Source organism: Oncorhynchus gorbuscha, linkage group LG13 (assembly GCF_021184085.1).
Source record: "Oncorhynchus gorbuscha isolate QuinsamMale2020 ecotype Even-year linkage group LG13, OgorEven_v1.0, whole genome shotgun sequence".
Taxonomy (NCBI): domain Eukaryota; kingdom Metazoa; phylum Chordata; class Actinopteri; order Salmoniformes; family Salmonidae; genus Oncorhynchus; species Oncorhynchus gorbuscha.
Genome location: NC_060185.1, coordinates 31388754 through 31677111, shown reverse-complemented (window position 1 = coordinate 31677111; position 288358 = coordinate 31388754). Strand labels below are relative to the sequence as shown.

At 43.9% G+C, this 288358-nt stretch overlaps 7 protein-coding genes and 1 long non-coding RNA gene across 22 annotated transcripts in view; 3 read left to right on the top strand and 5 right to left on the bottom strand.

Moving 5' to 3' along the window:
• The first annotated feature begins 53634 nt into the window (after window positions 1–53634).
• Window positions 53635–174724, top strand: LOC123994261. The gene is made up of 3 exons (XR_006831609.1): window positions 53635–54641; window positions 139746–139797; window positions 174597–174724. It is a non-coding gene; the product is annotated as an uncharacterized LOC123994261 (long non-coding RNA).
• A 21685-nt stretch (window positions 174725–196409) lies between these two features.
• On the top strand, window positions 196410–203415 carry LOC123993956 (leucine-rich repeat and fibronectin type III domain-containing protein 1-like). The gene is made up of 2 exons (XM_046296435.1): window positions 196410–197830; window positions 201521–203415. Exons 1-2 carry the CDS (start codon window positions 196434–196436, stop codon window positions 202431–202433), a joined length of 2310 nt encoding a protein of 769 aa, XP_046152391.1. The 5' UTR covers window positions 196410–196433; the 3' UTR covers window positions 202434–203415.
• Window positions 203416–203714: 299 nt separating this feature from the next.
• On the bottom strand, window positions 203715–209990 carry LOC123992717 (clumping factor B-like). Of its 8 annotated transcripts, XR_006831298.1 has the most exons (7): window positions 209890–209990; window positions 209378–209495; window positions 208646–208722; window positions 208476–208570; window positions 207073–207223; window positions 206736–206782; window positions 203715–205768 (listed from the first exon to the last, which is right to left on the bottom strand). XR_006831298.1 is itself a non-coding variant. In XM_046294166.1 (6 exons), exons 5-6 carry the CDS (start codon window positions 206780–206782, stop codon window positions 205336–205338), a joined length of 480 nt encoding a protein of 159 aa, XP_046150122.1. In that variant the 5' UTR covers window positions 207073–207223; window positions 208476–208570; window positions 208646–208722; window positions 209890–209951; the 3' UTR covers window positions 203715–205335. The 8 variants fall into 8 exon arrangements, 4 of the variants coding, with proteins under 4 accessions (XP_046150122.1, XP_046150120.1, XP_046150119.1 ...); XR_006831297.1 differs by having other exon boundaries at window positions 209335–209963; XR_006831296.1 differs by having other exon boundaries at window positions 209378–209963.
• Window positions 209991–214866: 4876 nt separating this feature from the next.
• On the top strand, window positions 214867–232999 carry LOC123993919 (dixin-A-like). Of its 6 annotated transcripts, none has more exons than XR_006831530.1 (15): window positions 214867–215443; window positions 220880–221037; window positions 221213–221361; window positions 224381–224470; window positions 224737–224790; window positions 224899–224949; window positions 225197–225301; window positions 225456–225509; window positions 225621–225710; window positions 225816–225890; window positions 226135–226302; window positions 226479–226545; window positions 228075–228183; window positions 228402–228560; window positions 232629–232669. XR_006831530.1 is itself a non-coding variant. In XM_046296398.1 (15 exons), exons 1-15 carry the CDS (start codon window positions 215421–215423, stop codon window positions 232710–232712), a joined length of 1383 nt encoding a protein of 460 aa, XP_046152354.1. In that variant the 5' UTR covers window positions 214867–215420; the 3' UTR covers window positions 232713–232999. The 6 variants fall into 6 exon arrangements, 5 of the variants coding, with proteins under 5 accessions (XP_046152354.1, XP_046152355.1, XP_046152353.1 ...); XM_046296398.1 differs by having other exon boundaries at window positions 221216–221361; window positions 228452–228560; window positions 232629–232999; XM_046296399.1 differs by having other exon boundaries at window positions 225227–225301; window positions 228452–228560; window positions 232629–232999.
• Window positions 233000–234723: 1724 nt separating this feature from the next.
• Window positions 234724–236793, bottom strand: LOC123992716. Its single transcript, XM_046294162.1, has one exon. It carries the CDS (start codon window positions 236209–236211, stop codon window positions 235453–235455), a length of 759 nt encoding a protein of 252 aa, XP_046150118.1. The 5' UTR covers window positions 236212–236793; the 3' UTR covers window positions 234724–235452.
• An 8551-nt stretch (window positions 236794–245344) lies between these two features.
• LOC123992715 (transmembrane protease serine 5-like) lies at window positions 245345–269381 on the bottom strand. Of its 2 annotated transcripts, none has more exons than XM_046294160.1 (13): window positions 269194–269381; window positions 267807–267957; window positions 267237–267323; window positions 266829–266942; window positions 250150–250291; window positions 249798–249911; window positions 249644–249687; window positions 248308–248470; window positions 247932–248116; window positions 247649–247747; window positions 247359–247501; window positions 246843–246995; window positions 245345–246702 (listed from the first exon to the last, which is right to left on the bottom strand). In XM_046294160.1, the coding sequence occupies exons 1-13, from the start codon at window positions 269194–269196 to the stop codon at window positions 246694–246696; spliced, it is 1407 nt and encodes a 468-aa protein (XP_046150116.1). In that variant the 5' UTR covers window positions 269197–269381; the 3' UTR covers window positions 245345–246693. The 2 variants fall into 2 exon arrangements, with proteins under 2 accessions (XP_046150116.1, XP_046150117.1); XM_046294161.1 differs by having other exon boundaries at window positions 250150–250285.
• A 1194-nt stretch (window positions 269382–270575) lies between these two features.
• Window positions 270576–274393, bottom strand: LOC123994251 (G protein-activated inward rectifier potassium channel 3-like). 2 transcript variants are annotated; one of them, XM_046296789.1, is made up of 4 exons: window positions 274340–274393; window positions 272963–273111; window positions 271749–272844; window positions 270576–271532 (listed from the first exon to the last, which is right to left on the bottom strand). In XM_046296789.1, exons 2-4 carry the CDS (start codon window positions 273107–273109, stop codon window positions 271189–271191), a joined length of 1587 nt encoding a protein of 528 aa, XP_046152745.1. In that variant the 5' UTR covers window positions 273110–273111; window positions 274340–274393; the 3' UTR covers window positions 270576–271188. The 2 variants fall into 2 exon arrangements, with proteins under 2 accessions (XP_046152745.1, XP_046152746.1); XM_046296790.1 differs by lacking the exon at window positions 274340–274393 and having other exon boundaries at window positions 272963–273338.
• A 3566-nt stretch (window positions 274394–277959) lies between these two features.
• The window catches only part of LOC123992277 (zinc finger and BTB domain-containing protein 16-A-like), a 38271-nt gene continuing 27872 nt past the window's right edge, over window positions 277960–288358 (bottom strand). Inside the window, exons 5-7 of the mRNA XM_046293445.1 lie at window positions 280789–280959; window positions 279153–279320; window positions 277960–278945 (exon numbers count right to left, since the gene is read on the bottom strand). Coding sequence (XP_046149401.1) covers window positions 278716–278945; window positions 279153–279320; window positions 280789–280959 — 569 coding nt within the window. The 3' untranslated portion in view covers window positions 277960–278715. The remainder of the gene's footprint in view (window positions 278946–279152; window positions 279321–280788; window positions 280960–288358) is intronic.

Genomic DNA, 288358 nt, shown 5'->3' with positions numbered 1-288358 from the left:
TATGATTATGTGATCAAATATAGTAGTGCAATCTGTTTTCATTCTTTGCTTTCTCTCGCATTTGATTGTGTGATTCTATTGGCAGCTTGTACTTTGTTGACCAATTTATCTCACCTACTTGATTTCATAGCAACGCGTTGAACATCAAAGCAACATCAAAAGCATTCCGTTACCTTTTAGAATAAACTACTTATCAGCATAATGTATTATTGCAGCTCTGAATATAGACACACGCACATTGTTGGATGCAAGCAGGACTCAGAATGTGGCTTTCTATAAGCATTCCAATGAAATCATTTTCTGTGAAATTGCCATTTGATATGCAAGGCCTGTATTTGTCATCTATGTGACTTCAAAGAGGCCCTGTGTTTTTTCTGGTAAAGGATGATGCAGTGATGTGTTTTGAACCTTTCTTCTGTAATGAAATTAAGTGAGGTATGGAGAACTGCATCCAACGGCTTTAATGAAGTGAGGTATGGAGAACTGCATCCAACGGCTTTAATGAAGTGAGGTATGGAGAACTGCATCCAACGGCTTTAATGAAGTGAGGTATGGAGAACTGCATCCAACGGCTTTAATGAAGTGAGGTATGGAGAACTGCATCCAACGGCTTTAATGAAGTGAGGTATGGAGAACTGCATCCAACGGCTTTAATGAAGTGAGGTATGGAGAACTGCATCCAACGGCTTTAATGAAGTGAGGTATGGAGAACTGCATCCAACGGCTTTAATGAAGTGAGGTATGGAGAACTGCATCCAACGGCTTTAATGAAGTGAGGTATGGAGAACTGCATCTAACGGCTTTAATGAAGTGAGGTATGGAGAACTGCATCCAACGGCTTTAATGAAGTGAGGTATGGAGAACTGCATCCAACGGCTTTAATGAAGTGAGGTATGGAGAACTGCATCCAACGGCTTTAATGAAGTGAGGTATGGAGAACTGCATCTAACGGCTTTAATCAAGTGAGGTATGGAGAACTGCATCTAACGGCTTTAATGAAGTGAGGTATGGAGAACTGCATCTAACGGCTTTAATGAAGTGAGGTATGGAGAACTGCATCTAACGGCTTTAATGAAGTGAGGTATGGAGAACTGCATCTAACGTCTTTAATGAAGTGAGGTATGGAGAACTGCATCCAACGGCTTTAATGAAGTGAGGTATGGAGAACTGCATCTAACGGCTTTAATGAAGTGAGGTATGGAGAACTGCATCTAACGGCTTTAATGAAGTGAGGTATCTAGAACTGCATCTAACGGCTTTAATGAAGTGGCAGCTAAATTCATGTAGATGATGTCGCCATGGTCTAGGACCGGTAGGAACATCGATTGAATGACCTGCTTTCTACTATTAAGTGAGAGGTAGGATCTACAGTTCATTTGGAAAGTATTCAGACCCCTTGACGTTTCCCACATTGTTTACGTTACCGCCTTACTCTAAAATAGATTCAATTGTTTTTTTCCCCCTCGTCTATCTACACACAATACCCCATAATGACAAAGCAAAAACAGGTTGAAATGTTTGAAAATGTATTAACAATAAAAAACTGAAATGTTACATTTACATAAGTATTCAGACCCTTTAAACACCTTTGGCAGCAATTACAGCCTTGAGCATTTTGGGGTATGACGCTACAAGCTTGGCACACCTGTATTTGGGGAGTTTCTCCCATTCTTCTCTGCAGATTCTCTCAAGCTCTGTCAGGTTGGATGGGGAGGGTTGCTGCACAGCTATTTTCATGTCTCTCCAGAGATGTTTGATCGGGTTGAAGTCCAGGCTCTGGCTGGGCCACTAAAGGACACTCAAAGACTTGCCCTGAAGCCTCTCCTGCTTTATCTTTGCTGTGTGCTTTAGGTCGTTGTCCTGTTGGAAGGTGTACCTTCAACCCAGTCTGAGGTCCTGAGCGCTCTAGATCAGGTTTTCATCAAGGATCTCTCTGTACTTTTCTCTGTTCATCTTTCCCTCGATCCAGACTTTTCTCCGAGTCCCTCCCGCTGAAAAACATCCCCACAGCATGATGCTGCCACCACCATGCTTCACCGTAGTGATGGTGCCAGGTTTCCTCCAGATGTGACGCTTGGCATTCAGGCCAAAGTGTCAATCTTGGCTTCACCAGACCAGAGAATCTTGTTTCTCATGGTCTGAGAGTTTTTTAGTTGCCTTTTGGCACACTCCAAGAGGGATGTTATGTGCCTTTTACTGAGGAGTGGCTTCCGTCTGGCCACTCTACCATAAAGGCCTGATTGGTGGAGTGCCTCAGAGATGGTTGTCCTTCTGGAAGGCTCTCCCATCTCCACAGAGGAACTCTGGAGCTCTGTCAGAGTGACCATCAGTTTATTGGTCACTTCCATGACCAAGGCCCTTCTCCCAAGATTGCTCAGTGTGGCCAGGCGGCCAGCTCTAGGTAGAGTCATGATGGTTCCAAACTTCTTCCATTTAAGAATGATGGAGGCCACTGTGTTCTTGGGGGCCTTAAATGCTGCAGACATTTTTTGGAACCCTTCTCCAGATCTGTGTCTCAACACAATTCTGTCTCAGAACTGTACGGACAATTCCTTCAACCTCATGGCTTGGTTTTTGCTCTGACATGCACTGTCTACTGTGGGACCTTATATAGACAGGTGTGTGCCTTTCTAAATCATGTCCAATCAATTTCATTTACCACAGGTAGACTCGAATGAAGTTGTATAATCATGTCATGATCAATGGAAGCAGGATGCACCTGAGCTCAATTTCAAATCTCATAGCAAAGCGTCTGAATACTTATGTAAATAAGTTATTTCTGTTTTTTATTTTTGATACATTTGCAATTTTTAATTTTTAATTTTTTTACCTTTATTTAACCTTTATTTAACCAGGCAAGTTAGTTAAGAACACATTCTTATTTTCAATGACGGCCTGGGATCAGTGGGTTAACTGCCTGTTCAGGGGCAGAACGACAGATTTGTACCTTGTCAACTCGGGGGTTTGAACTCACAACCTTCCGGTTACTAGTCCAACGCTCTAACCACTAGGCTACCCTGCCGCCCCGCAATGAGTTCTAGAAGCCTGTTTTCGATAATGGGGTATTGTGTGTAGATTGCTTTTTATTTAATCCATTTTAGAATGAGGCTGTAACCTAACAAAATGTGGAAAAAGTCATGAGTCTGAATCCTTTCTGAATGCACTGTATTTCTATTATATAAGAAGCCTATTTTTAGTCTTCATTAACTCATCAATACGCTTTTTAAAGACAGACCGCCAATTATCCAGATGCCCAGATATTTTTAAGCAGGGATACATTAATACATTTAAATTTAAATGAATGAATTCTGAGGTATAGTTCCAGACTATTCAGCATGCAAAACACAAATCAGGAGATACCATCTGAACTCATCTGGAAAACCCCCCGCCTGTATTTGTGATCTGAGGGGATGACTAACCCTGTTAGTTTACCAGACAGATGGAAATGTTGTTTTCTATTTACATGCTGGACATGACACACGAACACCCTGGAGCAGATGTAGCCAGAGCCGGAGACGGGGAGGGAAAGGGGTAGACTATGCAATGTTTGACACTGATTATTCTCTTCTAAGTAGAGGAGGGTGGGTATGAGAATAGTTTCATTGCAGCTGTTTATCCAGGGATTCTGTCACATTGCTGGGCTACCTCACTCCTGACACTTACACAATCCCTTCTGACAAATTGAGGCCACTGGGAAATAAAAATGCAGCCGTGGGTACAGAACTATGACATGCTGCACTGAACCAAGTGTCTGGGCTGTTAACAGTTTTTGTGCCCCCACATTTGAGTCCACTTTAGTATCCATTCAGTGTGCCACACTCTGTCTGGTTCATTCCTGTCTTTCTCCCTCTGGGCCCTGGATTAGAAGGCAAGGAACTCCCCAGCTCAGACCTCTCAGAGATGCTGAAGAAACTGACCATATATCCCTCTCCAGGAGTGTACCACCAGAGACACCTACTGATATAGGAAATAAGGTTCAATATCGCAAACCAAAATGAAGTGGGACAACTCATATTGAGGAACATTTTCTTGTATTTGATTTATGCTACTACACTTACACTGGGGACTGCAGATTGTTCTCCACTTGATGGCCCAGCAGCAGGCACTTGATAGGTTAAGGGCTAAAATGGACCTGTAGTGTTTTGTGTAAGTCAGGTCTCTCTGAGTGGAAAATTAACCCATATTATAGCAGAGATCTGGATAGAACAATTGGCACAGGGCCTCCACAGGCACAGAAAACACAGGAGAGTATTTGAGTGAATATATTATTCTTTTACATAAGCATTACAATGCTGTGTATCAATAGCTTCCCGTCTTTATGGTTATTTCTTTTTATAGGCTATACTAACTTACACTGGGTGCCGAGCAATTTGGCTGACCTGTGGAGTGTGAAGTGGTAACTACTAGCTGGAGTGCTGCAAGGCAATTCCTGAGTCAAGGCACAAGAGATTCAATTTCACCTTCCTGGACAAAGCCACTCCATCAGTCCTTCCTGGACACTGCAATCACACTAACATCAGAGGAAAAGGCACACCGACAAACTAGGCTTCGGTTTAGATGGGTTTTTAATTTACAGAAATGTGTTTCTTATACCCTGTTTTGCTCCCTCATGTTTCCCCCACATATATTTTAACTATATTTTGTGAACTGGGGTTTATTTCAGACATGGTGTGATGTTTACGACTTTAAACTAAAAGTGGAAGTGGAAACTGTAAAGTGTATGTGTGTAGGAAGAGGTTCCACAGTTTTTCTGACAGCTGTGATACCTACTTGTCTTTCTGGCTGCACCACCGGTCTGAAAGTTAGAGCTAATGGAAAACACCTTCCTTTGGCTGGCTGCTGTCAGGATGCAGGATGGAAGCAGATACTCAGTGACATTTAAGAGAAGTGACACAGACAACCACATTCACAGGAAAGGTCAGGGCCAAGCTATTGGTGTGTGCAAATGGCAGCAAGACCTCACAGTGAAGGAAGGAAACAGGATTCTCTAAGGACATCACATCCTTATCAGCCATTCCCTCATTTGTCGGAGGCGAGAGTTGAGGCAGTGAAGTTCAGGGGATTAATGTCCTCTGTGATAACAGGGTCCGATGAGGTATTGGACCTGCAGCCTTAAGGCATGAAATCCACAGCGCTGCTGGTGCATGACGCACCCCTCACAGGGTAATTCATTTAGATTTACGAAAAATAAATTAGAAATACATTTAAAAAAGAAGTTGAAAAATGTTCTACATCACCAGCTCATAAAAGTGAGGGGCAGATTGAGTTGCTCATAGGTCAACATATTTTCAAGGAGCCTTCCTGTCCATAGTCTGACTGGTTTGGACTGTCAGTATCTAATAGTATCTAATAGGACACATTAACACAATGAGGATACATTAACACACAGGACACACATGTTCATTTCAGCCAAATTATTCCCATTCAGGGCGGAGACACTAAGACAGTTGATAAAGGTCAGCCTTGATGAGCTCCAGGTGTGTTTCATTAAGCTCTACAATCTGCTCCTCCTCTTTCATCCTCAAAGCCCTGCTTGGCCATTAACTGGCTGCTGTCCGTGGTGCTGAATCTCCCAGTTGCTGTCTGAGGTGCTGAAATTACCATGCCTGTTTGAACTGCTACGGCATAAGAAGATGGGGAGTGAAGAGCTGATCTCCTCCATGCTGGCAGCTCTGCAGGCCCTCAACAATTATTTAGATTTGATGATTTTCACATAACGACTCAACAAATCCAACTACATTTCCTTAGGAAGATAATGGTGTTGCTGTAAACATTTGTTTACGATAACAGCGGGCCATTCAAAGGAATCCATTCTGGGTTAGCAGATATGGTTTGTCATGCTCAGTCTATTTTGCTGAATGGTACAGGTGCATGGATCCACTAATAGGCAATAGAGGAGTGAGTTCTGCCTGCACACAGCAGGAAATAAAATAGTCATGTCATCAGTGTTCAAAATTGTCATTCTAATTCTCACATGATAAAGGAATGTGTATTAGAGTGCTCAAGTGCCAATGAAAAAAATTCTTAGACCACTATTGGCCTGCAACTGAGCTGAGCATATACATCCATTGTTAATATAGCTCTTCATAAAGAGCTAAGAGAGGATTGATGATGGATGCAATTAGTGCAATTTATTTTAATTGTCCACATATTCATATTTAATTGCCCTTCTCATGCATATCATTTACATTTACATTTAAGTCATTTAGCAGACGCTCTTATCCAGAGCGACTTACAAATTGGTGCATTCACCTTATGACATCCAGTGGAACAGTCACTTTACAATAGTGCATCTAAATCTTAAGGGGGGGGGTGAGAGGGATTACTTATCCTATCCTAGGTATTCCTTAAAGAGGTGGGGTTTCAGGTGTCTCCGGAAGGTGGTGATTGACTCCGCTGTCCTGGCGTCGTGAGGGAGTTTGTTCCACCATTGGGGGGCCAGAGCAGCGAACAGTTTTGACTGGGCTGAGCGGGAACTGTACTTCCTCAGTGGTAGGGAGGCGAGCAGGCCAGAGGTGGATGAACGCAGTGCCCTTGTTTGGGTGTAGGGCCTGATCAGAGCCTGGAGGTACTGAGGTGCCGTTCCCCTCACAGCTCCGTAGGCAAGCACCATGGTCTTGTAGCGGATGCGAGCTTCAACTGGAAGCCAGTGGAGAGAGCGGAGGAGCGGGGTGACGTGAGAGAACTTGGGAAGGTTGAACACCAGACGGGCTGCGGCGTTCTGGATGAGTTGTAGGGGTTTAATGGCACAGGCAGGGAGCCCAGCCAACAGCGAGTTGCAGTAATCCAGACGGGAGATGACAAGTGCCTGGATTAGGACCTGCGCCACTTCCTGTGTGAGGCAGGGTCGTACTCTGCGGATGTTGTAGAGCATGAACCTACAGGAACGGGCCACCGCCTTGATGTTAGTTGAGAACGACAGGGTGTTGTCCAGGATCACGCCAAGGTTCTTAGCGCTCTGGGAGGAGGACACAATGGAGTTGTCAACCGTGATGGCGAGATCATGGAATGGGCAGTCCTTCCCCGGGAGGAAGAGCAGCTCCGTCTTGCCGAGGTTCAGCTTGAGGTGGTGATCCGTCATCCACACTGATATGTCTGCCAGACATGCAGAGATGCGATTCGCCACCTGGTCATCAGAAGGGGGAAAGGAGAAGATTAATTGTGTGTCGTCTGCATAGCAATGATAGGAGAGACCATGTGAGGTTATGACAGAGCCAAGTGACTTGGTGTATAGCGAGAATAGGAGAGGGCCTAGAACAGAGCCCTGGGGGACACCAGTGGTGAGAGCGCGTGGTGAGGAGACAGATTCTCGCCACGCCACCTGGTAGGAGCGACCTGTCAGGTAGGACGCAATCCAAGCGTGGGCCGTGCCGGAGATGCCCAACTCGGAGAGGGTGGAGAGGAGGATCTGATGGTTCACAGTATCGAAGGCAGCCGATAGGTCTAGAAGGATGAGAGCAGAGGAGAGAGAGTTAGCTTTAGCAGTGCGGAGCGCCTCCGTGATACAGAGAAGAGCAGTCTCAGTTGAATGACTAGTCTTGAAACCTGACTGATTTGGATCAAGAAGGTCATTCTGAGAGAGATAGTGGGAGAGCTGGCCAAGGACGGCACGTTCAAGAGTTTTGGAGAGAAAAGAAAGAAGGGATACTGGTCTGTAGTTGTTGACATCGGAGGGATCGAGTGTAGGTTTTTTCAGAAGGGGTGCAACTCTCGCTCTCTTGAAGACGGAAGGGACGTAGCCAGCGGTCAGGGATGAGTTGATGAGCGAGGTGAGGTAAGGGAGAAGATCTCCGGAAATGGTCTGGAGAAGAGAGGAGGGGATAGGGTCAAGCGGGCAGGTTGTTGGGCGGCCGGCCGTCACAAGACGTGAGATTTCATCTGGAGAGAGAGGGGAGAAAGAGGTCAGAGCACAGGGTAGGGCAGTGTGAGCAGAACCAGCGGTGTCGTTTGACTTAGCAAACGAGGATCGGATGTCGTCGACCTTCTTTTCAAAATGGTTGACGAAGTCATCTGCAGAGAGGGAGGAGGGGGGGGGGATTCAGGAGGGAGGAGAAGGTGGCAAAGAGCTTCCTAGGGTTAGAGGCAGATGCTTGGAATTTAGAGTGGTAGAAAGTGGCTTTAGCAGCAGAGACAGAGGAGGAAAATGTAGAGAGGAGGGAGTGAAAGGATGCCAGGTCCGCAGGGAGGCGAGTTTTCCTCCATTTCCGCTCGGCTGCCCGGAGCCCTGTTCTGCATATGTATACTAATTGTGGACTTCACCGGGAGCCTTCTTCTAAATTGATGGAGTGCGATTGCAATATATTTACAATGGCTAGGAATGTCTCTGAAAAACATAACGTCTTGTTTCATTGTTAGATGTATTGTTTTCATGTACAGGTTTGTTAGCTGTGAAAAATAATCATTCTTGGGAAATGCAGACATGGAACAATGTTCCAGCTAGATGCTGTATGTAATAATACATGCAGCTGAGTTTGCTAATAAAACAACTAATGCTCTGTTAGGCACATCTATCATCTAGTTGATCATCTTTTGAATATCAGAACTCTAGAAGCTCCCCATTTTAAATTATATGCATAAGTGCTTTGTTTACAATTGGAATGAAAATACATTCAATTTGAACATGATAATCTGCTGAGCGATGAAGACATTTCCTTCTGTGACTTCCTAAATGCCTTTTCTTCTCAGTTGAAGCCATTTAATAATCCTCAACTGAGACAGAACACACCTCTGCATTCTTTCCCCCGCACAGGAAATAGAACACAATGCGAGGACAAACACTAGAACTGGAGTCATGGTTATTTTCTGTTTTGGTGCATGAGGAGAGAAAACTCTGAATCTACTGTGATCCAACAATTTGATAAGCTGAAGAGCACTGCAACAGGAAATGGATTCTGTCAATAGGTTTGTGTTTCATGCTTGCTTTTTGTTCATACATTTTCTTTTTTTCAGCTTGGTGAAGAAAATGTTCATGTTGTCAAGAACATACAGTTTTATCCCACTTTTTGTTGGTATACAAAGACTTGAGTTCTTTCATATTTCACGCTGTTTACCTAATTAAAAAATCAAGAGCACCTTGAAGTTCTTGGCACACTCCCTCAGTAATGCATTTTTATTGGGCAGAAACTAAATGTAGCATAACATCAATCATCACTGGCTAGTAAATCACACTGTGTCAAATAAGGGATAGCTTTATTAATACACATTGGTGGACTATAAACAGATAAGGGATGTTGACTATCAATAATTGTAATTGCATTTTTTAACCGTCTTAAATCAAGTGTGTTCATGTTTTGTGGTGTTAAATCGCTATTGGAAAGAGTTCAGGATGAAATATTAGTGTTGCTCTGTGGGGCTGTAGAGATGCTTGTTTCAGCATGTTCTGCATGTCACCCTCTGAACCACAGCACCAAATCAATGACGCCTTGACAAATCTCTCCTCGAATGGGAATCCCGTCTACTAGTGACAGAAGGGCGTTGGCTTATCCTGGCCCTGACAGTGACTCTTCTCCTGTAACCCGTGAGCTTCTCACCACCATCCCTCCGCCACCACTTTTCAAACAAAGAGCTTTTCAACAGCCAGGCACTGCAGAGCTGGAACCTCAAAGAGCCCCAGCCTACCCACTGGGCACACACAGGTTGAATCAAAGTTGTTTCCACGTCATTTTAATGAAATTGCGTTGAACCAAAGTGGAATAGATGTTGAATTGACATCTGTGCTCAGTGGGTACTATCTCTAATAATAGATATATCAACCCCCACCAACTTCGAGATGAGGTGAAACAAAAATTTCTCTTATCCAGTTTATCCAAACAATTGTATGTAAATGTGCTGTCATGTTCTGACCTTAGTTCCTTTTTTATGTCTTTGTGTTAGGTTGGTCAGGGCGTGAGTTGGGGTGGGTAGTCTATGTTATTTTTTCTATGTTATTATATTTCTATGTGTTTGGCCTAGTATGGTTCTCAATCAGATGCAGGTGTCGTTCGTTGTCTCTGATTGAGAATCATACTTAGGTAGCCTGTTTTCCCCATTTTGGTTGTGGGTGTTTAATTTCTGTTTAGTGTCTGTTCACCTGGCAGAACTGTTTCGTTTTCTCTTCGTTGTTATTTTGTGTAGTGTTCAGCTTTCCAGTAAATTATGACGAACACGTACCACGCTGCGTTTTGGTCCTCCTCTCCTTCCACCAACGAGAATCGTTATAAAAACACCCACCAAAAAAGGACCAAGCAGCGTGGTAACCTGGAGCAGAGTGTTCTGGACTCCTGGACTTGGAAGGAGATTTTGGAGGGACCCTGGGCACAGGCTGGGGAATAACGCCGCCCCAAGGAAGAACTGGAGGCAGCGAAAGCTGAGCGGCGGCGATATGAGGAGGTAGCATGGCAGTGCGACAGGCACAAGAGACAGCCCCAAATTTTTGGGGTGGGGAGGCACACTGAGAGTGTGGCAGAGTCTGCTTACCGAAAGCAGCATTGTACTGGTCAAGCACCGTGTTATGCGGTGGAGCGCACGGTGTCGCCAGTACGCGCTCATAGCCCAGAGCGCTATAGGCCAGCCCCCCGCAAGTGCCATGTGAGAGTGGGCATCCAGCCAGGGCGTGTTGTGCTCAGCGTGTCTGGTCTTCGGTACGCCGTTTCGGCCCAGGGTATCCTGTGCCGGCTCTGCGTGCTGTGTCTCCGGGGTGCTGGGAGGGTGCAGTACGTCCTATGCCTGCGCTCCGCCCGTGCTGGGCGAATGTGGGCATTGAGCCTAAGGGAGATGTGCGAGTAGTATGCACCAGATCTCCAGTGCTCACCCACAGCTCGGTTCAACCTGTGCCTGCACTCTGGAGGGTCCGGGCTAAAGTGGTCATCCAGCCTGGAGGAGTGGTGCCAAGGCTGCGCACCAGAGCTCCAGTGCTCCCCCACAGCCCGGTCCATCCGGTGCCTCCTCCACGCACCAGGCCTCCTGTAGGTCTCCCCAGCCTGGTGGGTCCTGTGGCAGCCCCACGCACCAGGCTGTCTCTCCGTCTCCTCCCTCCAAGTTCTCCCTCCTGTCCGGAGCTGCCAGAGTCACCCTCCTGTCCGGAGCTGCCAGGGTCTCTCTCCTGTCCGGAGCTGCCAGAGTCTCCCTCCTGTCCGGAGCTGCCAGAGTCTCCCTCCTGTCCGGAGCTGCCAGAGTCTCCCTCCTGTCCGGAGCTGCCAGAGCCGCCCGTCAGTCAGGAGCCGCCCTTCACTCCGACGCTGCCGGAGTCGCCCTTCACTCCGGTGCTGCCGGAGTCTCCCGCCTGTCAAGGGGCCCGCTGCAAGGGTCCCCAGTCCGAGGTCGGCGGCGAGGGTACTGTCACGTTCTGACCTTAGTTCCTTTTTTTGGTCTTTCTTTTAGGTTGGTCAGGGCGTGAGTTGGGGTGGGTAGTCTATGTTCTTTTTTCTATGTTATATTTCTATGTGTTTGGCCTAGTATGGTTCTCAATCGGAGGCAGGTGTCGTTCATTGTCTCTGATTGAGAATCATACTTAGGTAGCCTGTTTCCCCCATTTTGGTTGTGGGTGTTTAATTTCTGTTTAGTGTCTGTTCACCTGGCAGAACTGTTTTGTTTTCTCTTTGTTATTTTGTGTAGTGTTCAGTTTTTCTATTAAATTATGACAAACACTTACCACGCTGCATTTTGGTCCTCCTCTCCTTCCACCAACGAGAATCGTTACATGTGCATAGGAAATGATGGGTTACAGTATCTATACAAATAGGCCTACAGTCTAACACCATGGTTGATTGACTAACAAAAGATGCTGAGTACTAATACTTACCAACCCTTATTAGTTCAAATCAAAGCAGCTATTATAATTAGGAACATTCACTAATTACAATGTGACCCTGATCCAAATTCCTATGTTTATCTCTCTCTTATATCTATGCAATTACACATTGAGTTGGGGGTGGTGAATGGCAAATAACCAGGACAATGACCTTGGCATTTTGGACTTGGCTTTGGAGGGAATTATTTGCAAATCAGTGGTTAAAACACAGAGCGTTTTATTTTCCTGACAGTAGCTAATTTGAGAAATGTGCTTTGTTGGCAAATAAGCCTTGGTTTTACATGGGGATGAGTGTCTGCATTTAAACCTTTTTACAAACATGTAGTTCCTTAGTAAACCTAACCCAAAACATAACTCATTTATGCAAATGCTTATTTATGGAAAGTCTCCATCTCATCTTGAGTGATGCCATGAGCATGAGTGTAGCTGAAATGTGGATGAACACATTTGGCTGTCTGTTCAAGTGAATACTAAAAAGCTTCTGACCCATGATAATCAGCTAGACCTCTAAGCTACCTCTGAGTTTGTCTTCTTTTGGCAATAGTGAGGTCACTTTTCCTGATAATGTTTGACATGCGCTAACCTTTCCAATGTGAATAATTGAGAGGCCACGTGGCAGCATCAGAGGTATGGAGCATCCTGAGCGCAGAGAGGACGACACCACACATTTAGATGATTTCCCTGTGTCCCCTGAAAACCATTCATCATTTTAAAAATCAATACTGCATATTGTAACACACAGGTATCCCCTCTAACACCTTTCCATGATGAAATCAAACATATTTTAGATTGTGGAAAGGTACATTATTCACACCATGAAACTGCTGTCATCTTTCGGACATCTCAAAAGACTTTTGTGATATTAAGGCTGGCACAGACTGTCTCTTGCTGTTTGCCGAATGGGGTTCATGTTACATGTACCTAGGGGTGAAGTAAACTGAAATGAACTGTGCTCTGGTGAAATAGATGGTGAGGGACTACAAACATATGACTAGGAACATGTAAGGAGGAATATTCTACAAATCGTTACCGTGGTACTATCAGGCAGGATATCCTTTTTCAAAGGGTATGAAGTGTAATTCTATAATATGTATTGAAAGGCATAATGTCTCAAATTATTTTGGGACAAGGATAAGACATTGCTGTATTCTTTATCCAAGAGTATGACGTCTACATTTATTGTACAGGATGTACTGAAAAGCCTTGTGTCAAATAATGTGGGACAAGTCCAAATTATTTTTGTCAAATCTGTTGCAATAATATGTTATTTATACCCATACAATGACTCAAATTATTGAGGTTGATTCCTAACAATCTGGCAAGTATCACTTTAGCACAGCATATTTGATTTGTGCTGTATAGAGCGTGTGTTTTGTTATACCCATTTATACTCACACTGGTAGTTACATTTACACCTTGAGAACATGTTTATGAAATGAAGGACAGGATGGGAGACATCTGGTTGATGCTATGCACATGCATAGCTCAGGTTAAAGTAGCATAGCTCCATTTGCAGCTCTAAAGTGCATGAGTCCAGTCTGGCCTGTGGGTATTGGAACAGTCTGGCCTGTGGGTATTGGAACAGTCTGGCCTGTGGGTATTGGAACAGTCTGGCCTGTGGGTATTGAAACAGTCTGGCCTGTGGGTATTGGAACAGTCTGGCCTGTGGTTATTGAAACAGTCTGGCCTATGGGTATTGAAACAGTCTGGCCTGTGGGTATTGAAACAATCTGGCCTGTGGGTATTGGAACAGTCTGGCCTGTGGTTATTGGAACAGTCTGGCCTGTGGGTATTGAAACAGTCTGGCATGTGGGTATAGGAACAGTCTGGCCTGTGGGTATTGGAACATTCTGGCCTGTGGGTATTGAAACAGCCTGGCCTGTGGGTATTGGAACAGTCTGGCCTGTGGGTAATGGAACTGTCTGGCTTGTGGGTATTGGAACAGTCTGGCCTGTGGGTATTGGAACAGTCTGGCCTGTGGGTATTTAAACAGTATGGCCTGTGGGTATTGGAACAGTCTGGCTTGTGGGTATTGAAACAGTCTGGCCTGTGGGTATTGAAACAGTCTGGCCTGTGGGTATTGAAACAGTCTGGCCTGTGGGTATTGAAACAATCTGGCCTGTGCGTATTGGAACAGTCTGGCCTGTGGTTATTGGAACAGTCTGGCCTGTGGGTATTGAAACAGTCTGGCCTGTGGGTATAGGAACAGTCTGGCCTGTGGGTATTGGAACAGTCTGACCTGTGGGTATTGAAACAGCCTGGCCTGTGGGTATTGGAACAGTCTGGCCTGTGGGTATTGGAACAGTCTGGCCTGTGTGTATTGGAACAGTCTGGCCTGTGGGTATTGGAACAGTCTGGCCTGTGGGTATTGGAACAGTCTGGCCTGTGGGTATTGAAACATTCTGGCCTGTGGGTATTGGAACAATCTGGCTTGTGGGTATTGAAACAGTCTGGCCTGTGGGTATTGAAACAGTCTGGCCTGTGGGTATTGAAACAGTCTGGCCTGTGGGCATTGAAACAATCTGGCCTGTGCGTATTGGACATGTTCTGGCCTGGTTTAGGTCTTATCTGTCGGAAAGATATCAGTTTGTCTCTGTGAATGGTTTGTCCTCTGACAAATCAACTGTACATTTCGGTGTTCCTCAAGGTTCTGTTTTAGGACCACTATTGTTTTCACTATATATTTTACCTCTTGGGGATGTTATTCGAAAACATAATGTAAACTTTCACTGCTATGCGGATGACACACAGCTGTACATTTCAATGAAACATGGTGAAGCCCCAAAATTGCCCTCGCTAGAAGCATGTGTTTCAGACATAAGGAAGTGGATGGCTGCAAACTTTCTACTATTAAACTCGGACAAAACAGAGATGCTTGTTCTAGGTCCCAAGAAACAAAGAGATCTTCTGTTGAATCTGACAATTAATCTTAATGGTTGTACAGTCGTCTCAAATAAAACTGTGAAGGACCTCGGCGTTACTCTGGACCCTGATCTCTCTTTTGAAGAACATATCAAGACCATTTCGAGGACAGCTTTTTTCCATCTACGTAACATTGCAAAAATCAGAAACTTTCTGTCCAAAAATGATGCAGAAAAATTAATCCATGCTTTTGTCACTTCTAGGTTAGACTACTGCAATGCTCTATTTTCCGGCTACCCGGATAAAGCACTAAATAAACTCCAGTTAGTGCTAAATACGGCTGCTAGAATCCTGACTAGAACCAAAAAATTTGATCATATTACTCCAGTGCTAGCCTCTCTACACTGGCTTCCTGTCAAAGCAAGGGCTGATTTCAAGGTTTTACTGCTAACCTACAAAGCATTACATGGGCTTGCTCCTACCTACCTCTCTGATTTGGTCCTGCCGTACATATCTACACGTACGCTACGGTCACAAGACGCAGGCCTCCTAATTGTCCCTAGAATTTCTAAGCAAACAGCTGGAGGCAGGGCTTTCTCCTATAGAGCTCCATTTTTATGGAACGGTCTGCCTACCCATGTCAGAGACGCAAACTCGGTCTCAACCTTTAAGTCTTTACTGAAGACTCATCTCTTCAGTGGGTCATATGATTGAGTGTAGTCTGGCCCAGGAGTGGGAAGGTGAACGGAAAGGCTCTGGAGCAACGAACCGCCCTTGCTGTCTCTGCCTGGCCGGTTCCCCTCTTTTCACTGGGATTCTTTGCCTCTAACCCTGTTACGGGGGCTGAGTCACTGGCTTGCTGGGGCTCTCTCGTGCCGTCCCTGGGGGTGCGTCACCTGGGTGGGTTGATTCACTGTTGTGGTCGGCCTGTCTGGGTTCCCCCCTTGGGTTGTACCGTGTCGGAGATCTTTGTGGGCTATACTCGGCCTTGTCTCAGGATGGTAAGTTGGTGGTTGAAGATTTCCCTCTAGTGGTGTGGGGGCTGTGCTTTGGCAAAGTGGGTGGGGTTATATCCTTCCTGTTTGGCCCTGTCCGGGGTGTCCTCGGATGGGGCCACAGTGTCTCCTGACCCCTCCTGTCTCAGCCTCCAGTATTTATGCTGCAGTAGTTTATGTGTCGGGGGCTAGGGTCAGTTTGTTTATCTGGAGTACTTCTCCTGTCCTATTCAGGTGTCCTGTGTGAATCTAAGTGTGCGTTCTCTAATTCTCTCCTTCTCTCTTTCTTTCTCTCTCTCGGAGGACCTGAGCCCTAGGACCATGCCCCAGGACTACCTGACATGATGACTCCTTGCTGTCCCCAGTCCACCTGGCCATGCTGCTGCTCCAGTTTCAACTGGCCTGGGCCCTAGGACCATGTCCCAGGACTACCTGACATGAGGACTCCTTGCTGTCCCCAGTCCACCTGGCCATGCTCCTGCTCCAGTTTCAACTGTTCTGCCTTACTATTATTCAACCATGCTGGTCATTTATGAACATTTGAACATCTTGGCCACGTTCTGTTATAATCTCCACCCGGCACAGCCAGAAGAGGACTGGCCACCCCACATATGCTCTCTCTAATTCTCTCTTTCTTTCTCTCTCTCGGAGGACCTGAGCCCTAGGACCGTGCCCCAGGACTACCTGACATGATGGCTCCTTGCTGTCCCCAGTCCACCTGACTGTGCTGCTGCTCCAGTTTCAACTGTTCTGCCTTATTATTATTTGACCATGCTGGTCATTTATGAACATTTGAACATCTTGGTCATGTTCTGTTATAATCTCTACCCGGCACAGCCAGAAGAGGAATGGCCACCCCACATAGCCCGGTTCCTCTCTAGGTTTCTTCCTAGGTTTTGGCCTTTCTAGGGAGTTTTTCCTAGCCACCGTGCTTTTACACCTGCATTGTTTGCTGTTTGGGGTTTTAGGCTGGGTTTCTGTACAGCACTTTGAGATATCAGCTGATGTACAAAGGGCTATATAAATAAATTTGATTTGATTTGATGATTTTGGAACAGTCTGGCCTGTGGTTATTGGAACAGTCTGGCCTGTGGGTATTGAAACAGTCTGGCCTGTGGGTATAGGAACAGTCTGGCCTGTGGGTATTGAAACAGTCTGGCCTGTGGGTATTGGAACAGTCTGGCTTGTGGGTATTGAAACAGTCTGGCCTGTGGGTATTGAAACAGTCTGGCCTGTGGGTATTGAAACAGTCTGGCCTGTGGGCATTGAAACAATCTGGCCTGTGCGTATTGGAACAGTCTGGCCTGTGGTTATTGGAACAGTCTGGCCTGTGGGTATTGAAACAGTCTGGCCTGTGGATATAGGAACAGTCTGGCCTGTGGGTATTGGAACAGTCTGGCCTGTGGGTATTGAAACAGCCTGGCCTGTGGGTATTGGAACAGTCTGGCCTGTGGGTATTGGAACAGCCTGGCCTGTGTGTATTGGAACAGTCTGGCCTGTGGATATCAGGTACAGTATCTTGTTTTGTAGTCCCGTGTAGCTCAGCTGGTTGAGCATGGCGCTTGCAATGTCAGGGTTGTTTGTTTGATTCCCACGGGGGACCATTATGAAAATGTGAATATGAGCGACTATGAGTCGCTATGGATAAGAGAGTCTGACAAATTACTAAAATATACATGTCCCCAAAACATTCTTCACAGTACATCAGAGGCCCAACAATACTGATGGCAAGGATACAGCCAAGACTATAGACATACAGACCTCTTCAAAGTCTATCATGATGTAGTTTCAGGCCTCCCAGTTAGACCCTGTCCTTCCCCCTGGGAGACTGTGAACCTAATCTGTATACAAGCAGAGGCATACAACTGCCATCAGAAGTAATAAGCAAAAGAAACAGAGTAGATTATGATCTAAATGAGGAGGAAGAACAGTAAGGGAAGCACCTTACATAAGATTGGACATGACAACTTCAGACTTCCCTAGGCAAGCGAAGGTTGCAGTTGCATGCGTCAGAAAACAGAAGAGACTGCCAGCCTCTCTCTAAACTTTCAAGGTGAGGTCTGATTCTTTGTATCAGCGGGAAGCTGTTGCCAAGGAAACATAAATACTTGACTGTTGATAAAGAATGTCAGGCAATCAAGGAGGGAGCTGGAGGCGCTGTGTCAGACTCTGAGAGGGCTGTACCTCCACTTCCTCTCTCTACCACCTCTCTACCTCCTCTCCAACTGAACAAGCATCTGGCTGTAGCCTCACTATAGGTGAATAAAGAAATATCAGGGATGCCCAGCGGCATCGCTCCATCGCTACTTCAGTCCTTCCCTCCTACTTCAACATTCAGGCTTTTTGCTCCATGGATCACAGGTCTGTCAAAACATGGCCACATGGAGCCGTGTTTGTCACAACTTTTATGTCTGTCATTACCCCACCCGATAATGGCTGCTAGAAGGTGGGTAGCAACAGAGTGCAAGGTTGAGTCTGAGTCGGCCAATAAGAGGCAGCATGACGCTGGATGCACTCAGATGTCCTTGACTGTGAATGTGAAGTAACATAATCAGGAATATGCCTTTGTTCTCTACATAGCTGTTCTTTCAACCAGATTTGATTTTCAAACCATGGTAACAATTCTCAATATAACTCATTTTTTAAAAGTAGGGTAGAAATGTATTTTAAGACTGTCATGTGATTTTAGTGAGTGTCTCCATTTAGTTTCCCAGGCGTTGAATCCATTACCTGCCAAGCACAAGCATCCATACCACCAGCTGTTTGTTCTCTGATGAGTACTCTTCTGTCAAAAACAAATCATTCCTTCAGCTCAATCAAAAGTATCTTGACGACATCTCTGCATCCGCCACTTTGTTTTTAAAGCTGCTATAAAATACTGAGGATCACCCCATGTCACCTCTAAGTCCATGTCTATCCCCTGGTTATCTATTCTGAAGCGTTCAGAGCAATATTCACATACAGTGCTCTCTATCTAAGAGCACACTGGACATGTAGGGACACATGCCATGACATACACAGTACCTCTAGATCTGCGTTAGGTCAGAGTCCTAAATTGAAATATGTACTGTATGCTTAACTCGAGTAATTCTTCCATTGACATCAATTCATATTTGTCAGTTATACCTGCAAGCATCTGAAGTTATGTCCCTATGATCAGGTACAGTATCTTGTTTTGGTTCTGAATGTGGGTGGCAGCTTACGGTAATAGAAAGCACATCTATATGTAGCTGTAGTTGTAGTACATTAGTAATACAAATAAACCCACAAGTCCCTAAGGCTTTTCTTTTCCATTTTGACTGTTTCATCAGCCTTAGCACGTTTTTGTGTCTCTGTTGAAGTATAACTAATGTGTAGTCTGGTAATGAGCTGGGAGAGATTTTCATTAAAGGAGGACAATTAAATCAACTGAATAATCACTAGACAGATTTCGAAAGTTACACCCGAGTAGAAGACAAAAACACATTTTGACTCACAGATCAGCTGTTAGTAAGGGTAGCGAGAGGACACTACTGGAAATGCTAGTTCTCTATACTGTCACATAAAAACATGCGGAGCGACCTTAATACCTTTTATCTTGAACTTTCTCTGTGGCAATTTCCACTGTGGCAACTGACAACATCAAACACAACACCAAATTCATTGAGGGTTAACAAGTAATCATGGAAATGAGAATCTCCAATATCTATTCATCTTTCAGTAGAGCAGCAGGAACATTGATAAGAATTTCAATTTAGAGAGAGTGTTTTAGACAAAGTGTTTCATTTAAGGTAAGAGAGTGAACCTGACAATGGCACAAAGAAGCCAGCCTGTGAGTGCACAGTACATCTATAAAGGCCAAGACTTGTTTATTTCACAGAACAATGCCAGCCTGTAAATGTAATTGTTTCGTTCCATTTGCTGTGGAAGTAACGTTATTACCACAGACTTATCTTTCATCCATAACAATGAATGGCAGAAATGGCATATTTCTATTGTGACCCATGTGAAATGGCTAGCTAGTTAGCGGGGTGTGCGCTAATTGCGTTTCAATCGGTGACGTCACTCGCTCTGAGACCTTGAAGTAGTTGTTCCCCTTGCTCTGCAAGGGCCGCGGCATTTGTGGAGCGATGGGTAACGATGCTTCGAGGGTGGCTGGTTCGAGCAGAATATTTCAATTCTAAAAGCTATAACAAGAGCAAGGTATTGTGTTTCATTTGAAAACAGCATCACGTTTTGTAAGAGCAGAATATTTCAATTCTAAAAGCTCTAACAAGAGCAAGGTATTGTGTTTCATTTGAAAACAGCAACACGTTTTGTAAAAGCAGAACATTTCATGTACAGTAGTGTATGTCTGTGTAGATATGCCTGTTTGTAATATCAGAGAATATCTGGAGATTGTTGTTGAATGGGCATAGTGAGTGTAGATTAAATTTGAAGACCCATGTATTATGCTCCTGGACCCTAACCAAGGGATCTATATTGTAGCATTAGCCTGCTTGTATGTGTGGTCAGACTGTGCTGTACACGTCTCTTTCATTCAGTTTTTTTCTAGTCACAGAGTACCTCCAGTGGCTTGGCTTCTTGTTTCTATCTCTGAGCATGGGCTCTCTATTGTTGCTTGAAGTAAACACATTTTGTTCCCCTGTAATATTCTGCCCATGGTGAGAGTTCAGAAATAATGATTTAGTTCTTCAAGAAGAGTTGTGGAATTCATGAACTCACAGCAGGAGCTAGACCTTGAGCCTGTAATCTTGACAGTATGTGAAGCTCTCCCCTGCAGAAGTATCCATGGACTGGGAGGAGGAACAGCTCTCCCCTGCATAAGTATCCATGGACTGGGAGGAGGAACAGCTCTCCCCTGCAGAAGTATCCATGGACTGGGAGGAGGAACAACTCTCCCCTGCAGAAGTATCCATGGACTGGGAGGAGGAACAACTCTCCCATGCAGAAGTATCCATGGACTGGGAGGAGGAACAACTCTCCCCTGCAGAAGTATCCATGTACTGGGAGGAGGAACAGCTCTCCCCTGCAGAAGTATCCATGGACTGGGAGGTGGAACAGCTCTCCCCTGCAGAAGTATCCATGTACTGGGAGGAGAAACAGCTCTCCCCTGCAGAAGTATCCATGGCCTGGGGGAGGAACAGCTCTCCCCTGCAGAAGTATCCATGGACTGGGAGGAGGAACAGCTCTCCCCTGCAGAAGTATCCATGGACTGGGAGGAGGAACAGCTCTCCCCTGCAGAAGTATCCATGGACTGGGAGGAGGAACAGCTCTCCCCAGCAGAAGTATCCATGAAATTTGGAGGAGGAACAGCTCTCCCCTGCAGAAGTATCCATGGACTGGGAGGAGGAACAGCTCTCCCCTGCAGAAGTATCCATGGACTGGGAGGAGGAACAACTCTCCCCTGCAGAAGTATCCATGGACTGGGAGGAGGAACAGCTCTCCCCTGCAGAAGTATCCATGGACTGGGGGGAGGAACAGCTCTCCCCTGCCGAAGTATCCATGTACTGGGAGGAGGAACAGCTCTCCCCTGCAGAAGTATCCATGTACTGGGAGGAGGAACAGCTCTCCCCTGCAGAAGTATCCATGGACTGGGAGGAGGAACAGCTCTCCCCTGCAGAAGTATCCATGGACTGGGGGAGGAACAGCTCTCCCCTGCAGAAGTATCCATGGACTGGGAGGAGGAACAACTCTCCCCTGCAGAAGTATCCATGGACTGGGAGGAGGAACAGCTCTCCCCTGCAGAAGTATCCATGGACTGGGAGGAGGAACAACTCTCCCCTGCAGAAGTATCCATGGACTGGGAGGAGGAACAACTCTCCCCTGCAGAAGTATCCATGGACTGGGAGGAGGAACAACTCTCCCCTGCAGAAGTATCCATGTACTGGGAGGAGGAACAGCTCTCCCCTGCAGAAGTATCCATGGACTGGGAGGAGGAACAGCTCTCCCCTGCCCCATGTACTGGGAGGAGAAACAGCTCTCCCCTGCAGAAGTATCCATGGCCTGGGAGGAGGAACAGCTCTCCCCTGCAGAAGTCCATGGACTGGGAGGAGGAACAGCTCTCCCCTGCAGAAGTATCCATGGACTGGGAGGAGGAACAGCTCTCCCTGCAGAAGTATCCATGGACTGGGAGGAGGAACAGCTCTCCCCTGCAGAAGTATCCATGGACTTGGGAGGAGGAACAGCTCTCCCCTGCAGAAGTATCCATGGACTGGGAGGAGGAACAGCTCTCCCCTGCAGAAGTATCCATGGACTGGGAGGAGGAACAGCTCTCCCCTGCAGAAGTATCCATGGACTGGGAGGAGGAACAGCTCTCCCCTGCAGAAGTATCCATGGACTGGGAGGAGGAACAGCTCTCCCCTGCCGAAGTATCCATGGACTGGGAGGAGGAACAGCTCTCCCCTGCAGAAGTATCCATGGACTGGGAGGAGGAACAGCTCTCCCCAGAAGTATCCATGCAGAAGTATCCATGGACTGGGAGGAGGAACAGCTCTCCCCTGCAGAAGTATCCATGGACTGGGGGAGGAACAGCTCTCCCCTGCAGAAGTATCCATGGACTGGGAGGAGGAACAACTCTCCCCTGCAGAAGTATCCATGGACTGGGAGGAGGAACAGCTCTCCTCTCCCGAAGAATCCATGGACTGGGAGGAGGAACAGCTCTCCCCTGCCGAAGTATCCATGGACTGGGAGGAGGAACAGCTCTCCCCTCCCGAAGTATCCATGGACTGGGAGGAGGAACAGCTCTCCCCTGCAGAAGTATCCATGGACTGGGAGGTGGAACAGCTCTCCCCTGCAGAAGTATCCATGTACTGGGAGGAGAAACAGCTCTCCCCTGCAGAAGTATCCATGGCCTGGGGGAGGAACAGCTCTCCCCTGCAGAAGTATCCATGGACTGGGAGGAGGAACAGCTCTCCCCTGCAGAAGTATCCATGGACTGGGAGGAGGAACAGCTCTCCCCTGCAGAAGTATCCATGGACTGGGAGGAGGAACAGCTCTCCCCAGCAGAAGTATCCATGAAATTGGGAGGAGGAACAGCTCTCCCCTGCAGAAGTATCCATGGACTGGGAGGAGGAACAGCTCTCCCCTGCAGAAGTATCCATGGACTGGGAGGAGGAACAACTCTCCCCTGCAGAAGTATCCATGGACTGGGAGGAGGAACAGCTCTCCCCTGCAGAAGTATCCATGGACTGGGAGGAGGAACAGCTCTCCCCTGCAGAAGTATCCATGTACTGGGAGGAGGAACAGCTCTCCCCTGCAGAAGTATCCATGGACTGGGAGGAGGAACAGCTCTCCCCTGCAGAAGTATCCATGGACTGGGGGAGGAACAGCTCTCCCCTGCAGAAGTATCCATGGACTGGGAGGAGGAACAACTCTCCCCTGCAGAAGTATCCATGGACTGGGAGGAGGAACAGCTCTCCCCTGCAGAAGTATCCATGGACTGGGAGGAGGAACAACTATCCCCTGCAGAAGTATCCATGGACTGGGAGGAGGAACAACTCTCCCCTGCAGAAGTATCCATGGACTGGGAGGAGGAACAGCTCTCCCCTGCAGAAGTATCCATGGACTGGGAGGAGGAACAGCTCTCCCCTGCAGAAGTATCCATGGACTGGGAGGAGGAACAACTCTCCCCTGCCGAAGTATCCATGTACTGGGAGGAGGAACAGCTCTCCCCTCCCGAAGTATCCATGGACTGGGAGGAGGAACAGCTCTCCCCTCCCAAAGTATCCATGGACTGGGAGGAGGAACAGCTCTCACCTCCTGAAGTATCCATGGACTGGGAGGAGGAACAGCTCTCCCCTCCGGAAGTATCCATGGACTGGGAGGAGGAACAACTCTCCCCTGCAGAAGTATCCATGGACTGGGAGGAGGAACAGCTCTCCCCTGCAGAAGTATCCATGGACTGGGAGGAGGAACAGCTCTCCCCTCCCGAAGTATCCATGGACTGGGAGGAGGAACAGCTCTCCTCTCCCGAAGAATCCATGGACTGGGAGGAGGAACAGCTCTCCCCTGCAGAAGTATCCATGGACTGGGAGGAGGAACAGCTCTCCCCTGCAGAAGTATCCATGGACTAGGAGGAGGAACAACTCTCCCCTCCCGAAGTATCCATGGACTGGGAGGAGGAACAGCTCTCCCCTGCAGAAGTATCCATGGACTGGGAGGAGGAACAGCTCTCCCCTCCCAAAGTATCCATGGACTGGGAGGAGGAACAGCTCTCCCCTGCAGAAGTATCCATGGACTGGGAGGAGGAACAGCTCTCCCCTGCAGAAGTATCCATGGACTGGGAGGAGGAACAGCTCTCCCCTCCCGAAGTATCCATGGACTGGGAGGAGGAACAGCTCTCCCCTGCAGAAGTATCCATGGACTGGGAGGAGGAACAGCTCTCCCCTGCAGAAGTATCCATGGACTGGGAGGAGGAACAGCTCTCCCCTGCAGAAGTATCCATGGACTGGGAGGAGGAACAGCTCTCCCCTCCCGAAGTATCCATGGACTGGGAGGAGGAACAGCTCTCCCCTCCCGAAGTATCCATGGACTGGGAGGAGGAACAGCCCCTCAGAAGTATCCATGGACTGGGAGGAGGAACAGCTCTCCCTCCCGAAGTATCCATGGACTGGGAGGAGGAACAGCTCTCCCCTCCCGAAGTATCCATGGACTGGGAGGAGGAACAACTCTCCCCTGCAGAAGTATCCATGGACTGGGAGGAGGAACAACTCTCCCCTGCAGAAGTATCCATGGACTGGGAGGAGGAACAACTCTCCCCTGCAGAAGTATCCATGGACTGGGAGGAGGAACAGCTCTCCCCTGCAGAAGTATCGATGGACTGGGAGGAGGAACAGCTCTCCCCTGCCGAAGTATCCATGGACTGGGAGGAGGAACAACTCTCCCCTGCAGAAGTATCCATGGACTGGGAGGAGGAACAGCTCTCCCCTGCAGAAGTATCCATGGACTGGGAGGAGGAACAGCTCTCCCCTGCAGAAGTATCCATGGACTGGGAGGAGGAACAGTTCTCCCCTGCAGAAGTATCCATGGACTGGGAGGAGGAACAGCTCTCCCCTGCAGAAGTATCCATGGACTGGGAGGAGGAACAGCTCTCCCCTGCAGAAGTATCCATGGACTGGGAGGAGGAACAGCTCTCCCCTGCAGAAGTATCCATGGACTGGGAGGAGGAACAGCTCTCCCCTGCAGAAGTATCCATGGACTGGGAGGAGGAACAGTTCTCCCCTGCAGAAGTATCCATGGACTGGGAGGAGGAACAGCTCTCCCCTGCAGAAGTATCCATGGACTGGGAGGAGGAACAACTCTCCCCTGCAGAAGTATCCATGGACTGGGAGGTGGAAAAACTCTCCCCTGCAGAAGTATCCATGTACTGGGAGGTGGAACAACTCTCCCCTGCAGAAGTATCCATGGACTGGGAGGAGGAACAACTCTCCCCTGCAGAAGTATCCATGGACTGGGAGGTGGAACAACTCTCCCCTGCAGAAGTATCCATGTACTGGGAGGAGGAACAGCTCTCCCCTGCAGAAGTATCCATGGACTGGGAGGAGGAACAGCTCTCCCCTGCAGAAGTATCCATGGACTGGGAGGAGGAACAGCTCTCCCCTGCAGAAGTATCCATGTACTGGGAGGAGGAACAGCTCTCCCCTGCAGAAGTATCCATGTACTGGGAGGAGGAACAGCTCTCCCCTGCAGAAGTATCCATGTACTGGGAGGAGGAACAGCTCTCCCCTGCAGAAGTATCCATGTACTGGGAGGAGGAACAGCTCTCCCCTGCAGAAGTATCCATGTACTGGGAGGAGGAACAGCTCTCCCCTGCAGAAGTATCCATGGACTGGGAGGAGGAACAGCTCTCCCCTGCAGAAGTATCCATGTACTGGGAGGAGGAACAGCTCTCCCCTGCCGAAGTATCCATGGACTGGGAGGAGGAACAACTCTCCCCTGCAGAAGTATCCATGGACTGGGAGGAGGAACAACTCTCCCCTGCCGAAGTATCCATGGACTGGGAGGAGGAACAGCTCTCCCCTGCAGAAGTATCCATGGAAGTATCCATGGACTGGGAGGAGGAACAGTTCTCCCCTGCAGAAGTATCCATGGACTGGGAGGAGGAACAGCTCTCCCCTGCAGAAGTATCCATGGACTGGGAGGAGGAACAGCTCTCCCCTGCAGAAGTATCCATGGACTGGGAGGAGGAACAACTCTCCCCTGCAGAAGTATCCATGGACTGGGAGGAGGAACAGCTCTCCCCTGCAGAAGTATCCATGGACTGGGAGGAGGAACAACTCTCCCCTGCAGAAGTATCCATGTACTGGGAGGAGGAACAGCTCTCCCCTGCAGAAGTATCCATGGACTGGGAGGTGGAACAGCTCTCCCCTGCAGAAGTATCCATGGACTGGGAGGAGGAACAGCTCTCCCCTGCAGAAGTATCCATGGCCTGGGGGAGGAACAGCTCTCCCCTGCAGAAGTATCCATGGACTGGGAGGAGGAACAGCTCTCCCCTGCAGAAGTATCCATGGCCTGGGGGAGGAACAGCTCTCCCCTGCAGAAGTATCCATGTACTGGGAGGAGAAACAGCTCTCCCCTGCAGAAGTATCCATGGACTGGGAGGAGGAACAGCTCTCCCCTGCAGAAGTATCCATGGACTGGGAGGAGGAACAACTCTCCCCTGCAGAAGTATCCATGGACTGGGAGGTGGAAAAACTCTCCCCTGCAGAAGTATCCATGTACTGGGAGGAGGAACAGCTCTCCCCTGCAGAAGTATCCATGTACTGGGAGGTGGAACAACTCTCCCCTGCAGAAGTATCCATGGACTGGGAGGAGGAACAACTCTCCCCTGCAGAAGTATCCATGGACTGGGAGGTGGAACAACTCTCCCCTGCAGAAGTATCCATGTACTGGGAGGAGGAACAGCTCTCCCCTGCAGAAGTATCCATGGACTGGGAGGAGGAACAGCTCTCCCCTGCAGAAGTATCCATGGACTGGGAGGAGGAACAGCTCTCCCCTGCAGAAGTATCCATGTACTGGGAGGAGGAACAGCTCTCCCCTGCAGAAGTATCCATGTACTGGGAGGAGGAACAGCTCTCCCCTGCAGAAGTATCCATGTACTGGGAGGAGGAACAGCTCTCCCCTGCAGAAGTATCCATGTACTGGGAGGAGGAACAGCTCTCCCCTGCAGAAGTATCCATGTACTGGGAGGAGGAACAGCTCTCCCCTGCAGAAGTATCCATGGACTGGGAGGAGGAACAGCTCTCCCCTGCAGAAGTATCCATGTACTGGGAGGAGGAACAGCTCTCCCCTGCCGAAGTATCCATGGACTGGGAGGAGGAACAACTCTCCCTGCAGAAGTATCCATGGACTGGGAGGAGGAACAACTCTCCCCTGCCGAAGTATCCATGGACTGGGAGGAGGAACAGCTCTCCCCTGCAGAAGTATCCATGGAAGTATCCATGGACTGGGAGGAGGAACAGTTCTCCCCTGCAGAAGTATCCATGGACTGGGAGGAGGAACAGCTCTCCCCTGCAGAAGTATCCATGGACTGGGAGGAGGAACAGCTCTCCCCTGCAGAAGTATCCATGGACTGGGAGGAGGAACAACTCTCCCCTGCAGAAGTATCCATGGACTGGGAGGAGGAACAGCTCTCCCCTGCAGAAGTATCCATGGACTGGGAGGAGGAACAACTCTCCCCTGCAGAAGTATCCATGTACTGGGAGGAGGAACAGCTCTCCCCTGCAGAAGTATCCATGGACTGGGAGGTGGAACAGCTCTCCCCTGCAGAAGTATCCATGGACTGGGAGGAGGAACAGCTCTCCCCTGCAGAAGTATCCATGGCCTGGGGGAGGAACAGCTCTCCCCTGCAGAAGTATCCATGGACTGGGAGGAGGAACAGCTCTCCCCTGCAGAAGTATCCATGGCCTGGGGGAGGAACAGCTCTCCCCTGCAGAAGTATCCATGTACTGGGAGGAGAAACAGCTCTCCCCTGCAGAAGTATCCATGTACTGGGAGGAGGAACAGCTCTCCCCTCCTGAAGTATCCATGTACTGGGAGGAGGAACAGCTCTCCCCTGCAGAAGTATCCATGGACTGGGAGGAGGAACAGCTCTCCCCTGCAGAAGTATCCATGGACTGGGAGGAGGAACAGCTCTCCCCTGCAGAAGTATCCATGGACTGGGAGGTGGAACAGCTCTCCCCTGCAGAAGTATCCATGGACTGGGAGGAGGAACAGCTCTCCCCTGCAGAAGTATCCATGGCCTGGGGGAGGAACAGCTCTCCAATGCAGAAGTATCCATGGACTGGGAGGAGGAACAGCTCTCCCCTGCAGAAGTATCCATGGCCTGGGGGAGGAACAGCTCTCCCCTGCAGAAGTATCCATGTACTGGGAGGAGAAACAGCTCTCCCCTGCAGAAGTATCCATGTACTGGGAGGAGGAACAGCTCTCCCCTGCAGAAGTATCCATGGACTGGGAGGAGGAACAGCTCTCCCCTGCAGAAGTATCCATGGACTGGGAGGAGGAACAGCTCTCCCCTGCAGAAGTATCCATGGACTGGGAGGAGGAACAGCTCTCCCCTGCAGAAGTATCCATGGACTGGGAGGAGGAACAACTCTCCCCTGCAGAAGTATCCATGGACTGGGAGGAGGAACAGCTCTCCCCTGCAGAAGTATCCATGGACTGGGAGGAGGAACAGCTCTCCCCTGCAGAAGTATCCATGGACTGGGAGGAGGAACAGTTCTCCCCTGCAGAAGTATCCATGGACTGGGAGGAGGAACAGCTCTCCCCTGCAGAAGTATCCATGGACTGGGAGGAGGAACAGCTCTCCCCTGCAGAAGTATCCATGGACTGGGAGGAGGAGAAACATGCTCTCCCCTGCAGAAGTATCCATGGACTGGGAGGAGGAACAGCTCTCCCCTGCAGAAGTATCCATGGACTGGGAGGAGGAACAGCTCTCCCCTGCAGAAGTATCCATGGACTGGGAGGAGGAACAGCTCTCCCCTGCAGAAGTATCCATGGACTGGGAGGAGGAACAGCTCTCCCCTGCAGAAGTATCCATGGACTGGGAGGTGGAACAGCTCTCCCCTGCAGAAGTATCCATGGACTGGGAGGAGGAACAGCTCTCCCCTGCAGAAGTATCCATGGCCTGGGGGAGGAACAGCTCTCCCCTGCAGAAGTATCCATGGACTGGGAGGAGGAACAGCTCTCCCCTGCAGAAGTATCCATGGCCTGGGGGAGGAACAGCTCTCCCCTGCAGAAGTATCCATGTACTGGGAGGAGAAACAGCTCTCCCTGCAGAAGTATCCATGGCCTGGGGGAGGAACAGCTCTCCCCTGCAGAAGTATCCATGGACTGGGGGAGGAACAGCTCTCCCCTGCAGAAGTATCCATGGACTGGGAGGAGGAACAACTCTCCCCTGCAGAAGTATCCATGGACTGGGAGGAGGAACAGCTCTCCCCTGCAGAAGTATCCATGGACTGGGAGGAGGAACAACTATCCCCTGCAGAAGTATCCATGGACTGGGAGGAGGAACAACTCTCCCCTGGACTGGGAGGAGGAACAGTATCCATGGACTGGGAGGAGGAACAGCTCTCCCCTGCAGAAGTATCCATGGACTGGGAGGAGGAACAGCTCTCCCCTGCAGAAGTATCCATGGACTGGGAGGAGGAACAGCTCTCCCCTGCAGAAGTATCCATGGACTGGGAGGAGGAACAGCTCTCCCCTGCAGAAGTATCCATGGACTGGGAGGAGGAACAGCTCTCCCCTGCAGAAGTATCCATGGACTGGGAGGAGGAACAGCTCTCCCCCTGCAGAAGTATCCATGGACTGGGAGGAGGAACAGCTCTCCCCTGCAGAAGTATCCATGGACTGGGAGGAGGAACAGCTCTCCCCTGCAGAAGTATCCATGGACTGGGAGGAGGAACAGCTCTCCCCTGCAGAAGTATCCATGGACTGGGAGGAGGAACAGCTCTCCCCTGCAGAAGTATCCATGGACTGGGAGGAGGAACAGCTCAGAAGTATCCATGGCCTGGGGGAGGAACAGCTCTCCCCTGCAGAAGTATCCATGTACTGGGAGGAGGAACAGCTCTCCCCTGCAGAAGTATCCATGGACTGGGAGGAGGAACAGCTCTCCCTGCAGAAGTATCCATGGACTGGGAGGAGGAACAGCTCTCCCCTGCAGAAGTATCCATGGACTGGGAGGAGGAACAGCTCTCCCCTGCAGAAGTATCCATGGACTGGGAGGAGGAACAGCTCTCCCCTGCAGAAGTATCCATGGACTGGGAGGAGGAACAGCTCCCCCAGAAGTATCCATGCAGAAGTATCCATGGACTGGGAGGAGGAACAGCTCTCCCCTGCAGAAGTATCCATGGACTGGGAGGAGGAACAGCTCTCCCCTGCAGAAGTATCCATGGACTGGGAGGAGGAACAGCTCTCCCTGCAGAAGTATCCATGGACTCTCCCCTGCAGAAGTATCCATGGACTGGGAGGAGGAACAGCTCTCCCCTGCAGAAGTATCCATGGACTGGGAGGAGGAACAGCTCTCCCCTGCAGAAGTATCCATGGACTGGGAGGAGGAACAGCTCTCCCCTGCAGAAGTATCCATGGACTGGGAGGAGGAACAGCTCTCCCCTGCAGAAGTATCCATGGACTGGGAGGAGGAACAGCTCTCCCCTGCAGAAGTATCCATGGACTGGGAGGAGGAACAGGAACTCTCCCCTGCAGAAGTATCCATGTACTGGGAGGAGGAACAGCTCTCCCCTGCAGAAGTATCCATGGACTGGGAGGAAACAGCTCTCCCTGCAGAAGTATCCATGAGGAGGAACAGCTCTCCCCTGCAGAAGTATCCATGGACTGGGAGGAGGAACAGCTCTCCCCTGCAGAAGTATCCATGGCCTGGGAGGAGGAACAGCTCTCCCCTGCAGAAGTATCCATGGACTGGGAGGAGGAACAGCTCTCCCCTGCAGAAGTATCCATGGACTGGGAGGAGGAACAGCTCTCCCCTGCAGAAGTATCCATGGACTGGGAGGAGCTCTCCCCTGAACAGTATCCATGGACTGGGAGGAGGAACAGCTCTCCCCTGCAGAAGTATCCATGGACTGGGAGGAGGAACAGCTCTCCCCTGCAGAAGTATCCATGGACTGGGAGGAGGAACAGCTCTCCCCTGCAGAAGTATCCATGGACTGGGAGGAGGAACAGCTCTCCCCTCCATGGAGAAGTATCCATGGACTGGGAGGAGGAACAGCTCTCCCCTGCAGAAGTATCCATGGACTGGGAGGAGGAACAGCTCTCCCCTGCAGAAGTATCCATGGACTGGGAGGAGGAACAGCTCTCCCCTGCAGAAGTATCCATGGACTGGGAGGACTGGGAGGAGGAACAGCTGGGAGGAGGAACAGCTCTCCCCTGCAGAAGTATCCATGGACTGGGAGGAGGAACAGCTCTCCCCTGCAGAAGTATCCATGGACTGGGAGGAGGAACAGCTCTCCCCTGCAGAAGTATCCATGGACTGGGAGGAGGAACAGCTCTCCCCTGCAGAAGTATCCATGGACTGGGAGGAGGAACAACTCTCCCCTGCAGAAGTATCCATGGACTGGGAGGAGGAACAGCTCTCCCCTGCAGAAGTATCCATGGACTGGGAGGAGGAACAGCTCTCCCCTGCAGAAGTATCCATGGACTGGGAGGAGGAACAGCTCTCCCCTGCAGAAGTATCCATGGACTGGGAGGAGGAACAGCTCTCCCCTGCTCCATCCCTGCAGAAGTATCCATGGACTGGGAGGAGGAACAGCTCTCCCCTGCAGAAGTATCCATGGACTGGGAGGAGGAACAGCTCTCCCCTGCAGAAGTATCCATGGACTGGGAGGAGGAACAGCTCTCCCCTGCAGAAGTATCCATGGACTGGGAGGAGGAACAGCTCTCCCCTGCAGAAGTATCCATGGACTGGGAGGAGGAACAGCTCTCCCTGCAGAAGTATCCATGGACTGGGAGGAGGAACAGCTCTCCCCTGCAGAAGTATCCATGGACTGGGAGGAGGAACAGCTCTCCCCTGCAGAAGTATCCATGGACTGGGAGGAGGAACAGCTCTCCCCTGCAGAAGTATCCATGGACTGGGAGGAGGAACAGCTCTCCCCTCCCGAAGTATCCATGGACTGGGAGGAGGAACAGCTCTCCCCTCCAGAAGTATCCATGGACTGGGAGGGGAGGAACAGCTCTCCCCATGGACAGAAGTATCCATGGACTGGGAGGAGGAACAGCTCTCCCCTCCAGAAGTATCCATGGACTGGGAGGAGTATCCATGGACTGGGAGGAGGAACAACTCTCCCCTGCAGAAGTATCCATGGACTGGGAGGAGGAACAGCTCTCCCTGCAGAAGTATCCATGGACTGGGAGGAGGAACAGCTCTCCCCTGCAGAAGTATCCATGGACTGGGAGGAGGAACAGCTCTCCCCTGCAGAAGTATCCATGGACTGGGAGGAGGAACAGCTCCCCTCCCCCATGGACTGGGAGAGGAACAGCTATCCATGGACTGGGAGGAGGAACAGCTCTCCCCTGCAGAAGTATCCATGGACTGGGAGGAGGAACAGCTCTCCCCTGAAGTATCCATGGAGGGAAGTATCCATGGACTGGGAGGAGGAACAGCTCTCCCCTGCAGAAGTATCCATGGACTGGGAGGAGGAACAGCTCTCCCCTGCAGAAGTATCCATGGACTGGGAGGAGGAACAGCTCTCCCCTGCAGAAGTATCCATGGACTGGGAGGAGGAACAGCTCTCCCCTGCAGAAGTATCCATGGACTGGGAGGAGGAACAGCTCTCCCCTGCAGAAGTATCCATGGACTGGGAGGAGGAACAGCTCTCCCCTGCAGAAGTATCCATGGACTGGGAGGAGGAACAGCTCTCCCCTGCAGAAGTATCCATGGACTGGGAGGAGGAACAGCTCTCCCCTGCAGAAGTATCCATGGACTGGGAGGAGGAACAGCTCTCCCCTGGACAGAAGTATCCATGGACTGGGAGGAGGAACAACTCTCCCCTGCAGAAGTATCCATGGACTGGGAGGAGGAACAGCTCTCCCCTGCAGAAGTATCCATGGACTGGGAGGAGGAACAGCTCTCCCCTGCAGAAGTATCCATGGACTGGGAGGAGGAACAGCTCTCCCCTGCAGAAGTATCCATGGGGACTGGGAGGAGGAACAGCTCTCCCCTGCAGAAGTATCCATGGACTGGGAGGAGGAACAACTCTCCCCTGCAGAAGTATCCATGGACTGGGAGGAGGAACAGCTCTCCCCTGCAGAAGTATCCATGGACTGGGAGGAGGAACAGCTCTCCCCTGCAGAAGTATCCATGGACTGGGAGGAGGAACAGCTCTCCCCTGCAGAAGTATCCATGGACTGGGAGGAGGAACAGCTCTCCCCTGCAGAAGTATCCATGGACTGGGAGGAGGAACAGCTCTCCCCTGCAGAAGTATCCATGGACTGGGAGGAGGAACAACTCTCCCCTGCCGAAGTATCCATGGACTGGGAGGAGGAACAGCTCTCCCCTGCAGAAGTATCCATGGACTGGGAGGAGGAACAGCTCTCCCCTGCAGAAGTATCCATGGACTGGGAGGAGGAACAGTTCTCCCCTGCAGAAGTATCCATGGACTGGGAGGAGGAACAGCTCTCCCCTGCAGAAGTATCCATGGACTGGGAGGAGGAACAACTCTCCCCTGCAGAAGTATCCATGGACTGGGAGGTGGAAAAACTCTCCCCTGCAGAAGTATCCATGTACTGGGAGGAGGAACAGCTCTCCCCTGCAGAAGTATCCATGTACTGGGAGGTGGAACAACTCTCCCCTATCCATGGACAGAAGTATCCATGGACTGGGAGGAGGAACAACTCTCCCCTGCAGAAGTATCCATGTACTGGGAGGTGGAACAACTGGGAGGTGGAAAAACTCTCCCCTGCAGAAGTATCCATGGACTGGGAGGAGGAACAGCTCTCTCCCCTGCAGAAGTATCCATGGACTGGGAGGAGGAACAGCTCTCCTCTGCAGAAGTATCCATGGACTGGGAGGAGGAACAGCTCTCCCCTGCAGAAGTATCCATGTACTGGGAGGAGGAACAGCTCTCCCCTGCAGAAGTATCCATGTACTGGGAGGAGGAACAGCTCTCCCCTGCAGAAGTATCCATGTACTGGGAGGAGGAACAGCTCTTCCCTGCAGAAGTATCCATGTACTGGGAGGAGGAACAGCTCTCCCCTGCAGAAGTATCCATGTACTGGGAGGAGGAACAGCCCTCCCCTGCAGAAGTATCCATGGACTGGGAGGAGGAACATCAACTGAGTCATGCCATAAAGAGAACCAAGTTGCAGCGTGTGAATCTACTGGATGTTCTAATAAAACCAGACTTGAATTCATTAATCTCCAAAAATCGAAACTTTGATCTTTTTTTTTTTACCCCTTTTTCTCCCCAATTTCGTGGTGTCCAATTGTTTAGTAGCTACTATCTTGTCTCATCGCTAAAACTCACATAGGGGCTCGGGAGAGACGAAGGTTGAAAGTCATGCGTCCTCCGATACACAACCCAACCAGCCGTACTGCTTCTTAACACAGCGCGCATCCAACCCGGAAGCCAGCCGCACCAATGTGTCGGAGGACACACTGTGCACCTGGAAACCTTGGTTAGCGCTTACTGCGCCCGGCCCGCCACAGGAGTCGCTGGTGCGCGATGAGACAAGGACATCCCTACCGACCAAGCTCTCCCTAACCCGGACGACGCTAGGCCAATTGTGCGTCGCCCCACAGACCTCCCGGTCGCGACAGAGCCTGGGCGCGAACCCAGGGACTCTGATGGCACAGCTGGCGCTGCAGTACAGCGCCCTTAACCACTGCGCCACCCGGGAGGCAAAACTTTGATCTTAGCATTGCACATAATACATGTATATGTAATGGTAAGGAAATGCAAAGACATTATGTGAATTTATACATTGAGAAGGCAATGAGAAAGCGCACGTTTTAGACCTGAGATGGTACTACTTCATCTGTACTTCAAACATCTTGAATAAACTAGTTGAGGTTCACACAAATAGCCAAGTATGTCATATTGAGAATGGCTTTTCATCCTGACCCAAATCTCCTTTTATATACACATTTCCTTTTCTGCTCACAGTCTACAGTACAGGGACTCGGTCTACAGTACAGTGAGGAGAATGCATTAAAACGTGACATTGTACTTTCGGCTAATACAATACATTTTCCATTACAGTCTCATTTTGCTGCCATGTGACGTCAAGAATTGACACTTAAAGCAATTTACACAATGTCTCTGGCATAATCTCCTAACGTCATTACTCTATAGTGTGTGCATCCAGTCACCCTTGAGAACAACCAGTCACACTAACAGGCAAGTTGAGTGCTGGCATTGGAGGGCAGGCAGCCATTACCACTGGTGAGACAGTAAGTGTCACCTTAAATTGTTACTGCCACTCTAGGATGAAGCTCCAGTGACTCTGGTCTTCTCTCTGACCTCACATTAGTCACAGAGAGAGAAAGCATTATCAGAAGATGACCTAGCTCTCACTTCTTCTGGATGTCAGTTGGTTCTCACTTCTTCCTGAAAGTCTAGTTAGTTATCTTATTTCTTATCGGGCCTTCCTATGACTTAGTCTTTCTATCAAGTCATTTTCTACACTGTTAACACTTTCCTACTACAGTTATATTGGTTTACTGAATTATAAATAAAACATATTTTGATTGTATTTACAATCCATTTGAAAGTTAATTCATTGGTGCTAATTTCCATTTTTCAGCGTATGCTGTTAGGCGGTTGAATAGAACATTTAGTGCATTGTTAGAATCTCTCACACTGTGTGAAATATATTAGTGTGTATAGAATAAAACCAACACAATCAAAGATGAATTGTATATCCCCCACAGTGTTTCTCTCCACAGTTCAGAAATCTCTTCAAAATTGGACATGTTCATTAACTTGATCAAATAAAGAAATCCCTTTTTCAAAACATGAAGTATCGTGACTCTCTATATCTATATTCCCAACTACAGCAGGCTATGTTCCCGTTCTGAAAAAGCAGCTTGTGTTCCACCTTTGTCGAGATGCCTGTCTGAGCATTGATGATGATATTGGACGGAGGAACGGAGGGAGGCAACCTCAACAGCTTGATCCACAGTTGGAGCCGCAGAACAGTAGCTATTGAATATTGAATGATGGGCGCCAGGGGAAATTAATGGGGTATTAAAGCGGAGGGGCTGGATCCCGGCTGTGGTAATAATCACGGTGGTGGAAAGGAAAAGTGCCACGGGCCAAAACATGTCTGATTGGGCTGACTGTTATCTACTGAAGTTGCTGCGGAGGCCCACAGGGCACAGGGTGGCTCCGCCTCTCCCAGCTATTTAGCGCACTGCCTCTTCCTGTGTACACGCTCCGCTGCACTGCGGAAAGAGCAACAACAGCTGTGTGACCTGAAGCACCGCTGTCCAACTCCTGATTCCTCGACAAAGGACTGTCAAATGCAGCACAGTGTGAACCCTATTTTCATTGTCAGTCAGGGAACGTTTTGCACGTGCTGCTCTACTGTATAACGAGAGAGGGAGCACTTTCTCTCTTTCTGCTAACAACTGCACCAACTCCTCTTTTGTATTTTGCATAACTAGCAACATCAAGAAAACGCTGCAGTATGATCCCTGTCAGACGGGAGAAGATGACGTTTCAAAAACGTATATGACATTTCAACACAATCGTGCAATATTATTTGTGTTCATATTATGTACAAAACGTAAGATTGTGTGTCGATTAATTAGTGTAAAAATACCCCAAATGGCGTGCTACTTAATTCGTATGAAAAGACACTCATTTTTGTGAGACTTAATTCATAGGAAAATATGTTTGGGGGGGCAACATCGGAAACAATATTTTCAAAGTTATTGGGGCAATGCATTTTGGGCAATGGTGTCCTACACTGCCTTTTTTGAGTCCCACATTTATTTATATAAAAAAACAAGCATGTTAACATCCCAATACTGTTAAGTCAAAATAGGTGATCAACAGGGGCAGGTAGCCTAGTGGTTAGAAAAGTTGCTAGATCGAATCCCCGAGCTGACGAGGTAAAAATCTGTCCTTCTGCCCCTGAACAAGGCAGTTAGCCCACTGTTCCTAGGTCGTCATTGTAAATAAGAATGTCTTCTTAACTGACTTGCCTAATTGAATTTAGAAAAAAACGTAATATAATAGTAGTTTTTGCCTTAATAATTTGGGATACTGGTGCTATGACAGATTTTCTAAGGGTTGCCAGATTGGAGTAATTAGCTATATTTGTCTGTTTTTTTGTTTTATCCAAGAAGGTATTTGATTGGGGAATGGGAATACATTTTCATGATGGGAAATTCATTCATTAATACATGTGTGGAAACAGAAATCTGTTTGGTTTAAATTCCTCTGGTGCAAATGTTATTTGCAACTATAACAAGTCTGGACTATGATCAATTAAGCCATATCAATGCAGTTAAACAGGTTCATGTAAAATAATGAATTATGTTGGCTTACCCTTATGGCACTTCCAAGGCCATTTCATGATGATTATTACGGTCATATCAATCATGTTATGTACTTAGGCTGTTGTAACAAGGCATATGCCAGCATTGTAGGCCTACTGCCTCTGCCCAGAGGCCGACTGGGCTTTCATGTCAACGGCCGTTAGAGCTCACTTTGCTACGTATGAGTTCTGGTTAGAGTCCCTGTTGCAGCTTTCACTTTCTTCTGCTACATTGGTGGAAGTGTTGGGATCACGCCTAGCTCATGTCTAGTTATGTGATCTAGTGGTGGGAAGCATTCTGTTTTTCAACATTGTGTTGGGTGTAATTACATTGATATATCTAGTGAACAATGGATAAGCAACAATGGGCATGACGGATAGAAGTAATCACTACAGGTGTGATCAAGCCTTACATCAAAGTTGCCTGAAGCTGAATGGAAAGTGGTATGCCCTGACCAGTTATTCAGAACTAAATCCTCTGTGATTATCTAATGTACATAGTTGACATACCAGCGTGGACCCAAAACAAACACATTCTACACATTTACAAACAATCTGTTTAAAGTGTTATTACAACCATGGTGTTCTTTTGTTACTGAAGCTTATACATTTAATAACCTGACAATGATCCACATCATATGGGTAGACAGATCATCTAAGTGTGTTACGCAGCAAAACACAACTAGTCTTTTTTAGGATGCAAACCAGTAATATGTTGGTCCACCCTGTTCTGATCTAATGAGATGGATGTAGGATTTTATATGGCCTAGAATCAAGTCTTAAAGGACGAAGCTAGGCCCCTCTTGGATCTCATTGGCTAAAACTGAACTCAAGTTAGGGGTTAAATGTCAGACTCTCCTGTACCACTTTGCCCAACATGTTATACCCCAGAGGTTGTAAATAAACCATTTTTAAGCTGATAGAACTTGTATAATTATTATAGGGCTGTGAAACGCATAGTCGAATGGCTTCAGACTGAGCATTTCTCACCATTTATTTACGAAGAGCAATTTCCATTTTACAACAGGTAGTGTCCATTTATTTACAGTAGTGTGTTGGTTAATTATTGCTTTCTTCAGTGGATATACAGAATATGTATAAAAATGAAAAATATACCAAAAGCCAAATCAAGCAGAGCTTTACGACTATTTAACCATAGTATTCATTACTGAAACATGCAAACTACAAACATTTAACCAGTTAAAGATAATGAATACATGACAACTAGATACAAATATTTTGTTAAAAATAATTCATTAAAAAGTCAAGAGTAGGCTATGACATGAGTATAAACAAAGTGCGTGCGTGTATATGTGTGCAAGTGTTTGTGTATGTGTGTGTGCATTATGGTGTGTATTAGAATTTCCCATCCTAAAAATGTATCTCCATTTCCCAATCAAATACCTTCATCGATAACACACACGCAAAAAACTATATTTTTTCTCCAATCTGGCAACCCTCATAAAATTCGACACATACTGGTATAAAATGCATTATGAAAGAAATTGTGTAATGTACATTAAAAAGTGGAGTCTTGTATTACATACATTTTGAAGAAAATTGTGTAATGTAGGCTCCACGAAATATGAAATGTTTTATGAAGAAAATCGGGTTGGCCTACTGTTGCCTACACGAAAAAGGGCTTTGCTGACTACCAGTGCACTATTATCCTGAAATATTAAGTGAAAATAAGCATAGAAAACAGTATTGGCGTTAATTTAAAAAACAACAATATTGTCACGCCTTGGTCATTGTATTTTGTGTTTTCGTTATATGTTTGGGTAGGCCAGGGTGTGACATGGGTTTATATGTTATGTTTCGTATTGGGGTTTGTAATATTTGGGATTGCGGCTAATTAGGCTTGGCTGCCTGAGGCGATTCTCAATTGGAGTCAGGTGCTTATCGTTGTCTCTGATTGAGAACCGTATTTATGTAGCCTGAGTTCGCTTTGTATATTGTGGGTGTTTGTTCCTGTCTCTGTGTTGTAGTCACCAGATAGGCTGTAATTAGTTTCACGTTTCGTTTGTTGTTTTCGTATTTCAGTTATTTCATGTACAGTTTTTTCATTCATTAAAGTCATGAGTAACCTACACGCTGCATTTCGGTCTGACTCTCTTCTTACAACAGACGAACGTCTTTACAAATATACGGTTACTATTATAATTTTTCTGTGACAACCTGGTTGATTAACAATATTGGATTGTTAACATGTTTGTTTAAATATCTAAATAAATGTGGGACACAAAAAAAGGCCATGTAGAACACCATTGCCCATCATGCATAAAATACTTTTGTACATTTTTGCACGAATTGAGTATGAGATTGTGCCGGGCAGTTAAAAGACAGAAAGATCCCAAGAAAGCACTATTTTCTGGGTGTGTGAAGCAGGGTAAGCTTTATGACTGACTTGTATTTCCATAGCAGTGATGGGTGATGGTGTAAAGGCCTCTGAAACAGCTTGTCTCTCTATTTGAACAGCTGAACTAATGGAACCATGCATAGTCTAATGTATTACCAGGCAATTACTAGAGTAGTAGTTTAAGAGAGCGCTGTCTATAAGCCAGTTGAAACAAGACAAATGTCCTTTCAAAATCTGTAGTACTCCATACTGTAGTACTCCTGTAGTTCTCCATGCAAGCCCAGTGTAAAAATAATAAATGTGCTCGGTTACCACTCTTGTAATGTTTACAAATGACTGTAAGAAGGTGAAAATGGTTCACTGGCACCTCTATTTCTGTACACACGATGAGCACAAGAATATACTGAGTTATGACTCCAATACCAAGCTTGAAAAACAAGGAGTTGTTTTTGCCTGGAGTTAGATTTCAACAGATTTCACATCTTTCATAATTGTTTACACTCCCACAATCAACCACAGGAAGCTTGTTGCTGTTCACAGATTACTCGTCTAATTATACACTTGCTTGATTTGATTTTGCATTGCATCATTGAGCGTTAGTAATGTATAAACCACAGCCTTGGCCCAGGGGGGATAAAGTCACCATCCCCCACCCTCCTCCACCCGTCCTTCACCCCTGAGCTTTTCCCCTGTGATTCAGTCTGCTTTGTCACTTACCCACTTGCCCTCCTAGGCAGAGGAACAGACTAGTGGCTGTAACCTTTGCTCAACCAGTGATTTAGCCTGCCTGCCCGCACTGATAACACACTCCTCCATCAGAGAGTCATCCCTGACCCTGACTGGCCGCCTGGGTCCCGGGGTGGAAGAGATCAGGGCTGCTCTGCTCCCAGGTAGGGCCCTCTGTCACTGTAGCATTCCCCTGTGTTAACCAGCATCCTCCTGTACCTTCACCTTTCTCCCCTCTATTCCATACAACCACTGAACCCTAACAATCATCTATTCTACTAGTCCATAAAACCTGCACCAGGAACCTTAAAGCTCACCTCCACCAGCTCAGTATATAGGTAGCCCCCGCAGTTATCTAATCAACTACATATATAGGATCTTAATTTGAGCCAGTTTGCTACAGCAGGAGAATAATCCTGCAGTAACAAGACATTTAAATTATTATGTGGATTATTATTAATGGACATTTTTGTAGGCCTTGATACATTTTTCGTAAGGGAAAATTAAGTCTGAAATTAAAACGTGAAAATTCCAAACTTCAGAATCCTTTTTAAACCTCAAATGCACTACAGGTTTTACATTTCCTGCATCAAATTAAGATCCTACACCTGTAACCTTTCTCTCACCCTCCAGCTCAATCTGAGATTTTAGGGAAGAAAGTTACGTAGCTCACTTATTAGTAGCGCCTCTCTGAGCCTTAATGCCATTTGGATTTTGGAATTTTTATGAGATTACATTTCATTAAGATGTGGATTTCCTCTCGCTTTTCTGCTCTGACCTTAAATTAGCTTTCTCAGAATTTTGAATTAGCAGATAATAAGCACTTAACTAGAGGGTGTAAGATAATTTAAATATTAGAACTGTTAGCTTCAACTGTTACAAGTACATACAACCGTAGAAGACCTGTTTTCACTGTGGGTGGTGCAGCCAAGTAAATGCAGAAATGCGCTGTATTTTGTTGATCTTGTGGAAATGTTACTGCAGGTATGAAAGTGATGGGATGACATGGTAATACAGTAGGTATCACTTATTTGACACAAGGTCTTTATGCGCCCTACACTCTCTTCACGTATCATCAGGTGTACATATTGATGCCACCTTCAATCCATATGGTATCAGTATGTTAACAAATTAAATTGTTATAGACATGACACATGAAACAACTGTTCATCAATGTTGACAAATGCTAATGCTGTTTCCTGTCAAAATCTTTATGGAGGGGGACTTTTAGTAAGCTTGTGTTTCCACTGAAGAAGTCATCAACTGATAATATTCAGCAGAGGGTTGTGTACTATTGACTTGTGTAAAAGGTTTTTAACTGTGGGTGTGTGTGATATTTGTTCAGCCGGCTCTGTGCTGACAGACGGTCTCTGGATCTCAATGTTGTGTGTGATTATTTTTGTCAAGACAACGTTCTGTTTGCCGAGCACTGAGCAGTGAGATTGGATGGGTAAGAGAAGGGCTGCCCAAGATAGACAGCTGGACCGTTATGCTGATTGCCACTTCCCCCCAATGCGATGTGAAATTGAGTTTCTCAAAAAGCACTGCATGGTCCCGCCCATTCACAGTAGCATGTGCAGGTTTTCATGCTGCAGCAATGCCAATCACATCTCAGTATCCACCTTCCATCGCTATGCTAACGCTTCAGTTGCTGTCTCAGTGTACTTGATGCAACAGCAGCCTGAACTGAGTACTTCATCTAAGGGAAATCAAGATGATGCAGACTTCGTTGACAGAGGGACTATTGCAATAGGATAAAAGGAGAAGACATCAGTGTTTTTGCTAGTCCAGATAAGAACTATGGCAAAATACTTGTGTATGAAATCAGGCTCTGTTGCTGTTTCAATTGGGGTAATAAATTGTCTCCCTTGTCATCAGCATCTCCTTCCCTGCTGCTCTCATCAAAATTCTTTTGACTGCCCGGTTGCCATGGTACTCTGAAAAATGTAGTGCTGAGATTTTTCCCTCAGATAGTGATCCTGACTTCTTCTTTCTGTCTGCCTATTTCAGAAACAGACCTTTGGCTTCAGTTGGGAGGCAGAATTAAAACACAATATGCGAGGAAAGGTAATTAGAAACAAAGTAATTGATGAACCACACTATCAACCGAATACACCTTCTGCTGCTGTTTCCTTATTTTAAATGAATGAGGTATATGTATATGCATCAACATTGTTTGAGTGATGCATAAAATTAACATAAATCAACACTTGATTAGAATTATAGTTTGTTAAAAAACAGCACATGGTGTCACTGTGAGGCAGCGTTTATTTCATGTAATTGAGCCTGAATCACAGAATCACACAATTAGTAACACAATAGAAGCAATCAATTAACAATAATAAAACACAAATCTATCAAATCAAGAGAATAGTTCAGACAGTGCTTACAATGTGGTCCTCTGTAGCTCAGTTGGTAGAGCTTGCTTGCAACAAAAGGATAGTGGGTTCGAGTCCGGGGACCACCAAAAATAATGTATGCATGCCTGGTCCCCGCCCATATAGCATGTGTAGGTAAGTTGCTTTGCATAAAAGTGTCTGCTGAATGGCATACATCCTCTAAATGGATGCAGAGTGTGTTATGTATCTTTTGTGGGTAATTTGTGTTGCAGTAGCTATAGTTTTAATTGGTGTGTATGAGTCATTATCACTATGTCACATGGTTATCCCCAGTTTTAGACACAAGCTAGGAAACCCTGTTGACTGACGGTACACATTAAGCATAATATGGATAATTCACATTTTAATGATCCTATTGAAAAACACAATTGAGCTTTTTATTTATCCATCAGGGTCTTGAGGCATGTGCTAACCCACAGACGAAAATCATCAGGACACAATGGACCACATCCAGTAAGGTTGACCATGGAGGATACACACTGTTCTGTTCTCTCTGAGGATGTATTTCCTCTGGGTGTGAACATCGCTGCTGACAAGCCAATTACAGGCTGTTATCATGAAAAACACAGGGAGGCTGCATGCTCTCATCATTATGATATGAGGTTTATGTTGCATTAAGACGAATATCTAACATCTCGCACAATGGGACATTATTTTGTAGGAGTGATTAAATAATGTGCTGAGATATAGAAATAGACACATGACAATCACCACCATCTAACGTACTGTAATGATATTTCTGTTCCTGCAGCTCCCAAACAATGGCTCATCACAGTATTATTTAATAGTCTATATACCTGAATAAAATAATACTGATCATCATTCAAGCCACAAAGGCCTACACAGGAGAGCATGGGCAGAGGAACTGATGCATCTGATTAGGACTCCTTTTGGCTCACTCACCAGGAAGGAATATGGGACTACAGTGTTCTTAATGGAAATTGATCGAGGGCCACTATGTTGTGTCAAAAATGACATTTTGAGCTGGACCCATATCCATAGACATTAAAACCATATAGTGATAGAGCTGACGCCCTCCACGTATTCCTATGGAAAACTCCAATGGCGCATGAAGTATATGAATTTGAAACACGCCATATTGCTGAATGAGGCTGAATGGCACCAAAAATCGCTAAGGATCATGGTGAAAGTGGGCCGTAACTAGCAAAGGATCATGGTGAAAGTGGGCCGTAACTAGCAAAGGATCATGGTGAAAGTGGGCCGTAACTAGCAAAGGATCATGGTGAAAGTGGGCCGTAACTAGCAAAGGATCATGGTGAAAGTGGGCCGTAACTAGCAAAGGATCATGGCGAAAGTGGGCCGTAACTAGCAAAGGATCATGGCGAAAGTGGGCCGTAACTAGCAAAGGATCATGGTGAAAGTGGGCCGTAACTAGCAAAGGATCATGGTGAAAGTGGGCCGTAACTAGCAAAGGATCATGGTGAAAGTGGGCCGTAACTAGCAAAGGATCATGGTGAAAGTGGGCCGTAACTAGCAAAGGATCATGGTGAAAGTGGGCCGTAACTAGCAAAGGATCATGGCGAAAGTGGGCCGTAACTAGCAAAGGATCATGGCGAAAGTGGGCCGTAACTAGCAAAGGATCATGGTGAAAGTGGGCCGTAACTAGCAAAGGATCATGGTGAAAGTGGGCCGTAACTAGCTAAGGTTCATGGTGAAAGTGGGCCGTAACTAGCAAAGGATCATGGTGAAAGTGGGCCGTAACTAGCAAAGGATCATGGTGAAAGTGGGCCGTAACTAGCAAAGGATCATGGTGAAAGTGGGCCGTAACTAGCAAAGGATCATGGTGAAAGTGGGCCATAACTAGCAAAGGATCATGGTGAAAGTGGGCCGTAACTAGCAAAGGTTCATGGTGAAAGTGGGCCGTAACTAGCAAAGGATCATGGTGAAAGTGGGCCGTAACTAGCAAAGGATCATGGTCGATGTAGATGTTTTCATCCTGCCTGAGAGAGTCATCCCAACACTCCTAGATGATGTCTGAGTCAATACCGGAAGCCTTGGATATAAACAGTCGTGGTTACCCTGTGTTTCATACAGATTTATCACATGGTATGCGAGCGATAGTTACATTGTTCAACAGATGTTACTTGCGTTAACATGAATAAAAACATCTAGCTATATCCTATATTGTCTCCTGAGCAGAGCGGTGAGTGGCACAAGGCTCCTGTGTAGTCAAGCATAATAGTCACAATGGATCACTATTTCATAACATTTCTCAATTTGTAGTGAACTTTAAAATAATTAATAGTGGGGAGGTAACTTGATAATAATAAGCACATTTTAGAGGCCAAAACGGCCATCTAAAAAACATTTGTTTGGCCTTCCTGGCAATCATAAGTTATATAGGCTTTCAAATCAAATCAATGTTTTTTTGTCACGTGTGCCGAATACAACAGGTGTTGACCTTACAGTAAAATGCTTACTTACAGGCTCTAACCAATAGTGCAAAAAAGGTATTAGGTGAACAATAAGTAAGTAAAGAAATAAAACAACACAGGAACAATCACCCACAAAACCAAACACAAAACAGGCTACCTAAATATGGTTCCCAATCAGAGACAATGACTAACACCTGCCTCTGATTGAGAACCATATCAGGCCAAACATAGAAATAGACAAACCAGACACACAACATAGAATGCCCACCCAGCTCACGTCCTGACCAACACTAAAACAAGGAAAACACATACGAACGATGGACAGAATGTGACAGAACCCCCCCCACCCCCAAGGTGCGGACTCCGAACGCACAACCTAAACCTATAGGGGAGGGTCTGGGTGGGCATCTCTCCGCGGTGGCGGCTCTGGCGCTGGACGTGGACCCCACTCCATAATTGTCTTAGTCCACCTCCTGGCTGGTGGTTCCGGCAGATCCTGGCCGACTGGCGGATCCTGGCACACTGGCGGATCCTGGCACACTGGCGGATCCTGGCACACTGGCGGATCCTGGCACACTGGCGGATCCTGGCACACTGGCGGATCCTGGCACACTGGCGGCACTTGCTGGGCAGACTGGCGGCACTTGCTGGGCAGACTGGCGGCACTTGCTGGGCAGACTGGCGGCACTTGCGGCGCTGGGCAGACTGGCGGCACTTGCGGCGCTGGGCAGACTGGCGGCACTTGCGGCGCTGGGCAGACTGGCGGCACTGGGCAGACTGGCGGCACTTGCGGCGCTGGGCAGACTGGCGGCACTTGCGGCGCTGGGCAGACTGGCGGCGCTGGGCAGACGGGTAGCTCTGACGGGGCTGGGCAGACGGGTAGCTCTGACGGGGCTGGGCAGACGGGTAGCTCTGACGGGGCTGGGCAGACGGGTAGCTCTGACGGGGCTGGGCAGACGGGTAGCTCTGACGGGGCTGGGCAGACGGGTAGCTCTGACGGGGCTGGGCAGACGGGTAGCTCTGACGGGGCTGGGCAGACGGGTAGCTCTGACGGGGCTGGGCAGACGGGTAGCTCTGACGGGGCTGGGCAGACGGGTAGCTCTGACGGGGCTGGGCAGACGGGTAGCTCTGACGGGGCTGGGCAGACGGGTAGCTCTGACGGGGCTGGGCAGACGGGTAGCTCTGACGGGGCTGGGCAGACGGGTAGCTCTGACGGGGCTGGGCAGACGGGGCTGGGCTGGGCAGACGGGTAGCTCTGACGGGGCTGGGCAGACGGGTAGCTCTGACGGGGCTGGGCAGACGGGTAGCTCTGACGGGGCTGGGCAGACGGGTAGCTCTGACGGGGCTGGGCAGACGGGTAGCTCAGACGGGGCTGGGCAGACGGGTAGCTCTGACGGGGCTGGGCAGACGGGTAGCTCAGACGGGGCTGGGCAGACGGGTAGCTCAGACGGCGCTGGGCAGACGGGTAGCTCAGACGGCGCTGGGCAGACGGGTAGCTCAGACGGCGCTGGGCAGACGGGTAGCTCAGACGGCGCTGGGCAGACGGGTAGCTCAGACGGGGCTGGGCAGACGGGTAGCTCAGACGGGGCTGGGCAGACGGGTAGCTCAGACGGCGCTGGGCAGACGGGTAGCTCAGACGGCGCTGGGCAGACGGGTAGCTCAGACGGCGCTGGGCAGACGGGTAGCTCAGACGGCGCTGGGCAGACGGGTAGCTCAGACGGCGCTGGGCAGACGGGTAGCTCAGACGGCGCTGGGCAGACGGGTAGCTCAGACGGCGCTGGGCAGACGGGTAGCTCAGACGGCGCTGGGCAGACGGGTAGCTCAGACGGCGCTGGGCAGACGGGTAGCTCAGACGGCGCTGGGCAGACGGGTAGCTCAGACGGCGCGGCGCTGGGCGCTGGGCAGACGGGTAGCTCAGACGGCGCTGGGCAGACGGGTAGCTCAGACGGCGCTGGGCAGACGGGTAGCTCAGACGGCGCTGGGCAGACGGGTAGCTCAGACGGGGCGCTGGGCAGACGGGTAGCTCAGACGGCGCTGGGCAGACGGGTAGCTCAGACGGCGCTGGGCAGACGGGTAGCTCAGACGGCGCTGGGCAGACGGGTAGCTCAGACGGCGCTGGGCAGACGGGTAGCTCAGACGGCGCTGGGCAGACGGGTAGCTCAGACGGCGCTGGGCAGACGGGTAGCTCAGACGGCGCTGGGCAGACGGGTAGCTCAGACGGCGCTGGGCAGACGGGTAGCTCAGACGGCGCTGGGCAGACGGGTAGCTCAGACGGCGCTGGGCAGACGGGTAGCTCAGACGGCGCTGGGCAGACGGGTAGCTCAGACGGCGCTGGGCAGACGGGTAGCTCAGACGGCGCTGGGCAGGGGTAGCAGACGGGCTGGGCAGACGGGTAGCTCAGACGGCGCTGGGCAGACGGGTAGCTCAGACGGCGCTGGGCAGACGGGTAGCTCAGACGGCGCTGGGCAGACGGGTAGCTCAGACGGCGCTGGGCAGACGGGTAGCTCAGACGGCGCTGGGCAGACGGGTAGCTCAGACGGCGCTGGGCAGACGGGTAGCTCAGACGGCGCTGGGCAGACTGGCGGCGCTGGGCAGACGGGTAGCTCAGACGGCGCTGGGCAGACTGGCGGCGCTGGGCAGACGGGTAGCTCAGACGGCGCTGGGCAGACGGGTAGCGCTGGGCAGACTGGCGCTGGGCAGACTGGCTCAGACTGGCGCGCTGGGCAGACGGGCGGCACTGGCGGCGCTGGGCAGACTGGCGGCACTGGCGGCGCTGGGCAGACTGGCGGCACTGGCGGCGCTGGGCAGACTGGCGGCACTGGCGGCGCTGGGCAGACTGGCGGCACTGGCGGCGCTGGGCAGACTGGCGGCACTGGGCGCTGGGCAGACTGGCGGCACTGGCGGCGCTGGGCAGACTGGCGGCGCTGGGCAGACTGGCGGCGCTGGGCAGACTGGCGGCGCTGGCGGCGCTGGGCAGAATGGCGGCACTGGCGGCGCTGGGCAGACTGGCGGCACTGGCGGCGCTGGGCAGACTGGCGGCACTGGCGGCGCTGGGCAGACTGGCGGCACTGGCGGCGCTGGGCAGACTGGCGGCGCTGGGCAGACTGGCGGCACTGGCGGCGCTGGGCAGACTGGCGGCACTGGCGGCGCTGGGCAGACTGGCGGCACTGGCGGCGCTGGGCAGACTGGCGGCACTGGCGGCGCTGGGCAGACTGGCGGCACTGGCGGCGCTGGGCAGACTGGTAGCTCAGACGGTGCTGGACAGACTGGCGGCACTGGCGGCGCTGGACAGACTGGTAGCTCAGCCGGCACAGGGCAGACGGGTAGCTCAGATGGCGCTGGGCAGACTGGTGCCTCTGGAATGAGGGGCTCTGGCGCCTCTGGCATGAGGGGCGGTAGCTCTGACAGCGCCGGACAGGCGGGAGACTCTAATTGCGCTGGAGAGGAGGAAGGCTCCGGCAGCACTGGAAAGGCGGGACGCACTGTAGGCCTGATGCGTGGTGCTGGCACTGGTATGCCGTGCATACTATGGCAAACCAACAGCTTTCTTTCTACTCTGTCCAATACATCCTCCACACTCTCAGACTCAGCACTCTGCTTCACCGACAGCTCCAATTCCATCCATGGCTCTGCCCAGGGTCCTTCTCCATCAAGGATCTCCTCCCAAGTCCATTTATCCAAATAGTGCAGCATCTCCCACTGCTGCTGCTGCTGCTCCTGTTGCTGCTGCCTCTGTTCCTTCTCCTGCTGCTGCTTTTGCCGTTGCCTGTTACCACACCGCTTGGTCCTTGGTTGGTGGGTGATTCTGTCAGGGTTTTCCTGTGGTGAAGTAGAGGAGGACCAAAACGGATAAACATGAACACTACAAAACAATGACCGTGGAAAACCAAAAACAGCCCTATCTGGTGCAAAACACAGACACAGGAACAATCACCCACACAACCCAACACAAAACAGGCTACCTAAATATGGTTCCCAATCAGAGACAATGACTAACACCTGCCTCTGATTGAGAACCATATCAGGCCAAACATAGAAATAGACAAACCTGACACACAACATAGAATGCCCACCCAGCTCACGTCCTGACCAACACTAAAACAAGGAAAACACATACGAACGATGGACAGAACGTGACAAAGACAGACAAGCCCAGATTCACAAAACACTTCTTATGCAAAAACTTAAGAAAAATAAAAAAATATATAACTTTAGAAGATAGTTCGTAAGTGCAATTCCTCAACAATATCTTAAGATGTAATGATTTTCTTACAAGCTTCTCAAATATCTTCCTTAGAATGTTCTTAAGATGTGTGTTGCAAGGCAACTGTTTTAGATAGCAATGGCAATCATGTTAGCATATTTCGTACTGTTCTAAAACATGTTCTTTGGTTTAAAATAATCAATCCTGAAACTTTCAGAGGAAGTTTGTGAGTGAATTACACATGTTCAACTGCTTCCATGAGCTTTTTCTCTCACTGCCCTGAGTTTAAGACAAGAGTTTAGCTTTGTTGGAATTAAAAACATTTCCAAGGACTTTATTTTCAAGAATCCAATTTCTCCTTAACTTTTTTCTTAAGGAGAAACATAAAAAACAGCGCAATATATTTTCCAATAACCTTTTTGAGGAATAGCAACTTTGCTTAACTTTCTTCTTAAGTCTATAGTTAAGGAAAAAATGGCAATTAGGAAGACATTTCTTCTTTAGAATGTTTTGTGAATCTGGGCCTGGGGCTTTTGGCACCTCTAGATTGCTACGCAGTAGCCGACCTGCCGAGAATGCCCATATCAGGCACATGTGCACCTGTACCCGGGCCAGGAAGCATCAACTTCTAATATGTTCCAGAACATTAAGCACAGCCTCTAAGGATATTAGTGTCTTGGTGGTGAGTTCTGGATCTGTGCGTGTGTATTTGCCTCTTGTATGATCTGCACTTTAGGAAATGGCAAGTTTCCGCATCAGAATAGATGGATAGCACTGACCTAATCTGCGATTACACTTTCAAAGATCAGTGCACAGTAATTTCATCACGTTGGTGAGTGAGGACAGTTCAGATGGACAATCTCTCAATATCATACCAATCAATCACTTTTACAGTGCATTATGGGGAGAGGGAGCCTGGCCTCATAGGTTGCAGCCTGACAAACGGTGGATTGACTTTCCTTCTTTGCTCTCTTTCTATTTCTATCAGCATGCAGTGCATTCGCCCTATGCATTCATCTACACCATGAACACACATATATTCATGGACTTTCAATTCTGCAGGCTACACAGACTCTGAGTATGCAGATGATCAAAGGATCTCTCTGTTGGTAAAGGTACATGCATGTTAAATCATGCTGGGTTTGCTCTCATTTACAACATTTCATTATGAACAATTGACAAGTAAACGAAAACTGTGCAAAATATCCCAGTATTCAATTGCGCAAATGATTGTTGTTGAGGGATATTAGGTTGTTATGGTTAGATCATTGTGTGAGTATGAGAAATACACCCCACTTGGTCTTTCTTGGATTGTTAACATTGGATCTTTCTTTTGAAGTCAATTATTGAAAGGTTATTATAATAATATTGGAGATAAACACCCTTTATATGAAAACATAATGACCACAGCGTGTCAAGATGATACTGTAAATACACCATCTCAAATGCATTGTAATAAAATGTCTTCTAAGCATGACCTGATGTCTGTCATAATATTTCATGGCAGGTGCAGTTAAAGCAGCAAGCCTTTTTGATGAATCCAGCTGGCAACAGTGGTTTTTTGTTGCCATAATCTTCCTCGACTTGGGACTTGGGTGTCGAGTTCTGTGGTAAATTACTTTAAAAAATGTATCCACATAAAAGACTTGAATAACCATCACAGGAAACACTCCCTCAGTCAGCACTTTCTCCTGTCCCATGCAGTTTGTGACATTTAGCTGCTTTACAGGTGAAAAATAGGGGTAGGGTTGTAGAGAATCGATGGAACATGAATGTAATAAGAAATCGTTGGTGCCGGCTTAAGGCCGGTAGCAACCACCACGGAATTTACGGCCAGAACAAGGATGAGGCGGCGGATGTCCAAGTTAAGGGGAGTTTAATGGAAGAAGATGTCCACATTTACACATCACACACACATCTGACCACTCATGTTTCAGACAACTGAAAATCATGTTCAGTGAGAACAGATATGAACTATATGTTCATTTAGATGCATGCACAGTCCACAGGAGGAAAAGTTCAGAAGGAGGGGAAACTGTGGAAGTGCTCATCAGGATGGGGAAGGCACGTTTCTGGCCACACAGCGTACTGGGGTCATAGACCAACTGAAACTGAAGTCCCCGAAATCAAGGCTGCTGATAGGCTGAACGAGATGTGGTAATAAGTATGTGAAGTGACCTTGACCAATAAGACACTAACAAAAGCGGGGGTCTTCTGAATAGGAGACGAAGCTGCTAACCATAAAGGATGGCTAGAATCAGTTGACTGAAGCTGGCCATTTTAACAACAGGCATCGATATCTTTTCCAGATGCAGTTCTTTAAGTTGGACAGAATAGTGTTTCTCATCTTACAAAGAGTGTGTAGAGAGCACACAACTATACATGCTCCCAATTCATTTCACCAAGAGATGATGTGGCTGGTGGTATCTCACTTTGCAGCCCTGAGTGGATTACCCATTGTTTTTCTGGTGGGTGGATATTCACGAGGTTGTCTCTTCATGCACTGTTTGGCCAGTTTCATTGATCCAGCACAGGACTGAGTGTGTCAGGAACTATGAGGTGTCTTAGGGTATTTTCACACTTGGTCCCTTTCAGCCAATTTTTGTGAACTCAGTGCGAATCGCACTGGACCGCTTAAGGAAGTCGGACCCCTCAAAAGAGCCCCCGAAGCGAACCGAACTGAGACCATCTCGAGAGGAGGCCTGAGTTCGGTTCGCTTGAATTCCGAGGTCCGGTTCCCTTTTTTAGGGCAAGGTGAACGCAAATCTCCCCAGGTGCGCTTGTCCTTTTTCCCGCACCACACACTAGACTACTGCAACATTGTTTCCCCTTCCATAAACCGTCATATTGGTGCCACAATAGAGAGAAGATGATGATCTGTAGGTTTGCGGGAAAAGAATGTGTGCTGTTTTTGGACATTGATTAACGATTGTCAAGGGTGGTCAAAAATTCCAAAATGCGTAGAGGATTTAGTTCAGATTATTTGTTTACAATATGTGATCTTTCAGCTAACATATCTTCATAAGCTGTTTATTGTCTGTGGATTTTGAATAGTGTGAATAGACAACCTATTTGGTGAGAATCACAACATAAGGTATAACATATATTCTAGCTCTTAAAGGGGCAGTAGCCTACATTGGGTGTACAATTTCCAATTACAGCATTATTTATTCTGCAGTTGTTCTGTTGCTATTTATTCTGTTAGCAATTAAATGTACACTACTGTTCAAAAGTTTGGGGTCACTTAGAAATGTCCTTGTTTTTTTAAAAGAAAATCACATTTTTTGTCCATTTAAAATAACAAAAAATGTATCAGAAATACAGTGTAGACATTGTTAATGTTGTAAATGACTATTGTAGCTGGAAACGGCTGATTTTTAATGGAATATCTACATAGGCGTAGAGAGAAATTTCTAAGTGACCCCAAACTTTTGAACTGTAGTGTACATGTTAATAGTATCGTCTGATTACAATTAACATGTCCCATATTTTAATGAAATGCAATCTATTAGCTTCCAAAATGTAAGTAGCTGTCTGATAACACATTCTGATTGAATGGCTTGTCCTGCACTTTGTAAAAACTAGGAGTGCATGTTGGAAAAATACCTTGGTTCCTTTCTAAACATAGAAATGTGAAAACAAAGAGAACTGAGTTATTTCGCTTTATAACCCCCCTCCCCTCCTCCTCCTCCCCCCCTCCCCCCCCGTTCACTTTAAAGAGGACTGAGATCGTTTATTTTAAAGAGGACTGAGATAGTTTATTTTAAAGAGGACTGAGATCGTTTATTTGAAAGAGGACTATATGTGAAAACACCCTTAAGAGAGCATTATGGGGGTGTCAGTGTAATCCTGATACTGACCAATATACTTTTCTCAACCACATTTCCATAGGGGTAGGTTTAAACCTGTCAAATAAAGATGATGTGTTCTATTTGTTCCATCAACATTCCATGAGATATGGATTAGGTGGAGAGTGACGAAGAAAGGGATGATCATCTGAAAACTAATACTTTTACAATGTGCAGCTCAACTGGCATTCAGACAACCCCCCACGCAGTACCTCATTATGTACTGGTCACAACAGCCAGCCCATTCTGAAGTCCCATCCCATGTCACTTTGGCATCCCACCAATACGGATAAACTCTCCAGAAATCAGAGACCTTAATCAGCATCCCATCCGAGACCAGAATACGCAATGTTTGGTGTATTACCTTAAATTAAATGACATCACATTGCTGCAATGCTGTGCCTGTCATAGAGAATATGTCGCAAAGTAATGTTCTTCGTGTAACATGAATTCGTCTGTGGGCCACTTTGTAAATATTTGATCTGTTCTGCATCTGTTCAAGACATCATGGTGAGGAAATATCTATTCATTTGTAAGCCTATCAGTCGTGATCCTCCTATTACGCAAGTGTTATGCTGTTGAGTAGAGACGCATTGCAAAATCTTGCCTGCTCGCTCTATATGGAATGAAGCAGGATTAATTCTGCCACTACCCTGCCCGGAAAAATCGACCGCATTGTTTTTGCAGAACGAGTGGACAAAGAAGCAAGCCATGTATGAAAACTAATTGCTCGCGTGGGTAAGCATATATTGGCTATCAAGAGAAATACACGCGTTAAACTATGCGTGGGTGGTGTTCCTTCAAACGACAAGGGAAGTTAACGGCCAACATTATCAAGGAGAGCAGGATGTTTGGCAACCTTGATTTGATTATCATAAAATACAATAAATAGTGGTTATCTATTCTAGGCTGTCATTGTAGTCGTCGACCTTCACAAACATCTCAGACTTTTAAAGGCAGAATATCAGAAACGGTGTGGCTGAATGTAACACCAATCCAAATGCGTCTGTTTCAATCGCGTGTCCGTTCAAAAACACCAGTCTGACAACCCATTGCTTCAAAGGATCCTTAACTGCATGTCTTTCTACCTTCATCATTCATAATGCCAAAATTGGTACATGCATATTGCACTATATGAATATACCTCTAATGCAGCCCAACGTGTCTTATTCAAAGCGGCAAGGCTCACTTGACAGGCTACTCATTTGACAGGCTACACTTTCCTGGGACGATAGCTGGATTTCGGATTTGGTTTTTCGTTTGCATATCTTTTTCAGTCTCACTTGGATTGTATTGGGATTAAGGTGGGGTTTTAACCCGATGCAGTTATCAGGGATATATCTTTCCCGTGACATCTGCCTCGGTCACTGGATTTTTGATAATTATGGTTTAAGAAAGGACTTCGCCTAACAATTTGTCGACCAATTTCTGAAGTTAAAGTCAACCCGTTGTTGGTTATACTTTTCTCGTCAATTTCACTCCTCTTCGACTAAAAATGCTTCAGTAAGACAATGTTTGAACAGTGGAAATAACGCCCATGTGCCTACCCATAAACATCCGCGGCGTATCCTATTAATAACACCCGTAAAGGTAAGTCAGTCATGTATTTTATCTTTGATCACAGCAATTGCATGCTCAATAAATGGCAAATTAGTGTTGTGCTATACACTTTTTTTCGGCCTCACACGTTGGTGCATGATTTGATATTGTGTGTAGTGTTTACAGATATCTTGTTATTTAATGTTCAGGTGATGCGAACAGAAACTGCTGTGCCATTTGTCAGTATAAACTATAGGCTATTAATGCGTGCATGCCGCATAGGCTATTCAATTTAAAGTATTGTCTGACTAATTGCATTTTGATATAAATAGCGTCTGATGCTCTGGACCGGTTTTGTTAAATGATTTTGCTGATTTAAGTCTCGTAGCCTGTAACCTACATCTGTATAGGTGCAAAAGCGTCCTATCAGGATGATAAATAAGGATGGTAAACACTAGGCTGTAGCCTACATCTGTATAGGTGCAAAAGCGTCCTATCAGGATGATAAATAAGGATGGTAAACACTAGGCTGTAGCCTACATCTGTATAGGTGCAAAAGCGTCCTATCAGGATGATAAATAAGGATGATAAACAGTAGGCTGTAGCCTACAACTAGTGCTGTGAGACAACGGGCAGCCTGGGTAAAGCAACCAACATAATAACATTGTTGTATGGTGATAGAAGACTCATATTCATTTTCATATGAGATGGTTGACATTGTAGCCTAGTAACACACAAATATTTCAATTGACCTTTCGCAGTATTGGGTTATTCACCTGGTTTGGAATTTAATCTGTGTGGTGGAGAGTCATGCAGCTGCCGATAAGGATATTTTCCTAAGGAATACGTACCCTTATATGGATTCGTTGTAATGGACCCTAATTAGGCTATTTCTACGTGATGTGTGTAATCAAATTACCAGAGGGAACAAAGTCAGATAATAGATTGGTTCAAGGCCGGTCTGTGTCTGTAGAAGCAGCATGCATTCTGCATTCATTATCATATGTTTGTGTTGCTTGGCTACAACCACTGAAGCTGTGTGGGCATTCAGATCAAAAGGTGCTTGAATACAGAACACATGGGCCACACATAACTACGTCAATTGAATCCTCCATTGAAGTTGCCAATGTTGATTGAAAGCACAGACCAGCCTGCTTGGAGCGCAAGTGGCACGGGCGTGTCTGCATCAGCACAATGTCGACTTTTCTGAAGTTAGCAGCAGAACTGGAGAATGTGTATCACTGTAGAAAATCCCAATGGCCGCTTGGGGACACTGACTGCTAAGCTACAGCCGTCTATTATTCAGTTCAGTACCGACTAATCGAATGCATAAGGAACGAATGTGAATGTTCCGATTTTTATCCATGGGTTGCAAATCAAGGCACGCTTTTCTCATAGACTTAACGTTAACCCATAGGCGCGACGTTGAGAAGGAAGCGAAGCCCAATGTAACGGCATTTTTTCTATATATATATATATATATATATTACATATTATTAATGATCATGAGTAGACTAGAATGCTACAGTGCGGCAGCAGAGCTGACCCTGTGTATTACGGTCGCTGTCCACTGGCCAGTGGTGCTGTACTTCATAATTCGGCATTCCGAGCTCATAGCTGACCATGGTGCTGAATCTGGTTGTAAATTTACAATAGCGCCACATAGCCTTTTCCCACGTAACAAAGTAACCATAGAAAACTACAGGTTGTATTAGGTAGACTCCTGAAAGCGGCGTTACTATACAGGACAATATGCAAATTAATTAGTTAGCTCACCAATTAATGTGCTCATAAGTGATGCAGTCTTTGAAATGTTTATTAAGAGTCGTTCAAAAGAGAACATAGGAAATCAAAAAGTAAGTTATTATTATTATTTATTTATTTATTTAACATTTATTTAACCAGGTAGGCCAGTTGAAAACAAGTTTTCATTTACAACTGCGATCTGGCCAAGACAAAGTAAAGCAGTGCGACAAAAACAACAACACAGAGTTATGCAAACGTTAAAAAACAATGGCAACACAATATTATCTCTAGCAGCTAGCGAAGGTATTATGGACCTCAGTTTGAATATAGTCTTATGGTCAAAAAGGTAGCCATTGTTTTTAGGATTATTTTCTACTTTCTCTTTTTCAGGCATTCAATATTTATGTTGTTAGTTTCTGGAATAATAGGCTATGTCTCTGTAGGCAGTCTCCAGAGATAGGAGGTATTTGTGTCCTTGCCAATCCTAGTCTTCAGACTCAGTAGAGGGCTCAAAGAGGTCAGCATGTGGGTTTCATAGGATTATATATTTTGTACACTCAGGCAATGTAGATGGGAGAAATAAGGTGAGATGTCAGATGTAAACAGTGGAGTAGTGAAGGTTGTAAATCCATTAAAGAGAGATGGAGGCAAAATATCAAAACGCTTACCATTAAATGAGGCATACATCCCCTCATATTTAAATTCGTCCCACTCTCCTTTGACATACCAAGGGGAAACTGTGTACATCGATTCGCTGAGTTGCTACATCAGTAGTGCAGTATGCCGCATGCATTTTACATAGAAGCTTGCAGTGCCACTCCACCACTGGTTAGTACCGTTCACCAGGTGCAGCTGCGTTATCTGCTCATCCATCTCAATCAGGAATGGGACTCCATGTTCTGGCACATCAGGGGCACCACTTCTCCACAGCTGCCCAGCCTGCCCAGTGCAATGAAGTGCTGAGACGGAGACGAGCTGTCACATGGTTTATGTGTTGCAATGGCCACACCCTGTTGGACGGATTCCTTCAAAGGTGAAGATAAGAGACACACATTCATCACACAGATAAAACAACCTAGCCATGCGTGGAGCAAAGTACTGGGTCCTTTATGGGTATGAAGACTACAACAATAGGAATCAATAGCCCCAGGTTTATAGAGTTTAGGATATCTATTGCTTTGGGTGTGCATGTTGAATATTTGAATGAGCTGTTGAAGCATTTGTTTCAGTCAGAACCATTGACATTTGAAGCTGCAGCACCAGGTAATGTATTTTAAATACGTGCTCCATGTTTGTACATAATAAGGGCCTGCTATAAGTGGCTTGTAAAAATATCTGAACACAGAGGTTAATGAGGTCTATTCTTAGTTGCGTTAATACGCTTGAGCCCTATTGGATTAGTGTTATGAATAAATTAAACAACAAGTGCAACAGGCCTTCCCACTGGGCAAAGACATAAATTCCACGTCTATTCCACGTTGGTTCACCCTCATTTTATTGAAATGACTTGGAAACAACATTGAGTCAACCAGTGTGTACCCAGTGGATCATTGTGTATTTAGATTTGGACTATCTATGCAGCAGTTGGGGTGAGATAGGTTATCACCCTTCTCTTGCTTGTCAGCGCATTGGACCGTGTTACAGTAGATATCCAGGGTTCTGGTGCCATGCCTTTGCCTAATGAAATCAGCCATCATGAGAGCCTCATTATCATACACATTATCATACACATTATCATACACATTATCATACACATTATCATTTATCATACACATTATCATGTTGAAGTAATATGGCTTTAGGTTCTTCTGTCTCACCGAAAGCCCATTCTTGTGGGAAGCTGCTATAGACCAAATGCTTGATAATGTATGTGATATCAACAGAGAAGTATATTTTCTGGGTCATTTAAATATTGACTGGCTTTCATCAACTTGCCCACTCAAGAAAAAGCTTATAACTGTGATCAGTCAACCTATCAGGGTAGTAATAAACAGCACAGGAATGAAATCATCAATATGTATTGATCACGTTGAACTTACTAGCCCCAAGTCGTTATATGTTGTTTTTTTCTTGTGCATTTTGCTATTTTGCTATTTGCCTCATGACTCCTGCATACTTTGTGACTACAAACTTTCTTTACCCAACCGTGGGACAGTGTCACGTTCTGACCTTTATTTCCTTTGTTTTGTCTTCCTTTAGTATGGTCAGGGCGTGAGTTGGGGTGGGTAGTCTGTTTGTTTTTCTATGTTGGGGTTTTGTGTTCAGCCTAGTATGGTTCTCAATCAGAGGCAGGTGTCGTTAGTTGTCTCTGATTAAGAATCATACTTAGGTAGCCTGGGTTTCACTTTTGAGTTGTAGGTGTTTGTTTCCGTGTGAGTGTTTGTTGCCACACGGTACTGTTTCGGTTTCGTTCATGTTCACATTTATTATTTTGTATTTCATAGTGTTCAGTTTATGTCTTAAAATAAACTTTATGGACACTTACCACCCTGGGCATTGGTCCTCCGATCCTTCTCGCTAATCCTCCTCAGAAGAGGAGGAGGAATGACATTACAGACAGACTGTGTTTGTTCCCACACTCGGGACTCTGACTCTCTATTGGCTACACAGACTTTTGGCCTCCAATATAGTAGCCATATCTAGGAAAACCAAAGTTCCAAAGGCTAGGCCTAATATAGTGTATAAGAGGTCATACAATAAGTTTTGTAGTGATTCCTATGTTGTTGATGTAAATACTATTTGTTGGTCCGTAGTGTGTAATGAGGAGCAAACAGACGTTGCACATGACACATTTATGAAATGATTTATCTCATTGGCAAGATTAGCAAATGTAGGTATGACATGCCAGCAACATCACTGACACTACACATCTAAGTATATCTGACCAAATTATGAACGACAAGAACTGTAATTTTGAATTCCGTAAAGTGAGTGTGGAAGAGGAGAACAAATGATTGTTCCTGGGGTCTGAAAACTTGGATGGAAAATTACCGAGAATAATAACGGACTATGTGGCGACTCCTATTTGCCATATCTTCAATTTAAGCCTACTAGAAAGTGTGTGCCCTTAGGCCTGGAGGGAAGCAAAAGTAATTCTGCTACCTAAGAATAGTAAAGCCCCCTTTACTGGCTCAAATAGCCGACCAATCAGCCTGTTAACAACCTTAGCAAAGTTTGGGAAAACAATGTGTTTGACTAGATACAATACCATTTTAAAAAACAAATTGACAACAGACTTTCAGCAAGTTTATAGGGAAGGACACTCAACAAGCACAGCACTTACACAAAAGACTGATGATTGGCTGAGAGAAATTGATAATAAAAAGATTGTGCAAAATCTTTCACTAAACCCTAAACCTCAACTAAATAATGTTAAATAATGTGGACATTGAGCAATTTGAGGTGACTAAACTGCTTGCAGTAACCCTGGATTATAAACTGTCATAGTCAAAACATATTGATACAACAGTAGCTAAGATGGGGAGAAGTCTGTCCATAATAAGGTGATGCTCTACCTTCTTAACAGCACTATCAAAAAGGCAGGTCCTACACTCTTTAGTTTTGTCGCACCAGGACTACTGTTCAGTTGTGTGGTCAGGTGCCACAAAGAGGGACTTAGGAAAATTGTAATTGGCTTAGAACAGGGCAGCACGGCTGGCCCTTGGATGTACACAGAGAGCTAACAATAATATGCATGTCAATCTCTCCTGGCTCAAAGTGGAGGAGACCTTGACTTCATCACAACTAGTATTTGTCAAAGCATGTTGAAAGCACCGAGCTGTCTGTTTAAATGACTATCACACAGCTCAGACACATATGCATACCCCACAAGACATGCCACCAGAGGTCTCTTCACAGTTCCCAAGTCCAGAACAGACTATGGGAGGCACACAGTAATACATAGAGCCATGACTACATGGAACTCTATTCCACATCAGGTAACTGATGCAGCAGGAGAATCAGATTTAATAAACAGGTAAACATACACCTTATGGAACAGCAGGGACTGTGAAGCAACACAAACATAGGCACAGACAGATGCATCCACACACTTGATAATACATACGCACTATACACACACATACACATGGATTTAGTGTTGTAGATATGTGGTAGTGGAGTAGGGGCCTGAGAGCCTACACTTAGTGTGTTGTGAAATCTGAATGTATTGTAATGTTTTTTAAATGGAATAACTGCCTTCATTTTACCGGTCCCCAAGAAGAGTAGCTGGATCCATAATAAATACAAATACTGACTACATGGATTTGATATTGATACATGAATACACACAATATCAAGAAATATGTGAGAATAATTTCAAATGACAATAGGGAATAGTTAAACAGATCCACAAGCAGATAGGTGGGAAGGCTGCTGCTGCTTTCTAGGTTGGCAGTATAGGCAGCAGGGTGAGATTAATCTAGCCTCTCTGGCTTGCCAGTCTGTTGCATTGTGTTACAGCAGCTGCTCTGGTTGCTGCTATCATGTGTTAGCATTATGAAATCAGGACTGATATGGGTTTTATCTGTCACTGCAGAAACGAGAGGAAAGAGACATGCCAAAACCACCAGATCTGTATTGGGATAATGAAATAAAATCTGGATTTGAAAATGATTATGCAGAGCCTACCCACTGTAGAGATGTACTCAATGAGGTATGGATGTCAAACAGCTGTATAAAACAATAACATCTGTTTTGTTATGTGTAAGATAACTTCACAGGAAGCAATATAGCCAAATTCATTCACTATTGTACTACTGCTCATAATAGGAGTAGGCACAGCAGGTTCAGTACACATTTCATGAAGAAGTACCCATTGCCGGCAATTTCTGTTAGAAAAGTGTTAACATGGGCCTCCTGAGTGGCGCAGTGGTCTAAGGCACTGCGTAGCTGTGCTAGAGGCATCACTACAGACCCGGGTTCGATCCCGGGCTGTATCACAACCGGCTGTGATCGGGAGTTCAATAAGGCGGTGCACAAATGGCCAAGCATCTTCCGGGTTAGGGGAGGGTTTAGCTGGTGGGGCTTTCCTTGGCTCATCGCGCTCTAGGGACTCTTTGTGGGAGGCAAGTACCCTGCAGGCTGACCTTGGTTGTCAGTTGAACGGTGTTTCCTCCAACACATTGGTGTGGTTGGCTTCTGGGTTAAGCGGGTCATGTTTCAGAGGACGCATTACTTGACCTTCGCCTCCCGAGTGTTAGTGTTAACAAAAAATGTGCATGCTGTTGTACTAAAGATTAGTTATGAAACAATGAAACTAGAAGATAGTGCTGTTTGACTTGCTCATGTAAAATGTGGTATTCTAACTAAGCAAACAACCTTTAGAATGATCGGTCGGTTGATACATATTATACCTATACCTATACCTTTAGCCGCCCCTAAAGTTGAGCTTAAAATCTGAATAAGGGGAAATTGCTTTTAGTACCCCCAGGGGACCTGGGTGATGAGCATAGGCCTGGAGCGTGCATCTCGTCCTGGGGCAGACCAGGGTCTCTCTTGGCATTAGCAGATAAACCAGGCTGGGTCCTGGGGCTGGGGAGCCAAAGGGTTGACCTGTTACATGTGGCATGCAAAGCATGAGATGTAGGATGGAGCTCAAGGGCAGCAGAGAACACAGCTAGTCACCACAGTCAGCATGGAGGGAGCACACTGTACCAGAGGAGCAAAGGACCATTGAATGGAGAGAGGCAGAAACACATGGTGTTTAAAGAACAGAAATCACCTCTATAGCTTGATGATGAGAGTGAGCAGTTGATTGACTGGGAAGCGAAGATGAGGACTCAAGGTAGAACCAGATGTACAGTACCAGTCAGAAGTTTGGACACACCTACTCATTCAAAGTTTTTATTTATTTACTATTTTCTACATTGTAGAATAATAGTGAAGGCATCAAAGATATGAAATAACACGTATGGAATCATGTAGTAACCAAAAAAGTGTAAACAAATCTAAATATATTGTATATTTGAGATTCTTCAGTTGCCACTCTTTGCCTTGATGACAACTTTGCACACTTGACATTTTCTCAACCAGTGTCATGAGGAGGTCACCAGGAATGCATTTCAATTAACAAGTGTGCCTTGTTAAAAATTAATTTGTGGAATTTCTTCCCAGTATGAGTTTGAACCAATCAGTTGCGTTGTGACAAGGTTTGGGTGGGTTAGGGTTAGGGTTAGGGTTAGAAGATAGCCATATTTGATAAAAGACAAGAACAGCAAGAACAGCTCAAATAAGCAAAGAGAAATGACAGTCCATCATTACTTTAAGATATGAAGGTCAGTAAATCTGGAAAATGTCAAGAACTTTGAAAGTTTCTTCAAGTGCAGTTGCAAAAACCATCAAGCGCTATGATGAAACTGGCTCTCATGAGGACCACCACAGGAAAGGAAGACCCAGAGTTACCTCTGCTGCAGAGGATAAGTTCATTGCAGCCCAAATAAATGCTTTACAGAGTTCAAGTAACAGACACATCTCAACATCAACTGTTCAGAGGAGACTGCATGAATCTGGCCTTCATGGTCAAATTGCTGCAAAGAAACTACTTCTAAAGGACACCAATACTAAGAAGAGACGTGCTTTGGCCAATAAACACGAGCAGTGGACATTAGACTGGTGGAAATATGTTCTTTGGTCGGATGAGTCCAAATTTGAGATTTTTGGTTCCAACCACTGTGTCTTTGAAATGCAGAGTAGGTGAATGGATGATCTCTGCATGTGTGGTTCCCACCGTGAAGCATGGAGGAGGAGGTGTGATGGTGTGGGGGTGCTTGGCTGGTGACACTGTCTGTGATATATTTAGAATTCAAGTCACACTTAACCAGCATAGCAACCACAGCATTCTGCAGACATACGCCATCCCATCTGGTTTGCGTTTAGCAGGACTATCATTTGTTTTTCAACAGGACAATGACCCAAAACACACCTCCAGGCCGTGTAAGGGCTATTTGTCCAAGAGGGAGAGTAATGGAGTGCTGAATCGGTTGACCTGGCCTCCACAATTGCCCAACCTCAACCCAATTGAGTAGGACTGCAGAGTGAAGGAAAAGCAGCCAACAAGTGCTCAGCATATGTGGGAACTCCTTCAAGACTGTTGGAAAAGCATTCCTCAGGAAGCTGGTTGAGAGAATGCCATTTTTAAAAAATGTAACCTTTTTTAAACTAGTGTGCAAAGCTGTCATCAAGGTAAAGGGTGGCTATTTTGAAGAATCTAAAATCTAATATATATAACTATTTTTTGTTTTCTACATGTCTTCACTATCATTCTACAATGTAGAACATAGTAAAAATAAAGAAAACCCTTGAATGAGTAGGTGTGTCCAAACTTTTGACTGTTACTGTATTTCCAATGACAGGTAAGGTCAAGTTGAGCTAGGTTCATTAGAATCCTGATATCCTGATTCAGATGGAAGATGGACATATTGACCATGTAATTTTCTTTGGAGCATCTCATACTGTCCCTTCTGCTACTGCTAAAGAGCATTATTATACCCAAGCTACAAATCAGCCTCCCAGCCTCTCTGTTGACTCTATGGAGCAAAGATAACAAGATTACAGGTGGCACCTGTCTCCTCCAAGAACCGCTCCTCTACAATGTGGCCGTTCCTCCATTGGCACAGCCTTAGACTACTGCTACAGGGCATAGATGTCACTGTCTTTATAAGGGAATTACAATGAAGAGATATGATATTATTATCCACACATGAACTAGTGTTTGCTGTACTGTAGTCGCCAGCCAAGCCAACCAGTCAAGCTCTTAGACCATATCTGCTTTTTGAATCAAGGAAGGTGACATTGATCTGGATATTCTTTCAGTAGCTGCATCAGATGATATTGATTAGGCTGATATCCCAGACAAGCACTTCTCTAAGCTCTTTGCAGCTCATTCACTAAGGCAGGGGTAGGCAATTCAATTAAACTGCGGGCCGTTTTTTTGGTGGTGCGCATGGTCGGGGGGCCAGAACATTATTACAATAATTAGTACACTATAAATTGACCACAACTAAGCCCAAAAGGAGATTTTTTTATCCGTTATTTAACTGGATAAGTCAGTTAAGAACAAATTATTATTTCCAATGATTTTAGTATATATATTTTTTAACTAAAAACTAAAATCCCAAAACACTTTGGGGGGTCAACAAAATCACTTACAGGTCAGTTTTGGCACACGGGCTGCCTGTTGCCGACCCCTGCACTAAGGAGTTTGTAGTTACTATGGGCCTTAGTGCTAGGGAGAGCAGGGCTCAAAGCTACCTAATAAAGGCCTACTAACCTTGACGTTCATGATGCATAAATTGCTGTTGTGGGAATCATCATTTGCAAACACTCTGCATGTTTTATGCTCTCTAATATGTTTGGTCAGCTAGGACTCCTTCGGCCCTATGAGTGCTGCATTGATTGTTAGCGCCAATAGAATTTGATACTACAGTATTGCCTTGAGCACAAAGTAGTGTTTTAGTCAATTCTGTAGCAGACTTTGTAGCAGACATCTCTGCTGACCCTTCCCTGCAGTCAAACCAGAAAAAGCATGAACTATTCTGGGTCAATCTGCCCAGCCGCAACTGTCCGGGACAGCACAAACACTTAATTTCCTCTGTTTGGATCGGATGGCTGTCTGATGTTAAAACAGTAGCCGGTCCAATCTGCCTGTAGAGTTCTTCAGCAGGATAGAAACGACCTCAATAATCTATGCCACTTGTCATACTTTTGCTAACCAATCGTCTCAAATGTGCCCGGTAGTTGTACTTCCTCATCTAATGCAGCTCAGCACACTGAATGTGTTCACAATAAGAAGTGTTGTTGCTGGTTGAAGGACATGTATAAAGAGATACTAATAAGCTTTTCTTTCATAGTCCCGCCATGTTCTCCATGATTATTCCTTCCTTTTTCATCTTTAATGAAACAGCACATTAGAGTTTGAAGTAGAGGTTGTCAGACTGAGCTTGCATCTTACTGGATAATTATAAAGATTGTTCTAAAATACTCTCTGTAGAGCAAAAAGTATACTTGTGTATATTATGAGTTTACAAGTGCTGTTGCATTGCTGCTATGGACATGCTGTCCTCTGTGGTACCCCATTGAAGAATGATGCCAATAGGCAATTAGTGTATTTGACAATTATAGAGAGAATGTATGATGTAAGAGAATTGATAAATAGCTCAAAGGAACAGTCCTGGAGTAGAGACACTTTTAGTGTAATAACAGAATATTTTTAACAGACCCAAATCCATGTAATGGGTTGTACTTAGTGTGATGTGTTGATGCCTGTATTACTTGATATGTATCTAAAATGCACTTAAGATCCTCCAGCTGATCATTTATTGCTTATAGGAGTGTAGAGACAACAAGCTTGCTAGTTCAACACGCTCTCAGTTCCTAGATGAAGGGTCATGTTTCAAATAAAAGCCTAGAGCTGAAGATCATTGATCAACTGTAGACTGAGCTCATATATAATAGTAGTGTCACGTCCTGTCTTTAGTTCCTTTTTTAGGTCTCTGTTTTAGTTTGGTCAGGGCGTGAGTTGGGGTGGGCATTATATGTTGTGTTTTCTAGGATTTCTATTTCTATGTGTTTGGCCTGGTATGGTTCCCAATCAGAGGCAGCTGGCAATCGTTGTCTCTGATTGAGAACCATACTTAGGCAGCCTGTTTTCCCACTATGATTTGTGGGTAGTTGTTTTCTGTCTTTGTATGTAGTTTACCAGACGGAACTGTTTCGGTTGTTCTTTTTGTTACTTTGTATTTTTAGTGTTCAGTGCTGTTGATTAAAATGCCGAACACTTACCATGCTGCATATTGGTCCGATTCTTCCTACTCCTCCTCAGAAGAGGAGGAAAATCGTTACAAGTAGTTCATTTTGTTGCATGACTAACATTCCAAATGTGAATATACAGTATTTCTTTTAGATACCTACCGTATGAGTGTCAGTAACAAAGTGGCAAATCTTGAAATAAACGCAAGATCTTGGGAGAATTTCAAACCTGTAAATATGTACTCAGTGAGTGACATTCTTGTATTTGATGTATCAGTCTATAGGGAAAGAGTGAGTGGTTTTAAAAACGATCCTCTCCGTTTACAGGGTACCAAGGGGCTCGAACACAACAGGGGGGATGACATTGACTTGCATGAGATGTGATATGACAAAACAAAGCACCAACCACCAACTCAGAAGGAATATGCGTTGGAATGCAAAACAACAGTGGCATAACAGGCCCTGTCTGCCCACAGCAAACCTGTCTCTCAAAATGCATTGAGACATGGCAAGCTACCAGTCGTCCCTGTCAGGAGGAAATGTGTGGCTGAATACTGACAAGTATAGGGTCAGCCATCATATTGATAAGAGTGATACAAGCATGTCCTGGAGCACACAAGCTTTGCGTTTAGACACCTGGACATTTCTCTATAAATATTTTCCATTATTAGAATACCAAAACCAGAGCAGTCTATATGACATTCAGAACCAACAAATAATTGAAGATGTGCTTAAAAAATGTATTTGCGAATTCAATGTTTAGCTGCCCTATGATTTATAGAGGCATATCATGCCTTTTCTCAGAATTGATGGTTCTCTTTGAGATGATTACTTTTTTGTCCAATAAATGACAAACATCCTCAGTAGAGATGCTGGGTGAATGATACACGCACTCAGTCAGTGTTGATGGGCTTTTTATTCACTCACCAGTCCAGTCATCAGACCATATTTCTACCCCTGACTGGGACTATGGACCTCATTAAGGGGATATGTATATGTCCCAAATGGCACCCTATTTCTATATAGTGCACTACTTTTGATTAGGGCTCTGGTCAAAAGTAGTACACTATATAGGGAATAGGGTGCCATTTGGGATGCGGAGGGTGACCAGGATTAGCAATAATACCTTCTCTCCACTCCACCACAACCAAACCTACTATTTATGATTAACGACAGGCTCATTTAGTTATTTTATGTTACTAAAAATGGATTTTGCATGTTTATATATTTTTTAAACAGATAATAGATGCATTCTATTTGACTGAGCAAAAGGGTTTATAAATTGTCAACAAACTGTTAATGAACTAAACAACTTGCCAACAATTCACAATCAATAACAGCAGTTATTCTGTAAACGTTGTGTTTCCCCAGGGCAATACAATGTTTCCTTTTGTTGTAAATGTTCCCTCTCCCTGTACATTTCCTCCTATAATTTAATTGCATTGCATTTGCACATAGCTGATATTTTACCATACACATGATGAAGCAATGGTTCACAATACTGTATGCTGTTTTAGAGAGTCATTGTGAAAATCTATACGTCCTTGAGAAGATGAATGTTCCCAAACAGAAATGTCTAGCTTATCCAGTTAATGTTCTCTTTTCTTATACAGCAGCTGCTCTGTGTTTAGTTTGCTGGATGATTGGATGCCAGGCTGCAGTAAGCTTCTTTATGATGAGAAAAAAAGGCTTTCCTACAGGATAAAAAGGAGCTAATGTCAGAGAAATCCTCTAACGGGACTGAGCACGTGGCATTAGCACAGTAATAGCACATGGATACCCCTTTGATGCATGGTAGGGGTGGAGAAGTGACCGTGATAGACATGCAGCTGCAGAGCCCCGTCCCTTTATTTTTGGGACAGGCAGGCATAAATATTGAAATATCATGTGCGACCAAGAAAAATATATTGCCACAATTTAAGGCCAAGTGGCAACAATTAAGGCAGTCACTAGGGATGGGGGTGTGAGCATGCGGGTCTGGGCAGATGAAATGTAGTCATTGTTAGTGTGCGTTTGTGCAACAAATCTAAATATATTTTAGATTCTTCAAAGGAGCAAGGTAAATGGTGGCTACTCTGAAGAATCTAAAATATAGTTTGATTTGCTGAACACTTTTTTGGTTACTACATGATTCCATATGTGTTTTTACATAGTTTTGATGTCTTCACTATTATTCTACAAAGTACAAAAATAGTACAAATAAAGAAAACCCTTGAATAAGTCGGTGTGTCCAAACTTTGACTGGTACTGTTGGTTGACAAGCAATGAAAACATGTCAAATCTCTAATGATGGTCTAATAAATCAACTATTATGCACTATTTACTAACATCGTTTTCATGGTGGTCAACCTTTGTTTCTGCTCAAGCTAGCTAGCTATGTCACTGTAATGCACAGAATAATCACATCATGAAGCTCTGAGACCTCTAGTCTGTAAGTGTCTGTAAAGCATGTTGACAGTTCTGCAGAACTTTGAACTTTGACATGACAGTTATCCTCAGATCAGCTAACTGAAGGAGGAAGACACTTGGCAGTTGGCTGTCAGCCCAATAGTTTTAGGGGGGAGAGTCTTCTGCCGATGAGACAGTGAGATCTGCTGTGCATTTTACGGTCTTCAAAGATGCCATTTATGTGGAAATCAGTGTGAGGAGAGGACTGCTGCTTAGCCATCCAACATTTCTATTTCAATATCTCAGGTTTGAGGCATCTGCCTGGGAAGAAAATACTTCAACAATGCGTATCCCCTGTAGCCCTTTGAAATCTACATAGAACTCAGGTGCAATATCAAATTATTCACAGAATAGCAGCCGGTGAAAAGGAGTGGCCACATCTGGGACAAGCTGCACATTATGTTGTGACTGCTGCTCTATCAAAGGTCTGAAGAGAATCAATGCCATTTTGGCTTGATGGATTTATACAAAGTTGACAGATGAAATAATTAATCCAGACTCTTTGGTTTTGGTCAAAAGCCATTGTTGAGTAGCCTCGTATACCACACTGAGCTCACGAGCTTACATAAATTATACGCTATAAGGATCCGTGTAGCGAATCATTTATGTAAGCTCGTAAGATCAATGTGGTAGTACGAGGCTAAATGTTGGGTGGTCTACCCATTAATGAAGATCATTATCTTTAAAAGCTATAATTTCTATTTTAGTTGCTCTATTATGTTGTATTTTAAGGTATAGAATCTGTAGATGTATAAAACATGCAATATGATTTGTGATTCTGCAGGTTTTTAAATGTACTGTTTTAGCTACGTACCATTACATTTTGTTTGTTTGATTATAAAAGCATTTTTTTCTCAAATTATAACCTACTAAAAGTATTGATGATTGTTGTGCTGAGGCTGTAGTAGGGGCAGTGGAAGAATCGTTAAAACCTGGTGTTTGCAGGTTTACAGCATAACATCAAACCAAATCTGCCTAGGCATTCAATCAATCATAGACTCTCACTGTGCTGCAGGAGAGTGCGTTCTGAGTAGAGGATTTTGGAGCTCTCAGATGGTGTAGCCAGGCTTGCAGGTAGATGACCCATTTTAAAGGACAAGTGAAGTGCTTTAAACAAGATATTGGGGATGTGCATCAGGAGAGATTGTTGGGGTATTTGCGCATGCATAGAAGCACAAACTATGAATAATACATAAATACAAGGTACTACCTTTTATTAAAGTATCTTTTCAAATATTCCAGAAGTTTGTTAGTACAGTATAACCCGAAAAGGAAACCCTTCCTGTGTTTGGGCTGTATTTCGTTAAAATGATTGGCAGTGTGCTCACATTGAAATTTAACATGACTCATTTCTGAATGGATGCTTTGTTTTAAATCAATTATCACGCTAATGTTGCTAGTTGTGACTAAGCTGATGCCTTTTGAGAGGAGGGTACCTGTTGGTTAGCCAAGTGGACACTTGAATGAATTGTCCCCTTGAATCAGATAAGGACGTTGGAAAGATGTGAAACAAACCAAACAAAATCAGATGGACCTCCACATTTTACTTATGGGATGGTGTTCTTCTCAGCAAGGCTAAGTCCTAATCAGTGCTCTCACCATATGGCTGATGAGCCCAAAGCGACATCATTTTTGCCTGAGCACAGATACGAACCCAGCACGGCACTTTTTGGCTTAAATGAAAATGTAGCTTGGTCATACTGCCCTGGTTTGTAATGGGCTCTCGAAAATAGCTTCTCTTGACACTCGGATAACAATAGCTTCCAGTCTCAAGTCAGTCTGATCTCCAGCTTTAGTGTTTGACATTTACATGGTATTTTTTGAGACATTGTTCAGTGACAAGGCAAGTCTAGACTTTTAGCTTTGGGCTAGATTCAACACTTCAAACCAACATTTCAGACACATTGAACATTAAATGATGTATACCATACCCTGTGAAAAGTGGTATTGGACTAATATTATAGATATCATCAAGAAACAGCTCTATTCCATTGTCGATGATCAAGAAACAGCTCTATTCCATGTGGATGATCAAGAAACAGCTATATTCCACTGTGGATGATCAATAAACAGCTATATTCCACTGTGGATGATCAAGAAACAGCTCTATTCCACCATGGACGATCAAGAAACAGCTATATTCCACTGTGGGTGATCAATAAACAGCTTTATTCCACTGTGGATGATCAAGAAACAGCTTTATTCCACCATGGATGATCAAGAAACAGCTCTATTCCATCGTCGATGATCAAGAAACAGCTCTATTCCACCATGGGTGATCAAGAAACAGCTCTATTCCAATGTGGATGATCAAGAAACAGCTCTATTCCACCGTGGATGATAAAGAAACAGCTCTATTCCACTGTGGATGATCAAGAAACAGCTTTATTCCACCATGGATGATCAAGAAACAGCTCTATTCCACCATGGATGATCAAGAAAAAGCTCTATTCCATGTGAATGATCAAGAAACAGCTCTATTCCACCATGGATGATCAAGAAACAGCTCTATTCCACTGTGGAGGATTTAGAAACAGCTCTATTCCACTATGGATGATCAAGAAACAGCTCTATTCCACCATGGATGATCAAGAAACAGCTCTATTCCACCGTGGATGATCAAGAAACAACTCTATTCCACCATGGATGATCAAGAAACGGCTCTATTCCACCGTGGATGATCAAGAAACAGCTCTATTCCACCGTGAATGATCAAGAAACAGCTCTATTCCACCCTGGAAGATCAAGAAACAGCTCTATTCCACCGTGGATAATCAAGAAACAGCTCTATTCCACTGTGGATGATCAAGAAACAGCTCTATTGCACTGTGGATGATCAAGAAACAGCTCTATTCCACCGTGGATGATCAAGAAACAGCTCTATTCCACCGTGGATGATCAAGAAACAGCTCTATTCCACTGTGGATGGTCAAGAAACAGCTCTATTCCATCGTGGATGATCAAGAAACAGCTCTATTCCACCATGGATGATCAAGAAACAGCTCTATTCCACCGTGGATGATCAAGAAACAGCTCTATTCCACCGTAGATGATCAAGAAACAGCTCTATTCCACTGTGGATGATCAAGTAACAGCTCTATTCCATCGTGGATGATCAAGAAACAGCTCTATTCCACTGTAGATGATCAAGAAACAGCTCTATTCCACCGTGGATGATCAAGAAACAGCTCTATTCCACCGTGGATGATCAAGAAACAGCTCTATTCCACCGTGGATGCTCAAGAAATAGCTCTATTCCACCGTGGATGATCAAGAAACAGCTCTATTCCACCGTGGTTGATCAAGAAACAGCTCTATTCCACCGTGGATGATCAAGAAACAGCTCTATTCCACCGTGAATGATCAAGAAACAGCTCTATTCCACCGTGGATGATCAAGAAACAGCTCTATTCCACCGTGGATGATCAAGAAACAGCTCTATTCCACCGTGGATGATCAAGAAACAGCTCTATTCCACCGTGGATGATCAAGAAACAGTTCTATTCCACCGTGGATGATCAAGAAACAGCTCTATTCCACTGTGGATGATCAAGAAACAGCTCTATTCCACCGTGGATGATCAAGAAACAGCTCTATTCCATCGTCGATGATCAAGAAACAGCTCTATTCCACTGTGGATGATCAAGAAACAGCTTTATTTCACCATGGATGATCAAGAAACAGCTCTATTCCATCGTCGATGATCAAGAAACAGCTCTATTCCACCATGGGTGATCAAGAAACAGCTCTATTCCAATGTGGATGATCAAGAAACAGCTCTATTCCACCGTGGATGATAAAGAAACAGCTCTATTCCACTGTGGATGATCAAGAAACAGCTTTATTCCACCATGGATGATCAAGAAACAGCTCTATTCCACCATGGATGATCAAGAAAAAGCTCTATTCCATGTGAATGATCAAGAAACAGCTCTATTCCACCATGGATGATCAAGAAACAGCTCTATTCCACTGTGGAGGATTTAGAAACAGCTCTATTCCACTATGGATGATCAAGAAACAGCTCTATTCCACCATGGATGATCAAGAAACAGCTCTATTCCACCGTGGATGATCAAGAAACAACTCTATTCCACCGTGGATGATCAAGAAACGGCTCTATTCCACCGTGGATGATCAAGAAACAGCTCTATTCCACCGTGAATGATCAAGAAACAGCTCTATTCCACCCTGGAAGATCAAGAAACAGCTCTATTCCACCGTGGATAATCAAGAAACAGCTCTATTCCACTGTGGATGATCAAGAAACAGCTCTATTCCACTGTGGATGATCAAGAAACAGCTCTATTCCACCGTGGATGATCAAGAAACAGCTCTATTCCACCGTGGATGATCAAGAAACAGCTCTATTCCACTGTGGATGGTCAAGAAACAGCTCTATTCCATCGTGGATGATCAAGAAACAGCTCTATTCCACCATGGATGATCAAGAAACAGCTCTATTCCACCGTGGATGATCAAGAAACAGCTCTATTCCACCGTAGATGATCAAGAAACAGCTCTATTCCACTGTGGATGATCAAGTAACAGCTCTATTCCATCGTGGATGATCAAGAAACAGCTCTATTCCACTGTAGATGATCAAGAAACAGCTCTATTCCACCGTGGATGATCAAGAAACAGCTCTATTCCACCGTGGATGATCAAGAAACAGCTCTATTCCACCGTGGATGCTCAAGAAATAGCTCTATTCCACCGTGGATGATCAAGAAACAGCTCTATTCCACCGTGGTTGATCAAGAAACAGCTCTATTCCACCGTGGATGATCAAGAAACAGCTCTATTCCACCGTGGATGATCAAGAAACAGCTCTATTCCACCGTGGATGATCAAGAAACAGCTCTATTCCACCGTGGATGATCAAGAAACAGCTCTATTCCACCGTGGATGATCAAGAAACAGCTCTATTCCACCGTGGATGATCAAGAAACAGTTCTATTCCACCGTGGATGATCAAGAAACAGCTCTATTCCACTGTGGATGATCAAGAAACAGCTCTATTCCACCGTGGATGATCAAGAAACAGCTCTATTCCACCGTGGATGATCAAGAAACAGCTCTATTCCACCCTGGAAGATCAAGAAACAGCTCTATTCCACTGTGGATTATCAAGAAACAGCTCTATTCCACTGTGGATGATCAAGAAACAGCTCTATTCCACCGTGGATGATCAAGAAACAGCTCTATTCCACCGTGGATGATCAAGAAACAGCTCTATTCCACCGTGGATGATCAAGAAACAACTCTATTCCACCGTGGATGATCAAGAAACGGCTCTATTCCACCGTGGATGATCAAGAAACAGCTCTATTCCACCGTGAATGATCAAGAAACAGCTCTATTCCACCCTGGAAGATCAAGAAACAGCTCTATTCCACCGTGGATAATCAAGAAACAGCTCTATTCCACTGTGGATGATCAAGAAACAGCTCTATTCCACTGTGGATGATCAAGAAACAGCTCTATTCCACCGTGGATGATCAAGAAACAGCTCTATTCCACCGTGGATGATCAAGAAACAGCTCTATTCCACTGTGGATGGTCAAGAAACAGCTCTATTCCATCGTGGATGATCAAGAAACAGCTCTATTCCACCGTGGATGATCAAGAAACAGCTCTATTCCACCGTAGATGATCAAGAAACAGCTCTATTCCACTGTGGATGATCAAGTAACAGCTCTATTCCATCGTGGATGATCAAGAAACAGCTCTATTCCACTGTAGATGATCAAGAAACAGCTCTATTCCACCGTGGATGATCAAGAAACAGCTCTATTCCACCGTGGATGATCAAGAAACAGCTCTATTCCACCGTGGATGCTCAAGAAATAGCTCTATTCCACCGTGGATGATCAAGAAACAGCTCTATTCCACCGTGGTTGATCAAGAAACAGCTCTATTCCACCGTGGATGATCAAGAAACAGCTCTATTCCACCGTGGATGATCAAGAAACAGCTCTATTCCACCGTGGATGATCAAGAAACAGCTCTATTCCACCGTGGATGATCAAGAAACAGCTCTATTCCACAGTGGATGATCAAGAAACAGCTCTATTCCACCGTGGATGATCAAGAAACAGCTCTATTCCACCATGGATGATCAAGAAACAGCTCTATTCCACCGTGGATGATCAAGAAACAGCTCTATTCCACCGTGGATGATCAAGAAACAGCTCTATTTCACCGTGGGTGATCAAGAAACAGCTCTATTCCACCGTGGATGATCAAGATACAGCTCTATTCCACCGTGGATGATCAAGAAACAGCTCTATTCCACCGTGGATGATCAAGAAACAGCTCTATTCCACCGTGGATGATCAAGAAACAGCTCTATTCCACCGTGGATGATCAAGAAACAGCTCTATTCCATCGTGGATGATCAAGAAACAGCTCTATTCCACCGTGGATGATCAAGAAACAGCTCTATTCCACCGTGGATGAGCAAGAAACAGCTCTTTTCCACCGTGGATGATCAAGAAACAGCTCTATTCCACCGTGGATGATCAAGAAACAGCTCTATTCCACCGTGGATGATCAAGAAACAGCTCTATTCCACCGTGGTTGATCAAGAAACAGCTCTATTCCACCGTGCGTGATCAAGAAACAGCTCTATTCCACCGTGGATTATCAAGAAACAGCTCTATTCCACTGTGGATGGTCAAGAAACAGCTCTATTCCACCGTGGATGATCAAGAAACAGCTCTATTCCACCGTGGATGATCAAGAAACAGCTCTATTCCATCGTGGATGATCAAGAAACAGCTCTATTCCACCGTGGATTATCAAGAAATAACTCTATTCCACCGTGGATGATCAAGAAACAGCTCTATTCCACCGTGGATGATCAAGAAACAGCTCTATTCCACCGTGGATGATCAAGAAACAGCTCTATTCCACCGTGGATGATCAAGAAACAGCTCTATTCCACCGTGGATGATCAAGAAACAGTTTTATTCCACTGTGGATGATCAAGAAACAGCTCTATTCCACTGTGGATGATCAAGAAACAGCTCTATTCCACCGTGGATGATCAAGAAACAGCTCTATTCCACCGTGGATGATCAAGAAACAGCTCTATTCCACCCTGGAAGATCAAGAAACAGCTCTATTCCACTGTGGATTATCAAGAAACAGCTCTATTCCACTGTGGATGATCAAGAAACAGCTCTATTCCACCGTGGATGATCAAGAAACAGCTCTATTCCACCGTGGATGATCAAGAAACAGCTCTATTCCACCGTGGATGATGAAGAAACAGCTCTATTCCACCGTGGATGATCAAGAAACAGCTCTATTCCACTGTGGATGATCAAGAAACAGCTCTATTCCACCGTGGATGATCAAGAAACAGCTCTATTCCACTGTGGATGGTCAAGAAACAGCTCTATTCCATCGTGGATGATCAAGAAACAGCTCTATTCCACCGTGGATGATCAAGAAACAGCTCTATTCCATCGTGGATGATCAAGAAACAGCTCTATTCCACCGTGGATGATCAAGAAACAACTCTATTCCACCGTGGATGATCAAGAAACAGCTCTATTCCACCGTGGATGATCAAGAAACAGCTCTATTCCACCGTGGATGATCAAGAAACAGCTCTATTCCACAGTGGATGATCAAGAAACAGCTCTATTCCACCGTGGATGATCAAGAAACAGCTCTATTCCACCATGGATGATCAAGAAACAGCTCTATTCCACCGTGGATGATCAAAAACAGCTCTATTCCACCGTGGATGATCAAGAAACAGCTCTATTTCACCGTGGGTGATCAAGAAACAGCTCTATTCCACCGTGGATGATCAAGATACAGCTCTATTCCACCGTGGATGATCAAGAAACAGCTCTATTCCACCGTGGATGATCAAGAAACAGCTCTATTCCACCGTGGATGATCAAGAAACAGCTCTATTCCACCGTGGATGATCAAGAAACAGCTCTATTCCACCGTGGATGATCAAGAAACAGCTCTATTCCATCGTGGATGATCAAGAAACAGCTCTATTCCACCGTGGATGATCAAGAAACAGCTCTATTCCACCGTGGATGAGCAAGAAACAGCTCTTTTCCACCGTGGATGATCAAGAAACAGCTCTATTCCACCGTGGATGATCAAGAAACAGCTCTATTCCACCGTGGTTGATCAAGAAACAGCTCTATTCCACCGTGCGTGATCAAGAAACAGCTCTATTCCACCGTGGATTATCAAGAAACAGCTCTATTCCACTGTGGATGGTCAAGAAACAGCTCTATTCCACCGTGGATGATCAAGAAACAGCTCTATTCCACCGTGGATGATCAAGAAACAGCTCTATTCCATCGTGGATGATCAAGAAACAGCTCTATTCCACCGTGGATGATCAAGAAATAACTCTATTCCACCGTGGATGATCAAGAAACAGCTCTATTCCACCGTGGATGATCAAGAAACAGCTCTATTCCACCGTGGATGATCAAGAAACAGCTCTATTCCACAGTGGATGATCAAGAAACAGCTCTATTCCACCGTGGATGATCAAGAAACAGCTCTATTCCACCGTGGATGATCAAGAAACAGCTCTATTCCACCGTGGATGCTCAAGAAATAGCTCTATTCCACCGTGGATGATCAAGAAACAGCTCTATTCCACCGTGGATGATCAAGAAACAGTTCTATTCCACCGTGGATGATCAAGAAACAGCTCTATTCCACGGTGGATGATCAAGAAACAGCTCTATTCCACCGTGGATGATCAAGAAACAGCTCTATTCCACCGTGGATGATCAAGAAACAGCTCTATTCCACCCTGGAAGATCAAGAAACAGCTCTATTCCACTGTGGATTATCAAGAAACAGCTCTATTCCACTGTGGATGATCAAGAAACAGCTCTATTCCACCGTGGATGATCAAGAAACAGCTCTATTCCACCGTGGATGATCAAGAAACAGCTCTATTCCACCGTGGATGATGAAGAAACAGCTCTATTCCACCGTGGATGATCAAGAAACAGCTCTATTCCACTGTGGATGATCAAGAAACAGCTCTATTCCACCGTGGATGATCAAGAAACAGCTCTATTCCACTGTGGATGGTCAAGAAACAGCTCTATTCCATCGTGGATGATCAAGAAACAGCTCTATTCCACCGTGGATGATCAAGAAACAGCTCTATTCCATCGTGGATGATCAAGAAACAGCTCTATTCCACCGTGGATGATCAAGAAACAACTCTATTCCACCGTGGATGATCAAGAAACAGCTCTATTCCACCGTGGATGATCAAGAAACAGCTCTATTCCACCGTGGATGATCAAGAAACAGCTCTATTCCACAGTGGATGATCAAGAAACAGCTCTATTCCACCGTGGATGATCAAGAAACAGCTCTATTCCACCATGGATGATCAAGAAACAGCTCTATTCCACCGTGGATGATCAAGAAACAGCTCTATTCCACCGTGGATGATCAAGAAACAGCTCTATTTCACCGTGGGTGATCAAGAAACAGCTCTATTCCACCGTGGATGATCAAGATACAGCTCTATTCCACCGTGGATGATCAAGAAACAGCTCTATTCCACCGTGGATGATCAAGAAACAGCTCTATTCCACCGTGGATGATCAAGAAACAGCTCTATTCCACCGTGGATGATCAAGAAACAGCTCTATTCCACCGTGGATGATCAAGAAACAGCTCTATTCCATCGTGGATGATCAAGAAACAGCTCTATTCCACCGTGGATGATCAAGAAACAGCTCTATTCCACCGTGGATGAGCAAGAAACAGCTCTATTCCACCGTGGATGATCAAGAAACAGCTCTATTCCACCGTGGATGATCAAGAAACAGCTCTATTCCACCGTGGATGATCAAGAAACAGCTCTATTCCACCGTGGATGATCAAGAAACAGCTCTATTCCACCGTGGATGATCAAGAAACAGCTCTATTCCACAGTGGATGATCAAGAAACAGCTCTATTCCATCGTGGATGATCAAGAAACAGCTCTATTCCACCGTGGATGAGCAAGAAACAGCTCTATTCCACCGTGGATGATCAAGAAACAGCTCTATTCCACCGTGGATGATCAAGAAACAGCTCTATTCCACTGTGGGTGATCAAGAAACAGCTCTATTCCACCGTGGATGATCAAGAAACAGCTCTATTCCACCGTGGGTGATCAAGAAACAGCTCTATTCCACCGTGGATGATCAAGAAACAGCTCTATTCCACCGTGGATGATCAAGAAACAGCTCTATTCCATCGTGGATGATCAAGAAACAGCTCTATTCCACCGTGGATGATCAAGAAACAGCTCTATTCCACCGTGGATGAGCAAGAAACAGCTCTATTCCACCGTGGATGATCAAGAAACAGCTCTATTCCACCGTGGATGATCAATAAACAGCTCTATTCCACCGTGGATGATCAATAAACAGCTCTATTCCACCGTGGGTGATCAAGAAACAGCTCTATTCCACCGTGGGTGATCAAGAAACAGCTCTATTCCACCGTGGATGATCAAGAAACAGCTCTATTCCACCGTGGATGATCAAGAAACAGCTCTATTCCACCGTGGATGATCAAGAAACAGCTCTATTCCACTGTGGATGATCAAGAAACAGCTCTATTCCACCGTGGATGATCAAGAAACAGCTCTATTCCACCGTGGATGATCAAGAAACAGCTCTATTCCACCGTGGATGATCATGAAACAGCTCTATTCCACCGTGGATGATCATGAAACAGCTCTATTCCACCGTGGATGATCATGAAACAGCTCTATTCCACCGTGGATGATCATGAAACAGCTCTATTCCACCGTGGATGATCATGAAACAGCTCTATTCCACCGTGGATGCCAGTTGACATATTTCCTTCTGAAGTGACCTTTTTCTTTTTCTGCATCCCACAGAAAATTGTATTTTGCTTTCAGTTCTCTGATGATGAATGGCTTTCTAAATATATGTACGGTAGATGCCAATTTGTATAAATACTGTTATCATGTTATTCATTCAATTTAGTGGATAAGAAATTAGTCTGTCTTTCAGAGATGCTTGCATTACAAATAAGCACATTTTCAAATGATCTGAGCAAAAATATTTCACAGTCAAAATTGATTTAGAGGAATCGTGTTACTGTAAAAACAATTTCACAAGGTTATGAAAAAATATTTATTTCCCCCCTTATTTTACCAAGTAAATTGACTGAGAACACATTCTCATTTACAGCAATGACATGGGGAATAGTTAAAGGGGAGAGGAGAGGAATGAGCCAATTGGAAGCTGGGGATGATTAGTTGACCATGATGGTATGAGGGCCAGATTGGGATTTTGGCCAGGACACCACTGTTAACACCTCTACTCTTACAATAAATTCCATGGGATCTTTAGTGACCACAGACAGCTAGGACACCCGTTTAACATTCCATTAGAATGACAACACCATATACAGGCCAATGTCCCCAATCACTGCCCTAGAGCATTGGGATATTTTGAAAGAGTACCTCCTACTGTCCCTCCAACACCACTTCAAGCAGCATCTGGTCCCTCATCCGGACTCACAAATATATAATAAACAAAAATATAAACGGAACATTCAACAATTACATTGGTTTTACTGATTTACCATTCATATGAGGCAATCACTCAATTGAAATGAATTAATTTGGCCCTAATCGATGAATTTCAAATGACTGGGAATACAGATATGGATCTGTTGGCCACAGAAACCTTTAGAAAAATGTCACAGTATTTTTGTGCATTCAAATTGCCATCGATAAAATGCATTTGTGTTTGTTGTCCCAAGCTTATGCCTGCACATAGAATGGCACCGGAGGAGATGGCTGCCATTTATTGGGCTCCTAACCAACTGTGCTATTTTGTGAATTTGTTGGCATTGTCTGTATGTTGTTGTACATAATGTACATTATGTTGTACATAATGTTTCTGCCACCGTCTCTTATGACCGAAAAGAGCTTCTGGAAATCAGAACAACGATTACTCACCTCGAACTGGACAAATGATTTACTCCAGATACTCGACCAGGCCCAAATCCCCATCATTCGCATGAAGAGAAGATGCTGAGAATTAGTCGGCGAGTGTGTAACCCGCCTATCCTACCAACGGCACATTAAAAACTAATATCTTAAGTTTCACCAAGTCGTGGCTGGTTTTTATATGCATCGGCAAGACATAACATCTGCCTCCGATAAGACAAGGGGTGGCGGTCTGTGTCTATTTGTAAATAACAGCAGGTGCGCAAAATCAAATGAAAGAAGTCTCAATGTTTTCTCATGATAAGTTATTTTTTAAGGTCCCCGGCCACTAGAAGTGGCGCCTCTGGATGAGCATTTTTTTGTTTGCTTTTGGCTTTATACGGGTCATTAAGTGCGGTCATAGTGCCAGCATCGGTTTGTGGTGGTAAATAGACAGCTACGAAAAATAAAGATGAAAACTATCTTGGTTAACAGTATGGTCTACAGCTTATAAGATGTTTGCAGTTTTAAGAAAAATAAAAAATACAATTTACTAAATAAACGAAAGTAAAAAATAAAAGAGCAACAATAAAATTACAATAACGAGGCTATATACATGGGGTACCGGTACCGGGTCAATGTGTGGGGTACAAGTTAGTCAAGGTAATTGAGCTAATATGTACATGTAGATAGGGGTAAAGTGACAATGCATAGATAATAGATAATAAACAGTTAGGAGCAGCAGTGTTAAAAAAGGGGATGCAAATAGTCCGGGTAGCCATTTGATTAGCTGTTCAGCAGTCTTATGGCTTGGGGGTAGAAGCTGCTAAGAATCATTTTGATTAGCTGTTCAGCAGTCTTATGGCTTGGGGGTAGAAGCTGCTAAGAATCCTTTTGATTAGCTGTTCAGCAGTCTTATGGCTTGGGGGTAGAAGCTGTTAAGAATCATTTTGATTAGCTGGTCAGCAGTCTTATGGCTTGGGGGTAGAAGCTGTTAAGAATCCTTTTGATTAGCTGTTCAGCAGTCTTATGGCTTGGGGGTAGAAGCTGTTTAGAATCCTTTTGATTAGCTGTTCAGCAGTCTTATGGCTTGGGGGTAGAAGCTGTTAAGAATCCTTTTGATTAGCTGTTCAGCAGTCTTATGGCTTGGGGGTAGAAGCTGTTAAGAATCCTTTTGATTAGCTGTTCAGCAGTCTTATGGCTTGGGGGTAGAAGCTGTTAAGAATCCTTTTGATTAGCTGGTCAGCAGTCTTATTGCTTGGGGGTAGAAGCTGTTAAGAATCCTTTTGATTAGCTGTTCAGCAGTCTTATGGCTTGGGGGTAGAAGCTGTTTAGAATCCTTTTGATTAGCTGTTCAGCAGTCTTATGGCTTGGGGGTAGAAGCTGTTAAGAATCCTTTTGATTAGCTGTTCAGCAGTCTTATGGCTTGGGGGTAGAAGCTGTTAAGAATCATTTTGATTAGCTGTTCAGCAGTCTTATGGCTTGGGGGTAGAAGCTGTTAAGAATCCTTTTGGACCTAGACTTGGCGTTCCTGTATCGCTTGCCATGCGGCAGCAGAGAGATCAGTCTATGACTAGGGTGGTTGGAGTCTTTGGCAATTTTTAGGGCCTTCCTCTGACACCACCTGGTCTAGAAGCCCTGGATGACAGCAAGCGTGATGTACTGGGCCGTGCACACTACCCTCTGTAGCGTCTTGCGGTCGGAGGCACGAGCAGTTGCCATACCAGGTGGTGATGCAACCAGTCAGGAGGCTCTCGATGGTGCAGCTGTAGATCCTTTCAACAATCGGATCATGGTAATCCATCTGGCCCTGCGGCCTTGTGAATGTTGACCATGTTTAAAGGTCTTACTCACATGCTCTCACACATGCTTCAGTGTTTCCTGCCTCAAAGCGCACATAGAAGTCCTTTAGCTCATCTGGTAGGCTCGTGTCACTGGGAAGCTTGCGGCTGGGCTTCCCTTTGTAGTCCGTTCCTTTAAAGCGGAAGCTTTACCCTTTAGCTCAGTGCGGATTTTAGTGTCCCTGAAAATTCAAAAAAAGGGGGTGTCCTTGTGTAATAATCATGCTGTTTAATCAGCATCTTGATATGCCACACCTGTCAGGAGGATGGATTATCTTGGCAAAGGAGAAATGCTCATTAACAGGGATGTAAACAAATTTGTCCACAACATTTGAGAGAAATAAGCTTTTTGTGAGTATGGAACACTACTGGCATCTTTTATTTCAGCTCATGAAACATGGGACCAACACTTTACATGTTGCGTTTATATTTTTGTTCAGTGTAGACGGCTCTGTAACTCTTGACTACAGTGATACTAACCATGAAAGAATCACTGTGATCCACTTGTTTTAGCTTGACTGATTCATCAAAAACACTCACAATTAATAGCAGCCTAACGCTAATCGAATTGTCATAACAAAAAAAGCCATATTACAACCTATGTGTTGTGATAATTGCGTTGTTTGCTCTATAACCTGTTAATTAATATGCCTTGCGACCGTGATATACAGTATAGGCCTAAAGGTCGAGATAATAAGAAGACAGTGGCAGAATAAATTCAACCACACCTTTGACTTATTCACTTTTATCACAAAACCTGATAACAACCTCTGTCCAGTGAATTCCACCAAGCAAATTGCATGTTCAGTCGCATACAGTTAGTTACATGACCTACAGCATGGTCAAGCAAGTTAATGTTTCCGACAGTTTTGGACTACTAAACAACTATTGATTTAGAGTTACCGCAAGTTGCAATGAAAACAGGAGCTGCCTCCACTATTCCAGCACCATTTCAACTTCAACATTTAAATATCATCAAATCACCTCTACTTAGTCTAATACAGTGACAACTAAAATATTTAAAACAATTTAGTCCAATCAACCTAAGCTAAATGATGTGGCTGTCCATGGTTCTGATTTCTGTGTGCATGTGTGTGTGTGTGTGCGTGTGCGTGTGTGTGTGTGTGTGTGTGTGTGTGTGTGTGTGTGTGTGTGTGTGTGTGTGTGTGTGTGTGTGTGTGTGTGTGTGTGTGTGTGTGTGTGTGTGTGTGTGTGTGTGTGTGTGTGTGTGTGTGTGTGTGTGTGTGTGTGTGTGTGTGTGTGTGTGTGTGTGTGTGTGTGTGTGTGTGTGTGTGTGTGTGTGTGTGTGTGTGTGTGTGTGTTTGTATGCGCATGTGCAATTAGAAAAACATTTTGACTCACCCCACTTGCAGAGAAATGCCAATGCCATCCTCTTCTCTTTCATGTTGATGAAACTGTCTATCAATCTGTCATACAGTACACACTTTTATTTTTGTTGTCCTAGGCTACCTGGCTAAAATTCTTGCTTGCTAGCCTAACTTCCATTCATGGTCAACGTTAGCTACTTAACATTCGCCTTTTACATCTAGCTACATATTGAACTTCAATCCTCTCAGTCCAGAGTCACAATATATAAATGAATCGCCGAATCGCCATTATAATCATTGGCCAGTAAGGAGAAGGAAGTAAGATCCCTATTTATATCCATGGCTAATTTAGAAAAAAAAGTACATTTTAGCTAGCTGGCTAGCTATCCACCAGAGGACAACAAAACGAGATGCAACAATCCCATTTTTTTCTGTCAATGACGTATCCTCTCAATGAGACTGACGCCCAATTCAAACTGGCTTCCCTTGACAGTTTTTTTTTGGTGTGCCAGGACCATTCACAGTTGAGCTCACTTTAGCTAAAGGCTGATTGGCACATTTTTTATACTTTTTTGTCAAGGGAGGCCAGATGCTCACTGGCTTCCCTTGCCTTCAATGCTATGGGCGGCAACAATGTCATACCCGTTTGGACCAGACAGCATCAGATAGATGGCCTAAACATAGAGAGACAGAGAGCTTGAGCTTGAACCTGATGATCACGCTGACAAAGCTCTAGGGTTCCTTTGTGGAGATAGGAGAATCTTCAAGAGGACAACCAACTCTGCAGGACTCCAACAACCAGGCCTTTACGGTAGAGTGGCCAGATGGAAGCTACTCCTCAGTAAAAGGCACATGACAACCTGCTTGGAGTTTGGCACCTCAAGACTTTCAGACCATGAGAAGCAAGATTCTCTGGTCTGATGAAACCAAGATTGAGCACTTTGGCCTGAATGCCAAGAGCCACGTCTAGACCTGGCAGCATCCCAACTGTGAAGCATGGTGGTGGCACCATCCCTACTGTGAAGCATGGTGGTGGCAGCATCATGCTGTGGGGATTATTTTCAGCGGCATGGACCATCCAACCTGACAGAGCTTGAGAAGATCTGCAGAGAGGAATGGGAGAAACTCTCCACATTCAGGTGTGCCAAGCTTGTAGCATCATACCCAAGAAGACTCCAGGCTCTAATCGCTACCAAAGGTGCTTTAAGAAAGTACTGAGTAAAGGGTCTGAAAATTTATGTCAATGTCATATTTCAGTTTTTTATTTGTAACTAATTTGCAAAAATGTCTAAAAAACTGCTTTTAATTTGTCTTTATGGGGTTTTGTGTGTAGATCGATGAGGGAATAAGACCAATTCAACAAAATGTGGAAAAAGTTGAGAGGTCTGAATACTTTCCGAATGCACTGTAATTATGTCACGCCTTGGTCATTGTATCTTGTGTTTTGTTAATTGTTTGGGTAGGCCAGGGTGTGACATGGGTTTATATGTTGTATTTCGTATTGGGGTTTGTATTAATTGGGAGTGTGTATTATTAGGGGTGTGTCTAGTTAGGCTTAGCTGCCTGAGCCGATTCCTAATTGGAGTCAGCTGATTCTCGTTGTCTCGGATTGGGAACCGTATTTAGGCAGCCTGAGTGTGCGTTGTATTTCGTGGGTGATTGTACCTGTCTTTGTGTTAGTCACCAGATAGGCTGTATTAGTTTCACTCGTTTGTTGTTTTCGTATTTTCAGTTATTTCATGTACCGCTATTTTCTTCATTAAAAGTCATGAGTAACCTACACGCTGCATTTCGGTCTGACTCTCTTCAAACAACAGACGAAATTCATTACAGAATCACCCACCATTCACAGACCGAGCAGCGTGTGAACTGGCAGGACCTAAAGGAGGACTTATGGACAACAGAAGCAAGGAGTATACTACGTGGGAGGAAATCGACAGGTGGGCGGCCGACCCAGAGCGAGTGCAGGAGCCCGCCTGGGATTCCCTACAGCAATGCGAAGAGGGCTATACACGGATGGAATCGAAAAGGAAAGCACGGCTATACAGAGCGAAAACCGTAGGTAACGGGGGTAAGCGCAGAGAGAGAGTGGCAGAGTCAGGAGTCAGACCTGAGCCTACTCTCCCTGTTAATTGTGAGGAGCAGCAATATGAGGACTTCTGGTCTTGGGAGATGATATTAGACGGAAAAGGACCCTGGGCGCAGCCGGGAGAATATCACCGTCCCAAGGAGGAAATAGAAGTAGCTAAAGCGGAGAGGCGTGAGTATGAGGAGGCAGCACTGCGACGCAGTTGGAAACCGGAAAGTCACCCCAAAAAATGTATTGAGGGGGGGGCTAAAAGGGAGAATAGTTATGCCAGGTAGGAAACCTGCGCATACTCCCTGTGCTCACCGTTGGGCTAGAGAGACCGGGCAGGCACCGTGTTATGCTATGGAGCGCACGGTGTTTCCAGTGCGGGTGCAGAGCCAGCTGCGACTCATACCAGCCCTTCCTATTGGCCGGGCTAGAGTGGGCATCGAGCCAGGTAAGCTTGGGCAGGCTCGCACCAGGCCTCCAGTGCGCCTCGCCTGTTCAGCGCAGCCAGTGCTTTTCTCCCCTCCTGCGCTGCCGGAGTCTCCCGCTTGTTTAGCGCAACCAGAGCTGTTCTCTTCTCCTGCGCTATCGGAGTCTCCCGCCTGTTTAGCGCAGCCAGAGCCTTTCTCCTCTCCTGCGCTGCCGGAGTCTCCTGTCTGTCCAGCGCCACCAGTACTCCCAGTCAGCCCAGCGCGTCCAGTGCGCCTCGCCTGTTCAGCGCAGCCAGAGCTTTTCTCCTCTCCTGCACTGTTGGAGTCTCCCGCCTGTTCAGCGCAGCCAGAGCCTTTCTCCTCTCCTGCGCTGCCGGAGTCTCCTGTCTGCCCAGCGCCGCCAGTCGGCCCAGCGTCACCAGTCTGCCAGGATCCGCCAGAAGTGCCAGTCTGCCAGGATCCGCCAGAAGTGCCAGTCTGCCAAGATCTTCTAGATCGGCCAGACAACCTGAATCATCCAGGTCCACCAGCCAGCCAGGATTTACCGCAGCCTACTACCTGCCTGAGCTTCCTCTCAGTACTGAGCTTCCTTTCAGTACTAGGCTTCCTCTCTGTACTGGGCTCCCTCTCAGTACCGGGCTTCCCCTCAGTAATGGGCTGCTTCGGTCCCGGGCTGCCCCTCTGTCCCGGGCTGCCCCTCTGTCCCGGGCTGCCCCTCTGTCCCGGGCTGCCCCTCTGTCCCGAGATGCCCCTCTGTCCTGAGACGCCCCTCTGTCCCGAGCTGCCCCTCTGTCCCGAGCTGCCCCTCTGTCCCGAGCTGCCCCTCTGTCCAGAGCTGCCCCTCTGTCCCGAGCTGCCCCTCGGTCCCGAGCTGCCCCTCGGTCCCGAGCTGCCCCTCGGTCCCGAGCTGCCCCTCAGTTATGTGGGGATCAGGGTGAGGACTATTAGGCCATGGTCGGCGGAGAAGGTGGATTATCCTAGGACGCGAAGGGGAGGAACTAGGACATTGATGGAGTGGGCTCCACGTCCCGAGCCAGAACCGCCACCATGGACAGACGCCCACCCGGACCCTCCCTATGCTCTTGAGGTGCGTCCCGGAGTCCGCACCTTAGGGGGGGGTTCTGTCACGCCTTGGTCATTGTATCTTGTGTTTTGTTAATTGTTTGGGTAGGCCAGGGTTTATATGTTGTATTTCGTATTGGGGTTTGTATTAATTGGGAGTGTGTATTATTAGGGGTGTGTCTAGTTAGGCTTGGCTGCCTGAGGCGATTCCTAATTGGAGTCAGCTGATTCTCGTTGTCTCGGATTGGGAACCGTATTTAGGCAGCCTGAGTGCGCGTTGTATTTCGTGGGTGATTGTACCTGTCTTTGTGTTAGTCACCAGATAGGCTGTATTAGTTTCACTCGTTTGTTGTTTTCGTATTTTACCGCTATTTTCTTCATTAAAAGTCATGAGTAACCTACACGCTGCATTTCGGTCTGACTCTCTTCAAACAACAGACGAAGTTCATTACAAATTAACACTATAAACGCTTCCCTTTACTGTGGCAATTGGGATCGAATCAATGCAATATTAGCCACTTTCAACGCAACATACCGAAACTAAATGAACTATATAACCGATTTTGTTGTAGGCAGAACGCATCGGAGTAGGATTCTATTGCATTGACATGCTTGACTCAGCCCATACCCTACACAGACCGGTGCGGCACAACCAATCAGAGCTGCAGTAGGCCTATATGCAAACAGACCATTGCCATATATATGGAACTGTGCCCTTTGCTTTGATCTGGACTGTCTTTACAGCTGTGGTCATAAGTAGATGTGCTTGTTTTGAGACATTGAACACCACACATTGGCTGCTACTGTAGGCTGAATGACAGAGCAGCTGTTAAAATGTTATAAGATGCTTTTTCTCCATAGTTTTTTATGTTAGGCCACTCTGATAGGCCTGCAGCATGGTCAAATAGCCACAGTAACCTATTTGGCTACTGCTTAAACTGTAACTTAAAGCGGGTACAGCCTCAGTGTTCACAGTAAATGAACACTGGAAGTTGCACAGAACTTTCCCAACGTTCAAGTTTGTGCTCAGCAGACGTGAAATGTGCTCAGTGCCGAGAAACATTTGAGGGAACATTGCATGGCAGTATATATTACATACAACCCCACCTCCATGTGTTTCTTCTCCAGTGATTTTATGCAGAAACTTTAATCTACCTCTTAAAATGCAAAATCATTGTCATGGTTTTCACATTTTTTCCATACCTCCTCATAATTATCACAAATGTATGGTTAGGTTCCCTGAATAGGTCTGAGGCATACAGTTTCTTCAGTGGGGACATTGTATGCCAGTCCATCTAACACAGTCCACTCATCCTGAAGTGCAGTCACATCACATCAGCATGCAAATGACTCATTTATTTTGAGATCACATCACATGTAACTGCGAGTACGTCTTCATTTTAAACTCTTCATCCTTCGAGTGAAATTAGTTTAACCTGGAGTTTTTGACAATTGCATTCACTTGGCTAGCTAGTGAGCTTCACAATGAATCCTAATGTTCATATGGGAGTTTATTAAATAATCAGGTGATGACCACATTGAGCTGTAAATGTGGAGGCATGACAACTGATAAACTACCTAAGCAGGTAATTCAGTGAGAAGAGGGAGCCTGATATTATTCTTGTTGTATGGGCAACGTGACCTGACTGTGAATTTATTCACAGCGACTATGGTGATTTGAATTTTGACTAAAGCTCCAAACAGGCTCTGAGTCTCATGTTCCTGTTGCTTGGGTCTTTTACATGTATTTTCCTAATTTGTGACATGCACGCCAAGATGTGTCTCCCTCCCACCTTTGCTCAGAGGCATATCAGTAGAACATCTGAGTAATTATAAAAGACTAAATGTAGATGTTCAGCTTCATCATGTTTAATGTGTGTTGACTGGATGAAAACCAGTAATTGGTGGTGGTTTCATTTGATTTGATCCATCTACCACACACGTTCCTACAGTATATTTATTCTCTGAAAACATTTACCACTTCCATCCCAGACTTCTGTGTGTACATTATTGACATAGCACATAAGGTAACCATAAGATTCCACAAGGTCATGTCAGGTTGCCCGTTTAAGCTCACCCTGAGAAGTTCTTCCATCCAGATAACAGTATTTAAATGTCTGGATCTGATTATGGCAACACATTTAACCAGCAGTCATATTTATGCATCTAATAGTGGGTTGCCATCAGCTAAAATTAGATATGAAATATATTATTGATGCAATGTACCAGTGAAGATCAAAAGCAATTAACTTTTCAAAAATCTCTCTCAAAATGAAAAATTGAAAATCAGCAAACAAGCAGGCTAGTGCAAATTCCCAGACTCAGTATCTATTTGATTTGTGTTGTCCTATCAGATCATTGTGATGAGATGGGAATATGTTGAAATGCAAAGTCTTAGGGCCGAGCTAAAAACTCAGTAAGGATACAGCAGATTAACCCATACCAATGTTCATTTTAGCAAAAGTAATTTAGTCCCTTTAGAACAATTGAGATGAAAGTAACGGACTAATGTACTCAACTTTAACTTTTTAAAAGATCCATTGCTGCTGTTTGTATCTCAAGATCAAATCAGTTCTGGGTAAGAATGAACTATCTTACTGTGAATGTTTTAAAAGAAAAAATGTGCTTATTAGCACAGAACAATTTCTCAAGCAACAATTTAGATAGGACTGTCTGGGAGTGGGGAGGGAAAAACTGAAAACTAGCTATTATTGGTTTGGAACTCTCTTTCTTATTGGTCTATTAACTCATTTAGACCTGATGATGTAACCAGGCAGGCCAAACGCCACCCCACCAAAACACGCTGACATTTCAGCTGGTCGTTTCAAACACCTCTTACACTGAAAGGGTATTATCATAATTTTCACAATTATACAGTATTGACCTCATAGTGTGGAAATACAATCACATTTTTGACAGCACTGGGCCTTTAAGGTGTGCCTCAGTTCAGAAAGGTTTTGCTGTGAGTGTGTGGAGTTTGCGATATACTGTAGATAATTAAAAAATATATATGTTTCTTTTCTAAATCTAGAGGAGCTCGATGTTAGAGACTCACCATCATCAACCAGAGATGAGGGCTGTCCATGAATAATTAGCTTAGTTTTGAGATTACATGTTAAGAAGCTTAGAAAGGCTATAAGCTACAGCATAAGCTGGCTAAGGGAGGTAAGTCTTGCAGACAAACTATTGACCGCATGTTTCTTGTGGTTGTGAGGGTCTATCTATATATTTTGTATTTTATTGGTGTCTGTGTTATGATCATACATGAATCCATTCAATTGATTAAATATTTGTACTCTGAGTCATGTAACCATGCAAGTGACACGGAAAGGATAGATAGTATCCGAAGGTTAGTGAGTTAGTGACCCCTGCAGTCAGACTGGCTAGATTGAGTTGGAAAAGTAATCAGGGTGAGATTTGTTAAGTGACCCCATATGACTGCAACCCCCATTGCCTTTTAAAGACATCTAGATTTTCCAAGCCATTACATTTGAGAGATGGACACCATAAAATATCCTGTTGAAGCCGTGTTTCTGGCTTTCCCTCCAGTATCGACTGACACGGAAGGTGCCCTTGTTTTTGTCAGTAAATCAACATTGGCCTACGTTGCAGCTGTCTGCTCATGAAGGGGATCATTGGCACATCCCACCCTCAGGTTTCCCTTTGTCCTCGGTGTAGTTGACAGTGTTCAAATTGTGGCTCAGAGTGTCAATGACTTTAGTGTGGAATATTTGGGAATATTTGCCATGCTACACAGACTTTTTATGTCCGTGTAACAGGCTGTAGACTGTTCCATCGCATATGCAATGACAGTTTAGCTATTGTGTTGTAAATGCAACAGGGTTGGTTATGTTTCCACTTGACACTGCAGGAATATGTATTCAATGTTGATGTATTCGTATTGGTTGGTTGAATTTACATATCAATCAGGTTTTATGCCATTGGTCATGCTTGCAGATAGTGGAAGATCGTGAAAGTAAAGTCTTTCCAGTCTGATATTGACATTGTCATGCAAGTGGCAGGTCACGTTCTGAAAAACTATTCTATATTCTATTTTCATATTTACAATGTGTACAAGTTCCCTATGTACATGTCCTGATGAGTGTAATACGTGTACGGTACCTGTTCGATATTCGGCGCATGTTTTATACGTTATTGTTGTAAGAGTGAGTTAGCTAGCACGCTCTGAATGTAATGGTCACATTATCTCCCTGCTGATTCAATGTTATTTCCATAACAACAACATACTGTTGTCCTGCACATCTAATGTGCTTCCTTGTGTCTATCATCAGAATAAACACCAATCAACTGGGATTGCTGGCTGGACAGTCTTTTTTTTTAAACACAAAGCAAGAGAGTTTACGAAGTACAATCACATCTGTTACACTGGTGCCGAGACCAGTCTTCTTGTCTTCGCTGGACATCTGTTGCATACAGACTAGATTGACCAAAATTGGAACTCATTCAACAGAGTTGCATATGTGCCTCTTTCAGAGTGTTTAAGTAATGATGCTTGGATCATTTTATATGCTGTCATATAATTGGTGAATTTCACATCCAAATAAGCAAAAGGAAAATGTATCTTTGAGTAAAGTCATTCATGCAAGAGATTTTGAAATACCAAACAAAGACCACTGCCATCGCTGATTGGTCCATCAGGGATGGCAGTGGCAATGCCCCAGAGAGAGTAATGTTCAGAAGATCATTTCATAGATCTATTCTACGACATTTGGTGCAAGTTCAGTTACTAATTGTTTAATCAGTGATATGTGACTTGTGTTTGTTTTCATTCTCAAAGTTTGTTAAGTGTTTTAGATGAGGAAAAATCCTCCAGGCTCCGGCTAATGTCTGTTGCTAGCTAATTTATTTATACACAACATGGTGTATTTACATGCTAACTATTACCATTCCCCTCAGACTGTATCTTTTCCAATATCACACTTAGGAATAAATTATTTCCTTGCTTTCAGCACGGTGTCTTATCAGTCGACTGCACAGCCCACCAATGAAAATGCATACAGGGTGGGAGTGACGCAAATAGTGCTGCTGACAGAAGACTTGTTTCTGTGTGCATCTAAATTTGGAACAGGGCCAAGTTGTGTCTGTTTATGAACATGCATTAAAGACATACAGGCCCATAGTAACAGGTTTTAACTTCATGGTTGCAACCCACCCACCAAACTCTCCTAAATTCGTATACAGTAGACTGACAATAATGTGAGGAATCTATTTTGTACTCTCTGACAATGTCAGAATGTAGTGAATGTACAGCAGTTTATTCCATTGTTTGAAACCCCCTAAAGATTGGGGTTTAGAGAGGAAGGTTATTTCCTGCTGATCGTCATAACTGACTGAGAATGGATCCTGTGTCTTTCCTTCAGGATGGAAGTGGTTTCGGGAAGGCTGGCTGCAAACAGTTGTGATTCTTCGCAGCATCTATGGTATAAACTATTAATACATGATCACATTCCACTGATGTCCTGTATCCTGTTGCAGAACCTTTGGGGAGGATAAATTTAACATGACAAAATGTGTTTTTTTCACGGGAAAGTTGAACAGCACCTAGTCTAAATCTTAGATGGAGGATAGAAATGTGTGTTTGAGCTTGCAAATCCAGTGCTATGATTCAGTGATTTGCAGCTCTGCCGCTCACCCCAGCCATTGGCATATTGTGGCCCTGCATTCATTATTAACCGCACGGTTCTGAAGGACAAAGTCTGGAGGAATTAGCATGCAAAGGGTGCTAATATCACTCACAAGCAGTGGCTCTAATACGGCTGCATAAAGAACAGGATTTCTCTGTCCATTGCTCATGGTGGGTATGGGCTAAGAGTGTTAATAAGGTTGGGTTGGTTAATCAAAGGATTTAATAATATCACTTGTACTTTTTAACATATTCTGGACCCATAAAGATAGAGACCATCATTGTCTGGCTGAGTAAGACTGACCAGGTGAATTGTGGTGAAAGACATGATCCCTTATTGAGATCACCTGTTAAAACCACTTCAATCAGTGTAGATGGAGGGGAGGAGACATGTTGAATATGCAATATTTGGAAGGTGTTCTTAAAGTTTTGTACACTCAGTGTATATGATTATGCATTGTGAGTTGGGGTAATAGACTAGAAGGATCCACTATGATGACTAATTATAGAAGGAGCCATCTATATCAAAATGAACTATAGGCTAAAAGCTGATTTATTGCATGTGGACCAGTCAGCTGAAGTGATGTATGCTATTTCAAAATGACAAGCCATCCATATAGATAGGCCTGCTGGAGTCTTCTTAAGTGTGATTATGTGAATATTTTAAATTGTGAGAGGGCAAGATCATTTTTTCAATAGAGTTCTCTATCAAAATACGGGGAGTTATTAAATTACAGTGTGGCTGACATGGGTCTAACTAAAGGTCGTATTTCATGTAGAGAGCTTACGTTAAAAGCCAAGGCCCCGTCAGTACACACACTCAGCGGATGACATTCAACTAATGACTCGTCAGTCCATAATATATTCATCACCCGGGTGTTGCTGAGAACATATTGGACACACACACCAGGGGATTTATCAGTCAGCCATCGACACCTACATTTCAGAGTGTATAGGTGGGCAAAAGGAACGACACCACCATTTTCCAAAAGGAGTGGACACACAGCTAGGAGGAAAGTTTCAGGCTCCAGCCATGGCACTGCAGTATTAACAGCAATGTGACATCACCATAGCCCCTCTCTGTGGAAATGGAGTCAATAGAACAGCAGGCAGCAGGGAGGGATCTGGGGTCTCAAGGAAATAGTGCTCTGAAGTCCTCCCTCCAATAGAACTTGACCTAACCCTGAACCTGGTGTGGCACTTAGAGCCGCTCTAGACCCACCCAGACAGAGAAGCACAACATCACATGGTGAAAGTGTCCTTTATCCCGTTGAAGATGGTGTTGTCCCTGTCGCCTAGATAATGCCAGCCATCCCTCCCTCCACTGTGCATTTCCAAAAGAGGGGGCATAAAAACTTTTACCTTTCAGGGCTAAATGTACTGCACTTAGTGGTCTTTTGTGGTTCAAGATTTTCTGGAAGGTGGGACCTTACTAAACTGCTTTTACAGGACAACCTCTGACCTATGGCAATTGCAGCCACGGCAGCTATACAGAAATAATAATCTTGGCATTCACTCTGAAGTAAGGTAAGGTTGCAAAATTCCAGGAACTATCAATAAATTCCCTGGTTTTCCTGAAATCACGGTTAGAGGCTTCCCGGAATCAGGAGGGAATACACAGGAGATCTGGAATACTCTAACCAGGATTTCTGAAAAACAAAGGAATTTCTTGAACATTTTTTGCAACCCTCCTGTCACGTTCTGACCTTGATTTCCTGTGTTTTGTATTTAGTTAGTATGGTCAGGGCGTGAGTCGGGTGGGCAGTCTATGTTTGTTTTTCTATGATTTGGGTATTTCTATGTTTCGGCCTAGTATGGTTCTCAATCAGAGGCAGGTGTCATTAGTTGTCTCTGATTGAGAATCATACATAGGTAGCCTGGGTTTCACAGTGTGTTTGTGGGTGATTGTTCCTGTCTCTGTGTTTGCACCAGATAGGACTGTTATGAGTTTTCACATTTCTTGTTTTTTTTGTAGTCAGTTGTTCATGTGTACCTTAACATATTAAAAAGAACCATGGACACTTACCACGCCGCGTATTGGTCCTCTGATCCGTTTCGCCTCTCCTCTTCGGAAGAAGAGGAGGAAATTCATTACAGAATCACCCACCAACCAAGGACCGAGCGGCGTGGTAAAAAACAGCAACGACGACAGCAGCAGCAGCAGCAGCAGCAGCAGCAACAACAGCGGCCAGCATCACAGGAGGAATGGACATGGGAGGATGTATTGGACGGCAAGGGTTGCTACACCTGGGAGGAGATCCTGGCGGGAAAGGATCCCCTTCCATGGGAACAGGTGGAGGCAGCTAGGAGAGCAGAGGCAGCCGGAGAGAGGAGCCGGCGATGTGAGGAGGCAGCACGGCAGTGCGACAGGTACGAGAGGCAGCCCCAAAAAATTTTTGGGGGGAGACGAGGTGTGGTACTAAGCCAGGTAGCAGACCTGAGCTCACGCCTCGTGCTTATTATAAGCAGCGCATTACCGGTCAGGCACCATGTTATGCGGTTAAGCGCACGGTGTCGCCAGTGCGTGTCCATAGCCCGGTGCGCTATAGGGCAGCCCCCCGGAAGTGCCATGCGAGTGTGGGCATTGAGCCAGGGCGTATGGTGCCTGCTCAGCGGGTCTGGTCGCCGGTACGCAGTTTTGGTCCAGGTTATCCTGCGCCGGCTCTGCGTGCTGTGTCTCCGGTGCGCTGGGAGGGTACAGTGAGTCCTCTGCCTGCACTCCGCTCGTGTCGGGCAAATGTGGGAGTGGAGCCTAAGGGAGAGGTGCGTGTAGTAAGCACTAGATCTCCCGTGCTTACCCACAGCCCGGTTCAACCTGTGCCTGCACTCTGGAGGGTCCGGGCTAGAGTAGTTGTCCAGCCTGGGGAAGTGGTGCCAAGGTTGTGCACCAGAGCTCCAGTGCTCTCCCACAGCCCGTTCCTTCAGGCTCCTCCTAACACCAAGCCTCCTGAAGGTCTCCCCAGCCTGGTGGTTCCTGTGGCAGCTCCACGCACCAGGCTGTCTCTCTGTCTCCTCCCTGCAAGTGGTCCCGCCTTTCCGGCGCCGCTGCCGGATTGTCCCGCCTGTCCGGCGCCGCTGCCTGAGTGTCCCGCCTGTCCGGCGCCGCTGCCGGAGTGTCCCGCCTGTCCCGCCTGTCCGGAGTGTCGCCTGTCCGCTGCTGCCGGAGTGTCCCGCCTGTCTGGCGCCGCTGCCAGAGTCTGAGGCGCCAGAGCCCCTCTGCCCAGAGGCGCCAGAGCCCCTCTGCCCAGAGGCGCCAGTCCCCCTCTGCCCAGAGGCGCCAGTCCCCCTCTGCCCAGAGCTGCCCCTCTGTCCAGTGGGGTCATTGATAAGGGTGGCCATGGTGAGAAAGCCACGGAGGCGGACAATAAGGCGGACTAAGACAATTGTGAAGTGGGGTCCGCGTCCCGCGCCAGAACCGCCACTGCGGAAAGACGCCCACCCAGACCCTCTCCTATAGGTCAAGGTTTTGCGGCCGGAGTCCGCACCTTTGGGGGGGGGGTACTGTCACGTTCTGACCTTGATTTCCTGTGTTTTGTATTTAGTTAGTATGGTCAGGGCGTGAGTTGGGTGGGCAGTCTGTTTGTTTTTCTATGATTTGGGTATTTCTATGTTTCGGGCCTAGTATGGTTCACAATCAGAGGCAGGTGTCATTAGTTGTCTCTGATTGAGAATCATACTTAGGTAGCCTGGGTTTCACTGTGTGTTTGTGGGTGATTGTACCCGTCTCTGTCTCTGTACCAGATAGGACTGTTTTGAGTTTTCACATTTCTTGTTTTTTGTAGTCAGTTGTTCATGTGTACGTTAACGTATTAAAAAGAACCATGGACACTTACCACGCCGCGTATTGGTCCTCTGATCCGTTTCGCCTCTCCTCTTCGGAAGAAGAGGAGGAAATTCATTACACCTCCTCTGTATCCTGCAGTGTACAGTATGTGTAATGGACATCTCGATAGGGAGGGACATGAAGTAAAAGGCATCATGCCATGCAGTAAATCAATTAGATGTTTATTATTAGGCTGAACTTAGCCTTCTGGATACTGTAGAGCAAACATTACAAGAGGAAACTGCCATCTGTCACCAGAGCTGTGTGTTAAGTACCTCAGAGAAATAAGCTCCACCCAGAAGAATCTGAGCTCTGAGAAATCCCCAGTGTTGACCCATTTAGACTCACCATCAACCACTGATTGCAAAGTCTTTGAACTAGCTTCAAAATATATATATCTCTTTAAGTTGCTTTAATGGGCATGGTACAATTCCCCCCTTTTCTATTTTCTCTAATTAATTTTGAATGGGTTCGTTTTGATCTAGATTAAATGACTCACTGCTTCCCTCTGCTAGGCTGTTGTGACATTCTGCCCATTTCCTTGTATGATTGGCTCATACCTTCACAGTCTGCTATCCCTCACCATGGAAGGACAGAGTTCTCTTCTGCTGCATGTCACCAGGACTGAAGTGGTCACCGGGGCTGGTTTTCTACTTCAGGGAAGGGACTCGTTGCCACTCCAAAGGCCAGTTGGGTGTTTGAGGGTTGCTCTCTGCCTGGTGGCACATACTGTTGCTATGCCCTCCAGCGCAAGACACTTAACCTGGCCAGTTAATCAGGCATGGTAGTGATGTCCATAGAAAGCTCATATGCCATACATGAGAGAGGACAGGGATGAACAGCTTTCATCTCAGCACCACAGTCAAATCTACATTCATGTCATGGGCCAACTGTTGGCCACTCATTCTCTCAAATGATGGGATGTGGGTTGACTATGAAGAGGGATGGTTCTTCTGGCAGCACATTTGATTATTCCATGATGTGGAATGTTCCATTCATAAACATGGCACGCCAAGCATTTGTACTTGAAATGGTTGTTTTTTGGTCAAATCTTTAGTGTCTTGTATTTGTACTTTTGCCAAACCTGAATTTGAAGAGTTTACTTACAAAACGCAATATCCCCCAATTTTTCAAATTTGTGTTTTTCATCAGAAATGATTACTTATGCGTACCTTCATGTGTGTGTAAAATATTACAGTTATCAGAATTTTAATGAATAGATTTTAGGAAAATGTTTTTTTGCAAAACGATATACTGTACATCCATTGTTTAGCTGGAATGGAATGTTTGTATCCTGTATATTTGACTGTGATATGTGGCTGTTTCACCTAGCAACCTTAAGATGAATTCACTTACTGTAAGTCTCTCTGGATAAGATAATCTGCTAAATGACTAATGTCACATTTAAATGCTTTACATACAGATCTCATACTACTGCTTTGAAATATTTGTGGGGAGCATGTTTAAAATATTGATGTCACAAATGTATCATTTGTACAGTTTTTTATTACAAATGTAGTTATTTGCTACATTTGATTGTGTAAAGCCTAGCAGTAGCACTTATTTATATACAGCATAGTGTCACACCCTGATCTGTTTCACCTGTCTTTGTGCTTGTCTTCACCCCCTTCCAGGTGTAGCCCATCTTCCCCATTATCCCCTGTGTATTTATACCTGTGTTCTCTGTTTGTCTGTTGCCAGTTCGTTTTGTTCGTGAAACCGAGCAGCGTTTGTTCCCCTGCTCCTGTCTGTGTCTTGCTCCTGTTTTCTAGTCCTTCCCGGTTTTCTAGTCCTTCTTTTGTCCCTATACTTCACAACTTTGAAAAAAAATTTTTTCAAGTTTAGAAATTACAGCACGTTTTATACACAGTCCCCCCATTTTAGGGCAGCAAAAGTATTGGGACAAATTCACTTGTGCCACGGTTTTCTAATGGTGAAGGAGAGTCGGACCAAACTGCAGCGTGTCGATTTCGATCCATGTTTATTTAAACAAACATAAAACACGACTAAACACGACAACACTACAAAACAATAAACGAAACCCGAAACAGCCTATACATGTGTCAACTAACATCTAACAAGGACATCAAGACACTCAGGACAATCACCCACAATACAACCAAAGAATATGGCTGCCTAAATATGGTTCCCAATCAGAGACAACGATAACCACCTGCCTCTGATTGAGAACCACTTCAGACAGCCATAGACTTTCCTAGAACACCCCACTAAGCTACAACCCCACTAAACTACACACCACATACAAAAACCCATGTCACACCCTGGCCTGACCAAATACATGAAGAAAAACACAAAATACTTCGACCAGGGCGTGACAACTTGTATATTAAAGTATTTGGTCCCATATTCATAGCATGCAATGACTACATCAAGATTTTATTGTAAATAAGAATAGAATATGTTTCTAAACACGTCAACATTAATGTGGATGCTACTATGATTACAGATCATCCACATTCATGTAGAAATGTTTAAAAACATTCTTATTCACAATAAAAGTGACTCCAAAATACCACAATAAATGATTTACCATGAATTACAACTGGGCACAAAATGATCTGAAACACAACCAAAACAAAGAGCAAATACATCCTAAAAATGTGTAGAGTCCCAAGCTTGATGTAGTCATTGCGTGCCATGAGTATGGGAACAAATACATAATTTTTTACTACATTAATACACACGTGAATTTGTCCCAATACTTTGGTCCCCTAAAATGGGGGGACTAGGTACAAAAAGTAGTGTGATTTCTAAACTGTTCACCTGATATAGATGAAAATACCCTGAAATGAAAACTGACAGTCTCTACCCCATAGTCCTTGTTTGATTCCAAATCCAAACTAGTATAGTATAGATATATAGTATAGATTCTTCACTGTCCCAATAATTACGGAGGGCACTGTACATGTCTGTCATTGAAAACCCTTATGCCGTGATTAGATATTGAAAAAACACACTAATCTCTTTCATAATTTATTTTAAACAATAAAAGCTCATTTACCAACATTTCTGAAATTGATTTGTAATGTTTTGCCAAAGCCACACACAACTCAATTGAAAGGTATTTTGAATGTAAGACCATGCAAGTGTAGCTTGAAATACCAATTTTCCAAAATAACATGTTTGGAAAGGATACAACGTGCTCAGTGTTTCCATGATTCAGTATGCAACAGAATGCTCAATGCTTTATCACTGCTGCAGAGAAAGGGGCTTAAGTATAGCTTGTAGTGACTCGGATCAGAGCCAAGTTGCTGTGCATCCAAATGATAAGGTTCTGCTTTTCTCCATTTAAAAAACACATTCATCTCTTTTCGGTGAACCCACGTCCATGTATTATTTTCCAAAAGGTTTTTAGCAGTATGTCTCACTGAAAACATGAACATTTTATATTAGCCTGCTTGACGTTAGTGAGTCTAGGCTATTCCATCTCATTTTCTGTTTCCTTGGATTCACTGATCCAGTCATACAAAACCCATGAACAGTATCTCCTCTCACAGGGCTGTCATTACATTAGCTAAAGTTACAGGGGTTACACCTTTTAATCTCATAGAATTTCTACAATCGAAAGCCAACAAGAAGAAGTGAGGATGACATAAAAAAAGAATAGGTGCTGTCAGGCTTTTGCTAATTTACAAGTTACATGAAGCTTTATGATAGGACATCAAAAGGTCAAGTTGGTGGTGCTTATACTTGTCCTGTTTCACTGCATGTACAAGCAGGTAACCTACACAATTGTGAGGTGTGATTTTTGTTGGTTTTTTGCATAGACAAGCTCCCCCTGAGACACCCTCATAGAGTGGGGTCAAGGCCAGGGATCAGCCATTACTGACAGCAACCCTGGAGCAGTTAGGGTTAAGTGCTTTACTCAAGGGCAGATTGACAGATTCTTCACCTTGTCGGCTCAGAGATTCAAACTAGCAACCTTTCGGTTTCTGTACTGCAACAACACAAAGTTGTAATTTGTTTTGCAGGAACCTCACACAACATACAGTCAAGTAACACAGAGTGACTATGTGAAGTAAGTTACTTATCCACTCGGATTCATTTTAATCCCAAAGCTTTTCGGTACTCAGTGCTATGATTCTCCCACTTAATGTTAAATTGACCGAATTACAAATAGTTAGATGAGATTCTAGGTCTTGGGTAACCATGATGTAATTACTTGCAATGACACAGTAATTATAGTACTGTATGTGCACCAAGTTCCTACCTTCCTTCACTCATCTTGGTAATTGCACCCTGGTTATAGAGAATGCAACGCAACCTCCAAAGATATGATGGCACCGAATAAGTTATACAGAACACTTATAGGCAATATGGGGCGGCAGGGTAGCCTAGTGGTTAGAGCGTTGGACTAGTAACTGAAAGGTTGCAGGTTCGAATCCCCGAGCTGACAAGGTACAAATCTGTCGTTCTGCCCCTGAACAGGCAGTTAACCCACTGTTCCTAGGCCGTCATTGAAAATAAGAATTTGTTCTTAACTGACTTGCCTAGTTAAATAAAGGTAAATAATAAATAATATCATAAAGGAAGATGCAGCACCAAACCGTACTTTACGCCAGGCTCTCCGTGGACCATGTGTCACGTTCTGTCCATCGTTCGCATGTGTTTTCCTTGTTTTAGTGTTGGTCAGGACGTGAGCTGTGTGGGCATTCTATGTTGTGTGTCTGGTTTGTCTATTTCTATGTTTGGCCTGATATCATTGTCTCTGATTGGGAACCATATTTAGGTAGCCTGTTTTGTGTTGGGTTTTGTGGGTGATTGTTCCTGTCTCTGTGTTTGCACCAGATAGGACTGTTTAGGTTTTTCACTTTTCTTGTTTTGTATAGACTGTTCATGTATAGTCGTCTTTATTAAAAACATGAATAACCACCACGCTGCATTTTGGTCCGCCTCTCTTTCACCAGAAGAAAACCCTTACACCATGCACTGTTTGATGCTGCCACCAAATAGACTATGGACATTTGAATTTAAGTAATGCCTTACTACTCATCATTTTGTATTACTTGGTTTCAGTCTAGAGTCCCATAGTGAAGATTTGGGTGTCCAGTTTGATATCAATCATATCTTCAGGCACAGGAAAATACTGAGGTCAGGACACATAGTACAGTATACAGTATACTATATTTCTATTGTAATCATGTGCTGTCCAGTCCTGCCATACACTGCCAACATATACTGTTATTTGGTTTTGTTGTCACTGTAAATTGACTGGGCCATGAAGCATCTTTGGCACCCGTACTCACCAGTATAACCCTTACCTCTGCCTCCTCACTACCCTTTGTCTCTGCAGGCAGCATTGTGTTTTCCTTATTCCTCTTCCACCATGACATATCACATCCTCTCCTCTTCCTGACTCTCATATCACCTAACTAACTCCCAAGGTTTTGACTGGGAAGTAAAAAAGTTCCACCTCCTCATGTTTTTTTTGTTTGTTTTGGGGTGGGTCAAGTGCAAAATAAAATATAGTATAGTTGGGGAGGATACGCCAGCCAGAGCTGGTTTCTATGGTAACTGTAATCCTGAATTTAGTGCAGTTTTTTTGTGGGCCCTGGCTCTCTGTTATCCACCAGCAGCAGCAATGAAGAGGGAGGACCATCCCCAAGGGGCTTTGCAACATATCCCATCACTGTGCATCAAACAAAATCTCACAGCTTGGAAAGGGATAATTGTATGAATGTCCTGCCATGTTTGAATAGATTCAGACAACAGACACACATAGGACAACAGGGTTGTACAGCAGACATGATCAAATATGTAACAGACATCTTGTCACAAGGCTGCAGACACAAACACTTAACGATGTGACCCCAGCACATAACGGTGCCATTACTGACACCTGAATAGTGCTGTGGTCTGAATCCTCTAACAGCACTGTAAAATGATGCTGCAGCAGATCAGAAATGCGACATAAATAGGCCTTTTCTATTTAGTTGTTTCTGTTGAAATGCCATGGCGTTCTGCATTATACTCAATGGCTGTCGCTGTTGTTAAACCAACGTGTACACATGAATACTCGGCCCAGGATATTCCTCCAGATAATGTCTTCCGTTTGATTTATAATGAGTGAATTTATAAGGGGAGTAATATAGTTTTGAGGAGCTCTGGGCTGAGGGCAGGGCTGTATGACTGTGAATAAACCACCCCTAGACTGCAGTGCTGCCATTAATCAACAGGCCAGGCTGACAGGGCTCTGCCTCTCTCTGTGCTGCTCTCCCCTCAGACACTGAATATTTATGTTGATTGTGTGCAGCTCCTCTCCTCATCCCCCCTCATTTTTCTCTGTCATTAATTAAAAGCATGTAGAGAAACGGGAGTCTCAGCTCCCCTAAAACATTCATGCTAATTCCCCCATAGGGCTGTTTTCAGCTGGCAGGCTTTGGCAACTATCAGTCTCATTCTGTGACAAGACTGAACATGCCACGAAAGACACAATCCAATTCTCTCACAATGAGACGCTGGATGACCCCACCACCGCTGCTGAGAAATTAATATATTATTTATTGATGGTTGAGAGACTAACCGTGTATGCTTTGGCATGGCCTCGGTCTAAATGCTGGATTCAATACACATTGTCATCATCAAGGGATTGCAGTAGCCACTCAGCTTATGGGAGGTGTGATGCAGTGTGCTGAAATGAACTACATTGGCCTGTGTTCAGGGTAAGAAGGAGTGGGAAGACTGTTGTTATATAGGACAAAATGGCTAAAGGAGATGTGTATGGAATGGATGGCTGCCGTGAATAGCTGGAATGGATAGCTGCCATTTTACAGACACCTGACCAAAAACGTGCTATTTTGTGTGTTTATTTGCACAGATAGTAAGTTTTTTTGTACATAGTTTCCTATGACCAAAAAGAGCTTCTGGACATCAGGACAATGATCCTTAACCTCGATTTGGATTACAATTTCTACTTCAATGAGTCAGCGGCGCAGGACATACTGCTCACCGCGGAACAGGCTCTAATACCAGAGACTCGGAAGAGAAACTACTTTGGCTCGTAAATACACCGCCTCTACCCTCCGTTCTATTGGTGAACGTACAATCACTGGAGTACAAACTGGACAAGCTTTGTTCAAGATTATCCTACCAATGGGGCCGGAAGAACTGCAATGTCCTATGTTTCTCGGAGTTGTGGCTGAAGGACATGGATAATAAACACAGAGTGTACAAAACATTAAGAACATTAAGGGTGAATGGGCAAGGCAAAAGATTTAAGTGCGTTTGAACGGGGTATGGTAGTAGGTGCAAGGTACTCCGGTTTGACTTTGTCAAGAACTGCAACGCTGCTGCGTTTTTTCACGCTCAACAGTTTCCCGTTTGTATCAAGAATGGTCCACCACCCAAAAGACATCCAGCCAACTTGACACAACTGTAGGAAGCATTGGAGTCAACATGGGCCAGCATCCCTGTGGAAAGGTTTCGTCACCTTGTAGAATCCATGCCCTGACGAATTGAGGCTGTTCTGAGGGCAAAAGGGGGTGCAACTCAATATTAGGAAGGTGTTCCTAATGTTTTGTACACTCAGTGCATAGACAGGTGTATTTCTTTCTAAATCATGTCCAAACAATTTAATTGTCCACAGGTGGTTTCCAGTCAAGTTACAGTAATATCTCAAAGATGATCAAAGGAAGTTGGATGCATCTGAGCTCAATTTAGAGTGTCACAGCAAAGGGCTGTGAATACTTACGTAAATTAAATATTTCAGTATTTAATTTTCAACAATTTTGCAAACATTTCTAAAAATACATTTTCACTTTGTCATTTTGGGGTATTGTGTATATTTTATTGTACCTTCTTGAACTAGGCAAGTAATTTAAGAACAAATTCTTATTTACAATGACGGCCTACCCCGGCCAAACCCTAACCCGGACGACGCTGGGCCAATGGGGATGGCTCTCTGAGATGCAGTGTCTTAGACCACTGTACCACTCAGGAGCCCCAAGTGGCGTAGTGGCTTGTAGATGGGTAGGAAACAAAATCAATGTAATCCTTTTTGAATTCAGGCTGTAACATAACAAATGTGGAATAAGTCAAGGGGTATGAATCATTTCTGAAGGCACTGTACATGTTTCAAGCAGACCACCATTATCCCTATGCCCAAGAATGCCAAGGTAACTTGTCTAAAGGATTGTCATCCTGTAGCACTCACATTTGTAGCCACTAAATGTTTGGAAAGGCTGTTCATGGCTCACATCAAGAACATCATCCGAGACACCCTGGGCCCACTCCAACTCGCATACCGCCCCAACAGATCCACAGATGACGCAATCTCTATTGCACTCCATACTGCCCTCTCCGACCTGGATAAGAGGAGCACCTATGTGTTAATTAATTACAGCTCAGCGTTCAACACCATAGCGCCATCCAAGCTCACCACTAAGCTAAGGACTGAACACCACCACTTACCTATCCTGGGACTGAACACCACCCTCTGCAACTTGATCCTGGACTTCCTGACCGACCACCCCAGGTGGTAAGGGTAGGTAAGAACACATCCACCACGCTGACCCTCAAAATGGGGGTCCCTCAGGGGTGTGTGCTTAGGCCCTTCCTGTACTCCCTGTTCACCCACGACTGTGTGGCGGCGCATGACTTCAACACCATGGCGATGATGAGACAGCATATAGGGAGGAGGTCAGAGACCTAACAGTGTGGTGCCAGGACAACAACCTGTCCCTCAACGTCAGCAAGACAAAAGAGCTGATCGTGGACTACAGGAATAGGAGGGCCAAGCATGCCCCCATTCACATCGACAGGGCTGTAGTGGAGCGGGTCAAGAGCTTCAAATTCCTCGGTGTTCACATCACTAACATGATGACCACACTGCCACCACGCGTGCGTCTGCCATCGTGTGTGTGTTGATTTGGTCTTTCCCCACCAGACGCGCTCATGACAAACAGGTTAAAATACCAAAACCAACTGTGAACCAACTATATTAATATGGGAAGTGGTCGGAACACATACAGTGCATTTGGAAAGTATTCAGACCCCTTACGTTTTTACACATTTTGTTATAATACAGCCTTTATCTAAAATGTATTAAATTAAAACATTTCCCCATCAATTGACATACAATACCCCATAATGGCAAAGAGAAAACCGTTTTTTAGAAATGTTTGCAAATATAATACAAGTAAAAAACAGGAATACCTTATTTACATAAGTATTCAGACCCTTTGCTATGAGACTCGAAATTGAGCTCAGGTGCATCCTGTTTCCATTGATGATCTTTCCACCTGTGGTAAATTCAATTCATTGGACATGATTTGGAAAGGCACACATCTGTCTATATAAGGTCCCACAGTTGACAGTGCATGTCAGAGCAAAAACCAAGCCATGAGGTCAAAGGAATTGTCAGTAGAGCTCCGAGACAGGATTGTGTCGAGGCACAGATCTGAAGAAGGGTACCACCATATTTCTGCAACATTGAATGTCCCCAAGAACACAGTGGCCTCTATCGTTCTTAAATGGAGGAAGTTTGGAACCACCAAGACTCTTCCTAGAGCTGGCCGCCCGGCCAAACTGAGCAATCGTGGGAGAAGGGCCTTGGTCAGGGAGGATCAAGAACTCAATGGTCCCTCTGACAGAGCTTCAGACTTCCTCTGTGGAGATGAGAGAACCATCCAGAAGGACAATCATCTCTGCAGCACTCCACCAATCAGGCCTTATTGGTAGAGTGGCCAGATGGAAGCCACTCCTCAGTGAAAGGCATGACAGTCTAATTGCAGTTTGCCAAAAGGCACCTAAAGGACAACGACCATAAGCATACAGCCAAGACAACGCAGGAGTGGCTTCGGGACGAGTCTCTAAATGTCCTTGAGTGGCTCAGCCAGAGCCCGGACTTGAACCCGATCTAACATCTCTGGAGGGACCTGAAAATAGCTGTGCAGCGACACTCCCCATCCAATCTGACAGAGCTTGATAATATCTGCAGAGAAGAATGGGGGAAACTCCCCAAATACAGGTGTGCCAAGCTGGTTGCGTCGAATCCAAGAAGACTCGATGCTGTAATCGCTACCAAGGTGCTTCAGCAAAGTACTGAGTAAAGGGTCTGAATACTTATGTAAATATGATATTTCAGTGTTTTTTGTTTTTAGAAATTAGAAACATTTAAAAACATTTTTTTTGCTTGTGTGTAGATTGATGAGGGGGGAAAAATCAATTTTAGAATAAGTTTGTAACGTAACAAAATGTGGAAAAATTCAAGGGGTTGGAATACCTTCCGAATGCACTGTATGAAACATTTGTGGACATTTAGCTAGGTTGCTGTTGCTAGCTCATTTATCCTGGAAAATCAACATGGGCTTATTTTACCTTCAATGCATATGGTCCTTTTTTTGCTGGATCGTTGTAGAATTTTGACCCACTTTAACTCACAAAACATGGTGTGTTCTCTACTCTGACAATTCATTCACAGATTAAAGGGGAAAATTAGTTAGTGTTCAGTTATTTTTCTTTGATTAATCTCTCCTTCTTCTTCTTCTATGGATTTCTTTATTGCAGTTGGCAACCAACTTTAAGGTATATTCCCGCCACCAACTGGGCTGGAGTATGGATCTCACTCGTCTTTCAATCACCCACGTGTTTATATGCTCGTAAAAACCAATGAGTAGATGGGAGAAGTGGGACTTGCATTGCGTCGAGCGTGTAAAATAGAACCGTCTGAAATAGTTATATTTTAGCGCCTGGCTACACATACACCCGTTGACATGTGCGAGCAGATTGGATGAAATGATTGAAGAACATGTACAGTATGTGTCCATTTATTTTTCAGCACTGGCGGTCTGGTCAGCATGTTAAAATATAAAAAGTAACACAATAAAATAACAATAACGAGGCTTTATACAGGGGGTACCGGTACCATGGCAATGTGTGGGGGTACAGGTTAGTCGAGGTAAATTGTACATGTAGGCAGGGGTAAAGTGACTATGCATTGATAATAAACACAGTAATGTCAATATCCGGGTGGCCATTTGATTAATTGTTCAGCAGTCTTGAGGCTTGGCGCTCCGGTAATGCTTGCCGTGCTGTAGCAGAGAGAACAGTCTATTACTTGGGTGATTAGAGTCTTTGACAATTTTTTGAGCTTTCCTCTGACACCGCCTAGTATATAGGTCCTGGATGACAGGAAACTTGGCCCCAATGATGTACTGGGCCATACGCACTACCCTCTGTAGCGCCTTACGGTCAGATGCAGTTGCCATACCAGGCAGTGATGCAACCGGTCAGGATGATCTCGATGGTGCAGCTGTATAACTTTTTGAGGATCTGGGGACTGTCGTGTCTTTACTATGGATTAAGTGATATATGACATGCTATTTTATCAAATGAATTCTCTGTAATTAATATTACCTGATTAAACTAATCATGTAAATGTAATTAACTAGGAAGTCGGGGAACCACGGAATTTTTTTATAGAGCTATTGTCTTCTGAATAAACTCTTAATCTTTTAAAATCTTTTAGATGGTAATCTTTTATATCAATAGCAGTCAATTATTAATTGTCACCTTATTCAGTCTCATCTGAACATCGTAAAAGTATTGGTTATCTTCACGAACCCTGGCTAACAAGTTGAATCTGCAATACAAAATTTGGTTTAATTATGTCACGTCTTCCACCGAAGTCGGTCCCTCTCCTTGTTTGGGCGGTGTTCAGCGGTCGACGTCACCGACCTTCTAGCCATCACTGATCCATTTTTAATTTTCCATTAGTTTTGTCTTGTCTTCCTTCACACCTGGTTCCAATCTCATCAATTACATGTTGTGTATTTAACCCTCTGTTTCCCCTCATGTCCTTGTTGGAGATTGTATGTATTGTGCAAGTCATGTGTCGGTGTGCGACGGGTTTTGTACCCACTTTTATTATTTATTTGTATATTTTGGTTTTTGGAGTTTATTGAGCACTTATTAAACAACTCCGTTTAAACCAAGTTTGTTCTCCTGCGCCTGACTTCCCTGCCACCAACACGCACTTATTACAACTTATTTATTTACTAAATACCTAAATAATCACAGAGATTTACATATACACAGGATGGATCATACATTGATTACTAATTATGTCATAAAAGAAAACGTCCCTCGCGGACGAAACCGATATGACGGCTGGCTGCACAAAGAAAGGGGGGTTGGATTTGAATGAAAGGGCGGGAAGACTGAGGAACAAAAGGATTGGGTCTCTATCTGACCTTATGAAACTATGCTATTGTAAATGCAGTGTCATGTTTGTCATTTATTATCATGTCTTGTCCCTGTGCTCCCCATTCTATTCGTTTCCCTCTGCTGGTCTTATTAGGTTCTTTCCCTCTTTCTATCCCTCTCTCTCCCCTCCCTCTCTCACTCTCTCGCTCTCTCTTCTCTCTATCGTTCCGTTCCTGCTCCCAGCTGTTCCTATTCCCCTAATCATCATTTAGTCTTCCCACACCTGTTCCCGATCCTTTCCCCTGATTAGAGTCCCTATTTCTTCCTTTGTGTTCCGTTCCTGTCCCGTCGGTTCCTTGTTTAGAATTCACCGTGCTGTGATTGTGTATCGCCCTGTCCTGTCGTGTTTTTGCCTTCATCAGATGCTGCGTGTGAGCAGGTGTCTCTGTCAGCTACGGCCTGCGCCTACCCGAAGCGACCTGCAGTCTGTGGCCGCTTCTCCTGTTATTCCCCTCTACAGACTAGAGGATTTCTGTTATTCCCTGTTTGGACATTTCCTGTTAAGGATTCAGGATTTGTCGTTTTCTGTTTGGACTTGAAGAAACTCTGTTTCTGTTAAGTCGCTTTTGGTCCTCTTTCACCTGCATGACAGAAGGAACCGACCGAGGAATGGACCCAGCGACTTCAGACGCTCGTTACACTGCCGTCAAGATCCAAGGAGCCATGCTCGGCAGACACGAGCAGGAATTGTCTGCTGCTCGCCATGCCGTGGAGAACCTGGCCGCTCAGGTTTCCGACCTCTCTGGACAGTTCCAGAGTCTACGTCTCGTGCCACCTGTTACTTCCTGGCCTGCCGAGCCTCCAGAACCTAGGGTTAATAACCCACCTTGCTACTCCGGGCAGCCCACTGAGTGCCGCTCCTTTCTCACGCAGTGTGAGATTGTGTTCTCTCTCCAACCCAACACATACTCTAGAGAGAGAGCTCGGGTTGCTTACGTCATTTCACTCCTTACTGGCCGGGCTCGAGAATGGGGCACAGCTATCTGGGAGGCAAGGGCTGATTGCTCTAACAAGTTCCAGAACTTTAAAGAGGAGATGATTCGGGTTTTTGACCGTTCAGTTTTTGGTAGGGAGGCTTCTAGGGCCCTGGCTTCCTTATGCCAAGGTGAACGGTCCATAACGGATTATTCTATTGAGTTTCGCACTCTTGCTGCCTCTAGTGAGTGGAACGAGCCGGCGCTGCTCGCTCGTTTTCTGGAGGGACTCCACGCAGTGGTTAAGGATGAGATTCTCTCCCGGGAGGTTCCTTCAGATGTGGACTCTTTGATTGCTCTCGCCATCCGCATAGAACGACGGGTAGATCTTCGTCACCGGGCTCGTGGAAGAGAGCTCGCATCAACGGTGTTTCCCTGCTCCGCATCGCAACCATCTCCCTCCTCTGGCTTTGAGACTGAGCCCATGCAGCTGGGAGGGATTCGCATCTCGACTAAGGAGAGGGAACGGAGGATCACCAACCGCCTGTGCCTCTATTGCGGAGTTGCTGGACATTTTGTTAATTCATGTCCAGTAAGAGGCCAGAGCCCATCAGTAAGCGGAGGGCTACTGGTGAGCGCTACTACTCAGGTCTCTTCATCTAGATCTTGTACTACTATGTCGGTCCATCTACGCTGGACCGGTTCGGGTGCTACATGCAGTGCCTTGATTGACTCTGGGGCTGAGGGTTGTTTCATGGACGAAGCATGGGTTCGGAAACATAACATTCCTTTCAGACCGTTAGACAAGCCTACGCCCATGTTTGCCTTAGATGGTAGTCATCTTCCCAGTATCAAATTTGAGACACTACCTTTAACTCTCACAGTATCTGGTAACCACAGTGAGACTATTTCTTTTTTGATTTTCCGTTCACCGTTTACACCTGTTGTTTTGGGTCATCCCTGGCTAGTATGTCATAATCCTTCTATTAATTGGTCTAGTAATTCTATCCTATCCTGGAACGTTTCTTGTCATGTGAAGTGTTTAATGTCTGCCATCCCTCCCGTTTCTTCTGTCCCTACTTCTCAGGAGGAACCTGGCGATTTGACAGGAGTGCCGGAGGAATATCATGATCTGCGCACGGTCTTCAGTCGGTCCCGAGCCAACTCCCTTCCTCCTCACCGGTCGTATGATTGTAGTATTGATCTCCTTCCGGGGACCACTCCTCCTCGAGGTAGACTATACTCTCTGTCGGCTCCCGAACGTAAGGCTCTCGAGGATTATTTGTCTGTGTCTCTTGACGCCGGTACCATAGTGCCTTCTTCTTCTCCGGCCGGGGCGGGGTTCTTTTTTGTTAAGAAGAAGGACGGTACTCTGCGCCCCTGCGTGGATTATCGAGGGCTGAATGACATAACGGTTAAGAATCGTTATCCGCTTCCCCTTATGTCATCAGCCTTCGAGATTCTGCAGGGAGCCAGGTGCTTTACTAAGTTGGACCTTCGTAACGCTTACCATCTCGTGCGCATCAGAGAGGGGGACGAGTGGAAAACGGCGTTTAACACTCCGTTAGGGCATTTTGAGTACCGGGTTCTGCCGTTCGGTCTCGCCAATGCGCCAGCTGTTTTTCAGGCATTAGTTAATGATGTTCTGAGAGACATGCTGAACATCTTTGTTTTTGTCTATCTTGACGATATCCTGATTTTTTCTCCGTCACTCGAGATTCATGTTCAGCACGTTCGACGTGTTCTACAGCGCCTTTTAGAGAATTGTCTCTACGTAAAGGCTGAGAAGTGCTCTTTCATGTCTCCTCCGTTACTTTTCTCGGTTCCGTTATTTCCGCTGAAGGCATTCAGATGGATTCCGCTAAGGTCCAAGCTGTCAGTGATTGGCCCGTTCCAAGGTCACGTGTCGAGTTGCAGCGCTTTTTAGGTTTCGCTAATTTCTATCGGCGTTTCATTCGTAATTTCGGTCAAGTTGCTGCCCTCTCACAGCTCTTACTTCTGTCAAGACGTGTTTTAAGTGGTCCGGTTCCGCCCAGGGAGCTTTTGATCTTCTAAAAGAACGTTTTACGTCCGCTCCTATCCTCGTTACTCCTGACGTCACTAGACAATTCATTGTCGAGGTTGACGCTTCAGAGGTAGGCGTGGGAGCCATTCTATCCCAGCGCTTCCAGTCTGACGATAAGGTTCATCCTTGCGCTTATTTTTCTCATCGCCTGTCGCCATCTGAGCGCAACTATGATGTGGGTAACCGTGAACTGCTCGCCATCCGCTTAGCCCTAGGCGAATGGCGACAGTGGTTGGAGGGGGCGACCGTTCCTTTTGTCGTTTGGACAGACCATAAGAACCTTGAGTACATCCGTTCTGCCAAACGACTTAATGCCCGTCAAGCTCGTTGGGCGTTGTTTTTCGCTCGTTTCGAGTTTGTGATTTCTTACCGTCCGGGTAGCAAGAACACCAAGCCTGATGCCTTATCCCGTCTGTTTAGTTCTTCTGTGGCTTCTACTGATCCCGAGGGGATTCTTCCTTATGGGCGTGTTGTCGGGTTAACAGTCTGGGGAATTGAAAGACAGGTTAAGCAAGCACTCACGCACACTGCGTCGCCGCGCGCTTGTCCTAGTAACCTCCTTTTCGTTCCTGTTTCCACTCGTCTGGCTGTTCTTCAGTGGGCTCACTCTGCCAAGTTAGCTGGTCATCCCGGTGTCGAGGCACTCTTGCGTCTATTCGCCAGCGCTTTTGGTGGCCGACTCAGGAGCGTGACACGCGCCGTTTCGTGGCTGCTTGTTCGGACTGCGCGCAGACTAAGTCGGGTAACTCCTCCTGCCGGTCGTCTCAGACCGCTCCCCATTCCTTCTCGACCATGGTCTCACATCGCCTTAGACTTCATTACCGGTCTGCCTTTGTCTGCGGGGAAGACTGTGAGAGCCGCCAATAAACGCAGGATTAAGAGTCCAAGGTATTGTTGCGGCCAGAGAGTGTGGCTTTCCACTCGCAACCTTCCTCTTACGACAGCTTCTCGTAAGTTGACTCCGCGGTTCATTGGTCCGTTCCGTGTCTCCCAGGTCGTCAATCCTGTCGCTGTGCGACTGCTTCTTCCGCGACATCTTCGTCGCGTCCATCCTGTCTTCCATGTCTCCTGTGTTAAGCCCTTTCTTCGCACCCCCGTTCGTCTTCCCTCCCCCCCTCCCGTCCTTGTCGAGAGCGCACCTATTTACAAGGTACATAAGATCATGGACATGCGTTCGGGGACGGGGTCACCAATACTTAGTGGATTGGGAGGGTTACGGTCCTGAGGAGAGGAGTTGGGTTCCGTCTCGGGACGTGCTGGACCGTTCACTCATCGATGATTTCCTCCGTTGCCGCCAGGATTCCTCCTCGAGTGCGCCAGGAGGCGCTCGGTGAGTGGGGGGTACTGTCATGTTTGTCATTTATTATCATGTCTTGTCCCTGTGCTCCCCATTCTATTCGTTTCCCTCTGCTGGTCTTATTAGGTTCTTTCCCTCTTTCTATCCCTCTCTCTCCCCTCCCTCTCTCACTCTCTCGCTCTCTCTTCTCTCTATCGTTCCGTTCCTGCTCCCAGCTGTTCCTATTCCCCTAATCATCATTTAGTCTTCCCACACCTGTTCCCGATCCTTTCCCCTGATTAGAGTCCCTATTTCTTCCTTTGTGTTCCGTTCCTGTCCCGTCGGTTCCTTGTTTAGAATTCACCGTGCTGTGATTGTGTATCGCCCTGTCCTGTCGTGTTTTTGCCTTCATCAGATGCTGCGTGTGAGCAGGTGTCTCTGTCAGCTACGGCCTGCGCCTACCCGAAGCGACCTGCAGTCTGTGGCCGCTTCTCCTGTTATTCCCCTCTACAGACTAGAGGATTTCTGTTATTCCCTGTTTGGACATTTCCTGTTAAGGATTCAGGATTTGTCGTTTTCTGTTTGGACTTGAAGAAACTCTGTTTCTGTTAAGTCGCTTTTGGGTCCTCTTTCACCTGCATGACATGCAGAATCTTATGCATTCTAAATAACCGCCCATTCAGAAAAGGAAAATGCAAGAAATATATTTACTCTGAGCTCGGCTTCGATAGATTGGTCGAAGATGGAAGGCTGGGTTGCCCAGCAGAGATCTCCCTTGTCCTTTTCTGAAGATATTTTCCGTCCTTTCCTAGGCCACGCACGTTTACAGCTGCTGCTGACAACTCGACGTCTAGGATGTATCACTTCTTAGTGAATAAAAGTTCAAAGTTCATACCAAGTTGACATACTATAAGCTCATGCTATATTCTGGGTGGTGTAGTCAAATTCGTCCTTCCAGCGTGGAGATCGCCACCTCCACGTTGAAATTCGCCCTTCTAAATGTATGAACAGTAGTCCTCACATCATCGGGAACACAATGTTAATTTTGTTAGGTTGTAGTCATTCAACCAGTCAGCAAACTTTCATTTTTTGTATATATTTTTTAACCTTTATTTAACTAGGCAAGTCAGTTAAGACCAAATTCTTATTTTCAATGACGGAGTAGGAACAGTGGGTTAACTGCCTGTTCAGGGGCAGAATGACAGATTTGTACCTTGTCAGCTCGGGGGTTTGAACTTGCAACCTTCCAGTTACTAATCCAACACTCTAACCACTAACCACTAGGCTACCCTGCCGCCCCAATGATGGTGTTGGAGTCGTGCTTTGCGTGCTTTGCTTTGCAGTCGTGGGTGAACAGGGAGTACAGGAGGCGACTAAGCACGCACACCTGAGGGCCCCAGTGTTGAGAATCAGTGAGGCAGATGTGTTGTTGTCTACCCTTACCACCTGGGGGTGGCCCGTCAGGAAGTCCAGGATCCAGTTGCTGAGGCAAGTGTTTAGTCCCAGAGTCCTTAGCATAGTGATGAGATTTGTGGGCACTATGATGTTGAACGCTGAGCTGTAGTAAAAAAAACAGAGCATTCTCACATAGGTGTTCCTTTTGTCCAGGTGGGAAAGGGCAGTGTGGAGAGCAATTGAGATTGTGTCACCTGTGGATTTGTTGGGGCAGTATGTGAATTGGAGTAGGTCTAGGGCATCTGGGATGATGGTGTTGATGTGAGCCATGACCAGCCTTTCAAAGCACTTCATGGCTACCGACATGAGTGCTAACGGGCGGTAATCATTTAGGCAGGTTAATTAAAAACGAAAAGCTGAAATGTCTTGAGTCAATAAGTATTCAATCTATTTGTTATGGCAAGCCTAAATGTGATTAAAACGTATTTGGGATAGGGGGTGTTATTTTGACGTCCGGATGAAAAGCGTTCCCAAAGTAAACTGCCTGATACTCAGGCCCAGAAGCTAGGATATGCATATAATTGGTAGATTTGCATAGGAAACACTCCAAAGTTTCAAAAACTGTTAGAATAATGTCTGAGTTTAACATAACTGAAATGGCAAGCGAAACCGTGGGGGGGGGATAAAAAGAAACAGAATAGAGCTAAGCACAGGAAAAACCCTAGAGGAAAACTTGGTTCAGTCAGCTTCCCAACAGACACCTTTCAGCAGGGCAATAACCTAAAACACAAGGCCAAATATACACTGGAGGTGCTTACCAAGGCGTCATTGAATGTTCCTGACAGTGTTGTCTTAAATTGACGTGAAAATCTAATCCAGGTGTGCAAAACTCTTAGAGACTTGCCCAGAAAGACTCACAGCTGCCAAAGGTGAATGATATGTATTGACTCAGGGGGTTGAATACTTATGTAATCAAGATATATTAGTGTTTTATTATATATATATATATATATATATATATATATATATTATTTACTAATGTTGCAATGTTTCTTCCACTTTGACATTACAGAGTATGTTGTGTAGATCATTGGCAAACAAATGACTATAAAATACATTTTAATCCCACCCTGTAACATATCAAAATGTGAAAAAGTCAAGGGGTTTGAATACTTTCTGAAGTCACTGTAGTATCCCTGAACTTGTACTCTGTGTATATGTCTGAGTTATCGTTGTTCACGAAGCATGTGACAAATACAATTTGATTTGATTTGTAGGCTGGAGGCCATCTGGCTATCATAGTATTCAAATAAATCAACTAAAAAGTTCACATAACAACCAAACTCTAGATGATCAGAAAGAACAGACCTAGTTCAATAAATTGCTCAAACCCTTCTCCATCTAACAAGAAGAGATACCAAACAGAATACCAAACAATCAAAAAAGAAAGGCTTGTAATCGTGTCGTATTGTAGTTCATGCAATTCACAAACCTCTTCTTCATCCAAAGAGAGTGTGAGGTCAAAATGCAATGGAATAACTCCTTGTGGCTCCTATCTACCAAAACACACTTGGAAGACATTTCATTAGTGAGTACTTCCTTTGTATGCAGGTTGTATTAAAATGTCAAACAATTATCTCTTTGTAAAAGCTTGAGTGCAGTGATGAATTCGGCATATAATGTCAAATGGAACTCAGACAGTCAGAGACTGGTGTGGTGTCATTCAGAGGCTCCATGAGGTCCCAATCGTTTTGACAACCCTGTGTGAATGTGGCATAGAATGTGGATTCTGTGGCAAACAGATGCCAAGTTACATCCCTTTTATATTCTACAAAGAGACAAAGTAGGCTTAAGATATAAATTGAAAGTGAAACTGTCTAGCCATCTCTTGGGATATCAGCATAGAGGGTCAGCATAGCATATAGATGCCACAGTCACACCTTAAAAGCAACTTTTTCTTTTCCATTTTAAAATGGAAACAAATGTGTTTTGGCACCTATATGTTCACATTGTACTATGATTGACTGATTGATGTAACATACAGTATGTGATAGACTAGTGAAAGGCTTTGATTTCTTGTCAATAGATATAAAGTAGCAGTACAATGTACAGTAGTAATCATATAAAGTACTGTACTAGAACATTTCCTGAGAAGAGCAACAGGGCTCTATTTCATAACAGTCTCAGTACTGTAGCTGCATTCATAGAAGTGAGCATTCCTCCTGAACATGTACTGTAGGTGTGGTGCAGTGGTGGGTGGGAAGTGAGCCCTCAGCTATGAGCAATGAAATGATCAAACAAAACACACAATATAGTCAAAGCCTGCCAATTTTCCATAGATTTCTTGAAGGCATTATGGGAAGGAAAACAACAACACATTTTGGCGAATGGTAAGGTTTATAAAGTACTGAAGTTCATTCAGGGTTCACACTTTCAAGTAATTTATCAGGGAGGGAGGATAAGCTCCTGCAGCTACCCAGCTAGAGGAGTAAATAAAACATATCAGAATTTACTCTGTGTGCTGTCCAGTTCGAAGAATAGGTCAGACAGTAAAGCTGTCACTATATAGCTTTATCTTATTTAATGCCACCTACCAGGCTGCCCTGCCCAGCACAGCCCAGTGCGGCCTAGCACCCTCCTCCCACAGAAGTGGTGTAAATTTCTGTCCCACCCCCCAAAAACGATAAAAAAACAGCTCAAACTTAAAGACTTTTAATTCCAACATGATATGTTCTAATTCAAATCCAAGGCAAACCTATTGTTAAAACAATATAGTACAAAGTCATTGTTTATACACTTATATTGAGAGGTGGCTGTCCCAAATGTTTCCTATTTTGTTGCCTTACAACCTGGAATTAAAATAGATTTTTGGGGGGGTTGTATCATTTGATTTACATAACATGCCTACTACTTGGAATATGCAAAATATTTTTTATCGTGAAAGAAACAAGAATAAAAAAAAATGAAAACTTGAGCATGCATGCATAACTATCCCCCCCCCCAAAGTCAATACTTAGAGCCAACTTTTGCAACAATTACAGCTGCAAGTCTCTTGAGGTATGTCTCTATAAGCTTGGCACATCTAGCCACTGGGATTTTTACCCATTCTTCAAGGCAATACTGCTCCAGCTCCTACAAGTAGTTGGATGGGTTCCACTGGTGTACTGTACAGCAATCTTTAAGTCGTACCACAGATTCTCAATTGGATTGAGGTCTGGGATTTGACTAGGCATTTCCAAGACGTTAAAATGTTTCCCGTTAAACCACTTGAGTGTTGCTTTAGCAGTATGGTTAGGGTCATTGTCCTGCTGGAAGGTGAACCTCCATCCCAGTCTCAAATCTCCTGAAGACTGAAACAGGAGGGTCATTGTCCTGCTGGAAGGTGAACCTCCATCCCAGTCTCAAATCTCCTGAAGACTGAAACAGGTTTCCCGCAATAATTTTCCTGTATTTAGCACCATCCATCATTCCTTCAAATCTGAAGTCCCTGCCAATGTTTCCCAGTCTATGCCGATGAAAAACATCCCCACAGCATGATGCTGCCACCACCATGCTTCACTGTGGGGATGGTATTCTTGGGGTGATGAGAGGCGTTTGGTTTGCGCCAGACATAACGTTTTCCTTGATGGCCAAAAAGGTCAATTTTAGTCTCATCTGACCAGAGTACGTTCTTCCATATGTTTGGGGAGTCTCCAACATGTGTTTTGGCGAACACCAAACGTGTTCGCTTATTTTTTTTCTTTAAGCAATGGCTTTTTTTCTGGCCACTCTTCCGTAAATCCAAACTCTGTGGAGTGTATGGCTTAAAGTGGTCCTATGGAGAGATACTCCAATCTCTGCTGTGGAGCTTTGCAGCTCAAACCGGATTATCTTTGGTCTCTTTATTGCCTCTCTGATTAATGCCCTCCTTGCCTGGTCCGTGAGTTTTGGTGGGCAGCCCTCTCTTGGCAGGTTTGATGTGGTGCCATATTCTTTCCATTTTTTTAATAATGGATTGAATGGTGCTCCGTGGGATGTTCAAAGATTCAAATATTTTTTTATAACCCAACCCTGATTTGTACTTCTCCATAACTTTTTCCCTGACCTGTTTAGAGAGCTCCTTGATCTTCACGGTGCCCCTTGCTTAGTGGTGTTGCAGACTCTGGGGCATTTCAAAACAGGTATAAATATACTGAGATCATGTGACACTTAGATTGCACACTAGTGGACTTTATTTAACTAATTATGTGATGGGTTGCACCAGATCTTATTTAGGTTGCTTCATAGCAAAGGGGGTGAATACATACGCACGCACCACTTTTCAGTTTTTTTTATTTTTTATTTCACTTCACCAATTTGGACTATTTGTGTATGTCCATTACATGAAATCTAAATAAAAATATTACAGGTTGTAATGCAACAAAATAAGAAAAATGCCAAGGGGAATGAATACTTTTGCAAGGCAAGTATGCTTATTTGTCATAGTATGGATATAGCTAGTGTGCCAAAAGCTCCTGAATGTTGTGCTAAATTTTCCAAAATACGAACTATACAAGCAGTGGACACTATTTTCGTGCATTTAGGGCCCATAATGACATTCTTCAGAAAATGGGTGGTTTCACAACGTTTTCAGATCTGAAGAAAATGTTGGATAATATGCAGCCGAAGTCCGACAGCGGATACAAATTCATTGCTTTAACTAATTATAATTAATTAACTCTTATTTAACTCAATAAGAAAATATTGAGCAATGTAATAAAGTAATGACTTTTCAAATAAGTTATGTTACACGTTATGTTGGCTGACAATTTGTTAGCTACGCTATCCTTACGAACCTCATAGCATTACAGCAGTATGGACCATTATGTTAGCTAGTTACCTAGTTGGCTGCTAATACATCGAACTTGCCAGGCAGTATATTAACTATATGTTATCTAACTAACTACCCAACATTTATTGACTTGATTATTCACATAATTCTTAGCTAAGTGGTATATATCTCAATGGACATTGTTAATTCAACTTTGATTTCAGAGCACTCTCATCTGAGTGTGCAAGAGCGCAGAATAACTTGAATTTACAAACTGCTCAACACCCGTTGAATATGGCCGGTGTCAGTAAACGTCTGCAAAAAAAAGCGTAATTTGTAATGATGTGCGCTGCGAGAGTCAGGAAGCAAGTTCAGGGAGTGGATAATTGAATAAACAAATGAACAAAACAAGAAACACGAACAACAGACAGACAGGAAACAGACAGGAAACAGACAGGAAACAGAGACAGGAAACTGAAACAGAAACAATGACGCCTGGGGAAGGAACCAAAGGGAGTGACATATAGAGGTAATCAAGGAGATGATGGAGTCCAGGTGAGTGTCATTATACATTGATGCGTGAAACGATGGTGACAGGTGTTGGCAGCTTGGCCAAAGTTGTCAAATGAGTAATAGATATGTTAGATTTGCGTCTCCATCTCAACCAAAAATCTAAGTTAAGGAATAGGACTAAATCAAATCAAACTTTATTTATTTAAGTGCTTTTTATTCATATTAATTATTAACTTGATGATTTAATTAGAATTCAACCAAAGCTTGAAACACTAGGCTATACATATTGTCTAGTTGAACCCTAGGCTGAATTTAAAACAACAGCTGTTGATGACTTCGCAAATGCTATATAGGCCTGAATGGCATCAGTGATGCTATATGACATAAAGTACTGTATGGTTACATTACATTTGCTCTGTTAAACCTACACTTTGGAATTACTTTGATCGCAACTGTGAATCTATTTAGTTTTTCATTAAGAAATCTCTTACTAATAGTTCTCATGATAGCACATTGGTAGTAGCAGTTGACAAATATCAAACCTACGCAGGGCTTGGCTGTCATGCCCTGACCTGAGTATTCTTTGTTTTCTTTATTGTTTTGGTTAGGTCAGGGTGTGACATGGGTGATGTATGTGTTTTTGTACTGTCTAGGGGTTTTGTAGGTTTATGTGGTTGGTTATCATCTAGGTGTTTATATATGTCTATGGTTGCCTAGATTGGTTCTCAATTAGAGGCAGGTGTTTATCGTTGTCTCTGATTGGGAACCATATTTAGGCAGCCATCTTTTGGGGGGGTATTTTGTGGGTTATTGTCTATGTCTATGTCTAGTTGCCTGTGTCTGCACTAGTATTATTATCGCTTCACGTTTGTTTTGTAGTTTGTTTAGTGTCCGTCTTCATTAAAATATAACGTATTCAATTCACGCTGCGCCTTGGTCTCCTCCGTACAACGATCGTGACATTGGCTTGGTTAAAACCCTGGTTGGGAGACCAATTGGATAGCTGTAGATTTACTCTTCAGTAGGAGCTGCTGCACAGCCTATTTTTTTTGCTGATAGGGAAACAACGTTGAAGATCTGACGTTGTTTCAAAGGTACTTAGGTTTGACTATGCTGAAAACTGGTTACCATGATGACATAATCCTGTGGTTGAAATTTCACCCTCTAAACAGAAGTTTATATTAATAACTTTTTTCAAATCCAGTGTATTCTCCACGTAGATTCCATGTCACAATATGTTGATGAACTATGTTGAAACTATATTAATATAACCAGTTTGTGTATGGTGGGAAAGTGTGCGAGGGTACATATGTCTAGAAATAGGATACAAATTGGAATTCTTTTCCAACCCCCAATTTACAGAAATGTATTTTTACTTCTGTAGAACGACCCATACAGTACATGGTTGAGTTCACCCACAGCGCTGTCAAGATGGACACTGTTGTCAGCGGGATGTGACAAGCTTCATGTTGCTTGCCTAGACAGCCTGCCATCTCCTTAATGAGGCTCCTAGCTCCCTTATGTAAGGTAAAAATATGTCCGAAAATAACTTGTAAATACCTTAACCCATAACAGTCTAAGCTATTTGATTTAGAATTTTAAGACCCTTGGAACTATATATAAAAAAATACTACAATTTTTTTTATTTTTTTTATTTTTTTATTTCACCTTTATTTAACCAGGTAGGGTAGTTGAGAACAGGTTCTCATTTTCAACTGCGACCTGGCCAAGATAAAGCATAGCAGTGTGAACAGACAACACAGAGTTACACATGGAGTAAACAATTAACAAGTCAATAACACAGAGAAAAAAGGGTAGTCTATATACAATGTGTGCAAAAGGCATGAGGAAGTAGGGGAATAATTACAATATTGCAGATTAACACTGGAGTGATAAATGATCAGATGATCATGTACAGGTAGAGATATTGGTGTGCAAAAGAGCAGAAAAGTAAATAAATAAAAACTGTGGGGATGAGGTAGGTGAAAATGGGTGTGCTATTTACCAATAGATTATGTACAGCTGCAGCGATCGGTTAGCTGCTCAGCTAGCTGATGTTTGAAGTTGGTGAGGGAGATAAAAGTCTCCAACTTCAGCGATTTTTGCAATTCGTTCCAGTCACAGGCAGCAGAGTACTGGAACGAAAGGCGGCCGAATGAGGTGTTGGCTTTAGGGATGATCAATGAGATACACCTGCTGGAGCGCGTGCTACGGATGGGTGTTGCCATCGTGACCAGTGAGCTGAGATAAGGCGGAGCTTTGCCTAGCATGGCCTTGTAGATGACCTGAAGCCAGTGGGTCTGGCGACGAATATGTAGCGAGGGCCAGCCGACTAGAGCATACAAGTCGCAGTGGTGGGTAGTATAAGGTGCTTTAGTGACAAAACGGATGGCACTGTGATAAACTGCATCCAGTTTGCTGAGTAGAGTGTTGGAAGCAATTTTGTAGATGACGTCGCCGAAGTCGAGGATCGGTAGGATAGTCAGTTTTACTAGGGTAAGCTTGGCAGCGTGAGTGAAGGAGGCTTTGTTGCGGAATAGAAAGCCGATTCTTGATTTGATTTTCGATTGGAGATGTTTGATATGGGTCTGGAAGGAGAGTTTGCAGTCTAGCCAGACACCTAGGTACTTATAGGTGTCCACATATTCAAGGTCGGAACCATCCAGTGTGGTGATGCTAGTCGGGCATGCGGGTGCAGGCAGCGATCGGTTGAAAAGCATGCATTTGGTTTTACTAGCGTTTAAGAGCAGTTGGAGGCCACGGAAGGAGTGTTGTATGGCATTGAAGCTCGATTGGAGGTTAGATAGCACAGTGTCCAATGACGGGCCGAAAGTGTATACAATGGTGTCGTCTGCGTAGAGGTGGATCAGGGAATCGCCCGCAGCAAGAGCAACATCATTGATATATACAGAGAAAAGAGTCGGCCCGAGAATTGAACCCTGTGGCACCCCCATAGAGACTGCCAGAGGACCGGACAACATGCCCTCCGATTTGACACACTGAACTCTGTCTGCAAAGTAATTGGTGAACCAGGCAAGGCAGTCATCCGAAAAACCGAGGCTACTGAGTCTGCCGATAAGAATATGGTGATTGACAGTCGAAAGCCTTGGCAAGGTCGATGAAGACGGCTGCACAGTACTGTCTTTTAAGCAAGCAAGGAGATAGCGAGGGCTAGAGAGTTAGCCTTTGGAGGACGTTGCGATGGGGTGAGTCTGTTTATTCCTCTTCATGCGGTGACATCGATAGACCGGTCGTAGGTCCAGGTATTGTAGCCCAGGAGTATGCTAGGAGCTCTGGCCGGGCTAGCTTCAAGCTACGTGGGTGGAAACGCTAGCCAGGAGTAATCAACCAGGGTTGCTGTTTAGCTCGATAGCTAGTTGTGAAGATCCAGCTGAAGAATGTTCCGTTTGTGGTGGGAATCCGGGGGTAAAAAAATTAAATAGGTCCGTTTTGCTCTGGTTAGCGTCGCGTTGTTCGAACTGGCGAGAGCTTTCCGAGCTAAAGGTTAGCTGAAGACCGCTAGCATAGCTGGCTAGCTTCAGTTGAAGGGTTTCGGTTTCGAAGTAAATATAACTACTTTAGGAAAGTAGCTACATTGGCGGGTTGCAGAAGAGTATTTGGAAGCTTAGGTTTAGCAAAATGTTTTTAAAGATATGCGAAGAAAAAAATATCTAAAATATCTAAAACGAAAAAGAGACTATATTTACAGAGAGACGATACGACAGGACGAGTTACTGCTACGCCATCTTGGATGAATAATATTAACATTTACATTTACATTAACCGATACAAATACATTGAATAACAGATTCACTAAATGGAACAACACAGTTTGTTCTGAAGTGTCTCCTATATCTGAGTGATATAAGAAAGATTAGGAAATTTGGCACATAAGTGTCCATATACTCTATACTTCCATTGATTTGTTTTTCAATTGGTACTGGGGGACCTTCAGAAGTGTATTTTGAGGCCTGTGGGTATCTTAGAGCAAAACAACTGACATGTATGTGTTCGTGAGAGTCTCACCTTATTATACTAGTGGGTAGCCTAAACTGTTGGGACACTACAGACAGAAGTTAAACCAACTTCAGACGAGTCCCAAGACACCATCGTGTTTCTTCAGAGTAATAGTTTATAGGCTAAACCATTTGGATGTTACATACGATTTTGTGAAAACACAGATTTTCGGGATTTCTCATGGTCTGACGCTCTAACTCTGTCACCTTTCATCGCAGATGTGAAAGTGTGGCACAGGCGGATGCAGTGAATTGAAACTGACTGATTATTATGGGAATTTTTGTATTATGCTAATTTGATTTCCGCTGGGGTGTGGCAGGGGCGTGGCCAGATTGTTTTGGGGGGATAGGTCTAGAAAAAGTTGGATAGGCATTTTTTCTACTTATGTATTACATTTATTTTGTGATGTTCACTGTATATTATTTTGTAATACAATCGGTTTATACTAGTGCATAGTACTTAGAGCAACCTCGTTACATATATAAATAATGACCTATCCAGTTGACAACTTGCCAACAACATAAAAGGCGCACTTTAATCTCGATGGGCAAACAAGCCTATATTTGATGTTACAATTTATACCACGGCGGGCAGTAGTACTATAAAATGATACCTTTAGTAGACGTATCATAAGGCCTGACCTACATCACAAGGCGCAGACGGCGAGGCTTTCAGTTGAATATGGTGATGATTTCATCATAATCCAATGTATCTGTCAGTTGACGCTCAAAAGACAGCAAACTGAAGTGGTTCAGCCGGGCACTTGTCATTGATGTGCGAAGACCATTTTTTATCCTAGTTGTTGTTGAGGAAAGTCTCTCCACACTGCATTATGTCATTGGAAGTGTGACAATGATCCTTAACAGATAGTTTATATTAGGGAAAATATCATCAGGGCAGCTGTCAAGAACACTCGTTATGGAGGAAAAGTCCCTCTTTCCCATGTTCATTTTGTGACTCAACTGCTGAATGAAAACAGTGAATTCAGAATCCTCAATTGATATTGCATAATGATCGCATGTGGTCTTCAGCTGCTCTTTAAGGCCTCAGGTTTGTGATTCTTTGGAAAAGGATGCTGCCGCTTGCATGATCCCATATGTGTCTTCTTGAAATCTTGAGTTTAACTCAGTAATCGGTCTATCTAGAATATTGTTTCAAAGTTGCCTCAGGTCACTGTCACTCTTGATGCTGGATGTTTTCCCTAATGAAGTTGTGACTACACTGACTGCCAATTGTCTGCCAATGCACTCACATCCCAATATCTAATATCATGCTTAATCTTCATTTCTTCATTTAGCTTGAGAACTTAACCAACGTCTCCTCTATCTCTGAATGTAGAAAAGCTGCTTTTGAGGATTTAAATTAAACCAATACAGTCCGTCAATCCCTTCGTAGCAAAATCACTAGTGTCAAATAATTTCCTAAACGTGACTAACAGGAAAAACACGTAATGTTCTGGATTTGTTATAAGAGGACATTGGCTTCTAATTTGGTTTGTCAACAATCCTCTGAGAAATCTGCAAGAACCTCTAAAATGATATCTAGCAGTAACAGCACTTTACTCACTGACCCTGATTTTGAACTCAACTCAACTCTTTCTGTACTTCTATGAATCCAGCATGTCTGTGGGATCCACTCATATATGTGTGTAGCTGGTTTACTTTGTCAAAAAAAGTATTGATATATCCTGACACTTTTGTCGCAGTTTATAGAACCAAATTCAATCGGTGGGTGTTGCAATGCATATATACCGCTTGCTTAAATCTTTGCTTTAGTAGAATGCACACAGCAATAAGTTCTCGTTTAGATTGATCTTTATATTAATCTGCTAGTATGGCAAAATACGTGGAAGGCGCAGAATGAGCTTCATCTTTTATCCTCCACAGTAACAATGATGCTGCACACTCCAGCAACTCCTTCTGAATTTCGTGGCTCATAAGCGTGGCATTGCGAGGTAGCTCATTAATTAAGGATCGGAGTCCCGTCAATGGGACAGTTGTAAATCATGCAGTGCGTTGTGTCAAGATGGCAGATTTTAGAGAAACAACAAATGTCGGTACATATAATTGTCTTATATTGGCTGAAAGCTTAAATTCTTGTTAATATAACTGCACTGTCCAATTTACAGCAGCTATTACTGCGGAAAAAAATGCCATTGTTTGAGGAGAGCTCTTAACTTCTTGCGTCGAGCCATCCCTGATCCGGGATCGTGAAGCTTCAAGCTCATTACCATAACGCAACGTTAACTATTCATGAAAATCACAAATGAAATGAAATTAATCTATTTGCTCTCAAGCTTAGCCTTTTGTTAACAACACTGTCATCTCAGATTTTCAAAATATGCTTGTCAACCATAGCAAACTAGCATTTAGCATTTAGCGTTAGCATTTAGCATTAGCATTTAGCATTAGCATTTAGCGTTAGCATTAGCAGGCAACATTTTCACAAAAACCAGCAAAAACATTCAATAAATCATTTACCTTTGAAGAACTACGGATGTTTTCAATGAGGAGACTCTCAGTTAGATAGCAAATGTGCAGTTTTCCTGAAAGAGTAGTTGTGCAGGAAAAAATTTCTGCGTCATGTTTGGCTACCAAAGAAAAGCAAAAATTCATTCATCCAAACGCCAAACTTTCTTCCAAATTAATTCCATAATATCGACAGAAAAATGGTAAACGTTGTTTAGAATCAATCCTCAAGGTGTTTTTCACATATCTCTTCATGATATATAATTCCTGGAAGTCTCCTCTCTGTCTCAATCACATGGATGAATGCGAGCAGCTTGGAGATTACGCAACAATTTCAACAAAGGACACTGGGCGGACCCCTGGTAAATGTAGTCTCTTATGGCCAATCTTCCAATGATATGCCTACAAATATGTCACAATGCTGCAGACAACTTGGAGAAACGATAGAAAGGGCAGGCTAATTCGTGGCGCTTTCACAGCCATATAAGGAGACAATGGAAAACAGAGCCTCAAAAATCCTGCTCATTTCCCCTGTAAGATCAGTTCTGGGGCACCCACAGATAATATCTTTGCAGTTTTGAAAACGTCAGAGTGTTTTCTTTCCAAAGCTGGCAATTATATGCATAGTCGAGCATCTTTTTGTGACAAAATATTGCGCTTAAAACGGGCACATTTTTTATCCAATAATGAAATAGCGCCCCCTAGCTTCAACTGGTTAACAACAAAACACGTTTTTCACCACGATAGTTTTGATGAATTCACGTCTGAAGGTGAAATGTGTACTTACATTCTGAAATCTTGCTCTGTTTTAACATCCAAAGGGTCCCAGAGATAACATGAAGTGTCTTTTGTTAGATAAAATAATTTTTCATATCCTAAAAAGGTCCATATAGCATGCACGATCAATTTTGTATTTCCACTCGTTCAATTTGCAAAGAAAGGAATCTGTGAAAATCTCACCCTAAACGTTGTTTCAATGAGTCAAATCACGTTCGTATCTATTCCTCAGAGATCTTATAAGGTAACAAGACTTCACTATTTCATTAGGGGTGTAGTATATCCTATAGGACACCATATTTGTTCAGAGAGCGCCTTCATAGCACATTGATGACGTGGGTGGCCATCACTTGAATGACTGTATCTTTGTCAAATAAGCACCAATCAGGGTCAAACAAAGCTAGCCAATGAGCTGCGTTTTACGGGAGTATCCGGAAACCATGTATACTTCGTTAAATGTAGCTACTAACCTTGTACGACAACATGCCTTTTCATTTTGGACAAAAATTATAAGGATATTCAGAGTTATAAAGTTATAAAAAGTGGTTGTTTTGCAAATGTTGAACTTATAATATGGCTAGTAATACTTGGAAAGCTAAATCAAAGTCCAAGTATTTGACGATATTCTTGCAGAAAAATGCAATATGAATGCGAATGTCTGGGGACACTAAAAGTCTTGTAGTTCAGTCATACTTCGAATTATCCATCTTTCTCTTGCATTTCAAAGATGGTGGTAGAAAGAGAGTAGTTGTTTTTTTCTTTGTATTTTCTTCTACTAGATCTATTGTGATATATTCTCCTACATTCAATTTACATTTCCACAAACTTCACAGTGTTTCAAATCAAATCAAATCAAATCAAATTTATTTATATAGCCCTTCGTACATCAGCTGATATCTCAAAGTGCTGTACAGAAACCCAGCCTAAAACCCCAAACAGCAAACAATGCAGCTGTAAAAGCACGGTGGCTAGGAAAAACTCCCTAGAAAGGCCAAAACCTAGGAAGAAACCTAGAGAGGAACCGGGCTATGTGGGGTGGCCAGTCCTCTTCTGGCTGTGCCGGGTAGAGATTATAACAGAACATGACCAAGATGTTCAAATGTTCATAAATGACCAGCATGGTCAAATAATAATAAGGCAGAACAGTTGAAACTGGAGCAGCAGCACAGTCAGGTGGACTGGGGACAGCAAGGAGCCATCATGTCAGGTAGTCCTGGGGCACGGTTTCCTTTCAAATGGTACCAAGAATATGCATATCTTTGCTTCAGGAACTGAGCTACAGGCAGTTAGATTTGGGTATGTCATTTAGGTGAAAATTGGAAGAAAAAAAGAGGGCTATCCCTAAGACGTTTTAAGCCTGTTTTGTATTTCTGAGTCATACTTTGAGATGAAATTGAAGATTTCTAAAAAGTTACCTTTGTTGATTGCTTCTTCGGTTTCTCTATGCCCTCTGAGTGGAATATCCTGCTTTGCACTCATGTGCACAGTTTCTTTCTGTAAAATTCATGTTTGCATCACCGTGTATTTGTTTCAACTCAGTCCCATGACTTCTAGGCCCATGGGTCACCTTGTAGGATTCAAATTTCGCAAGAGCACTAGCATGTAATTCGCTATTCTCGTGTTTGCAGCAAGCATTTCTTGTGAGATTCCAGTTTTTAAATCCATCTCGTATAAATCTGAATTCGTCATTTGCCCCAGAAAAGTGCATATAAAACTTACAATAAATTGCATCTTTTGCTTTACTATACTCAATCCACATGAACTGGTCATACCCCCTTGAAGAGAAGCAGAGTAATTTGCCATTGTTCATACTTGAAGGGAACTGCTAGCTTTGGTTGACAGGCTGGTTCATCAACGGCAGACAAATCTGTCGGGTGACCTACTGCAGGTTCACCCCCGCCTGCAGCATCAAGAACGAGAGGAGACGGTGGGGTTGGCAAGCATGCCTGGCTCAATGTGGCATTGGTGGTTGTGATGGTGATTGCGGTTGTTTCTATCCTAGCACCACCTGTTAATGTCTCATTCTGGAAGCTATCGGTAGGTTGATCCAAAATATTTTCTGGCACACACTCCTTTTCCTCCAGATATCTTTTTTCTTTTCTTTTTTTGTAAACCTAGCGATCGACATTTGGTTTGCCATTGCTAGAACTACTTTTTTGTTTTTTAAATTAGTACCCCAGGTCATCTTAGGTTTCTGTCGTACTGAATATAAGATCAGCGTCAACTCACCATCAGTAAGCTAGTGTGGTAGAGCTGTTCTGGTCAGACTCCGGAGCTTATTCTTCTTGCCAATGCACTACAAAGTTTAGTCACGTGACGTTGTTCAGGTAAATCACTGTATGATCTTTAAAAAATGTAACCAATACTATTTCTTTGTTACATTATAATACAATGGCCTATAGAAAATACATCTCACATGCATTTCTTTTAAAAATGTAATAAAATAAAAAATAAAAAAATGTGTATTGAATAATTTCTGGAACATTTTTGGGTGTAGGCTACACTGCTGGGGTGTGGACATCGACCTTAGGGGTTAAAAACGCTGAAAACAAGACTCCTAAATTTTATCAGCATATACTCTGGTAAAACCTTGGATCATTGTTACTCTAGCATATAAGGCCCTGCCCCGCCCCCTTCCCGGAAAAGCTGACCACGACTATATAAATCAATAAAGTAAGGGATTTATTTGTATACAGTTTGTATTGAGAATGTAGGAGAAACCAACCTACGGACAAGAAATAATGATGTTGAAAGAAATGTCAACCAGGAATGTAATCTACCTTGGATGAAAAATAGATTCCTGCCAATGCTCGTGTCTCAGATCCCAGTCTACATGTGAGATGTCATGTAAAGTGGGCCTCATTGAACTGTGGATCAGATCTGGCCTGGTGACAAGCCAGGGGCCTGGGTAGATGCTACACCTCTCTTGCTGTCTGGTTTATCAATCTCTGACAGCCCACAGCTCTCTGATGGCTCCTGCCGTCACAGGAACATGCATCATACACTTGTCAAACCACCTCTTCCTTCCCTCCACCCCCGTTCCTCTGTACCAGTCAGCCAGCAACACAGTCTCACCACACCGTTTTCATTATGGTGACAAATCCTGCTTAATCCTGCTCCATCTGTGAGGCACGGGGCTTCGTGTTGAGTGACTCAAGGGTGCGTTCCTGACAGCCGCCCTCCTGTACTCCCTGTTCACCCCCCCGACTGCGTCTCCTGTACTCCCTGTTCACCCACGACTGCGTGTGCCACGCCTCCAACTCAATCATCAAGTTTGCGGACACCCCTCCCTCATCATCTGCGTTTCACAGACTGATCTCCATGCATGCAGGGTCTCCAGGGGGCTGTCTGGTGGCCTGGTTCCTGGCCTGGGTAGGGTGGAGGACAGAGCCACATGGCCTGAGCCCCAGGGCCAGAAAGGCCATCTCCTCCATAATAGAGTGAGGTTAATGACCACTAACATTGGGGCTCACACTGTCATTGACACTGACCCAACTCCAGCCATTTTAGTCCATTAACCTGGGAGCTCACCCCACACAGCTCCATTTCTGCATAGCTAGCTGAATTTCCATTACTGATCCATTCTCTGTGTATCCATATCCCCTTTCTTCTTCCCTTTCCCACCATAGTTTTTCCCTGTTCATATGATGGGATTAACTAGAATGACTCCAATCCGAGGCCCGGCTTTGAACTCAATGTGCTGTCTTGTTTCACTGTTTATTCCCATAAGGGATAAAGCTGGCGTGGTTACAGTACATAGTTAGCAGTCTCTCATCCAAATGGATATGATGACAAAATAATGACAAATAATGCTGTAGCCCTTTCATTAGTTTTCTATCCCACCCTAATTAAGCTGCCTCAGTTAATGCTCCCGAGTGGCGCAGCGGTCTAAGGCACTGCATCTCGGCAGCGTAGCCTAGTGGTTAGAGCGTTGGACTAGTAACCGGAAGGTTGCGAGTTCAAACCCCCGAGCTGACAAGGTACAAATCTGTCGTTCTGCCCCTGAACAGGCAGTTAACCCACTGTTCCCAGGCCGTCATTGAAAATAGGAATGTGTTCTTAACTGACTTGCCTGGTTAAATAAAGGTAAAATTTAATTATTAAAAAAAAAAAATCTCAGTGCTAGCGGTGTCACTCCACTCTGGATCCCCCTGGATCACCATAGTTCTTCCCTGTCATAAGGCACTGCATCTCAGTGCTAGCGGTGTCACTGTTTACCCTGGATCAAGCTGGCGTGGTTACTACATAGGCACTCATCTGGATATGATGACAAAATAATGACAAATAATGCTGTAGCCCTTTCCTGGATCAGTTTTCTATCCACCATCTCAGTTAGCTGCACTCAGTTAATGCCCTGGATCAGCGGTCTAAGGCACTGCATCTCAGTGGTTAGAGCGTTGGACTAGTACCCTGGAAGGTTGCGAGTCAAACCCCGAGCTGACAAGGTACAAATCTCAGTGCTAGCAGGCAGTTAACCCACTGGACCCTGGATCTTGCAAATCTAAAACTGCATCTCAGTGCTAGCGGTGTCACTACAGACCCTGGATCAGCGGTCTAAGGCACTGCATCTCAGTGCACTGCATCTCAGTGCTAGCGGTGTCACTACTGACCCTGGTGTCATCTCAGTGCTAGGACCCTGGACCCTGGATCAGCGGTCTAAGGCACTGCATCTCAGTGCTAGCGGTGTCACTACGGACCCTGGATCAGCGGTCTAAGGCACTGCATCTCAGTGCTAGAGGCGTCACTACGGACCCTGGATCAGCGGTCTAAGGCACTGCATCTCAGTGCTAGCGGTGTCACTACAGACCCTGGATCAGCGGTCTAAGGCACTGCATCTCAGTGCTAGAGGTGTCACTACAGACCCTGGATCAGCGGTCTAAGGCACTGCATCTCAGTGCTAGCGGTGTCACTACAGACCCTGGATCAGCGGTCTAAGGCACTGCATCTCAGTGCTAGCGGTGTCACTACAGACCCTGGATCAGTGGTCTAAGGCACTGCATCTCAGTGCGAGAGGCGTCACTACAGACCCTGGATCAGCAGTCTAAGGCACTGCATCTCAGTGCTAGCGGTGTCACTACAGACCCTGGATCAGCGGATCATCTCAGTGCTAGGTCACTAAGACCCTGGATCACTGCATCTCAGTGCTAGAGGTGTCACTACAGACCCTGGATCAGCGGTCTAAGGCACTGCATCTCAGTGCTAGAGGTGTCACTACAGACCCTGGATCAGCGGTCTAAGGCACTGCATCTCAGTGCTAGCGGTGTCACTACAGACCCTGGATCAGCGGTCTAAGGCACTGCATCTCAGTGCTAGCGGTGTCACTACAGACACCCTGGTTTGAATCCAGGCTATATCACAACCATCTGTGATTGGGGTTCCCATAGGGAGGTGCACAATTGGCCCAGCATCGTCTGGGTTTGGCTGGTGTAGGCCGCCATTGTAAATAAGAATTTGTTCTTATCTGACCTGGCTAGCTAAGTAGAGGTTAAATTTTTTTAAAGCCTTAGGATACTGATAGAGCATGTAATATATATGCTGGGCTGAAAAGTGTACATTGCACACAGTATGGAGGATAGCTCAAATTAGGGACCTCACACATATTAACCTGACAGTACAACTGTGCCAAGAATTCTGGGCAAGGGTGTTTACTTCAACGACACGGTTCACCATTTTTGTAATGAATATAACGTAATCGATTTTCTACACTCAGCTACTGTAGATACCAGTTAGTCTTGCAGATAGCGGTGCTATCCCACAATAATATTTGATGCAAAGCCATTAAGATGGCTTATTGTCAAGCTTGTTTTCCCCCTCATAATCGAATCAACCTGGAACAATTGACCTTGACAGACCAGAAATCCTTTCACAGCACTCTCTGCCTCATTCCCATGGTGCAACGGGACATTACAAAGCTGTTTCATTATTGGCTTTCTCATTGCTCCCAGCGCCATTAAAAAGCAACAATCCCTTTTTCTCTCAATATTGTTGCTGATCTGCTCTTTATGGTCAAAAACAGGATAATTGAAGGCCGTATAGCACAGATATCTCACTGAAATAAAGTTCATAACACAAGGTATGGGTGTTGGTGGTAATCACTAATGGGAATGCAATGGGCTGTATCTAACCACGCTTGCCCTCATTTATTTCAAAATGGCGAACGGTTCATCACTTCAACAGACACAAATAGATTTTTTTCAGACTCGGGGCACAAGATCCAGGCCTTAAGACCTTGATAGATACATTGACAGTCTCATGTTATGGCTGTGAAAGAGAGATGGGAAGATGCAGGTAGAGTGCTGCTGTAGAAATTGCAGAGAGAGGTGGTTCCAAGGACGGATAACAACTCTCCTGTGTACTGTACCTAATCATCTGCAGTGCTTCATTGGACAACAGCTGTATCACATAGAAATAAGACTAGAAGTAATATGTTGACCTGCGTTATTAAGCTGAGTCATGGTCTTCATCTTTGGAACTGTAGGCAGGAGTGTCTGTTGGCCATATGAAGAGCATAAATCCCCTCAAGTAGGTCAAATTATGATTCACCATAATGTCTTTATCTTGTTTCCATGGAAATGTGTGAAGGATGTTAGCTTTGCCTGGTGTGTCTAGTATTAATTGAAGAGGGACGTAGTCAACGCGACCGGTTTAATAACTCTGCGCACTGTACCCAGATTATCTCTGTAGTGTTTCTGTCCTTCAAAAATACCAAAACATCTTCATGGATAGAACATAGATCTTTGTGAGCAGGTAACAAAATATGAAATTCTTTCTATGTGCAGTACGAAAGAGAAACTCTCTCTATCTTACTGGATATATGCCCTTTCTCTACTGTAAGACAGCTGTGCGAAGGCATTGGGTCGCATCAAATATTGAAGCCAACACAAGAGCTGATCCCAAAGAGGACTTAAGGATTACGGAACACTACTGAAAGTATTAAATGTAAAACCACCTGAAGCCCTCCCATAACTCACGGCTACTGTTGATGACAACATTCTTACACACATCCCCCTCGATGACTTCACGGCACATCATTGCTGACATGTGGAAAGATTCCCCAGTGACATAAAAGTGCTTGGGCGTCCACGGCCGCGTAATTCTGATTCCCAGGAATAGAGAGAGCTGTTTTAAGGATGTTAAGCATTAAATAGTTATCTTTTTTTCATGGGATTATCTGAGCGGGAGGAGTTAGTATTCAGACAGAGCTAACTGGCGCAGTGAGATGTGTTCCTATCCAACTGGAACACATCTCTTGGCATGCAAAATATGCAGGCTTAAGTCACATAATCCCTTTCAATATCAGTTAGAATGTCAATACACTGACATGAGTGGACAAGATGTCTGAGCAGGTTTACTGTTAAAGGACTGGCACTACATAACATCATTGTATTGTCATTATTTGTACAGGTTACTATTGCTAGATAGTGCAGTTATGTAAATGCTCTGGTGACTGTACACTGAGTCATTGTGACAACAACCCACATTTAAAACGTCGTTGAACGCAGTTGCTCACCGATGGCATTTGGTAAAGAGAATTTTCTTGCCCTTTTCTTATATTTTCCCCGTACACACAGACATTGTTTGTGCAAGGCCTGCAGATATCGAGGCAAATAATTGGATATACAACTCTCAGACCCAAGTGCATCTCAGAGGCTAAACAAACAATTGTGCTCTTTCCACATCTGGGTCTTGCTTCAAATGAGGCCATCACTGGAGAATCCTGTGGTATTTCTATCACAGAGTTTTGGGTGGCATAGCACTATCAACATGACTGAGCAAGGCTGTCTGAGCCCAGCTAACTATGACAGTTCTGGAAAGCTGAGGGAAGTATTTGATTTGACTTCTTTGAAGTAAATGGGTTTACCCAAGCGTTCAGTTTACACTTTAGTGTATGAATTAGCTATTACATACCAAATGTTTTCTATTCCATTTTCTTCATGCAGAAGATGCAAATGTATATCAAATCATACAAAGGAAAATAAACAAAAGTTGAGTTTGACAGAATAATTCACAGTGTAAAGAGAGAAACCAAACCCATGTACATGATTTGTTTCTGTGTTGTTTACCCAACAACATCAGTGGGTCAGACGGTGGGTAACACATTCACTCGCTGGGGATTTTTTTAACTGAGCATTTCTCTAAAGATTTTGGCCTGACTGCAATCTGTAAAATACCCTGCTCCTTCTAGGTTAATCCTGAGAGTTTTGAGGCTTGAGGTCATAGAACCAACATTGTGGTGATGAGTATGACCCCGACCCAGATATGAGGTCCTTCATGCCTTCAAAGTCCTCACCCAGGCACTTCAACACAATCAATACAGCCCTCACAGGGTTGGCTGGCAGCACCAGACCAGAATCCATTATGCTCTCATGCAATTGTTAACCTTTGCATTAAGGAGTAACATTAACGTTTGTTATGACATGGATATCATCTGGTACATTACAGTAAGGAGGGAAAGACAGAGAGGGAGAGTAATACAGAGAGGGAGAGTAATACACAGAGAGCGAGAGAGATAGCGCGAGAGAGTAATACACAGAGAGCGAGAGAGATAGCGCGAGAGAGTAATACACAGAGAGCGAGAGAGAGAGATAGTGAGAGAGAGTAATACACAGAGAGCGAGAGAGATAGCGCGAGAGAGTAATACACAGAGAGCGAGAGAGATAGCGCGAGAGAGTAATACACAGAGAGCGAGAGAGATAGCGCGAGAGAGTAATACACAGAGAGCGAGAGAGAGAGATAGTGAGAGAGAGTAATACACAGAGAGAGAGAGAGAGAGAGAGAGAGAGAGAGAGAGAGAGAGAGAGAGAGAGAGAGAGAGAGAGAGAGAGAGAGAGAGAGAGAGAGAGAGAGGGGGGAGAGAGAGTAATACACAGAGAGCGAGAGAGAGAGATAGTGAGAGAGAGTAATACACAGAGAGCGAGAGAGATAGCGCGAGAGAGTAATACACAGAGAGCGAGAGAGAGAGATAGTGAGAGAGAGTAATACACAGAGAGAGAGAGAGAGAGAGAGAGAGAGAGAGAGAGAGAGAGAGAGAGAGAGAGAGCGAGAGCGAGAGCGAGAGATAGATAGCGAGAGAGAGAGAGCGAGAGCGAGAGAGAGAGCGAGAGCGAGAGAGAGAGCGAGAGCGAGAGAGAGAGCGAGAGCGAGAGCGAGAGCGAGAGCGAGCGAGAGAGAGCGAGAGCGAGCGAGAGAGAGCGAGAGAGAGAGAGAGCGAGAGAGAGAGAGAGCGAGAGAGAGAGCGAGAGAGAGCGAGAGAGAGAGCGAGAGAGAGAGAGAGAGAGAGAGAGAGAGAGAGAGAGAGAGAGAGAGAGATACTATCATGCTGGGAGTAAGCCTACAGAAGTAGATAGTAGCCAGAAGTGCTGTGTTAAAAGAATCCATCCATCCTACACGGACACCCTCTTCTCATACCTACTGATTATTTATGTGGAGTCTGTTAAAGTGCTGAGCATGGCTGAGCGTATAAATTGGACCGTGATCATCATCAGAATCACAGGCTCACATGGGAAGCAAATGGGAGGAAGAGGAGGGGAGAGAGCCTATTACCAGAGCGTCAGATCATCAGCTCATCAACAACTGCGGAAAACTTTGATCTCCCTCTCTCACATATATGTGGTTTGCATGTAGGCCTAGGATCTAGCCCCAGCAACCTCTGTGTCTACTGGTGCACAACGTTGTGAAATAATTATTATTCATATGAGCTGACTGAGTGTCTCATCTAATTCCATATTTGACTTGGTTCACTGACTGATGTATATGTGGGAGATGATTTGGGTCAAGTCTGACTTGCAAATACATTTAATTTGTTAGGCAACTTTTGATTTGATCATATTCTTCAAGGCAATATTTGTTATTGTTCAGTGGTACTAACTAGGGTCATCATTCTCTTAACAATGCATTGACTCTCTAATAACACTCTGATGAGGAATCAAAAGGGATAATTTAATCAAATTCCATGGTAGAGGGCAACTCTACTTTCTAACTTTCTAACTCTGAAGAGTCTGAACTCATGCAAATGTGAGTTGTTCTCTCTGGTGGCCGATCTCAGTGGATGCTCTACGTTGCCGTCTTTCTCTGGAGGTCATACTGGCCACCCCTGAAGGTATGGGCCTGGTCAAAGTGCCAACTGTGGAGAGGCCTGCTAGGAGAGCCATATGTTATCAGTTAAATCACAGTCAATGGAGGCTGTTACTGCCAAAGTCCTGACTGGTATCTAATGAAAACCATGTCATGCTCCGCTGCCTCTCTTTTTAAACCAGTGATGTGAAGGAAATAGGAAACGACAGAGGTAATACTGCATTCAAACCTCACAGTTTAGCATGCAGCGCATTAAATAAAAAATTGGGCAGTATATGGCCGCCTCTCCATTTTCAGTTTATGAAAATGAATACTTCACAGTCCATAATGATCCACATCAAGGGAGAGAGGAGGTGTATACAATCAGTAGTTTCTGTATTATTATCAATAGGCTGGTCTGGACTCATCCTATCCTTCCCTATCTTACTGGTTCAGGCCAGGGCATCACAGGCCATGATCAAATATGTTATTTTCATTACAGAAGGCTTTAAGTTGGAGGTGTGGGCCCTGGCCTCTTAATGTTTGTGTTAGCCTTGTGGCAAGTGAGGTTGACTGACTCATAGAGGAGATACTGTATATGCTGTTTGCCCAGGTTTTCACACAGGGGTTTGAGAAATGTACTGTATTCTGTAACACGCTCTCTCTCTTCAGTAAACATTCTCAAAGTTGTTTGGACAAGGATGTGATCACTTCAGTTTTTACAATATGGGGAAAGGGGACCTCAAAATGGAGGAAGAAAGGAACTTGAAATATCTTTATTGGGATCCAGTCAGTTTAATTGTATATTCTAATACAGTACCTGCAATTACCAAAGAGGAATGTCCTCTGCAAAGTCCATTTCCTTCAGTAATTGTACAAAGAGCAAAGCTTTTACAAAGCATCCAATTTAATAGCACTATATTCTGAGTCCTTGGCGCGGCACCAAACAAAGCTACATATCTGTCTGCCTGAGGGACTGCATTAGTTGCATATGATGGCAGAGGACCCAGACTGGGCACGTCTGTAGGAGGGGGAAACAGAGCACCATCCTGACACAGCTATGATTTACTTATCTAATGAATCAACAGCCTTCTATGCCAGCACCTGAAATTACATCATTTTGAGTGCTGCATGAGTCTGAACACATCTGATGTTTTCAACCATACAATTTATACTCTTAAAGATGCAAAGAAAATCAATAGATTCCTTAACTGTTGAATGGCTCAGGGAACATTAGCAGTGGTTTGACATTTCTGTGAAGTGTGGCATGCATGCATGAAATTGTACTTCACACCCCTGTCCTAGGTCAGGGTAATGCTAGCCAATCGGCATCTATAAAATGTTCCTTTTCCAACAAAGGAATTGCCAAATCATGCTGGATTTGGACAAATCCCCCAAATGCTAGCTTACATGCTGATTTTATGTAATGGAATTACACACACATACTGTCAAGAACTAAATCAATATGAAATGGAAATGAGTGTCATCCCAAAATAAAACCGAAGCCCTAAAAAGTGCAAATAGGTTGTTTTTAGTCTGAAAAGTTCAGTTTAGAAAAAGAGAGGAGATTGTGCCCTTGCATAGATACAAGGGTTTTTTGAAGCACAGTCGAAGGGCCATATCAATGTCACTAGTCATACTGAGTGATTAACGCAGCATGCTTAGAGTTTGTCAGTCAGAGGTTTGCTGTATAAGCCTGTCTGCATTGGACACAGAATATGCTTTATTATGGCAGGTACCAATAAGGAACCACGATGGAGATCATAATCAAGATGGCTGCTGCGGCAATTACATTTGACAGAGGAGAATTGGAGCAATGCCTTTGTTATCACTATCTCTGTAAAAGCAGATAGGGAAAATAGTCTTCCTTTCTTTATCTCACGAACTTTCAATTAACGATCATTGAGAGGTGCCTTGATCCATCTCAGCCAGCTTGGTGGGGAGGGAGAAAGGAGATGAGTGAAATTTGATTCCTCTTCCTCTTGATAGATTGACCGTGCATATCTTAAAAGGTTAAACATGGGTGTTTACAGAGACTAAATTGTTACTTTAAGAGCAGTCTGAGATGTTTAACAACATAAATGATTGCTATTTTTTTTTACTACATACTGTAGATCTATCACTGTACAGACTGTTCTGTACAGATGGTTAATTATGGAATTGGAAAGAGAGACACCAAGGCTAGCTCTTGGTGGCCATGTATTATGATTCAGAAGCACTTCTTTGTATCGCTGAAAGTTGGTAAGTAACATCACTCAAGTGGAATAACATTTTTAAAACCAGAACAAATAGGCTTGTGAAAATATAGTGTTTTTGTTCCTGCAGACTTATACTATTTTATTTGAAAAAGAGCACTGTATAACTGTTTTACAGCAACACGAATGTCAAATAATTTTGTGCTGAGCCCTGTTTGATGGCATTAAAGATTGAACTATAAATTGAACCCTGTTTATGATTGTGACAGCAATACAAGTGGTGAGTTATTCTCCAAATGTTATTTGTGCCAGCACATTAAAGTGTGACTGTTTGTTTTCTCTGCAGCCTGCTTTGAAGTCATCATTGAGAGAGGCAATTGAGAAGACTACAAATACTGGTGAGTGCCACCTTTAAAAATTGAAGCCAATTTATTTACATACTGTATGCAGTTCAGGCTAACCTGGGGGGAAGGGGCGAGACATTGCATTGAGAATGAAGATATACGAAAGAAAACAGGATAATAATAACTAAAGAAAACAGGATAATGGAATGTCCTTATTCCCACTAACGGTTTCTAAAAGCTATTCAAATAATATATTTCTTTAACAGACACACCAGTACTCACGCACACACATACACACACAGAAGGAGAGAGCTACACAACTCTGTTCCATACAGCAACGTTCCCGTCCCGTTTCAGTGCAGCTATTTCACCACGACTGGGTTTTTTATCCTTTCACATAGGCAGGGTTGGGCTTGCGCCACGGCCGTTGCCTCCCAGCCTGCGCAATGGGAGTCGGCTCCATTATCAGAGTTGCTGCCTCGCCACCCTGCAGCAAACCCAGCATCCTCTGCTCCTGCAGATTTAATTTCTTATCTCAATAGGGAAAACAGCCCCTCTGATGAACAGCACAACCACCCTGGGCTGCTGTGAATATGGCTCCAGAATACATACAATAGCTGGTTCTGATGAACTTATGAACAGAGGAAAGCACTGATATTCCTCTCAGGAATTTATAGTTGGTAATAACTGGGATAGGGCAAGGGGGAACCTCTCTCCAGCATTAATCCAGTCCCGGAACAGCTGAGAGCGATGTTTTATAAGGGTCTGCCATCCATGACATATCAGTAATATGTTGCTCTTGTGTACTCTGTGTTCTAAGACAGCCAGGCTTTAGGTTATTGATTGCAGGTAGATGAAGAAAAGACAGGCAATCATTTCAAAAGAGGATTAGTGATGAGCTCCTCACCCACAATGCTCTCTGAGTTACATTTCCTGCTTCTTTAAAGTGTGTCCGTGACACCCAGTGGGGATTTTAGCATTTCAATCTTTGTGGGGCAAACTCAAAAAAATATGTTTAGATGCATGCCAGCAAAGCCACTACACAACACAGCACTAAACAATACATTAAAATGCATAACGGTGACAAACGGTGCCCACAAACTGTTAAAAAATCCTTCTTGATGGGCACATCTAATGTAACTATACGGCATCACCCAAGGGGCTTGAATTTTCTAGCTCTACCCGTAAGTTTTGCGGTGATGTAGTGTTCCCATGAGTGACAGAACACTGAGCCAATCACAGCACAAGTAGAGGACATTACCAACCCCTACGCTCCGTATTTTCCGCTGGCTGCCCCACCACCACAAACAAGCACTGAGCTAGGCTGAAACACCTATATTTTGGAGCTGCCTTACTCAAGAAAGGAAAAAAAGAGACCACGTTTGTTTGCGGCTTTATTAACACAATGATTTATTTATTTTGTTTGCAAACTGAAATGTGACACGTGTTAATTCCAAAATAACATGCAAAGCATGAAACAACTAAACAACTAAACAGGTGGATTTGCCCACCTGCCCTGAATGATGGGTTGCCACTGATGTCACCTTAAAAATCTAATCTGAAAGGGAAGACTGTTTTACTACTTACAAGACAGATGTATTTACAAATGCTTTGGTGGGATAAAATATGCAAGCTTTGTACTGAGACTAGATTTGCGAAATTGTTTCTATGTTTGCAAGATGCTGTACACTTTTGTCCACAGAGGCCTGAGTCTTTTAGCTGAGCCTAAGTGTTAAACTTTTCCTCTGTTTTTTGTTGCTTTTGCTCACAGCTTCCTCAATGTCATGCAGAGCCATAGGAAAAGTAATTGTGTGTCAACACTTCTAGGCCTTAAAACAAAAGTCATTATGAGAGCGGAAAGTATTATGCCCTGATATGCCTTCGGTAAATGAGTTTCCCAATGTAGCCTACTGTATGGGCATCAGTTGTAGTCTATTTTATTTTAGAATGCGAAAGCTTAGAGTAGCTTCATATCGCTGGCAATTTCTTCATAATTCTTAAGCATGTGGCCTAACCTCCTCAAGAATCATTTATAGAAATCATTTCAGTTAAAGGGGCAATCAGCAGTTGCTACACCCATTTCTGGACTTAATATAAATGGCTCATGAGCTTTGTTTAATGGTCATACCCCATCAGAACTCAAGATATAAGCTGGTTTTACTCTAATGTTTGTCAAATAAGTAAATGTAAACAAACACTATATAGCCTCAAAACATGCTAAAGCTATACTTTTTATATCATGGATGGTCTATGAATTTGAGTGGTTCCATTTCTCCAGCCCTATCCCTCAGCTTTTTACCGAAGCAAGGGTGGCGAGGATACTATGTTATTGATTCTACTGTTGAGTTAAATTCCTATGTTTGTTATGTAGATATTTTCTGTGAATCTGTACTGTAAAAGCTTTCCAGATCTTTACAAGAAGAACAAAGACAGACTGTACAACACATCTTAATAAGCCAGGCCAGACTATATATTCGGTTTGCCAAGGTTAGGGCTTTGAATTCTGCTCATGGACTAACACATACCTTCCTTCTGGGTTGGCAGAAGTTGCACTTTACATATAATTACTTCAAATCCCGAAATGAAACTATGATATCAAATTGTTACATAACACTCAGTTGTATTACAGAAGACATTCTTTTACAATAAAAAATGCATACCTCAGATTGTGCATTTGCTTAGTGGTGTTGAGGTAAGTTTGTCAGTTCCTAACGATTACACTAATTAGGCACAGAGGACAATTGCTTTCCCTGCTGAAACCTTCAGAGATTGACAGAACAATTAACAGACTGACAGTGAAACCAACCTTAACATGCTGTGGGTGATACTAAGGACAGTGACATTATGTTGTTGACAAGATAAGGAACTTGGGAAACAATTCAGACACAAAACAAATGTGTTTAATTTAAAAGTTTTTGTGGTAATGTTTATGCACTTGACCAGTCTAGACTGGAAGGTCCCAGTTTTAAATTGAGCTGAAATGACATAAAATACTTTGGGAAAATGCACAAGCTGGTTTATATGTACCGGTAAGTGAGATTACATAATTTCTTCCTATGAAATAGCCGTAGCCTGTTCTATTCATGGAAAATAGCCTAGAAATACATATTGTTGAAGATTTGTGAGTTTTGCACCATATTAAAGAGGGAAATATCGACCCTAGTCTTCTCAGAAATTGGGATTTTGGCTGCAGTTGACATCAACTTCATCATCTGAAAACTCATACTTTGAATGTGGTTTAGCCCCCAGACACTTGTTATTTAAAGCCTGCACAGCTGATTTCAATATTCCATAGGAACAGAGAAAGTGAATGTCAGCTCATTTTAGAGTATGCTTATTTTATCCTGATATAAGTAGAAAATGAATACCTCACTCCATCCCATAATACTCTCACAGAACCTGCACAACAAAGAGTAATGAAACAGACAGTGTACCAGACATGATCTATATTAAATGAATATGTAGAAACCGCTGGTGGTTTTTCAATGAGCAGCAAATTGACAAATAAATGGGTGAAAATGGTACCATATGCCAGCTAGTAATGCTCTGTGAAGCAGGGGTGAACTCTAGGGTATCTTTTCATTGAATTAGCTTTTAGAAAGTGACAACCCGGAGCTTCTGGTGTGCGATTTTATTAAGATAAGCAGGAAAGTAGATAAGCCGGTCATTTAAAAAGAGATGACCTTATCCTCAGTTTTTTTGAGAAAGGGATTATGGTTTCTTTTGGTGATGAATTGAGTGTAGGAAATGAGACTGACACCTCTGGTACCCAATTATTAGGTTTTACAGATGACTGTGATGCTATTCTCATTTGCAGCCACACTAAAAGCAGTCTTGTTTAAGCACCAACACCCTAGCAGAGGCTGCTAGGCAAAGCTAATAGAATTAGCTTTTTGATTCATCTTCTTCTGTAGTCTGGTCGTCATATTTGCTTTGCTCATATATCTCTGCCACTGTGAATCTAGCAGCATTATGGTGTGCTGTGGGGAATAAGCAATAGCAGCACATGATACAGACAGGTTGGTTCCAGTTATCATGTTGACAACTGTCGGCAGATAGCTCTTATTATGGATTTTCTATGAGCTGCATCCAAAGACAGCCCTTAGACTACTCTTGCATACTGCATGCAGTTTATTGAGAGCAGATTGTATCGTCTTAAATGTAAGGCATGCATTTATATTGATTGCTATCGAAGGGTCGCTATTGGGCAAAGACAAAAATGTCGACCATACAACCAAGGCATTAACATTTGCTAATAACTTATCAACCTCAGGCAACATAATGTAAACATTTGATTCAGTGCCTTCAGAAATTATTCATACCTATTGGCTTGTTCCACATGTTGTTGTGGTACAGCCTGAATTCAAAATGGATTAAAAACACACACATATATATATATATATATATATATATATATATATATATATATATATATATATATATATATATATATATATATATATATATATATATATATATCCACCCATCTACACATAATACCCCATAATGACAAAGTGAAAACATGTTTTTAGAAATAAAAAATATATATATATCTCATCTACATAACTATGCACACTCCTGAGTCAATACATGTTAGAATCACCTTTGGCAGCGATTACAGCTGTGAGTCTTTCTGGGTAAATCTCTAAAAGCTTTGCACACCTGGATTTTTTAAATGTATTTAACCTTTATTTAATTAGGCAAGTCAGTTAAGAACAAATTCTTATTTACAATGACAGCCTAGGAACAGTGGGATAACTGCCTTTTCAGGGGCAGACGCCAGATTTTTACCTTGTCTGCTCGGGGGATTCAATCTAGCAACCTTTCGTATCATTTATAGACAGCCATTTTCAAGTCTTGCCATAGATTTTAAGTTAAAACTGTAACTAGGCCACTCACGAACATTCAATGTCGTCTTGGTAAGCAACTCTAGTGTATATTTGGCTTTGTGTTTTATTGTCTTGCTGAAAGGTGAATTTGTCTCCTAATGTCTGTTGGAAAGCAGACTGAACCAAGTTTTCCTCCAGGACTTTTCCTGTGCTTATCTCTATTCCGTTTGTTTTTAATCAACAACAAAAAACTCCCTAGTCCTTGCGGGTGACCAGCATAACATGATGCAGCCACCACCATACTTGAAAATATGAAGAGTTGTACTCAGTGATATGTTGTGCTGGACTTGCCACAAACAGAACACTTTGTACTTAGGACATCAAGTTCATTTCTTTGCCACATTTTTTGCAGTTTTACTTTAGTGCCTTATTGCAAAAAAGGATGCATGTTTTGCAATATTTTATTCAGTACAGGTTTCCTTCTTTTCACTATCATTGTCACGACTTCCGCCGAAGATGGTGCCTCTCCTTGTTCGGGTGGCATTCGGCGGTCATCGTCACCGGCTTTCTAGCTGCCACTGATCCACGTTTCTGTTTCCATTTGTCATGTCTTGATTGTACACACTTGGTTCCCATTACGTTATTATTATTTCCCTATTTAACCCTCTGGTTCTCATTATGTTTTGTGTGTGATTGTTCCTGGTTTTGTGTTAGTATTTTGTGTTAGAGTTTGTTATCCCTGCGTGGATTTATTGGCTGTTTATTTTTCAGAGTAAAGCATGTTAATTTCCTCAGTTCTGTGTCCTGCGCCTGACTCCGTCCTCACCTCTGCACAACTGACACTTGACAGTCATTTAGGTTAGTATGGTGGAGTAACTAAAATGTTGATCCATCCTCAGTTTTCTCCTGTCACAGCCATTCAACTCTGTAACTGTTTCAAAGTCACCATTGGCCTTACAGATAATTGGATTTGTGAAGTACAGAGATGAGGTAGTCATTCAAAAAGCAGGTTAAACACTATTATTGCACACAAAGTGAGTCCATGCAACTTATGTGACTTGTTTAACAAATTTAGGCTCACAAATCGGTTGAATACTTTTACATGTATACATTTCAGCTTTTCATTTGTTATTCATTAGTAACATTTATAAAAACATAATTACACTTTGATATTATGGGGTATTGTGTGGAGGCCAGTGACATAAAATCGAAATTTAATCCATTTCAAATTTAGGCTTCATAGCAACAAAATGTGGAAAAAAGTCAAAGGGTATAAATACTTTCTGCTGGCATGTAAATGGGCCGTTCCACCAATTAGTGACGTGTTATGCTCAACCTGCTCAGTTTTCCACCACAAAAACACCAGAAAATTGACAAGAAGAGTAGAACCAGCTCACCTGCTTTTACTCTATGATTTAACTATTAGATGTTCAAAGTTTCTTTTGAATTTAAAAAAGAGGAATAGTTTCATATTAAAACCATATTAAAACGAGAGTTCAGTGTACGTAACAGGGTTGACCTTAAAATGAGGGACAGACATAAATAAATCACTAATCACATTAAATAGATAATCATCTTCAGAAAATACTTTGTCAAAGCAACAAAATAACTTGGGCTTTACAATGATAGTGACATTTTTTTATTAAGTGGGTTAAAATTTTCCTAGAAGTGACACGGGGTTGACAGAGGGACATGTCAAAAGGCAGAATTTGGGCACTTTAGCAGGCCTTCATTCATTCCTCCATGTGGACTATATTAAAGGGCACTTCATTTGATATAACACACTTTTAAAAATCAATATTGGTGGACAATTTCTATTTAAAATATCAAAGGGACGAAAAGGCATTCATTTAGTTGAACGGCCCAAATACTGACAACGTCTTTGTAATCACTTAGTAAATCGGTGTAAAATACGGAGATGGAAGCATAACACGAATACTGGAGTTTCATTTCCTGTGTTAGATTGGGTTGCGGTGTGACGGAAGTGACACAATTTGTTCCTGTAGTGCCTGTCTGCCTGAGATCGATGGAGGGTTAGAGGGAATTGACAGGGGTAGCGCTTATAGTTAGGAATTATGTTTCTTTTAGTATAGGGGCATCATTACACAAAAATTGAATAGCTTTTGTCCATGTAAATGTCTGTTTTCACATCTTTTGATGACAACAGTTCAGTTGTCACCAGTTGAAGGCTTCAACAATTATCTTATTTTCTTACACTGTAATTAAACAAGGGTGTGTAGGCTATAAACAATATAGATGTCAAACAACACCCCGATTACTCACACAATGGAGACCATTTTGGGGAATGTCTAGGCCCCTACCTCAGTATGGATTCATGAAATAGTCCTCATTATCTCAATGGCATGCATGTCTCAAACACACTAGGGAAGCAATTGGTAGAGCAGTTTGCTAAGAAGAGTCGTAATAACAGACCACTTTCATTAACAGGGATATCTTATTAAGTGTGTTTATTTGTAGATTATTTGGGCATACAGTTGCATTGTTCTAACCATTTTTACCAACAAAACATAATAGGAAAACCTTACTAGAATATTCCTGTTTTTTACAAGTCTTTGGCTGAGCCATACCTCTTTGTACTGTGACTGTACCAGGGAATTGTTTTCAATAGAATCATTTCCAAACACATAGACCGGACACGGTGAAAGTTAATAGTCAGTGTTAAGGTCAATTTAGCATAGTGAATCAATGTTAACATTTTTCGTTTTGCTTTTCTGAAAGGGGTATTCCATCACAATAACCATAATTTAGTAAACACTGATGTTACAGAGCACTTGTTTCACTCATTTTTCATGTGTCAGTACCTTAGTCCATGCCTACAACTCCCGAGTTGACAACCTCCTGGAGTGATAAACCTTGTTTGTCCTCATTAATGTGACTGGGATTAGGCACTCAGTCAGAGATACTCTGTCCAATACAAAAGGAAAGTGAATACAGTACAATTTAAATACAGTACATTCCAAAAAGTCATAAAGAGCAAGAGAATCAAACAACAAACAACAAACCTATTTGTCAATGATTGATTAGTTCACTGTACTAAGTCTAGGCGTATGCTTTTACATCACAGGGAGAATGACTGCAGCTGGTGTATTGCATGTGTACTTGACTGACCCTCCATATTTATGCCCCATTATGGTGCATTAGTGTGGTGATTACATTATAATGTATGGTAAATACTGTTTCTATGCCTTGCATTCTGTAATGGACCCAGGATTCCATCGTACCTTCGTTTGTCAGTGAAACTACCCTGTAATTTTAAGCTTTATTTTGGAGCCATGTGTTTCCATAGACAATGATATGGACATAAACAAGGATGTGTCCAATTTATTAAGGTTTGTAAGGCTCAATGGCTGCTTGCAGTAAATGACTGTCACGAACGTCGACTTGAAAATGACCGGATCAAGGTGCAGCGAGTGTACATTTTTTTAAATTATAAATGTCGCCAACAAAACAAGAAACAACAAAAACGAATGTGAAGCTTACCAGGTCTATACAGGCCCATATAACAAAGACAACTACCCACAAAATACAAAAGGAAAAAAGGCTGCCTAAGTATGATTCCCAATCAGAGACAACGATAGACCTGCTGTCCCTGATTGAGAACCATACCCGGCCAAAACATAGAAACACAGAACATAGAGTTTCCCACCCGAGTCACACCCTGACCAACCAAACGTAGAGAATAAAAAGATCTCTACGGTCAGGGCGTGACATTGACTGTAATGTGTGTCTAATATGCGGTTGCGTTGGTTGAAGAATGAACATGTCATTTACCAGGGCTGTTTATAATTATGCGTAACATAAAAGAAGCCACGTCCTCTTGGATTTGATATCTGTACACCTTAAACAGGGCCACCAATGGCTTAGTAGATTGTCTGGTGAAAACAGACAAATTACTAATTAAATCAATAGCCTCATTTAAATAGATTAATTTGCACAAGGGACCAGGAAGGAAATAATGAAAAAATGACACAATATTAAGAGCTGCACAGGGGAGGACTTTTCTATCCCTGTCTTGGGTTCCTGTATCATCACAGTTTGTTGTTCAATGCTCTCCCTGGATTTGGGTGCAGTGCAGGTGAGCAGCTGGGTAATGTGCTTGGTAGGCGTTGTAGCTACTGTCAATGTTCCAGAGCTCGGGGTTAGACACACCAGATCAGTGGTAGCTAAACAAGCATGGTGCTGCTGACAGATACAAAATAATAGAAAGGAAATGGCTGCCTCCACAGAAGAAACATACCCTAGTGATTATGCTAAACTAAAATATTCCCCATCTTATTTATCTGTTGTTTTGAAAATTTGAATCGCTAAAATGTATTAACCTTGGCAGAGCATATTTCAGCAGAAAGGCTTAGAATACCGTGTTGTTGGATCTCCTAAGACAGAGCAGTTGGCTCTCCTGAGACAGAGCGGTTGGCTCTCCTGAGACAGAGTGGTTGGCTCTCCTGAGACGGAGTGGTTGGCTCTCCTGAGACAGAGTGGTTGGCTCTCCTGAGACAGAGCAGTTGGCTCTCCTGAGATAGAGAAGTGGGCTCTCCTGAGATAGAGAAATTGGCTCTCCTGAGATTGAGAAGTTGTCTCTCCTGAGATAGAGAAGTTGGCTCTCCTGAGATAGAGAAATTGGCTCTCCTGAGATTGAGAAGTTGTCTCTCCTGAGATAGAGAAGTTGGCTCTCCTGAGATAGAGAAGTTGGCTCTCCTGAGATAGAGAAGTTGGCTCTCCTGAGATTGAGAAGTTGTCTCTCCTGAGATAGAGAAGTTGGCTCTCCTGAGATAGAGAAGTTGTCTCTCCTGAGATAGAGAAGTTGGCTCTCCTGAGATAGAGAAGTTGGCTCTCCTGAGATTGAGAAGTTGTCTCTCCTGAGATAGAGAAGTTGTCTCTCCTGAGATAGAGAAGTTGGCTCTCCTGAGATAGAGAAGTTGGCTCTCCTGAGATTGAGAAGTTGTCTCTCCTGAGATAGAGAAGTTGTGTGAAGAGTTTCCAGACATATCTGGTGGATTCTGACACCTGCCATGTTGATACTGTAATTACTCAAGAATCAGTAACATATGCATTAATTATAAACTCATGCCAGAAAAATTCAGAAATAAAATAAAGTAAATGTAATGCATATGCAAATGAGGAGTATAAACATGACACGCTGAAACAGCATAATCAACACCCTGGTCTCTGTGTAGGACATAAAGCCTCCTCATTGTGCTGCAAAACAAGAGGAACTATCAATTATTCAGGACCTCTCTGATGGCTGCCCATTTATAGTCACTTGCTTCAGTCTGGCTGGACACATTCCTTCTGCTTTATTCCTCTATGTTCTGGCTGACTTAAAATGGCAGCAAAATGTATGTGGCCACTGAGAATGTTTAATTTATACTTTACACTACTCTGCCTATATCGGGTATGCTTCATGTAGCCCTAAAAGCAAATGTGAATGAGGGAAAGAATATTGAGGATTATTACTGCAATATGTAAATAACAAAGTGAAGTGTTGTCTCAGATGGTGCTACGGTGCGAGCATGAGAATGAGGATTCAAGGGGCATAGGATGGAGTGTTCATATATCATAATAACGTAAGTTACTCAGTCTACCCCATGAAGGAAACATATTCTTCAGACTGCACACAAGTCTGCCTGTGATCATGAAAGCATTGTGCTGCTGGCTAGCCAGGGTCAAGTCCAAGATGAAGATGTAACCTTCCCAAGGGTTTATCTTTTTGGGGAAAGGGCACACACCTCCTTGTCTTGCTGAATAAAAGCGTTCAAACAAGCCCTGCATGTGCATGTTTATTGACATTGTGAAACTTTAACGTAGCCTTCCAAGACATCTAATAAAGCACCGCAGGAGAACTTGTGAAGAGACAAGGCGTGACATATATTTGGGTATTTGTTAGCAAGCTGGTAGCCGCCTCCATTTAATGTTCAAATTTAATCACCCACAGCCCTTACACTTACTACAATTACTGTACCTGCCTATGATAGTCTATCATATTTACACAGTGCATTCAATCCATGATGTGATACTAACTACTGATTGTGGTGCACAAATATTCAAGGAACTCTTTTTTTATGTAGCACACGATTGCTTTTGTGAAATGCCTTCCTCTCCATCTGGCAAGGCCTGTATTGTGAAATCACTAAAGGCTGTCAGATTGCCACAAGCACTAGATCACTTTCAGAAAATATGATCGTATGATTACAGGCGTAATAGATTTGTGCCTGAGTCATATGCAGGAAAATAAGTTCCTTGATGTTGACAGCCTGTACCCCATTCTATGCTCGACTGACGGCCGCTGAGCAGTTCTTAAATCCTGTTTGTCGTTGAATAGCTTTAGGAAAATATGCAGTCATCAGGAGAGCTAAAGAAACAAATTGAGGCGTAGTCCATTCACTTTGAACAGAGAAGATACCCAAAGACATGGATCGATAATGGCTCTAATCACTTTGTTACTGTGACTCTGACTGCTGAAATCCTTTTCCAAAAGACAAAGGTGAGGAAGGAGCCCAGTGTTTCACACACATTTCCCCACGGGGCAAGCATTCAGCAGCATTATTGTTAATTGCTGATACATCATTGAAATACATTTAAAGAGAAATCTTTCAAAAAAAACCATCAAAATCTGGAATGCAAATTGTGTTTAACAGAGAGCATCCAATCTGAAAATGTGTCCGATCCCTCCTCATATGAAATACCTACAGATGTAGGATCTTAATTTGAGCCAGTTTTCTACAGTAGGAAGATAAACCGGCAGCAAAAGCAAATGTGAAGTATTATGTGGAGACTGACATTTTAGATTTTATAATTAAATTACAAATGTTAGAAGCCTTTTTAAACCTTGAACACACTACACGTTTGTATATCCTGCTCTGCAGGAAAATTCTCAGCAACAAAAGAGTGATCAAATTAAGATCCTACATATGTAGGCACCAATAATGTACGGTGCCTTCAGAAAGTATTCACACCCCTTCACTTTTTCCACATTTCGTTGTTTTATAGCCTGAATTTAAAATGGATTAAATTGAGCTGTTGTGTCACTGGCCTACCCCATAATGTGAAAGTGGAATTTACATACCAAGACGACACTGAATGGCTTACTTAAGGTTTTGACTTAAATTGTCTTGAAAATGTATGGCAAGAGTTACCGAGAAAGACTCACAGCTGTAATCGCTGCCAAAGGGGATTCTAACAGTGTGCACAACTCAGGGGTGTGAATACTTACGTCAATTAGATATTTCTGTATTTCATTTTTAAAACATATTCATTATGGGGTATCGTGTGTAGAAGGGTGAGAAAAAAATATATTTAATCCATTTTGAATTCAGGCTGCAACACAAAAAAATGTGGCATAAATCAAGGGGTATGACTACTTTCTGAAGGCACTGTATATAAACTCTGGATTGCTGATGCTATGTATTGAGAGGCTTTGAGGCCACCGGTCGGCCATATTGGCACTACCCAGTAGGAACATTCCTCCATAGGAATGAATGGAGTTCTACAGTCTTTCAATTAAATATTACAAGGACAAAATGACATGTACAGTATTTAAGTATTTGTTGGTTGTAGTGGGGACAGTAACAGTAGTAAACTATATATTTTTGAATTTCAAATGTTTATGTTTAGCTCACATTATATAATTTAAAAGTATGCATTAAGGTGTCTGTAATATAATACATGTTTGGCAGAAACGAATGTAGACATGCATTTTTCTATAGCTTCCCAAAAATGTTTTAAAGTGGTGGGGGAGTGCCAAGAATGTGGCACGGTGGCATCAACACAGAGCCCCTGTAAGTCATCTAGTGTATATTAACAACCAAAACAGTTTTCTGCTAAAAGTTGTCATGGTAATATGAGCAGGATTCCTTTATTGGTAATTAGCCATGCACCCGTGGCCACGTTCAGATGTGCACCTCACTCTGAAACAGTCTGCTTGTAGAGTAGAACCAGACTAAAGCATCTGGATAGCAGGTTTATTCAATTCCCTCTGTACTGATGTTACCTCGTGTCTTCCCCTTTCAACAAATAAATTGGAGGGCGCGGACCTTTCGTCAGATATGCATGGCAGGCTTTGAGTGTTAAAGGCTTCAGGAACCAAGCATGTTGACTTCAATTAATCATATTAATGCTGTTATTGTAAGTCACAAACTCTCTGTGGTTTACTGCACCATCCCCAGCTGTTGTTCCTCCACAGTACCCATGTTAAGCTGTGTGGTAAACAACAATAACCTCTGACCCACTGCCAAACTCACTTAGATTGTTTCATAATAGGAAGGTCCAACGGGGGACTACTGTTGCACTCAAAAGTAGAACGAGAATGCCTGCAACTTCTGAGTGGAATGGAGTACTTGTGTTGGACTGTGAGGAAGGATCAAATTTGTGAGGTACTGGTATTGAGGGAAAAAGCTGGGGAATAAGCTCAGCTCACCATCATATAAGCCCTGTAGCCTACTCTCCAGGAAGCCAGTGAAGTGTGAGGAACTCAGGAATGATATGCTTATATTTCTGGTTACAGTCAGGCTATTCCAGTGTACACACACTGGTTCATTGAGACTCTTTATGAATGCATTGTAGCAGCTTGATGGCGTGGGACTCGCGGTTCTCCAATATCGATGTTAAGCATGCCAAGAGAATTCAGCTTGGATACTGTCAAATGGGCTTACTAATTTTAACCCATTGATCTTGGTTATTGTTGTGTTGTGTTCATCACTGATTGTCTAGTATAGCATCCACGATTCGTATTATTGATTGGACACTATTTTGTTTATGTTTTTTATTGGAAATTACTAGGTGATTTGGTGGTCCTATTTCCGTTGTATTTTTGAGATGCTACTCGTTGAGATAAATGTTAGCTTCAATTGAGAACAAGTTTTTTTTACATAACATTTGGTGAACGAGGATAACTGAAAGTAGTTCTACAATATCTCAATATCTTCACTCGGGCGAACCAACAATCCTATGGGACAGATTGAAGTTGTCATTTGAGATGTACATGCTAGCTACTGTACTGGATGTGGTCTGCCCTGAGAGGAAAAGGGACCTTCTTCTCCACTGTCTCGGCGCAGAGGGCCTGCGCATCTTCCAAACACTCTGGGAAGCGCACACAAATGATGCAACTGTTAAACTTTTAGATGGAGATTTTGCAAAGAAACTTCTGAAGAAGCTGCATTTTTGGCAGCATGCACAGCACGTGGGTGAGTCAGTGACACAGCACATCAATGATCTTAAAGGGCTGGCGCAGTCATGTCAGTTTGGTTATCTCAGAGATGAAATGATCAGAGACCAGTTAATTGAAAGAATCTCAAGCTCACTCATGTGGAAGAGGCTTCTTCTTGAAGATGATCGGACTTTAGTAAAAATCTGTAGCCATAGTTTCCCAAGTGGAATCAGTAGCTCACTGTGCAACTAAGATCTCTGAGGCATAGACACATGCTTCCAGTGCTGTTCAAGCTGTGCAGCAGTCTCAGTGCTCAGACTGCAGCTGTCACTCAGACAGTGAGTGAGAGTGCCTCAGTGCAGTTGACGAGAACCCAGGTGCCAACTGTGGTTCCTGTGGACACAATTCATGTGTCCCTGACTGCCTCGCTCATGGACAGACATGTAGATAATGTCAGAAAACAAACCATTTTGCAAAGTGGTGTAGGTCAGCTCAAGCCCAGGCACCCGTGCACCAACACTCACGCCCCATAGACACACCCCCTGCTGTCATCACACTGTTGGCTCAAACCCAGCTGGGTTTTCCACCTGTGCTGTATACCTAGGTGACTCCTGAATTCCTCTCATGCTAGACACAGGAGCGAAGGGGCCGCTCCTCAACATGGCTACCCACGAGCAGTTCTTGTCCCACCTGCTCCTCCAGCCACCCAGCCTTAGCCTGTATGGATATGGACGCTCAATGAATGATGTCGTTGGCTTTATACACTCACCTGAGCAGTATGCCAACAAGTCCCTCACTCAGTTCCCCTTCCACATCACACGGCTGGGCACTAATATCTTAGGTCTAGACCTGCTCAATAATCCTGCACGCCACCTCCCCATGGCAAGAGCAATGGCCCACTTTCAATGGAGACGGTGCCCTGACAGCATTCACACATAACCCCTCCTCGACCATACGGTGACTCCAGTCATTCAACCTCTATGCCGTATTCCACTGGCTTTACGCAAAGAAGTCACTAAGGATCTACAGAAGCAACTGGAGGATGGATTCATCGAGCCGGTGGACACCTCCCCATGGGTGTCCGACTTGGTCATCACTAAATTGAGGATTGTTGAGTCTGGAGAGCTGCGGGTCTGCTTGGGTCTGAGAGCGGCCAACAAGGCCGTCATACTTGATTGGTAACCACTTCCGACCATGGAGGGACAGACCACTCACTTCAACAGGTCGACGGTCTTCACAAAGCTGCACCTTCGCAAGGGCTACCTCCAAGTTCCCGTACCCCCCTAAGTAGGAACCTGACAGCCTTCGTCACTTATATCAGGGTGTTCCACTACACAAGGATGCCTTTTGGTTTCAGTTCGGCCCAGTGCTGTTTCCAGAAGATAATATCCACCATCCTTGCTGGGGTCGCTGGAGTGGCTGTCTGACGAACGTCTGCAAGCAGCCTTCACAGCGCTCAGTCAACACAACCTCACACTGTTCTGTTCTCCGTCCTAGAGATCGACTTTGTAGGGTTCCGCGTGTCAGCCCGAGGGCTCTCGCCACTGCAGTCAAATGTGGAAACCATCCATGTCCCAGAACCTACAATTCCTCTCTGCGTCAGCTGTTGAAGAAGGATGTGTACTGGGCCTGGACACCCAACTGTTGACACTGCTGACCACTTCACCTGTCTTGGCCCACATTAACCTCACCAGCCCAACTGGTCACCTGTGATGCATCAGCTACAGCAGTGGGAGCCGTCCTCTCTCAGCTTTAGGATGATGTTGAGAAGCCAGTGGCTTTCCTGTCTCACGCATTGAGCCCTACCGAACAGAAGTACTCTGTTGGAGAGAGGGAGGCGCTAGCATGCATCTGGGCCTGCGAGTGGTGGCACATTTACCTCTACGGACGTTCTTTCGCCCTGCGCGCCAACCAACAACCAGACAAGCCTTGATGTCTACCTTCGGGTCGGGTCCCAAGTTCCTCTGCATGTACCGCTGGTCAGACCGCCTCCAGCAGTATAATTTTAAGTTGCAGTTTACGCCGGGCAGGGGCAATGTGGTGGCTGACCTCCTTTTGCGCTAAGTTCCCACAGCCTCCACCTATGCCTGGGTTGACTCCGAGGAGGACATCATCCAGCTCCTACACTCACCTCTCCAAGACACAGTGTCGATCAAGGAGCTGACCCAAGAATCAGCCGACGACCCCATCTTCACGACCTTGTGGGAATACGTAGCCAATGTCTGGCTGGCACAGCTCCCGTCGGAACTCCAACCATATGCCAGGTTTTAACATGAGCTGTCATGTTGGAATGACACATGCCTGGCTCGTGGAAACTGCACCATCATACCAAGCAGCCAAAGAGGATGATTGTTGGCCATGACTCATGAGGGCCACCTTGGCATTGTGAAGCGGAGGCAGTGTTGTCGGGACCTGTTGTGGTGGCTGGTCATAGATCATGATATCAAAGGGCTAGTACGTGACTGTGCTCCATGTCTTGTCAGTGGAAAAACAGGCCCACCACTGCAGCCACTAGCCTGGCCCTCCAGTCCATGGGAACATATCTATGAACATTTGCAGTGAACTCTACAATGTGCCACATCACCAACGCTTCTTAGTGGTTGCGTACAATCAAACCTGAAAAATGGACTGAGAGCTCACCTAGCTCAGGATCGCTCCTTCACTGAGTCCTTGTCGCAAACTCTGCTACACTTCAGAGCTGCTCACCACTCCACCAACGGAGTCTCTCCTGCCAAGCTGATGTTAGGACGTGAACTAGAGCTGCCCCTACACAGACTCTCTCTGTCATGTTTGTCATTTATTATCATGTCTTATCCCTGTGCTCCCCATTCTGTTCGTTTCCCTCTGCTGGTCTTATTGGGTTCTTTCCCTCTTTCTATCCCTCTCTCTCCCCCTCCCCCCTCTCACTCTCTCGCTCTCTCTTCTCTCTATCGTTCCGTTCCTGCTCCCAGCTGTTCCTATTCCCCTAATCATCATTTAGTCTTCCCACACCTGTTCCCGATCCTTTCCCCTGATTAGAGTCCCTATTTATTCCTTTGTGTTCCGTTCCTGTCCCGTCGGTTCCTTGTTTAGTATTCACCATGCTGTGATTGCGTTTCGCCCTGTCCTGTCGTGTTTTTGCTGTGATTGTGTATCGCCCTGTCCTGTCGTGTTTTTTTGCCTTCATCAGATGCTGCGTGTGAGCAGGTGTCTCTGTCTACTACGGCCTGCGCCTACCCGAAGCGACCTGCAGTCTGTGGCCGCTTCTCCAGTTATTCCCCTCTACAGACTAGAGGATTTCTGTTATTCCCTGTTTGGACTTAAATAAACTCTGTTTCTGTTAAGTCGCTTTTGGGTCCTCTTTCACCTGCATGACAGAAGGAACCGACCAGAAGGAACCGACCAAGGAATGGACCCAGCGACTTCAGACGCTCGTTACACTGCCGTCGAGATCCAAGGAGCCATGCTCGGCAGACACGAGCAGGAATTGTCTGCTGCTCGCCATGCCGTGGAGAACCTGGCCGCTCAGGTTTCCGACCTCTCTGGACAGTTCCAGAGTCTACGTCTCGTGCCACCTGTTACTTCCTGGCCTGCCGAGCCTCCAGAACCTAGGGTTAATAACCCACCTTGCTACTCCGGGCAGCCCACTGAGTGCCGCTCCTTTCTCACGCAGTGTGAGATTGTGTTCTCTCTCCAACCCAACACATACTCTAGAGAGAGAGCTCGGGTTGCTTACGTCATTTCACTCCTTACTGGCCGGGCTCGAGAATGGGGCACAGCTATCTGGGAGGCAAGGGCTGATTGCTCTAACAAATTCCAGAACTTTAAAGAGGAGATGATTCGGGTTTTTGACCGTTCAGTTTTTGGTGGGGAGGCTTCTAGGGCCCTGGCTTCCTTATGCCAAGGTGAACGGTCCATAACGGATTATTCTATTGAGTTTCGCACTCTTGCTGCCTCTAGTGAGTGGAACGAGCCGGCGCTGCTCGCTCGTTTTCTGGAGGGACTCCACGCAGTGGTTAAGGATGAGATTCTCTCCCGGGAGGTTCCTTCAGATGTGGACTCTTTGATTGCTCTCGCCATCCGCATAGAACGACGGGTAGATCTTCGTCACCGGGCTCGTGGAAGAGAGCTCGCATCAACGGTGTTTCCCTGCTCCGCATCGCAACCATCTCCCTCCTCTGGCTTTGAGACTGAGCCCATGCAGCTGGGAGGGATTCGCATCTCGAATAAGGAGAGGGAACGGAGGATCACCAACCGCCTGTGCCTCTATTGCGGGAGTTGCTGGACATTTTGTTAATTCATGTCCAGTAAAGCCAGAGCTCATCTGTAAGCGGAGGGCTACAGGTGAGCGCAACTACTCAAGTCTCTCCATCAAAGTCCTGTACTACTTTGTCGGTCCACCTACGCTGGACCGGTTCGGGTGCTACATGTAGTGCCTTGATAGACTCTGGGGCTGAGGGTTGTTTCATGGACGAAGCATGGGTTCGGAAACATGACATTCCTTTCAGAGAGTTAGAGAAGCCTACGCCCATGTTCGCCTTAGATGGTAGTCATCTTCCCAGTATCAGATTTGAGACACTACCTTTAACCCTCACAGTATCTGGTAACCACAGTGAGACTATTTCTTTTTGATTTTCCGTTCACCGTTTACACCTGTTGTTTTGGGTCATCCCTGGCTAGTATGTCATAATCCTTCTATTAATTGGTCTAGTAATTCTATCCTATCCTGGAACGTTTCTTGTCATGTGAAGTGTTTAATGTCTGCCATCCCTCCCGTTTCTTCTGTCCCTACTTCTCAGGAGGAACCTGGCGATTTGACAGGAGTGCCGGAGGAATATCATGATCTGCGCACGGTCTTCAGTCGGTCCCGAGCCAACTCCCTTCCTCCTCACCGGTCGTATGATTGTAGTATTGATCTCCTTCCGGGGACCACTCCTCCTCGAGGTAGACTATACTCTCTGTCGGCTCCCGAACGTAAGGCTCTCGAGGATTATTTGTCTGTGTCTCTTGACGCCGGTACCATAGTGCCTTCTTCTTCTCCGGCCGGGGCGGGGTTCTTTTTTGTTAAGAAGAAGGACGGTACTCTGCGCCCCTGCGTGGATTATCGAGGGCTGAATGACATAACGGTTAAGAATCGTTATCCGCTTCCCCTTATGTCATCAGCCTTCGAGATTCTGCAGGGAGCCAGGTGCTTTACTAAGTTGGACCTTCGTAACGCTTACCATCTCGTGCGCATCAGAGAGGGGGACGAGTGGAAAACGGCGTTTAACACTCCGTTAGGGCATTTTGAGTACCGGGTTCTGCCGTTCGGTCTCGCCAATGCGCCAGCTGTTTTTCAGGCATTAGTTAATGATGTTCTGAGAGACATGCTGAACATTTTTGTTTTTGTCTATCTTGACGATATCCTGATTTTTTCTCCGTCACTCGAGATTCATGTTCAGCACGTTCGACGTGTTCTACAGCGCCTTTTAGAGAATTGTCTCTACGTAAAGGCTGAGAAGTGCTCTTTTCATGTCTCCTCCGTTACTTTTCTCGGTTCCGTTATTTCCGCTGAAGGCATTCAGATGGATTCCGCTAAGGTCCAAGCTGTCAGTGATTGGCCCGTTCCAAGGTCACGTGTCGAGTTGCAGCGCTTTTTAGGTTTCGCTAATTTCTATCGGCGTTTCATTCGTAATTTCGGTCAAGTTGCTGCCCCTCTCACAGCTCTTACTTCTGTCAAGACGTGTTTTAAGTGGTCCGGTTCCGCCCAGGGAGCTTTTGATCTTCTAAAAGAACGTTTTACGTCCGCTCCTATCCTCGTTACTCCTGACGTCACTAGACAATTCATTGTCGAGGTTGACGCTTCAGAGGTAGGCGTGGGAGCCATTCTATCCCAGCGCTTCCAGTCTGACGATAAGGTTCATCCTTGCGCTTATTTTTCTCATCGCCTGTCGCCATCTGAGCGCAACTATGATGTGGGTAACCGTGAACTGCTCGCCATCCGCTTAGCCCTAGGCGAATGGCGACAGTGGTTGGAGGGGGCGACCGTTCCTTTTGTCGTTTGGACAGACCATAAGAACCTTGAGTACATCCGTTCTGCCAAACGACTTAATGCCCGTCAAGCTCGTTGGGCGTTGTTTTTCGCTCGTTTCGAGTTTGTGATTTCTTACCGTCCGGGTAGCAAGAACACCAAGCCTGATGCCTTATCCCGTCTGTTTAGTTCTTCTGTGGCTTCTACTGATCCCGAGGGATTCTTCCTTATGGGCGTGTTGTCGGGTTAACAGTCTGGGGAATTGAAAGACAGGTTAAGCAAGCACTCACGCACACTGCGTCGCCGCGCGCTTGTCCTAGTAACCTCCTTTTCGTTCCTGTTTCCACTCGTCTGGCTGTTCTTCAGTGGGCTCACTCTGCCAAGTTAGCTGGTCATCCCGGTGTTCGAGGCACTCTTGCGTCTATTCGCCAGCGCTTTTGGTGGCCGACTCAGGAGCGTGACACGCGCCGTTTCGTGGCTGCTTGTTCGGACTGCGCGCAGACTAAGTCGGGTAACTCTCCTCCTGCCGGTCGTCTCAGACCGCTCCCCATTCCTTCTCGACCATGGTCTCACATTGCCTTAGACTTCATTACCGGTCTGCCTTTGTCTGCGGGGGAGACTGTGATTCTGACGGTTGTCGATAGGTTCTCTAAGGCGGCACATTTCATTCCCCTCGCTAAACTTCCTTCCGCTAAGGAGACGGCACAAATCATTATTGAGAATGTATTCAGAATTCATGGCCTCCCGTTAGACGCCGTTTCAGACAGAGGCCCGCAATTCACGTCACAGTTTTGGAGGGAGTTCTGTCGTTTGATTGGTGCGTCCGTCAGTCTCTCTTCCGGGTTTCATCCCCAGTCTAACGGTCAAGCAGAGAGGGCCAATCAGACGATTGGTCGCATACTACGCAGCCTTTCTTTCAGAAACCCTGCGTCTTGGGCAGAACAGCTCCCCTGGGCAGAATACGCTCACAATTCGCTTCCTTCGTCTGCTACCGGGTTATCTCCGTTTCAGAGTAGTCTGGGTTACCAGCCTCCTCTGTTCTCATCCCAGCTTGCCGAGTCCAGCGTTCCCTCCGCTCAAGCGTTTGTCCAACGTTGTGAGCGCACCTGGAGGAGGGTGAGGTCTGCACTTTGCCGTTACAGGGCACAGACGGTGAGAGCCGCCAATAAACGCAGGATTAAGAGTCCAAGGTATTGTTGCGGCCAGAGAGTGTGGCTTTCCACTCGCAACCTTCCTCTTACGACAGCTTCTCGTAAGTTGACTCCGCGGTTCATTGGTCCGTTCCGTGTCTCCCAGGTCGTCAATCCTGTCGCTGTGCGACTGCTTCTTCCGCGACATCTTCGTCGCGTCCATCCTGTCTTCCAGGTCTCCTGTGTTAAGCCCTTTCTTCGCACCCCCGTTCGTCTTCCCTCCCCCTCCCGTCCTTGTCGAGAGCGCACCTATTTACAAGGTACATAAGATCATGGACATGCGTTCTCGGGGACGGGGTCACCAATACTTAGTGGATTGGGAGGGTTACGGTCCTGAGGAGAGGAGTTGGGTTCCGTCTCGGGACGTGCTGGACCGTTCACTCATCGATGATTTCCTCCGTTGCCGCCAGGATTCCTCCTCGAGTGCGCCAGGAGGCGCTCGGTGAGTGGGGGTACTGTCATGTTTGTCATTTATTATCATGTCTTGTCCCTGTGCTCCCCATTCTGTTCGTTTCCCTCTGCTGGTCTTATTGGGTTCTTTCCCTCTTTCTATCCCTCTCTCTCCCCCTCCCCTCTCACTCTCTCGCTCTCTCTTCTCTCTATCGTTCCGTTCCTGCTCCCAGCTGTTCCTATTCCCTAATCATCATTTAGTCTTCCCACACCTGTTCCCGATCCTTTCCCCTGATTAGAGTCCCTATTTATTCCTTTGTGTTCCGTTCCTGTCCCGTCGGTTCCTTGTTTAGTATTCACCATGCTGTGATTGCGTTTCGCCCTGTCCTGTCGTGTTTTTGCTGTGATTGTGTATCGCCCTGTCCTGTCGAGTTTTTTGCCTTCATCAGATGCTGCGTGTGAGCAGGTGTCTCTGTCTACTACGGCCTGCGCCTACCCGAAGCGACCTGCAGTCTGTGGCCGCTTCTCCAGTTATTCCCCTCTACAGACTAGAGGATTTCTGTTATTCCCTGTTTGGACTTAAATAAACTCTGTTTCTGTTAAGTCGCTTTTGGGTCCTCTTTCACCTGCATGACACTCTCTCTCTATTGTCAACCCGACAGCCTTGAAATTCAAAGCAGCAGTGCAAAGCCAACAGCGTAAAAGTCAGAAGCGCTACAACAAAAGAAAAAGAGCAGAGCTTCCTGGAATCCAAGTGAGGGATTGAATCAAGGTGCAACGACCTCATCACGCAGACAAGCTCGGCACCTTCTTGTCAACACCGTGTCAAGTTCAATGTCAGCTGGGCTCAGATCAATTTTAACTGACTGACGGCTCTCGCTGGCATGCCAGGCGACTGAGGAAGGTGCCACCTCCTGCATGTTCCCACTCTGCCATTGAAGCCACCTTGAGTGGTTCACTACCGGTGGCACACGTTTTCTTGGCCCCAACTGAAGTACACGTGCCAGTTGCTGTCACTGCAGCACCCGTTCTGCTGGCTGTATTGGTGCGCTCTCATCCTGCTCACTTTCAAGACTTTATCACCTCCTTTCATGCCTAGTTTAAAAGGGGGGAGTTGTGTTGTGCTGTGTTCATCTCTGATTGTCTAGTATAGCATCCATGATTCGTATCATCGATTGGACGGTCTATTTTATTAATATGTTTTTTATTGGAAATTACTACATGATTTGGTGGTTTTATTTCTGTTGTATTTTTTAGATGCTACTCGTTGAGATAAACATCAGCTTCAACTGAGAACAAGTTTAAAAAAAAATTAATTTAACCAAAAAATAGCAGTTTTTTAGGTACAGCACCCCATTCACGAAAATGGTTCCCTCCTACAGACAATGAGTCACATGGCTGTGGCTTGATATATAACGCAGGCAGACGGGCATTGAAGCATTCAGTTACTGTTCGATTGAACATTACAATGGGCAAAACTAGTGACCTAAGCAACTTTGAGCGTGGTATGATCGTTGGTGCCAGACTCGCAGGTTCCAGTACCTCAGAAACAGCCAGCTTCCTGGGCTTTTCACGCACGACAGTGTCCAGGGTTTACAGAGAATGGTGCAACAAACAAAAAACATCCTGTCAGTGGCAGTCTTGGGGGCAAAAACAGCTTGTTGATGAGAGAGGTTGAAGGAGAATGGCAAGAATTGTGCGCGCTAACAGGTGGGCCACAAACAGGCAAATAACTGCGCAGTACAACAGTGGTTTGCAGAACGACATGTCGGAATGCGCAACTCGTCGGTCTTTGTCATGAGGGGGCTTTCGCAGCAGATGACCAAACTGGGTTCAACTCTATCAGCGATCACCAACACTAGACAATGGAGGAGTGGAAAAACATTGCCTCTCAGGATTTGGCGTAAGCGTCCTGCCTGGTGTCAAGGGTACATGCTGGTGGCGGGGGTGAAATGGTTTCTGGAATGTTTTCCTGGCACACATTATGTCCCTTGATACCAATTGAGGAAAGTTTGAATGCCACATCTTGTAGAATCCACGCCCCAAAGAATTCAGGATGTTGTGGAGGCAAAGGATGGTACGACCCTGTACTAGATGGGTGTACCTAATAAACTGGCTACTGAGTTTATACTTCCTCACTATCCAAATCACATAGGGATAACAACTATTACAATCTGAGGAAATATTCATGCCAAGTCATATACAGTACGAGAATGAAACAGCTTGTCTTTTGCTTTCCATCAAGCGCAGAGTCGCAGGTGCAAACACATTATATTGTAGCCCCACAGAGTAGATTAGAACCCCCAAAGCTCTCACATCCAAATCTGTTCTGGATACTTAACATAACCCATTTCATTCTGATGAAGCGGCTGTTTTTCCATCACTGTTTGAGGGAATCTCTGAAAGGCTTGATAAAGAGTAAAATAATTTCTATAGCTGCACCCCTGTATAACACAATCACAAAAAACAATGAGCATATTCAAAGTCCCACGTTAACATTTCATAAAGGCCCACTATAACCTCCTGGAGGTGACTTGTTCCACCTCACACTCCTCCAAATCCATTATAGATAACTGGCTTGACTGTGGCTCTGTTACATATGTTTACTGTTGAAGTGCACCTGGAGGACTTAGACTGAGTAGCGCTACTGAGATGCTGCATCCTTTCTGAGCAGGATGGATCAGATATGTTTTGTGGAGTGCCTAGCATCAGGATGGATGATACTACTGGATGAATTCTTATGAAGAGGATGCTCACTTGTAGTCTACGTTGCCTAAAAAAACAGGATAATACGGTGTACTGTAGAGTGCCTCAGCTGCATCGACAGAACATATACAGAATACAGTACGGTGTAATGTAGAGTGCCTCAGCTGCATCGACAGAACATATACAGAATACAGTACGGTGTAATGTAGAGTGCCTCAGCTGCATCGACAGAACATATACAGAATACAGTACGGTGTAATGTAGAGTGCCTCAGCTGCATCGACAGAACATATACAGAATACAGTACGGTGTACTGTAGAGTGCCTCAGCTGCATCGACAGAACATATACAGAATACAGTACGGTGTACTGTAGAGTGCCTCAGCTGCATCGACAGAACATATACAGAATACAGTACGGTGTAATGTAGAGTGCCTCAGCTGCATCGACAGAACATATACAGAATACAGTACGGTGTACTGTAGAGTGCCTCAGCTGCATCGACAGAACATATACAGAATACAGTACGGTGTACTGTAGAGTGCCTCAGCTGCATCGACAGAACATATACAGAATACAGTACGGTGTACTGTAGAGTGCCTCAGCTGCATCGACAGAACATATACAGAATACAGTACGGTGTAATGTAGAGTGCCTCAGCTGCATCGACAGAACATATACAGAATACAGTACGGTGTACTGTAGAGTGCCTCAGCTGCATCGACAGAACATATACAGAATACAGTACGGTGTAATGTAGAGTGCCTCAGCTGCATCGACAGAACATATACAGAATACAGTACGGTGTACTGTAGAGTGCCTCAGCTGCATCGACAGAACATATACAGAATACAGTACGGTGTAATGTAGAGTGCCTCAGCTGCATCGACAGAACATATACAGAATACAGTACGGTGTAATGTAGAGTGCCTCAGCTGCATCGACAGAACATATACAGAATACAGTACGGTGTACTGTAGAGTGCCTCAGCTGCATCGACAGAACATATACAGAATACAGTACGGTGTAATGTAGAGTGCCTCAGCTGCATCGACAGAACATATACAGAATACAGTACGGTGTACTGTAGAGTGCCTCAGCTGCATCGACAGAACATATACAGAATACAGTACGGTGTACTGTAGAGTGCCTCAGCTGCATCGACAGAACATATACAGAATACAGTACGGTGGTAGTAAGACGTTAAGCTCTGTATAAAGGGTTGAAAACGGGGGCAATCAGATCTATGATAGAAAAGTAGGCGATTGCTTTTTTCCGTCTTTTAAACCGACACCCCTGTTTCAATAACATCTTAGGGAATATTGTGGTGGGTTGAAGTGAAATGCCCTTTGAAATGACTGTCAAGTACATGAAAGCTACCACCCAATTAAACTCAGAGAACTCAGATCCTCAACTTTGTTACAGTTTTTCACTGTAAGATTTAAGCGGTGATTTCAATTTTACTCAGACAAATTAGACCACATGGGCACTTAAGGGACTCATTCTAGTTTCCAATGTGTCTTGTCCTGTATTATTAATTCTCAAATGGTAGGGAGTTAGCAATGAGGGTGATGGGGATCTGTTTTTTTGGGGGGGGGGCACATGCATTATATATGAGCCACATAAACTATGATGCGCCAATAATTACAGTAATGCTGAATTTTCATGTGACGTCTACTACTATCTCATATTTCTGTCACACGTTGTGTAGCTAGCTGTGTCAAGTGGGAAGCTAGAGGAGTTTAACTGAGATTGAATAAATTGTGAGCTGGGAAAAACGTAAACAATACTAGTTTGGATTGCAAACTTGAAGACAAAGGTAATACGGCCGCTAAAGAACCTTCCAGATCCTGTTCCGGTGTTGTGAGCAAGTGTGTGGGAGGAGAATAAGTAGATAGGGGGGAAATCAGATTGTCGCTAGCTCTACTTTCTACTTTAAGATTAGCTGGCTTTATTCCTGCCTGGTGTATTGCTAATTATCAGATCAGAGTGAGCAGACTCTGTTCTACCTCTGTGTTCCTTCTTCTTTTTGTCTTGGAAAGACACAAAACCCATGTGCTTTTACAAAAATGCAATAAATATAGAAGTGGACGACTCAAAATTACACAATCCATGAATATTGCAAAGCAGTGAGATGTTTTTTTTTTGCCTTTTCATGTGGACAGGAAATGAGAAGCTGTTGTTTTTTCCCCAGCAGCATCACCCAGCTTGTCTTAGGTTGGTTGGTGTTGTGCATATGATTTAGTATTGAGTAGTAGCACAGGCTGTCAGTATGACAGTTCTGACAAAGCACAGGAGCAGCTCTGACATTGTTTACACACAGAGTCTCGAAGAGCAGAGCAGGGAGAAATATCTGTCTTCATCAGCAAGGAGGATTAGTTGATACTCTTGGCCCTTGTTTACAGAAATGGTCACATTCATTTGGCAACGCTGGGGCTATGCTGGAGGCTCTGTGTTAGAATACAGTGTTCAGTAAAGGAGTACTACTGTATGAAGGATAACTGACTGTGGAGGGGGACATCTTTAAATAGCACGTCCTTCTGTAGAAACAGTGAAAGTCATTTATTTCACACTCAACCAGTCTGGTCGTCTGTGAGCTGCTTGGGACTCAACATTCTGTTTCATTCATCCCAGGATTACCCAGGGACACCATCCACCATCCCCCAAGATTACCCAGGGACACCATCCACCATCCCCAGGGACACCATCCACTAGGATTATCCAGGGACACCATCCACCATCCCCCTGGATTACCCAGGGACACCATCCACCATCCCCAGGGACACCATCCACCATCCCCCAGGATTACCTAGGGACACCATCCACCATCCCCAGGGACACAATCAACCATCCCCAGGATTACCCAGGGACACCATCCACCATCCCCAAGATTACCCAGGGACACCATCCACCATCCCCCAAGATTACCCAGGGACACCATCCACCATCCCCCAGGATTACTCAGGGACACCATCCACCATCCCCCAAGATTACCCAGGGACACCATCCACCATCCCCAGGGACACCATCCACCATCCCCCAGGATTACCTAGGGACACCATCCACCATCCCCAGGGACACAATCAACCATCCCACAGGATTACCCAGGAACACCATCCACCATCCCCCAAGATTACCCAGGGACACCATCCACCATCCCCAGGGACACCATCCCCAGGATTACCCAGGGACACCATCCACCATCCCCAGGGACACCATCCACCATCCCCAGGATTACCCAGGGACACCATCCACCATCCCCAGGGACACCATCCACCATCCCCAGGGACACCATCCACCAACCCCCAGGATTACCCAGGGACACCATCCACCATCCCCCAGGATTACCCAGGGACACCATCCACCATCCCCAGGGACACCATCCACCATCCCCAGGGACACCATCCACCATCCTCCAGGATTACCCAAGAACACCATCCACCATCCCCCAGGATTACCCAGGGACACCATCCACCATCCCCCAGGATTACCTAGGGACACCATCCACCATCCCCAGGGACACCATCCACCATCCCCAGGATTACCCAGGGACACCATCCACCATCCCCCAGGATTACCCAGGGACACCATCCACCATCCCCAGGGACACCATCCACCATCCCCAGGGACACCATCCACCATCCTCCAGGATTACCCAGGAACACAAACCACCATCCCCCAGGATTACCCAGGGACACCATCCACCATCCCCAGGGACACCATCCACCAACCCCCAGGATTACCCAGGGACACCATCCACCATCCCCAGGGACACCATCCACCATCCCCCAGGATTACCCAGGGACACCATCCACCATCCCCAGGGACACCATCCACCATCCCCCAGGATTACCCAGGGACACCATCCACAGGGACACCATCCACCAACCCCCAGGATTACCCAGGGACACCATCCACCATCCCCCAGGATTACCCAGGGACACCATCCACCATCCCCAGGGACACCATCCACCATCCCCCAGGATTACCCAGGAACACCATCCACCATCCCCAGGGACACCATCCACCAACCCCCAGGATTACCCAGGGATGGTGTCAACTGGAGTTGTTTTCAATTATTCTATTAATTGAACAGAATTACAACTAGTCCCTGCTCAAAGGATTGTACGTAACAGGATATGTCTGACACTACTTTAATGCTAATACTTGTCACACTAAGCCCTGGTAATCTCTATATATGAATTTGTGAATGCGGGGCAATGTCTTTTTGCCACTAAAGACTGATAGCACAATTGCTTTTTATGAAGAAAACCATAATTTAAATAATAATAGGAAATCCATTCCTATGTCAGTGTGTAAAATAAATCCCATGTTATTGGGTACATGTACACCATAGTCTGTAGTGTAAGAACAAAAACAGGATGGAGTTGAAAGTATAGGCTGCTATACAATAGGGACTGTATAATATTACACTTGATTAAATTATTTGAAAAAGATGAACAAATGTTAAATTATGTTGCATGTATTGGCCCTCTCTAACAAATACATTTTCCTGGAAATAGAAGCACCACGCAGCACCATGATTATAAGGAGTCACTGAACCGCAAAATCACTTAAGTATCATGGAGCAGAGCTGCATCCTCAGGTTAAAGCTCAATGGGCAGAGCAAAGGAGTCGTAACCATACAGGAACTGTCCCGACTTATTATATCAGCGTTGAATATGAAAGTGTGATTTAATTACTGTGATCAGAAAGCATGCTGATGCAACCGACCACACATTCAGACAACAGTCCAGATTATAAAGCCTCAGAGGACATCACAGAAGACTGTTCTTTATGACCAAAAGTGCCTTCCTTCTGGCTGATCTCATCTGATTCTTCTCATTGATCCATGCATACATCCATCGGGCCATGAATATGAGAATTGTACAATAAATCTTATTTCCTACCACTCTTCGTCCTGACCTATTTTGCATTCATTCACATCTGCTGAGTTGGTGGAATGTGACAGGAGAATTAATATCAAACCAGGGGGTCTTACATTTCCTTGTGAGAGGACAGAGTAGGGAACAATATGCCTCCCTTCTGATCAATTAAATAGCTTTATTAGTTAGTGTTCGTGTGGTGGTTGTACAATAAATCTTGGTGGTATTTACTGGGAACAACTAAGTAGCCAACCGTTTGGTACTAATGCAGAAGCATAACAGTCATATTTGGAGCATGCCTTCTCTGACATCTGTGCATGTAATCACAAGCACAAGTTTAACAATCCCCTGTAATGTATTTCCACTAATGAACAAAGACCAATTATGGGCCGCGATTTTGTTTGAAATGTCAAGATACCTCAGATGCATTTTTGACCTATTGATCTGACAAGAGCATCTCCCTGCAAATCACACTATGCCAGGTATCATCACTGTGGTACGGATAGAACCAACCACAGATGGTGTTTAACATTCAAAGACCGGCCTGTGGAAAGATTACATACACAATCTGTATAGAATTACCAAAACATCTTCTGGGAATTAGGTAAATGTAAAATATAATCCTCTCAAGCAATTTGTTCTTACATGAAAATGTAGCTTGGTTTATATACGTAAGGACAGAGTGTTGTAGAATTTGAAACTTACCCAGGGGATAACCATACTGTAAACTGGGAGAAAGAGTCATTTTATAGACATACTCAATCGCATGCCAAGTTCTGAGGCCAAAACAGTACTCCCCAGAGACATCTAGAGAACAGTCTTTAAGATTTTCAAAAACTATGAGGCCCTGTTCTTTTGACTTATATGCTAAATTGATCATTTCCCATATCTCACAGAATAAACTGGTGAATATAATTTATAAATTGCACATAAATGAGTTGATATTATGTTAATTTATTGTAACGATTCATTAGATGATTTAAACAGATGCTTTGGATTGTTACCATGCTGGGGTGTTTGTGTTTGAAGTAAGCTATGACCTACTGGCAGAGGTTTACAAGATTTTGGCTGAAATATCACTGATGCCTGCTTGAATCATTCTCTAGAGTCTTCCAAGGGCACCAGTGCCAGAAAAATGTTAAACATACTCCTCAAGTTAAGAGGAGAAGACAGTATTCTCTGTATGTGCCAAATCTGACACACGCATACACACAAGTATAGCAAAATACGGATTTATACTCAATCTAACCATACCTAAGAATCCAAATTGTCCTTGGGATACAATTTGTAAAATCCCTTCATGTAGAGACCTCTTCAGGGCTCTTAACCCTGCCCCCTGGCCCTGCACCAGATTGATGGCTATTGATTGGCTAGCAATTTAGCCCTTAGCTTTAACTTGACCTTTAATGCCAAAGGTTGGTCAAAGCTAATAAAAAAATCTATTAACCAATCAAACTGCACCTACAAGCAATTTCAGGGGAAAACATATCCTAGTTCCACTTCAAATAAAGATTGGGCTGACAACCACCTTGCCCCTCTGACTTACCTATTGGGACTCATTAGGAACTATAGTGGATTATCAGCACAACATCTACCCAAAATGGCTGCTTGGCCTCAGTAATCATTACTGGTCAGAGGTTGTTTGTCTTCCAGCTTACACCAAGCATTCCGTATGACATAAAACACTTAGCACTTTGTAAGTCATCAGGAAGACATATTTTCTGCTATGTAATTATCTTCAAATGAGAGGGACCGCTTTGAATCAGATTTCAGGTATCTAAACAAAGTAATTTCGGTGGCATCCTTTCAAAAAGTAGTACTTTAAAGTACACCACTGCATTAATCCAAAGTTCTGACATGTACAGTAAAAAAGCCTGAACAAGTAGTACAGTAGATGCCCCTTGGAAAATGGTGTTGTTGTTACATTGTGGTTAAGCTTGACTTTACCTTTGCTACAACTACAATAAATACCAAAAGTATGTGAACACCTGCTTGTCGAACATTTCAGTCCAAAATCATGGGCATTAATATGGGGTTTGTCCCCCCTTTGCTGCTATAACAGCCTCCACTCTTCTGACAAGGCTTTCCACTAGATGTTGGAACATTGCTGCAGGGACTTTCTTCCATTCAGCCACAAGAGCATTAGTGAGGTCAGGCACTGATGTTGGGCGATTAGACCTGGCTCGCAGTTGGCGTTCCAATTAATCCAAAAGGTGTTCAATGGGGTTGAGGTCAGGGCTCTGTGCAGGCCAGTCAAGTTCTTGCACACCGATCTCGACAAAACATTTCTTTATGGACCTCGCTTTGTGCACGAGGGCATTGTTATACAGAAACAGGAAAGGGGCTTCCCCAAACTGTTACCACGAAGCACAGAATCGTTTAGAATGTCATCAGCCGCAGACCATTATTCCTCCTCCACCAAACTTTACAGTTGCCACTATGCATTGGGGCAGGTAGCATTCTCCTGGCATCCGCCAAACCCAGATTCATCTGTCGGACTGCCAGATGTTGAAGCGTGATTCATCACTCTAGAGAACGCGTTTCCACAGCTCCAGAGTCCAATGGCGGTGAGCTTTACACCACTCTAGCCGACGCTTGGCATTGCGCATGGTGATCTTAGACTTGGGTGCGGCTGCTCAGCCATGGAAACTCATTTCACGAAGCTCCCGAGCAGTTAATGTGCTAACACTGCTTCCAAAGGCAGTTTGGAACTGTTGCTACGTGCTTCAGCACTCGGCGGTCCCATTCTGGGACCTTGTGTGGCCTACCACTTCAAGGCTGAACCATTGTTGCTCCTAGACATTTCCACTTCACAATAACAGCACTTACAGTTGACTGGGGCAGAGATTCGATGAACTGACTTGTTGAAAAAATGCCGTCTTATGACGGTGTCATGTTGAAAGTCACTAAGCTCTTCAGTAAGGCCATTCTACTGCCAATGTTTGTCTATAGAGATTGCATGGCTGTGTGCTCGATTTTATACACCTGCCAGCAACGGGTGTGGCTATCCACTCATTTGAAGGGGTGTCCACATACACTATATATACAAAATAATCTGTCACTCTATACCATAATACTCCCACCAGCATCACTGGTCCCTGATCAAATGGCTCATTGTGTCCAGTGCTGAGTCATCCTGACTTTGAGAATGTCCTTTCAGGGGCTTGTGACAGCTGGAGCTGCTGCTTTACTGCTTGTCTTCATTTCAGGCTCCGTCATCACTGCAGTTAGCGAGAGATGAGGAGGAAGACATCTGCTAAAATGTGACAATCTAAACAAGACCTTTTACTAGACCGATTGAAAAACAATGACATTCCGTGATGAATACACAGAATGTGCCTCACTTGGTTATTTAGAAATTGATTTCCCATTTAGTGAGAGACTATGAGGCCAGGGTCCTATTTTTTGGACAGGTTAGTTCAGAGAGGTGGGGAGTATAGGCTCCCTACAGTGTGTAGGCTATGTACAGTATGTATTTGGTAAAAAATATCTATAATTGATTTGGGCTTGAAGGCATTTGTTTGTGTCCTTAAATGAGGTCAGCAGGATCTGACAGACTATCACCTGAGGCCTTTAAGGCGTTCCTTCATTAGGAAGAGCCAATATCCCAGTAAATGAAAATCCACTGTCTGTTTTCTCTCTGACAGAAACGGAAGCAGGAGCTACTGCGAGGCAGAATAACTATGCCGTTATTGAAAATGTAAATTTCCCAATTGTAGGCATAGATGCCTTTGTTCTTATCAACAGGGTTTGTTTGGATGCAGCATACCAATTATATACAAATAAATGAATCATTATTATACACCATATTTCACATTTACATTATTCAGTTAGCTTTAAGCCTTTTAAAAGTTTTTAACGTTGTCTTAAAGATTTCCTGATCAGGATAATCGACATCTGGTTACAGACAGTGCATATCTATCGACCTGAGACAAAAGTGTGTCAGTGAAGTGAGGCTTCTTCTGTTAAGCGTGATTGATGGTCAGAATGTAACAGTGTGAGAGAAGAAGAGAGAAGTCACACTGTGGCCAGTTGTCGTACCGCAGTCCTCTTAGTAGGAGGGTTGGCAGACGAGGAGAAACAAAGGGGAAAGACTGCCTTTCTAACATCTGGCTGTCTCAGTCAAGGAGAAGAAGCACATTGTCGGATAACTACTCGACAGAATCTGTCCTTTGGCCAAACGTAGCCCAGCATTGAAGGATTATTTATCTTTCTACTTCATAGGAGGGACTTGTGGGTGGAAAGAAGGTGAAAATCTGTAGGATGGAAAAGGGAAAATGAAAAAGGAGCTGCTTTGATACAGTGAAGGACACTAGGAGACTTGGAGATAAAGTCAGACAGGACGAATTGTCCTTAGCTGACCCTATAGGACTTATCAGTGTGAGCCAGGGGATGGGGTGGCTGAGACACAGTGATAAAATGGGATATCTGTTGTTAAGCCCATTGCGGAAAAGCCAAGGACATGTTGTTAGAAAACAAAATGACAACTTCATGCACCAGCCAAGGACTGCACTTGTCACACCACTGTAATGTTACAAAGGATAACTAAAGCTGTAGATTCGAAGACGGACTTTAAAATATAGCTGCCAGATGCAGATAATTAGAATAGATAACGTGCATGATGGTATGATTATGAATTATCACCCTCCAAGTGTTTACTGTTCTAATTGCTTTCTGAATACTGACAGATAAGGACATTTGAGGGCACCCACAGTCAGTCTTCCATTGTTTCCTTGTAACCTTCTCTCCTACGTGATGCAAAGTCTCTAAGTGGAATTGGATTACAGAAGGTGGGACTGAAAGTAACACTCAGAAGAAGCTTCCATCATAAATACAGTACTTAATTGGATGAATGAATTGCTGGAAGTGACAACCCTGGAACCCCATTCTAAATACAAATAGATGGCAACCCTGAGTAGAGAATTCTGTTTTCATAAATGAGGGGCTCTGTGCAGACAAATGAGAGCAATATGGTAACCTATGTAGCATTACATGGAACCTCCTCTGCTGCCGGACTTGTAACATGTTACGTAGGTTGTTGAACATTTTTGAGTCAAGAGAGAAAACCGAAGACTTACTACCTTGGCAATACCTCTGAAGTTGTTTTATTTGTTTCTAGCAGTAAAAATAGTTTCCTAAGCTAGTCTTTAACACGGGTGTACTTTCCAATGGAGTCTGGTGATTTATCATAAGGGGTGATTCGCTACAGTTTATGGGTATAAAGCCACCAAAGTGAATCACCTCTGTTCTCTTTTAAAAGCTTTATCAGGAAAGAAGAAGAATCAGGGATAATAGATTCCAAGCTCTTGACAAAATATAATACATTTTTTCATAATGTTCCTCTTTACACTTTGTTCTTCTTCAGCTACAATAATGCAATGAAATATTCATGATGGGATACACAGCCATAGTCATTCTATCTGGAACTCACTTTTTCCCCCTGCTGTTTGTGTTTCTTTCTTCAGTTGTGTCTCATGATCAGATCAGTGTTCACATCTCACCAAAGCTGCCAGGTTTAGAAGGAGTAGATATGTCAATTAAATTATGAACTGTCTTCTTTTCTAAGAATATTGAGTGGCCAGATGACCAACCTCAAACAATGTGTTCAATCAGCCAGGGAAAGTTCCCATGGCTCTGAGCATCAACTTAGTTTAGCCTCAATTACATTGTTTCAACCAGAGATGTTATCTTGTGTTCCCAGGCCTCTAGGTGTTTCTCTCTAATGCCAGTGGGCGTCGTCCTACTCCCAGAGCTGTGACTGACTGCCAGAGGGACGGGATGCCTATACCCATGTGATATCTGCCATGGAGACCAGAGCTTGATATCTGGTGAGTAGCCTAGGCTGTTTTCAACCCTCCCCACGCCTTGTTTACCGTGCCACTTCAAATTGACTTAAGCAGTTGCAGTCTGTTGTTCCCCTACCCGGGGCAACTTTTCATAGTGTGGAAGTGACCTCTCTCGTTAGGGAGGGAGTGCATCATCACATACCTTCAGAGGCAGGATCATGGAGAATACTAGTAGTCGGGAACCAGCTGTTCCAGCTACAAGAAAAACAGAACAACAACAAACTGTTCCATCATCAAGGCCACCGGTGCATATGACCAATCGTTCAAATGACCTGTTCTGCTACTTTGACCCAAAACAGACCAGGGCTTTCTTTTCGCTAATAAACCCAACATAAAGGAGAGATGTAAAGGCAGTTAATCACTGTCTAAATAATATGTAATGTGAGTCTATTAATTAAAGCCGTAGTACACCAGAGGATCCAGTTTAATCATCTCTGCTGTGTCTTCAGAGTGCAACCAGCCAGAGATCAGAGTGTGCTTCAAAGAGCTGTGCTACGTACCTGTTTCTCCCATAACATCTGTTTTCTGACTGCAGTTGGGACAAGCAGACATGTAGCCTGAAAATATAACTTCATACTAACTATTGCTTAAAGTAAATGATGATCCAGTAGGTCTATGTGATGCCAGTAGTGTTGTCTGAGCTGAGGGCATTGGTTTTGTAAGGGAAGGGAGAGCTAGCTGGTGGCCATTCCCACAGGGGGCTGGTGGGGATGGTGGATTATGCTGTCTACTCTGTGACCCCTTGTGGTCAGAACTTCTGTGGTTCCTGTGGTCAGAGGGTACGCACAATGCTTCTAACAAAGAAATATGATGTCTCCCACTTGTCCTCCCCTGCTCAAAAGGGAATGAGAGGGCAATGCTAATTAGCCAGCTTGTGTTACTGAGCCGAGCTTAGCTAGTGCACACACCCCGCCCTGCACACCCACCCATCCCGCCACACACACCCCACCCCTTCTGATAACATGCAATGTCTGCAATAGTCATGCTTTATAGATGCCTCTGCATATTTCCTTGCACCATAAGAATTTCTGATGGGTTGGTGTCATAACAAATAATGCTTCCATGTTTAATTAGGCACTGTCAAGATATGTATATTTTACTGAAATACCCTTCAATCTATTTTTTAAAAAAAAGTAATTTATTGAATGTCTGTAAGAAGCCATTCTGGTCCATTCATATTTGTTTAACATCTTTGATCCAGCTGTTCTTTTGTCTGCAGTTTAATAGTTGTCAGGGATGATGCAGGTGATACCTACATGCATAACAAGTAGAGGACCTCTCTCAGTTCATCTCTATTCACATGAATCTGAGCCGACAAAGTGCTCTGTGAACAGGTAGTGAATATGAGTGTTTAGTCAAGAATCAGAGCAAAGCAGGACTAAGACGGAGGCTAAGTTGAGGTATCATCCCTCAAACAAACCACATTCAAATGAAGAAGAAAGGATAAGACTCAGCGACATTACATTACCCAGCATTCTCCTCCTTTTCCTCCTCCCATCTCATGTGTGGTCAGATCTCTCCCCTCAAAGTAATCTGATCCTTTCCCTCTCTGGTTCCTGGAATACCAAGTATGGGAGGCTGAGCAAGGCAGAGTAATAAACTGTAGAGGGGAGGCTCAAGGCGTACTCAAGGGGGTTCAGTTCTGCCATGATGCCAAGACACTCTCTGAATAACAAATTGCACCATCATCCCTTTACAGTGCACTTCTTTTGACCAGGGCCCTTAGGGCTCTAGTCAAAGGTATGCACTAAATAGGGAATATGCTTCCATTTGGGACGCACATACGTTCTCTGCTAGGCTCAATCCCTATTATTTGTGCACTAATCATCCACCAAATGAAACCATATGACCAGCCGTATCACACTGAATCTCAGCATCTGAGTCATTTGGTGAACATTCCTAGTAGTGAAGTGATGAAAGACATTACTTTTTTTTATTGGATAAAATATGGATCTATCTTAGTCAAGCTTTCAGGTAACCTCAAATCACATGAAAACCATAACACCAAACCAGACACAATGGCTGTGTGACAGAGGCACGGGGAGCTCAGCGGGTTATATGTTTGACCTCCTGCCGTTTCCTCTTAGTCAGTCACAGCTGCTTAATATCTGGTCATATGCACAGATTCTCTCTCCGCTGGTGAACACATGCAGAACGTAACGGACTCACTGAAACAGCCTTATCTGATCCACCACACACTCGTTTAGATGTCCGTTGGCTTTTTCAGATGCACTGTTGACTGTTTGTTTATCGTGTGGTTGTTGTTGTCTTCGTCCTGCTCCTCTGAGGTGTCTGGAACTCATTCATCCCATCAGACATCAGCGTGAACAGAGACCGTTCTCCAAACTCTTCTGAAGTCCCTGATCAAAGAAATGGAAACACGTAGAAGGCCGTTCTGATAGATATCTCTGTGACCTCGTTGTTCTACCGAACAGCAACCACAGTAATAGAACTCCACCACTCTCTGGGACAAACTTTCAAAGTTTCATCATACTACATGCGTGAATATTCATGTGAATTAATATTAATAATGTTTTTTAGATCTAATGGATATCGTTTCAGTAGTATAAAAGAGTCAACTGGCTAATATAACCAGAACTTTGCACTACTATCAAGGAACTGTGGTGAAACATTGCCTTATTGCATTTGATGTATTAGATGAAAAAGACAACCAAAATCCATTTATGCATCAATTCACGTTCGGTTTCAGTGTATCCGCCAACAGAGGTTGCTTTCCCAACAAGATGTGTTATGTGTTCCTCAGTCTAGTTAATGGCACCTGTGGTATGCCAGCTGTGGATAAGAATGTATTTCACTATTCTCACTCTCACTATTGAAAAGCAGCTATTGCTTCTAAAAAACATGTTGAATGGCCTGTTCAGTGTATTGGTGCTATGATCAGTGAGAGGGCCAATATCTCATCCAGGCAGTATTGGTGTCCATCTGTGCAACGGAGTAAACAAGTCCATGGAAGGAGGAGCCCAGCCTACTGCTCTCATTTTATGAAGCACTTAGAAGGAGTGGGAGAGCACCATGAGACTGCAGGCAGATGAGCAACAGGTTGTGAGCCTCCTCTCCTTCCATTGTCTGCTCTAGCATATGGGAGACAGACAGAGTGTCCTCAAAGACGCCTGGCAGCACTCCTCCCAGCCTTCATCTGCCTTCATGCCTGGCCATGGAGCAGAGCTCGCACCACTTGAGATTACAGTCATGTCCAAGCTGTTACTGTAATTTGCATTGGCTCATGTGTAGGGGGGAGTAAGGAGGAGGAGCGGCACATGAAGCAGGCCTGATATAAGTGGCCCTGGCAGCACAATGAGCTTGCCTGGCTTTAGCTTTCTGGATGAGTTGCAGGAGCAGGGCTATATTAAAGTGTAATAATGGCATCGAGCCATTGCATAAACACAGGGTGGGGGATTTGAAACCAAATAAGTGAGAGTTTAATTGAGGGTTTATTAGACAGAGTCTGTAAATCTGTCCCATGCTAAATAATGAGTCTGAACGTTGTGAACATAATACAGTGCTAACTACTTTGGCCAGAACTCAAGTTAAAGGCTAACATTGGTATTGACTTGTTTTTCACTGATTAGAAACTTTAGGTGCATCAGAAGCAATATTTTCTGTTACTCTAAATCTAAATGTGGTTGTCTTACCAGTATTACCACAACAGAGCTTAAAGGGAATGGACTTGTTGCAGGCGTATTACCCAAGAAGCCATTTCAAATAGAAATATTAGACCTTATGCATAACTATTTCTTTAATATGCCACAGCGTAGCTGTCTCAGACCATACATCATAACCAAAAGTCACTGTTCATGACGCTGAAATTACTGAAACTTAATAGTCACACTATTAAATCAGCACCAATATTAGCTTGTGGACATAATCCTTTAAATCTTGATTTCATGTCTCCAAATTATTAATTAGCCAGTAACAGAAAATGAGAAGCAATTTCAGATACCCCACACCTCCCCAGAGATGTTGTGTAAAAGCTATTTGTAGCAGCAGAGCCAAATGCCCATGTCACTCCCTCAGGTATCTCTTTTACTTATCCCCCTTTTTCCTCATATATGGGACCAATACTGTATGTTTACTTAAGGTCATATGTTCCCTGCATCAAACTCATGTCCCTTACATTTACCCTCTACTCTCCAATCCACCCCCACCCCCCACCACCTTCACCCTCCACCTCCCCACCACCACCCTCACCAGCTCACTGTCCTCTGGCGGTTTTATTTTGTCAGTCCAATTTGTGGATTTGTTACATTCTAATAATAGTGCTATTAGAAGTGGGCTAGAAAGGTCAGATGTCTGAGCAATTTAAGTTGTGTTTACCTCCCTAAGGCATTGCTTTAAGACTACAAGCAGCTCATTTCCACGGTAGCTAAAGAAAAATGGTGATGCACTCAGTGACCGACTGTTTCCTGGTGGTTCACAGCCAAAGGGACGATTAATTAATGCAACAACAACCAGTGGACACATGGAACATTGACTGAATACTACTCAGCACAGACTAGACAGCTCCCACTGGCCTCTGGGATTGATATCCACCTCCATATCCCAACCTCGACTATCTCCTTCTTTGTCTCCGGCTGGAGCAGACTACTACTTTTAATCATCATGAATCAATCAATCCTCTATTATCTTCAACAAACAGAGTAGGTTACTATCAGTATTCTTTTTTCTACAGTCCCACAATAGTGTCCTTGAAAAAAGAAACCGGGAGTTTTTGTACAGCTGCCCACTGTCCTAAAGCTGTATGATAGGATAACGGATAACAGCAACTAGCCTAGAGGACACGTGTTGCAGGAATTTATCTCATATCAGGTTATACAATAACATACAGTAATTTACATGCTTACTGGGTGGTTCCAGCCCTGAATGCTGATTGGCTGACAGCCGTGGTATGACAAAACTGTAACGTTCTGACCTTAGTTCCTTTTTTATGTCTTTGTGTTAGGTTCGTCAGGGCGTGAGTTGGGGTGGGTAGCCTATGTTATTTTTTCTATGTTGTTATATTTCTATTTGTTTGGCCTAGTATGGTTCTCAATCAGATGCAGGTGTCGTTCGTTGTCTCTGATTGAGAATCATACTGAGGTAGCCTGTTTACCCCATTTTGGTTGTGGGTGTTTAATCTCTGTTTAGTGTCTGTTCACCTGGCAGAACTGTTTCGTTTTCTCTTCGTTGTTATTTCGCCTTTATTTCTTATTCTTAGCACAGAGCTATGCACAACTTCTCACAGCATACTTAAAATGGGCAAGTGGCCATCTCAAATAAGAGGATTGTCCTGATTATTATACTAATTAAGGGAACTGACGGGAGGAGGCTTTTTGGCTCTGTGGTTACAATTTACGCTTAATTCAGTTTTGGCTTGAAAAACACCACATCCAGTAATTCCATTATGTATAGTTTGTCGTTTCCGTTTTCCAAACCATCCTAATAAAGAATTTCATGGACCTAATCCGGGCTTTGTGGAGAAGGATGTATCAGGGTACAATTTGTTTGGTATTACTTCAGAGCAGAGATTCTGTACAGAGCACTTCCTGTATTCAGTGATTGTTGGCACGTACTGTATTCAGTGATTGTTGGCAGCCAAGTGGCATTATTTGTTTGTTGAGCATGGGAACACTTGTGTTCCTTAAACAATAGAAAACTAATCATTCAATATAAATCAAGCACATCATTTGTCTCAAGGCTCAATCAAGGCTCACACACATTTACTCTTCAAATTCACAGCCTGTTCAAATTCACTGTGGAGCAAAACCATTATGATTTCATTGGATCTCAGGAAAAAGACTAGCAAAACATCAATGTAGGTGTAGAATAAACCTCTGACAATCACTTGTTGTTCAAATAACCATTTAATCCTTCCTACAATTTATTAGGATGGCAAAGTCTTCCTTCTCAGGAATTTGCTATGATTAAAGGCTGTGAGTCTAGTTAGTACTTTTCAATTATTGTAGTTTCCCTGACAAGTTTTTGGGTGAGGTTCGTAATTGAAAAGACAAGGCACTCTGCATCCTTTTCGCCATTTGCATGTGGCTATAATTATAAAATGCAAATGTTCTCTATTTACCAAGGTATTCACACTTTGAGACGATGTGACCAGAACTCCCTAGGGTTATGTAGCACCACACAGAGCTTGGCTTAGTGGCGGAGATGGAATTGACTCCAATGAACTCAGCCTGTCAATAATTATGCCAGTTTCCTGACGAGAGTCACGGTGTGGCGGCTAAAGGTTCACTGCCTACATTGTCTAATTGGAATTTACTCTCGCCTGACAGTCACATAGGAAAGAAAATAAGCATTGCTTGACCATGTTGTGGGTGTGTATACAATGAGGTGGCCTTTTCTGAACTATGGATAGGACATTGTTTTCCTCGTGGTCAGTTATAATTGACCATTTACAATGTTGCATTCAAATTCGCATTAATTCGATTTTAATTGATATAAATGTGTTGATAGCAGAGAACGTTTCATATCATTTACTGTCCTGACATGGAAAAAAAAATGAAAAACTGAGGCGCTCTTTTAGCATTGCTGAAAATACACTATGTTGTCTGCTTGCAATAATTTCAATAAGAAGATCCCAAAGACAATGGGGAATTTACATTCTTGATATTCTGTGTGGATTGGTCAGATGTTTTGATAATACATTTCAAAGAACAACCTTGAGGAGTTCCCTCTTGGTTGGGGCTAATTTGTTCATTAGATATCAGACACTAGTTTTGGAGGTTATTTAACTAAGAAATGTTCTGAATAATTAATGAATGTCGTAATTAGACTTTTAATTGATAATGAATAGGCGTATATTGGAAATATTTAATAGATTAAAATGCAAAATCATGGTTTTAAACTCATTATGAAGATTTGACTACAAATTATGGCATAAGTGGACGACAAGCGGATAGGATTTCGATTAAGATATTAATGAGCAACCGACAACGTACGTAGTCAATATAACTATTTGTTCAGCACTTTTGAAATGTACAGCGACATAATTCAGAACATGGGCCGTTCTTAGTGTTCTCCCTGTACCAGTCAGAACCGTAGGGTAAATAAAGGGGGCACATAAACAGACAATGAAAGCTCTTACAATATTTGATGATTACATTTCATTAAAACAGGTTATAGGCTATTTGTGCACCACCAAGTTAGAACAGTAAGCAAAATTAAGAGGTGAAAATAGACCAAATTATTAGGGTGAGGCAAATTGAACGCCATTTGGGTCTTGGCGTGTCAAGACATATAACACTATTTGACGCATTAAATAAGCTTTTAATTTGACACGTTAAATAAGCTTTTAATTTGACACGTCAAGTAACACAATTATATTATAGAATGTTGAGTGTGCTGAATTTGCACGTGCAAGCCAAGCACCACAACTACTAACGTTACGTGTTTACAATATCGCGTTGGTGAAAATAGACCAAATTATTAGGGTGAGGCACATGGGCTACTAACAGCTTATTACACAACATACACACTGGGCCGGTTTCACAGACGGTGCTTAGATTAAGCCAAGAGTAGGCCTTAATGTGTACTTGTTAAACTAAGACATTTGAGTAGCTTTCATGAACGTGGCTTAAATTTGGCTTAGTTAGTCGGAGACTATGGAGTCCTGGAGTAAGGGAAGTAAGCCTAAATGAAAACACCTGGGTTAAGCCTGATTAGGTTAAGTATGAGCACATGCTGTTGGGTCTAACGGTGCTCATAAAAACCCGGAATGAAATAGGAAAATGTGAATCTTGAGACAAAACAAAAATAATTTGTTCAAAAAACTTTAGTGAGTATGAAGAAACGCTACTAAAACACATTGTGTCAAACCATCTAGTTATTGCAAGTAAAAACCATACTGCTGCTACTGAGCAAAAGAAAGAATGGTTGGACTGCAATTTGCAGTGAATTCAATGCAAATGAAAATGTAACCACAAGAAGAGTACAACAACTTCAGGTGAGAAATCTTCATTAACAGTATTTCACATTGCTCATAGTCATATCTTTGTGACATCACTTATATTGAATGATATCTGCCTTTATACTCTGTGGAAAAACCTTAAACTGGCTTTAAAAAAAGATCATGCAGAGATCAGAAGAGAGTGATTTACTACTGGTGGTGGGCCACCATAAAAAGACAATACTGATCAATTGAGTGACTCTGGATGATATACCAGACGATGACCATTTGGACCGTTCAGATGAAGAACTGAGCGCAAATGGTACATATACCAAAGACAGTAAAATGGTTGCTTCCTTTGGTAAATATATTCCACTGTCTGTGTCCATCTTTATTATTATTTCATTCTAAGGACCATATGAGTTTATTTGTGCTTCTAATGGTGTTCTTTTTCCAGAGGAAAGGAATCTGAACAGGTTGGAAGAGCCAGTGTACAGTGAGTGTGTACCCTCCTCCATCTGCTATAGCATCCCCGAGAGAAGATGCTGCCACCACCTTTCAGCAAAGAACAAAAAAGATGACCATGCATGAAAAAAGGATTTCAAAAAAAAGGATTTCATGAGCATAACATGAAATATCTGAGGGAAGAACATGAAAAGAAAATGAGAATTCTACAGGTTGAATTGGATATGAAGTTGGAAGAGAGAGGTATGATCCCAACAATTTCCAGTAATGAGACAATTGTGATTTACCAGCCGTGGTGAACAATATCATATGTAAAAAATAAATGTTTTGTCATTTGGATATTCATGAGTGAGAGTATTTTAATAACCACAAACTACATTTTAAACGAGCCTTGGTTTGGTCACTCATTTTGCTGCACACTATTTGCATTGTGTACAGAACAAACATTATCAAAGCAAAAATAATCCATCTCATCTAGTTGAAGTGCTGCAATGTGAAAGCAACTCTGTGTGCAAGTTCTTGTTGGTCAATGGCTGTCTCAGCAATGGGCACATCTGCTTGATGCTGATCTTCCATTGGAGGACAGCAATGCTGCTTCAGGAGGTTGTGCCGCACAGCTGTAGCAATGATCACCTTGCAGCATCTTCTTGGCTTGAAACTAAGTGTGTTGCGTGAAATGTATTTTTCCATACTCCAAACACGCCCGACCATCCCTCTCGTGCAGATATATGCTCGGTTGGATCTTGCTGCTCAGCTGTTGTGGGATTTATGTATGGAGTGAATTGAAAAGTTACTCTGACCATATCCACTGTCACCAAGTAGTAGTCCACTATGTTGTCCTCTCTGAAACTGAGCACACAATGAAGAGTTGAGAAAAATCCTTGAATTGTGTGTTGCACCTTTCCAACGGGCAACAATGTTTGAAAACTCTAAATTAGGAGTGCATACACCTTGAACATTGATGGAAACCAGTTCTTACAGTTCCTGGACTCCTCAGCATCAGGAGTTGATGGACACTTGATGGGAATATGACATCCATCTATACAGCCAATCACTCCTGGGAAATGCCCATGTTCATACAATTGCAGTTTATAGTTGGCTTGGCCAGCAGCATCAGTAAACTTGATGTAATGACTCCTCAGTTCACAAATGGCCCTGCAGACTGAACTATTTTACACACCGTTGCTTCACAGGCACCACACAAATCACCAGTTTCCCAATGAAAGATTCCAGATGCCAAAATCCTCAAAGTGATCAGAACTTGGAGAGAATTGGGTAAAGGCCTTTCTCTTTGAGACAGAGAGGAAAGTCTAGGCTCAATCAAAGATATTATCTCCAATGCATTTTCTTTATACATACAAAAGTGGCCTCGAAAAGCTATTTCATCAAAGTAATTGAATGGATGACTCCTATCCACAAGTACTCATTTGGCTGGGCTCTGTATTGCATGATGGTCTTCCTTTAGATATTCCAAATAGTCCATACTCCATCACAAACAGCACTAAGCAGAAGTTAAACCTGCCTCTTTGAAGGATTTTCTTTTTAAAGAGGGGGATCAGCTTTAATATTGTGGAAAGATTGTTGCTTCCATCAATGTAATTGTCTGCATCATTTCCAATCCCCCATATATTTTGGGGGTAAATAAATAAATATATATAAAAATATACACACATACCCATATTTGTATGCGTAAACATTCATACATATACATTTTTTGAATATACCTTTATTATTCCCTGCAAACCCTACCACCCCTCCCCCAATTGGAGTAAACGAATAAACAATAGCACTTAGGATTCTACCTTCAGTTTATACATATTATACATATTTTACAGACACAATATATTTTACAATAGTTACATTTTGTTTGTTTTTAGTCCTTCCTCTATTTCTGTTGTCCATCCAGTTTGATTTCTATTTGTATCTGTGCTGTTTCACAAAATGTCTGAACTTATATGCATTTTACAGACCCCGTATGTTTTACATTGGTTATCTTGTTATTAGTCCCACCCTTCAGCTCCATTCAACCCCTCCCATGTATCTCTTAACACCATCCATTTTGGATTTCTATTTGCCATATATTTTAAAACTGTGCTGTGATGCTTCACAAAAGTACTGAACCTTTCTATTCTCATAGCTTCAACAGATTGTAAATTAAAGAAACATTTTTGCTAAAATAATAATTATATTATTGATTGACTATGAATTTTCAAATCACCCAGTATGGCTGTCTGCAGCGTTAGCTGTAGGTAAATGTTGCAGTTCTTCAGCCATTCCTGGACCTGTGAACAAAAACGAGCTGCATATGGACAGTACCAAAATAAATAATCTAATGACTCTGCCTCCTCACAGCAAAATCTGCAGAGCTGGGAAGAGTGTATCCCCCATATATATACCATTCTATTGGTTGCAATTTAAAAATGTGAAGTTTTGAATCCGCCGTTGTTTTGCGTGTTAATTCATAAACCATGTGCCATGGAATAGGTACATAGAAATTCTCTTTCCAAATATTTTGACATTTAAATGGCACAGCTGTCAATTTTTTGGTCCTTCAATCAAATTGGTATATGTTTTTTTTATCACAATTTTCTTTAACCATTTATGGTCTTTAATTCAGGGCTGACAGACAAGTTCCTTACTTTTTCCCCTTCTACTTGCCTCTTCCATTTTTGTGGTAATGCTGCAATTAGTTGGTTGGTTGTAATTTTGGGTAGAGCAGACATTTCCATATGTCTGTGTTAGCTGCATGTGTTGGTTGATTTCTTTTGATTTTCTCATGATGTCAAGCAAAGAGGCACTGTGTTGGAAGGTAGGCCTTGAAATACATCCACGGGTACACCTCCAATTGACTCAAATGATGTCAATTAGTCTATCAGAAGCTTCTAATGCCATGACATCATTTTCTCGAATTTTCCAAGCTGTTTAAAGACACAGTCAACTTAGTGTATGTAAACTTCTGACCCACTGGAATTGTGATACAGAGAACTATAAGGGAAATAATCTGTCTGTGAACTATTGTTGGAAAAATGACTTGTGTCGTGCACAAAGTAGATGTCCTAACCGACTTGCCAAAACTATAGTTTGTTAACAAGACATTTGTGGAGTGGTTGAAAAATTAGTTTTAATGACTCCAACCTAAGTGTATGTTTTGACTTCAACTGTAACTCCACCAGTCCTATTTATATAATTTACAAACATTATACCTTTTTTTAGATTTATTGAAAAAACTGTCATATGACTAAAGAGTTAATCAGGGTGATTTTTCCACAAAGACAGGTATTTTCCTTTCCATGGAAGCAAGATCTTATCTATTTTTGCTAACTTTCTATAAAAATGTATTGTAGTGAGATCATTTCTTTCTTTCAGGATTTGTATATCGAGTACGTCCACATCTCCGTCAGACCTTTCTATTGGGAAACTACACAGTAATGTAAAAGTTACATTTTTTAGTGATCCGATACGTAATATAGTACACTAATCATAATTTGGTTTTAATCCAGAGAGGTTAGCAAAAGTATGTAGATCCTCTATGATGCTGTGGAGGGATTCTAATTGTGGTTTTAAAAGAAAACATGAATCATCGGCGTACAATGACACCTTTGTTTTAAGCCACGGATTTCTAATCCCTTAATATTATTGTTTGATCTAATTTTAATAGATAACATTTCATTGGCAATAATAAATAGATGTGCCAATAGTGGACAATCTTGTATTACTCCTCTTGACAGTTTAAAACTTTCTGAAATGTAGCCATTATTTACTATTTTACACCTAGGGTTACCTATACATAACTTTAAGAGATTATAAGAGATTATCCAAAATTGAAATGTTCTAGGGATTTATATATAAACTGCTGCCGTACTTTATCAAAAGCCTTTTCAAAATCAGCTATGAAAACCAGGCCTGGTTTCCCCGATATTTTATAGTATTCTGTTGTTTCCAGTACCTGTCATATATTATTAGCAATGTATCGTCCATCTAAAAAACCTGTCTGATTAGGATGAATAATATCTGACAATACCTTGTTAATTCTATGTACCAAGCATTTAGTTAGAATTTTTGCATCACAACACTGAAGTGTAAGAGGCCTCCAATTTCTTTAAATGGACTGGATCTTTATATATACCACTTGGATCCTGTTTCAAGAATAATGGAATCAGACCTTGTTGAATGTCCAATAATCTACCATTTATATAGGAATGGTTAAAACATGCTAATAATGGTCCTCTGAGTATATCAAAGACGTTTTGTATACTTCCACTGGTATGCCATCCTGCTGTGGAGTTCCCAGCCTTAAAGGCTTTAATTGCGTCAAGAAGTTACTCCTCTGTAATTCGGCCTTCACATGAGTCTTTCTGTACAGATGTTCATTTTACATTATTAATAAGAAAAAAATCCATACAATTAGCTTCGGTTCGTGGAGACGGAGGAGACTGAAACTAAAACATATTCTTAAAGTACTTTACTTCCTCTTTCAAAATATCATTCGGTGAATCATGCGTGACTTCATAATTTGTAACAAGTTTCAATAAAAAACATTTTGGTAGCATTTCTAGGTTGAAGATTGAATTAGAATTTGGTGCATTTTCCCCTGATATTCCATCCAGTTTGCTTTATTTTTTATAATATATTACCCTGGATCTTTCTTGTATAAGTTCCTGCATTTTTTTTTTTTGACTTATTCTGTGCCTCTATGGTACAGTTTTTATTGCTATCTAACTGTACTGTTAGTTCTTCAATTTCCATTGTTAACATGGACTCCTTTGATCTAAATTGCTTTTGTTTTATAGAGGAGTACTGAATTGCATGGCCTCTAAAAGCACATTTAAAAGTGTCCCATACATTAAGGGGATCTGCTGTACCTATGTTACGTCGGAAAAAGTCAGTTATAAATAATTCTGTCCTAGTTATAAACAAGTTATCATCCAGTAGGCTTTGATTAAATTTCCAATATCCTTGCCCATGTGGAAATTCTGTAAGAGTAATATATACACCAATTATGTGATGATCCGACCGCATTCTGTCCCCTATCAACACTTTTTAAACTTTTGGTGCCAGAGAGAATGACATAAGACAGTAATCAAGACGACTAGCTTGATTAAGCCTCCGACATGTATATCTCACTAGGTCAGGGTATTTAAGCCTCCGCCATGTATATCTCACTAGGTCAGGGTATTTAAGCCTCCGACATGTATATCTCACTAGGTCAGGGTATTTAAGCCTCCGACATGTATATCTCACTAGGTCAGGGTAGTTAAGCCTCCGTCATGTATATCTCACTAGGTCAGGGTATTTAAGCCTCCGCCATGTATATCTCACTAGGTCAGGGTATTTAAGCCTCCGCCATGTATATCTCACTAGGTCAGGGTATTTAAGCCTCCGCCATGTATATCTCACTAGGTCAGGGTATTTAAGCCTCCGCCATGTATATCTCACTAGGTCAGGGTATTTAAGCCTCCGACATGTATATCTCACTAGGTCAGGGTAGTTAAGCCTCCGACATGTATATCTCACTAGGTCAGGGTATTTAAGCCTCCATATATCCACTAATTCCAATATATCCATGACATTCATGATCTCCTTAAGTGCCTGAGGGTGATAGTTTGTAGTGTGATATCCTTTACGGTCCATAGATGTGTTTAAAACCGTATTAAAATCCCCCACAATAATAATAGAGTCTAGTGTTGCTTGTAGATTTGATAAATTCTTATATATATTTTAAAAGAAGCTTGGATCATCATTGTTCGGACCGTATAGGTTAATAAGCCACATCTGTTTATTGTTCAATAAATCTACCATGATGATGTTTGGACAATTTGCACATTTGGATCAAAATTACTGTTAATTAATATCATCACACCTTTTGAATTTCTTTGCCCATAGGAGAAATAGATTTAGCCCGCCAGTCCTTTTTCCACAAAACAATAGATATTATATTCCTTCTCTTTGAGCCAGATAAATACTGATCGTCTTTTCTTATTATCTGCTAAGCCATTACAACTATAACTGGCTATACGTATTTCACCACAAGTTTAAATTCTATTTATCAAAATATATGTTTGTAAATGTACCATTAAAAAGTAACATGATGAATGAGTGTCTATATAGCTGTACCATGATATTTGCATTGCTACTAAGTAAACCTCCAATTGGTCCCTACTATTCCACCCGCTAATAGCCCTCCTCATCCCGAGTTGGGTTGTCATCCCAATGCCCGGCAGACCACCCCCGACCCCCCGGATCCCATAGCCCCGGAGAGACCGGGACCCATCCTTCGAAAATAGCACACAGTGTCACCAACAGAACAGAAGCAGATCAACCACCAGATGCATTTCCATCACCCTCACCCCAATTCGTATTATATATAGCTATTAACCACAACAACAAAAATAGAAGTTTACATACACCCAGGTTGGAGTCATTAAAACTCATTTTTTTAACCACTCCACAAATTTATTGTTAACAAACTATAGTTTTGGCAAGTAGGTTAGGACATCTACTTTGTGCATGACACAAGTAATTTTTAGCAACAATTGTTCAAAGAAAAATTATTTCATTATAATTCACTGTATCACAATTCCAGTGAGTCAGAAGTTTAAATACACTAAGTTGACTGCGCCATAGGAATGGAAAAGTCCCAAAATTTGATGTCATGGCTTTAGAAACTTCTGATAGACTAATTGACGTAATTTGAGTCAAACTCAGTGCCCCTGCTTGACATCATGGGGAAATCAAAATAAATCAACCAAGACCTCAGAAAAAATGTAGACCTCCACAAGTCTGTTTCATCCTTGGGAGCAATTTCCAAACGCCAGGTACCACGTTCATCTGTACAAACAATAGTACGCAAGTATAAACACCACGGGACCACGCAGCCGTCATACAAGTCCTATATCAACATAACCTGAAAGGCCGCTCAGCAAGGAAGAAGCCACTGCTCCTAAACCGCCATAAAACAAAGCCAGACTACGGTTTGCAACTGCACATGGGGACAAAGATGAAACAAAAATAGAACTGTTTGGCCATAATGACCATCATTATGTTTGAAGCAAGTAGGGGGACGCTTGCAAGCCGAAGAACACCATCCCAACCGTGAAGCATGGGGTGGCAGCATCATGTTGCGGGGGTGCTTTGCTGCAGGAGGGACTGGTGCACTTCACAAAATAGATGAGATTATGATAGATAGATTATGAGGAAAGAAAAGTATGTGGATATATTGAAGCAACATCACAGACATCAGTCAGGATGTTCAAGCTTGGCTGCAAATGGGACTTCCAAATGGACAATGACCCCAAGCATACTTCCAAAGTTGTTGCAAAATGGCTTAAGGACAACAAAGTCAAGGTATTGGAGTGGCCATCACAACGCCCTGACCTGACCGAAAAAGTGTGTGCGAGCAAGGAGGCCTACAAATCTGACTCAGTCACACCAGCTCTGTCAGGAGGAATGGGCCAAAATTCACCAAACTTATTGTGGGAAGCTTGTGGAAGGCAACCTGAAACGTTTGACCCAAGTTAAACAATTTAAAGGCAATGCTACCAAATAATAATTGAGTGCATGTGAACTTCTGACCCACTGGGAATGTGATGAAATAAATAATAGCTGAAATAAATAATTCTCTCAACTATTATTCTGACATTTCACATTCTTAAAATAAAGTGGTGATCCTAACTGACCTAAAACAGAGATTTTTTTACTAGGATTAGATGTCAGGAATTGTGAAAAACTGAGTTTAAATGTATTTGGCTAAAGTGTATGTAAACTTCCGACTTCAACTAACTAACTAACTAACTAACTAACTAACTAACTAACTAACTAACTAACTAACTAACTAACTAACTGTAACGGATGTGAAACGGCTAGCTTAGTTAGCGGTGCGCGCTAAATAGCGTTTCAATCGGTTACGTCACTTGCTCTGAGACCTTGAAGTAGTAGTTCCCCTTGCTCTTTCAAGGGCCGCGGCTTTTGTGGAGCGATGGGTAACGATGCTTCGAGGGTGACTGTTGTCAATGTGTGCAGAGGGTCCCTGGTTCGCGCTCGGGTATGGGCGAGGGGACGGACGTAAAGTTATTCTGTTACATAACTAACTAACTAACTGTCTGCCTGTCTGTCTGCCTGTCTGTCTGTATTAAAAATCCTGTTTATCTTATTTTCCATAATTCATATTTGTAGTAATGAAGGCAATTTAAGCAAAGGCTTTTTACCTCTCACCAGTCTCACCATTACCAAAATGACATTATGGCAAGCAATTATTATATTAGCAAACAATTATTGTGAATCGTCCTGTTGTCCCTAACATCTTTCACTCCCTCGCAAAAGTTGTCGGATGCACACACACCCACACACTCATATACACTCAACTCCTTTCCCCACAAAAACCATAGATTCAGATTCTCAACAGTTGCACCATCCCAGAGCCCAACTCAAGAAAGGTCTTGATTTACGAATGCATATACAGTTACAGCTGTATGAGAAGGCCTACAAAACGATGCAAAAAATAAATGGGCAGAAATGGGGAGACTTGATTAACCATCGTCACGTCCTAGATGATGAAGGTCAGATATACCCCCTTCACCTGAAACACACACAACATGGTCCCCGTAGTGACCATATTCCCAAGCATCTCCATGCAGTCAGACCTGTGATTTTGTGCCACCAGTGCCACAATAATACGCCCCCTCTCTGAATGTCTGAGTGTGACCCTCTTCCCATGGGTTACTGCAGCTAGTGTTGCCAGCACTGCCGCTGCCTGGGTGGGGGCACCCCACCCGGAATCCCCACCGGCTAGGTACAAGGTCGTCAAGGTTCTCATTAGCAGCTTTGAGAAATTCCTTGTATATTATGCTCTCCCTCCAGGGGGCTTTGGCTTTGCAGGACCAACCCTGCCAAGCAGGCTCAGAATCTTGAGGGGGCGGTACTGCTCTAGGTCTCTGACTGCATACAGGCCGCTTACAGCAGGCCCATAAAACAGATAGGGTCTTCTCCTTAGTATCTGGGTCATACAGGTGGGTGTCTAGGGTATAGGATTGTGGACCGTTCCATCAATATAGGACCATAAATAAATAAATGATATCTATAATTTATTTTACCAATTTAGATCCCATGATAGGACAATAAATAGTTTATATGTATAACTTGTTTTAAAACGCTGTTCCACCATGATAAATAAGATGTATAATTCATTATAAAATGTATATCCCTCTTCTGAACAACATTGAAAGCTCTCTCACAACCCCTGCTCAAAGCAATACATTGCTTCTGGGATATGTAACCATTTCCTTTCTCACTCAACGCCACACTTTCCCAAACACCAAAAAACACACACCATCCATTCATATACTGTGCCTTCTGTTTACTGAGTTTCTATTTCCACCATGTTGAATTAGTGTTTTTGTGTTCCAATTAGTTATATTTGATGACAGATAGAAAAGCCATATTTTTTGTTGTATTATTATAATCCATAACCAGGCTAGAATTGTGTGTTTCCTTATTTGCCAACTCTATGAGAACTTCGTCATGTTTATCGACGACGAGAACTACGCGTATCCCTTTCAATCTATTTTCCTTGAAAATTGGATACAGAACTTTACGCCGTTCTGCAATTTCCTTCGGGAACTGATCATTCATGCCAGCAAGTCTTTTCCCCAGGCTTTTAACCATTATTTTATATTTAAAGAAAGAACATTTTGCAACCATTGGGCGTTCATACCCCTGCCTGAAGCGGTGTACTCATTCAAGTTGGATTTTGTTGATAGCTTCGTGTGGAATCGGAAGCGCTGTAAGGAGGAACTCTCTAACTACATGTTCAGGAACTTCTCCTTCTTTCTCTTGGAATCTGTAAGTACCAGATTCTCTCTCATGGATCTAGTCTGTATGTCAAGTAAGGCTTCTCTCAGAACAATGTTCTCCTTTTTAAGTTCATTAACTTCTGTTTCAATCTCAAAGACTGTCCCTTTTAGCTTGTTTGTGTCTTTCTCCAATGTCACAGCTTTTTCATCACTCATCCTGAGGCCTTCAACTCTTTTGTATCCTTACTGACTAGTTCAAGTATACCCTGTTTGTCATTTATTGATTTTAACAGATCGGTTTCGACCTTTACCATTCCCGGGGATGAAAATATTAAATTGTCCGTGTCTGTAGAATAGTTGCGTTTTCGTTTAGAAATAGGTTCCCCTGTCTTACTCTCCATCATGTTAGGTGTTGCTTGTTTTCGTAATATTTGTTATCTTAATATTTGTCGATAAATGTATCGTCTCATTATTTGTTTTGTGCTTGTTATCCAGATTGAGGTTATTACCCACCAGATTGTGTAGTGCTAATATTTAGTCTAATTTACCGATATTGAATATTATGTTTTTATCTTGAGGTGGCCTTACATCGCTGTTTTCAGTCCGTCGTCTTGCCACTTCCGCCTCTCTGAATGATTCATTTGAACTTCAATTTAGTCCTGGAGTAGCTCTAATCCTCTGTCTTGCAATCGGCTTTGTTTAATCCAGAACAGGCTAAATCTATGACTATTTTAAGATAAATATGTGCAAGTCGCTTTGAGTTAACTCAAACAGGCATTTTAGTCCGAGACTCACCTTGTGGGATATTTTGTCATCAGTCTCGCATTCTCTGGATTTATGGCGGGAACTCGGGGGGAAAAAACAGCCAGTCCATTGAATAGCAGACTAACGTTAGTGGTTTCTTTGCAACGCCTGCAGTTTGCCACTGATTCCTTCCAAATGACTCATTGTTGAATTTGGATTTCCAACTTGTGTCCATGGTCGATGAGCATGTTTTATCTATAATTTCTCTTCAAATGACAAGGATTAAAAAGGATTGTCGACTTGATGATGACTGCTAGCTAAGACTTTGAAAGTAAGATGTTGAGTTCAATCAAAGCTACTGTAGATATAACGTGATTTGATGGCATTATGTGGCCAATGACCTTGAGCCTTCTTGGATGGGCACTTCTAATATAACTCTATGGCAGAACCCAAGGGGCAAACATTTTCGAGCTCTAACCTTAGAATTAGGGATGACTACTGTCCCATGAGTGACAGAACTGAACCAATCATGACAGAAAACTGAGCAAATCAGGCGCAACACTGTATTTTCTATTAGCTAGCCCCACCACCACAGAAAGCACTGAGCTAGGCTGAAACACCTGCATTTTGGAGCTGCCTCAAGAAATGTCTCTATGAAATGTAAACAAATAAATAATGTTTTTACATTGTTTGCAAAATGATATGTGACACGTATTAATGCCAAAATAACAAGCAAAACAGGCAAGCCCCCCCCCCCCCTAAAAGTGCGGTGCTCAAAACAGGTGCCCTGAATGACGGGTCGCCACTGATCAAATACAAAGACAGCAGTGTATTACTATTTCATTCATTTCAGTTTGCACTTGAATTCCAATGCATAGTTTTATATGCTCCTCACGTACTCCTCACCTATAGACACACTTAGTGTGGTTTTGAAGGGGTTGGCTGATACAAGGTCTTGTAAATGTCCTTATCTTCCCTATCTCCATTAGGATTGAAGCCTCGTTTTTCTGGCAGCTTAACATCTTAATGTGATTCAAAGACCTACATTCTACACTGGAGTTGCCATGGCAACACCATTTTTTTCTTCCTCACCGGAGATGCTGAGAGATCAATAGAGTATCCGCGACGGTGATGGCAGGAAACACTAGAGCACAGATGGTCCTCAGAGAAACCATGAGCTCTGTGGCCTAGTTACCATTTGAATGCTTACACAATTATTGGAGAACAATATTCTACCTAAAAGTATATGAGACAAAGTTATTTTTGCAGTGATTAAACATATTTTCAGCCCAACCAAGACTTTTGTTGTATGAAATAAGATTAGTTTAGCTATAACCTACTTCATTAATGTAACCTCCCCAGCTACTAAAAAAAGGTCACATTGGGATAATAAATTTACACAAGCCAGGCATAGTGTGCTGCCAGCAATAAAGGGTCTTTTCTATATAAATGGATTCTATCTGGAGTTTAGAAAGATATTCTCTCATAGAAGAACAACCCCCCCCCCCGTGACATTCCCTGATTGTGAAGAACAGATTTGACCTCAATGTAAATTTACATATAGGATATATGCACATAGGAATAAAATAGACTGTTGTAGTCAAACTTAGTAGATATTGTTAATGTTTTGCTCTCCATATCTTGAGTTTCATTGAACAAAAAGTTTCATATCGGTTTTCTCAATACAGTACAACAATCAAAAGATTCATGTCATATGGTATAAATCACTTGATGTGTGATCTACGATAAAGAAATGGAAAGAACGTCTGATCCACAGGGAAAGACAAGCTAAAGACAAATCAAAAGCCTGGCAGTCGAGACAGTTCTTTTCAAAACACATAGCCAGGAATGATTGGTTACCTGTGGATAACAGTCAGTTATCATCATATCCCTGAATGGGCTCCATCTGTGATGAACATCCAGGGGTTAAATGCATGAGCAACAAAGATTGATGCCGAAAATAGGAAAAACTACTGCAAGGCAATATGGCAGCCGTCATGAAAGAATGGGGTTCCATTGGGATTTGGTGGTTATTACACCCAAGGTTCTCTTTTTACACCTGTCACTTATGCTCTCACAGAGCTGGAATCAATAGCACTAAATGGGGATCACAGACTCTGAAGATCAGCCTCAACACCTCAGAACCATCTAATAATACCTCCATCTGATGGATTTAGAACCAATGTCTCTCATCTCACTTTTCACCTTCATGTTTTGTTGCTATGATTTACTTGACAAACTCATGTCTAATTCTGCAGCACATTTCTGAGGTATGAAGAGTGAAGGGAGCATGAAAAGGTCATATAAATCCTGAAGCAGTGCTGACAAGTACCCTTTCTCCCCTTAATAATTCCCTACACTGTTGTGAAGTTCAGAGCTAGAAAAACACACAAACCATACGGTATGACAGGGAAGTTTATGACATATTAGCCCCGTGTAAAAACGACACTAATTATTCAAATTTGTAAGGGATCGACATTGATGCAGCAGTCTGCTGGCATATTATCCAGTTTGTGTTTGTTTTGCTGGCGATTCTGTGTTTTCTTACTGGAATAATGGGTGGGCTGGGGTTCAGTCTTCTATCATCTCACAACAACCTCTAACATGTCTCACATGTCTCTCTGGTGATCGGTACCCTACTAGCATCTTGGTTGATGACTCCATTTGTGTAACATCTGTTCATTATAAATGATGTGATTTTAAACCTCCCAAATATACCAGTTTTAACGTATCTCTTCAATTTCTCCCTCTATCTCTATCTGTTCCAGGATCTGGACACCCAGACAGACAGACAGACAATGGAGCGGCTGGTTGTGTGTGTGCTGCTGTGTGTACTTCTATGTGCGGTGCTGGTGAAGGGCTACAACTGCCCCGGCCGCTGCATCTGCCAGCACCTCTCCCCCACTTTGACTCTGCTCTGTGCTAAGACCGGTCTGCTGTTTGTGCCCCCAACCATCGACCGCAAGACCGTGGAGCTGCGCCTCACAGACAACTTCATCACCATCATCCGCAGGAAAGACTTTTTCAACATGACCAGCCTGGTCCACCTCACCCTGTCCCGTAACACCATCAGCCAGATCACGCCCCATGCCTTCCTGGGCCTGCGCTCTCTACGAGCCCTCCACATGGACGGCAACCGCCTCAGTGTCATCAAGAGCGACCACTTCAAAGGCTTGGTCAACCTCCGCCACCTCATACTGGGGAACAACCAGATCCACCACGTGGCCCCTACCTCCTTTGATGAGTTTGTGTCGACCATCGAGGACCTGGATCTGTCCAACAACAACCTGAGGACCCTGCCCTGGGAGGAGATAGGCAGGATGAGCCACATCAACATCCTCACCCTTGATCACAACCTGATCGATCACATCGGAGCTGGGACTTTCACACTCCTCACCAAGCTGGTTCGTCTGGATATGACCTCCAACCGGCTGCAGAAGCTACCTCCAGACAGCCTGTTTCAGCACGCACAGGTGCTGTCAGACGCCAAGGGCTCCAACCCGTCTTCCCTGGCAGTGAGCTTCGGAGGGAACCCTCTCCACTGTAACTGTGAGCTCCTGTGGCTCCGCAGACTGACACGACACGACGACCTGGAGACATGCGCCTCCCCGGAGCACCTCATGGACAAGTACTTCTGGTCCATCCAGGAGGAGGAGTTCATCTGCGAGCCCCCGCTCATCACCAAGAACCTATCCACCAAGCCCTACGTCATGGAGGGCCAGGGGGTCACCCTCAAGTGCAAGGCCATGGGAGACCCAGACCCGGCCATCCACTGGCGCTTCCCAGACGGCAAGCTGGTGCATAACAACTCCCGCACCATCCTGTATGACAACGGTACCTTGGACATCCTCATCACCACCCTAAAGGACAGCGGTGCCTTCAACTGTGTGGCCTCCAATGCTGCAGGCATCGCCACAGCTGCTGTGGAGATCAACATGATCCCTCTGCCCCTGTTTGTAAACAACACATTGCATCACATGCGCGAGGCTGATCGGGGCCTCTCTGACATCACCACCTCCTCCAAGTCAGGCAACGACACCAAGGGCCATGACAAGCACCAGGACAGGAGGGTGGTGGTGGTCGAGTTGACCTCCTCCTCGGCTGTGATTCGCTGGCCCTCCGAGCGCCACATCCCAGGCATCAGGATGTACCAGATTCAGTACAACAGCACTGCAGACGACACACTGGTTTACAGGTAAGACATGTGGGGGCTGGTGCTGGGGGAATGGGAGCACTAGGGCTGGAGGACTGGAGCTGGTGGAAAGGGGGTTTAGTGCAGCAGCTACTCCTCCTGGGGTCCACATAAAACGTACAAATACATGACAAGTACAGAACAGTTATAGACAAGGGCATTCAATTGAACAAAAAAAAGAGGGTGCGGGTGGGGATGAGGCTGCGGTGGGGTGGGGGTCTGAACCAGCTCTGGAGACGTTCTGAGCCATCTGGAATGCCCATCTGCTGAATGGCATGACAGTCCATTATAATACATCCATAACTCCCAGAGCTGAATAGGTGCTGTATGATTAACTATGCCACTACATTTAAGTATGCGCAAAATGTATTATGGTTTAGGGATAAAAGAAGGTATAAACAGACCATATGTTGATTTCAATTGATAAAAATGCATAGTATGACTTTACATTTCCAGTTTATTAGCTTTAAGCCTATGAGAAAAGAAAGATTACACGATTAAGACATATGACTTGGCCTTTAGAGTGTAATTATAAACTGGGTGGTACAAGCCCTGAATGCTGATTGGCTGACAGACATGGTATATCAGACCGTATACCACGGGTATGACAAAACATTTATTTTTACTGCTCTAATTACGCTGATAACCAGTTTGTAATAGCAATAAGGTACCTCTGGTGTTTATGATATATGGCCAATATACCACGGCTAAGGGCTGTATCCAGGCACTCCGCGTTGCGCCTTTTTTAAGAACAGCCCTTTACCACACCCCCTCAGGCCTTATTGCTTAAATATACCCCTTTGTCTCGATATTATCCAGGTTCAGCAGGCACTATCACGTCCCAGTCCTTAACCCCAACCCAACAATAACCCCTTCCCTTAACATAATCCCAATAGGATATAATTGTTCCTAGGACACCCGTGAGTCAAATTCTGGGACATGAGCATGCTAACTTCTGCAGATAGAAATTCAAATGTGAGAAGCCTCTATCAGTGGAACATTAGGGGACCCTGTTTAATATGAGATATTACAACATGTAATTTATTTCACATTGATGAATGACTCATGTCTAATCCAATGAAATCATTCATTTCAGTCCATCTTAAAAGAGAAATTCAGTGTATTCGGAAAGTATTCAGACCCCTTGACTTTTTCCACATTTGTTTACGTTACATCCTTATTCTAAAATACCCCATAATACCCCTAAAATACCTCATAACACCAAAGCAAAAACAGCTTAAAGAAATATCACATTTGCATAAGTATTCAGACCCTTTACTCAGTACTTTGTTGAAGCACCTTTGGTAGAGATTAGCCTGTAATCGCTGCCAAAGATGCTTCAAATAAGTACTGGATAAAGGGTCTGAATACTTATGTAAATGTGATATTTCTTTATGCCCGGATTCGAACCCGATCCAACATCTCTGGAGAGACCTGAAAATAGCTGTGTAGCGACACTCCCCATACACCCTGACAGAGCTTGAGAGGATCTGCAGAGAAGAATGGGGAAAAACTCTCCAAATACAGGTGTGCCAAACTTGAGGCGTCATACCCAAGAAGACTCGAGGCTGTAATTTACATGGATCGGGTTCAAATCTGGGCTCTGGCTGGGCCACTTAAGGACATTCAGAGACAGTCCCGAAGCCACTCCTGCGTTGGCTATGTGCTTAGGGTTGTTGTCCTGTTGGAAGGTGAACTTTCATCTTGGGTGCTCTGGAGCAGGTTTTCATCAAGGATCTCTCTGTACTTTGCTCCATTCATCTTTCCCTCGATCCTGACTTGTCTCCCAGTCTCGCCGCTGAAAAATATCCCCACAGCATGATACTGCCACCACTGTGCTTCACCGTAGGGGTGGTGCCAGGTTTCCTCCAGACGTGACACTTGGCATTTGGGGGCCAAAGAGTTCAATCTTGGTTTCATCAGACCAGTGAATCTTTCTCATGGTCTGAGAGTCCTGTAGGTGCCTTTTGGCAAACTCCAAGCATGCTGTCATGTGCCTTTTATTGAGGAGCGGCTGAGCGGCTTCCGTCTGGCCACTCAACCATAAAGGCCTGATTGGTTGAGTGCTGCAGAGAAGGTTGTCCTTCTGTAAAGTTCTCCTATCTCCACAGAGGAACTCTGAAGCTCTGTCAGAGTGACCATCGGGTTCTTAGTCACCTCCCTGACCAAGGCCCTTCTCACCTGATTGCTCAGTTTGGCTGGGCAGCCAGCTCTAGGAAGAGTCTTGGGGGTTCCAAACTTCTTCCATTTAAGATTAATGGAGGCCTCTGATCTTGGGGACCTTCCCCAGATCTGTGCCTCAACTCAATCCTGTCTTGGAGCTCTACATACAATTCCTTCGACCTCATGGCTTGGTTTTTGCTCTGACATGCACTGTCAACTGTGGGGCCTTTATATAGACAGGCGTGTACCTTTCCAAATCATGTCCAATAAATTGAATTTACCACAGTTGGACTCCAATCCAGTTGTAGAAACATCTCAAGGATGATCAATGGAAACAGGATGCAGCTGAGCTCAATTTCGAGTCTCATAGCAAAGGGCCTGAATACTTATGTAAATAAGATATTTCTGGTTTTTAAATGTAACACATTTGCAAATATTTCTAAAAACCTGTTTTCACTTTGTTATTATGGGGTATTGTGTGTAGATTGATGAAGATTTGTATTTATTTAGTCAATTTTGTAATAAGGCTGTAACCAAACTAAGTGTAGAAAAGGGGAAGGGGTCTGAATACTTTCTGATTGCACTGTTTGTGCTCACACTGCCATTTTGTATTACTCATTCAAATACCCTTATTGAATTGAGAGTACTTAGGTCTATTGGATGTGTGTCTATTTGACCCAGTGTGCACCACCAATACCGGGGCACAAATGAAAAAATTGAACTGGAAAGTTTTCTCAAAGGAATCAAAAGGTCAAGTTTAAAGCTGTTGTTGTTGGTGGTTGACTTTGCTAATTTTATCATTTCTGATTTAATTAGCTATTCTCCTGTATAATGTTCTCCCCTGTGTTTAAATAGTGACCTGCGTGTTGTTTAGTCTTTAGGTGATATATTATTACCTACAAGTGACAACCATCAAAGCATTCCTTGAGGGGAAAATGGCCATGTTTTTAATTATATTAACACAGATGTCCGCCTAAAGACAATGTCTTTCTCCTTCATGTTTACAGACAATGTGTTTATTTCACACATCATCAAACTTGGGCATTTGGCCAGAAGCCTGTGTTGTCTTTCCTTGAAGATGTTGTGACATATACAGTGTATATATATATATATATATACATATATATAGTGATGGCTTGTTTGTCACCTTGCTGTTTACCTTTTGCAGTCATAGTATACATAAAATGCTGGGGGAGATATTTTGCACTGTCACCATGTAACATTGCCTAGTGTCTAAGTCAAGTGTCAGCACTGTTGTCTTTACTTGGTCCCCAAATATATGGGAGATATTTAAAGCCTCACTGGAGCTGAAGTAAGTTGGCATGGCTGTCTTTTTTCTGTGTTTTTTCAAACACCTTAGTGTCAGGTTAAATCTTCTTACGTGCATGCCGTTAATGGGAATGCAGTGTGACACGGTCTGGCACTCTTTTGTTCCATACAGCATATTGGTGGTAACTGAGGGGGAGGTCGAAACTACCCTGGCAAAGCTAACCTTCACCACTCCTGTTTATTCCTTCATTTTTTCTGCAGAATGATCCCGTCCACCAGTAAGACCTTTCTGATCAACGACCTGGCGGCGGGCCGGGAGTATGACCTGTGTGTCCTGGCGGTGTACGACGACGGCATCACCTCTCTGACGGCCACGCGCGTGGTGGGCTGCGTCCAGTTCCACACAGCCAGCGAGGTCAGCCAGTGTCGCTTCATCCACAGCCAGTTTCTGGGCGGCACCATGATAATCATCATTGGCGGCATCATCGTGGCTTCAGTGCTGGTGTTTATCATCATCCTCATGATCCGCTACAAAGCCCACAGCAGCCCCGAGGACAGCAAGGTCAAGGTCAGCTCCAGCATGCACTCCCAGACCAACGGCAGCCAGCACAGACTCCAGCGCTCCACCTCCAAGCAACCTGCTGAGGACAGCCACCAGAGAGAAGCCCTACCGGTGGCAGCCAAGGAGTGCATGGCCCTGGTGCTGAAGGTCGACAGTGACAAGAGGGAGTGGGACACTCCTCTGGCCACCACGGCAATCCTGGAAGTGGAGCTGCCCCCCCTGCCCACGGACAAGGTGAGGAGGACCAGCCTGGACGCCCAGCGCTCTGGATCTGGCCCCCCGTCAGAGGACACACAGACAGAAAGCAGCCTGATGGGCTCCACCATATCCTTGTGTCTTCTAGGTCCCAACGCCAGCACCAAGGAGGCCCCCAGGCTCAAGGACAAGAGCACCCTGGCCAACATGGGGTTTAATAATGAGCTGGCACGAACTAGGCACAGGTTCAGCTTTGATGGGGGAGACTACTCCATATTTCAGAGCCACAGTTACCCCCGCAGAGCGCGGACGAGGCGGCACAAGTCTACAAACCAGCTCAACGTGGAGTCCTCACCGCTCGCCAACCGGAGAGTCACTTTCAGCAGCACTGAATGGATGCTGGAGAGCACAGTGTAAGAGATACAGCCTGGCCTCTCTGGCTCTCTCAAAGACACACACACACACACAGTTTGACACATACACCCTCATGCACACCCATTTACATATCTAACAAATAAATCTACATGCATACACAGACTCAGAGAGTTGCTGGAGAAGAAAACAGTCCCCTTTCATCCTGCCTCCCCTCATACTCCCAGAGCGACACAGAGTTGTTGGACATTTCATTAGTTTCTGCAGCAGTGCCTTATTCTAAAATATGTACGAATGGAGGATGCTGCTCATTGTAGTCATAAACTTTCCTTTCTATCATGGTTTTCCCCGTTTCATGGGGAGTGATGCTTTGAGTTGTTGTGTTCTTTGACATGCCAAGGGTTGGGGCATTTGTAACTTTTCCTTTTAATGTTAAAAAGATCACACTGTAAAGTGAACAACCAGGTATCTTGTATGTTGATCATCCTTTGGGTTCTTTCAAAGACTTTTGCACACGAAGACACGACGATACGAGGACAAGTATCACACCAGTCTATACATTATTAAAAATATAGAACTATACACATGCCGATTTCAAATGTTAGCATAGAGGATGGACCTGATAAACCTGTGGACTCCTCCATGCTGGTTGGACTGTATGATATTACTAGGTATTGTTCCAGATGTGACTGTATGATATTAATCGGTATTGTATCTGGCTGGTCTAGATAAAAAGACAACAAAAAAATACATATAGAAGTATATTAAAAAGATTGGTGTATGTGTATTATGTAAGTCATATGTCACAACTTTTTACTGAGCATTTGGGTGTTGGCCACAAGTTTTTACATTAAAAACCTGTGTCCTCAAACTTCCCCCTATTTAGTATGACAAGGTTTGGACCACTTATCCCTTATGAGGGTATTAAATTGTTTGTGTGGGTTAACTGTACTGTTTGTGCCGCGTCCTTTTCTTACGGTGATCCTGGATCCTTTCGTCAAAATCATGAAAGCTGCTTGCACATGGATCAGTGGGAAGGCCTATATGCATTAAGGCATGTATCTTGTCCTTCTGTAGCTCAGTTGGTAGAGCATGGCGCTTGTAACGCCAGGGTAGTGGGTTCGATTCCCGGGACCACCCATACGTAGAATGTATGCACACATGACTGTAAGTCGCTTTGGATAAAAGCGTCTGCTAAATGGCATATATTATTATTATTATTATTATTATATATTAAGATATCATATCTTGTGCCTGTTGAGACAAACATGTGGGGGATTTCAAGGGTCTCAAAGGAAGCTGTTGTCAAAGTATACAAACATCAGGTCAGAAACAATACTCCTTTATTTGTCACAAATAAACTATTTATTCTGATGAAGTCAATAGAGGCCATGAGTCAATCAATCCTCAGGGTCTACTACACTGATTGAGCCACTAGGTGGAGACAACGCACCATAGTTAACAGGATATTAGACCCTGCAGGCCTAGCCCTTCCACTAAATAATAAATTAACCTTGTACAGCGTGATGATCATTAAGGAGAAAAGCATGAACTTGAAAAGATACCATATAGCAGTGGCCTGCTCTCTACGTAAGAATAAAACTATGCCGCTCAAACCTGTTTTAGACGACAGCAACTTTTTCAGCACCTCTCTTGAAAGGAGTTTATATAGTGATGTAGAAATTCTCATTCAGTGCTGACCTATTCCATTTTCTTTCACATTACATCTACAGCGAGTACTGTAGAAACTTAACACTAGAGGGAAACCATACACCATTTATACAATGTTATATGGTGAATGGTACCCAGTTCTGGACGTATTCAACCCAAGGGGCAATATTTCATAGAATTTAATGCATGAAGAGTCAAATTCATGCTCAAGCTCATGAAATAGAAAGGCTATAGGCCTACTGAGAAGACTTGTGAATGATAGTCATGTAGATATCCTGCAGTCATAACATGAGATCCATGTGATTTGTCCTTCCTGTCTAAAAGTATGGTGTGATAACCATTTTATTTTCCAATGTCCCACCTGACATTCTGTTAAATCCCGACTCCCATAAATCAAACGTTTTTAAAATAAATACTGAATTTTAAAAAAGCATAAAAGATTGTCACAATTGGTTGGGAAATCTGCATAAAATTTCATAATTTTCCATAGTATAACAGCTAAAGTCAAGCCAGGACACTAACTATGAGACAAGGCTCAGCAGTCAATCAACTTGTCATGAGGTGGAATTAGGTGGCTTTCGTTTAGTCCATATTTGTGCAGTGTCAGCTCACTATCTGAGCACTGCAGCTTGAGCAGCACCAGTAACAGAAGGTGAGGTACTGCTGAATGCCCTTAGGGGAGAACACAGGTTTGTGCTCAGCTGTACACAGAAAGAGAAGTACAGCACAGAAGAGTATTGCAGAGGGAAGATGTTAAGGGAAAAGCGATATGCTTTCCCCTGCCAGTAAGTCTGTTCAAAAGTTGGATTTGTACTTTAGCCAATTCCTCAGTTGTCTTGTTATTGGATAAATCACAAACATGTCTAGCAATTAGCTATGGTGATGCTGTGTTCTCAACAAATCTAGTGGGAAACATTGGACACTAAAGTGGAAGTGGGGTGTAACTGTGAAAGCTTTGCCCACTCACTTTCAGCAACTGAAAGGGGGCAGTATGAGGGTACAGGTTACTGGCTGCCAATGGAAAAAGGTTCAATTCTCAGAACTGTCCTCCGATTTGTCCTCTCCTGCTTTCCAGTTTTTCTTCCTCTTCTTGTGTGACTCTGGTCCTGAGTCTCTGTGGGAGTTCATCTATCATTTCCTCCTTCTCACTCATCATCCTCCTCCTCCTCTGAGCTGCTCTCCTCTCTCTCTCTCTCTCCCTCTTCTTCCTCTTCTTGTGTGACTCTGGTCCTGAGTCTCTGTGGGAGTCCATCTATCATTTCCTCCTTCTCACTCATCATCCTCCTCTGAGCTGCTCTCCTCCTCTCTCTCTCCCTCCCTCCCTCTTCTTCCTCTTCTGTTTGCTCTTGCTGCTTTTCCTCTTCTGTTCCTGTTTGACACTGTCGCTCTTGTTGCTGCTGGACTCGCCGTCTGACTCGCCGTCTGACTCGCCGTCTGACTCGCCGTCTGACTCGCCGTCTGACTCGCCGTCTGACTCGCCGTCTGACTCGCCGTCTGACTCGCCGTCTGACTCGCCGTCTGACTCGCCGTCTGACTCGCCGTCTGACTCGCCGTCTGACTCGCCGTCTGACTCGTCTGACTCACCTATCCTTCGCTTTTCCTCTTTCTTCTTCTTGGAGGACTTGTTCAGAGGTTTTGATTTGGCTGTTTTAAGTCTGGACGTTTTCTTTCTCCAATGCCCATTCTGATCATCACCACGGTCTCTATCCCTGAAAAGACAAATCAGGCATTATAACAATGCAACATTTATTGTATTGAAGCAAATAGTGAGATTTCTACAACAAAGACGATGCATAAGACTTTCTCCAAACACCCCACAGGATCGACATCCGCGTTACTTGCAAGAGGAAGCGACGCAGGTACAGAGGACAAAGAGCCGGATACCTGGTGAGGACCTGGCCGAAGGCGACTGGGAAAGCTGCTGTTACCGTCAATACTACTCGCCAACGTGCAATCATTGGTCAATAAATTAGACAAGGTGCCATCACGAATATCCTACCAACAGGACATCAAAAACCGTAATAACCGTTTCACAGAATCGTGGCTGAATGACGACGTGGATATTCAGCTAGCAGGATATACGCTACACCGGCAAGATAGAACAGCACACTCAGGTAAGACGAGGAGGGCGGTCTGTGCATATTTGTAAACAGCTGGTGCACAAATTTTTAAAATTATATTTTTAAAATTTTACCCCATTTTCGTGGTATCTTGACTCATCGCTACAACTCCTGTACGGGCTCGGGAGACACGAAGGTAGAAATCCATGCGTCCTCCGAAACAACCCAACCAAGCCGCACTGCTTCTTAACACAGCGCGCATCCAACCTGGAAGCCAGTCGCACCAATATGTCGGAGGAAACCCCGTGCACCTGGCTACCGTGCACTGCACCCAGCCCGCCACAGGAGTCGTTGGTGCACGATGAGACAAGGATATCCCAACCAGCCAAACTCTCCCTAACCCGGACGACGCTAGGCCAATTGTGCGTCGCCCCACGGACCTCCCGGTTGTGGCCGGCTGCGACAGAGCCTGGGCGCGAACCCAGAGTCTCTGGTGGCACAGTATAGCGCCCTTAACCACTGCGCCACCCGGGAGGCCAACTTTGATTTGATCCTTACTACAGCTACTACAGTTATGGGACATGGTATTTCATGTTAAGTGCAGTTCATTTCTTACCAGTCACTTTTAAACTCCTCGGGGTATAGCTCCTTAAATCCTCCCATCTGTAGAGGAAACATGCACAGTACCAATGACATTCACCTTTCATAGTATGTCGCCGTTTGTCAACTCAAACACAAACCTATGAACTCACAAGGCTATAATACTACAGAGTTGTCCTTCTGTAGCTCAGTTGGTAGAGCATGGGGCTTGTAACGCCAGGGTAGTGGGTTCGATCCCCGGGACCACCCATATGTAGAATGTATGCACACATGACTGTGAGTCGCTTTGGATAAAAGCGTCTGCTAAATGGCATATATTATTATATATTATTGTAAACAGAAAAAAGATGCACCTGTCTGAATCATTGGCTTCAAAGTCAGAGTTTCTTGGTCCAGTAGCGTGCCTCCCTCTTGTCCTGGCTGGAATGGTGTTCTCTTCCCCGCAGCCGGTCTCCCAGTCTGTCTACAGACCCATCCTCCACACGATCACAGTGCATGTGACTCCTGAGGAATAGACAACATGGGTGAACTCTAATTCTGATGTCTGTCAACCTGTTCACTATAACACGCTTCTAAGCTACTGTAAGGCTGCATCCTGATTCTCCACCCTTCTATCAAAACGTGCCCTTGCATCCTGATTCTCCACCCTTCTATCAAAACGTGCCCCTGCGTCCTGATTCTCCACCCTTCTATCAAAACGTGCACTTGCATCCTGATTCTCCACCCTTCTATCAAAACGTGCCCTTGCATCCTGATTCTCCACCCTTCTATCAAAACGTGCCCTTGCATCCTGATTCTCCACCCTTCTATCAAAACGTGCCCCTTGCATCCTGATTCTCCACCCTTCTATCAAAACGTGCCCCTTGCATCCTGATTCTCCACCCTTCTATCAAAACGTGCCCCTTGCATCCTGATTCTCCACCCTTCTATCAAAATGTGCACTTGCATCCTGATTCTCCACCCTTCTATCAAAACGTGCCCCTGCATCCTGATTCTCCACCCTTCTATCAAAACATGCCCTTGCATCCTGATTCTCCACCCTTCTATCAAAACGTGCCCCTTGCATCCTGATTCTCCACCCTTCTATCAAAACATGCCCTTGCATCCTGATTCTCCACCCTTCTATCAAAACGTGCCCCTTGCATCCTGATTCTCCACCCTTCTATCAAAACGTGCACTTGCACACTTCCCATCATGAATCTTAAAATGGTGGAAACCGACTCCAACAAATGATTACACAAACACATTTCTTTTATATCCATGCCGGGAAGTAAGTGCACACTTTGGGAAAAGGGTGGTGAATCGGGACACAACCTAAGATAGCCTGATATATCAGCCGGTGATAGCTAACACTCACGCTATGTACCGTCTGAGACAACGCAATGTCATTATTTGGAAAGGCTCCTCTCAGGACCTCTACAAGCTGGAATGTTGAATAAAAGGACATTTTAACTTATTCTACCGGTTGTCTGGGTGGTTGGTCCTTATGCAGCTGAACTGTCAGACAATAGCCCATATCCACTGGAAAGCATGATTAAATAAACTTTTCAAAACACTAGTAGTGCATTCAGATTTCTATCACCTGAAGTGTGTGCATGCCATGCATACTAGCTGAGCTCGTGCACGTGTTCACGTGGTTTTACACAATCCAAATAACATTGCAGTGTCTCAGACGGTACATAGCTTTAGTGTTAGCTAGTCATCACCGGCTGATGTTTCAGGCTACACTACTTCCATTCTCGAACAGTGAGGGGACCTGGATGTATTTAAGGCTCGTGGCATCGATCTGTGGCTGGTGAATGGCCCCTTCTCCATCCCCCTCAACTTCTACATCTCCGACTCCTCCTGGATCTGAAACAGACCACATCTATCATGAGGAGAGAACACAGCTACACACGCACATTTAGCTAGCTCTCCCACTCTCACCTTGTTGTGGGCATCTGTGTGACGAATAACATTTCGCAGCAGCACCTTGCCCATCGGCACCCTGGACATGATGATACCTGAGAAGAGAAAAGGTATAAGGTACTGTACACACAACACTGTGAATTACACATCGGCAGCAACATACTGGGGTTGGAGTCACAATACAAAACAGATCAGGACAGGTGCATTGGAGAATATATTTTGTTTCAAATTCCCCCGATCATAATGACCGACCATCCTGCCAATCACAATAAGTTGAAATGGAATAGTATTTAACTTCCCACGGGCTGTTTTGTGCTCTGAATACAATTGAAAGCAACTCTAGTGTTAGCACAATATTGGACTTAAGGTGCCTAATGTTGTTCCTTAGTCCAGTGACCTTACATGTTCTGTTTAATGGGGGAATTGCCACTCGAAGCCAACAGCCAAATACTCCATCTAAACATGAATCAATTGCAGTATGATTCTAGAAACATAAATCATTGTACTTTCATATCACATCAAAATAATTATACGAACATAAAAAATACACACTTAGTCAGCAGTGGAGGCTGCTGCGGGGAGGGGAGGGCGGCTCATAATCATGTGTGAAACGGAGCGAATGGCATCAAACAAGTTTGATGTATTTGATAATATTCCACACCACCCATTACCACGAGCCCGTCCTCCCCAATTAAGGTGCCACCAACCTCCTGTGCTGCACTGGTTTAACACTGGTGCAGCAGACATTACTTTTCTGTGACAACACGTTTGTTGCGTCTGTCTGCCGTTTACACACAGGTGTTCAGAGACGCAGATAGCGAACTGGTACAGGTAGTCCACTCTTCCGTATGTTTTCTGTGAACAAGCTCTGTAAAATGGAAATATGACCGCGTAGGAACCCAAATCAATGAGCATCAATTTATCCATGTTTAAAAATATATATATTTAATCACCGATATGAAAGGTCCTTATGCTTTCAAAACCGATGCGATGCAAGCGACGCGTATTAATGTTCAGACAAAACTCCCCCTACGTCCAATGATTTATGTGTAATTTAATGGAAGGGCAAGATCAAGGGCTACGCTAGTGTATGTAGATACACCCGCGTTGCTAAAAGCACATGCGAGCTATGAAGCTACAGCTGGTTCGCGTTAACGGGTAGTTTTATCAACAGGAGCTTTGCTAGATGAGAAGTCAAATCCATATATTAATCCTATGACGCTCATTTCAACCCTGATTAAATATTTATGAATCAGAGTTACCGTTTGATATTTAACGTTTACGAATAAAAACACAAAACAGGCTGACTTCTCTGTCCGTGGCGTATAGCGGAAGAAACACATGCGCAAAGCCTTCTGCATAATCCCGCCCATGTGGGGGTGACTAGGACGACTAGGAAGCTGATTGGCCATGTGTCTGTCTATCATTGGTGGGGGTCCTAAAAGGTGGTGGATGTGGGGATTGAGAAACTGCACAAATTCAATCTTTGTGAGCCAATTGTTCTTACTTCATAATTCTAGTCAAATGGCTATTAAAGGCCAAGCTACATGGCATCTCACTAGCCACTATCCACATCACAGCTAGGTCTTTAGGGCCAATATCATCATAGGTCCAAAATGCTTCTTATCAGCTTCTAACCCCAAACCATAAGACTCCTGAACAGCTAATCAAATGTCTACCTGGACTATTTGCATTGACCCACCCCCCATTTTTACGGTGCTGCTACTCTCTGTTTATTATCTATGCATAGTCACTTTACCTCTACCTACATGTACATATTACCTCGACTAACCTGTGCCCCCGCACATTGACTCTGTACCGGTACCCCCTGTATATAGCCTCCACATTGACTCTGTACCGGTACCCCCTGTATATAGCCTCCACATTGACTCTGTACCGGCACCCCTGTATATAGCCTCCACATTGACTCTGTACCGGTACCCCCTGTATATAGCCTCCACATTGACTCTGTACCGGTACCCCCTGTATATAGCCTCCACATTGACTCTGTACCGGTACCCCTGTATATAGCCTCCACATTGACTCTGTACCGGTACCCCCTGTATATAGCCTCCACATTGACTCTGTACCGGTACCCCTGTATATAGCCTCCACATTGACTCTGTACCGGTACCCCCTGTATATAGCCTCCACATTGACTCTGTACCGGTACCCCCTGTATATAGCCTCCACATTGACTCTGTACCGGTACCCCCTGTATATAGCCTCCACATTGACTCTGTACCGGTACCCCTGTATATAGCCTCCACATTGACTCTGTACCGGTACCCCCTGTATATAGCCTCCACATTGACTCTGTACCGGTACCCCCTGTATATAGCCTCCACATTTACTCTGTACCGGTACCCCCTGTATATAGCCTCCACATTGACTCTGTACCGGTACCCCTGTATATAGCCTCCACATTGACTCTGTACCGGTACCCCCTGTATATAGCCTCCACATTGACTCTGTACCGGTACCCCTGTATATAGCCTCCACATTGACTCTGTACCGGTACCCCCTGTATATAGCCTCCACATTGACTCTGTACCGGTACCCCTGTATATAGCCTCCACATTGACTCTGTACCGGTACCCCCTGTATATAGCCTCCACATTGACTCTGTACCGGTACCCCCTGTATATAGCCTCCACATTGACTCTGTACCGGTACCCCCTGTATATAGCCTCCACATTGACTCTGTACCGGTACCCCTGTATATAGCCTCCACATTGACTCTGTACCGGTACCCCCTGTATATAGCCTCCACATTGACTCTGTACCGGTACCCCCTGTATATAGCCTCCACATTGACTCTGTACCGGTACCCCCTGTATATAGCCTCCACATTGACTCTGTACCGGTACCCCCTGTATATAGCCTCCACATTGACTCTGTACCGGTACCCCTGTATATAGCCTCCACATTGACTCTGTACCGGTACCCCTGTATATAGCCTCCACATTGACTCTGTACCGGTACCCCCTGTATATAGCCTCCACATTGACTCTGTACCGGTACCCCTGTATATAGCCTCCACATTGACTCTGTACCGGTACCCCCTGTATATAGCCTCGCTACTGTTATCTTATTGTTGCTCTTTAATTATTTGTTATTTTCCTATTTTCTACTTCAGTTTATTTGAGTAAATACTTCCTTAGCACTTATTTTTCTTAACTGCATTGTTGTTTAAGGCCTTGTAAGTAAGCATTTAACTGTAAGTGTCACGAATATTACCGAAGGTGACTCCCCTTCTTGTTCGGGTGGCGCTCGGCGGTCGTTGTCGCCGGTCTACTAGCTATCGCCGATCCGTTGTTCTGTGTTCGTTTAGTTTTGTCTAATTGGTAGCACCTGTTTCTAGTTTGGTTGTTAGGATAGGGTATATATAGTCTGTTTAGCCCGCTTCTGTTTCGTGCGGGCTTGTTCGTCTGTTTTGTTGGTTGAGTGTATTTTGTTGTATTTTGGGTTACACGCTGTCCGGTTATATTTCTGTTCATTTGTGTTTTCACTTTGTACATGTTGTGTTTCGTGACATTAAAGCGTGTTGTTTTTCCCACATCTTTGCTCTCTGCGCCTGACTCCACACCTCTTCACTCATAATTGTGACAGTAAGGTCTACTACACCTGTTGTATTTGGCGAATTGTACAAATAAAATTGGATTTAATCTGAATAAAATGCAATGATTACCTGTAGTAGTTATGTAGCCTATTATGATTGACTATATTTCTAACAATAACCTATTTCCTAATTAGCACAGAATGTTTGGCACACAACGATACAGAAGGCCTATCAATAACTTTTAAGTGTAGACTCTAAGAACCGTTGAGACTGTTGCACTACTGTTGTGTATAGAAGCAGGATACACTTTTCATACTGTTATGGACACAGTAAAAAACAGATAGCAATGATCTGTGTTTGAGAAACAAGTCATTGTTGACTGTTGCAAGGTATGGGTTTTATAACAACAACAGATGGTTTTGTCAAGGGATGTGCCCTGTTCCCCCTCAGGTGGCTTAAAAGATTTGGCATGTGTCCACAGATCCTCAAAACGTTCTACAGCTGCACCATTGAGAGCATCTTGACTGGCTGCATCACCGCTTGGTACGGCAACTATAAGGCACCCGACCGTAATAACCCTCTACAGAGGGTTATGAGTACGGCCTAATACATCACTCGGTCCGAGCTTACTGCCATCCAGGACCCCTAGTGTCAGAGGAAGGCCCAAAAAAGGGTCCAAGTGTTATGCAGGTGAATGAGGACCCAAAAGCGACTTAACAGAAACAGAGTTTATTCCAGTCTTAACAGAAAACGACTAATCCTGTATTCTTTCACAGGTAATGTCCAAACAGGAATAACAGAAATCCTCTAGTCTGTAGAGGGGAACAACAGGAGAAGCGGCCACAGACTGCAGGTCGCTTCGGGTTGGCGCAGGCCGTAGCTGATAGAGACACCTGCTCACACGCAGCATCTGATGAAGGCAAAAACACGACAGGACGGAACAAGAACACAGTACAGCAAACAAGGATCCGACAAGGACAGGAGCGGAAACAGAGGGAGAAATAGGGACACTAATCAGAGGGCAAAATAGGGGACAGGTGTGAAAGAGTAAACGAGGTAGTTAGGAGAATGAGGAACAGCTGGGAGCAGGAACGGAACGATAGAGAGAGAGAGAGAGAGAGAGAGAGAGAGAGAGAGATAGAGAGAGGGAAAGAACCTAATAAGACCAGCAGGGGGAAACGAATAGAAGAGAAAGCACAGGGACAAGACATGACAATCTATGACAAAACATGACACAAAGGCTCCAGCCACCCAAGCCATAGACTGTTCTTTCTGTTATCACATGGCAAGTGGTACCAGTGCACTAAGTCTGGAATCAATAGGACCCTGAACAGCTTCTACCTCCAAGCCATAAAACTTCTAAACAAGACGGCTAAATAGGTAATAAAATGGCTACCCAGATTACCTGCATTGACCCTTTTTGCACCAACTCTCATGCACCGACTTTATGCACACACACACTGGACTCTACCCACACACTCACAGATACTTACACTGACACCACAACACACACATAACATGCACACAAATGCATACTGACGCCACACACACACGCACGCACGCACGCACGCACGCGCGCACACACACACACACACACACACACACACACACACACACACACACACACACACACACACACACACACACACACACACACACACACACACACACACACACACACACACACACACACTAACTAACTAACTAACTCACACACACTTTCACACTAGCAATCTCAATTACTTCATACCCCTGCACATTGACTCGGTACTGGTACTCCCTGTATATAGCCATGTTATTACCTGGTACTCCCTGTATGTAGCCATGTTATTACCTGGTACTCCCTGTATGTAGCCATGTTATTACCTGGTACTCCCTGTATGTAGCCATGTTATTACCTGGTACTCCCTGTATGTAGCCATGTTATTACCTGGTACTCCCTGTATGTAGCCATGTTATTACCTGGTACTCCCTGTATGTAGCCATGTTATTACCCGGTACTCCTTGTATGTAGCCATGTTATTACCTGGTACTCCCTGTATGTAGCCATGTTATTACCTGGTACTCCCTGTATGTAGCCATGTTATTACCTGGTACTTCCTATATTAATATAGCCATGTTATTTTGGTCAGGCTGATAATACTGTGTTGTGCAAGTGCTATATCTGTCTCCAATCAACAAAAAATGCATTTAAACTCAGGTTGTGAGTATTTGATTTAATAGAAAACGGATGCTTATTCATCCAAATCATATAGTTCATGTCACATGCTATGATTATAGCTTTAAAATACTGTTATTATCCACGCTTAAGCATTATATGTCCCAGTATCCTCGATCTGGTTGTTTGGGGTACTCACTCTAAGATAATATATCATTACCCACTCACACATGCTTCAACTTGTTTGATGTGGTTCCATGCAAACCTGTGATTTAGAATCAGCCAAAATGGTTCAGTTGGAAACCACACACCACACAGTGTTTGCCTAGAATATACTGTAGATTAACAGCCCAATGTAAAGGAGATATGTCCCATTTCAGCTACAGTAGCAGCACATACAAACCCCCTCCTCCAGTGAGAGGGGAAGAGTGTGGGAGGGGAGGTATGAAAGAGGGTGTGGGAGGGGGATGTATGAAAGAGAGTGTGGGAGGGGGAGGGTAAACACTCCGACAGTTATGTATGACAGCCTTACTGCTCACTGAAAGAACAAGGGACAGAGAAAAAAGTCTGTGTGGCTGAGCACTAGAAATACTGTGAGGCGGAGGAAGGAAGATAGCGTGACGGTGAGAGAAAAAAATAGAGAAAATATATGGAGGAGGAGAGCTCAGCCACAGGGGGAGTGTGTTCTGAAAAACCAGGCAGAATTCAGCCGCTGGTGAGCCTGAACACCAATCCTCTCCCTTCTGCCACAGGCTGGGAGGGATTGAGACAGGATTTCCATTGGGTTCTTCCAGGGAGTGATTTAGAGAAGAGTCCAGGGCTGTTGATTAGGATTTGTAGCTTTATGTAGGGAATATGCTGGAGAGGATTTGAGTATGCTGTTCGCTGTTATTGCAAATTGCACACAGTAGTGTCTGCGACGTGAAGGCTCAGTCTGCTGGTTAGTGTTGGCAGTGCTGCACCCACCCCTGCTGCTGGGGTTGTTTGGGGGCTATGTTTCTGACTGACTAGGGCAGCATCACCCACATGCAGGGCAGAGGCTGAATGGGAGGTAAAGAGTGCAACTAACCAGCATGGGAGCCAAACAGATGAAATGGTAAGAGTTGGATTTCACAAATGATTTGCATTATCTCTTGATTTACAAAACATAACTGTCTCTCTCCTTCTCGTTGTTACAATCAGTGGTTGTAATATAGAAATGCAGTGTTTATTCATTGACCAGTGCCTCTACATGTGCCTTGACAGTATGGTGCTACCTTTACAGTGACAGGAGTGGTTATGACACCTCGATACAGTGCAAGCACTATGTCATTTAGAAGATGTCATTTATTTGTCTAATCAATATTATCCTATGTTCCTACAATATATATATTTATGTAACACGTTTTAGAGAAACTAATCATAGTGTGATAGCTCGTAGAAATGGAGTAGTTCACATCATTTTCGGCTTTTGTCTGAATGTAGGTGTGGGCGTGCCTCTCTGGTATGGATACTGTGCGTCCGTGTAGTTGTTTGTCTGGAACAGAATCTATAGTCTATGTGAGCTGAATGAGTGATATTGCCTAGCAACGGCTAACTACAGTGTTTGGCATTGCTGTGATTTCCATTTGCAGATCGGCTTACATCTCAGATTTACTTTGATCAGACTGATTAGCATCACACTGTATATGGGCTTGTCCAATCTCGCATGGTGTTTTAGTGTTATACAGTATTTAGTTCCAGAGATTAGGATCATTTATGTTTAATATTTGCCCACCATAGTGGAGGTTTTATTTCCAACCCAAAATATATTTACAGTAAATACACAAATGACATTATAGTGTAAAATAGGCCACAGGTGCATGTGATCCTCTTTCAGATATACAATTGAAAAGTTAAATCAATGCTCATTCAGTTAAATTGAAGACATATTTGAATTAAAAACATGTTATTTCAAGAAGATTTACTTTATTTGATATAAAGAGACTAAAAAATACATTCAAAGGCTAATCTCTTGCTAATATATGTATCTCTACTGTATGTTGTTGTTTCAGTTGGCACAACAGATCAGCAGGGTACATCTTTTAAGGGAAATCCACAGAAAGTAGAATATGTAGCGATAAAACTACCCAGGACAAAGGAAGGGTGGTGCCACGATGAGAGATTTACACAGAACATTGGTTAGCATGTCCTTCATACTTCTTTGCCTGTAGTTCTTATTACAAGATTATTTGAAATGATTTGCAGTGTTTATCAATGGGGAACTTAGGCATAACCACTTCAGTTGAATCAGATTGATTTGCAGTGTTTATCAATGGGGAACTGAGGCATAACCACTTCAGTTGAATCAGATTGATTTGCAGTGTTTATCAATGGGGAGTACTTAGGCATAACCACTTCAGTTGAATCAGATTGATTTGCAGTGTTTATCAATGGGGAACTTAGGCATAACCACTTCAGTTGAATCAGATTGATTTGCAGTGTTTATCAATGGGGAACTTAGGCATAACCACTTCAGTTGAATCAGATTGATTTGCAGTGTTTATCAATGGGGAACTTAGGCATAACCACTTCAGTTGAATCAGATTGATTTGCAGTGTTTATCAATGGGGAATTTAGGCATAACCACTTCAGTTGAATCAGATTGATTTGCAGTGTTTATCAATGGGGAACTTAGGCATAACCACTTCAGTTGAATCAGATTGATTTGCAGTGTTTATCAATGGGGAGTACTTAGGCATAACCACTTCAGTTGAATCAGATTGATTTGCAGTGTTTATCAATGGGGAACTTAGGCATAACCACTTCAGTTGAATCAGATTGATTTGCAGTGTTTATCAATGGGGAACTTAGGCATAACCACTTCAGTTGAATCAGATTGATTTGCAGTGTTTATCAATGGGGAGTACTTAGGCATAACCACTTCAGTTGAATCAGATTGATTTGCAGTGTTTATCAATGGGGAACTTAGGCATAACCACTTCAGTTGAATCAGATTGATTTGCAGTGTTTATCAATGGGGAATTTAGGCATAACCACTTCAGTTGAATCAGATTGATTTGCAGTGTTTATCAATGGGGAACTTAGGCATAACCACTTCAGTTGAATCAGATAAGATGGCCACCAGACCACAGAGACTCTGCTTATGTAACCTACTGTCCCTGTTTCTCAGCAGTTCAGTAGAATCAACAAAGTAGGCCCCTTATAACAGAAAACGTCCCAAACTTCCTGAATATGATATCTAAATGGTATATAACCTAATTGTCATCTCTATTGAAGTCATAATACTGTATCTACCATACATCCCTACCAACCCAATTACATATCAATCCAAGCAAGCATTATATGGTACCTGCCTCCACATACAGTATTAATCATTTACAGCTGAGGCACAGTAAGAGAGCACATACAGACCCTCCTGTGGCCCAATTAACCCTAATGAATCCCCCTCTGTTCACAGTGTTAGTGAATGGATAAAGGGTGGATAAAGGGTAATTCCATGGTAACAGAGTGATGCTGAGACTCAGATGTTTCACTTTAAAATGTATGTCAAACAAAAACCAGTGATTGCAAAGTTAACAAACCATATAATTATATGCACAAGGACTACTTTTAACAATTTCCACTGAACATTTGGCAAAAACACCTTTACTTGAAGAACAGTGCAGATGCAAAGTTTGGGAACAGAATGACGATACAAACATTCATTCTGTTCTTCAATAAAGGTGTTTTTTATATATATATTTTCAGTAGACATTTTTAAAAGTAGTCCTTGTGCATAGAGTTGTATGGTTTGTTTAAAGAAGACGGATGCCATCCTAACTACATTAAACCAGACATTAATCTCACACAGACTGTAATGTGAGTCTAATTACTCATGTCAACATTACGCTTCACACTAATTAACATATGGTTACATAAATGCAATCCATCATAATCCACCCATCTTGCATTTCTCTTAAGAAAGATTTGAACATAGTCTCTCTCCCCTTTTCAACATGTAATGTCTAAGGGTTTTAGGTTTAATAGTGGCAGAAACTGGCAACAATTATAAAATACAAATACAAAATACAATTCATTACAAAATACCCTAAAAACCAATGTATCAAAAATAACATACATAATACTTGCATATACTTTGCAAAGTATTGTATTGAATTAAAATACAAGTATCTTGTATTTTCAAATACAACATAAATTTGCAAGTACACACTTAACCGTAACAACATTTTCAATAATGGTAACAAAAGCATTTTACATGCCATGACAGTGATAATGTGGTTGTTTCTACTATGATTGAATGCACTGACTGTAAGTTGCTATCGATGCTAAATAACAAATGCTAATGTAGATGTAAAAATAAACACTTTATCACGACTCAGGTTATGACCCGGATACAGACACAGGAGGCAGATAGTAGAGATCTCAGATGAGTTATTGTACACACGGGGCAGGCAAAGGGCAGGGGTTCGTGATCAAGTCAGAGTCAGGCAGGTACAGGATGGCAGGCAGGCTCGGGGTCAGTACAGGCAGAATAGTCAGAACCCAGAAAACTAGGAAACAGAACTTGAGCAAAAGGAAGACGGGAAAGCACGCTGCTAAGACCTGAAAAACTGGCAACAGACGTATAAACACATGTATAAATACACAGGGGATAATGGGGAAGATGGGCGACACCTGGAGGGGGGTGGAGACAAGCACACGGACAGGTGAAACAGATCAGGGTGTGACACACTTGCAAAGCATGCTAAATATTATTATTCTAATGAGCTCCACCCCTGAACAAGACCACATTTGAATACAAATGTGAATGACTGTAGAGATAGGCAAAAATACATTGAAATGTATCTTGTTATAAAATACCCCAAAGAATGTATGAAAATAAAATAAGAAATACTATTATCAACAATACAGAAAAGTCTGTCAAAAAATACATTTAAAGTAGGCAAAAAACACAAAAGGAATCATAGACTATTTCAGTCAAATGTCCTGTGCAGTTGTAAATCAAACAAATACATGTGTGAACACAACATTTTTGAAATTTCAACTTATTTTGTAAGAAATATGCTCTATATAATTGTCTAGCAGGACTGTTGAAAAGTATTTTAATAATACAAAATGCAGCTCTCTGAAGTATCTTGTTAGAGAATACATTGGACTGTAGTCTAGGCCAGTGAAATACAAATGAAAAAATATGCAAAATACATTTAAAATACATGTAACAGAAGTACTGCCCATCTTCAAATGGTGGTCTATTTGGTCCACACAGACAGAAGCATGGTTGTTTTCCCACAGATATGAAGAAAGGGATCACGGAATCCCCCCTCTGGGAGCCATATCTAATGCCTGGGGGGTTATAGACCACATGTGGCTGGATCCCATTTCTAAAAAAACACATGAGAAGAGACAAGACCTCAGGGTGCATGGAATGTACTCAGAACAGACAAAGATCATCATAACATACAGACTGAGTACATAACAGACCCAGGACATTCTGAAAGAGGAAATCATCCTCTCAGAGACATTGAAATCATTGCCAGTTTTGAACTGATGTCTCCGGAGGAAAAAACAATCCTAAGAATGCGTTGTTGCAAAAACTAAAACAGCATGTTTCTAAATCCCGCCCCTATCTGACTGTTTGAAAAAGGAAATAGTTAGTTGTTTGACTCAAATGTGTCCCATTTGTCTGAAGTTGCCTGTAAAGTGCATTTTAATTGAAGTAAAACTTAATATTTTGTACAGTCACTTATGTTTGTGTCAAATAAGTTGAATGAATGAATGAATAAATGAACAAACCAATTCCATCTATGTGTTTACTTACTCCGTATTCGAAGGCCCAAAGAATTGCTGCTACTCTGTTTATTATCTATGCGTTGTCACTTTACCTCTACCTACATTATCATATTATCTCAATCACCTGGACTAACCTTTGCCCCCGCACATTGACTCTGTATCGGTACCCCCTGTATATAGCCTCGCTAATGTTATTTTATTATTGCTCAATTATTTGTTATTTTTCTTATTTTTCTATTTTACTTCCGTTTATTTTAGTAAATACTTTCTTGATACTTATTTTTCTTAAAACTGCATTGTTGGTTAAGGGCTTGTAAGTAAGCATTTCACTGTAAGATCGACACCTGTTATATTCGGCGATAACATTTGATTTGATTGGTTGATGGACAGTGAAACTTTTAATTTGGCTCTCTATTCCAGCATTTTGGGCCACTATTCGGTCACTATACAGAATGTCATCCCTTATTTGAGTGTATTTTAAAACATAATGTCTGTCGCATGTGAAACATTTAATCTCAAATCCAAAATGCTGGAGTATAGAGCCATATTAAAAGTTTTAGCTTCACTGTCCAAATAAATACACAGGGAGTGTATGTTCAGTGTATCATTCTGTTGAAATATTGCTTAGTCTAGATGGCATTTACAGTATATGTAATTTCAAGAAGAATGTCTTCCATGAATATGTATTTATTTAATTTAATTTGGCTCAGCAGCAAACAAACTCATTCCTTATTCTTGTCTTGCCCACAAACTGTTGCAGCCTCAGTTCAGCCAGCCCTGCACACTCCCCTAAAGAAGAGTACATCATCGCTCAGTCCACAGACACTCCTAAAGAAGCATTTATCTCAGCTCAATCTGAAGACCACGCCGAGCCTGGAGATGACAAATCAGAGTTGACGGAAAGGAAATCTGATACAGGTTGGCTGCACATTCATTTGCTCGTTCCTGAAATCTGTTTCCATTTGATTTATGTGCTACAAAAATGACGTTTTATCATGCCCGGTCTGTCTCTGTCTGTCCATCTGTCTGTCCATGCCTCCATCTCTCCCTCTGTCTGTTTGTCCGGCTGTCCGTCTGTGTGTCTGCCCTCCAGAAGAGGTGTTGTCTCTCTGTGGCCTGTGTCCGACCCCGGGGCATAGTGGGCCAGAGGAGGAGAGATCATGGGAAGAGCAGCTGGAGTATCACCAGGAGCAGCTGGAAAAGGAGATGCAGGAGGCCAGGAGGATGGTGTTCCGTCTACAGGTAACTAAAGACTCCTCTCACACACACACACACACGCGCACACGCACACGCACACGCACACACACACACACGCGATATTGTAGGAAACTAAAACTAAAACTATTAGTAAACTGAAATAAAATAATTAACAAACCTGTTTCAAAAACTACAGTTATACTGAAACTATTGTATTTGACTCCAAAACTAACTAAAATAAATAATAAATAAAAACCATCATGAATTACATTGCATTCGGAAAGTATTCAGACCTCTTGACTGTTTCCACATTTTTTAAAGTTACAGCCTCATTCTAAAATTGATTAAATTGTTTTCCCCCTCATCAATCCACACACAATACCCCATAATGACAAAGCAAAAACTGTTTAAAAAAATGTCACATTTCCATAAGTGTTCAGACCCTTAACTCAGTACTTTGTTGAAGCACCGTTGGCAGTACACTACAAGCTTGGCACACATGTATTTGGGGAGTTTCTCCCACTTTTCTCTGCAGATCTTCTCAAACTCTGTTAGGTTGGATGTGGAGCGTCGCTGCACAGCTATTTTCAGGTATCTCAAGAGATGTTAGATCGGGTTCAAGTCCTGGCTCTGGCTGGGCCACTCAATGTCATTCAGAGACTTGTCCCGAAGCCACTCCTGTGTTCTGTGTTGTCTTGGCTGTGTGCTTACGGTCGTTGTCCTGTTGGCAGGTGAACCTTCACCCCAGTCTGAGGTCCTGAGCGCTCTGAAGCAGGTTTTCATCAAGGATCTCTTTTTTCCGTTCATCTTTCCCTCAATCCTGACTTATCACCCACTCCCTACTGCTGAAAAACATCCCCACAGCATGATGCTACCACCACCATGCTTCACTGTAGGGATGGTGCCAGGTTTCCTCCAGATGTGGCATTCAGGCCAGAGTTCAATCTTGGTTTAATCAGACCAGAAAATCTTGTTAATAATGGTCTGAGAGTCCTGAACTCCAAGTGTGCTGTCATGTGCCTTTTACTGAGAAGTAGCTTCTCTCTGGCCACTTTACCATAAAGGCCTAATTGGTGGAGTGCTGCAGAGATGGTTGCCCTTCTGTAAGGTTCTCCACAGAGGAGTGACCATCAGGTTCTTGGTCACCTCAATGACCAAGGCCCTTCTCTCCCGATTGCTATATTTCGTCGGGTGGCCAGCTCTAGGAAGAGTCATGCTGGTTCAAAACTTCTTCCATTTAAGAATGATGGAGGCCACTGTTTTCTTGGGGACCTTTAATGCTGCAGAATTCTTTTTGGACCCTTCCCCAGATCTGTGCCTCGACACAATCCTTTCTCGGAGCTCTACGTACAATTCTTCGACCTCATGGCTTGGTTTTTGCTCTGACATGCACTGTCAACTGTGGGAACTTATATAGACAGGTGTGTGCCTTTCCAAATCATGTCCAGTCAATTGAATTTACCACAGGTGGACTCCAATGAAGTTGTAGAAACATCTCAAGGGTAATTAATGGAAACAGGATGCACCTGGGCCCAATTTCGAGTCTCATAGCAAAGGGCCTGAATACTTATGTAAATAAGTATTCAAAAAAACAGTTTTCGCTTTGTCATTATGTGTGTGTAGATTGATGATTGAAGAGGGAAAACATGTATTTAATCAATTTTAGAATAAGGCTGTAATGTAACAAAATATGGAAAAAGTAAAGTGGTCTCAATACTTTCCAAATGCACTGTATGTTTAGTTTTAGAATTTACAAGCTTTTTTTCTAATGGGGTTTTCAAGCTTCTGAATCTGGTGGGTTAGACATTTACTTAATAATTTAAAGATAGACTCAGTGAGATGACTTTGCCATGAGCAGCACCACAGATATTGGGCGCGTTTGAATGGTAAGGCTAAACCAACCGACTGTAGACGAAAGTCGAGGAGTGAAGTATGGGAGGTGCATCTGATAAGAATCAGCTGAGAAGTTTAGCCTCCCGCTTCAGCGCTCCTGGTTGTTGCAGAAATTGACCCACTACTACTGTTACTTGGTGCATCTACGTCATCTCGCTGAGTCTACCTTCAAACCTATCCTATCCTAACCTATGACCTGACCCAGCACCTTATGCATTACTGCCCCACAGGGTCAAGAAGTGACCTCCCAAAAAACCCAAACACTTTGCAACACATAAATGGCTCCTAGCCTCCCACGCATAGGCTTCGTTCTGTCACTAACACTAAAACGATATAATATGAAAACGAAATAGAAATGTTTTTAATGATACAATAACTAAATAAAAATTAAGAAAATGGAACTGAAAATCAACTGAAACTAAACTGATTTCAAATGAAAATATTTAAACTAATAGAAGAAAAAATAATAGAAAAACACAAAACTATAATAACCTTAACACACACACTCTACAGATACACACAGATAGATACACTGTCAGACATACAAACATAGCTTTATGTGGTCCTTCTGTAGCTCAGTTGGTAGAGCATGGCGCTTGTAACGCCAGGGTAGTGGGTTCGATCCCCGGGACCACCCATACGTAGAATGTATGCACACATGACTGTAAGTCGCTTTGGATAAAAGCGTCTGCTAAATGGCATATATTATTATTTATTATTATGTGAACATCTTTAGTATGCATAAGATGTATCCCTCCAAGACTCCAGCTAAGGTAAGTATACAATGAGATTGTGACCATCCAAACATAATCTGGTATCAAGGATCTGAGTGCTCTTAATCTAGCACAATCTAATCTATCCTGTCAGGTATAAAAATCACCCCCACCTCTACCCCACCCTGCCCAACTGAGGATGATCACATGAAAGTGTGATCATGTCCAAGCCAAGCATTTGCTCTATGTTCACTGTCCAGTTCAGGTTGGCAGCCTTGTGGTGTATGTGAGGTCGTACATCCATATCGGTGTGTGTGTCTGACATGTTTTTATGCATGTGATGTGGTCAACAGCCTTTATTTCTCTCTGGTGTGTTTTTATACTGTGAAATCTATTCTGGGTGTGTAGGCTTTATCTTATGTGTACAGTATGTGTCCATCCCTCTCTTCTCTCTCCAGGCTCTACTGCTGCACGGCTCTCTCCCTGAGGACGAGCAGGATGTCTCCATGGGCTTCGGGGATAGCAGGGCTAACTCTGAGCAGCAGCTGGTACTGTGTCCGCCCCCATCCTCTCTCTACATTCACTTTAGATCGTATGGCATGTTCAGCCACTCACTGTGATGTAGCAGTGTCAGACCCTGGCACGCTATAATGTTTTTACTGTCACTCTAGAGTCCAGAAAAGACGCAGATACTGTAGAAGTGTGAATGAGTCTGTTATCTGCTTAGCCTGCTTTCATGCCAGGCCACCGTCTCTTTATAAGCTCTGGCATTTCTCTATTTTCTCATAATGCCTCTCATCCCCTCGCTTTGTAGGTTCTAATCCGCAGTCGTCTGGACCAAAGCATGGAGGAGGCTCTTGATCTGAAGGTACAGTAAGCAAAAGTAATTGGGCTTAATGTGGATGAGCTGCTTTCAGAGCACATACCTTCCCCTAATGAAATGTCTCTGAGTCTGTCTGTCTCTCTGTCATCTCAGAGGGAGCTTCTGAGGCACAAGCAGGAGGCACGGCACCTTCAGGCCATTAAGGTAAAGCCTGCCAGTCAAACCCTTCAGTTTGTTTGGATTGTTACTTATACATAGATTAGTGGCTTTTATTCAGTTCTCATGCCAGCTCTGGGTAGAGAAACAGACCCTTTTAGCCTCCACTGTTCCTTTACAGAAGAATTGTGTGCTCTGTTTAAGGCTTCATAATGATCCATATTCGTGGGTCCTTACTCTTTGGTAGGCAAGCCAGCCTCTCTAGCGTTGTCTTTGATCTGCCTTTCCTCATTAGGATGCTCTTCAGCAGCGTATGTCTGTACAGGAGGCTGCGGTGCTGCAGCTGAAGCAGGAGCTACTGAGGTGCAGTATGGACAAAGAGCAACTGGAGGGGGAGAACGTGAGTCAAATTATATGATAATACATACGTTGACATTTAGAATGAATATTTGACCTTTATATTCAATGGCTATATCTATTTATGTATTCAAATATTCACAAAATGTTTTGTTCATCCAATTTACAAATATAAGTATATATTTGTATATTTGTAGGCAGAGCTCAAACGGAAGTTGAGCGATCGGAACAAACTGCTCAGTGAATATGAGGTAAGATCAGAACATTTTCCATTTGAACATACTTTAACATTTGGATATGATTATGTGGTTGAAATGTATCAAAGTATCACAGATATCACAGTGATATGTCTATAAAACCAGCAGAAACTTGGAAAAAAGGATAGACTACTTCAGCAACAGCAATTGAAACTGGACGATGCTCGGCACAACACTAATGAAGGAAGCCACAGGGTATGGTACCATAATCAAACTGCTTCCACTGCACTTACAGTAAATGACATGTATTCATTGTAGATTGTGAAGTTGGTGAGATATATTATGTCTGTTTTTCTTCAGTCATCTAGGAGTGAAAAGAGTGGGTACAGTAACTCTATGGGCCCAGCCCCTGGTCCGACCTTCCAACACACAGCGGTGAGTCATGCACACCTATGAACATTTCCTACATGTGTTTACATGTTGGTTGGAGGGAGGGGGTGATTCATTAAATGTGTGTTTTAGATATGTTTCATGTCATCATTATCGCTGTTTCTAGAGCTAGAGACCTAATAGAGGTTAAAGGCAATGGCTAAATGATCAACAACCTTCAAATGTGCCTGGACACCAGTTCTAGTGGTTTATGTCATTATGTGTGTGTGTGGGTTTGTGTGTGTGTTAGCAGGGGGAGGAACTGCAGCTGGTAAGGGAAGCCCTGCGTAGTCTGAGGGATGGCTTCTCAGGTCACGACCCTCAGCATCACACCCTGGACACACTGGAGCAAGGGGTGGCCAGTCTCATGGACCGCCTATACACACTCGACACACGCCGCAGGCAGCAGGACAGAGGGGTACATACACACACACACACAGCAATACACACAGAGGACCACAGAGAAGGGTGCTGTGTGTGTGCTGTTAGCGTGATATTATGCGCCTGATGTGGTAATCATGTTTATCGTGTGTGCACATCGTGACTGATTGAATTGGTATTTCTCTTAGTAACTGAGACTCTGTCTTCTTGTAGGGTCAGTACAAGTCACCAGGACGAAGAGCCAACCCCACAGACAGGGACTCATGGCCACCCAGCTCAAGTAAGATGTACCGTTTGTTTTGCCGTTCTCAACAATCTAGCTAATTCTCTTCATTCAACTTTATATAATTGTGTAATTCAATTACATTGAGCACATGTTAGGAGGTGTTGAGGATTTGAATTAGCTAGGCTGGCTATCTGTAGAGAAAAGGGTCATATTAATCCAACTTGGTCTGGTCCACATAATTATTGAAGACTCAGCCTCCAGGTACCTATCAAATTATTTTACTTATATTAGAGATTTCCACCAATACAACACCAGAGCAATAGACCCTGATATTGCCTGTTTTAAATGTAATAGTCTATCTGCTAAGAACACCTTTTTTATATACTGACGCTGTTGAGTGGAACAAACTATCACAGCAACTCAAAGCCATGCCGACCACAGTTGAGGAGACTAAATTACTTGTTACCTTAGATTGTAAACAGTCATGGTCAAAACATATAGATTCAATGGTGGTAAAGATGGGGAGAGGTCTGTCCGTAATAAAGAGATGCTCTGCTTTCTTTGACACCACACTCCACAAAGCAAGTCCTGCAGGCTCTAGTTTTATCTTATCTTGATTATTGTCCAGTCATATGGTCAAGTGCTGCAAAGAAAGACCTAGTTAAGCTGCAGCTGACCCAGAACAGAGCGACACATCTTGCTCTTGTTGTAATCAGAAAGATAATATTAATACTATACATGCCAGTCTCTCTTGGCTAAGAGTTGAGGAAAGACTGACTGTGTCACTTCTTGTGTTGGAAATTCCAAATGGTTTGCATAGTCAACTTACACACAGCTTGACACACACACTTACCCCACCAGACATGCCACCAGGGGTGTTTTCACAGTCCCCAGGGCCAGAACAAATTCAAGCAAACGTACAGTATTATGCAGAGCCATGAGAGCATGGAACTCCCTTCCATCTTATATAGCACAAGTAAACAGCAAACCTGGTTTCAAAAAACAAATAAAGCAACACTTCAAGGCACAACGCCTCTCCCCATGTGACCTACTTGTTGTGTGTATGTACTGACATGTATGTTGAACTAATTCAATGCACACACTACATGTTAATGTTTTTAAATGCATGCAAATTGTAAGGTCTTTTGCCTGTAATGTCTGTTTCGTAATGTGTCGGACCTCAGTACGGCTAGCTGTCGCCATCGGTGTCGGCTAATGGGGATCCTAATAAATCAAATCAAAATCACAACTTCATTTAAAAAGTATCTTACGCTGGCTAATGATCGAGCAATAGAAACAGAAATAAAACATGTGTCTATGTCATGTGTCTGTATCTATCTCATGAGTCTATCTATGTCATGTGTCTGTATCTATCTCATGAGTCTATCTATGTCATGTGTCTGTATCTATGTCATGTGTCTGTATCTATGTAATATACTGTTTTAGAACCATGGAAATAAGTATGACTTTCTTGTGATGGCCCTGTCATTTTTATTTGTATGTTTTTTCATTGGCAAATTAAATCAATCAATCCTGTCTTTAAGCTGTAGCCAGTAAGCCGACCAATATGTTTTTGTTTTCAGAAATAGCTCACTCCCACAGTAGCCCTGGCCTGGACTCCACAGTCTCCACCAAAGTCCTCTACTTCACTGATCGCTCACTCACTCCTTTCCTGGTCAACATCTCCAAAAGGTACGACTCCATAATCCCTCTTTGGGTCTTGAAGATGTCCATTGCGTATCTTTGTGTTGTATGGTTGCGTGCTGCCTGGATGTTAATGTATATGTTAGTACACATGTATATTTTTAGGGTATTGAATGCATGCATGCATGCGTGTCATTGGTGTGTGTGTTGTGTGTCTATGTGCCGTAGCGTTGTGAGGGAATGTGCATGTCTGTGTCTCTGCACAGATCAATGTACCATGATGCCATCTGACAGTGGGACTGTGCTGTGCTGTTAGGCTGGGGGAGGTGACTCTGAGAGACTTCAAGGCAGCGGTGGACCGCCAGGGTAGCTTCAGGTACCACTTCAAAGCCCTCGACCCAGAGTTTGGGACTGTGAAGGAGGAGGTAGGCATGTTTTGGATTACAGCTTTGGGGTTACATTTAGATAGGATCAACCACTGAGGCAGAAATGACAATGACCAAAATGAAAAGATAAAACACATGGAATTGGCAATAGTTCCGAAACCCAATAACTATTTTAAGATCAGAGACGAGGATTCTCTATAGTTGATAAACAACAGTTGAAATCGGAGGTTTTACATACACCTTAGCCAAATACATTTCAACTCAGTTTTTCACAATTCCTGACATTTAATCCTATTAAAAATTCCCTGTTTTAGGTCAGTTAGGATCACCACTTTATTTTAAGAATGTGAAATGTCAGAATAATAGTTGAGAGAACGATTTATTTCAGCTTTTATTTTTTCATCACATTGCCAGTCAGCCAGAAGTTTACATACACTCAACAGTATTTGGTAGCATTGCCTTTAAATTGTTTAACTTGGGTCAAACGTTTCGGGTAGCCTTCCACAAGCTTCCCACAATACGTTGGGTGAATTTTGGCCCATTCCTCCTGACAGAGCTGGTGTAACTGAGTCAGGTTTGTAGGCCTCCTTGCTTGCACCTTTTTCAGTTCTGCCCACTAATGTTCTATAGGATTGAGGTCAGGGCTTTGTTATGGTCACTCCAATACCTTGACTTTGTTGTCCTTAAGCCATTTTGCCACAACTTTGGAAGTATGCTTGGGGTCATTGTCCATTTGGAAGATCTATTTGCGACCAAACTTTAACTTCCTGACTGATGTCTTGAGATGTTGCTTCAATATATCCACATACTTTTCTTTCCTCATGATGCCATCTATTTTGTGAAGTGCACCAGTCCCTCCTGCAGCAAAGCACTGCCACAACATGATTCCACCCCCGTGCTTCACGGTTGGGATGGTGTTCTTCGGCTTGCAAGCATCCCCCTTTTTCCTCCAAATATAACGATGGTCATTATGGTCAAACAGTTCTATTTATGTTTCATCGGACCAGAGGACATTTCTCCAGAAAATGTATGATCTTTGTCCCCATGTGCAGTTGCAAACCGTAGTCTTGCTTTTTTATGCCGGTTTTGGAGCAGTGGCCTCTTCCTTGCTGAGCAGCCTTTCAGGTTATGTTGATATAGGACTCATTTTACTGTGGATATAGATACTTTTGTACCTGTTTCCTCCAGCATTTTCACATGGTCCTTTGCTGTTGTTCTGGATTGATTTGTAAACTTCCGACTTCAACTGTATATATACAAGAGTGTGTGGACACAGCTTCAAATTAGTGGATTCGGCTATTTCAGCCACATCCGTTGCTGACAGGTGTATGAAATTGAGCACACAGCTATGCAATCTCCATAGGCAAACATTGGCAGTAGAATGGCCTTACTGAAGAGCTCAGTGACTTTCAACATGACACAGGTCAGTTGGTCAAATTTCTGCCATGTTAGAGCTGCCCCAGTCAACTGTAAGTGCTGTTAATGTGAAGTGGAAACATCTAAGAGCAACAACGGCTCAGCCGCGAAGTGGTAGGCCACACCTCACAGAATGGGGCCACCAAGTGCTGAAGCGCGTAGCGTGTAAAATCATCTGTCCTCGGTTGCAACACTCAGTACTGAGTTCCAAACTGCCTCTGGAAGCAACCTCAGCACAATAACTGTTTGTCAGGAGCTTCATGAAATGGTTTTCTATGGACGAGCAGCCGCACACAAGCCTAAGATCACCATGCGCAATGCCAAACGTCAGCTGGACTGGTATAAAGCTCACCGCCATTGGACTCTGGAGAGGTGGAAACACATTCTCTGGAGTGATGAATCACACTTCACCATCTGGCAGTCTTAAGGATGAATTTGGTTTTGGCGGATGCCAGGAGAACGCTACTTGACAAATATATAAATACAGTGGGGCAAAAAAGTAGTTAGTCAGCCACCAATTGTGCAAGTTCTCCCACTTAAAAAGATGAGAGAGGCCTGTAATTTTCATCATAGGTACACTTCAACTATGACAGACAAAATGAGGAAAGAACATCCAGAAAATCACATTGTAGGATTTTTAATGAATTTCTTTGCAAATTATGGTGGAAAATAAGTATTTGGTCACCTACAAACAAGCAAGATGTCTGGCTCTCACAGTCCTGTCACGTCTTCTTTAAGAGGCTCCTATGTCCTCCACTCGTTTCCTGTTTTAATGGCACCTGTTTAAACTTGTTATCAGTATAAAATACACCTGTCCACAACCTCAAACAGTCACACTTCAAACTCCACTATGGCCAAGACCAAAGAGCTGTCAAAGGACACCAGAAACAAAATTGTAGACCTGCACCAGGCTGGGAAGAATGAATCTGCAATAGGTAAGCAGCTTGGTTTGAAGAAATCAACTGTGGGAGCAATTATTAGGAAATGGAAGACATGCAAGACCACTGATAATCTCCCTCGATCTGGGGCTCCACGCAAGATCTCACCACGTGGGGTCAAAATGATCACAAGAATGGTGAGCAAAAATTCCAGAACCACACGGGGGGACCTAGTGAATGACCTGCAGAGAGCTGGGACCAAAGTAACAAAGCCTGCCATCAGTAACACACTACGCAGCCAGGGACTCAAATCCTGCAGTTCCAGACGTGTCCCCCTGCTTAAGCCAGTACATGTCCAGGCCCGTCTGAAGTTTGCTAGAGAGCATTTGGATGATCCAGAAGAAGATTGGGAGAATGTCATATGGTCAGATTAAACCAAAATATAACTTTTTAGTAAAAACTCAACTCGTAGTGTTTGGAGCACAAAGAATGCTGAGTTGCATCCAAAGAACACCATACCTACTGTGAAGCATGGGGGTGGAAATATCATTCTTTGGGGATGTTTTTCTGCAAAGGGACCAGGACGACTGATCCATGTAAAGGAAAGAATGAATGGGGCTATGCATCGTGAGATTTTGAGTGAAAACCTCCTTCCATCAGCAAGGGCATTGAAGATGAAACGTGGCTGGGTCTTTCAGCATGACAATAATCCCAAACACACCGCCCGGGCAATGAAGGACTGGCTCCGTAAGAAGCATTTCAAGGTCCTGGTGTGGCCTAGCCAGTCTCCAGATCTCAACCCCATAGAAAATCTTTGGAGGGAGTTGAAAGTCTGTGTTGCCCAGCAACAGCCCCAAAACATCACTGCTCTAGAGGAGATCTGCATGGAGGAATGGGCCAAAATACCAGCAACAGTGTGTGAAAACCTTGTTTTACTTACAAAGACTTACAGAAAATGTTTGACCTCTGTTATTGCCAACAAAGGGTATATAACAAAGTATTGAGACAAACTTTTGTTATTGACCAAATACTTATTTTCCAAATAAATTCATTAAAAAATCCTACAATGTGATTTTGGGGATTTTTTCCCCTCACTTTGTCTGTCATAGCTGAAGTGTACCTTTGATGAAAATTACAAGCCTCTCTCGTCTTTTTAAGTGGGAGAACTTGCACAATTGGTGGCTGACTAAATACTTTTTTGCCCCACTGTATATAGTGCCAACTGTAAAGTTTGTTGGAGGAGGAATAATGCTTCGGGCTAGGCTCCTTAGGTACAGCGAAGGGGAATCTTAACGCTACAGCGTACAATGACATTCTATACCATTCTGTGCTTCCAACTTTGTGGCAACAGTTTGGGGAAGGCCCTTTCCTGTTTCAGCATGACAATGCTCCTGTGCACAAAGAGGTCGGTATAGAAATGGTTTGTAGAGATCGGTGTGGAAGACCTTGATTTGCCTGCACAGAGCCCTTAACTCAACCCCATCGAACACCTTTGGGATGAATTGGAACACCAACTGCGAGCCAGGCCTAATCGCCCAACATCAGTGCCCGACCTTGTGGCTGAATGGAAGTCCCTGCAGCAATGTTTCAACATCTAGTGGAAAGCCTTCCCAGAAGAGTGGAGGCTGTTTTGGCAGAAAAGGGGGGACCAACTCCATACTAATGCCCATGATTTTGGAATGAGATGTCCGACGAGCAGGTGTTCACATAATTTTGGTCATGTAGTGTATGTGTTTAGAGACTGTCTGTGCCTGTATATGTCATAGTTTATATTATAAGAGCATGCCTGTCTGGTTCTGGTTGGTGTTCTCAGGTGTTCCAGGATGGAGCGCTGGTGCCTGGCTGGGAGGGGAAGATAGTGGCCTGGGTGGAGGAGGACCATGGAGAGAGACGGTAGAAGTGGGAACCAACCAACCATAGAGGGAACCACTGGCCTCAAACTGTGACCACTGGACAATGATGCCATAACACCCTCTCAGTATTCACAGCAGCCCTGAAGAGGTAGCTATTATACCAATTGGGATCAATCTATTTATTACTGTTTCGAGATGAAACCATACTTTCAAAAATGTCTCATTCCTATGGACATTTGACTTACAGTAACTGTTTGAAGTACAAGTTCTAGTTGCCAAATATGAATGAATACAATTTTTACGTTTTAATAAACATGGATTATTGCATGAATATGGACTATTTGTGAACTATTTCCTAGACATGCAGTTAATGTAACTCATGATCATGGAGGACTATAACTTCACTTGAGTCATTATTGTTGCTATGAATGTCTTTACTGAGGTACTGTTTACTACTACAAAGGTTCAGAAACCACAGCTTGTAGGATTAATAGCAGAAATTACATTTATTTTGGTCCATTTGCTTTGAGGTAACTGAAGTTACTGCCTTCTCTAATGGCCTTCTTATATTTCCAAAGTTCCGTGTCCCTTCATAGAGACAAATCACCTACTGGGTGTAAGTGTGACATGCCAGAACAGACAGTGTTTTGTGTTTTCTGTCTATTAACGTGTGTGCTTTTAGTGTCTGCAGTAACGGCACTAGAGTATAGACACTTGCAAAGTTAATGTCCGTTTCTTGTTGAACGTGGCAGAGGCCGACTCCTCATTCACAGTCTCAGGAAGCTCCAGGTGTAGATGGATTGATTTCCTCCACTTCTAGTAGTATATCATATTATAGAGAAATAAACACAAACTTTTAGACCAACAAGACCACAGAAAGGATAACTTATAATGTAACATAGGCTTTTATGTCAACATAGGAAGCGCTTAAGCAAAATCAACATAATTTTTGTTAATCTGTCACAGGGCCTTATTCATAGCACAAGGGAAAGGGGAAGCAGAGTGGTCCCTGACCTAGGAAATGATGAGATGGCACTCTGTGATGGACTGAACCTTTGGTAGCTCCACAGTCAGCTCCAGGATTCTTTTTATTTATTTAATTTTTTTTATTTCACCTTTATTTAACCAGGTAGGCAAGTTGAGAACAAGTTCTCATTTACAATTGCGACCTGGCCAAGATAAAGCAAAGCAGTTCGACAGATACAACGACACAGAGTTACACATGGAGTAAAACAAACATACAGTCAATAATACAGTATAAACAAGTCTATATACAATGTGAGCAAATGAGGTGAGAAGGGAGGTAAAGGCAAAAAAGGCCATGGTGGCAAAGTAAATACAATATAGCAAGTAAAACACTGGAATGGTAGTTTTGCAATGGAAGAATGTGCAAAGTAGACATAAAAATAATGGGGTGCAAAGGAGCAAAATAAATAAATAAATTAAATACAGTTGGGAAAGAGGTAGTTGTTTGGGCTAAATTATAAGTGGGCTATGTACAGGTGCAGTAATCTGTAAGATGCTCTGACAGTTGGTGCTTAAAGCTAGTGAGGGAGATAAGTGTTTCCAGTTTCAGAGATTTTTGCAGTTCGTTCCAGTCACTGGCAGCAGAGAACTGGAAGGAGAGGCGGCCAAAGAAAGAATTGGTTTTGGGGGTGACCAGAGAGATATACCTGCTGGAGCGTGTGCTACAGGTGGGAGATGCTATGGTGACCAGCGAGCTGAGATAAGGGGGGACTTTACCTAGCAGGGTCTTGTAGATGACATGGAGCCAGTGGGTTTGGCGACGAGTATGAAGCGAGGGCCAGCCAACGACAGCGTACAGGTCGCAATGGTGGGTAGTATATGGGGCTTTGGTGACAAAACGGATTGCACTGTGATAGACTGCATCCAATTTGTTGAGTAGGGTATTGGAGGCTATTTTGTAAATGACATCGCCAAAGTCGAGGATTGGTTGGATGGTCAGTTTTACAAGGGTATGTTTGGCAGCATGAGTGAAGGATGCTTTGTTGTGAAATAGGAAGCCAATTCTAGATTTAACTTTGGATTGGAGATGTTTGATATGGGTCTGGAAGGAAAGTTTACAGTCTAACCAGACACCTAAGTATTTGTAGTTGTCCACGTATTCTAAGAGAGGTCCCTGACCTAGGAAATGATGAGATGGCACTCTGTGATGGACTGAACCTTTGGTAGCTCCACAGTCAGCTCCAGGATTCTAGAGAGGTCCCTGACCTAGGAAATGATGAGATGGCACTCTGTGATGGAGTGAACATTTGGTAGCTCCACAGTCAGCTCCAGGATTCTAGAGAGTTCCCTGGGCTCAGAGTTAATAGTGAGCTGGTTCTGTGGCTGCTGAGGCTGGGCTGTCACTGAGCTAGAGATCACCTGGATCGGGTTCTTGGTCTTGTTGCTTTGGTCCCCTGGCCCAGATGATAGCTGGACAGATGTGATGAGATGCACAGGTGTACTGTCCTCGGTCTGCCCTTCCCGCAGAAGGAGATCTGCTGGAACAGGGAAGCTGGGGTCTGGGAGGCTGGGAAATGAATGTCAAAACATTCATCTTTAGCTACAGTACACTTTTAAAAAATATTCATACTACATAGTTAGTAGGTATTGCTCAATACATTGTGGCTAAATAATCTCGCCTTTATCTTGATGGTGTCACCTTAAAAAAAAAAACTGTTCCCTTGAACCAAGGAATGATTACGTAGAGGCCTTACCTGTGTTGGTGGCTGGACTGTTTTAGAGAAACCAGGTGGCACTGCTTGTCCTCTAGGCTGCCCTTTAGCTTACTGCTGCTGACATTGTACTGCTGGGCCAGACGCAGGCCATGCTGCTGCTGACGTTGTACTGCTGGGCCAGACGCAGGCCATGCTGCTGCTGACGTTGTACTGCTGGGCCAGACGCAGGCCATGCTGCTGTTGACGTTGTACTGCTGGGCCAGACGCAGGCCATGCTGCTGCTGACATTGTACTGCTGGGCCAGACGCAGGCCATGCTGCTGCTGACGTTGTACTGCTGGGCCAGACGCAGGCCATGCTGCTGTTGACGTTGTACTGCTGGGCCAGACGCAGGCCATGCTGCTGCTGACGTTGTACTGCTGGGCCAGACGCAGGCCATGCTGCTGCTGACGTTGTACTGCTGGGCCAGACGCAGGCCATGCTGCTGCTGACGTTGTACTGCTGGGCCAGACGCAGGCCATGCTGCTGCTCACATTGTACTGCTGGATCAGACGCAGGCCATGCTGCTGCTGGGTGAAGCTCAGGGCTAACAGGTGGACCTGGTCCTTCTCCCTCTTGTCCTCTAGGCTGCCCTTTAGCTTACTGCTGCTGACATTGTACTGCTGGGCCAGACGCAGGCCATGCTGCTGCTGGGTGAAGCTCAGGGCTAACAGGTGGACCTTGTCCTTCTCCCTCTTGTCCTTCTGAGCCTGCTGCTGCACTGCAGGACAGAACGCCACATCCACCTTACTGTAGTCATGGAAGTACAGGGATGACAAGTTGCAGTAAGGGATGAAACGGTTACCGGTTTCACGATAAACCATGGTCAAATTCAAATCTGAAGTGTGGTCGTTTTTTGGGTTTTACAAAAGTGCTGAGGGAAACTTAAATCGAAGATGATCACCATCTCTGCAGAACAAGCAAAAGAAAATTGCTGCGAAAAGGGCGAAAAAACACTTCAAATCTCTTGAGTCATCTTCGTGACCACCACACACTACTTTATAGCGAATGCAAGGTAAGTTAACTTTTAGCTCAATGCATGATGTGGGGACTTCGGAATGGAGGAAAATGTCATGGTTTGTCTGTCTAACTTGCTAATAGCTTGTCCATAAAGTAAACTGAAGCTTTCAGTGTCACCTACTGCTGCTGTATGCATTGTGTGTCTGCAGACTCTATTCACCCATTGCACACGGTAGTTTAGTCACCCAACCAACATATTTTGTTCATTTAAAATCTGTCAGTCGTCGACTTGGTTGTAAAAGTGTTCTAACAGGAAAACACGATATACTCCTATATTTATGTAAATTGTTGGGGTCATTGCAATTACTATAACTGTCTTCTTAAAACACATTTGTGTTTCTGTAAATTGAGCACGGGGTCATTGCATATACTCAAATTCAACACAGAAGACAGACAGGGGCTGCGTTCCAAACACTTAAGACACACCCTCGTCCACTCACCCTCGCCCTATGCCCTTGGGGGAATCCCCGTCGCCATCTTGGAGGACGGTCCAAATGATTAGCCAAGCAAAGGACGTTTGCAATGTAAGCCCCTCAGCCCTCATTTTTAGTCGGCTTTGCCAGTGTACAATTATGTTCACATCCTCTAAGAAAAGTCAGCGAAAACTTAACATCAATGGAGAAGTCAACTTTCAAGTGTAAGTCAAAACGAATGCAAGTTAGAAATTGTGCTACTAATGCACATGATGGCACAAACACGTCTCGTAAAAAGTAAATATGTTTTTGTAGAAATAAAACATTTTTCTTCAGAAGTTCCAGCTAGGCAGGCTGACGTTAATTAGCTAATTAATTTTCTAGCTGTCACACAGTAGGCGTATATTAATAATTATATGTTTAATATAAGTAGACATGCACTCATAATTGACTGTAGCGCATATAAAGCACCCACAAGCTACTGGAGGCTGAAAACACAATCGTTGCGGGATGAAGGGCGTCCATTTAAAAATCATTCCTTCTTCCCCCACCCCTTGTTTACTCGTCAGATGTCATGATACGTCATCAGAACTGTCCCCTTCATTTGAGGGCTGAGGGGATAGGTGTCTTTTAAGTGTTTGGACCTGTATGTATGTGTGTGTGTGTGCGTGCGTGTGTGCGTGTGTGCGTGCGTGCGTGCGTGCGTGTGTGTGTGTGTGAATGAGGTGAGTGTGTAATAATAATTACAATGTAACACCAATAATAATAATACATTTGCTATTCCCTTGTTTACAAGGGACACTCCAGTAAGCATTTCAAAGACAGGCTGCCTATGCACCCACATCAAAACATGCTCAAGACCTCACTGCAGCCCTTTCATACTACATTACAAAGGACATGATGCCATTTCAAATTGTTGAGAGGCCTGGCTTTCTGAGGCTGATGAAGGATGCCGTGCCTCACTACGAAGTGCCATCACGAACATTCTTTGTCACGCCAGAAATCCCAAACCTGTACTACCAGGTTAAAGCTGATGTTGGAAAAAGTTTGACTCAAGGCACATGGTTTGCTGCAACTACTGACCTCTGGACCAGTGAATGCTGGGGTGGTCAACCCAACATCAGCTTCACTATCCATTACCTCACCCCAGACTGGCAACTGGAATCAAACTGCCTGGAAACACAGTTCTTCCTAGAAGATCACTCGGCTCACAACATCAAATAGTGTTTTGAGAATATGCTGGGAGAGTGGGGGGGGGGGGGGGGATCAACAAGAAAGACCTGGGGATCTGGGGATCTACACACAAGATGCTTGAGCGTTTCCTCAGCCAACAGCAGCCAGTGACACTGGCTGGAGAAAGAGGAACATGGCATCTGATGCCCAAGGATGCCGACATAAGTGTCATGGAGCAACTGTGCCAGCTCCTTGAACCTCTGAGCAAGTTTACAGATGCACTAGCCTCAGAGACACGAGTGACACTGTCAGCCATCAAGCTTGTCCTAGACCACATCACCTGTGATGTGCTGGTGGCCAAGGAGATGAAAAGGGTAATGAGAGAATACCTTAACCTCTTACAGCTACCCCCCTACTTTTTTCAATTTCTGCCTGAAGACATACCCAAATCTGTAGCTCAGGCCCAGGACCAAGGATATGCATATTCTTGGTTTCATTTGAATGAAAACACTTTGAAGTTTGTGTAAATGTGAATTGAATTTAGGAGAATATAACACAATAGATCTGGTCAAATCAAATCAAATTTTATTTGTCACATACACATGGTTAGCAGATGTTAATGCGAGTGTAGCGAAATGCTTGTGCTTCTAGTTCCGACAATGCAGTGATAACCAACAAGTAATCTAACTAACAATTCCAAAACTACTGTCTTATACACAGTGTAAGGGGATAAAGAATATGTACATAAGGATATATGAATGAGTGATGGTACAGAGCAGCATACAGTAGATTGTATCGAGTACAGTATATACATATGAGATGAGTATGTAGACAAAGTAAACAAAGTGGCATAGTTAAAGTGGCTAGTGATACATGTATTACATAAGGATGCAGTCGATGATGTAGAGTACAGTATATACGTATGCATATGAGATATATAATGTTACTTACCCTACATTAGTCAAGGTAGCATTGTTTAAAGTGGCTAGTGATATATTTACATCATTTCCCATCAATTCCCATTATTAAAGTGGCTGGAGTTGGGTCAGTGTCAATGACAGTGTGTTGGCAGCAACCACTCAATGTTAGTGGTGGCTGTTTAACAGTCTGATGGCCTTGAGATAGAAGCTGTTTTTCAGTCTCTCGGTCCCAGCTTTGATGCACCTGTACTGACCTCGCCTTCTGGATGATAGCGGGGTGAACAGGCAGTGGTTCGGGTGGTTGATGTCCTTGATGATCTTTATGGCCTTCCTGTAACATCGGGTGGTGTAGGTGTCCTGGAGGGCAGGTAGTTTGCCCCCGGTGATGCGTTGTGCAGACCTCACTACCCTCTGGAGAGCCTTACGGTTGAGGGCGGAGCAGTTGCCGTACCAGGCGGTGATACAGCCCGCCAGGATGCTCTCAATTGTGCATCTGTAGAAGTTTGTAAGTGCTTTTGGTGACAAGCCGAAATTCTTCAGCCTCCTGAGGTTGAAGAGGCGCTGCTGCGCCTTCTTCACGACGCTGTCAGTGTGAGTGGACCAATTCAGTTTATCTGTGATGTGTATGCCGAGGAACTTAAAACTTGCTACCCTCTCCACTACTGTTCCATCGATGTGGATAGGGGGGTGTTCCCTCTGCTGTTTCCTGAAGTCCACAATCATCTCCTTAGTTTTGTTGACGTTGAGTGTGAGGTTATTTTCCTGACACCACACTCCGAGGGCCCTCACCTCCTCCCTGTAGGCCGTCTCGTCGTTGTTGGTAATCAAGCCTACCACTGTTGTGTCGTCCGCAAACTTGATGATTGAGTTGGAGGCGTGCGTGGCCACGCAGTCGTGGGTGAACAGGGTGTACAGGAGAGGGCTCAGAACGCACCCTTGTGGGGCCCCCGTGTTGAGGATCAGCGGGGAGGAGATGTTGTTGCCTACCCTCACCACCTGGGGGCGGCCCGTCAGGAAGTCCAGTACCCAGTTGCACAGGGCGGGGTCGAGACCCAGGGTCTCGAGCTTGATGACGAGCTTGGAGGTTACTATGGTGTTGAATGCCGAGCTGTAGTCGATGAACAGCATTTTCACATAGGTATTCCTCTTGTCCAGGTGGGTTAGGGCTGTGTGCAGTGTGGTTGAGATTGCATCGTCTGTGGACCTATTTGGGCGGTAAGCAAATTGGAGTGTGTCTAGGGTGTCAGGTAGTGTGGAGGTGATATGGTCCTTGACTAGTCTCTCAAAGCACTTCATGATGACGGAAGTGAGTGCTACGGGGCGGTAGTCGTTTAGATCAGTTACCTTAGCTTTCTTGGAAACAGGAACAATGGTGGCCCTCTTGAAGCATGTGGGAACATCAGACTGGTATAGGGATTGATTGAATATGTCCGTAAACACACCGGCCAGCTGGTCTGCGCATGCTCTGAGGGCGCGGCTGGGGATGCCGTCTGGGCCTGCAGCCTTGCGAGGGTTAACACGTTTAAATGTCTTACTCACCTCGGCTGCAGTGAAGGAGAGACCGCATGTTTTCGTTGCAGGCCGTGTCAGTGGCACTGTATTGTCCTCAAAGCGGGCAAAAAAGTTATTTAGTCTGCCTGGGAGCAAGACATCCTGGTCCGTGACTGGGCTGGGTTACTTCTTGTAGTCCGTGATTGACTGTAGACCCTGCCACATGCCTCTTGTGTCTGAGCCGTTGAATTGAGATTCCACTTTGTCTCTGTACTGACGCTTAGCTTGTTTAATAGCCTTGCGGAGGGAATAGCTGCACTGTTTGTATTCGGTCATGTTGCCAGACATCTTGCCCTGATTAAAAGCAGTGGTTCGCACTTTCAGTTTCACGCGAATGCTGCCATCAATCCACGGTTTCTGGTTAGGGAATGTTTTTATCGTTGCTATGGGAACGACATCTTCGACGCACGTTCTAATGAACTCGCACACCGAATCAGCGTATTCGTCAATATTTTTATCTGACGCAATACGAAACATGTCCCAGTCCACGTGATGGAAGCAGTCTTGGAGTGTGGAGTCAGCTTGGTCTGACCAGCGTTGGACAGACCTCAGCGTGGGAGCCTCTTGTTTTAGTTTCTGCCTGTAGGCAGGGATCAACAAAATGGAGTCGTGGTCAGCTTTTCCGAAAGGGGGGCGGGGCAGGGCCTTATATGCGTCGCGGAAGTTAGAGTAACAATGATCCAAGGTTTTACCACCCCTGGTTGCGCAATCGATATGCTGATAAAATTTAGGGAGTCTTGTTTTCAGATTAGCTTTGTTAAAATCCCCAGCTACAATGAATGCAGCCTCCGGATAAATGGTTTCCAGTTTGCAAAGAGTTAAATAAAGTTTGTTCAGAGCCATCGATGTGTCTGCTTGGGGGATATATACGGCTGTGATTATAATCGAAGAGAATTCTCTTGGAAGATAATGCGGTCTACATTTGATTGTGAGGAATTCTAAATCAGGTGAACAGAAGGATTTGAGTTCCTGTATGTTTCCTTCATCACACCATGTCTCGTTAGTCATGAGGCATACGCCCCCGCCACTCTTCTTACCAGAAAGATGTTTGTTTCTGTCGGCGCGATGCGTGGAGAAACCCGTTGGCTGCACCGCATCGGATAGCGTCTTCCCAGTAAGCCATGTTTCCGTGAAGCAGAGAACGTTGCAGTCTCTGATGTCCCTCTGGAATGCCACCCTTGCTCGGATTTCGTCAACCTTGTTGTCAAGAGACTGGACATTGGCAAGAAGAATGCTGGGGAGTGGTGCGCGATGTGCCCTTGTTCGGAGTCTGACCAGAAGACCGCTACGTTTCCCTCTTTTTCGGAGTCGTTTTCTTGACTACGAGGATGAAGGTACTTCCGGCGCCGACAGAGATGGCCGCCTCGCTTTGCGTTCCTAGGAAACTATGCAGTTTTTTGTTTTTTAAGTGTTATTTCTTACATTAGTACCCCAGGTCATCTTAGGTTTCATTACATACAGTCGAGAAGAACTACTGAATATAAGATCAGCGTCAACTCACCATCAGTACGACCAAGAATATGTTTTCCACGACGCGGATCCTGTGTTCTGCCTTACAAACAGGACAACGGAATGGATCGCATGCAGCGACCCAAGAAAACGACTCCGAAAAAGAGGGAAACGTAGCGGTCTTCTGCTCAGACTCCGAACAAGGGCACATCGCGCACCACTCCCCAGCATTCTTCTTGCCAATGTCCAGTCTCTTGACAACAAGGTTGACGAAATCCGAGCAAGGGTGGCATTCCAGAGGGACATCAGAGACTGCAACGTTCTCTGCTTCACGGAAACATGGCTTACTGGTTTAGATAATACAATGAAAAAAACATGTTTTTTCATTTTTATTGCTGTCATCTTTCAAATAAACACGACAAAACAAACATTCTGATATGATGATGGGCACAATTTCAGTGAAACACATAAGAGGGCAACAGTACAACAGCAAAGTTTCAGAATGATAACTTCCAAAATGAGTGTGCTACATGACATTTATCATGAAGTCACCCAAGTGTCCCACACAAGTGGCCAAATTAGTGAAGTTATACATTTTGAAAGGAATAACTATATTCAAAATTCCAAAATGGTATATTAACACAACCCCCCCCCCCAAAATGGAGAAAAAAACATGAAAAAAATATAAATATATACATTTACAAAATATCACTTTCAAAATTTGGAAGACCCTCAGTCCTCTACACAATATTGTGCTGCTGATGCCAGGTTCCATAGCAGTCTCATTCTGCTGTAAAGCAGATGGCCACCAAGCATGTGGTGCAGGTGATGGGGGACTTCATTTTGCAAAGAACACAGCGACGCCTCCATTCTGTGACCTTTTGGCCCTGAGGCACATCCATGCCTGCAGAAATACATTTGGGCAGATGAACACCACTTGTGGCAGGAGCTGGATGAACCAGCTTCAGTGGGGGATGGACACCTTGGCACTGGGGGCTCCGATTCGGAGTCAGTGTCAGTGTCACTGCGAAAGAAAATGTTCAGTTAGAATAGTTTCACATATGAGCCCTGTATCAACAGGTATAATAAACATATATATAGAGAGTACAGGGAACACAAGGTTGAATATATTATTATTGACCTGCTAGATCTACTGTCTAATTTATATTATGACAGATCAGCTAGATCTACTGTCTATTTTATATTATGACATTTCAGCTAGATCTACTGTCTTTATTATATTACAACAGACCAGCTGTATCTACTGTCTCCATTTCACTTTAGCCATTGTTGTGGGCCTGCCCTCCCCTCAACAGCCTCAAATAGGCTATTTCATGTGGGGGTGGGCTGGAGCGGCAGACACACGCATCTCGGCCATGCTCCCTCTAATCCACAATATGTATAGATACACACACAAACATAGGTTGTGTGTCATAAACATACATACAAACATACCAGCACCCACAATGTATATCCAACGTGTACTTTACATCTTTATATATTGCTACTAAAATGTAAAAAAATCACAAATAATATTTTATATGATTAATTTCAAACAAAGGCATTAGCATGAGAAGAACTTACCAGTCCAAAACGATGTCCTCTCCGTTCCAAAAATATTCCTCCATTTGGGAATCGCTAAATGAATCGTCCTCCAATAATCTCTGTCTCACATTTTTTTGTGTGTACATCTGTATATCTAGACTTAGATTTAGCTTTCCCTAACTTAGTCGCCATACTGATTGATATATAAACAGCTGAAGATGCGCTTTACCAAAACAATGCTGTGCGTAACATGCGTGGGCTCCTTCCGGTATGAAACTTCAATGGCGAATGACCCTCTTTACGCCGGAGTTTACTACATGGGTTGGTCTTCCAACACATAAACATTACATATTGCTGTTTACCTCAGCTCATTGGCTATCTACCCAGCTAGATTTCAAGACGATCACTGGTCATTGGGTTAAAATAGTCAATCAATGAAACAGCGGTCATATCATTGGTGCACAATGATGTCATTACTTGTTGTCTTCAAATCGGTTTCTTTCAGTCAATACGTCCCGCGAAATGACCCATCACGTTTGGTTGTGTTACAAACAAACCAGTTGATTGCAATGAAACCAAACAAGACTGGAAAAGTCACGTTTAGTGTGTGTATTTACATCGAATGTGTCGCCGAAAATGGAATGAGACGGAATTCACGACACAAGCGGTTCCTATAAAAGGCTATAAAAGGTAAACAATTTATTTTATTGCAATTTGTGATGTTGTTACGCCTGTGCTGGTTGAAATAGTTTTTTTTATGGGGCTTTGTTCTAAGATAATCGCATCGTATTCTTTCGCAGTAAATCCTTTTTTAAATCTGACAACGCAGTTGGATTAGCAAGATTCTAGGCTTTCGACCCATGTGAGACAATTGTATTGTCATGAATGTTTAATATGACTATTTATGTAGCGATCACCGTATGTTGTCGAATTTAATCCCAGCTAATGGGTTCGGTGCGCAGAGAGGTTAACAACAGATACACAGAGAAGGCAAAGAGAGTCATAGACATGGCTTGTTTCATTGACCCCCGCTTCAAAAGGCGCTTTTTAGATGAGCCTGAGGCTGTAAAAGTTGATACTGACAGCTGTGTCCAGGAGGCCTTGAAGCTGGCAGCTGCACAAGTCAGGGAAGAAACACAAAGCACCAGCAGCACCTCCACCACCAACACCCCCACAGTGGCATCAGAGGGGAAAGGCCTCGCTCGGTTGCTGAGAAACATTACCTCAACAAGACAGCAGAGAGGTGAAGAGGGTCAGATTCCAACCACCCCAAAAGACAGAGTGAAAGAAGAGATCAAGGTCTACCTGTCTCTGCCAATCATTCCAGCAGAAAAGGATCCACTGGTGTGGAGGAGGGGCCCTGTATCAGAGCTGCCTCAAATTGCCAGTGTTGCCAGGAAGCTTTTGTGCCAGGAAGCTTTCTCAGCGTGCCATCAGAGAGAGTGTTCAGGCGCAAGCGGGCACATTTCCAGCACATTTTAATGATACAGCGATAATACTGATAACCGTAATAATTTTGGTCACTATAACCGTGATATGAAATTTTCATACCCCATTATTTTTATTTCTACTTTGCACATTCTTCCACTGCAAATCTACCATTCCAGTGTTTTACTTGCTATACTGTATTTACTTTGCCACCATGGCCTTTTTTTTGCCTTTACAGTGCCTTGCGAAAGTATTCGGCCCCCTTGAACTTTGCGACCTTTTGCCACATTTCAGGCTTCAAACATAAAGATATAAAACTGTATTTTTTTGTGAAGAATCAACAACATGTGGGACACAATCATGAAGTGGAACGACATTTATTGAATATTTCAAACTTTTTTAACAAATCAAAAACTGAAAAACTGGGCGTGCAAAATTATTCAGCCCCTTTACTTTCAGTGCAGCAAACTCTCTCCAGAAGTTCAGTGAGGATCTCTGAATGATCCAATGTTGACCAAAATACTAATGATGATAAATACAATCCACCTGTGTGTAATCAAGTCTCCGTATAAATGTGCTTCCTGACACAAACAACAAAGCAACTGTTCAGCCTCTTTATAGTTCACACCTTCATATTATTAGCTAGCATTGCACAGCCAAACGTGCACTGCAAACAAACGAACCAGTATTCTCTTATCTCTTATGTAGGCCAGTGTTCTAAGTGTGTTTTTAATCTATAAACTCTACAGTGTGGGTGTAGCTGCTCATAGAAAGCAGGTCATTTGTGGTTCCAGCATTTCAGTGAGTAGGCAGGAGTCAGGCTGAGGTAGTGCATTATTATTAGCTCCCTGTTTTATTTGTTTCTCGATAAACATCTGGTAGCTTTGGGGGTCATTCTGTGACAGGTCGTCTAACATGGACCAGAACTGGTTGAACTACTGCAAAACTTCCTGCTTTGTCATTTGTACTACCAGGGATGAAGACATATTTCAGAAAATATGTTGAGGGATTTAGTTCAGTATACACACAGCTCATTGGAGTTTTGCATTTGATTATGGTATGGCAAGGCACGCTAGCTATAGATGAACAAGCATGGAGATAATTCCTTGCTAGGTGAAATAACGTTTATGTTAGCTAGCTAACGTTACAGTAGTGTAGCTAAATAGCTACCCCAATACACCAGCCAGCAATGCCTTGAATACAATCAAACCATTTGGTACGAATGCTGTGAATCAGATGGAGTACAGTAGTTATCCTTTTAACACATGGAAATACTCACAGTAAACTTGCTTCAAGTTTTTGCGACCCTTGTTCTAACGTTACAGCTAAATGTTGACAAACTCAACTTTTGTCGCGAGTGCCCTCTTTTACTATAGAAAAGAGATGATAGGGGTGCATGCACGCCCTCTTCTGACAGGAGAGAGGTACTACTACTTTGCACTCAGCGGTGAACAGTGTCTGCATCCTTCAGACATGATGGCCCAGACACATAAACCTGTTTCATCACACCAGAGAAACAAATGACATGTTTAGATATGAAGCATAATTTATTTTCATTAGAAGACAAATATATGATATAAATATGTTCTCATTCAGGTGCTAAAAATAAAATGTATGACAAACAAATAGTATAAAATTATTTCCTAAATAATGTATGCATTTCTGCAATAAACATGGCCATTATAAGGAGGTAAAATGACAGATATAGTACAGGAGGAAGAATGTCAGGAGCATCTTATGTTTCAGTTTGCTGTTCTGGTCATACATGAGTCCCCCTGATCATCCATTGTCTTATTCCTCTTCCTCCTCAGTAGCTCTGCGGATGGAAAAATAAAATGTAACATACAGTATTATGCAATTTCAAGAGGAGAAACAGAAGTGCACAGCAGATGTGTTCCTGATATGTAGAAAATCAACAAGGTAGGCCTATGCAACGAAGAGTTAGTGTACGTTTACCTCAATCATGTCGTAGATCCAGCCGAGGAACTCGGCCACCTTGGTGTAGACTCCGGGGTGGTTGGGCTCAGCGCAGCCTGTACCCCAGCTCACCACCCCCACCAGTCTCCACACGTTGTCAATTTGACAGACCAGAGGACCCCCACTGTCCCCCTGGGAAGAGGACAGGAGCAGATACACACTGCTGTCAATCACACTGGTTATCAGACCACCACACTGATTGCTAGGGTTTGAGATATTGTTAAGTCACAGTGATTTAGGGGATATTGAGAAATACTGAAACCTGAGCTCAACTGAATTTGATTGGTTGGGCCTAGGAATAAAGCTGGTGTGCCCGCATGCCTAATGAGATTTGTCTTTGATAATTCAGAACAGTAATGGGGACACCTGGGGGAAAATATTCTCATTATCAAGAACCAATTCTACTTTTGTAAGAAACAACTCTCTGACCTTTGGTAAATCTCTTCATAAAACAAGCCACAGGAGGAAGAACTCAGGTATGTTTTATGAACTAACCTGACATGCGTCCACTTTGCCCTCTGTAAATCCAGCACAGAGCATGCGGGGGGTGATCTCTCCATTGTACATGCAGGAACTGTTGCATTTCTTGGTGCTTATCAGTGGGACCGGAGCTTCTTTTAGCGTGGCAGGGATGAGAACTGTCAAAGAAAGTCAAACTAATGTAAATATACCTCTTATTTTTAGGACGTGACTGACTTTGTGCTATGAAAAAAACATTGAACCACTGATAGAGATACATTAAATTATTCTATTTAAGTTCTATTATTCATTTAACATAGTCATACCATCATCCGGTTGAGTGTAGCCCCAGCCAGAGATCCAGCACTGTGTTCCTCCTGGAAGATCACGCTCGTACTGTGGCAGACAAATAGGCCTGATGGTATCTAAAAATACAATTTAAGAGAATATTAACAATATTAGAAAACAGTGTAGGTCATTTTGAAGTTAATTTCAGTAATATTGGAACATGGTTTGGAACTGATTGCTGTAATAATATAGTTGAGGGTTCCAGTCAGCCAAAGGACTATGTGGTGCATTCAAAACAGAAGCAATCAAGTTCCCTGTCACCTGAGAAATTCAGTGGGGTTCGCAGTTTCATCAGAGCAATGTCATTGTCGTGGCTCCTGGGATTGTAGTTCTTGTTGTAGAGGATCTTTTCCACTGGATATCCAATGTACTGAGACATTTTAGCTGAACTGCGTGTGACAATACCAGCGTAGACCACCCAACTGGACACCTGTGGTAGCCTATAGCTGGAATGTGAAAAAAAGACACAAAGCAATTTATATAGAATAGATGGCTCTCAAATTCTCAATTGTATAAAGTATAACTGACTGAGCAAAATAAAGTCAGAGCTATTACTGTCCCTAGTCATCACTACACTGTCATGAGTCAGTGACCTTTGACCTCAAACATCTAACCTCTTATCCCGAGGGGGTCTTACTTGTGCACACAGTGGGCTGCTGTGACCACCCATTGGCTGGTGATGATGGTGCCTCCACAGGTGTGTCGGTTGCTGTAGTAGAGACTAACTTGCCAGGGCCACCTTCCCAAGGTAGCCTCAACTCCCCCAATTATCCTGGGAAGCTTAGCCCGGGTCCCACACTCTACACAGGCACAGGAAACAAACATTTTTACAATTATATTTATTTAACCTTTATTTAACTAGGCAAGTCAGTTAAGAACAAATTCTTATTTACAATGACGGCCTACCAAAAGGCAAAAGGCCTCCTGCAGGGACAGGGGCTGGGATTAAGACTTAAACATAAATTAAATAAAAAATATAGGACAAAACACACATCACAACAAGAGAGACAACACAACACTACATAAAGAGAGACCTAAGACAACAACATAGCATGGCAGCAACACATGACAACACAGCATGGAAGCAACACAACATGACAACAACATGGTAGCAACACAATATGGCAGCAGCACAGGGTACAAACATTATTGGGTACAGACAACAGCACAAAGGGCAAAAAGGTAGATACAACAATACATCACAGAAAGCAGCCACAACTGTCAGTAAGAGTGTCCATGATTGAGTCTTTGAATGAAGAGATTGAGATAAAACTGTCCCGTTTGAGTGTTTGTTGCAGCCCGTCCAGTCCCTAACTGCAGTGAACTGAAAAGATGAGCGACCCAGGGATGTGTGTGCTTTGGGGACTTTTAAAAGAATGTGACTGGCAGAATGGGTGTTATAGGTAGAGGATGAGAGCTGCAGTAGATATCTCAGATAGGGGGAGTGAGGCCTAAGAGGCTTTTATAAATAAACATCAACCAGTGGGTCTTGTGACGGGTATACAGAGATGACCAGTTTACAGAAGAGTATAGAGTGCAGTGATGTGTCCTATAAGGAGCATTGGTGGCAAATCTGATGGCTGAATGGTGAAGAACATCTTTTACCCAGATTACTTTACGTACATTGTATTGAGATAACTCATCGCCGTACAGTATATACTGAGTGTACAAAACATTAGGAGCAGCTTTTTAATATTGACTTGCACCCCCTTTTGCCCTCAGAACAGCCTCAATTCGTCAGGGCATGGACTCGAAAGTGTCGAAAGCATTCCACAGGGATGCTGACTCCAATGCTTCCTTCTGTTGTGTCAAGTTGGCTGGATGTCCTTTGGGTGGTGGACCAATGTGTAGCGCTATGAAGTCATGACTGAGAGGTCATATGAAGGTCATTGGGTCCTACCGGTGTGAGATGCACAAATGTACAAGTTAATCCATTATTATGTTAGTGTTGTTAGTACCCTGCAGAAACTTACCAAAACATTTCAAAGCTATAACCTTCCCTGTGACACAACTCCCCCTAAATAAAAACAAGTAGGTACATTAGAAAACCTTGATAACTTTGTTATAGCACATCCATTTTTTCTGCATCATTAGATAATGCATTATCTCCTCAGACAGCTGCCATACCTTAACTGCCATATATTTTCCAGGCTGCTATTGTGTTCGGAGGTAATCTGTATAAAGCCATCTGTGTAGTTTGGTCCGATGTCGGTTAAGTTCACCCCCTTTTGCTTGGTCAGTCTGAAAAGAAAATAAATCAGTTATATCTTCTATAAAAGCAGGCAAGATGGGAGTGTTCCTTTTAAAAAGTAATGTCTGATCTATGGGGCATAAGGCAAGCCTATAAACGAGGTATTAACAGAGCATTAAATAATCCATCATTAACTGGGAGCAATCAGCCTTATGGTTAGGTGAATAGCCTAGTATGTTCCCAAGATGCTTGGGCTATGTAGTAGGAAAATGATCTTAGTAGACTAGCCTTAGATATCCCAGCTGGCGGCAGACCAGGGTCCCCAGGGAAGAGTTCCATCTCTCATAGCACACAGGCAGCCAGGTGGGCACCTTCTCTAGCTGGATCTCCAAGAGAGAGTTCTCCGGGCTGATTCTGTAAAACACTGAACCTGATTGATAGAAAAGAATCCCTCCAGAGACCAACTAGATCAACAGTAATGAACTGTGGTCTTGTTTGAGAGGGAAATGTTAAGCAGCTTATATCCAATAAATTATGTAGTCAATATAAACAGATCATTATTTCATGTTTTGATGTCGGTCGATAGACAGCCTCCACTCCTTTCCACTGACTGTGACCATGTAGAAGTTGTTAAAGAAGTTATGAATTAACATATGTACTGGTATAAAGACAATTTTAGCTGTTATATAAACACATATGGTTTATATTACACAGCTCCAATCCAGATGTGTTCGTCATTACTGACATGCTGACCACACCGCTTGCGTCGCGTGCCTGAGCGTTGCAAAATAAATTTAAACATACATGTTATTCAATTATTGCCCCCACACTGCTCACACGTGCCAACAAGCGTCTGTGTTGCCAAGGGCTAACATGCTGACCACACCGCTAATGTGTTGAGCGTTGCAAAATAAATTTAAACAAACGTTATTCAATTATTGCACCCACACTGCCGCCCGCGCCAACGAGTGTCTGCGTTGCAAAGGGCTAAAATAGAAGTTCTATTTGTGACACTGATTGTGGTGCAAGTCCTGCCTCTCCCATCACCTCATTGGTTTATATAAGCAGATACCCACTTGCCATCTCCTTATTGGTTATACCCACCAGGGGTGATTGAAAGATGAACTGAGTTTGGTTGGTCGTCGTGGTAACTATGAAAGTTAGATGCCAATCGCCATATAAAGTCCAAAGAAGAACAAGCCTGAAAGGAGGAGAGATGACTAGAAATTATTCAATTGATCGTTTTATGTGTTGATTAATTGTCGGAGTAGAGGACCTTGTGCATTTCAGGTAAAATAACAACTCATCGTTTATATCCCAGGACAAATTAGCTTGCAATAGCAAGATACCTAAATAGGACACATTAGCTAGCAACTGCAAGCTAGCTAGCTGAATTGCCATAAATGTTTAATGCTTTTCGACCGGTCCCCAAATTCATATAATTGGTTCAGAGTTAGTTTTTATATTTTAACCTGCGTGTCGTGATCGTGTTTGGTGTGGGGGGACAAAATCAATTTGCGCACAATGGCACACGATAGTACACACTTGCAGACGGTTTAGGTACGGTGTGAGTCGTGTTTAACCTTTCTACCGCAGGAACCCCTCGACAACATAAGACTTCTCCTTAATGGAACCGCTGTGTCAGATTTCAAAAAAACTTTAAGGAAAAAGCTAAATCTGAGAACGGCGCTCAGAAGCCAGAGGAACAGCCAGAGGAATATCCCCCATTTTGGAATCAACAAAGTTAGAAACAACACCATAAATATTCACTTACCTTTGATGATCTTCATCAGAAGGCTCTCCCAGGAATCCCAGTTCGACAATAAATTACTGATTTGTTCCATAAAGTTCCATCATTTATGTCCAAATAGCCACTTGTTGTTAGTGTGTTCAGCCCAGTAATCCGAGGTGCAGGCACTTCATCCAGACAAAAACTCAAAAAGTTCTGTTACAGTCCTTTACAAACATGTCAAACGATGTATGGAATCAATCGTTAGGATGTTTTTAACATAAAACATCAATAATGTTCCAACTGGAGAATTCCTTTGTCTTCAGAGAACCACTGGAACGAGAGGTAACTCTGTCGGGAGCGCGCGTCATGAGACCAAGGCTCTCTGCCAGAACACTGACTCAAAGAGGTCTCATGAGCCCCTCCTTTATAGTAGAATCCTCATTCAAGTTTCAAAAGACGGTTGACATCTAGTGGAAGCCCTAGGAAGTGCAACCTCATCCATATCTCAATGTTTATTCGGTAGGCCAAGCTTTGAAAAACTACAAACCTCAGATGTCCCACTTCCTGGTTGGATTTTTCTCAGGTTTTCACCTGCCATATGATTTCTGTTATACTCACAGACATCATTCAAACAGTTTTAGAAACTTCAGGGTGTTTTCTATCCAATACCAATAATAATATGCATATATTAGCATCTGGGACAGAGTAGGAGGCAGTTCACTCTGGGCACGCTATTCATACAAAAGTGAAAATGCTGCCCCCTATCCCAAAAATGTTTTAAGGAAGAGTGTTTGAATACTGATGTTAACCTTTCTGGTTATAACCTTTTTCGGCAAGACAGCTCTTCTTAAGGTGGGGGAGTGGCAATCTATACCAAGGATCACCTTCAGTGCTTGGTTGTCTCCATCAAGTCTGTCCCCAAACAATTTGATTTGCTGGTTTTAAGCTTTAAACTTTCAAATAGCTCTTTGTTGACTGTTGCTGGGTGCTATTGTCCTCCATCAGCACTGGCCTGTACCCTACCTGCCCTAAGCTCTCTCCTGGCCCCTTACACAGAGACTAAAACAGGAAGCTCCCGCGCTCAGGTCTGTTCAACACTGGTCCGACCAATCTGATTCCACGCTTCAAGATTGCTTCGATCGCGTGGATTGGGATATGTTCTGCATTGCGTGAAACAACAACATTTACGAATACGCTGATTCGGTGAGCGAGTTTATTAGAAAGTGCATCGGCGAACCCACAGCAACTATTAAAACATTCCCAAACCAGAAAATGTGGATTGATGGCGGCATTAGCACGAAACTGAAAGTGCAAACCACTGCTTTTAACTGGGGCAAGGTGACCAGGAAAATGACCGAATACAAACAGTGTAGTTATTCCCTCCGCAAGGCAATCAAACAAGCTAAGCGTCAGTATAGAGATAGAGTAGAGTCGCAATTCAACGGCTCAGACATAAGAGGTATGTGGCAGGGTCTACAGTCAAACACGGACCAGGATGTCTTGCTCCCAGACAGACTAAACAACTTCTTTGCTCGCTTTGAGGACAATACAAGTGCCACTGACACGGCCCGCTACCAAAAGCTGCGGGCTCTCCTTCACTGCAGCCGACGTGAGTAAAACATTTAAACGTGTTAACCCTCACAAGGCTGCAGGCCTAGACGGCATCCCCAGCCGCGTCCTCAGAGCATGCGCAGACCAGCTAGTTGGTGTGTTTACGGACATATTCAATCAATCCTTATCCCAGTCTGCTGTTCCCACATGCTTCAAGAGGGCCACCATTGTTCCTGTTCCCAAGAAAGCTAAGGTAACTGAGCTAAACGACTTCCGCCCCGTAGCACTCACTTCCGCCATCATGAAGTGCTTTGAGAGACTAGTCAGGGACCATACCACCTCCACCCTACCTGATACCCTAGACCCACTCCAATTTGCTTACCGCCCTAATAGGTCCACAGACGACGCAATCACAACCACACTGCACACTGCACACTGCCCTAACCCATCTGCACAAGAGGAATACCTATGTGAGAATGCTGTTTATCGACTACAGCTCAGCATTTAACACCATAGTACCCTCCAAACTCATCATCAAGCTCGAGACCCTGGGTCTGGACCCCGCCATGTGCAACTGGGTACTGGACTTCCTGACGGGTCGCCCCCAGGTGGTGAGGGTAGGTAACAACATCTCCACCCCGCTGATCCTCAACACTGGGGCCCCACAAGGGTGCGTTCTGAGCCCTCTCCTGTACTCCCTGTTCACCCACGACTGTGTGGCCATGCACGCCTCCAACTCAATCATCAAGTTTGCATACAACACTACAGTGGTAGGCTTGATTACCAACAACGACGAGACGGCCTACAGGGAGGAGGTGAGGGCCCTCAGAGTGTGGTGTATGGAAAATAACCTCACACTCAACGTCAACAAAACTAAGTAGATGATCGTGGACCTCAGGCAGGAAACAGCAGAGGGAGCACTCCCCTATCCACATCGACGGGACAGTAGTGGAGAGGGTAGTAAGTTTTAAGTTCCTCGGCGTACACATCACGGACAAACTGAATTGGTCCTCCCACACAGACGGCGTGGTGAAGAACGTGCAGCAGTGCCTCTTCAACCTCAGGAGGCTGAAGAAATTCGGTCACCAAAAGCACTCACAAACTTCTATAGATGCACAATTGAGAGCATCCTGTCGGGCTGTATCACCGCCTGGTACGGCACATTGCTCCGCCCACAACCGTAAGGCTCTCCAGAGGGTAGTGAGGTCTGCACAACGCATCACCGGGGGTAAACTACCTGCCCTCCAGGACACGTACACCACCTGATGTCACAGGAAGGCCATAAAGATCATCAAGGACAACAACCACCGAGCCACTGCCTGTTCACCCCGTTATCTTCCAGAAGGCGAGGTCAGTACAGGTGCATCAAAGCAGTGACCGAGAGACTGAAAAACAGCTTCTATCTCAAGGCCATCAGACTGTTAGACAGCCACCACTAACATTGAGTGGCTCCTGCCAACATACTCCAGCCACTTTAATAATGGAAAAATGTATGTAAAAATGTATAACTAGCCACTTTAAACAATGCCACTTAATATAATGTTTACATACCCTACATTACCCTACATCTCATATGTATATACTGTACTCTATACCATCTACTGCATCGTGCCATCTTTATGTAATACATGTATCACTAGCCACTTTAAACAATGCCACTTTTATATGTTTACATACCCTACATTACTCATCTCATATGTATATACTGTACTCGATACCATCTACTGCATCTTGCCTATGCAGTTCTGTACCATCACTCATTCATATATATGTATGTACATATTCTTTATCCCTTTACACTTGTGTGTATAAGGTAGTTGTTGTGAAATTGTTAGGTTAGATTACTCGTTGGTTATTACTGCATTGTCGGAACTAGAAACACAAACATTTCGCTACACTCGCATTAACATCTGCTAACCATGTGTATGTGACAAATAACATTTGATTTGATTTTGATTTGAAGTCTGAATTTGTCCTGCTATGTTCCCTAAACTGGGATATACAAATAACACCTGACCAAGTCCTAAAGCAATGGGACTCCCTAAATCTTTCTCAGATTATTACCACAAGGTATGACTCCAAACACCCAGGAAAGGCTACTCTCCTCGATGTTATCCTCACAAATAATCCTGATAGGTATCAGTCTGGTGTTTTCTGTAATGACCTTAGTGATCACTGTTTTACAGCCTGTGTTTGTAATGGCTGCTCAGTGAAACAACCTGTCCTGATTTGTCATAGATGCTTGCTAAAACACTTCAATGAGCAAGCCTTCCTTCATGAACTGGCCTTTGTAAAATGGTATAGAATCAGCTCTGTCGAAGACACTTGGACCTTCTTTTGATATTTTCAGTGGTATTGTTAACGATCAATTTGAAATTTGATGACTTTTGCTAGAGCGACCCCAACATTAGAAAAAGTTAAACATTGCCCTTGTTCATGTTTCCATGAAAGCTGTACACCACCAGGGTACAAATATTGTCTTTGGGTAATTTTTGACCTGGCAGTTATAAAATAATTTACACACCACAAAACCACAAAGACACACACACAATGAGAAATTGAGATTATGTGTGCTACTGATTAAACAAACATTGACACGGTTCGTGACAAGTGGGGGCTCGTCCGGGATCTTTGAACTATTGGTTTGGGAGACCGTGGAGGTACGTGTTTGGTTTGAATATGGTGTTTGAGTGTGATCGGCCCAGTATTGGTTGCCTTTGTTGTTTGGTTTGTGTGCTGCGTTGGAGAGAGTATAATGGTTAGTTTCCAGGCCTTGCCTAGCCTGGAAACTTGTTCTACTTTCTGTTGGGAAGTCAGTCTGAGGTGAGTAAATCGGCTGTGTACCTCGGTAGGAGATTTGGGTAGGGTAGTGGAACTTGCTACCCGGAGCTATAGCCTTTTTCCCCTGATAGGCTTAGCGACGTGTTTCAATTTTGGACATGTTTGGCATGGTTAAATGTTTGTTATTTTTGTGTGGTGTCTGTGGACTGAGCAGTTGTCTCGGGGGCACAGCCGTGGCTTGGTGGAATTTGCCAGCATGCTGGGGAGTTCTATTTCCTTGCCAGCGGGCTACAGTGCGTAAATACCCACCGCAAATCTGCACGAAGACTAGGGTTGAGTTATTGTAGGTTTTGGGGAAGCTCCGTATCTCATCTCTTCTGTGGTGCTCAGGGTGATTGTCATTTCTCTGGTTGTGGTCTGATGTGCTCAGCAGAGGAGTTGAGCAAGATTATTTACTTATGACTATGGTGTCTCATGTATACAAGTTCATTCGCTTTCCATCAGAGGACCTGTTAGAATTATGTACTTAAGAACAGCTGTGGAAGATCGCTGAACACTACAAGCTTAAATGATTGAAATTAGTGAAATTCTGTTTCGTTGGAAGTGACTATGAATCGTTGGAAGTGACTATGAATCGTTGGAAGTGACTATGAATCGTTGGAAGTGACTATGAATCGTTGGAAGTGACTATGAATCGTTGGAAGTGACTATGAATCGTTGGAAGTGACTATGAATCGTTGGAAGTGACTATGAATCGTTGGAAGTGACTAAATCGTTGGAAGAATCGACTATGAATCGTTGGAAGTGACTATGAATGTTCCCTGATGTTCTTTTCGTTGGAGTTTGTAGCTGTTGGTCTTTTGTGCCATGTTCCTGAATGTTTACATGACTGACCATTGTTTCGGGTTGTCATGTTCTATCTTTCTTGTCTGTTCCCTCCTGGTCTTGTGTTCTTCTTTCCTCTTAAATATTGCTTCCTATGCGCAAAGGTTGCTGAGATCTGAGGAGGAGGAGGTTGGTTGGGGCAGGTGGAGGTGTGAACACATAACCCCTCGTCAATTTGGGACGCAGAGGCCTGTGTCAATTTGGGACGCAGAGGCCTGTGTCAATTTGGGACGCAGAGGCCTGTGTCAATTTGGGACGCAGAGGCCTGTGTCAATTTGGGACGCAGAGGCCTGTGTCAATTTGGGACGCAGAGGCCTGTGTCAATTTGGGACGCAGTGGCCTGTGTCAATTTGGGAGGCAGAGGCCTGTGTCAATTTGGGACGCAGAGGCCTGTGTCAATTTGGGACGCAGAGGCCTGTGTCAATTTGGGACGCGGGAGGCTGGTATGTTGTTCCGGGGTCCTTGTTGGTCCCCGGTTTTATGGGGGGGAATGTGACGACCCTCCCACTCTGTCTGCCGTATTCTGTCTTTGTTCTTGTTTCCTTATTAGGATGCCGGTGGGCGGAGTTGAGACGGTCGTCAGCTACATGGGAAACACCTGGGCCAGGTGTCTCCCAGGATAAATAGACCTCTTCCACATTCATGGAAGAGACTCTCTCCATGCAGACACCTTTTGTAGATTCTGTTGTGGTTCTTGGTGGCCTTTTGTTTGTTTGCTTTGGCACCTTTCATCACCCTGCATTATCACATTCATGCATGCAAAACACTCACTTACACTACTGATTACTGATTACACACACCATTGTATATTATACTTAGTTACTTATTTAATAAATATATATTTTGCTAATCCTTATCTCCACGTTGTCTCCCTTTGTTACGGGCTTTGAGCCGGTTCGTGACAAGTGGCAAAACAAACATTTTCTTGTGCATAAGCAGCATCTCCCCTCCACGACCCCACACATGACCCAAGTTCACAGACAAAATAAAAACAATTTCAGACAAAATAAACATTTCTTGAAAGCATTGTTTACTAATGGGGAATGGTCAGAGGCTATAAAGTTTCTACAGGTGGCAGTTCCCCCAGTACTCCCTTTGCTGAAGCCATGAGTGCACGTTTCAGTGCCCAACAGGTCGTAGATCAGATTTTTTCAGATGTCCAGGAGGAACAAGAGAACAATGATTTAGAAGACGAGGAGTTATCTGAAGAAGAAGATGGGGAAGAATACAACCCAGAGCACGATGCATCATCTTTAGAAGAAGAAAAATCCCCCAAGCTGAAAGAGAGACATTTTTGTCAAAGAACAGCAAAATAACATGGCCCTTGTCACCATATGTCAACCAGGACAGGATGGCAGTGCAAAATGTCATAATGATGACCCCAAGGCCCACAAGACATGCAGTTGCCCATGCCCAGGACATCGCCTCAACATTCTACCAGCATTCTATCAACATTCACACCAGCCATCAAAAAAATTATCCTCGAGATGGCAAATTTGGAGCGTTTCCGTAAATATGGAGACAACTGGAAAAGGATGGATGAGATTGACCTGCATGCCTACATAGGGCTGCTAATCTTAGCGGGTGTGTATAGGTTCCGAGGTGAGGCTACATGTAGTCTCTGGGTTGCAGAGAGTGGAAGGGCGATTTTCCGTACCACAATGCCACTGAAAGTCTTTCACACTTTCTCAAGAATGCTACGATTTGAAAACCCTGAGTCAAGACCTGCAAGATGTGTGAGAGACAAACTGACGGCCATAAGAGAGGTCTGGGAGAAGTGGGTGGAGCGTCTGCCATACCTCTACAACCCTGGGCCTGAAGTAACAGTAGATGAGCAACTGGTAAATGATTTTCAATGTTCATTGTATTATGTATTACTGTAATATCATTGATTTATGTGATTGTTTTCTGTGACACTGACACTAATTACTGATAGTAATCTCTTTTGTCAAAAGGTCGCTGTCCTTTCCGGCAGTATATGCCCAGCAAGCCAGCATGGTATGGCATCAAGATATGGGTGGCCTGTGACGCACAATCCAACTAGGCTTGGAAGATGCAAGTTTACACAAGGCCGACCAGTGGAGGCCCGGAAAGGACTCTAGTTTCTTACCTTCCAAAGAGGAACAAGAATGTGGTCCTCCTGAGCACACTGCACAAAATGCCTGAGATCAGTGATTGTGAGGACAGGAAGCCAGCCATCATCCTGGACTACAACCACAACAAAGGAGGCGTGGACAACCTGGACAAGGTGATTGGAACGTGCAGCTGCAGGAGGATGGCTGCCCGCTGGCCCCTGGTCATCTTCCATAACATCATTGATGTGTCCTCATACAATGCCTTCATGATATGGAACAAGGTCAACCCTACCTGGATGGCTGATAAGCGGAACAAGAGGAGGGTGTTCCTGGAGCCGCTGGGAAAGGCACTTGTAACCCCACACATTCAAAGAAGGGAGCGCCCATCCCCCACAGCAGCCTCTGTAGCGCTTCTGAAAGCTGTTCAGGGGACTGAATCTTGTCCTGATCCACCTGAGGCTGCAGCTGAGGCAAGCAAGAGGAGGGGATGCCAATTCTGCCCCCCAAAGAAGGACTGTAAAACACATGTGAGAAATACATCTGCAAAGTCCATGCACACACACTTGCATACTGTCCTACATGTGATAATTAGAGTTGATTGATTTATGTTCTTCACATTTTTGTTTTTTATCTATTATCTTGTTTTATCCTTATTTATTGTTGTTTATACACCTTGTGGGTGGGGGCAATGGTTAAACAAATTGGAGAAGACTAGTATTTTGTAGTTGTATTCCTCATTGTACAGTATATAAGAATATATCACTATGTTGCCAAAAAAGTTCCAGACTGTTATTGTTTCCCTTCAATGAAATGCATTCAAAACTACTTTCTACACATTTCTACTACGTTCTTAAGCTATACAAGTGCTATTACTTGCTAAAAAAATTATGTTTACACCTATGCAGTATCTTTAGCAATAATAATAATAATAAACCTCTACTTTAGTAAAGAAAACAATTATGACAGGTGTGTTGTAATAAAAACGAGTGGTGTCCACTGATTAAATGCAGTCTTTCGGCATTGTGAAGAGGGAAAATGCAGATATTCACAAAGTTTGTAATGAATGACAGGTTTTTTCTTCATGCAAACTAGATTTGGGGATTAAAATTAAATTAAGATGCTTTATTTTAGGGGATACGTGAAGGCGGGTCATTTTTTTTACCCTTAGGACAAGATAAGTATACAGAATGTTAAGACTACACAAGGGTTACACAGAAGTTCTGGAAAATGGTTAAAGACATGGAGAATAAACCCTCCTCCCCACAGTTGCCCATGTCCCTTAATGTTAATGATGTGCTTGTTACTGTCAATAAGCACATGGCTGAGCTCTTTAATCACCATTTCATTAAGTCAGGATTCCTATTTGACTCAGCCATGCCTCCTTGCCCGTCCAACATTTCCTCATCTCCCACCCCTTCTAATGTGACTATCCCCAATGCTTCTCCCTCTTTTCCCCCTGCCCCGCTACAAAGTTTCTCCCTGCAGGCAGTCACTGAGTCCCAGGTGCTAAAGGAGCTCCTTAAACTTAAAAAATCTGGGTCTGATGATTTAGACCCTTTCTTCTTCAAGGTTGCTGCTCCTATCATCGCCAAGCTGGGGAGGTTCCCATTGCTTGGAAGGCAGCCACGGTTCATCCTTTATTTAAAGGGGGAGATAAAGCTGATTCTTACAGTTAAAAGCCTATTTCTATTTTGCCCTGTTTATCACAAATGCTGGAAAAACTTGTAAATAATCAACTGACTGGCTTTCTTGATGTCTATAGTATTCTCTCAGGTATGAAATTTGGTTTCCGCTCAGGTTATGGATGTGTCACTGCAACCTTAAAGGTCCTCATTGATGTCACCATTACCCTTGTTTCTAAGCAATATTGTGCTGCTATTTTTTATTAACGTGGCCAAAGCGTTTGATATGGTAGACCGTTCCATTCTTGTGGGCTGGCCAAGGAGTATTGGTGTCTCTGAGGGGTCTTTGGCCTGGTTTGTTAACTATCTCTCTCAAAAAGTGCAGTCTATAAAGTCAGAAAATCTGCTGTCTCGGCCACTGCCCGTCACCAAGGGAGTACCCCAAGGCTCGATCCGAGGCCCCACGCTTTTCTCAATTTACATCAACAACATAGCTCAGGCAGTAGGAAGCTCTCTCATCCATTTATATGCAGATGATACAGTCTTATACTCAGCTGGTCCCTCCCTGGATGTTGTGTTAAATGCTCTACAACAAAGCTTTCTTAGTGTCCAATAGGCTTTCTCTACCCTTAACCTTGTTCTGAACACCTCCAAAACAAATGTCATGTGGTTTGGTAAAAATAATTCCCCTCTTCCCACAGGTGTTATTACTACCTCTGAGGGTTTAGAGCTTGAGGAAGTAACCTCATACAACTACTTGGGAGTATGGCTAGATGGTGCAATGTCGTTCCCTCAGCACATATCAAAGCTGCAGGCTAAAGTTAAATCTAGACTTGGTTTCCTCTATCGTAATCACTCCTCTTTCACCCTAGCTGCCAAACTAACCCTGATTCAGATGATCATCCTACCCATGCTAGATTACGGAGACATAATTTATAGATCGGCAGGTAAGTGTGCTTTCGAGCGGCTAGGTGTTCTTTACCATTTGGCCATCAGATTTTCTACCAATGCTCCTTATAGGACACATCACTGCACTCTATACTCTTCTGTAAACTGGTCATCTCTGTATACCCGTCACAAGACCCACTGGTTGATGTTTATTTATAAAAGCCTCTTAGGCCTCACTCCCCCTATCTGAGATATCTACTGCAGCTCTCATCCTCTACCTATAACACCCATTCTGCCAATCACATTCTGTTAAAGGTCCGCAAAGCACACACATCCCTGGGTCGCTCATCTTTTCAGTTCGCTGCAGTTAGGGACTGGACGGGCTGCAACAAACACTCAAACGGGACAGTTTTATCTCAATCTCTTCATTCAAAGACTCAATCATGGACACTCTTACTGACAGTTGTGGCTGCTTTCTGTGATGTATTGTTGTATCTACCTTTTTGCCCTTTGTGCTGTTGTCTGTGCCCAATAATGTTTGTACCCTGTGCTGCTGCCATATTGTGTTGCTACCATGTTGTTGTCATGTTGTGTTACTACCATGCTGTGTTGTCATGTATTGCTGCCTTGCTATGTTGTCTTAGGTCTCTCTTTATGTAGTGTTATGTTGTCTCTCTTGTTGTGATGTGTGTTTTGTGCTATATTTTTATTGTATTTACTTTATCCAAGGCCCTGTCCCTGCAGGAGGCCTTTTGCCTTTGATTAGGCCATCATTGTAAATAATAATTTGTTCTTAACTGACTTGCCTAGTTAAATAAAGGTTGAATGAAATAAATCACAACAAATGTTGTGATAAACCATAAAACTACTTTCTGCCTGACCAATCAAGTGCGTCCCAAATCATACCCTACAGTGCCTTCAGAAAGTATCCATACCCCCTTGACTTGTTCAACATTTTGTTGTGTTACAGCCTGAATTCCAAATGAATGTAAAAAAAATCTCACCCATCTACACACAATTACCCCATAATTACAAAGTGAAAACATGTTTTTTGAAATGTTAGCACATTTATTGAAAATTTCATTCAGAAATATCTCATTTACATAAGTATTCCCACCTCTGAGTCAATACAAAATAGAAGCACCTTTGGCAGCGATTACAGCTGTGAGTCTTTCTGGGCAAATCTCTAAGAGCTTTCCACAGCTGGATTGTGCAACATTTGCCCATTATTCTTTTCAAAATTCTTCAAGTAGATTATAGTCAAAACTGTAACTCGGCCACTCAGGAACACTTACTGTCTTCTTTGTAAGCAACTCCAGTGTAGGTGTGGCCTTGTTTGAGGTTATTGTCCTGCTGAAAGGTGAATTAATCTCCCAGTGTCTGGTGGAACACAGACTGAACCAGGTTTTCGTCTAGGAGTTTTGCCTGTGCTCAGCGACATTCCATTTATTTTTTATCCTGAAAAACTTAATGATACCCATAACATGATACAGCCACCAAAATATGGAGAGTGGCACTCATTTGTACCGAACATAACTATAAGGGCACAAGGCGAGACCCAGATGCAGACACGGGAGGCAGATGGGTTGAGTCTTTCATATTTATTATAATCCAAATGGGTATGCAAGAGAATGGTCATGGACAGGCAAAAAGTCAAAACCAGTTCAGAGTCCAGAGTGGCATGCAGGCTCAAGGTCAAGGCAGGCTGGTAAAGAGTCCAGAAACAGGCCAGGGTCAAAGCCGGGAGGACTAGCAAAAGGAGAATAGAAAAATTAGGAACATGGGAAAAACATGCTGATTGACTTGAACATACAAGACTAGCTGGCACAGAGAGACAGGAAACATAGGGATAAATACACCGGGGAAAATAAGCGACACCTGGAGGGGGTGGAGACAGTCACAAGGACAGGTAAAACAGATCAGGGCGTCCTATCAGGGTGCATACCTGGCTGACCAGGGTGTCGGCGGTGAAAATCGGCGATGAGGGCCGGGTCCAGGATGTCTTTAGCAGGAACCCAGCACCTCTCCTCCAGGCCGTAACCCGCCCAGTCAACCAGGTACTTGAAATCCCTGCCCCGTGGTTGAACCTTCAGGAGGCTTCTCACAGTATACGCTGGCTTGCCATCAATGACACAGGAGGGAGGGATGGGCCTAGAAACAGAAGTCAGAGGACTGTGAGACAAGGGCTTAATCCTGGACACTTGAAAGGTAGGGTGAACACGGAGGGTACGGGGCAATAGCAGATGGACAGCAGTGGGACTAATGACTCTAGAATGGGGAAAGGACCAATGAAACGAGGGGAAAGTTTACGGGATTCTACCCGGAGGGGTAGGTCCCGAGTGGACAACCATATCCTTTGCCCAACAGCGAGGAGCCAGAGTCTGGTGGCGGTCCGCTTGTCGACGATACCTGGAGGTGGTCTTGAGAAGAGTCACCCGAGCTCTTTTCCAGGTATGCCGACAGGGGTGGACGAACATCTGGGCTGAAGGTATCTTGACCTCAACTTCTTGCTCTGGGAAGAGCGGGGGCTGATGCCGCATGGAGCATTCGAAGGGGGATAGTGCTGTAGCCGAGCAGGGGAGAATGTTTCTGGCATATTCCACCCAGACCAGTTGCTGACTCCAGGTGGTGGGGTTACTGGCAACAAGACACCGGAGTGCTGTCTCCATATCTTGATTGGCTCACACCTGAATCAGGAACAAACAGCCCTTTTAACACCCCCCCCCCCAGGGTCTGACTGGGAACACTGTGCATTGCGGACCAGAGCCTCAATTTCCCAAACAACAGAAGCCTCCAAACAAGAGGCAGGGAGGATGGTCTCTGATTCAGACAGAGTGGCAGTGGAACTGTACAGACGGGATAGAGCATCCTGCTTCACGTTTTTTGACCCTGGGCGAGAGAAAGTACAATTTAACCTGATAAATAACATAGCCCAACATGCTTGCCTTGGGTTGACACGCTTGGCAGTGAGGAGGTATTCTAAATTCTTATAATCCGTCCATACCAGAAATGGATGTTCCGCCCCTTCCAGCCAGTGTCTCCACTCCTCCAGAACCATCTTAACAGCTAGGAGTTCTCAGTTCCCAACATCCTAGTTCCCCTCTGCAGAGTTGAGACGATGGGACATGAAGGCACAGGGATGAAGCTTTTGGTCCTGGATGGATCACTGAGAAAGAACGGCCCTATTCCCACGTCGAAAGGATGGCAGCAGTAGTAAAATGTTGCTTTAGATCCCCAAAAGCCTTGTGCGCTGCTGGAGACTATATGAATGGTACCTTGGGAGAGGTGAGTGCAGAGATGGGAACTGCCACGTTGCTGTTGCTCGGAATGAAACTGTGGTAGAAATGTGCAAATTCCATAAACCGTTGTAGTTGCACCCTGGATGTGGGCTGGGGCCAATCCAGCACTGTGCTCATCCATCTGAACATCCCCTCAACAATAATGTATCCCAGAAAGGAGATGGTGGAGCTGTGGAACTCATACTTCTCAGCCTTTACAAACAACTGATTTCCAGGAGACGCTGAAGGACCTGTCGAACATGGAGAATGTGTTCCTGGGCAGAACGAGAGAAAACCAGGATGTCGTCGAGACAAAAACAAAACGTTTCAACATGTCCCGGAGGACATAGTTGACCAGGGCACTATACTATGTACTCATAGTGTCCACTGGTAGTGTTGAAAGCTGTCTTCCACTCATCTCGTTTGCGTATCCGCACAAGGTGGTAGGCATTTCGAAGGTCCAGTTTGGAAAATATAGTAGAGAGGTTCAAAAGCTGAGAAGAGGAGTGGTAGAGGGTATCGATTTTTAATCATAATGTCATTGAGGGCCCGGTAATCAATACATGGATGCAGGGTCTTGTCATTCTTCCCCATAAAGAAGAATCCTGCGCCGGCAGGAGAGGCAGAAGGGCGAATGCTCCCAAAAACCAGTGAGTCCTCGATGTACTCCTCCATGGCCTTGGTCTCAGGACCAGAAGAGAATATAGCTGGCCTCGAGGCGGTGTGGTGCCTGGAAGGAGGTTAATAGCACAATCGTAAGGACGATGTGGAGGAAGGGAGGTAGCACGAGCCTTGCTGAAAACCTCCATGAGGTCATGATACTCTGTGGGCACGGCATAGAGATCCGAGAACGTAGTTAACCCTGGAGGCAGACGTTTCGGAGAAGGCTGTGCCCGGCAGTGTGAATGGCAGAACAAGCTCCAAACAAGGATGGAACCCCTAGTCCAGCCATTATCTGTGTTGTGCTTCTGGAGCCAAGAAAAACCCAAAACATGTATGTGAGGGGACTCAATGAGGAGGAGCTGAATTGACTCACTGTGATTTCCAGATACCTGCATATTAATGGGAACTGTGCTGTGCGTGACTCTACCAATGGAGCGGCCGTCTAGTGCCCTGGCATCCATGGGAACAGAGAGGAGTTGAGTTGGGATACTTAGTTCTGAGACCAGAGTAGCGTCCAGGAAACTCTCATCTGCCCCAGAGCCAATAAGCTCCCGGAGAGACTTAGACTGGTCTCCCAACAGCAAGCTCACATAAAGGAGTTTAGGTAATGGGACAGAGGGTTCCCCGTCAGACTCACCAGAGTACTTGTACCTACTGAGGCTTCAGGTCTCTTTACTGGGCAGGTGGCTATGTAAAGCCCTACAGCTCCACAATGCAGACAACAATTGGAGCTTAGCCTGCGGGAACGTTAATCACTGAGCGGTTTCCTTCTTCTCCGGCAACTGAGTTAGGAAGGACACCTGTATCTTTGTAGTGACTGGGTTATTGATACACCATCCAAAGCCTAATTAATAACTCTACCATGCTCATAGTGATATTCAATTTCTGCTATTTCATTTTTACCCATCTACAAATATGTGCCCTTCTTTGCGCTGCATTGAAAAACCTCCCTGGTCTTTGTCTTTGTGGTATCTGTGTTTGAAATTCACTGCTCGTCTGAGGGACAAATGTGTGTGGAGTATAGAGATGACGTAGTCATTCAAAAACCATTTTTAACACTATCATAGCACATAGAGTGAGTCCATGCAACTTATTTGGTGACTTGTTAAGCACATTTTACCCGTGAACTTATTTAGGCTAGCCATAACAAAGGGGTTGAATACATATTTACTCAAGACATTTCAGCTTTTATTTGTAATAAACATATATTTTTTGAAAAACTACTTTGACTTTATGGGCTATTGTGTGCAGACCAGGGACAAAAACCATCTACATTTAATCACTTTTAAATTCAGGCTGTAACACAACAAACTGTGGAAAAAGTAAAGGGGTGTGAATACTTTCGGAAGGAGCTGTATACCTTATTTAGTGCACTACTTTTGACTGGAGCTTATGGGGCACTACATAGGAATAAGCTGTTATTTGGGACATAGACAATCACACAGCCAAGATGGCAGTCTATGTGGTGAGTGAGGGGCTGAGAGGCACAGACCTTTCCTGGGGTCAGCTACAGAGATGTCCTCGGTCACGTTACAGAAGGACGTCTCCTTGGTGTCCCCCAGCCCAGCTGGGCTCTGAGAAGAGGTAGGCCTCAACAACAACCTGACTGTGGGAGGGAAAACAACAACATGCAGAGTGAATTATAGTCGTAGTGGATGTAAAACAGATGTTCTTAATCTAGCTCTGTCATTGTGTGAGACATGATTATCATGCATAGTTAATCAGCTATAACAGACACATTGTAAAACATTCAAATACAGTGTTCTATATTCTGACATGTGGGGTTACTTCTGTTTTTCATCCACCACAGCAAGGAATCTGTATTGCACAAACATTAGAACATTGAACATGTCATCATTCTCTTCATATTCCATGATTTGACACTTGAAGGATGTCTCACCTAGGAACCACACTCCGACTGCTAAGCCTCCGAGAAGTCCTACTGCACACACAGCAGCCAGTACTCTCACCAGTCTATTGGCTGACACTGGAGAACAGCTGAATTAGACACTGATAAGATATCAACTGGCCTGGGTATACTGATAAAAGGCATGTTAGCTGTCTGTCACACTGACATAGAGTGGAAGAGATAGCGACACAGCATGTAACAGCCATTACACAGTCAACAACTTGCACACAACTAAGGATGTGAACAAAGCATTCCACATGTAGGGAACTTGATCAGTGACAAAGATGAACGCTTAACATTTCACAGGCAGTGTCATAATCAACTGATTTACAGTATATAAAGTCTGCATGGCAGCTGTGAGTTGTAGATGTGTACTGTACAACTTTAACTTAAGACCATGAGATACTAAAGTACTAAAGCTTAATGCTGCTATATACTCTAATTAGATAAGACTTTATATAGCATGCCTTGTTTGTGTACTAATTGGATAATGTTGTCAACTAATGATAGCCTGTGGTTTCAGCCCTATTAGACAGTGCACCACCCAGGCATTGACCTTACCGTGGTTTGTAGAATGGATTCCTCTCAGCCAGGCATGGCAGCTCTGACTCTGAGCTCCTCGGGCCTCTCCCAATCCTGTCTTCTCTGGGTGGAAAGAATGACTGACTGCCACAGGATTCTCAATCACAGATAATGTATCTCCATCAAGATTCTGCAACAGATGTGATGAATAGAAACACACTATTCACATCAGTCTTCTGGAACACTGGATATGAAGATATGAAGATGAACCTATTCTTCCTGGCTGACTACCCTCCCCTTCTACACACACGGACGCCTCCTTATTCATCCCCTTTATCAAACATATTTCATTAGGATGACTGTGAAACAAGAGATCTCCGGAGGGTTTGTCCAGGTGTATGGAATTTGAATGGCAGGTGTGTAACGGTGCGTAGATAATGTCACAGGTGTCCAGGTGTGTGAACTGAAGCACAATGTATCATTCATAGCCATATGTGAGAATCCCAGCCAATGTGTCATACTTGTGCTGCAGACATATGGATTTGGGGCTCCCGAGGGCACAATGGTCTAAGGTACTGCATCTCAGTGCTAGAAGCGTCACTACAGACTCTGGTTAGATTCCAGGCTGTATCACAACCGGCTGTGATTGGGAGTCCTATAGGGCAGCGCACAATTGGTCCAGCGTCGTCCGGGTCAGGGTTTGGCCTGGAAAGGCTGTCATTGTAAATAAGGATTTGTTCTTAACTGACTTGCCTAGTTAGATAAAGGTTCAATCAAATGAATAAATCCAATTTACTCTACACAGTACCAGACCTAAGCAGAAGGTATTTCACATGCAGGTGAATCAGACTACCTACAATTGTTTTCTATTGCAAGACATAATTAAAACCAAAAATGTCACATACTACAGGGTATTTCTAGCTCAAGCAATGAAATATTGTGGGAAAATAGGATGGCATTATATATTTACAAATCCCATCTGAAAACCATCTACTCCAACATGATGCTTAAACATTGTCATTTACCCCTAGAATCAACAGCAGTATGTTAACACATGCACTGTATGCATATATTCTGCATATATTCTCTTTAAGTTACCCTCTAGCTGTCTAATAGATAGTACATGTACATTAGGAAAAAGTACACAATGTACATATACTTGAAATACATTATGAGGATTGTCAATAAATGATTAAAACCCATTAATAAATCATCATAGTTGTTGTTAAACAACACGCACAACAGCTAGTACATGTAAAGGAAATAGACAGAGGCATTATGAAAACAACATCTGTTATCAGTGATGTTGACACTCAATGAGTGAGTCGATTGCCTAAAGACAGAGGGCAACAGAGAAGGTATCAAGGTGATAATGAAAGTAAATAGGGGTAAGGAGAGAGACATAGATATATGCCTGGAGTCTTACCATGTTTTCCTTGTATGGTCTGTTGTACAGAGGAGAGTGTGGCAGTGGGCTCTTCAGCGCTCATCTGTAGGCCTGTGTTAGGTTAGAGACAGAGATGCGTTCCACTCGCAGCTGGTCGACCATTTGCCATTTCACAGAATGCAACTCTGGATTTTCCCTTCACAAAGAGACAGTGAGGTCAGCAGTGGTTCTGCGCTGTTGAATGAACCTGTTGTTTTGACCAGGGTGTCATGGGGCCTATGGAGGCAGGCTCAACCAGTTATTTGTAGGAGGGAACATCTCCAGAGATACCCCACAAGCCACTGATAGGGCAGGCAGAGGCACAGGTTGCTTAGTAACACCCTTACCTGTGCCAACAGAGCATCCACTTGACAGACAGAACATTATTGGCTGAACGTTGTAGCTTCATGAGCAAAGGTCATAATTACAGATTGTTGAAAAGCCTCAAATCACGTCAATCCCAGTCAGACTAATTTGGAATCCAAAGGTATCACATCTCTCACCAGGCCACTCCAGAACAAAATGAACACTGTTCTGCCTGCTGGTGAGGTGACAGATTTTCACTTTCTCTCTCAAAATGAACAAATACATGCATTTGTACAGTTTTTGTTATGAATTATTAAAAAACAATTATTTCTGGATACCTGTTACAGTATATACAATTTACTCTGCATCAGGTGCAGTACAAAAAATAACCAACTGACTACATTTTTTTTGAGTGAATCATATTTTATTTGATAAGGATATACAAATAAATATGTTAATTAAAACATGATACAATTTTGACTTTTTTTATCTGTTTACAGTTAAGTATGGATAAGAAGTATTTTTTGAAAATGTATCTTCTACCTTACAGCAAGCTTAATTAATCCAGTCTCATCTATTTAAGTTGAGAACATCAAGCTGTTCCTAATTAAAATTGTAGATTTAATCTGCCATTTAGAATGGCAGCCAGCAGAAGGTACCTTTGATATGCACTGTCTCCCATGGGCGTGGTATGGGATTAGGCCTGGGGAGAGCCAGGTGAGGAGGATAACTGCCAGGGAAAACATTCTTTACACTCGGACTGTCCAAGCAGCATCCGGGAAACAGCCTCTCTTTGGTTCATCTGAATCACTGTCAGATGAAATGATGTACAAGTCAAACCCACCAAGTCAAACCCACTCTAATACGTCTGTCTGTCTGTCTGTCTGTCTGTCTGTCTGTCTGTCTGTCTGTCTGTCTGTCTGTCTGTCTGTCTGTCTGTCTGTCTGTCTGTCTGTCTGTCTGTCTGTCTGTCTGTCTGTCTGTCTGTCTGTCTGTCTGTCTGTCTGTCTGTCTGTCTGTCTGTCTGTCTGTCTGTCTGTCTGTCTGTCTGTCTGTCTGTCTGTCTGTCTGTCTGTCTGTCTGTCTGTCTGTCTGTCTGTCTGTCTGTCTGTCTGTCTGAATGTGGCAGACTAATACTGTGTGTTGACATGCAGACTGGGAATGAGTGTGGGTTTACATCCAAAAACACAATGGATTGATTAAAGGGAATTGTAACACATACTGTAAATTTACATAAATATCAACTTTGGCAAGAGCCTATGATGGTATGTGAATTTGATATCTCCTTTACTGGTGAATAGACAGTAATACTGACATTCATCAAATCGTTTATCAAATCGACACAGCACATGGCAGCATCATTAAATGACACTCATCATTTAAATCTTAATTGGGAGAGCTTGATGTATGGGCAGTGAGATACCTTTTGTTATTTCTCGCATACTGTAAGGAGACCAATAAGAACTAATACAATCAGCATAATTGTAACTCACACAAGTGCTGTTCTCACGTTTACAAATTAGTATTCAGAAAGTTTGATCAATTAGATGTATAAATGGCACCTTTAGATATTGGTAATCAGCATTTGTTTATTTACATTGTATAAACCTTCTGATTGATATGTACAGTGTGGCTTGATTTCATAAACTTTGATTAACACTTCTATGCCAACATGTCAAATGTCAATATTTATATAAAGAACTCATTCTTACTAAGTTTCCTAGTTCCTGTGCCAATGTTATTAGTGACTGAGTTGCACAGTAACATTTGATCAGATAAATACTGGTAATGTATTTTCCTTGTAGGCATGTTGGAGGGGACAGAGTCTGTGTCGTGTCCAGGAGATCTCTCATGTCTTTGTCTCACTGCCATCTCTCTGTCACTGTGTGTGGCAGTCTGGACCTTATAGTTCTTATCAGAGGTATTGTGATTGGAACCAATCCCCCTCTTTTCTAGTGGCTTGTGTGACTTAAAGCGCTGTCCCCAAAAAATCTCATCTTCTGTGTAGGAGGTCCTCACGTGGAAGGCTGTGCCTGAGAAGAAATACATATTATATTATATACATCTGCTGTCCGAACCAGGCATTAAGGATACTGTAGGTCCCTTTATTCATGTTTTGATAATGATAACATATAAATAACTCACAACCATTCATTTGAAAAATGACAGGTGTCCTTTTTGCGCTGATTGAAATAGCCCAAACAGTTATTTTATTCCAACTCCAGATTTCCCCACCTCTCAGCACAAACCTGCGTCTTGAACGGCTCCGTCCACCATGACCACAATTTCAAAGGTATCCCACTCTAAAGAGTCAGCGCTGATGCCCCAGAGAGGACTTTGTTCATCAATGACATGCTCCACGGTCTGGGGCTCCACTGTGAACAACCTGGCTCCATCTGGCCCCATCCCCAGAGTCAGCTCTCTCTGCTCCAACAGGATGAACTCTCCTTCTTTGGTATGGTGAGATTTGATCAGCTTGGCTCTTATCTCTGCCACCAGCATGTGTGTTTCTTTCAGAGTCTTGACGTTGAACATCAGGCACAGCCTCTCATCCCTCTCAGAGACCACACAGTGCTGACTGAATAACAGAGTGGGCAGCCTCCTCTTAGGCCTGGCTAGCTTGGCCAGGATGCAGCCCAGCATCAGGGTGTCTAACACTGATTCAATGATGGACTGTGCCATCATGAGAACCAGCCCGTCCATGCATTTGGCTGAGACCACTCTAGAGCCGTAGCCGTTGATGACTTGGCTGTCCATGGAGATAGAGAGGGCCGAATGGAAACTGTCCAGTTTCTCAAAGCATGGCTGCCATTGCGGGTCTTGTATGTGTTCCATATCACCACGCAGCCAAGCACCCAGGAAGTAGAGCTCTGCGAAGGCTGCCCAGGTGACGGTGTAGCACAGGGTGAAGACAAATAGGATCCAGCTGTACTTCAGATCCACCAGGGTGCCGATCAGGTCACACATCTTGTTCTTGGAACTGTATGATGAGCCACGACACATGCCATCCTTGGTGAAGTAGCGATGGTGCTGGCGACCATTAGAACTGGAACTCTTGTGTCTTATGTCTCCTGTACTCTTGGAAGAAGAAGATGTGGCCTTGTTCTGTGTTTTCTTCCCTCTATTAGGTTTACTAGAGCCTTTCCCAATCCAGGAGCTTGTATCATAACTGGAGAACCTCTCAGCACTCCTGGTCTGTCTTGCTTTGTGCTGTGATTGGATGATCCTCTGACTGACTGGCAGTGGATGCAGCTTTGGATGGTGAACAGGCATGGTGACATACTGACCCCTACTGGTGGTCCTGGAGATTTTATTGGGATTGGCTAAAGATACTCTTGTGTCCACCTGCAATGAAGACATCAAGACAGTAAGGTGTCATCTGAAATCGAACAGTGAAGATGTTGATAACAACACAATAATAAACCAGTCATCTTTGCCGTGAATATTGGGATGTTAAACTGACCCTCCTCAGGTATGGCCTGTATGGGTTATATGGGTTGTGTCGAAGTGAAGCTCTGGGTCTGATGTTCTTCCTGGGGTATGGGGGAGGTCCATAGTTGCCATAGTCCCCATAGAGTGCACAGCTGTTGGAGATCACCGTGGAGAACATGTCTGGAAACCGAGACAAACCGACAGGAGTGTCCACCGTTTATACCGTCAACAAGACAAACTAGAAAAAAGTTTATGACCTGCGCAGGTTCAGAAATCCTGTTAACAATAATAGTTTTTAATGATGTGTGCAGGATGACACTTGTATCCAGTCTGAGAACATAGAGCAAGCGTTGACATGTCCTTGTTTATGTCTTGTTGTAAAAACTAACGATGGAGAGGGGGGATAAGAGCAGGGCTGCTGCTCCAGTCAGTCTCCAGTCCAGATGGTGTGTAATGTGGTTTGCTTTAGCTGCCCACCATGCTCACACTAATTAAACAGAGGAGATTACATTATCACCAGCTCTTAATCAATCTGCTCGTCTACAGAGCATGACCATGGATTTCATGAGATTACAGAGGAGATAATCCTTTTTGCACATGTGTAACTAAATTTAGCCCACCTTTCATCTTTTCAAAATGGCTCCATTACATTTGGTGGATCTCATGCTCATCAACTACATAAACAGGACAGGATAGTTCTATGTCAGCACAATCATAATACACTAGTGGACTTTTCCATCATTGGAAACAAAGTAGGAGCTTCTTTACTATATCCAAGTCATGTTGTCTTGTCACTATGCCCTGCTGGTGGAAGTATATGTGTTGGTATAGATCATAGCAATGCTGTGTTTCCATTTTATTTTGTTTCTTGTAGTGGTGGAAAAAGTACCCAATTGTCATACTTGAGTAAAAGTAAAGGTAGCTTAAATAGAAAATGACTCAAGTGAAAGTGAAAGTCACCCAGTAAAATAATACTTGAGTAAAAGTCTGAAAGTATTTGGTCATAAATATACTTAAGTATCAAAAGTAAATGTAATTGCTAAAATGTACTTAAGTATCAAAAGTGAAAGTATAAATATTGAATTAGACCATTTTCCTGCATTCAAAATGTAACTAGTACTTTTGGGTGTCAGGGAAAATGTATGGAGTAAAAAGTACATCATTTTCTTTAGGAATGTAGTAGTATAGTAAAGTAAAGTACAGTTACCCCAAAAAACGACTTAAGTTGTATTTGAAAGCATTTTTACTTAAGTACTTTACACCACTGGTTTTTCGATTCAGTAAGTTAGAATGACATTTTTACTGAGTTTCCATTCTAAAATGTAAACACAGCATTGCTATGGTCTATACCACCACATCCCAAACCTACAAATAAACATAGAAACAAGAACATAAACAAAGGTAGTACCTGTGATGAAGAATTCCCTCTTGTTATTGACTGGATTCAGTTACTGTATGGCTGCCATTCTGCTTAGTGTTGGACACAACAGTATGTGTGGTAGAGCAGAGGGAGGGAGGGCAGGGAGGCAGCGACTTATCCCTTCCCTCATCTGTAGCAGCTCGTCAAACCCACCCAGCTGTTAGTCTGGCATTGTGCCACTAAGGGTCACCAAACCACCTGTCATGACTTCAGCTGCATGCTACAGTGAGACAGGAAAACACAACCCTTTTTTATTGTTATGTTCATTTTTGCTATTTAATGTTTCCTTGGTGTATTTTGAAAGGTGCAAATAAAATGTATTATTATTATTATTATTATTATTATTATTATTATTATTAACCCAACCATCATGGATTTACATTTGGATATTTTCTAACATATTCAAATGATGAACATTTTCCTGTAGTGCATGTGAATAGTATGCAGAAAAAAACAGACAGTAAGAACTCACTTTACTTGACTGATGACACAATAAAGACCTGCATTGTAAAATGGTTTTATTATTTTCATCACCATGCCACAGAACACTGATGCGTAAAGAGAGCTGTGCCTGAAACCACACTGAGAAAACACTTGCACACACAGTGTTACAAAGCTGTAATGCAAAGGGATTTAACACACATGGCAAGAAGAACAACCCTGATTGGACACCAGGACAAGCACTGACTGAACTGGCGCTGAGGTAGACAAACATTTACATAATATCTACCTAAATGATGATCATCACATCCTTATAGTACACACACCCAATAATACAACTTCCGTTTTGTTACAACATAGAAAGATCAAAGAAAAGCTTTTTTTCAAAGTGCTCTGTTAGTTTTGGTCCACCACGGAAATCCTAAGATCCTTATAGTGCATGTGTAATACACTGAACAAAAATATAAATGCAACATGTAAAGTGTTGGTACATGTTTCATCAGGTGAAATTAAAGACACCAGCTATTTTCCATATGCACAAAAAAGCTTATTTCTATCACATTTTGTGCACAAATAGTTTTACATCCGTGTTATTTACATATTTTTCATTGGCCAAGATAATCCATCCACTAGACAGGTGTGGCGTATTGACAAGCTGATTATATAGCATGATCATTACACGGGTACACCTTGTGCTGGGGACAACAAAAGGCCACTCTAAAATGTTCCATTTAGTCACACAACACAATGCCACAGATGTCTCAAGTTTTGAGGGAGCATGCAATTGGCATGCTGACTGCAGGAATGTTCACCAGAGCTGTTGCCAGAGAATTGGATGTTAATTTCTCTACCATAAACCGCCTCCAACATCGTTTTAGAGAATTTGGCATTAATTCCAAACGGCCTCACAACCGTAGGCCACGTGTAACCACACCAGCCCAGGACCTCCACATTCGACTTCTTCACCTGCGGGATCGTCTGAGACCAGCCACCCGAACAGCTGATGAAACTGAGGAGTATTTATGTCGGTGATAAAGCCCTTCTGTGGTGAAAAACCTCTGGTTGGCTTGGCTTGGCTCTCAGGTAGGTGGGCCTATGGTTTCCCAGGCCCACCCATGGCTGCGCCCCTGACCAGTAATGTGAAATCCATAGATTAGGGCCCAATGAATGTATTTGACTGATTTACTTCTATGACCTGTAACTCAGTGAAATCATTCAAATTGTTGCATGTTGCGTTTATATTTCTGTTCAGTATAGAATAGAAAGCAGTACAGTGAAGATGAGTTGATACTTTTAATAGTTTTCATGGCACTGAGTGCTGGCTGTTTGTTCTAGAATGTAAAATGTATGGGTGTTAGACCCATATTATGCCCAACGTTTAGCTTTATAAAGATGATTAACAATACCACTATGTATTCTGTGTTTTCTGTGCATTTTTCCCATTTGATGAATTCACAATCCAAATTTTCCTTTGACATGACAGAACATTTTGAAAGAAAATCTCACACGTTGCTTTGAGGCATGAGGTGCCTGGGGCATATAATACCATAGTCATGAGAAGTATCTTGTTTCAAATGACAATGTTTAGACAATAGGGTCTACTACGGCATGGCAGTGAAAGTCATTTCTCCACTAGCAATAAACAAACAACCAGGAACAACAACGGTCAATACAACATACATGTACTGTGTTCATGTATTCAGCACATCTATTCTCCATTTATAAAAGAGGCACAGGGAGGGCTCTTACTCAAATCAGACTCCAGAGACTTACAAAACACACAAGAAAAGATGTTTCCTAAATCAAATGTAAACAAATTGCAGATCACTGTAATACAAAAATACAACATCTTTAAATCAGAGAATCCCTCATCTGGCTCTCGTCTAGAAATAAGATACAATCACATTTACAGCAACAGACAACTGACGATAACCTGCTTTTAGCCATTTAACTTTACAGAATAATCTTTTCACGTTTAGTAAAAAAGCCAACACTTTTATTCAGATTTTGTCTTTTTCATCACTTAGAGAAAAATCTAATTATGTGATTTAACAGACTGCTATAATTCAACTTGTAAAAAATGATACACATAAAAGTCACTTTAAAGACTTTCAAATCTTTTTTTCCACCCAACAGGCAACCATCCGAATCAATTCCATTAATTCATTCTCAGAACATTTCAAGCCGCTTCGCCAATATAAAAGGACATTTGAAGTTAAAGCTACAGATGATGGATGAAAACACAATGAAAAACACCAGTTCTAAGATGTGCTATTGCCTCTGTGCAAAAGTTGAAGATTGAAGAGGTAGCACTTATTCTAATAACAAAATAAACGGCCTTGAGGTTGGGTCAAAATAACCAACACCTATTTGGTAACAAAAACGATGCACAACATAAATATCAAAACCTGTTGCACCTTAATGCTTGTCAATTAGCATGAGCAGACAGACTAACTGACAGGTAAGGAAAATCCTATGCGTAATATGCGCACTAAAAAATAAGACACAAATTAAATCAAGCATATGGACAACATTCAAGTAAAACATGCAGAAAACAAACAACACCCCAAAACATCTATAACAGGAAATAATAAGCCAGGAAATGATTGTTTATCTCAATCAATCTATGTAGTATAGTATTGCAATTATACCAGAGAAGTTGGGTTCTACATCTCACAATCACAGTCACAGCAGATAGAACTCAATATCCCTTCTAGTGCAACACTTTCACTGCTGTGGTAACCTGACCAGTAGTCTTCCAGTCTTCAACACATACGCAGGTTTGATGTAATAACAGATAACACTTTCACTGCTGTGGTAACCTGACCAGTCCGTCTTTCAGTCTTCAACACATACGCAGGTTTGATGTAATAACAGATAACACTTTCACTGCTGTGGTAACCTGACCAGTCCGTCTTTCAGTCTTCAACACATACGCAGGTTTGATGTAATAACAGATAACACTTTCACTGCTGTGGTAACCTGACCAGTAGTCTTTCAGTCTTCAACACATACGCAGGTTTGATGTAATAACAGATAACACTTTCACTGCTGTGGTAACCTGACCAGTCCGTCTTTCAGTCTTCAACACATACGCAGGTTTGATGTAATAACAGATAACACTTTCACTGCTGTGGTAACCTGACCAGTAGTCTTCCCGTCTTCAACACATACGCAGGTTTGATGTAATAACAGATAACACTTTCACTGCTGTGGTAACCTGACCAGTAGTCTTTCAGTCTTCAACACATACGCAGGTTTGATGTAATAACAGATAACACTTTCACTGCTGTGGTAACCTGACCAGTAGTCTTTCAGTCTTCAACACATACGCAGGTTTGATGTAATAACAGATAACACTTTCACTGCTGTGGTAACCTGACCAGTAGTCTTCCAGTCTTCAACACATACGCAGGTTTGATGTAATAACAGATAACACTTTCACTGCTGTGGTAACCTGACCAGTAGTCTTTCAGTCTTCAACACATACGCAGGTTTGATGTAATAACAGATAACACTTTCACTGCTGTGGTAACCTGACCAGTCGTCTTTCAGTCTTCAACACATACGCAGGTTTGATGTAATAACAGATAACACTTTCACTGCTGTGGTAACCTGACCAGTAGTCTTTCAGTCTTCAACACATACGCAGGTTTGATGTAATAACAGATAACACTTTCACTGCTGTGGTAACCTGACCAGTAGTCTTTCAGTCTTCAACACATACGCAGGTTTGATGTAATAACAGATAACACTTTCACTGCTGTGGTAACCTGACCAGTAGTCTTTCAGTCTTCAACACATACGCAGTGATAAAACCAATCAAACCACAGAAATGATCAACTTACTCTTCTTTAGAGGAAAGAATACGATGAAAAACCTGTCCACTCCTAGGATAGTGTGTCTTAGTGTCTAAGACCTGCTCAGACGTAGCATACGTACAGGTAGGTCTTCTCTATCCTCCAGTCCGGGGGCACATCCTCGGGTCTGTGGCTCTTCATGTGTTTCTGCATGGCTGCCAGGCTGGGGCAGAAGTCCTGGCAGATGGTACACTGGTAGGGCGATGCTCCGTTGTGGGTGCGCAGGTGCTTGATCATGGCAGAGTAGTCTCTGGATCGCTGGTGACAGATCTTGCACTCAAATGGTTTCTCGCCTATAGGAATACAACGGCATAGTCGTGAAACCTTTCCTTGACTATAAGCTAAAACCAGTGGTACAAACTGACACACATTGGTTTGACCTGTGTGTCTGCTGTCATGAACACAAAACTATCTGAAGTGTGAGTGTGTTGTCATTATGACCATGCACTGTTCTGACTTGATAGTGTGTGTGTTATTACGGCCAGACACTGGTCTCTAACCTGTGTGTACGCGGTAGTGGGTCTCCAGCTGATGCTTGAGGCTGAACCTTTTGCCACAGCCGTTACACTCGTAAGGCTTCTCTCCCGTGTGGATACGTTTGTGTCCCCTCAACATGCCATCGTCCCGGAAACAGCTCCCACAGAACTCGCACTCAAACGGGTGGTCACCTGAAGACGCAGGTTAGACACAGGTTGGGTAAAGGTTGGACACACATCACAGGTGTCATAATGCTAAACAGTATCAAAGACTTGTTTTAACGTGACTACTACTTGCATATGATAGATGTAGCTGTACAGAACAAAACAGAACATTTTTGCATATCAGGCTGAAAAAAAGATTGTGCTTTCAGATATATATATAATAATAATATAATATACTGTATATAATAATGTTATGATAATAATGTCACTCCATCTGGCTGCTTGCTGACAGCTAATAGAAGTCTTCCAGACATTTGGGTCTCTCCATAGTTAATCCATCTCTCTCTGAGGCTGTGGCTTTGAGTCATTTGCAATGACCTATGTGTCTCATTAGCTCAGTGTCCACAGCAACAGCCAAGTGGGACAATACACTGCACTGCTCATTATAGCCTGGTGCTTCACAAAGCCCCCCATGCTACAAGACACATGACATTTACACAATGACACTACCAAGATGAACGTGGTATAAACAAGGCACACAACGATGGGCAAACTCCAATTCCCTTCTGTCTCTTCATATCAATTATGTTTTTATTCAATATAGACGTGGATCTGAAGAAGGGGGCAACCTTTCAGTAAAAATGTCCCTCGCCCCTCTTCCCCCTCCCTCTCCCCCACCCTTAGGGCACCACTGACTAACTCTCAGAGAATAACACAGACATTTTCTGTTCTTTAGATATTTATTTTGGTTTGCTCTGTCATTTGGGGTGAACTGCAGTAGAAATGACAGACATGAATCGCAGGGGCCTAGAAGGCTGTGTCTAAGAACCTACAAACATCCACCGGATAAAATAGCCTCAAACATAATACTGGCCATATTGGAGCATTGCTGTCATCAGGAAAGTGAATCATTTGCGGAGTTTATTAACGTTAAGTGAATGTAGACATGATCAAATTAGTGAAACTGACTGTAATTGAAAAACTCTGGTCTTATGCTACTTCAGTCTAGTGCCAAGAGAGAAGTAGTAGTTAAAGGTATTTAAGGATTAAAGGCTTGAGGTTTATGGGAATCTCATTGCAGCTTTGGATTGTGTGTTAGAGTAGGCGATGATGTTGATGGATATGACAGTGATGACGATGATTGTGATGAAAACAGTAATGACGATGATGATGAGAACAGTAGTGATGATGATGATGTTGATTACAGTGATGATGATGATGAAAACAGTGACGATGATGATGAGAACAGTGGTAATGGTGATGTTGATTACAGTGATGATGATGATGAAAACAGTGATGATGATGATGAGAACAGTAGTGATGATGATGATGTTGATTACAGTGATGATGATGATGAAAACAGTGGTAATGGTGATGTTGAAAACAGTGATGATGATGATGATGATGATGATGATGATGATGATGAAATGAAAACAGTAGTTGTGATGATGATGGGGATGATGAAGATGACAATGGACACCGATGCAGTCCTTACCTGTGTGTGAGCGCAGGTGGCGTTTGAGGGTGGTGTGGCTGGGGAAGGGGTGGTCACAGTGGCTGCAGATGTAGCTGTGCATCCCTGCATGAACCTCCATGTGCTGCTGCAGAGCCTTCTGGGTCTGGAACCGCTTGGCACAGAGCAGACAGAACACTGCCATGTCTGTCCCTGGAGACCACACAGAGACACAGACACAGTTATTTCAGGACCAAACATACACTCAGTGGGGAAACTGGGTCACTCAACTCTGAGCCTGAGACTCTGAGTGTTCTGAGGAGAACACTTCTTTCAAAGAGCAAAGTGTTTCTACCTAAACTAACCCCCCTGACAGGCGTGAAATACATTCAGTTTGACTTTATACACTTTTCTGATTGACGTTGACTTGGAAGTCATTGTCTTTGAGAGATGTATTTTTTTACGCAATACACAGGATGCTAGAACTGTCAATCACATAATCAATGCCTTCCCCTTATGGGATGTTAAAAGAGGAATTATTATTTTCAATCCCCATCAAGCCTGTGCTCCAGCAGCCTCTGAAGTCCTCTGTGTCTGTTCACAGAGAGAGGCTGATAGCAGCTCCACCCTGAACGATGCCTACACTATGAGCTATGTGCTGAATGTTAAGTAGCGATATCAAGCCATTAAAGGCAGGACTGCAGGAAAAACACAATCCTTTTAATCCCGTGTGTGACCTGGCATCACTTTGGGGCTGCTCTCCTGTTGCGCTGAGAGTGGAGTGGAATACAGATAGGGAAACACAGGCTAGTTTTACTCACACAGGATCTGTGAAGAACCACCATTAAATTCTCACACACAATATACAGGGTTCTTACTTTTTCTTATCACAATTAAATGACCCCTTTGCTCATCCCGCTCATGAAAATTCAAATGTGAGGTAGGACTGAATCATCAGTAATCAATTCCATTGATAATAATGTACGAGTCTTGCAGAGAGGTGGTTAATGTTGGGTTATGAGGTCGGTATTTCTGTCTGCTCGGGTTGAGGATCATTTACAACGCAGGTCCCATTGCTCACGACTGGGATTCAATCAGACATCTCCAGCGGTGGATCATTAGTAAACAGGAGGCTCTGCCAGCGTTTCATTGGAATTCAAGTGGGGTTGCTGAGTTGCATTTAAAATGCAGTCTGATGAGGTCCACTAAATCAAATCATTTGTTACTGTTATTGAAGTGCCTTGAGGCAACTGGCAATTAAATTGGAATTAGTGCAGGGAATGAGATACAGCACACTCATACTAAGACAGGAGATTTTCAGACAGTGTTTGGAGTTCAATCAAGTTAACAGACAAGGATATTTATATTCAATCATTAATTTAATTTCAGCAATAAATCATATTATCTCTCTATTGTTTACCATTTTCCTGCAATATACATTAAAAAACATTCTCCAACATTTTCCTTTTATTTTAGTTATGATGATTCATAGATACACTTCACTTATTGAATCACTACATAACCTACTCTGAAGGAGTCAGTATCTTAGTGCCTCACATTACACGTGGTCCTCTTCACAAATGACTGGGAATACACAACGTGAAAGGCCTAGCTTACATCAGGCCTCATTTATAGGATGAATTATGTTACTAATATTCAGAATATTTCTAAGATTACATGCATCTGTGTTATTTTTATTTTCTCCCTCGTTATTAGATATTGATCATGGGACTTGATGGGATTAAAGTAGGCTATGAGCTTGCTGTGGTTTGCCCTAAACGGCACTAAGAGAATTTAGCATTATTTCTACTCATTAACAAAGAAGAGAGAAGATGAGAGATGTTATCCACTCCACACCATACATCAGAATGCGAGCCTACTGAAATGCACTGCACCTGTTCACTAGCTTTATTCCAGTGGCCATCTATCTTCACAATAGAAACACAATGTGGTACAGACCCCCAATGGCTCGGCCCATTAGTCATAGGCTCCTCATGCAACTCCTACACTTCCAGGCTTTGTGTATAAGCTTAATGATCAGGGCTTTTCTCATCCACAGATCACAATGTTTTACTGATGGACAAAAGATCATCCATCTTCCATCCAAAACCCTAACGAGACAGAAACGTTTCTCTGTCAAGTCTCACTGTCCAGCTGACTATCTACTTTCTTTGGTTTCTGATTATTTCTAAAGAAGAATAGCCTTGACTGGAATGCACCAAAATTCTAGCCTAAATAGAGATGTATCCTAAAAAGCAAAAAGACCTTTAGGAATGACTGAATCCATTCTGTGCTCCTTTATAAGGTGGTACAACATGAACAATAATCTAAGACACGTGTCAAGCCATACAATCTCAATGCAGCCAGCAGGGGGAGTGCTCTCTACTCTTCTCCAACATGCTGGAGGAGACCCCAAGTGATACAGCACCATCGGTTACTTCTGTATGATCAAATGTTTTCCTTAGTACATTTTCTCACTCAGTATCAACATTCTGAGATGGGCTGTCATTCCTCAAATCTTCTCATTCCTTCATTCTCAAAATGTAAATTTAATGACCATTCCCATAAGTCTGTGTTCGGCCTATTTTGATAACTAAACCATTAAACAGTCTGGATTCATTCTTGTTCTGCTTGTCATTTCCTGCTTCTAGACACTCAGATGCTCAGTCAATACCCTCTCATCCCACTGCCATGAAAATAATGTAAAACTGTCAAAACAAATGCTCTCGCTTAACAATGATCTCAGTCCCACATCCAGTGACAACACCTTGAATAATACACTAGTTACCAGTAACAACTCAACTTCATTGAAAGACAATTAAAGGAGCACCAATACAAATACAGTGGCTTGCAAAAGTATTCACCCCCCTTGGCATTTTTCAGATTTTGTTGCCTTGCAAACAACAATTAAAATCGTTTTTTGGGGGGGTTTGTATCATTTGATTTACACAACATGCCTTCCACTTTGAAGATGGAAAATATTTTTTATTGTGAAACAACAACAAAAAATAAGACAAAAGAACCGAAAACTTGAGCGTGCATAACTATTCACCCCCCCCAAAGTCAATACTTTGTAGAGCCACCTTTTGCAGCAATTACAGCTGCAAGTCTCTTAGGATATGTCTCTATGTGATTACTGTATGCCTCGCTGTATGTCTCTCTCAAATGTCAATATGCCTTGTATACTGTTGTTCAGGTTAGTTGTCATTGTTTTAGTTTACAATGGAGCCCCTAGTTCCACTCTTCATACCCCTGATACCTCCTTTGTCCCACCTCCAACACATGCGGTGACCTCACCCATTACAACCAACATGTCCAGAGATACAACCTCTCTCATCATCACCCAGTGCCTGGGCTTACCTCCACTGTACCCGCACCCCACCATACACCTGTCTGCGCATTATGCCCTGAATATATTCTACCATGCCCAGAAATCTGCTCCTTTTATTCTCTGTCCCCAACGCTCTAGGCGACCAGTTTTGATAGCCTTTAGCCGCACCCTCATACTACTCCCAGGCCCTGCATGTCCCCAGGCACCCTCATTTGTTGACTTCTGTGATCGAAAAAGCCTTGGTTTCATGCATGTCAACATCAGAAGCCTCCTCCCTAAGTTTGTTTTACTCACTGCTTTAGCACACTCTGCTAACCCTGATGTTCTTGCCGTGTCTGAATCCTGGCTCAGGAAGGCCACCAAAATTCTGAGATTTCCATACCCAACTATAACATCTTCCGTCAAGATAGAACTGCCAAAGGGGGAGGAGTTGCAGTCTACTGCAGAGATAGCCTGCAAAGTAATGTCATAATTTCCAGGTCCATACCCAAACAGTTCGAACTAATAATTTTGAAAATTACTCTCTACAGAAATAAGTCTCTCACTGTTGCCGCCTGCTACCGACCCCCCTCAGCTCCCAGCTGTGCCCTGGACACCATTTGTGAATTGATCGCCCCCCATCTAGCTTCAGAGATTGTTCTGTTAGGTGACCTAAACTGGGATATGCTTAACACCCCGGCAGTCCTACAATCTAAGCTAGATGCCCTCAATCTCACACAAATCATCAAGGAACCCACCAGGTACAACCCTAAATCTGTAAACAAGGGCACCCTCATAGACGTCATCCTGACCAACTGGCCCTCCAAATACAACTCCGCTGTCTTCAACCAGGATCTCAGCGATCACTGCCTCATTGCCTGTATCCGCTACGGAGCTGCAGTCAAATGACCACCCCTCATCACTGTCAAACGCTCCCTAAACCACTTCTGTGAGCAGGCCTTTCTAATCGACCTGGCTCGGGTATCCTGGAAGGACATTGACCTCATCCCGTCAGTTGAGGATGCCTGGTCATTCTTTAAAAGTAACTTTCTCACCATTTTAGATAAGCATGCTCCGTTCAAAAAATGCAGAACTAAGAACATATATAGCCCTTGGTTCACTCCAGACCTGACTGCCCTCGACCAGCACAAAAACATCCTGTGGCGGACTGCAATAGCATCGAATAGTCCCCGCGATATGCAACTGTTCAGGGAAGTCAGGAACCAATACACGCAGTCAGTCAGGAGAGCTAAGGCCAGCTTCTTCATGCAGAAGTTTGCATCCTGTAGCTCCAACTCCAAAAAGTTCTGGGACACTGTGAAGTCCATGGAGATCAAGAGCACCTCCTCCCAGCTGCCCACTTCACTGAGGCTAGGTAACACGGTCACCACCGATAAATCCATGATTATCGAAAACTTCAACAAGCATTTCTCAACGGCTGGCCATGCCTTCCGCCTGGCTACTCCAACCTAGGCCAACAGCTCCGTACCCCCCGCAGCTACTCGCCCAAGCCTCTCCAGGTTCTCCTTTACCCAAATCCAGATAGCAGATGTTCTGAAAGAGCTGCAAAACCTGGACCCGTACAAATCAGCTGGGCTTGACAATCTGGACCCTCTATTTCTGAAACTATCCGCCGCCATTGTCGCAACCCCTATCGTCTGAGATCCCCAAGGATTGGAAAGCTGCCGCAGTCATCCACCTCTTCAAAGGGGGAGACACCCTGGACCCAAACTGTTACAGACCTATATCCATCCTGCCCTGCCTATCTAAGGTCTTTGAAAGCCAAGTCAACAAACAGGTCACTGACCATCTCGAATCCCACCGTACCTTCTCCGCTGTGCAATCTGGTTTCCGAGCCAATCACAGGTGCACCTCAGCCACGCTCAAGGTACTAAACGATATCATAACCGCCATCGATAAAAGACAGTACTCTGCAGCCGTCTTCATCGACCTTGCCAAGGCTTTTGACTCTGTCAATCACCATATTCTTATCGGCAGACTCAGTAGCCTCGGTTTTTCGGATGACTGCCTCGCCTGGTTCACCAATTACTTTGCAGACAGAGTTCAGTGTGTCAAATCGGAGGGCATGCTGTTCGGTCCTCTGGCAGTCTCTATGGGGGTGCCACAGGGTTCAATCCTCGGGCCGACTCTTTTCTCTGTATATATCAATGATGTTGCTCTTGCTGCGGGCGATTCCCTGATCCACCTCTACGCAGACGACACCATTCTATATACTTCTGGCCCGTCCTTGGACACTGTGCTATCTAACCACCAAACGAGCTTCAATGCCATACAACACTCCTTCCGTGGCCTCCAACTGCTCTTAAACGCTAGTAAAACCAAATGCATGCTTTTCAACCGTTCGCTGCCTGCACCCGCATGCCTGACCAGTATTACCACCCTGGATGGTTCCGACCTGGAATATGTGGACATCTATAAGTACCTAGGTGTCTGGCGAGACTGTAAATTCTCCTTCCAGACTCATATCAAACATCTCCAATCGAAAATCAAATCAAGAGTCGGCTTTCTATTCCGCAACAAAGCCTCCTTCACTCACGACGCCAAACTTACCCTAGTAAAACTGACTATCCTACCGATCCTCGACTTCGGAGATGTCATCTACAAAATTGCTTCCAACACTCTACTCAGCAAACTGGATGCAGTTTATCACAGTGCCATCCGTTTTATCACAAAAGCACCTTATACCACCCACCACTGCGACTTGTATGCTCTAGTCGGCTGGCCCTCGCTACATATTTGTCGCCAGACCCACTGGCTACAGGTCATCTACAAGTCCATGCTAGGTAAAGCTCCGCCTTATCTCAGTTCACTGGTCACGATGGCAACACCCATCCGTAGCACGCGCTCCAGCAGGTGTATCTCACTGATCATCCCTAAATCCAACACCTCATTTGGCCGCCTTTCGTTCCAGTTCTCCGCTGCCTGTGACTGGAACGAATTGCAAAAATCCCTCACCAACTTCAAACATCTGCTATCTGAGCAGCTAACCGATCGCTGCAGCTGTACATAGTCCATCGGTAAATAGCCCACCCATTTTTACCTACCTCATCCCCATACTGTTTTTATTTATTTACTTTTCTGCTCTTTTGCACACCAATATCTCTACCTGTACATGACCATCTGGTCATTTATCACTCCAGTATTAATCTGCAAAATTGTAATTATTCGCCTACCTCATGCCTTTTACACACAATGTATATAGAATCCCCCCTTTTTTCCTACTTGTTATTGACTTGTTAATTGTTTACTCCATGTGTAACTCTGTGTTGGCTGTTCACACTGCTATGCTTTATCTTGGCCAGGTCGCAATTGCAAATGAGAACTTGTTCTCAACTAGCCTACCTGGTTAAATAAAGGTGAAAAAAAACAATAATAATAAGCTTGGCACATCTAGCCACTGTTTTTTTCCCATTCTTCAAGTCAAAACTGCTCCAGGTCCTTCAAGTTGGATGGGTTCCGCTGGTGTACAGCAATCTTTAAGTCATACCACAGATTCTCAATTGGATTGAGGTCTGGGCTTTGACTTGGCCATTCCAAGACATTTAAAAATGTTTTCTCTTAAACCACTCTGGTGTTGCTTTAGCAGTATGCTTAGGGTCATTGTCCTGCTGGAAGGTGAACCTCTGTCCCAGTCTCAAATCTCTGGAAGACTGAAAATGATACTTTTATAAGCACCATGCTTCATTCCTTCAATTCTGACCAGTTTCCCAGTACCTGTCGATGAAAAACATCCCCACAGCATGATGCTGCCACCACCATGGTTCATTGTGGGGATCGTGTTCTCGGGTGATGAGAGGTGTTGGGTTTGCGCCAGACATAGCATTTTCCTTAATTGCCAAAAGCTACATTTTAGTCTCATCTGACCAGAGTACCCTATTCCATATGTTTGGGGAGTCTCCCACAGTCCTTCTTTGGTCTCTTTGTTGCCTCTCTGATTAATGTCCACCTTGCCTGGTCCGTAAGTTTTGGTGGGCGGCCCTCTCTTGGCATGTTTGTTGTGGTGCCATATTCTTTCAATTTTTTATAATGGATTTAATGGTGCTCCGTGGGATGTTCAAAGTTTCTGATATTTTTTTATAACTCAACCCTGATCTGTACTTCTCCACAACTTTTTCCCTGACCTGTTTGGAGAGCTCCTTCATCTTCATGGTGCCGCTTGATTGGTGGTACCCCTTCCTTAGTGGTGTTACAGACTCTGGGGCCTTTCAGAACAGGTGAATATATACTGAGATCATGTGACACTTAGGTTGCACACAGGTGGCCTTTATTTAACTAATTATG

Bases quoted from the DNA above. Each gene is read 5' to 3' on its own strand.
- LOC123993956 (XM_046296435.1), top strand. From the start codon at position 196,434: ATGGAGCGGCTGGTTGTGTGTGTGCTGCTGTGTGTACTTCTATGTGCG. The intron at 197,831-201,520 runs GTAAGACATGTG...TTTTTTCTGCAG, and splicing joins GACGACACACTGGTTTACAG to AATGATCCCGTCCACCAGTA.
- LOC123992717 (XM_046294164.1), bottom strand. From the start codon at position 206,782: ATGGGAGGATTTAAGGAGCTATACCCCGAGGAGTTTAAAAGTGACTG. The intron at 205,769-206,735 runs GTAAGAAATGAA...TTGTCTTTTCAG, and splicing joins GAGGAGTTTAAAAGTGACTG to GGATAGAGACCGTGGTGATG.
- LOC123993919 (XM_046296394.1), top strand. From the start codon at position 215,421: ATGGGAGCCAAACAGATGAAATG. The intron at 224,471-224,736 runs GTACTGTGTCCG...CTCGCTTTGTAG, and splicing joins CTAACTCTGAGCAGCAGCTG to GTTCTAATCCGCAGTCGTCT. The intron at 225,510-225,620 runs GTAAGATCAGAA...CTATAAAACCAG, and splicing joins AACTGCTCAGTGAATATGAG to CAGAAACTTGGAAAAAAGGA.
- LOC123992716 (XM_046294162.1), bottom strand. From the start codon at position 236,211: ATGGTTTATCGTGAAACCGGTAACCGTTTCATCCCTTACTGCAACTTG.
- LOC123992715 (XM_046294160.1), bottom strand. The intron at 249,912-250,149 runs GCTAGTCTACTA...TTTTCTTTTCAG, and splicing joins CGCCAGCTGGGATATCTAAG to ACTGACCAAGCAAAAGGGGG. The intron at 248,471-249,643 runs GTAAGTTTCTGC...GTGCCTGTGTAG, and splicing joins TATAGCTTTGAAATGTTTTG to AGTGTGGGACCCGGGCTAAG.
- LOC123994251 (XM_046296789.1), bottom strand. From the start codon at position 273,109: ATGTTCTCCACGGTGATCTCCAACAGCTGTGCACTCTATGGGGACTAT. The intron at 272,845-272,962 runs GTCAGTTTAACA...TCTTCATTGCAG, and splicing joins ACAGGCCATACCTGAGGAGG to GTGGACACAAGAGTATCTTT. The intron at 271,533-271,748 runs GTTTGTGCTGAG...ATTTCTTCTCAG, and splicing joins CGGAGCCGTTCAAGACGCAG to GCACAGCCTTCCACGTGAGG.